We start from the raw sequence: 288,358 nt of genomic DNA, 5'->3' as shown, positions 1-288,358 counted from the left end.
TTTTTTTTTTTTTTTTTTTTTTTTTTAATTAACAAAATGCCATCCTGGAGCATTCCACTTACCTCTGTTTAGTGTGCCTGCTCCTGTCAGGATTTTGATGTTGCTTCAGATCTGCTGCTGATTTTGCTGAAAAGTCCTTTCCCATAGCCTCGCAAGCTGCTAGTTAATTTCCTAAAATCCCCTTGGGTTTAGTGTCTGTGCCAGGGTGCAGAGCTGCACTGGCTGAGCTTGGGGAGGATGAAAATAGAAGCACAATCACTTCTGCAGTGCAGGACTGACTTCTGGTCTGGTGAAAATGACTGAAGGAGTAGGAATAATTCTGGAAATCACTCTGAAATCAAGATGGGAAAAAACCAGCTGGGGCTGGGCAGCCTCTTGTGTGAAACCACTTCTGTGAACGTTGTTCAAGTGTGTGCACAGACACCTGGGAACGATTTATTCCTTGCCATGGGCCTGACCCTGTGGAGCTGTGAGTGTTGTCAGGAAAGGTGACCAGGTCAGCTGCTCCATGCACTAGGAGGACAGCTTGTGCCTTTAAAGAGAAATACAAGTTCAGGACACGGGAAGCGTGAGAATCTGAAGATTAATGATAGAAAGCCATCATGTGTCTGAGGAGAGGAAAGTAAGCAGGAAAAAGGAGCCTAAATTAGGCTGCACCTCCCAGGGCAGAACAGTCAGGTTATAAATATTCTGGCAGCATTTAGAGCAGGGCTGGCTGTGCTGGTTGCTCTTTGCTGTCTGTGTGTATTCACGCTGCTGCTGTGCTGTGCTGACAAAGCCACCCCAGTGTCTCTGAGGTGTGGCTGAGTGTGGGTTTGGCAGCAGGACTGACTCCTGGCTCTGCATTGTGAGCGTTTGTTTCATCGCACAGCTGCTGCCAGGGATGCTGGGTTTAAAGAGCATCCTCTCAGAGGAGCCAAATCTTTCCGCGCTGGCACTGAGTCACCCTGAACTTTGTCATCAAGCTGCCCCAAGGGCTTGAAAAGCGTCATCGCCCTCCTCTCCAGCCCCAAAGCTGGCAGGCAAGGGAAAGTGAGGCACGGAGAGGAAAATGTGGGATGCTGATGTCCCAGCTGGGTGGGAGAGCCGGGGGCCAAAGCAGCAAAATGCTTGTCATTGTCAGCAGATTTCAGCCTTCAAAACCCCCCCAGGGATTGCTTTAGAGGAGCAAAATAGTCATTGCTGCGAGGAGCCTGCAGTGAGCTGCACCTCTCCCTGCCCTTGTCCCGGCCCTTTCCTGGGGACACCGAGGTGTGAGAGGAGCCAGCAGCAGCTGCAGTGTGTGCTGAGGGACCAGGCACTGCTCAGTGTCCGCTGGGCAGCAGTGGATGGGATCACCGGGAATCGCTGCATTGCTGGGTGCAGTCAATCCACTTACCTGCACAGCGCTGCTCCTGAAGGATCCCAGCCTGCTGCTCCCGTCTGCCGTGGTGCATGGCAATGAAAAGTGCAACCCAGCCTCTGCTTGCTGTGAAAATTCTCTCCAATCTGGAATAGCTCTGCCCTGGAAGATGTCTTTAATATGATGGTAGGGTTGGTATGTCAGGATGAATGCTTTTTTTTTATTTGTAAAAAAATAACTTTATTCCTACCATAAAAAAAAAAAATTAGTGCAGTGCAGAGAGTCAACTGAGGTAATGTTTTTAGAGGCTGAAAATATCAGGAAATATCAGCGAATCAAATGCAACAGTGTGGTTTTTTTGGTGTTTGTCTTTTTTTTAAGATGTCTCTTTTTCTTCTTTTAAAGCTCCTGAGAGTTCATTAGTTCATTTCCTGATGCCATTGTCATAACTCCTTATCTGAGCAATTCATTTGTGTTTGTGTCAGTCCCACGTATGTTCCTGTAGGTATTGCGTGCAGTTCAGACTAAAAGAACAGCTGAACTAAAACTGGTTCTGTGCAAATCAAGCTGCAAACTGCGTGTATAGGCAGGAACAGAACCCTTTGCAAGAGCTCCACTGTGCCATCAGGTGTTCTCTGCTGGGTGCAGTGTTTTTTCTTGGATCATTTGGACAAAAAGGCCTCTTTGATTTTTGTTTCCACATCAGATGCATTATGAGACCAATCCTGATATCCCAACTGTGTCAGTTTCCAGGATTTTAAGGCAATTTTCTGAGCCCCTCTGTCTGCTCATTCCTGGTTGTGCTGATGTGAATAAAATCACTACTGAGCAGGTAGCCTTAATGTCATTCAGAACTCAGACTCTTCATGTTAACTCTAGCTTTTGGCTTAATAACTCAATAGCCTCTGAACTAACAGCACTGTTTAGCCAATCAGGACTTTAAAGCAGGCTGTTTCTGTTAAGGAGCCAGTGGTTTTTGGACATGCCTCTTTGCAAGATGATGCATGAGTTACTTTATGGTTATGGTTGAGTTATAGTTATTTTTAGGGTTAGGATTCATGCAAGGAGAACAAAGAAGGGGCTGAAGCATGGTGGAGTGGGGCTGTGAAGTGATTCCCAAGGGAGGTGTGGGCTGCCAAGGGTTGTCAGAAACATTGGGGTTCAGTGTGTTGTAGTTGGGGAAGAAAACCCCAAAGGATGCATTGCTTGGCTCTCACTCCTTCATAATCAGAGTTGCTTTTGGGGCCAGATGCATCCCTTTCTTGGAGCATAATTTCCAGCTCCAAGGAAACCATTAGCCATTTTCCTTAGAATATACTTTGAAATGTATCATCTATTCATTACTATCCTATTTTGAAGGAATTGGGCAATTCATTATTTTGAAATCACAAACTTTAGGGATTCCTCCCTCCATGAGAATTCATTAGGTTTTATTTCATCAGCTACCTGATGGACACGGTGGTCTTTGCAAACAGCAGCTGCAGTTGCATAACAGGGAAAACAGACTCCATGGACATGAGGAAAAAACCACCCTGCATAGCAGTCTGATCTGCAAAATCAAAACTCAGATACTCATAGTTTAGGTAAATTGAAGCTGAAAGAAAACCAAATCACTTTGCAGCCCCGGGATGAATGAAAAGCCAATCTGAATATCAAATTGACCTTGCTCCAGGGGAGAATAATTTGGCATGATGTATATGCTGTCTGTGAATGTGTTGCTTACAGACAAACTAAGTGGTTTTCCTGGAAAAAGAAGAAAAGGAGGTGAACATAAAGTCATGAGGAAACAAGGGTTTTGTTCCCAAGTCAACCCTGAGATCATTTTGGAACCAATACACTTCTAAGGGGAAGCAGCACAGCTTTAAGGGAATGATGCAAGATTTTTCTTGGTAGGAGTGTTCCTTTATGCATAAATTCCGCGGCTCTTGATACCAGTTTTAGCACAGCAGCTCAGGGACAGCATTAATGAACACAGGGCAAGTAGGAAGGAGTGCATGAGAAATGGAGAAAAAGCACTCTGTAGAGAGACTGAGGGAGTGGGTATTTAGAAGCATGTAATGTCCTCAGTGAAGGTACTGGAAACTTTATGTTATGTTATGAATGTCCAAAATATTAGTGATTTTTTTTTTTTTTAAATAGTGGTCCTGTTATAAAGCTCCTGTAGCCAAGCAGCCCTCCTGAAATGCTTGGGGTTGCTCGGTGTGTCACTAAACCCACCACCCAGAGAGCAAGAACAGGAGTGCTTTCATTCCTGATGCCTCGCTGTCAGGTCTCATTAGGGAGCTAAGTGTTCTTGTTTCTCCTAATTACCCTGCAGACATCCCTGATGCTGTTCAGCTTCACTTTATGGCCCCTTCAAGAATAAAGTGCAGCTCCATAAAATGCCAGCCCTAAGATGTGCAGGGTAAGAAGGCACAGACCTGCTGGGTGGGTGCAGAGCATAAATACCAGGGCTAAGCGGGAAGGTGAGTTGGCAGGAACAAGAGTGGGAAGGTTGTGCCTGTTAGTTACTGCTGGCTCTCAGGGGAGTTTTGCCACCAAATTCCATTAAAATGAGAGCTTCAGCCTTTAAAAGCATCATTCAGGAGCTTGTTTTGTTAAATAAGCTAGCAAAGATTGTATATTAGTCTCTGACAGGGCTACATTTGGGTGAAAACCACGCTGAATTATTTATTTTGTCATTAATGTCGCAGAAACCACAGTAAGGAGAATTATATAGGCTGCAAAAGCGAGCGGCTCTAAGTCAGGTTCAAACAAATGGAATTGTTATTCCTCAACACCAGTAGCAGGCTGCAGCTGCCTAATGCATCCAGGAGAGGATGAGAAGTGAATGGTAAATCAATGGAAAGGTTCACACCTGACTGACAGCCTTTAAATAATGTAAAGGGTCCCTGGGCACACGGCAGAGTTATACAATACATTTATATTTAAGACCAGTGGGAAGACACGCAAGAAAATGTTTGGCAAGTTTTGTTCTTGTAGCTGCAAAGTTTAAAGAGCTGGAGAGTACATGGAAAATGAGGTGGAAAGCTCCAAGTGTGCTTGGGCAATGAGAAAACAAAGCAATTTTAATTTGGCCACACTGAATTTGGTTGGTATTGGCCTTTGGTAAGGCCAGAAAGGGCTTTGTGGTGTGCAGGGCAGAGGACTCCAGGGAATGGTGCTCCCTGGAATAGTTGGGGCAAGGAGGTGAAGCCAAGGCCACTTTGGGGCTGCAGGCTCAGCCGCTTCTTGTGCCACATGAGAGACATCTCTAAGCCACATCATAAAAGTTGCCACAACTCTCTCTGATGGTCTCCCCGTGCCATTCTAGCTTCCACAACTCTGATGCTCTGCCCACCTCTTGCCAGCTTGTGGAAGGACCATTCAGGGCATCCTGGAGGTTTTCAGCTGTGTTCTGTGTTCCACAAAACAGCTTCTGTGTCCCTGAAATTAAGAGGAGCAGGATGAACAGAATTGGAAGTTGGAAGCAGCAGGATGAACACAACTGGAAGTTGTATCTAGCAGATACTGAGGTCACAGCCTGGAGTCTGTGCATTATTGCAAATCCTCTCTGGGCATGTGTACATGCCAGCTTATACACGTGTCCTCTCTCTCTCTGAATTATGAAAGGTCTGAACTTTGCATTTCTGACCCTAGAAATGGGTCATAAAAGGATGTTTGATTTGTGGCTGTTTGGTGTGCTCAGAAAAGGGAAAGAGGATAGATGTCTGTGATCAGACAGGTGGACACACCTCCATGTTACCATTAGTTTAATTTATGGCCATAACCTAAGCCACAGTAAGTTTCACTCAACACGAGGGAGAACAACTTTATCTTGAGGGTGGCAGAGCACTGAAACAGCTGCCCAGGATGGTCATGGAGTAGTGGTTGGACACATCCCAAACCCACCTGAATATGGTCTTGTCACCTGTTCCAGGTGGTACTGACTTGGCAGGAGATTGGGCTGGATGACCTCCAGAGGTCCCTCCCAAACCTGATGGTTCTGTGATTCCATGTTTTTCCAGTACACATTAGGATGGAAGAAAGTAAGGCTTTGATTTGTGATTCAGCAGCAGACCTTTGGTGGGACGTTAGGTGTACAGTGATTTACATGAGCTATGCAGCTTTCTGCCTTGTCATCTATGAAACTGGGAGAAGTAGCCTGAAAATTATGCAGTGATGAGAAATGCCTTAGCAGCTCTGTGGTGCTGAGGAACAACTGTAATGAGGTAACAAGACTGTGAAACTTTGGTTTATTAAATTCTTTCCAATGTTAATGGTCAAAGTTTATGGGAACAGTATCAGAAACACATCTGGGTTTTTAAGAAGCTGAGGCATCATTTATTCTGCAGTGAGAAATGACAGCCACTAGGAAGACAAATATTAACTTTTTGTGGAACTATAGTGAGGATGAGTTAATGAAGGCTGAGAGATTGTTTTAGCAAGCAGTGGTTTGATAGTCCAGAGCAGACTGAGAGGTTTATATGGAAGATTTCATGGAGTAAACTATGTATTGTAAGGGTTGAATGCAGCCTTTAAACAGGCACAGCCATCAGAAGGAACTTCTGACTGCCAGGAATGGGCTAAGGAAATTAATTGCAATTAATTGCATAAATTGCAATTAATTTTCTCAGCAATAGAAACATTTCAAATCAATCGTACTTTTCATTTAATGAAGGGGGAAAATCTGCTTTGTTTTGTTTATGAATAGTAATTTTTAAAAAAACCTTAATCTGGTAACACCATTTGCTTCAGTGTCCTCAGACACCCCTCTGACCTTCTGATGGAGCTATGAAAAGTCTCTTCTCTCTTCCTGGGGTTTCTCCTCTTTTATCTACCACCCACCAGTCTCCTCACTTGATGTCCTTTGCCTGGCTGGCTGCTCTGAAGTTCTCCCTTGGTTTTAGTGCCTCCAGGCTGTGGGGTAGGAGTTGAGCACAGCACAGCAGTGAACAGCTGAGCCCCTCTTTGACCAAGAAAAGCATCGGGATCTCTTCTCTGCCACCTGGCTGGAAATCCTCAGTAGCTGCCTTCAGCCATTAATTCAATAGAGCAACTTAAAAGGTGTCTCCACCAGCAGCAGCCTTTGTCTTTTCTTACTTGGCTGGGCATTGTTGTTCTTTATTTTCCTACTAATTCCTGTGTCACTGCATGTATGTGTGTCATCATCACTTGGATCTGCTCTTTTTGCTCCCTAAATCATGGGCAGAGATACTGGGCAGCACGGGCCCAACAGACAGCTCTCAGAAACAGTCTCTTAGATGAGGATTTCACCCATCACCATTTAGTTATTTTGGCTGTGAAATGTAGCACGCTGACTTTATTCTGCCCTGTGAACCCACAGGCAGAGCATTTGCATGATGTGTAGTTAGTTACTCAGGTGAGAAAAGGTGTGGTGAAGAAAAGCCTTCCTGGATAATGAGCAGAAAACTGGCTCTGCCCAATGTTCTCATACGTGTGTGTGCGTGTGATAAGTTCCAGTGAGGCTGTGAGAGACCCAGCTGTGGTGGTGTGAAGAGAAGAGAATGATTACAGCCCAGGTTAAGGCAGTCAGGATAATGTCACTGAAGTCACTCCAGAGAGTTTGTGTTTCATAGAATCATGGGATGGGACCTCAAAGATCATCCAGTTCCAATCCCCCAAAGGGGGACAGGGATGCCTTCCCCTATGCCACATTGCTCAGAGCCCCATGCAGCCTGGCCTTGAACACTTCCAGGGATCCAGGGACATCCACAGCTTCTCTGGGCAAACTGTGCCAGGGCCTCACCACTGTGACAGTGAAGAACTCATTCCTAATATCCAATATAAACCTACTTTTTGTCAGTTTGAAGCCATTCCCCCTTGTCCTGTCACTCCAGACCCTTGTAAAGAGTCCCTCTCCATCTTTCTTGTGGGCTCCCTTCAGGTACTGAAAGGTCACAATCAAGTCACTCCTGAGCCTTCCCCAGGCTGAATAACTCCAAATCTCTCAGCCTTTCCTCACGGAGAGCTGCTCCATCCCTCTGATCATCTTGGAGGCATCCTCTGGCCTCACTCCTACAGCTCCATGTGCTCCCTGTGCTGGGTCCCAGATGTGGACACAGCTCTGCAGGTGGGGTCACACCAGAGGGGCAGAATCCCCTCTTTTGACCTGTACTCCAGTGTAAGTAAAAGTACAATTTGCATTTTAACCTATAAGAGTAGCTCCTGGAAAAAGTAATAAATCTGAATGTGCTGCAGTCACAGATCTCCATTAACTATGGACAGGGGGGTTTGGCTGCATTCCACTTTGGGTTTTTCACCTTACTCTAGCACTGTTAATCCTCTGAGGAATTACTCAGTGTTTATACAGCTTTTTCCTCTCATGGCTGATAGAACAACTTGTTTACCACAGCAACCCCAGTGCTGCTGCTTGGGCACAGGAGATGTTCACCTGAATTTTGGAAATTATTGGCGTTTTAAAGCAAAAGGGATCTGATGTAGTGATGAGATGCTAAGCCAAGAAAGTAAGGTACAAGCTCATTAAGCAAGATTCCTGTGCAATCACCTTCAGTAATGCTCTTGTTTCATCTGTTGGTTTTGTTTTCCTATGTCTATGCATGCACTTATGGGGGAAAAAAAAAAAAAAACCAAAAAAAACAAAAAACCCACCTTGAGAAATAGAAGAATACAGTTGCAGGTGCTGAAAGATATTTTTAGCCTTTAGTGTTTGACAAAGACATTGCTAACACTGCCAAAAACAACCAAGGTGAGAGTGGATCCATTTTTCCTTTGAAGGAGGCTGCTCCAGACCTGAAGGCTCCTGGAGGTTTGTCTGGGCTCACACTGCTGTGCCACTTGTTTGCCTTATGGGAAAAGTAACATTTTGTGACTAAGGCAGAGCTCCATAAGAGCAGCAACAGCCAAATTACTCTCCTTTCTGCCTATTCCTTCAAAGGAAAATCTCTCAGATCTGACTCCCAGGGGGCTGAAATCAATGTGGGTGTTCAGCAGTGTGGCTTGGCTATTTGGGTAAAATGGCCTAGTTTTGATTAGGTAGGAAATCGGAGGATAAAGGGATTTATTTTTCTCAGAATTTGGCATAGAATAGCAACATAAAAACCTGGATCAAATAGCTGAAGCCAATATCTTCCCCTTGAGGCTTTCTTTTGGTTCCTTTGTAGCGCATCAACTTAAAAGAGACTTAAACTCCAGTTGCTGAAGGTTGTGGGAGGGCAAAAAATATAAAAGGTGTTTGGAGTTCAGGGATGCAGCCTCTTAGGAAATCGTGGTAACAACCTGTCACCCTTGGAGTCAGGGCTGATAACTCTTATGTGCCTCTTGGTCTTTATCAAAATTGTCTGCTGACTCATCTGCAGTTTAATGATGCCGTGTGGCACTTGGTACAGTACAGTCTCTTTAAGGTGTTCCCACTCTCCTGGTACTTAGGAAGGCAGCATGGACACAGGGAAATAACAAGCTTTTCTGGCTGCATTTTGCCCTGGCTGGATGTGTTAATCCTCCCCAGCCCGCTGAGCAGCTCAGGCTCTCAGCTGCCTTTGGGCATTGCTGACTGAGAAGCTGATGCAGAGACTTCCACCCACCTGCAGATCTCCTCTCCTCCCTGTGTATTCCCAAACTATATTTGGAGTCAAAAGGAGAGAACAAACACACAAGTGCGTAGTTTTAAGAACTCTCACTTTAAGGAGCTGCTCCTGCTGAGTGGGCTTAGGGGTATGTGCTGCTTCTTGCTCCAAACAGAGCCCTGGGTGGGTGACAGGGTGGGTGGGCAGAGCCCCTGGTGACACAGGGGGTGATGAACCTGCCCCCGGGTAAAGCAGGGGACCAGCAAAGGCCTGACCCTGCAGCCTCAGAGCTGCCCCCAAGCACCAGCTCTGACTCCAGCTTCTGTCCCAGATTTTACCAGATTTGCAGTAACTTGTTTTAGCCTCTCACGTTGCCTGCCTGGATCTTCATTCGCTTTGCAATACGTCTGCTGCCAGGTTGCCTGAAATATATTGAAGGAAACCACAGAAATGGCCTCCCAGATGTGACAACAAAAGAATAGAATATAAAACAATTCCCTTAAAGGAGAGAAAATAGGGTGGAGGAAGGGGAAGAAGCAAGGAAAGAAGAAAGACTTGGATATTTTGTCAGATGTATTTGGTTAGGATTTTTTTTCAAAGAGCTTTTTGTTTTAATAGTCTCTGGTTAAAAGGAAAATTTTGTAAAATTAATATTTGCACAAAAAAATACAGCTTCTACTTTGCATGCTAATTTTGACTGCTTATCTTTACTCTCTTTATTTATTTTTTTTTATTAAATTGTACCTGGATCCCTGTAATCCTAAATTCAACATGAAGAAGGAACCTGAATGCTTCTGTAGATCTGCCTGCTGCTTTCCAAAACATCTTATAATTTCCAAAATATATTATGCAATATATGATCTGGAGAGAAAGCACATTTCCTTCCACGAAAGAAAAAGGAAGAAAGAGACAAGTTTTCTCTGCCTTCCTGCTCCCGGAGAAAAGCTGGAACATTCAAAATCTAAAGGCATCAGTAAGAGAAGGTACATAATTAGCAAATTTTTTAAAACCTTATTGTACCTAAATAACATCCTGGGCTTTGGTGACTTGTTTCACAAGGTGTTGAGTTTTGTTGCTTTGGTACAGAATGGTTTCTGTTCTGGAATTGCACTTTGCTGTGGGGAATGCTGCTACAACAGGTATGGGATTTCAGCGTGATGTATGCCCTCTCCTCTGGGAAAATTTTCCCCCCAGCTCATGTGATTACTGTAGGGAATTGTTGGGGTGCCCACTCCAGGCACCATTCCAGAATATTCCCAGCACGGGTTGGACATGGCTCCCCGTTTGCCAAGGAGTTGGTTGTGATGTGTTTTTTTTCCAGTGAGGCACTGTGCAAGGAGCACCAGGCAATTCCTGCCCACCTCCCAGGGTGAGAATTCCCTCCCTGGGGACATAACAGCCCCAGCTGGGAGGAGCAGTTGGATGTAAATCAGTTGTGACACCGTGTTGGAATCAAAACCTCGAGTCCAGAAAAGCGAAGCAGTTCCTGTCCTTGCTTTCCTCAGGAGAGAATTTTTCTCTCCTTGAGCTGCCCCACACCTTTGCAGACCTGTTGTGGCCAGCAGGCTGCTGCTTGCTCATTAGCATGATGCATTTTTAATGAGCTGTGCTACAAGGAGCACACGGAAGCTCTGAAGCCTTAACCAGAGGCCATGAATTTTTCTGTTATATCTATTATTTTTTCAATTACTGCGTAGAGAGAAATGCATTAAAACTCTGAGCAACAGTGACAGAGTGATCCTGGGTGAACAGGCTGAATCAATAGGTAAGCAGTTCCTTTAAGATTAAAAAAGGTGTTAAAATAGTCAAGCTTTGTGCTGCTTTGAAGCTCACAGGCATGACATTTTTGGTGGTTTTATTACATTTTTTGTGTGTTCGAGTCAAGTAGATAGTGTCAAATTCTGATAAAACAAATTCCAACATCCTAAAGTCAAATGATGATATAATGCTACATGTACAAACTGTGAGCTGGGGTTTTTTTTCTTTTCATTCACTCAGGGTATTTTAATACAGCTGAGAATTTAACCATGTGTGTCACTGCAATTTAAAAACAAGCTGATGTAGGTAGGTAGGTATTACCTCAAAATTATTGGAAAAGGTGAAGACTACTTGTAATTTCCAAAGATCTGAAATATGCTGGACAGCCTGCATCTCCATCTGAAGGAATTTTGCCGTAGTGTTCTTCATCTTTTCTGCACTTTGATGAAAAAATCAAATCATTTTGATACTTCTGTTTCAGGTGAGGAATTGCCTTTTCAGGTAGTGCAATTTCAGCGTAACTGCAAAGTGTAATATTCTATCATTGTCTTGCTTAGGGAAATCTATTCTTGCCTAAATTAGTTCTGTGACACATCATCTGGAAGTATTTCAAAACAAAAAGCTCATCTTGAAGTGTTTGGCTTCTGCACTGTAGCTTTCTGAGCTCTCACCACAACAGGATCTGAACCCTTTCCAGCAGCACGTTAAACACCATGACAAACATCTGCCATGTTTTGTTTGCTTTTGCATCCTCCCCTCTGGGGAAAAGGCAAGTGCAGTGGTATGGCCAATTTTGGTCAGGTTTCTCTGTATGAGATTGGTTTGAGGTTTTTAAGCAAGATGCATTCTTCTGAAGTCCAATGAGAAAAGGCAAGGTGGAAGAAGTGTGAGGAGCTCTTGGAGTGGCAGGCAGAAATATTTGTGAGGTGTGGGTGGGTGGTGCTCACCTTCCTCAGACTAAGCTGGGGGAATTGCTGATCATACTGGGATTTTTTGGTGTGGGAGAGAAGCAGAGCTGCACTTTGCTGAGAGCAAAGGGCAGTGTACTCATTGATAATCACAGGAAGTGCAGTGGCAGCTGGCTGCATTCCAGCCTCGAGTCTGGGACTGTCCCTTGGGGCACAGGAGCACCTCTGGCCACTGCAGGGGATGAACAGAAGAGTCCCTCCTGGAAACTAAGGTGTCAGAGCTTTGGATTCACACTGATTCACAGGCTGTCCACAGTGAGATTTTTCTGGCTGAGAGGTGGCAAATGATGCTATTCTGGGACTGCTGTTCCTTGTGTGAGAAGGAAGTCAGCTTTAGAAGAGCCTGGAAATCCAACTCTGACATGCAACCCTTCTGCTGGTTCAGGAGCTGGACTCCATCTGCATTGCTAACTGTGGTGATCTCATTACAGGATCCGTGTACCTAGTACCAGTGCTGCTGTTCCAAAACAGACTCATTTTGAGCTGGGATTTAACAGCATCAAACAGACCAGATGGAGGCACAAATAGTTAAATTGTCCTGAAAATAAACTCAATTTGCCAGAGGACAGAGGAGTTTTAATAATTGATATTAAACCACTGTTGGGTATTTGCTTTTGCTCTCTGTGAGAGGTGGCCAGGCCTCTAATGACTAGGAATGTGAAGTCCTGGAAGGCTGGCTATTCTCACTTCCACCAGCATCACTGCTGCCTGGCACAGGAGTCAGTGCTCCAGCCCCCAGACGTGTCATCAGCCACTGGCTTTGCTGTCCTGTAAAATGGCACAGTGCACAAACTTATCTGGACTCATTCCTAAATCCGAAGCTGCTTTACAATTAAATTGGACAGAACTTACAAACATCCTTTGTCCTTTTCAAAACCTCATGCACAGCTGCCAGTACTCACTAGTCCTGGAATAAATACTCCAGACCAGGATTTTCTGATCAGTTCTACAAAAAGGGCAGTGTGCTGTGTAAAACAGCTCTTTAGTTCCTAAAACTGGGAGATCCCAGCTTCTTAAATTCTCTGTACGATATCCAAAGCAAATATTATCTCTGGATCGTAAGTTTTATTAACATCTTGAATTTGCTTTATTTTTATTTCTCAGAAAGCATGCAATGACTGGGAAGCTGTGGAGGATGGGATAGGAGACTGTATCAGCAACATTTTGAGGAAGAATGCAAATGTTTTGGATAGAGAAAGGAGGAAGAGACTCCCAAGGGCAGGCAACCTTCAAAGAGAGGGAGGAGAGAGAGAGAGAGGAGTAAATAAAAGGCTATGCAGGCAAAAGCAAAATTTGAAATCAAACTTAGCATAAGATTAGCAAAAATATCTGCATTTGCATCACCTGGAATGAGCATGTCATGGTTGGCAGCCCTCTCCATGGGGAGCAGGAAAGGTGCCCTCTTGTTTTCTGTCTTCCAGGGCTCAGCTACATGTTTCCAGGGATGCTTTATGATTTCCAGCTGAAGGGCACATGCTGAGCTTTAACTGGACTCCTGTAGAGTGATTCCTGCTGCTTCTCCTAAATGCTTTAGTGTCTCTTGCAGACCTTCCCAGGCTGCACCATAAACATTAAATGGTTAAAAGCCAGTGAGGAAGGAAATGGCTAGTTAACCAATCCTAGTGAAAATTGGCCCTTGATGAAGTGCAGACTTTGAGCTGCCTGCGATGAGCACCAAGTTTTCTTTCAAACCACGTGCTTTTTATTTCTGCTGGTGTTGGCTACTGCAGAGTCTGATTCTGCAGGTCAGGGGCTGTTTGTCACCAACTGCTGCACGGACAGACAGCCTTCAAAAGGTGGTGTTTATGTTGTTCCTTTCTTTCCTTTTTTTTTTTAATCCTTACTAGTGGAAAAAGAAGCTAAACTTGCAAAATGAAAGTGGTGAGAGGAGAATGACTCGTCTGTTGATCATGATTATGCTATGAGAAGCCCACTGGCATAATGAAGGGAGAATTGCTAACTATGCTGTGGTCTATTTTCACATGTTTATGACAATTAGGTATGGAAGTGGGCAGGTTGTGGCTGATTTTAGGCAAAGCCCCTGAGCAGGCACGAAGAGCTTAAATGCTGACAGGAAACAGTTCATCCTTTGCAGCCCACCTCTGCATTTCCAGCAGGATCAAATTCACCCATCAGCAGCAAGTGCACAGTGTGGAGCTGCACGAGCAGTGCCCAGTCATTGTAATTTTTCATGGAAGCAAAGGAGGGAAGGTACTAAAACTCCCAAGAGCTTCACACCCAGTAGGTATGATATCAGAAAGCTTTTGTATCAACTTATCAGCCCTTCTGCATGTGCACAGAGTGTGAAATCTTTCACCCAAATTTAGCTTGTCTTTGCTTTGGTTCAGCGGTCCCAGGCAGATCTGTAGTTCTTCATCACAAAACCTGCAGTCCATAGTCTGTTGGCAGGAGACAAGCACTTTGAGGGACAGCACTGGGCAGCCATTCTTCCATGGGACAAAAGAGTTCCAGCTCTTTGATGTGAGACTGAAAGGCAGATCCTTGTGCTGCCACTGAACCAACTTGAAGGCTGGGGAACCTCGAGCCTGCAGCTCCCTGCACAACCAGAGCCTGATTTTTCACACGTGTCAGTCCTGGACAGCCTCCCTGTACTCAACTTGAAATGCATGTTTTCTCCTTAAAAAAAAAAAAAAACCACATCAAGGCTGCCTGTTTTCAGTGATTCAAACATGTACAACCCATGATCAGTCTCATGGATTTGCTCCAGGTTTTGTTGTGCTAATTGCCATCCCAGGTGGCTAGGAGTTAATTAGTAAGCTGCATGTTTCAGGGTGTACCACAGCCTCGTATAAACAAATCATTACTGAATAAAGAATGCACAGATAGGATGTATTTGATGATGTGGCAAAAATACTTTGGTTTGACCAGGACAACTGAAATCCAAGTATTATTAGTGACCGTATGTGTTTCTTTATATTAGTTGCCTTCATCTGGATTTGGTTTTTGGAGATTTGGGAATGAGGAGTTCTCTAAGGATTAGGTATTAGGAAAAAATTCGGTGAGGGTGGTGAGGCACTGAAACAGGTTGCCCAGAGAAGTTGTGAATGCCTCATCTGTGGAAGTGTTCAAGGCCAGGCTGGGTGGAGCTCTGAGCAGCCTGGTTTAGTGGAAGGTGTCCTTGTCCATAGCAGAGGGCTGGGATGAGATAATCTTCAAGGTCCCTTCTAACCCAGGCCATTCTATGATTCAATGATTTTCATTTCCTTTGTTTTTAGATCAGCCTGTGCTTTGTGGATCTTGATGATCTTCCCTCACATGCTAAAGGGAACCTGTTTGTGTTTGTTCATCTGGGGAAGACGATACAAAGCCAAGAAGATCTCCTGTTGGTGAGGCATCACCGATACCTTCTTGTCTTGAGCAGCAGTCCAGTGTCTCAAGTGTTTTCTCTCTGTGTGTCGCCCTCAAAGTTTGCCTTAGCACACAGATGGCCCCAGCACAATGCAGGATGGAGGAAGGCAGCCAGAGCTATGGTGGCAGCCAGCCCTGGTGGTGGGAGACAGATTAAGGTGGAAGCCAAGCTCTTCTCTCCCACCACCAAACCTCCAAGTCCTTTCATTTCTGGGGCGCTGTCCCCTACATGGGTATGTCCAGGCCTGAATCCATTGGTTTCCATTCCTCTGCTCTTTCCCCAATAAGTCCCCTTGCAAGTTTGCATCCTTCCCTTGCAGGGCAGTGCTGGTACCAGGGAAAAAGAGTGGGATGAGGGAGGCAGAGGAGATCAGCAGGATGTTGCTCTTGGAGACATTTTGGCATCTCACCACCCATGGACACCCATCTCAGTGGGGTCAGGGGATCCCTGTGCATGAGCATTCCACAGCAATTGCATCCATCCCATCCCTGCAGCCAGGTACCTGTGACCATAACCTCACATTTCATTCCCAAAGAACTACTGAGGATTTTCTGGTGTTAAATTCTGTCTTGCTGACGTGTTTTTTGAGTCAGTGCCCCACTCAGCATCAACCCGAAACACAGTTTAGAACTATTACCACAGTTCCTAATTCCAGGTGTGCTTATGAGCCTTCAGCTCAAATTTGTTCTCTCACTGGAGTCATCATTTACTTTATCATAATTTTTTTAAAATTCATACCCCTCCTCTCAACACACACAGACCTCACAGAGATTTTCATGCATTTAAATGAAAAAGCCAAACAGTTCCCTCTCCTCCTTCACATTATGCAGCATTGCCCTTCTCTGTACTTTGTCCTATTTCAGAGCTGTCATGCAAATAAACCCAACTTTAAAAAAAAGAAAAGCCATCAAAAAGTGTGCATCCTATCAGCCTTTTTTCTCCTTCTCATGCTGTATCTGCAGGAAGAAATCACTTCCCCTTCTTGCCTTCCTATTTCAGGTGTTTCCCCTTCTTTCCTAACTGTGATCCAGTATTTTTATGGTTCCCCATTTGCCCGGGAAATAAACCCTGACTCCCTTTTCCCCAGTGTGCAGTATTCACTATTCCATGAAGCTACTGTTTCCTGAAGTGTTTTATTGTGTGTTTTTTCCCCTAAACCACTCCAGAAGTGGGAATTCTCCTTTTCTGTCCCTGTACTGGGGCACCCCCTTTCCTTTACTCACCCAAGTATATCTGGATGAAGCAGTCATTGCATTTTCTACCTCCATCACTGCAGTATCTGACTGAATTTAGCATTTTTTTCTTTTGATCATGTGAGTGTTCTGAACAGTCATCCTTCTGGCAATGGATTCTCATGGGATTGCCATGTTGGCCACAGAACAGAGATCCTCTGGCAGACATTGGAGATGGAAAAGGTGGATCCAGCTCTGGGGTTCACAGTGGGCAGTCACTGGAGGCAGGAAGGGTCAGCAGGAAGGATCATTTGTCCTTGCCCTTGGCACAAGTGCATGGCACTCCTTGGCAACAACCATAATCCCAACTCAGACACTCTCCCAGAATGAGAAAACCACCCGAAAATGAAAAGAATCCCAGAGCAACCAGCCCTAACAATTATCCCAGGACATATGATGGGTAGGGATTTAAAGAGGAGGATGCAGGTTGCTCCTGTGGAACGAGGATCTTGTTCTTGCTGCAGCTGGATCTCTTTGTGAGGGAATGTGGATGTCGGTGTGGCTGTGGTGGGGGGTTTGAACAAATCACAGGTGGAGTGAGTAAGAGACACTGGAGCAGGTATGGAAAAACATCTCAAGGCTTTTGCCTGTAATCCTTTCATCTCTGGTATTCCCTACAGAGACCCCTGATGGCCAAGAGACTGCCTTTTCCAAACTGGAATATGCCCTGGAGTAAACTCTCTAGTTTGTGGCAAAAAATAACTATTACTTACTTCAGAGGCCCATGGAAAAGCACCTGCCTGGGGAGCAGGAGACCAGCAAACCACAGATACAAAAATGGATGTGCCAACTTCTGTGCAGAACATCCATTGGTGTCCCATCTTCTCATTTCCCTTGTAAAACTTTGAATTATTTTGATTTTTAGTGACTTGTGGAAGGTGAAATGGTCTAAATCTAAATGTTTCATGGGATGGGGACTGTTTGTCAGCTTCAATAAATCCGTTAGCCTCTTTGTCAGTGAGGAGGGAAGAGCTGTTTAGAATTCATGGTATGTTTCTAAAGTTCCTTTCAAAGAGTACTTTTTTTTTCCCCTCTCCTCTCATGTTTCTCAGAAGAAACCAGCCTGCCAAACTGCTCCAGGAAGCTCTTCTGAGATAGAGACATCCATCTCTGTGTACGGTCTGTACTTGTGAAGCAGAGCACAAAGCCCTTTTTCCATTTAATCCATATTAATTATCTCTCTGCAGCTCCTCTCTAGTTTCCACTCATCCCGGACTCCAAAAACTTGTGTGGCTGCATCTTGAACAAACCAGAGCCTTTCACTCTCCACCTGGTAAGTCAACACTCCAAAAATAGAAATAAATAGAAAGGTTTTGCTGCTGAAGGATTGAAGCTTTCCACGCTTGAAAACTGAATGCCGTGGGACTGTGGACTAAGGCAGATATTTTTAGTGCCATCAATATCTCCTGGAGTTGATATCTCCCAAGACAGATGGTTGTTTCCCACAGAACGTTGTCAAATGTTTGCTCAGCCAAGATCAATTTTGTTCCAAGTCCTTTCCCACCTTCTGCTGAAATATATTTCACTTGCCAGACAAAAAATTAAAGAAACAGCATGAAACCTTGCCACCGCAGAGAGTTCTCATTCCTGTGGCTCTCCTGTGTCCTTTAGTGTGACTGACATCTCTCGTGGTGCAAAAGAATACAAGATGCCCTGGTGGTGTGAGCACAGCAGGGCTCAGGTCTCGTGTCAGATTTCCTGTGACACCTGCACTTCTCAGCCTGTCAAAGGGTCTTGCTGCCACACTTTGCTCCTGGGCTTCCTAAATCCAGAGCTCTTAACCTGCACACCCCAAAGTGATCTTGCAAGAAAATGAGGTGCAAAGGGGAAGGAGGAGCACAAGTGGCACTGAGAGAGGCTGAGTTGTGTCCATTGCTCAAAGCCTGCAGCATTTCTTCTAATCCCATGTGAGTCTGGAGACACGGAGGCCCTCTGTGGTGTCTGGCACAAATGCTCTTTGGGCATTTTCATCTGACTTTTCAAAGGGTGGCCTGGGATGTGTTAATTTTGTTCTCCTTGCTGGTTGCTATTTTTAGCTGAGCCTGACTTGTCACAGCGTTAGAGACAGAGCTGGTTCTTTCCAAAGCACAAGTTGCCTTATAATGCCTGATTGTTACAAGTGAGAAATTACAGCAGCCAGTGCCAGCAGCAGTTGCTGAAATGTTATGATGATTCCTTCCTGCTACACTTATCTTGTTGTGGCTCTGTATTTGAAAATTGTTAATACATGGTTGTTTTCTAGCGAGGACTTTGGCAATCCAGGCTTAGTGGGGTATCTCTCATTTTTATCGCTTCAAACACAGAAGTAATTCTCATTTAGTTTCGTAATTCTAAATCCTTTTGAAAATGCTACGAAATCAAATTCATTCTTCTGCCCACTGAAAGGTTCGTTGGATCATCCGGAATATTCTTTCCATGCTCATCCATAATCTTTACTGTTAGAGATTCAGAGGCAGGTGAGGCTCTCATTGGAAGGGAAATCAATCCTATGACGCCCAAAAGTATATTTCATCCTTAATTTAGTTGTCAGAGTGATCTATTCACACCCCCCTGACATCTTAAACAACCCCTATATCCTCAGACTGCTTTTGCAGAGCAGGATTATGGTTCAAAGAAATGTGTTTGCCTTGGTATTGTGCCGCTTGTTTGGGATTTTCCTGGGATTTATTAATATTTCACTCCTGCGTTTTTCTTAGGGTTGCAGATTCTTGATCCTTAACTCAGGTGAGAGGCATTTTCAACCTCCTTCTGCAAAATTACCATCTTCACTGTTATCAAAGTAGTATGGATGCATAACTATGTGCTATATATATGTATATAATGCCCAACTTATCACTAAATTGTTAACCTGCAGAAATCACTTTCTGTCACCTGGCAAAGTCAAGTGGAAGCCTCAGTATAAGGCCTTCTCTTATATGGACTCTAATTGCCTATATGGATTTTATTTTTTTAATGGTAACCTGTCAGTGGAAGCAAGGTTTGATGTGTCACAGAAGCTCCTGGGAGAGAGTAAATGTGAGGGTATTTGTCCTGCAAGTAAATGTGATGATTTGTCCTGCAAGTGAGTTTGGGACAGCCCAATCCCTACTCTCTTGTACAAAGCCTTCATGTGCAAAGAGAAATAAAGGGAATGCAACAATTCCATGTATAAAAATCTGAGAAAGGAAAACCCAAAATATACAAAAGCTCTGTCTGTGTGTAAGATGGTGGTTTTTCTCAAGTCTTATTTTATCTATGTCATAGAATCATAGAATGGTTTGGTTTGGAACGGACCTTAAGGAACATCCAGTTCCAACCCCCCTTACCATAAGCAGGGACACCTTTCACCATCCCAGATTGCTTCAAGCCCCATCCAGCCTGTCCATGAACACATCCAGGGATGGGGCAGCCACAGCTACTCTGGGCAATCTGTGCCAGGGCCTCAGCACCCTCACAATATTCCACCCAAATATTTAATCTGGCCCTGCCCTCTGGCAGCTGAAGCCATTCCCCCTTGTCCTGTCACTACATGTCCTACTTAGCAGTTGGCTTCCCTCCTGCTCTTTTGGGGATCTACTTTAAGATGCAAGGAGAAAAAAAAAAACCCTCTTCCTTTCTCCTCAACAATGTTCACGTGCAAAGGCCAAGCTCCTGCTCTCACACCTTTGCTCTGGAGTTTGTCTCCCAGACACATTAATTCCTGGAACGTTGTCATTGTTAAGATCCAAATTAAGCTGCCTGTCCTATGAAGGCTCCCCCCTGCCTGAAGCAAAACGGAACAGTTAATGCATATTTTATAAACAATGCCATTCAGGATGCATGAAAGACGTGTTGTAAATATTAAAGCAGGACTATCACTTTTTTTTCCCCTTACTCCATTAAGCATAGGAGAAAAAAATCTACAGGTCAGATTCCTTCTGATGCAAATTAAGCCAGATTCTTTGATTTCAAGTGTTTTTCCTGTTTATTTTACAATGGTATTAGAGTTCCTGCTTGAGCTCTGAAACAGCCCTCCTCGGATGTTTGAAAATGTGGCAAGTTCATTTATGGAACTGTGCAATAGTTCAGCTATAAAAACACTCGAAATGAACAGAGCGCTTACAGAGGACACGTGTGGATATTTCAGGACATGTTGTGGTCTCCTAAACCTGCTCCCTGGCCGAGGCAGGTTTCACACAGAGCACAGGGCTTCATCTGTGGGGCTCCTGTGAGCAGCGTTGGCCCAGGGCTTGGTGCAGGCATCTCCCAGGCACGTTGCCTGCTAGGCTGTTATCCCACCTAGTGGCTGCTCTCCCACCCCACAAGGTGATTTTTTTTCCCCAGGATATTGGTGAAGCAAGCCAAGACTTGATGTATTACTTCAGTTGGCAGTGAATGTGCTTCCACATTGCTTAGTCAGGTGGTCAAACTCGTGCCCTTGCCTTAACCGCGTTACACCAGGGACAGGTTTCATCTTCACATCCTCTGAATTTATGCATCAAGTACAGATGCCTGTCTAGTACAGGCAGCTTTCCAATGTGAGTGCTCTGCATCACTCTTCTTACTGACACAATCACTGAATCATTCGGGTTGGAAACCCGAGACCATCGAGTCCAACCCAGCACTGACAGTTAACCACTAACTCATGTCCTTAGAGCAGTTTTAAATACCTCCAGGGCTGGTGACTTCATCCCTTCCCTGGGCATCCTGTTCCAATGCTTAACAGCCACTTCAGTGATGAAATATTTCAATGTTTCCTCATATCCAATCTAAAGGCCTCCTGGTGCAACTTGAGGCCTTTTCCTCTTGTCCTGTTCCTTGGGAGAAGACACCAACAGCCTGTTAATTAGGGCACACGAGATAGTGTGAAGCAGGCTCTCCCTTTCCCTGCCTGTGGGACCATCTCAAGTTCCCCTCAGTCCCTAATGGCAGTCAGAGAAGTGACTTTTATCTTCTCTGCTGTCCATACACAGGTGTCCATCTACTTCCCTGTCAGCCCAAAACTGGCCTGACTGAAAGAAAAAAAATAATAATAAAAAAAAAAATGGATTGCCTTCCAAAGAAGCAAAGGGTTCAAGCCAAACTTTTGAGTTGGAATCACATGATAAAAAAAAAAAAAAAACAACTTTGAAACATATTTTGATGACAACAAGGAAAAAAAAAAAAAGATGATTTGCCAAAGCACTGCAAGAAACTTCCCCCGACTGGATAGGGATATTTACAGTGAGCCTTCAAGGAGTCCACTGTGAAATCCTCTGTTGCTTCCTTCCAACCCTGCTCTTTGGTCCTCTATTTCTATGCCACATTTCCCTCTTTACTTGCCAAATGTTGCTTTATTGTGAAAATAAGATGGATCTGTCCCTACTTAAAGAATTAAGTCACTGCAGTTGTTAAATGTGTGCCTTACACTGACTGAAGAGTCCAGTTTTTAAGGTGAGTTCTCTGCCCAGAACCTCTTCATTCCTTTCATGATCTTTTTTCCCTGGTTTTGATGTCAGTCTTGCTTTGTGGGAATGAAGCATTCAAGAGTAAAGGCAGCTGAAGTTGCCAACATGTGCCTTAAGAGTGTCTGCTGCTCTCTGCAGAGCAGAGATTTAATGATGAAGGTCACCCCAGAAATTTTATGGTTAATCTTTATCTTTTTCTACAGAATAAACAACTCTTTTTTAGAATATAGAACTATAACAGGTTTTTTTCCTGTGTATTGAAAAAAATCACATTGTTACAAAACAATTGTCCTGGCCATCATTTTTACTAAATAAGTCTCAGTATTTGATTTCTTTTTTATTGAAAGAAAAATATGAGAAAATTAATTGCTTTAGCCTACTGGCAATTATTTAGGTGAAAACATTCCCACCTGTGCTGTATCTGCCAATGTACTGGAAGAAAATTTTCCCTAGAAAACTGAAAAAAAGCCCAGAAACCTTGACACATTCCTTCTTTCTCTTTCTCTCTGTTGTACTTTTTTATAGCTATATAATTTGGTGATGAAATGCATTTACCATCAGTACTGCACTCAATTTAACAGTCAGCTTTTTCTTGCAGAAAACCTGTAGCTCCTTTCTCCCCGAGCTGCTGCTGCCTGCAGCTGGGAAAGCTTTTCCCATGGCTCCCAATTAGCTGCCTACCCAAAGCTGTGTTTTCCAACCGGATTAGCTATCCAAGATTCCCTTCATATGTCTCCCTGCTGCACTTTCATTTGCATTTCCAGCCATATCCTTCACGAGTGGTCTGCCACGTGGTTCTGCAGGAGATTTGCAGGACACATGAGCCCGGTGCAGGGCTGTGTTGGTTTTGCACAGCCTGGGTTTTGGTAGCAGGGAGGCCACAGAGGTGTGAGGAGCTGCTGGAAGCTTCCGCTGTGTCCAGCAGAGCCAATTCCTGGTGGCTCTGAGGATGGACGTGCTGCTGGCCAAGGCTGGGCCAATGAGAGATGATGATAGATCTAATTTGTGATAAGAGATTGAAGAAGAAACTCAAAACAAAGGGCACACAGTTTTTCTTCTAGCCAGAGAAGAGGAGGAGGTGGGAACGTGTGAGGGAAACAATGTGGAGACACCAGGGTGAATGCAGAAGGAGGGGGAGAAGGTGATCCAGGTGCTGGAGCTGAGATTCCTCTGCAGGCTGTGCTGAGACCATGGCGAAGCAGCTGTGCCCCCGCAGCCCCTGGGGATCCACAGGGATATAGAGATCCATCCACAGCCCCTGGGGATCCACAGGGATATAGAGATCCATCCACAGCCCCTGGGGATCCACAGGGATATAGAGATCCATCCACAGCCCCTGGGGATCCACAGGGATGCAGAGATCCCCCCACAGCCCCTGGGGATCCACAGGGATGCAGAGATCCCTCCACAGCCCCTGGGGATCCACAGGGATATAGAGATCCACCCACAGCCCCTGGGGATCCACAGGGATATAGAGATCCACCCACAGCCCCTGGGGATCCACAGGGATATAGAGATCCACCCACAGCCCCTGGGGATCCACAGGGATGCAGAGATCCACCCACAGCCCCTGGGGATCCACAGGGATATAGAGATCCACCCACAGCCCCTGGGGATCCACAGGGATATAGAGATCCACCCACAGCCCCTGGGGATCCACAGGGATATAGAGATCCATCCACAGCCCCTGGGGATCCACAGGGATGCAGAGATCCCCCCACAGCCCCTGGGGATCCACAGGGATATAGAGATCCATCCACAGCCCCTGGGGATCCACAGGGATATAGAGATCCATCCACAGGGATGCAGAGATCCCCCCACAGCCCCTGGGGATCCACAGGGATATAGAGATCCATCCACAGGGATGCAGAGATCCCCCCACAGCCCCTGGGGATCCACAGGGATGCAGAGATTCCCCCCCCCCCCAGCCCCTGGGGATCCACAGGGATGCAGAGATCCCCCCACAGCCCCTGGGGATCCACAGGGATGCAGAGATCCCCCCACAGCCCATAGGGGAGGTGCCCATGGTGGAGCAGGTGGTGCCTGGAGGAGGCTGTGATCCAGTGGGAGACCTGATGGAGAGAGAGGGCCTTTGCTCCCAGGCTGGAGCAGCCTGTCCTTGGAGGGCTGCACGCTTTGGGAGGGATCCCACAGGCTCACAGGGGAAGGACTCCTGTCCTGGAGCAGGGGAAGAAAACCTCAGTGATGAACTGACCAAAACCCCCACGCTCTGTCTCCCTGCACTGTCAGTGGGAAGGAGAGAAGAGCTGGGAGGAAAAAGGTGTTTTTAAGGCCTTATTTTACTTCTCATTATCCTTCTCTGATTCTGTTGGTAACAAATCCACTTTGCATCTTAGATCGGGCCTGTTTTGCCCTTGAAGTGTTTTCTCCTGGTCCTTATCTCAACTTGTGAACCCTTCTTTAATGTTCTTTTCCTCTCCACTGCCCAGCTGTGGCAGGGGAGGGCTTTTGTGGGTTCCTGGCATTGGGTCACTGTCAAACCATGACAAAGGGCCAAAGCTTCTGCAGCCTCTCACTGCTCCAGCTTCTTGTCTCCAATTTTCCCAGGGCAGAGGGATGCTGCTGTAGTCTGTGGATTTCCTGTGGCAGTGTGGGTTGCAGTGCTGGGGCCAGGGCAGAACTGTGTGTGGTGTTGTCTTCCCAACTGGGCTGCAGATCAGTGTGAGGACACACTGGGGAAAAAAATCAAAGGAAAAAATTCTCTAATTTCTACCACCACATTTCTTAGTGTTTTGTTATTTAAGTCTTGTGGGCAAGCACTCACTATTGAAAACTTATTTCTAGACGGAATCTGGTAATGAGCTCCCACTTAGCTGATGATCAGTTTCTAAAAATAATTGCTCTGAAATTAATGATGTGGGGTGGTTTTTTTTTTTTTTTGGTGGTTTTTTTGTTTTTTTTTTTTTTGGGTTTTTGTTGTTGTTGTTGTTTAATCATGCTATCTTTATACCAAGGTACACCAGAATTATCAGATCAGCTCTAACAGGATCATTTGCTGTAGTCTGAGATTGAAATTCTCAGGCTAAACTGAAAGCATTACCTTAAACCTGCAGCAAAGGGCAGCTTCATGCTTGTTGCACTTGATGCTCCCTGTGTAACAGCATTTTTGACCCTGTAGTTTGAAAGGTGTGAGCTTTTAAATGTAGCTGAAATGCAAAGAAAAAGACCTGAGGAGGAAAATGAGCTTTGCACTGGGTGATTCCGCTGCATGTTTTAAATATTTCCATGGAATTTGGATGGTAAATAAGACAAAGGGGTGGGAAACAACTATATGTCTCCAGCTCCTGCAGAACCAAGTCTGAGCTCTCAGTTGGTGAGCTGAGCACTGCTAAATTGAAGAAACCTCTTTGTCTAATGGGCTGATCACAGCAGAGAGAATTAGGAGCTTAAAAAATAGAATCCCCTTTGGTCCAGTTCCTCTGGATCTGGTGGCTGCCCCTTGGATCCCTCTGTGCCTGTGAGCTGTGGGAATGGCAGCAGTGGGAAGTGAGTGGCTGCTCTGGAAGGCTGAGGGGGATTTTTCATTGCACTCACGAGTGTCCCGTGCTGTGAGGTCTACTTTCTGTTTAATGTGACTGGTGTATAAAAAGGTTTTTTGGTGCTTTTAGTGTCTTTTCTTAAGGAAAAGAAATTTTCAGGCTCATCCACTTTCAAAGTTCAGGCCACTGCAGCGTCCAGATATCAACTTATCAGTGTTCATTAACAGCCAAGGAAAACCATTAGGTTCTGAGGCACTCTGCTTCTGCCTTTTGCAGAGATCACTTAGCTGCAGATAACTAGGGAGATGCCTGAGAAAAGGAGCAATTACAGGTAATCAATAATCCTCAAATGGCAGCAATTAAAATTATGAAAAAAAATTATTTAAAAGAAAGCAGGCAAGGTAATAGCAAATCATCCATCAGCCATTCGGAGAGGTTTTGCAGATCTCAACTTGAAGAAAGGAGTTTTTAATTAAATCATCATCTGAGAATGCCATTGATCCTTCATGTGCGACAATTTAGAGTGCAAGAAACAGCTTTGAATGGCCATAATCGTAAAAGATGGGTTTGTTTTCCCCAAAAATGAGCCCCTTGCCTGGCTATGTAAAAGAGATGACTCTGCTGCAACAATGTGGGAGAGCTCTCTGCTTTTAAATGATCTAATTTCCATCTCCTTTAGCTGAGACAATTTAGCTCAGTAACATATGCATTTGTTTCCAAACAGAGGTGTCTGTAGACAACGTTTTCTGTATAACTTTGTCTCTTGCCCCAAGAAGATAAAACCAGTGGATGATTCAGCAGGGCTTGTGTTTCCATGATATGATGAACTCGAGCAGCTTGACTTAGGAATTGCTTTTCCTCAGCTCTAACTAGGGCATAAAATTTCATTTTTAGTGATTCTTTTGGAAGCTCAGCCCTGGAGCCCCCTCTGTGTCTTGAAGGGGCAGCACAGGTGGGTGTCCTTGAAGAGGTCACCTGCTGTTTTCAGGAGCAATGGCTGGTTTGAGGCAGTACCTCTCAAGGCTGCACAAATGCTGCTCCCGCTCACTGAGGAGGAGGAGGAAGAAAAGGAGGGGTTCCTAAATCACTCAGTAGCTGGCCCAGGCTGGGAGGAACTGGAGGTGAGGATGGACTGAGCATTGCCCGATCTGAAGTGGTCTCAGGGGGGAATACCTGAGAGTTTTTCCCTGGATGGGAGACATGTGGCATCTCTGCAGGGCCTGGAAACTCACCCATGTTGCAGGGAGAAAGCCTGAAGGGGTAGGGGTTTTGGGGGATTATTTTTGCTTTTTATTGGGTGAGGTTGTTGGGGGGGGTGGGGGAGTTTGCATTTTTTTTTTTTTTCCCATAGAATTGATGTTTTGTTGAACGGAGAACATTAACTGCTGGGTCTGGGGCTTGGGAGAATAAGAGTGTTCTGCCAGGAAATGTGATTGCAACCTTCTGTGTGTGAAAAGCAGAAAAACTTTGGCTCTGCCAGGGCTTTGTGTGACTAAAACCATCGTGGTGGTGATGTTCAGGTTGGGGCTGGAGTTGTGCTGCAGGAAGGGAAGGCTCAGGTAGAGGACTGCACTCTCTGCCTCCCACCCCCAAGTCCCCTTGGAGACAGGCAGTGGATTAAAGATCTTTTCTCTTCTTGATTAAATATCTACAGCTGTATTGAAGCTGGTGAGACTGCTCACAGGAGAGAGATTAAGTATTCATGCAAGCATTTGCAAGGTGAGCTGTTCGACCTTGCTCTGCCTGATTTCCCTGCCCAGCTGTACAGCAGAGCACTGAACATGACCCACCTGTGTCAGAAAGGAAGGATGTTTGCAGTGTCTGTCTCTAGCCAACTCAGGGTATCAGATACGGGTGCCTTTTGGGACACAGAGGCTTCTTTTTCATGTAACCTGCACTTGAATTAGGTGCCTGAGGCAGGCTGAAGGAGATATTCTGAATTGCCATGTCTGTCCCCTTCTGCTGACCTAAACTCACAGCTCCTGGGCTTTGCCCAGGGAACAGGTCCTGCTGTCAAGGGACAGGAAGGGGTTACAAACCAAGTACCTGCTATTCCTTTCCTTGTCTAGCTGCTAAATAACTCCAGAAACCTTCCCTGCAGTACCCTTTGTGCTCGAGGCTTGACCTGTGGGGCTCAAGGTACAGCCTTCACACCAAAATCAGCACACCCAAAACACTGTTTGAACAGCCCAAAAGCTTTACATTCAATATGTGGGCTGGGTTGGATGCAAACACTACCTTGCTGTTTATCCTCTGCTCATTTAAACGTGTGGATAGTTTTTCTAAAAAAGCCAGATGTGTAAATTATCACCTGGGAGAGTCCAGATAGCTACTTAAGGGTAAGTTTAAAACACTCAAGTGTTTTTTATAACAATAGGGCAACAAATGAAACCTCATAGCCACCTGCAGTAGTGGCTATTTAATAAGAGTTGATAAGGAGGCATCATCTTGCCTCAGAATGCTTGCCCTGTAATGGGAACCACATCTGGGCCAGTGCTGGGTCTCTTGCAAGACATTTGGGCAAGGGAAAGCTCTGCAAAGCGACCAGGCTGGGAGATGCTGGAGAGGAGCATTCTCAAAGTACTGATCATTCACTTAAAAGAAAATCACCCTCATCCTCCCCGTAGTACCCAGCACTGCTCACATACAAATTGTGAAACATTTGTGCCTCTCTGCTTCCTGCTTTGTCACAGCACACAGCTCTTGCCTCTGTACAAACTCTAAATTTTAATTAGATGAGTTTTTCACTCCTTCGATTTGCACCTGCCTGAAGTACCATCAAATTGTGTTGTTGACTGCCTTTTCCAAGGCTGACAAGGGGTGAAGAGCAGGATCCAGCTGATGATGGGTCCCATATAATGCTTGGAGGCAAGAAAATGTCTTCTCTGCAGACCATGACCTGCACCTGTACCTAGGGAAAAAAACAGAAGGAAAACAAAAGATGCTCTCTTTTTTATTTTTCTTCTCTGTAAGGTTTCCATCAGAGCCTCTGCAGTTGCCAACCACTGAACATACCCATGTGCTCTCTAATTCCTGTGATCCCAATATATTTGTGAGCCACTTACAAACTGATAAAGAGAGGGGCCTCCCTGTTCAGCTGATGCCCTCATTTTCTAGGTCAGACTAGCATTCAGTGAACAACTGTCTTTGTCCTTCCTTTGACAAAAAAGGGGATGCCAGTGTCTACATCCTAAAGTAACAAGAGCAGCTGGTCCTGTTTTGCTCTGAGATTTCAAAACATGTAAATACATGTCTAGCCTTAAAGAAACATAAGGAAATCCCTGAGATTTGGGGGTTTAAATAAGCTGCTTGTGTGGTTATGAATCACGAACAACAGTGAAACAGGAAGGGTTTGTACAGCCTGGCTGTATCTCCTCCATGGAATTGGCCTTGTTGGAGAAGCCAAGTTTGGACTAGAAACTTGGAGACAGTGGTTGTATGCAAGGATGGATCCCAAAGAGAGGTAAACAAAGCTGAGGAAGCTCTGCTCTGATCCAGGAGATCTCTGGTTCTAATTCTTTTTTTTTGCCCTTTAAATGCCAATCCCTTGAGCCCTGCAGAGCATCTCTGCTCTCCTTTCCTTGCAGCAGGATGAAAGCCAGCTGCTGAGGAGCTGCTGCTTCAATTGGTCCTTCCCTCCCTTGGAGGGGAAAAAAGAGGATAATGGGCTTCATTATCATCCAGGGGCTGTCACTTGAATCTCCTGCAGCAACAGAGCAAGTCTGGGTGTATATAAATGCCTCCCCGCTTGCCCACATTGGCATTTGCTGCTCCAACATCCTGGCCCACCTGTCTTTTGGTTCCTCCAGAGAAGCTCAGAAAGACCCAAAAAGTATCAAAAGGATGATGATACTTTCCAGTAAGTGGGGTTTCTTTTTTATCATCTCTGGATGAAGCCCAAGAAACATCCTCAAATACACCATCAGCGATACTCTTGGGCTTCTCCTCTTTCTGCTTTGGTGCAAAGGTTAAAGCAAGGGTCAGTTTTGCTTGTGACAGGTTTAAAAAGGAGTGGAACTCAAAGGAAGCCTCACCAGCACGCCTTGCTTTCCCACCCAGCAGGCAGGAGCCGTGTGGCAAATTGTTTGTTAAATTGAATCTCGCGTTCCGTGCTCCAGCAGGAGCAAAACAAGAGGTGCCACAATTACAGCTTCATTCCCTGATTACCTGCCTCAGCATGGCAGCAATAAGCATTCACAATTTGTCGCTGCGTGGCCAATTCATCTTCAAACTGAAGAGGCATCTTAATTGTATCCACTAATAGTCAGCTTCAATCAAAAATCACCGTGAGTCGCTCCAGCTAGACTGGCTGGGGCTCCCAGCTCCTGCTTTTTGCTGGTTAAGGGACTCAAATGAGATCATTGTGGTTTTATTTATGTGTACAATCAACAAAGGGGGGAGGAGGGGGGCAGTAGCAGTCACATAAACTCTGGGGCATCTTTATCACTTGGCATTAAGCTGGGGAGACAGGACAGCTGGGATTTATGGGTTGGTGCGTGTGGCTCCTTTTTATGGCTTTTGCATGATTGAGGCAGAGCTGGGCTTGTGGATGGAAAAAACAAGGTGAGGGAGGGTCTTGGGTTTTAATTTTGCAGTTCCTGTTGATGACAATAGTCATAAATTTCAAGGTGTTTTGTGGTGAGGCTGCAGCTTTCAGTTATTGGTGCAGAGATGCAAATGTCAGCAAGCAGAGCGAGAGCAAATCCCTTTCCAAAGCCAATGTTTGGGTGTGAGAGTCTGCAAAAATTGCTTGATAAATTCTGAATCTCTTCCCATTTTGTGGCAGACTGAGATTAAACCTTCAGGCTCTTGGGTTCAGCAGCTGAGCACAGAGCTGAACAAGTCCTGAGGCCTTTCCTCTCTCGTGAGTAGTTGTATAGCCACCCTCTCAGGGCACCTGGAGGTGGAATGCATGTGCAGGGCTTGAGCTGGGGATGCACGAGGGTGGCATGGAAGCAGGATAGGGCCAGCAGAACCTATAAGGATGAGGTGAGATTTCCCTAACCTAGAGAAGGTCCTGTGCCAGCTTTTCCACCCCATTAAATCACCCTGTGGATCGATAGCAGGCAAATGATCCTGGTTGCCGGTGGCTAGTTTGTGTGATTTTTCTTCATTACTGCTTCAGCTGAAGTGCTGCTGTGGAGGGGGAAGGATATAACTAATTTAATTTCTCTCCTGGATGATGCTTACCCAGATATGTAAACCCTGCTTACCAGGGCTTTTTGGTTAAGCTCCTCCTATCAGAAGGCTTCAGCTCCCCTTGCAAACTCCCAAGTGCAGCTCAAAGGCTTCAGAATTACTGCAGCAGTGAAGAGCCTTAGACGGTAACTTGAAGAGAGGGTGTGCTGGAAGAGATGGGTCAGTGAGTTAGAGCTGCTGTGTGGCACTGGGAGGCACAGGAGGAAATGGGAAATGCTGGGGGACAAAGGAAGCCTCAGCAGGAGGTGGACAAGTCCTAAGTCGTGCAGAAACCTCCTGTCCTTTCATGTCACAAATAAGGCTTGAGCACAGAGCTCTGGAACCCTCTCCCTTGCTGCCCTGTTGACCTCCAGGATCAGGAAAGGAAAATGTTTCTGTAGCACCCTGAAGGCTCAGGAAAAGCTGCTTCACCCTACTGTGGATGTGCAAACACTGACGTGCACTGCCCAGCCTCTCCCCAGCTGGGGGTTCCTGCTGGTGCTCCTGCACGGCTGGGAATCAAAAGCACTTCCACCAAATAAATAAATCTGCTCTGAGATTTCCTTCTTCCTCTGCCTGCCAGCATCTCTGAGGACAGGTGATGTTTAATAGCTCTGTTCTCTGCTGTTAACTTCACTGCTGCTTTTGTGGGGTTTTTTTATGTGTGTGTGTGCGAGTTCCATTTTCATTGTAACAAACTCCTTTCCTTGCTCCTTGTTGCCCCTTGCATCTCCACTTCCTTAGAACTGAGCACCTGTGTCCTCCCTCCCCTGCTTTTTCTTCTTTTCCCTGTACTTCTCAATTACTTGACACAGCAGCCAGCTCCCTGCCCTGTGTGACCTGTCCTGGCCATGGACCTCAGCCTGTTTCTGTTCGATGCCCCATCCCTGGAAACACTCAAGGCCAGGCTGCACAATTCTCTGTCCAGCCTGGTCTGGTGAAAGTTGTTGGACGGGAGGGCCTTTAAAGGTCCTTTCCAATCCAAACCATGCCATGATTCCGTGGCTGCTGGGCCCCATACACTCTGCCCAGGGGGGTTTTACTTGCAGTACCCCCAGGTTTTCAGACTTGGGGCTAAGGTTCAGCCGCTGGTGCTTTTTCAAAGCCGGCTAGATGAAGGCGTGATGCTGCACAAAAGGGGAAAGGATTCCATCACCTTGCTGGTGTGTTTCTGATGCCAGACACACCAATAAACAGAAGGAATGCTGGATAAAGACCAGAGGAGTTTGCAATTAACACATTAAACAGATCTACTGACTGGAGGATCAAAGGCAGAGTAGGAAGCGCAAACCCCGTGCAATGTGACCGTGGCTTTGTGTCGGTGATTTGATTTATGCCAATGGTGAAAGGCCCATGGGAAGCTGATGCTGCCTTGTAAACTCCTTTTCTTTTCATGTAAACTACTTCCCACAGTCTGGCACCAAAAAGATAATTTCCCTCTCCTTCTTGTCTCTTTATAACAGCATAATCTTCATGATCTGATTCCTGCCTTTACTGTGTACTCGCTCAATGCTAAACAAACTTCTGTACGTGTGCCAGGCAGTATTTTGTTGACAAAAAAATCACTTTGTCACTAGAATTATGTGTATGTACCTGATGAAATGCCTTCAACTGACAGAATCCTTTTAGTCACATAAATTTACTCAACTAAATGATATTAGAAGGATTAAACCAAGAATTTCATCAAACTCCTTCCTCTAAGGAAAGAATTTCATTGATCCTCTCTGAAGCTGGAAAGACCTGTGCAGTCAAATGTATTTATTTGATGAGCAAGTCTGCCATGGCCTTAAAATAGCTGCAGCAGAACACAGAGATGCAGGGATGTATTAGATGAGCAAACTGACGCGGTGGGATCAGGACTGAAGTCTCTTTGTGAGATGTGGCACTATGGGGAACTTGGTTTTTGGATGTCAGGTCTCCGTGATCATCACCACAAGAAGTGAGGCTTTGGTCCTCATATGGCTCTCATAGTAGGAAACCTGAGATTGGCAAAAAGTTAATTTTTTCAGATGTGGGAAGGAGAGTGCCAACATGCAAAAACCAGAATAAGCAAATACTGCAAATGTATTGGTGTTTCCACCTTTTTTTTTTTTTTTTTTTTTTTTTTTGATTTTCTGCTTCATGATCAGCTCTTCTGAATGTTTTCCTGGGGCGGGCTTGGGTGCTGCTCTGTGAGTAGCAATGGAAGCTACTCCTAAAGCAGGGAAATGCCCTCCTGCAGCAACTTTAACTTTGTGTGCTCAGTGGTGGAAGGAATTGGGTATGTAGGAAGGAAAGAAAAAGCCCTGCCATTCCTTGTACCCAGGGAGGTCACAGAGACTGAAAACACTGCTTGCTTTCATGCATGGTGATGTCTAATGATATGCTGTCATCTCTTCTGCCGTAGAAAGCCTTGATTTCCCCTCTTGGGTCCTTCTACAGCTGGAAAGGGATCTCCAGGGGTTCATCTCTGCTGGGAGCCTGCATACAGCTAAAATAATTAATAATAATGACCCAAATTATCATTCCTGCCTGTGTTTTGATGAGGCTCTGAAAGCCTTGTGCACAGAGGGATAAGAACTGATCAGCCTGAATCTGTCTCATACCAGTGTAAGGCAGTTTATTTGGAGCATTACTTTGATTTTTTTTCCCAGAGTCCTGGGTTTGGGAAAATCGAGCCATAAGAGTTATTTATATGCCTTTTACTCCTTGTGTGGATGCAGAGCTGGGATAAAGCCACCTGCAAATTCATTTGGGCATTTACACCCCTGGTGGAAATTTCTGGCTTGTGGATCACTGCTGTTACTTCTAATGAATGTTCTTTATGTAACTGTTTTTTTTGTTTTGGAGTGGGATTCCACACAATTCTCAAGAACAAGATTCTCAGTGTCATTTTTCCCAGGGGCTCTGCTTCCATACATGTGTTCCCTCCATGTCCTTCTGTCTGGGAAACATGCAGGGACTTTGCCCCACCTCTGTTCTCCACGGTGACCAGGCAAGGGATGCACTCCCATGGCCAAGGGCTCACAAGAAATTAGCCTTGCATTAGTTATCTGCTCCTTCATTTTTATACTTAAACCTTAAAAATGCCACAAGGTATGTCTGTGAAGTCAAAAACCCACCTATTTTAAGTCTGCTACTGAATAAGCACAAGTGTGTATATGGTGTTGGAGCTGGTGCCGCTTTCTGTTCAGGCAGGGTTTCTTCACTTTGCCAACTGATTCATCTCTAAAATAAACAACCAGTGTTGAAATTAAAGCACATTAGTATAGCTGATTTGTAAATAAAAAGGAGAGTTAGCCAGACAGAGCAGAAACATAAATAGAGACCAAATGTTGTAATATAATGAGAGACGATGCTCCTGTTTAGAAAAAGACTTTCCTTCCCCTGCATGCTGGTGGTAATGGAGCAGGAGGCACATGGGCTGCTGGTATACCAGAAATGCCATTGCCTAGCGCTGCAAACATGGAGATAAATCTGTTATTTGAATGTTCATCAATTATAAAAAGCATTTTGAAGGTCTGCAGCAATTATCCACTCGAGGGATTTTCCTGGAAACTCTTCTCGGAAAAGTTTATTTTGGTGAATTGCATTGCAAATGTCCTGTCGCGCCTGGGGGAAGAGAGGGAGGAAGAAACCCAAACCTCCACTGCTTCCCCCTGCAAATTACCTGAGTGTGTGGAGGTGGTATGGGGGTTTAATAACTTGCAGTAAAGAGGCAGAGATGTTATGGTTACAGCCACATAATTTGGGGGACGTGGCTGAGCACTGCTGCTCCGAGGTAAGGCCAGCTCGTGGATGGCTGTTAAAATGGAGATTATTCCATGGGATGCACTCGAGCTGCACAGGGAAGAATTAATTGACACCTAGATGTATTGGGGGTAGGGACGGTGACAACATATGATAAATGGAGCACACAGCAGTGGGAGCAGACGCATGCTGGAAGGACAGCATGATAAATGTGCATCTTGATGCTTACAGCGCCTGAGAAAACGCTCCCGATCCGACACCGCTTCGGTAGCTGCAGTCGTGTTTGAGTACGGCGGGGACTTGATTGATTTAATTAGCTCTCATTAATGGCATTGAAGATAGTTCAACAACAAGCGACGGAGAGTCGTGCTGAAGTGTTGCGTGTTAATTGCTCGATGATTTGTGTTGTGGGACGGCTCTTTTGCATAAGTACAAATTAGACGGTGAGTTGTTTGGAAACACCGATGCCTCTCTTTGCTGGGAGCAGGGCCTGTGCTGCATTGAGGACCTTCCCCATCCCTCCCTGGGCTCTCTGTGTCCCAGGAAGGTTTATAGCCTCTGACCACAGCCTGCAGGGCTCCTTCCCCAGTCACCTTCCTCCCTGCTCACATGAATAGAATGAACCTTAAAAATCAATATTCTCATTAAAGCTTATAAATTATTCTTTTGATCTACATTGACTCTGAGGAGGGAGCAAGCTGGCCCAGAGAAAATTAAAATAGCCCCTAAGGCTATATCTACTCAAATTTATTTATTTTTTTTTAACCATTCTCATAATAGCATTTTCAAATTCAATTTGGTGCTCTTAAATCAACTGCGAAATGACAACATTTGGTCAAACAAGCACACTTCCTTCCAATATTTATTATTTCACGTAAGAAGTAGCTAAGCTTGATATTTCTTGACTTACATGGGAGTTACCTGTCTCTGCCCTGGACTTCACTGCTCTTTGTAGCTCTCCATGTCAGACCTGGCATTTTCCATACCCAAAATCCACCAGGGGCTGAGCTCTTTGGAGATGACTTTGCTTTTTGGAGACCTCTTTGGAGATGGCAGACAGATGCATCTCCAAAGAGCAAGATAAGGAGGAGAGAGTACCTTCTGTCTTCTTAGTAAACTGATTGTAAGAGTTACTTACTTGACTCCTGCATGGGTGAGGAAGGGAAGCAGGCTGAGAGTGAACACAGAAGATGAAAACATGGAATGGTACCAGAGTGGCTGGAAATGGGGAGAGCATGAGCTGTGTGGTGTTTCCTAATCCTACTGCACCTGGGGAGGTGAGGGGGGAAAGCTGGGGCAGAGCATGGAGGTGGTGGCACATCCTCACTGGAATGTGATAAAATTACAGACTATTGCTTTTGAGTAGGTTAAACCCATCTGGGCCAGTCATAATTCTGGTGTTGCATTTGTTTTGTAGACTTTGCTTTGGTAACCTTAGGACTGTTTAAAGGGCTATTTTTTTGTGGGTGGTGTTATTTGCTGATAAAAGAAACCACAATAGGACATCTACTCTGGCAGGGCAATTCCCAAACAAGATGTGCATCATCAGAAGGCTGCACCTTAGAGCAAGAATTCATGGAGGCTGTGTGTTTGTCCTTTAAAAGAGGAGTAGAGCTTCATTCTGGTCTTCAGAGTCGTTTAAAAGAATCGGAATTAAGAAATCTGTCTTGTCTTTGGCATTTCTATGTGAAAACCAATATAACAAGTCTGTGAATGTCACTACACCTCCATTCTTTCTTCAGGAGCCATAATGCTCGATAGCATCACAGGGAAATCTAATTTGACAAGTGAAAGCTTGCCTTTGACTCCAGTTCTGCCAGCCACCGACTACAAAACCTCTGTCTGAGGTTTTGAGTCCCTTGATCTGCCTTGCTGTGAGCCAGAAAAGAGCAGAAAGATGTGCCTGCCTCTGCAGCACTCCCTGAGTGCAGAGGCACTGTGAGCTGGTCTTTTCTTAAAGGGCCAGAAAGAACCCAAAAACGCTTTCCAGGGATAAGGATTCAATCCCAGCTGTGAGCACACAGCAGAAATACATATCCTGGCTGGACTCCTCTGGATGAAGCCCAGGGATGTTGTATGCTGGATTTCAGTGCTGAGAGGGGACATTCCTTTTGGAAGCAGTTTAAGATATCATCCTCCACGACTGTGGCTTCAAGCAGTCCAGCCTTGGGGTGTCTGGGAGCTGTTTGCAGGCGGAGTTCAGTGTTCCTTGCCCACACTGGATGTGCTGGGTGCTCTCTTTGCCTGCACTGGGTGTGCCCTGTGAGGGTCAGTAATAAATCACAGGCAGCTTCTCACCTCCAACCACGGGGCAGCATCATGTGCATGGACAAGGGAATGGTTTATGTGGGAGAATTAACTGTACAGCTGTCCTGGCTCATGAGGGCCACTTTAGAAATTAAAGGCAGTGTTCAGAAGCTGGCTCAGCTGTCTCCTGGCAAAGCTGCTCCCAGTGAACAGTGTGTGCTGCTGGATGACTGTAGGCAAAATGCGAGCTGTGCTTCCCAAAATAAATGCTTTTCCCCACATCTGTTCTTTTTTTACACTTTTCTTCCTGATGCTGTGCTCAGAAGTGGTGGGAGAAGCAAGGCATGTGTACTGATGTGTGCTCTCCATGTTCTTGGCCAGCAGGGGCTTTCTGGACCGGAGGCTGCATCGTGTTCAAGTCTCACCCATTTTGTGTTTTCACTTCCTACATTCATCATGGGAAGCTTTTTTTGCACTGTGAGAAAGTGGCTTGTGTGGTCACCTTGAATGAGTTACTAGGGCTAATCCAGGAATTTTGGGGTGCAGTGACACAGCTGATGCAGGCTGCTAAGAGGCATTTGGGGTTTTACCTCCCCAGACCCAAAAGGACAGTGGCTCCACCTTTGCACAGGGTTTGGGAGGAGCACTGGCTGCTGCCCCCTCGGGGCTCAGAGAATGTCGCAATTTCACGGGCAAGGAGAGACAAAAAACAGCATTTGTCTTGGTGGCAGAGAGGAATCAGGTTCTGCATTTATGGATGCAGTGTGGAGCAGTATCATCTCTAAGTTATACCTTGTGATTAGACAGGTCACAGAACTCATTTAACCTGTAGCTCTGGCAATGTGATTGCATTAAGAGAGGGCTGAGAAAAGAGTTTCTCTCCTTGAAGAAATTCATAGATGTTGACCTTCTCTTTTGCCCTGGAGGAAGGCAAAGAAAGATGAAGAGATTTTGCAAAGGCAAAACTCACAGTGTTTTCAATTTATTGTAGCTCTTTTACTCCATCAGGTTGTTTTGATGTTCAGATTAAAGTGACTCCAACAAAATACATTCCACAATTATTTCCCAGAGGTTATTTCTGTTGAGTGCAGTTTTCTAGGGGGGAAGCCCATGTGACTGGGAAAGTTCCCAGTAGATCCAGAGACCAGCAGGTTGTCTGTGCTGGCAAGGACAGCGCAGCCCCAGCATTGCCCTGCAGTTTGTCAGTGCCTGTGGCTGCCATTGCAGCCATGCTCTGCAGCATTCCTACACAGCCATGAGCTGGGATCAGCTGAGCTTGGGGACAGGGAAGACAACTGATCAGCAGGAACAAGAAATCTCTCCCCTTTGAAATAGTAAAAGACTAAATGCTTGGTATTGTTAGGAGATTTTTGTATGTTTTTCCTCAAGTGACCTTTTTTGTGCAAAACAGCAGGATTCCTGCACAAAATGAACACTGAAACACAGAACTTTCTGAGTAACACAGCTGAATTTCCTGAGGTGTAACCCTTGCTCAAACAATTATTTTCTAAAGTACAGCCCCTTGGTTTATAGATTTGATCAGTAGATAACATAGTGCAGAAGGCTGCCTTATAGCCTGTGCCCTTTCTATGAATGCTGTGCTTTTCCTGAAATTGTCTCCAGCCCTGAAGAAATTCTATGGAGAACTTGTTTTAATAATAACTACTCTAAAGAAACAAATTTCATTATCTAAGAACAAAAGAGACCCTGGCTTTTAAAATATACAACCTGCCCACGTGACACACAGACACCCTCTTTGAGCAGGAAGGGTTCAAATCCTGTCCCTCCTGACTTGAAGGTGTGTGAGAAAGGCCTTGGCCTTTAATCCTGGGCAAAACCCCCCCCTTTGAAGTCCCCAGCTCAGCAAAATTCTTTGTTGCTGTTGTGGAGGGAAGTGTTGCTCATCACTTTGTCAGCTGTATCTTGGGAGTTGCTGGCAATTTCCATCAAACCAGGATTTAGAATAAGCAAGTTGCAGTGGTCCAACCATCAATACCAAATAGAGCTTGTTTGAAAACTGACATTGTATTCTTGGGTGGGATAGCTGAAATAAATTTATTTCTGAAAGGAGCGTTTGTACTTTGATAGAAACTCAGTGTACAAACTAGCCTGAGTGAATGGTGCTTTTTAACTGAATAAGGAAAATCCTGTAGTAAAATGTAGAGGTGGAACCTTAAATCCTCTTTGAGTAAAAATCCTTTATTTCCATTATTATGCAGGAAAAGCTCAGAGGATCAAAGGTGTCTATGTCTGTCTTGGCCTGCTTTCTATTGTGAATAGGAAGGTTGTATCTGCAGCATGATCTGTCCTCCAAAAGATGTCAAACCTTTCCCTCCCCTCGGAGAAGAAGGCAACTGGCCTTGTGAATGAAGGTGACTTCTCCCAGGCTGTCACTTAGTGCTGAGGCTCCACAGTCTGCTTTTCTCCTCTTCTTTTATGGGGTGATGAAAATACAAAATCTAAATTTTCAGTAAAATAGCTCCTAATCTGATATGTGTGGATCTGGTTACAGTGAGAACTTTGCTCTGTAGGTTTGGCTGGATGGTTTTTTTTTCCCCTACCACTTTCATTTGGACTTGTGTATTTAGTCTTAGGTCTACCTCAAGTTTCTAAATTTAGGTGAGAATGCTGATGTGCTTTTACCATTTCCCATGTGAATGGATTCCTAACAGCTTTGCAGGGTTAATAATAGCCAAGCATGAAGGCATGTGCTCAGAGCAGCACAGAGGGAGGCCAATTGAAGTGGGGAGAAAAGCTAGGACCTGCAATTGTACAAAATAAGGGTCTCCCTTTACACTGGACCAAATCTTCTCCAGGCAAAGCTTTTCACTTGCTGTAGACACAAATCTCAGCTCATTCTCACTGCTGTGCTCCCAATTTTATTGCCGTGGCAGCACTGATGGAATTGCTCAGCAGTAGGGCATGTGGCTTCCCACCAGTCTCTCTGCTCCAGCCATCAAATATACTTTTCCCTTCCTCCTGCTGAGCCTTGAGTCACTCTCAAAGGGTCTAAAAGGCATCCATGTGGTGCTGAGCTTTAGCAGCACCAGGGCTGCTGTATTCACCCAGTCTTTCTCTTGAGCAAGTGAGAGCTGTTCATGATTGTGGAGCAAGGGCAATTAATTTTCATCAGTCGTTCCTAGTTTTAGCCTTTACCTCAGATTTTAGGAACAACCACAGGCTCCCAGCAAGCCTGCTGTCTGCAGCACATTGTGTGATGCCTTCATGTCCACACAGCTTCGAGCAACTGAACCTGCCTTGGTTCATCACTTTTGCTCCAAAGAATGTCCAGAGAAGCTTTAACTGTCGCTCATTAGTAGGTTCAGGGAATAAAATATTGCATCAAGCTTTTTTTAACATCGCCTCCTTTTTACTAAGATTTATTGCAGCGCCTGCTGTACACAGATCAGAGCTGCTTGCCCTGGTTCTGTCTGGCCAGAGAAGTGCTCCATCAATGAGAAAAGTGGTTGGTGTCAGGGATGTGGACAGGGAAAGGCATCACGCTGTCATCAGATTTTTGACTAAGGAAAGACTCTTGCTAGAAGAGCTCTCTGAGAGCACTTAGGTGCTTTCTCATTGCCCACCGTCAAGGAGCCAGGTTCTGGATTAAACAGGTGACAAAAAGCTGACTGAAAATCACCCCAGGGCTGGGCTGTGGTGGGGGTGCTGGTGTTGGGGGTTGTTCTCGATGCAGACATGTTTCAGCAATTGAAAAGGGAAATGCTGTCAGCTCTTGCCATCACAGTCACCTCTTCCCGAGCATGGCAAACCTCAGAGATTGTTGCAATTAATGTATTGTTAGCTTATTATTACTCTGGTTGTGTAAATGTCAGTGCATCTACCCTCTCTGGTCTTTTCAATTTAGACAAGAGATTATTTTCGGTAAAAAGCCTCATTAGGGAGGAAGTCTTTTATTTGGGTATTTGAGGTCCATGTAGAGGAGGGCTGGGGTTTCTCCCTAAGCAAATGTATGCTTAGATCTGTTTCAAAAGAGGCAAATGGGAATGTTTCACTTTGGTCAGCACTCAGAGGAATGTCTGGCCTTTCTAAAGGGGACATGGCTTTGTACAGCAGGTGACAGGTTCATGTTTACAGGTCACATGGCAAAATGAGTGGTGGAAAGGAGAGGATTTCATCCACTCTGGCAGAGAAAGGAAAGCAACTCAATGCCAGGGCATGCAGAGGGAGCCCGAATATTTTGCAGGCCCACAAAAGCTTGTTGGGATTGTTGGGATCATGGGAGCACACAGTTTTGGCTCTGCCCATTTGTGGAGGCAGCAGCAAGAAACATGTGAATCCTGCCTGTTTCAATGGCCAACATAACTGAAATCTCTCATAAAATAAAATGTAAATTAATTCCTTCCTGTGCCATCCTCAGGAAACTGTTTCATTGTGTTCAAGATGACTGTGAAGAGTGGGCCTGTCACAAGTTCAGGGTGAGACCCCTGTATCTTTGATCCTATAAATTGTAGCCTCTGATATTATGAGGCCAGAAAATTATTTCAGAAAACGGAATTTAGATTTTAATAATTGATGTGTGTGTGCATATATATATATGTGTGTGTGTGTGTATGAATACATTTTCAAGAGAATGTCAGTAACTGTTGTCACAGAACATACAAAATTTCTCCAACAAATGGCATAAAATATCTGCCTGGGTTTGCTTGTAATTAAGGAGCCCAATGCTGTTAATTGGCCAGAAAAGTGGAAGGCCCTGATTCAACATGCACTGGTAAATCCCAGTATCTGAGACATCCCAGGAAGCCACTAAGATATCCCCTTGGCTACAGAAGGATGTACAGAAATGCTTTTCTGGAGGGAGGCCATCTGGAGTCAGGTGTAGGGACTGGCAGAAGCAAAGCTCTAATCGAGTAGTAAAGTTGCTTTGGGTAATGTTCTCACTGAAAGGAATTCTAATTTCGTGAATAATGATAAGAATGGGGAACAGGATGCTTGCAGCTGAAGGAAAGAGGCTCTGCATGTTTCTCAACAGAGACAGAGGCCCAGGGTGATGGTGTGGATTTTCTGTAATTTTTTTTTTAACTCGCTAAATGTCTTAATCTTGTAGGATAAAACCATCTTGCTTAGCCAATTGCCAGTGGGGTCTGTGAGAAAGGTAAGAATTAAGCTTGTTTCAGGTTATTTACTTGAACAACAGAAATTTGTATTCTCTTATTTGATCAGTTGTCTTGTTATGAGGCTGAGAGAGGCTGTGAGCAGTGTTCAAGAAACAGGCTCTAAGGGGAGATGTCTCAGTTTATTGGTCCCATTTGAAAAATTACATCCCCTCATCTCATCCAAAAAAGAGCTGTGATCTCCTCCTCCTCCCACTCATCACTTGCAATATAGCAGCTTTGTGCAGCTTGTAATCACAGTGCCACAGCAATAATACTTCTTCCAGACCTGCAAGGGGCTTGCAGCTCCCCAGAAACACAAGGTAACTGCAGGCAGAGTTTTTCCACCCTCTAACCAACATGCAAAGGTACAGCTCTCTGGGGCCTGGGGGATCTCAGCCCATCTGCAGAAATAAAGGGACTTCTGAGGGTATTTTTTTAACCCTGCAGGCTGGAAGAAATGGCATCCACAGCTAATTTCTCTGTGGGGGCAGTGGAGAAAGCCAAGGAATAGAGACAGGAGTGTGTGTCACGAAATTAATGCACCTGCTCTGCTGTGGGACAGCCACATGAGCGTCACTGCTGTCACCTGGCACCACCACGGGCACTGAGTGAGAATCAGTCTGCCACACTTCATTCTCCAGGCTCTGATGATGGAGTTGGTGAAATCATTGTCTGGGATGATGGACTTCTCTCACGCAGAAATGTCCCGGGAGCACTTGATGGGTCTGATGCTATAATGTATGGGGGGAAGCAGAGCTGAGCAGGAATGCCAGCTGTGGAAAGTCTGCCAGCTGCTACAGCAGCGTGGCCCACTGGATGGGTGTTCCCTGTGGGAATAAACTCCAATTCCCAAAGGTCTGCTTCAGTATATGCACAGGGGAGCCCTGAGCCCTAGCAGTGCATCTTGTGGAGGCTTCATATCAAAGTCCTAACTCATGGATCGATCTCTCTGCTTCCAGGAAGGAAACATGGGCTTAAAAATAGATATATCCAGAGGAGATGTAAATAATGCGAGCTGTTGGTGTTCAGGAGAGAACCTGACAGATAGGTGTGTAAAGAGGGATGAAGAAGTTGTAGGCCATCTTTTTTATTCCTTCTGTGGAGATTTTCCATGGGTGGATTGTTGTGAGAAGTCCCATGCTTACTAAAATGATAGGGCTTCCTAATGTGAAGTCAAAATTGAGCTAGTCTGCAGCCCCTGGAAACAGAGTGATTCACTGGGGCTGGGCTGAATGACTGGATTTTGATGCATTTGGATTCCTGGCTTCCGTGGAAATCGATGTCAAATGTACCCTTTGGCATCTGAAATGCTTTTAAAATCTGGCCCTAAATGTATTTATGCTGCAGGAAGTGTCAGAGTAGCAATCAAAATGTGGAATTTATGATAAAATCTGACCTGTGGCAAAGCCTTAATGCTGCTCACCCAGAAATTAACAGTGGATGCAACACTGGTAATACAGCAGAGAGAACTGGGAAAAAAAAATACATATTAAGAGAATTTATTTTTTTCTTCCTGAATTAATTAGCAAAGTATCCCAATCTCCATAGAAAGTTTTTCTGGACCATGTTACCAGTAGAATTATCTGGGCTCAAAAAATCAGCCATCTGTGTTTGAAGAAGCAGCATTTGGTGGATGTCCCCTCGTGGTGGGGCGCAGTCACACCTGTCTGTGCACTCACCTCCCTGGTTTCTCACCATCTGACCATCACCCACAGCACCATGAGACCCAAGGCAAGCTTTGCATCGTGGCCATGCTGGCCCAGGCAGAGAGGGGCTGCCTCAGCAGTGCCCTGGGTTTTGCCCTGTTAAATCTTCCAGCAGCTCCCTGCTTTGGGTGTCCCCCTTCTCACCCTTCTTGCCCTCCCACTGGAGCCATGTGAGAAATGTTCATGTCTCCAGCCTCTCTCCATCAAGGATGCACTTTTCCACCTGGTTTTTGGAGCAGAGCCAGCTAAAGCAGGGCTATTATAACTAATTAGATAAATATATATGTATTTCGTAATCAGGCAGTTAATTATGGCTTAGGGAGCAGATGGCAGTCCCTGGCACTTACTCATCTATTCGTAGCTGGCTTAAAGTGAAGTGTATATATATTGCAGCTAATTATGACTCAATATAAAATATGTAAGTGGTTGTGAACTTAGCCCTTGTCTCACTGCATGTTGTTTGTCTGAAGAGCTCGAGTTGTTTCGGAAGGCCTTTAGGAAGGGCCCCTGTGGTAACATTTCCCCTCTCTCCATGGTTGGACAACTGTGCCTCTGACTTGTTACTAGAGCTCTTTCATAGAGTTCAGGCTCTCTTTTATTTTTTCAGCTCCTTTTTTTTTTTTTTTTTTCTTTTTTTTTTTGAAAGGTTATGAAATGTTTAACTCGGTGTTCTTAAAATCCAGATGGGTGATACTGAAATAATGAGAGTTCTACCTCTGCTGGAAAAATATGGGGATAGGGACTCATCAAAACATCAAAGAAACATTTGGTTTCATACCAGTGTCATCTGTAAAATTAGTTTGCTAACACCTGTGAAATGTTATATCATCTTTTCACACACACCCCCAAAGCTGGAATTTCTGTAGGAAAAAAAAAAATATTTGCAGAAATATAGATTAGGAAAAGCTTTGAAACAAATATGGAAAATGAGGAGGCTGAGTTTTGGCTTCCAACAAGAGTGCACCCTCCATATGCTTCTTTGGGTCTTTTCCTCAGCAGGAAAGGGACACCCTGAGCCTGGAGCATTTGTGCTCTCTTCACTCATCAGACTAGAAGACTTTCAGGTCTAATTTAATTTGAGAGTGTGCTGATTTCACAAAGGGAGACAGGAGTTAAATGTCAGAGGAATATCAGCCTATGTGCCTGATGAGCTATTGGTGTTTTTTTTTTCCTTAGCAATTCCAAGGCATTTCATTTCTGCATGAATTATGCTTTCAGAAGGGCAGAAGGAAACCCAGCATTGCATATTGAGGAATATTGTGGCTTCTAACTTAGGTCACAAAACTTGAAAAGACTAAATCCATAGGTGCTTACCAGACCAAAACTTTGTCCACAGCATTAAGGTGCTTTTAAAGGAAGCATCAGAATCACAGAATCAGCTAGGCTGGAAGAGACCTTGGAGGTCATAAAGTCCAACCTAAAGAGGCTAAATAGGAGGCCAGTGTTGTCTTCAGCTGGTGTGATATGACCTAAAATGAAGTGAGATGAAATTTTTGCGTTTTTTTGACTGAGATCAAGGTACATGAGAATAAGTCCACATATAAATGTTGCAGCTGATATTCCTTAAGCCTGTAGATCCTGGCACTGAAGGGTAAGAGGATCCATCACAGAAATGGTTCATGAAGTCCATCCTGTTGTTCTGCTGAAATTGTTCCATCTATATATTCCCAGTTCAATGTATTTCTGCCTCCTGTTGCTCACTGTAGTTATCAAATTCTTTATTTATCTGAAAAGCATCAGAACCTTCATGACAGCTTACATAAAATTCTGTGAAAGGCAGGCAATGGCTCTTTCTTTTCTATTTTTATGTTGTGACTGAATAAGCAGAATTTTTAGGAACATGCAGTCCTTGTACATACAGTCGATTAGGTCCATGTGGATGTATTCATGTTCTGATGACAGCCTGTCATGTAGATCAGAACAAAAATGGTGTTTTGTCCCATATGTGGTAAATGCTGAAATCTAAAGTGAAATGTGATTTTAGAGCAGCAAGTTGTGTTTGGTTTGGGGCTTTATTCCTCAAAGAGGAGTAATATTACATTTTAAATAAAGAACAAAACAAAGCATCTTCAAGTCCAGGCTTTGAAATGAAGCATTTCATTTGGGTGCTTTTGATAGAAAAATAAAAATAATCGAATATAATTAAAATAATCATGGTGTTTTCCCCATAGTTGGATATTTTCTGGTGAACCCATTAGATCTGATGGCAAAATTACAGAAAATGTTCTTTGTTTCCAGTAAGATGGTAAAAAATAGGAGGACCCTGGAAGACCCCTGCAAGACCTCCTTGTACTTTAGGAGCATCTCATGCTGAGCAGAATAAGAGAGTGACTCCTGAAGAAGTCCACTATGGGTTGTAAACCCATCAAATTATAAACTATCACATTATAAAAACATGTCAGTAAAGGAAGTCAGCATTGTCTTGACTGGGCAAAGGCTGCAAAACTAAAGGCATCTTCCTTTGGCCTTGAAGTTGCCAGAATTTTAGGAAGACAGATCTTTACAGCCCCATGCTCCAGACACCCTGTGTATGAGGTCTCCTCTGTTAACTCAAGCTTCTCCTCACTCCTGCTGCTTTTAGAGCTCTGCCAGGCGGGTGCTGCTGTCTCTCATTTTGCACGGCTTTGTCCTTTGTAACCTTCTCGGAAGCACAGAGAAAATCAATTGAATTATACTTGTTTTGGGGGGATTGGAGAATAATGGAAGCAGCTCTCCTGGATGTGGCACACAGGCTGCATCCATTCAATCCCCGAGGCACGATGAATGGAGGTGCGAATTGATTCTGACTGCGCTACTTCCAGAGCCAGGACTTCAGCAGGAACCTCGCAAAACAAGACAAATGGTTTTCTGCGTTCTATGGAATGATGTCCTTTGTTCTTTAAACAGCTCTTATGCTGAACAGCACCCAGGCAACTTACATGATTACAGAACTCCTTGGGAATCGTGGTAGTTTCTGATGCTCCTGGAGTGCTTCAGGGAAGCTGTAGTCTGGTGAACACAGCTAAATTTTCCTGCTGGGGAGGTTTAGCAGTGATTCCAACAAGGTCAAGCCTTCTAAATTTGTTAACTGTGTTGCATAATGTTTCTGTCTTTGTGAGTTACCTTTGTTTCTAATTGGTTTTCTTCTTATTAAATCACAATTTAATTTTCTTTTGACTGTACCAGAACACTTTTGCCATCACGTACCAAAACAAAACTGACATAAGCATCACTGTGTAACCACAGAATTGTGCTGAAGGCTAGGAGGGAATTCATCTGTACGATGATGCTCTGAATCTTCCTGCAGTGATCAGTTCCTTCCTAATTTTGTGATTGACTATTGTGTGTATATTGTAAATACTAGGCTAATTTGGCTGAAGTTGTTGGCTGCTTTCCATCAATCATTTTATAATCTATAACCTTTCTCTTTTTTATTGGAGTTTTATAAACATCCCATGGGAACATAAATATATATTGAATTGTCTTTTATATTGAGTGCACGCCCCATTTACAAGCATTCATTGTTCTCATTTTATTGAAGAGATTAAAAAACATCTGGGTTAAAATATCCAGGATTCCTCAAACTATATCATAGCAGAAAATGGGGAGAAAACCCATTGCAGAAAAGTGTTAATGACTCCTAGCATAGCACAGGGCTTATTGGGAAGTACGTGTCATTTTCTATTAAATTGTTTCATGAGAGAATGACAAACAAAAACTTATTTTAAAAGTAAAGTTTCATTCATCCATCAATTTATTCGTCCACAAATTGTTGAGGTGGAACTTTTAGGTCCTTGAAATGACATTTAGAACATACCAGTAAGTGCTGAAGTCTTTTATAACCACAGGTGATCAGAGCTTAATGAAAGAGTTCACCCACAATGGGTGTATTCTTTATATGTTAAAAAAATATTTTGAGGCAATGGGAAGAAAGAGGAGATAAGGCCCCAAAGTCCTGTGAGCACTTCCAGCTCCACATGCACATCTTAGAAAAACACAGCCTTTCCCCCTTCCAGCTAAAACTTAATCCTGCTAACCTAGCACTGGACCTCACCATTTGTTCATTCAGAACTGAAAGTTAATTGCTATCACAGTACAAATACTAATAACATTATTCTACGGCAATAATCATGTTATAAACTCCAGGAGAAGGAAGCACTTGGGAAGGAAGAGCAGTGCATGACCTCACGCTAATCAAAATTGCTGTTGAATTTGGTGTGTCTGTGGCATTGTTAATAATAAATGCAAGCGATGGATCCTGCTCTGGCAGGTAATTACACTTGACCACACTGAATTGATTTGCTTTGTGTTCACTTGAGCTGAACAGACACACAAGTAAGTTTATGGCACCTGTCACTCATCCTTGAATAAATGACCTTTTCAGAGATACAGAATTAATTTTCTGAAATGCTTCTGATATGGAAGGAAACTAGCCTATTCACATTAGCTTGGGAAATGCAGGATTTCTTCCCTCGACTGGAAGGCTCAAGGAATGCATAAATAATGTTTAATATATACTATATACTGAATCTTTGGGAATTTGAATGAATCTTGGAGAAAGCCTGTCCTCATAATTGTGATTTGTGAGATACTTTTATTTGTTCTTATCTTTGATATTGAATTGCTCAGTACTTGAACGCTTCCCTCAAGGCTCCTTGATTTGTATCAGCTCACAAAAATTTAAAAACGCAGACTTGTCGCTGTGATGTGTCTAAACATCCCTTTTATCACCCTCAGCCTCTGGCTGGGAAGGCAATGCTCCCTTTAGTGGCAATCTCCTCTGTTCATTTTCCGCCCAAGTGCAGGCAGAGTTTGCTCTTGGTTTAGAGATGGCCCTTGCCAGAGTCAATCATTTGCCAATCATTTCAGGTAGCTTAAATGTATTCAGCCAGGTAATTTCTATGCTCCTTGTTTAGTGAATGCTTTTAAAAGTTACCCTGTAAGGTTCCAGGGTGTTAGCTGCTCTAGAGGATGTCTGTCTATCCTCACTCTCCACGCGGTAGGTGCTTTGTGCCGTAACATTCCACTAATAACAGAATCAATATTTAAAGTGCCATCCTGTTACAGTCTTCAGATTCACTCTGTTTAGATCTAAGGTTTTTAATCTTCTCTGGAGCTAAGAAAGAAACCTTAGCAATTCTGTAAATGGATTTTATGTCTTGAAGGATGTGACTTACAGGACAACATATCTTGCCTCTTAGATTTAATGCTGAAGGAATGTATATACAGTCTTTGGGATTGAAGTGACAAAGGCAGCAAGGACAGACTGTCACGAAGCCTGGTCCTATCCTCTCAGTGTGTGAGCAGACAGTCCCTTTGGATTCTGCAACTGTAGGAGAAGGGAATGCAGGTGGCCTGGCCCCTGATAAGTCAGAGCTGTGTTAATTCCCAATCCAGCCTCACCCCTGAGGAGTCCCAGCTGTACCCAGTAAAGAGAAGTGTGATAAAGGGAGTGGCTGAGCTGGGGAGGGGAATCATGGAGCAGGAGGAACCTTGAGGAAGAGGGAAGGAGAGGCTCACAGAGAAGAAGGATCCTGAGGAGAGAGAAGCACTGCAGTGAGGTCAGTGTGGGTGTGCAGTCAGAGCCTGTTGTTGGAACCTGCAGTCACAGCCCAGCTGGGTAAAAGCTGCAGTCAGTCTGCACACCAATCCCTGCAGTCAGAGTTGAGCAGCAATAACCAGCAGTGAGAGGCTGCAAGGGAAAGCTCCAGCAGGAGCTGCTGCAGGCAGGGTCAGTGAATGGCTGGGGTCAGGATGGCTGAGCTGTGAAGGGGAATGAACCAGGACCCTTTTTGTGCTGTGATAAACAAGGAGTCTGTGTCTCAGCTCATTTCTACCCTCTAACAAGAGGGCCGCTGCAACATGTAGCAATGCAGCTTTCTGCTGCAGTCTGGTTTGCTTTCTGCACAGAAAACATCAGTAGACAGTGAGGAAGGAGAGTGGAAAATAGTTGGGTACCTTTAGTAGGCAACAGTTCATTCAGCTTGTTTCACCGTGGCAATCTAAAGAAAGAGTGTAAATGTTTCTAACTCTTTGTTTTTGGTGCTAGAGCTCTCTGGATAGGAGATCATAGTGTCCTTGCAAGGAGTATAGTATTGATTTATTGCCTTCTTGTTTTCTTTCTTCCTTCTCCTCTCACCACTGTTATGGTCCACGTGGAGTGAGGAAACTGTGGAAATTACTGATGCAGTAATTCCCTGGTGCAGCAAGGACTGCTGGGATATTTCCTCCATTACAAAAACTAATTGAGGGAAAGAATAGTTGATGCTGGAATGCATTTTGTTTCTCTGGGGCGAGGTAAACCAGGATATGGGACACAAAGCTTGGAAAACTGTGAGCAACATGCCCATCTTCTGCTTTGCAGCATAGCTGTTTTAGGAGAGTGTCGCTATTCTGTCAAAACCTGCCCTGTCCTGGCCTGGCTGTGTGAATTGAGCTGTGTGGTAAAGCTCCTCTCTAACTTCACAGAAGGTGTTAAAAGCTTTGCTAGCAAAGGGCAGTGCTGCCAGGTGCCCATCCATCACTTGCTCGTTCCTGTTCCCCAACCAGGACAGGTTTTTTTCCAGATGCTGGCAGAAGTGTCAGCAATTTAAATAGGTCTTGCTGGTGAACCGTGCTCCTGTCAAAGCCTTGCTGCTCAGATCCTCTCCCTTAGGCCACAGGTGTGTCCCTTGGGAAGCCTGGAGTGCACTTGGAGGTTACTGTGCTGTATCTCTCCTGACATGGAGTGGGCAGAGGGGTGTGACCCTACCCTGGAATGTGGTTTGAATTACGAGCTGGTTTCCTCCTCTGCCACTCCTTGTTCCCAATGGGAAGGTGGCAATTTCTTTCTCCTTTCTTCAGATGCTTTTGGAATTGTTGAGGGTGATTTTGAGAATCCTCATGGTGTAGTTCATGAAAATGTAACTTGTGTCTGTAGTTGCAAACACAATGCATTATTAAGAATAATAATTGTTTATTATTGATTATTCCATTTGTCTCCAAGCTTATGTCTTCCTCCAGTTAGTTCTTGATGCTCTAAGCTATATAATTAATAATCTATTGTCGTATATTGTAGCAACTCTCTATTTTAAGGTTATCTGATATTTTCTCAGGGAAGCAATTAAAAGAATGTTGCAGAGAAATCAACCCTCAGCCTCAAAATTTTTTTTAAATTTATGTTGAATTCAAAATAACCTTGGTTATATGATTTAACCCTTCAGTGGTGGGAGGCCTGAAAAATGTTTCAGACAAAAAACCTGAGTGAGGCCTGGATTGCCCCGAAGTGCTTCTGTGGCTGTTCACCCTCACAATCCAAACAGTGGAGAAAAGATGAGGCCCTGGGACAATTGTTTTTATCAGCATTAAGCTTCCAAATTGTGTGAACTAGATAATAATTGGCAGCAAAGTAATTCAGTAGCAATTTCTAGGAAGCCAGTAGTCCCTGCCTCAATGCCTACTTAACTTAGCTCACTAGGGAGCCTGAAAATATAGACAGCAAAATTTTCCTTTCATAATGGATGAATTCATTTAGCCAGCCTAGTTAATTCAAATGCAAATTATGTGTTGAAAGTGTCCATTATTTATTGCTTCATCTAAGACTGTTTCTCTGTTTCTCTCTTTAGTTTCTGAAGTGCAGCAGAGAAGTGCTGAGCCACTAAATGCTCTCTCAGACACCAGCCAATTTTAGTAGGCTTTCAAATGACGTTTGATTTTTATTCTCTGGTTTAAACCTAATTTTGGGATTGTTTATTTGCTTTGACTGGTTCGTGTTTTCCAGCTGTGGCGCATTTCTACTGCCAACCGTTTCATTTTCGGGCAAGTGGTTGGATACCAGCAGGAGAAATACTTCATCCCAGCTGGAGCACCACTGCCAATTGCATCCCCTGTTACCCTTCAGGTGATTTTGGGAACCCACGCATGGACCTGTTCTGAGCCCACGTACATGTGCCCACACATTGTACTGGTGAATTCAGGAGTCCTCCCGAATATTTTCCTCTGGAGACCAATATTTGGTGTTCTTCTCCCCCACTCCCCTCAGTTAATTGCACAACAAGGGAAGCTTTTGTGGCTGTGTTTTGAGGAAGGGCAACCATCTCTTGAGGTTTCTTAGCTTCACAGGAGGATGATATCCTTTCCTGGTGGTCCAGCAGTCCTGCAGTGCCAGTGCCACAGTGACCTCAGGCACTGTCCATCCCTGACCATCCAGAGTAATAAACATCTCATATGAGAAAAACTTAAGAAAATGAAGGGAGGGACAGAAGAAAAGAAGATAATGGGATATCTGGATGCTGTCTTATTGTGATATTTCCAGGACTTTGTTTATAAGCATTCAGTATCTCTCTTTGAGACTATTGCATCTTAATTACAGAATCATTTAGGTTGGAAAATACCTCTAAGATCATTATGTCCAGCAATAAACCAGCACTGCCAAACTTACCACAAAACCAACATGTCAGGGCCACATCTACATGTCCCTTAAATACCTCCAAGATGGTGACAGCCTTCTCTCTGGGTGACCTGTGCCAGTACTTGACAATCCTTCCAATGAAGAAGTCTTTCCTAAAAGCCAATCTAAACATCTTTTGGAACAACTTGAGGCCATTTCTTATTATTTGGGAGAAAATAATAACTAAGTGGAGGGCAATTCTTGTTTTGCAGGTGTCCTGCCGGAGCAGAGGTTCCCAATTTTGTCACAGGAAGGTGACATTGTTGGAACCATCAGTCAGTTGCTCAGGGGGAATCCATTGCAGACATCTAACAAAAAATGCTAAAATTGGTGGGGAGGACTCCCATCAAATATAGATGACACCAATTAGAAAACTGACTAAAATCTTGTAGAAAGTAGATGTTGATTAAAGGGTTTTGCATTTAAAAGCAGGGAAAGTCCCTTTCCTTTTCCTTCCTCGCAGAAGAGGGAAAATGATGTTATTTTCACTTGGTCAGACACCCTTGCAAGGACTACCAAATTGTTTCTTTTCAAATGACAAACACATTTTGCTGGACATAGCTGTCCATCTACCATTTACTTTCAACGTTCTCCAAAATCTCTGCTTAAAATAGGTGAAGGAAGCACCACGATCATTTCCCTCACAAAGGTGATGAATGAGTCCTCATTTAAGATCCTGAATAAAACTCCCAATTTGACTTGTTTTCCTGTCTGGATTTGCCAGATGCCTGAAGCCCAACCTGGAGCTACATTATACTCTGTGAGCTCTAGAAAGAGATCTGAAAAAGAGCACCTGAAACAGCATTTATTTTCCCCCACTTATGTTCCTCTGAGTGGAGACAGCCTTTCCTTTCAAACAGCATCGTTCTGCCCTCTGTACATCCTCCAGATTAGATGATGAAGGTCAAACTGTGGATGCTGAGTTGCTCCATGTCCTCTCTAGTCCTTGTCTTGGATCTATTCCACCAGCAAGCATTAGAAAAACTTTCAGTCTTCAACATGTATCTGAGAGAGCAGGATTTGAAAGGAAGGAGGACTAAGAACTTTGCTTTGTGCTCTTCAGGTGTTCTGAAATTTCCAAATGTCTTGGATATTGTCAGCTTTTGGAATTTAATTGGGAAAAGGTAACAGAATTCTTTTTATACTACCTAATGTTCATTTTCTATTAATTTCTTAAATTGGTTGGTTATTGTATTCATACAATGCACATGAAGAAAAGTGATCCCAAATGTTCACAGTATTTTTTCTCTATGCCAAACTTTCTTGTTTATAAGAATTCTAAGGAAAATATTTTTGCTTCTTTTAGAAAGGTTTTCGTCCAGGTTTAAGCTCTCTTATTTAGGCTTTGTGCTGTAATAGAAGCCTTCCATGAGCACTACATACAAATTTGATAACTATATCAACTTAGCACACTGTTTGCAGCCATGCATCATCTGTTGCTTGTAGCCTTACCTCAGCTGATGGGGCACAAGGCAAGGAGAATCATTCAGAAAATAAAGTGCTGTGGGTCAGCTGTCCTAAGTCTTGTCTGTGCGTGGGGATGCTTAGCAAGAGGTATCCCTGAATCCTTCCTTATACACAGATCTCTTGGTTCAGGATAAGGCCAAGAAGCAAATGCTCAGTTTCAATTTCAGCCAAGTTCAGAGAAACCCTGCCTACAAAATAGATATCCTAATTTAGGTAATATAGCTGCTGCAAATTAAATGTATACGCTACCTCAAACTGAATTAATTTTCAAGTGTAGACAAGCTTTAAGCACTTGGAGGCTGACTTTTAATTAGTGAAGCTCTGACAGCACCACCACAGAGCTGGTTTATCTTAATGACAGAAGATAAACTTCATTAAGTTTTCCAAGCAACATAAGAAAATGCAAATAAGACAGAACCCCTTAAAGGGCTTGTGACTCCTTCTGTCGGTTTTTATTACTGTTGTGATTTTCAGTCATAATCTCATCAGCTTCCCCTCGTTATTGTCTGTGTCAGCTGTGTTCCCAGCTTGGCACTGTACCCAGATATTTGCTGTGGCAGTGCCTCTCTGTGAGTGCCTGGTTTGGGGAGAGATGTACAGCCCTGAGCAGTGCTGTGTGGCTTTGCTCCATGTCCGTGTGAGATGGTGCAGGCAGAGTCTGCCTTTGCCTCTTCCCACAACACAGACCCCACTGTGCAACCATTCCCCAAGGAGCAGAGTAGCTGCAGCCGGCATGGCCCCATCCTTCAGAAAACATAGACTTCCCAAAAATATGTGTTACCTTGGAGGATTTGTGTTACATTAGCATACCACTCTCCCTCTTGTAGGAATATGAGCAAAATTAGCTTTTTTTTTTCTTGCAAATGGCAATAGGCTCTCAGAGGTCTCTGTTTTTTGTGTTTATCAGCAACCAGGAGCTGGTTTATTCCACAGCCCAAAAACTGGAGTAGCTGCAGTGACCCAGAGAAGGATGAGGTTGCAAAGCACTCACAGCTGCAGCAAAAGCAGGGCATCACCCCAGCCTGGAGATTAAATGCTGCAGGCAACTTTCTGCAGCTCAGAGACAGCTTTTCTTTTCAATTCCATATCTGAATCTGGGTGGTGACTTAATTTTCTTCTGCTCACAGAAAGCAGGGTTTGGGTTTAAAAAAAAAAAAAAAGGGGGGGGGGGGCCATCAAGAAATGCAGTGACAAATATATTTTGATTTAGTGGGAAGCAGCAGATTCTTACTGACATTTCCCCACCTTCCCTGTACTCTTAGGACTGCTGTAAAAGCTGACATCAAACTTCTAGACTTGGCCTAGGTCCAAGTAAAACTGGAGCCAAAAGAAAAATCTATTTTTGGGAGTGAGAAGGAAGGAGACGGAGAGAAAATAAAGTCAGTTTGTTATTAGAAAAAGAAAAGGGGGAGGAGAGTAGAAGGGAATAATGTGTTTGTTTAACAATGATTTTATTACAAATGTGATGTACAGCGACAGTATGTTAAATTTCCTAGTCAACAGGGATCTATACAAAACAATTTGTGGCAAAAGGAAACAGATGCAGTTCTGTCTGCAGCTTCACACATCTGCTCTGCAAGCCACTGCTCTGCCTATAATTCTCTAGGAGGGATGCAATAAAAATGATATAAAATTTTATTGTGTTAGTGGCACTAGTTATTACAGTGAGGAGCCAGAAAACTTACCCGGGGCTGAGCTTTTCCCATCTTTCAGTGCAGGGTAAATGATGAGGCTGTTGCTGGTACCAGCAATATTAGTGTGAGACAGGTAAAAATCCTTCTGGAGCATTGATCATGCTGCGCAGATGTGGGGACAAAACCAGAGTGGCAAAACTTATTAGTAGAATAATAGGGAAAGATGCATTGGGAAGCATGGAAATGAAATGTTGAACTGGTGTTAAAAATAAAATATTACAAGAGGAAAAAAAAAAACGAAAAAGGTAATCCCAAAATTTATTGAAGGAATCTGTGGAATGTATCTGCAACTGCTCTATTGTAAGATGCTATCAAATATAATTTGCCATATTTTTATTCTGCATTTCAATGGCTATAGCTTGGGAAATTAATCAGAGTGGAATGAAATAAATAATGGTAGCTTTCATTTTGGATCAGAACATATAGAAAAGAACTGAAATAAAACAGCTGACCCCTCCTTAAAATGAAAACTTTGTTTCTTTTGTATTAAATTCCAGAGATTTCCTTTTGTGGGCAGGCCCAGCACAGTGTTCAGTACTCTTGGGCTGGATAAGACATCCATGGAAATACGTTTTTCCTGGGCCTCAGCAGCTGTTTCTGTTCCAATTTTTCCTTGTGATGGCCTAAATTTCAAAGGTCCTGATCCAAGAGAGTGTTTATAAAGCCATTTCTTTAGGGCATGGCTGCGCTTTCAGGGCTGCATTTTCAGGGTGTCCCAGGTCAGACAACTAAATCTGCTCACCCTCTTTTGCAGCCCTGGCATTCCCACCTCAGCCTGAGGTGCTGGCAGCCAAGCCTCCATGGCCACCTCTTCTCAGCAGGGCTGCCCTAGCCCCAGCCTGAGACGAAGGTTTTTGCCAGTTGTCTGAGGTATTTTTCCTCCTGGCGCTGCCCCTGGGCTGAGGGAATGAAGAAGGGACAGCAGAAGGAGGCATGGGTGAGCCACCACGCCCAGCAAGGCCTCCAGAAATGGCCACCACCTCTCTTCATGGCTCCAAATGGCGCCTTGTCCTCTCCAGAGCCTTCACCACCCACTTGGGTCGTGTCATCACGTGCTGAAGCAGCAGCTTCCTCGACTTCTGCACACACTGTGGCTTCTTCTGGAGTTCAATAACTGAAATAAATGATTGGCTAATTTTATCAAGAAACATTTTTATTGAAAAATTGCCAAATAAAAGTCCGAGAAAGCCACAAGCAAAGGTTGGCACCAAGCCCAGGGTCGGTGCTGGATGAAACTCGGATCTGGCCTCTGTCCCACCGAATCTCCCCCATTCTCCAAGCCAGTCTTTGCAGGGTTGGTTTTTATACAGTTTTTTGACTGGATAGTGGGTTGTCTCATCCTTCTGTCCTTCTTGTCTTCCTTGCATATTCATATTTCTTTTCCTCCAAGCTGCCGGTCTGATGAATAGTTTTCTGGGCAGGGATGGACACTTGATTACATTGACAGGAACCAGGCATTGAGATGCACAGCCAGGCCGATGTAGATAAGATTTCCATCAGGTGTTGATCACTGGGTCGTTGGCAGTCCCATCTTCAGAGAGGATTCATCTTCTGGTGGAGACACTCTTCTTTCTATTGCAAATGGGTCACTTCCCCTGTTCCCAGCAGAGACACCTTTATTTCTTACACATGAATGATTTTATACCACATTTTACAATAAAACACGAATTAATTCCACAAAATATATCACAATAACTAAGAATGCCAGGTGCTGGCACCAGCTTTACTGAGGTGTTTGGTGTGGCAGTTTGGAGTTATTCCCTTTCCCTGGGCATTCCATACCACTGAGGTGCTCAATGAAAACTCACCCAGCCTAAGCACGGGCCTTCACCATGTCTTTGAACATGTTATTTTTATTTAGCAGGGTCTGTTATCTGCCAAAAAGGAAGTTTAAAGCACTGACCCAACAATCCCTCTCACCTCACTGAGGCCGCAGCAGGGAGAGCAACACGTTCATCCTTTTGGTTACGTATCTTTCAAGAGATGGAAGTAAATATTAGGCTATGAAGCTTTTGCAGAGCACAATGTTATTTAGAAACTGGAAGACCCTTGCCAGGTAAAACAATAGGCCGACATTTTTTTTTCTCCTCAAACAACTAAATGTTACCCTTCATCCCTTAAGTCTTGTTAAAGCCATGTAAATTTGTATTTGGGACAGACAAATTAGCTTACTCTATTTTTAAAGCAGTTTGGTTTATTGGATTATGACAAACATATTCAGATACCAGAAATCCTAAAAAATTAAAATTTGTTTTACTGTGGAAGATAATAAAATAAATATTGACAATAAGTTCACATGAAACAGAACAAAAGTTAAATCCAGAACCGAAGTTCAAAGGAGCTCTTCAAATGGGAGTGTCCAAATACAACCTTTCAGGATTTTGAGCTGAAGTGATTGAAACTCTTTCACATGAAAATTAATTTGTGTTTGCAGAGCCACACTTAAACACTTTATCCTGGCTTATGTTACTGAATCCTTGCAGTGACCTGTGAGAAATTCTCTGCAGGCTGAGGGGTTTTGTCAGAGAATTGCATGTTATCACTACAACGATGCTAATATTTTGACTCTGTCTCACAAACCAAATATTGCAATACCAGTTTACTTATCCCGAGGCAAAATATTTTGATCTCACTTCCTAAATGAAATCCAAACATTTTTGAAAGAGTAGAGCTTTTCATTCCAAGAATTTCTTTTCCAGCATAAGTGTATTTCAGTGGAACGGTCCTGAGCCATGACAGCTACAATTTCAAAAAGCACAATCTCTTAGAATCTCTCTTGGTAGATACAACCGTACTTTCTGTGTGTTTTTTCAGAATAAACAAACCATAATTTAGAGCTGTAATGAAGAAAACAAACTTTTCAACGCTGGTCTTACGCTGGCTGATTAGAAAATGTTTGAGCAAATGTTTTGCCAGGTAAATACATTATTGATTATTTTAGAATAAAATGAACCAAGCCTATGACTAGGCAAATAAAATGGGTCAATATTTAAGAACAGTTTTATGAGTTCTACACTACTGCATAGGAAAAGCAAATGGCAATGAGATTGTGGTGACAAATATGTTTAAATAAATGTGGTGTTTCTGATGATGTTTGTGACCCATTTCCTTATCTCCTCAGCATACTGAACAATAAAAATAACACAGACTTGGACCCTGGAAAGCAGCTGTCTTGACCTGAAGAAACTCAGAACTCACCTGAGAATGACAGAGTAAGTGGCCAAATTCCTTACTGCTTAAGGTATTGAGACATAAACAGAAAAGGGCCATTGGAATCTTGGCTTGAAACTTTGCACTTCAGCTCAGCATTTCAGATGTCTTGTGTATCAGAAATATGGTGACCTGAAACTGGGGCTTGGCCTATGCTGACAAACTTTGCTATTTGCTAATTGCTGAGGATGATCCAGCTGGAGCATTTGGATGCTCTCAGCACACCAAGGTGCAGAGTCTATCCAGAAATCTGGAACAGACTTCTGGAAGGTTACAGATTCAGAGAAATGAACTGGGATAAATTTCTGGGAGCATGAACTTCTGCAGTCCTACCTAAGTAAGAATAGCTGAGTCCACAGATTATTATGAGGAGATGATTGTATGCTTTTACTTTGTGCTAAAAATTACACTGGAAAATGGGGTTAATAATTCTGAATGTCTTTTTTTCCCCTTCAGCTCCCTTTCATTCATTTCTGGCTGTGCCAACTTCTTCTTTGATTAAAGGACTGCAGACAGCATCAGAACAAAATGCACTTTTTGCATATTTGCTTTATCTGTGATGCTTGAATCATTCTTGTGTCAGTTTTCTGGTATTTTTCATGGTTCAAAGACCTCCCCCGAAATACTAGGAAGGGGCATCTTGCAGAAATACAGTTAGCAGAAAGCAATGTAATGAACAAGCTTGTTTTGGGAACCATGAAGTGCTATCATCCGTAAGAATAATTCTGAATAAACTGTCTGATAGCCTCAAGCCCAGTCTGTTCTTTGTGGACTTGTGGGTAATTGCCACGGTGAAGAACATGCATATATTAAATTACAGGTATGATTTTAATTTATTTTTTTTTACTTAGCTAAATGCATTAAATGCCATGCTTGCTTCACTTAATGTCAGCATAAGGCTCCAGGCATCCTTGTAATGTAATAACCAATGGAGTCACAGACACAGCCACTGTTCTGTGGCAGGTGACAGCACAGCTTTGCATTAATGTGAGGCTATTATTAATAACACTAATATATTCTCTTGTAGAGATAACTCATATTGCAAAAAGGTTATTATATTGGAATGGTTTAGTCTGGCTGTTTTCTACACTTCACTGAATAATGCCACATTTGGAACCAGCCAGCCATGGGTGTGTCACCGGTAAAAACAAACACCTTGCATCACTGTGTTAAGTTCAAACCTTGCTTTTCTCTGCTTGGGTTCTGAGCCATGGCTGCTACCACAAGACTAATAACCATAGGATTAGCAGAAAATGCATCGTGTGTGTGCCGCAAAGGATATGGCTGATCTTTAGGAGATGACAAAATAAAATCATTTATGCCTCAAGAGAAGCAGAACAGCCTCACAGCCCAGCAAAAGTTTCCATCCTATTTCACAGGCCCATTCTGTAATTAGCATCTTAAATTGTATTATCTGTAACATAAGGTCATAATGCAGGAGCCTGGTGGCTTATGTGAACTGCAAATCACTGCCCTGGTAAAAGAGCTTTGCAAGGAGACACCATAAAAGTCACCCAAACTGCGACAAGCAAGGGAGAAAGTTATGCTTTAAAATACAGAGCAGCTCATCTCACAAGCCAGCTGGCTGAGAATAAATAGTTTACTATTGTAAATCAGTGGTAGTTTCTAGGTGTTATTTCTCTTTGTATTATGCAGTCACTAGGAGTCAAAAAGCATTAATTCTCGGAATATTTATACATTAATATTTGACACAAAATACGCTACAGATAAGAAAAGTTTTCAAAAGCAGCAGACTGACCTAAGCTACCTCCCAGTCACAAACCTCTTAAGGAGCTTTTGAAAACCTCAGCCAAAGGGTTTGGTTTTGTTTTGCTCCAAGTGCAGGCAGGAGCAGGGACCTGCTGGGGTGTGCAGAAGGTGTCTCCTGGAAAAGTCATTGGAGTGAATCTCAGAGGTGGCCATGCTGGCTGCCTGCTTTTGACAACAGGGTGTCCTGCCCTGCCAAGGGCTGCAGTTTCTGGTCACCTCGTGTGACCTGGAGGCAGCCCCAGGCCTTCCCTCCCTGTGGTTGTTCCATCTGTCCCTGGAATTGGTTCCCATTCAGTACAGTCACACACCTCTGTGGTTATCAGTGTCCCCCAGGATGGACATGTAAGAAAACAGAGAGCCTGGGGGGCATTTTATATAGCACACTGGAGAAGGAGACACAAGTAGTTGGTGTTTCTGGGGGCATATGGTTGAGACACAGGACATTTTGTTCCTCCAAACGATTTGCCAAATATTTCTTACAAATCCACTCTCAAAACTAGTAAGATCTATCGAAGTTCCCTGGGATTTATAACAGCCTAATAACCATAATAAATGACTGTATTAGCATGGGGTGGTCAATAGATTTTTCTTGAAGTCATAGATAAAAACGAACAGCAAAGGAGAGGAAACCCTTCATATTAACACGGTGGGAGTTCCTGTATTAATTGGTGCATAATCAGGTACAGCTGCTAATAATCAGGCAGCTCTTAAAACTGACACACAGAGTACTGCCAATGCAGCCTGAAGAGCTAGCAAATACCTAAATATTCTCTGAAATTCAGGTTGCTGGATGAAAGTCATGTTTTCTTCCCAGCTTACAGATCGCCAGTCCTGGGCTCTGCTTATGTCAAGAGGAGACACTGTGGGATTCCATAACCATTTCTTCCCCTTCTTGTAGGTCACTGAAAAGTATCTGTCAAAATATACTTTTTTTTTCCCCTGTGTCCTGTATGTTGATAACACCAGTCTTCAGAACACTCAGTTTTCTTGAGAAGACATCCTGCACGTTCTGTGTGGGATCTTCTTTTATTTCTTCTATTGTTGTCCTCTGGAGAAATTACGCACCTCATCTTGCCAGAGCTACCCCAGGGTCACACAACAGCGGGCAAGTTCAAATAAGGATGTAAACTCAAGAAACCAAATTGATTGTGTAGCAACAAAGGATTGAGCTGTTGATTACAACCTTGGAAGCACTTACAGGCACAGCAAAAAATCCCCAAACATTTAGGAAACCTACAGTGACTCTAACAACAGCTTCTTGTTCTAGCTGTCACTTAGGGTTTTTCCTCTGAGCTATCAAAGTCAAGGGGCCAATTGAGTCAAACTCACCCTCCATGGGGCTGGATTTCTGAGTAGGTTGATGATAGGTCATCCTGGTGTTTGCATTATCTTTAATATGCAAGGGATTTTTTTGTTGCTATTGAATGCGAACAAAGCTTGAAGGATCTGTCTCTGCTCACTCAGGGTCTCCTGCTCCCCTGCAGCCTTGGTGTGGGTGTTCCATGTTCACATAAGCTGGTGGGATATCTTTAACATGCAGCTTGACAGCTCTGCTTTGTGAAGAAGGTTCTGTGGGGCTGAGCTTTTCCTGTGCTCTTTAGAAGGTGAGCTGAACTGCATTTAGAAGCCCTTATGTGATGTTTTATTAATCCCATGGGTCTACTTGCACAACATTTATGTCCTTTGGCTTCATGACACTTTTACAGTGGCCACACAAGTGACCGGATTGCTACACACTAGTCATTTCAGGATTTGTTCTGCCAAACAGAGCTATCCCAAGGTTTGTATTACATTCCTTTAAGAATGGCTTTTGGGACACATGAAACACCTTTTCTTGCAGTCAGTCACAGCTGTGACAGATTTCATGTGTGACTTTACAAAGCTAATCAGCAGCTGCATTTGTTTCTTCTCTCCAAAACACCCTTCTCTAGCTTAGCCTAGGTGTTCCTTGCATGAATATTCATAAATCTGCTGTTAATTAAGTGTGAGAGATGTGCTCTCTCCTATTATCTGAGGTTCTTCTTTCTCTTCACCTCTGCAGCATGCTGACTTTATGATCTTCCCCCCCAAAGAAGTGAAAGGATAAACGAGTAAATACAGACACTTGTGTAAAAGCTGGTGCCACATGTTGCCTGGCTACTAATAGCTGTGAGAGCTAAATGAGCCAACCTGCTCTGGAGACAGGTGATGAACAAATAGGGACCTCAGGAACAGGAAAAAGCACAAAGGGGAGGAGATTAACTGAGTTCACATGAGGGAGCAAGGGTTAAACACTTCGAGAGGTGCAGGCTGATGTCCCTGCAGTAATCACTGTTTTTATTTATTGCTGCCTCTTTTTGCTGGTTATTGCTATGCCAATGAAAGAATTTCTTTTTTTTTTTTTTTTTTTTTTTTTTTTTTTTTGTCCATGCCCTTGTTTTCTTCCTGGCCTGACCCTATGGTTTAGTTTTTCTGACAGAGGTGCAAAGGGTTTGGATGGGGGTTCTGTAATTTTGTTCCAAATGTGTTATTTTCTTGAGTAGACCTTGCTCTGTTTCACGCACTTGAAAGGCACAAGCAAGATAGAGTGAAATCAAAAATGGTGCAAAGAAGGTCTTGCAGAACATCACTTGATGCTACTTATCAGTTATGGTGGTTGTTATTTTGTGGTTTGGGTTTTGTTGGGTAGGTGGGTTTTTTTGTTGGTTTTGTTTTGTTTTGTTTTGTTTTGTTTTGTTTTGTTTTACAGGCTCATCAGAGCAAATAGATACTGGACAAATCCCTACAGCTTGAAATATTTGCCTGAGAGCCTCTTCTGCTTTTTCCAGAAATGGTGTCTACATTTGATTCCATTTTTCAATATACTAAATGTGAAACTTTCTCTTTGAAATATGCAATAGTTTCTTATCTGTCCACATAGTGATTCTACAGAATTTATTTCGTTTTTCGGTTTTCAAATAAGAAGAGAGGAAAGAGGCTTTTGATTGGAAGGAAAAATAAATATGAGGAAAATAATAGAAAGCTGGAGAAAGTGGGAATAGAGTGTAAGAGATTTATTGAAAACTCTGAAGAGAGGAGCATGTGTGGGGAACTGTCCTAAACTGGTGATTGCACTTTAAATTCTGCCTCAACAGTTCCTTGTATTTTGTGAATTGGTTTTGCCTAGATTGTATTTTAGGCTTGTAGATTTTATGTTTATTTGTTGGTTTTGAGGAATGCTGTGCTGAAGAAACACGAAGTACCAAAAATAGGGCACAAATTCACTCTGGGGTACTGCTGGTGATCTCATTTACAGGAAAGCCTCATACTGGGTTATTTTGGATAACACAGGGTACTGTGTGTATCTCTCTCTTTATTTAGCGTGTAGTCAGCATTAAAAATAACATTTCACCATATGTGAAGAACAAGAAGTGATCAATACTAAGTCAGGCTACCTTCCAAGGAGGGTCTTATTTTTATTTTTTTTAATTTTTTTAAAATTTGGTTTTGTTTATTTGGGGTTTTTTTTTTCCAAATAGTAAAACCATAAAAACATGAAAGAATAATACTATAAAAACTTTATTCTGTGTTGTTCGAAAAAAAAATTAATCCTTAATTATTACTGTTGTGTTATTCTATAATTCACAAGGGTGTGAATCCTGACAGCTTTGGAGGTTTTGGATACTTCTGAAGATGTACATCAAGAGCTGTCATGCCTTTTCTGAAGGTAAGAACAGTTACCATGCTTTCTTTTGGGGTAGAAGGAGAACCAGTGAGCTTTGGTTTCCTTGGTTTGTGTGTATCCAAGTTTTCCTATACGAAAAAGTGTTGTAATCAATCAAAAGATAAGATTTGACATCCCCCTGAAGCCTTTTTTACCTCTTTGAACTGCAAGAGCAGTTTTGGAAGTATCTTAATATTGCTATGATGAAATATACTGCAATTGAAGTAGAACCATTCAGGCTAAAAATGAAAGAGCTTTTTTCCATTAACTTAATATATTTTTACTTGCTAAAAGTTTGTGCTGCACTTAAGATGTAGACAATGCTATGAAGGGATGAGGAGCCTGGTGCATTTTAAGATCTTCATGATTCATCTCTCTCAGGAGAGTGCTCAGCAATAGAAAGCTTACTGAAGACAGTTAATTCTAGTCCTACCAGAGGGACAGCAATATTGAATATTAAAGCAGCAGATATGAAATAAACCCGAAACGTCATTGGGAACAACTGAAATGGATGGGTTTGCTCATTGTGTTTGTATCTATCAGATACTAGAACAAGGCCCCTGTTGGATGGTGGGTATCTGTTTGTCAGCCCCCATACTCGCTGGTATTTCTGGTGTCCTCAGTTTCTGGAACCTCAGTAAGCTGTGCTTTATTGTTCTGGTGGAAAAAATGTGTAAATTATAATAATTTGCATAAATCGTACGTAATACTTCACTCTGGCTCTTTTGCAAATGTAAAAGCAAAGCTTTTCACGGACAGCTTGACTGTTTCACCCTGTCCCTTATGCCTGCAAGGGAAAATTTGAATTATAACACTAGAGATGTTCTCTGGCTGATACTGTGGGACAGCGACATTTTTCCTTTAATTTTAAGCCTCCTTGTCCTATTGTTGATATGGCTTTCCATATTTGAGTCTTGAAATGTACTTTTCTGTTAATCTTTCCATTTACTCTGTCCTCAACCTGCTACTCAAATGGTATTTCTGATCAAGTTTTGACTCATCAGAAGAGAGAGATAGAAATTGAATGTTTCTTATACCTGTCTATGAAAACCTCAGTGTAAATCTACCTGGGAGGTGAGGGGCAGGGGATAAGTTGTGTTTCTGTTGCTGCAAGTTCTGGCTGTGGTTGCAAGCACACAAGGTTAGTTGTTGCTTACCATCCTAGAGGTTGTCCTTGCACTTGGTGTCCTCTTCCTAAGCCAAGCCAGGCTCATGTGAGTGCATGAAGAGCTTGAGGAGGGCCTCAGGTGTCCCAGGAAAAGCTGAAGCTGGACTGTGGGCTGTGAGAAATAGAATGAGATGTCAAATGTTGGGTGACCTCGTTCTAGGAATGTGAGGAATAAGAGGTGAAGTGGGAAGAATGCTGCATGTCACATACTGAGGGGAAAACTCTTTGCATCTGCAGCTTCGGGCTGGGAATAATGAAAAGGTTATTAGAATGAAAAGATGGTGGTTAGGGTGCAGCTTGTGGGGAGGATCAAATATGAAGGAAGCTGAAATTAGACTGCTGGTCAGCTACCTATGCCATATGAAATACGTATAGATGGCTTTATAAGAGCTTCTGAAAGATGTGCTGAACAAAGAGACGTTCTCGATGGTATGAAAATGGCTATGCAATTTTCTTCCCTTCGCTTCTGCCTTACTCTTCTTCTTGTCTCAGTTCCACCTTATTGAACACTTCACTTTTGTTGATCACGTGGAAAACACCATTTCCCTTGCACCTACCAGCGTATAACCCTCTCTCGCTTTCCACCTGCTTCCTTAAAGATTAGTTTCATGTTATGATCCACCAAAGTAGCCCACCTAACACCTCGCTGCAGAGATTGCAGGAGCAGTTGCACATAGCCCACAAAATCCCATCAAAGCCGGAAATTGTTTTCTTTATGTGAGTGGCAAGGCAATTACTGAGCTGAGTGACATGAGTGGAGGAGTGCATTTACACCAGAAGCTATTGCTACAGCAGAAACTACTGGCAGGAATGCAGTGACTGACATCCCTTGGCTTATTATTATGGGCCTTGTGTAAATGGAGTGGAAGCAATGACTGCTGCTGCATTTCTAATCAACAAAGTGTTATGCCAGTAATTAAGTTTCGACTGACTCGCATCTCCGTTCTAGGCATTAATTGGAGGAAGATATGCAGATTGCTGGTTAATAATAGAACATTTATAGTTCTGTAATAATTTTCTTCATGTTTATCCGTTTGTTTGATTGCTTGTGTGGCAAATATTTGATCCTGTACGTGTCTATTTAGCCATCAGACTGTTTATAAACATCATTGTTTATTGTGTTAGTGACATCTTAAAGCTCTGCAACTTGCAGAGCCTAATAGCAGCCAATGTAGGACTTTATTTTGCAAAATAGAATGAGGTCTTTCAAGGAAAACTCCAGATTGTCCAAACCACACATGGATGTCAGAGATGGGAACAGTGTGAGCTGCATGCTGAACCTATTTTAAACTCCCACTCACAATTTCCAAATGCAGTACTCTGTCAGAGAGCAGGCACAGAGAATTTTGGGTGCTACAGAACTCATGTAAATAAAGGCTCCAGAAATCTGTTTTCTGGAAATCAGAAGCGTTCATAATTATATTACAGTTTGTGGTGGTTCAACTAAAGCTGGACCCTAATGTATAGGTGCAATTAGATTGTGACTAATTGTAAAACATGCTTATGACATTTACTGCCCAAAGAGGCCAAAAAATTGGCAAAAGCATTTTCGTTGTTTTGTGAAGGGTGACAAAGGGCTCTGTGGGGGCAGGAAATACCCATGTATGACATGGTGGGAGGTGCTTGCTTTATCCATTGACCCAAAAGCATGTTCCCATACCTTTCCATAGGTGTTGTTTACAGGAGAGCAGGTCTGCACTAGCCCAGGTTTCAATTGTTCTGCACCATTCTTTTGCAGCTGTCTGGAATCTGCCATCTCAGCATATGAACAAATTAACTGCACTATTGAATTGGGAACCAAAGATCCATCCCCTCTGCCTGGGCTTTGCCAGTATATCAGCTCTCCATAGATGCAGTCCTGTCCTCAAGAGTTCTCTCAAGTGTGCCCTATTCTCTCTGTTCCAGTAGAACCAAGGATAAAGTACTTGGCCAGAGAGACAGCCAGCCAGTCTTCTTACATGACAAGCAGTGTTGTTTGGCTTAGCTAAGCTATTTTCTTACACCTCCTGGGGAAAGAGAAAACTGCTCGGGAACAATCATAACACACGAGTGTGAACAAAGAATTCAAAAATCCAGATGTAGGTTTTATTTATACTGAAGGGAAATACTGTTTCTTGCAACAGCAGAGTTCAGGTTTATATATGAAACCTCTAGACAGTTCTTAATTCACGAGGTGACCATCATACACAGGAGTTAGCTGGTTTGAAGTTTTGTGCCTCTGGGACTGCACAGGATGCCCAAGTGCTGTCCTCCAGCCTCTTCATCCATCAGGAAAAAAATGAACTTGCTTAATTCTGATTTTCCCCTTGTTGCATCTTTATACAAATGACTCTCCATAAACTTGCAGCTTGTTTTTAATCAGTTTCTGGAAATACTGCTTTGCAAAAACCATCAAGGAGCTCTGGAGATCAAGTAAAAAGCCTTATAGGTGTCTGCTTTTTCCTACTCCCCATTCCTTTGACATTTTAGCTAACAGATTAATTTTATATTTGAATAGCTGCTGGAATTTGCAGCATTGGGCAAACTCTGAGTATACCACGTTAAGCAATGGCCTGGGACTGGTGTCAGAGAAGGGTCTCTTCCTTGAAGACCAGCTGCTTGCCTGTAGTTCACAGCTGAATTTACAACCAGTGTAAGTGTCTGTGATACCTCTTCTTCCTTTTGGAGGTACTCAGTGTGGATGGGAAAAGTCTCAGGCAGCTGCTTCTGCTCTCACATGCAGCTTTCAGTTCAGGATTGCATGTGATCACACAGACACTTGTGTTTTGTGCACTTGATGGGCATGGTAGAAGAAAGCAGATGGGAAAAAATCTGAACCACAAACAGTGGCTTAGGCTCCCACAGAGAAATGTCTAGGCAGGAAACACTGACAGTATCCTTCAAATACTTGAAAAAGACTTTAGAGATTATTTTACTTTTTCAGTCTTGTTTAATCTTTTCTGGAATTAAGAAAAATGATGACCTCCAAACTGCCTTTGTAAAGGCCTCCCATTACAGCTCACTCCTGTAAATTTGGTTTGAAATTGCTTCTTGCTCTCGAGGAAAATTTGATTTCTCAGTATTCTTACTGGACACGAAGGTTTGAGTTTGTAACTGTCTCTCTGAAACCACATCCATGCCACAATCAAAATAGTTTCAGTAAAATACAAAAGCTAAAATAATGAAAGATCTATGTACTTTTATAGTGGTTGAATAGTGGAGGAATGAGGAAGAAGAAGAATGTGTTTCTGAATGAACTGATAGGAGGATTGTGCTCTTGGACTTTGGACAGGAATCTTCCCTGCTACAATTCAAATCTCTCCCCTCTGTGATCCACCAGTCTGGACTCCTGTCCTATGAATACTTTGGAAGTACTGCCATTTTATTTTTTTCTTGAGGGTCATCAAGTCCAGTTCTGCAGCTTGTGTTTTCTAGGCCTCTGATTGTTTTCCTGACTCTCCTCTGCACTCTGTCCAGCTGAGCTATAGACATTACACCTAAACAAACACACAACTGGGATATTTGAAGTTGAAGCTGCTAAGACTCCTTAAGAGACTGGGTGCAAAGAGTCTTCACGTGAGAATTCTATCTCTGCAGAGGTTTAAATCACTGCAGGGGTAAAACTGATGTGTTTGTCTACCAGCCTTCAGTCAGAAGGAGCTACGTTTTTCCAGGGTGGTCCTTCCCAAAAAGATTTCCAAACTAGCATACCTGCAATTAAGCACAGACTTTCAATGAGACTCAATGGTCTTTACAAAGCTTGTTTCAAAATTATCAAGATTCCTGCAAGACCATGTGGTCTGGATCTGTTTTGGTCTCTAAAGTAATATTTTCAAGGGTAGCAAAGTACTATTACACCCTGGGAGCTGAAGCATCAGCTGCTCATTTAACTTTAAAGATACCAGTCAGTTTCCAGAATTGTCAGAGAAAGGGACCATCACCTTAAGACAGTTCAGCCTGTTCTCTATTGCATAGAAGGAGCCTTGAAGAATGACAGGCCGAGCTGAGGTATGCCTGTTGTTATCTTAAAGAAAAATCAAGGAAAATGAGGGCCTTAGACTCTAATTGCCTCAATCATACAGAAAATCCCTAGCCCGAGCCACTGGACTTTCTCTCTTCCACTTAATCAAAGTGAATTGTGATATAAGCACCACTACATGGTGGTGCTGCATTAGGAAACTATAGAAAATGAAAGGACCATCGACTGCTGAAAGAAAATGAGTGGGTTTTCTGCTGGGTATTGCAAGGCCTGTTAACCTCAGTGGAGACCAGTCTTTTAGGGGAGAAGAAACCGTTAGCATGCTCTCTGGCTAAAATCGGGAATTTTCTTTATCCTGGAAGGTGCTATACTGAAAGCACAGGGGCTATATAAGGCTTTCATTCTCTGGACACAGAATGGCAGCAAATTTCATGTCAAATAAATAAACTTGGGTAACAGCTGGCCGTAACTTTTTTGAGCTAACAGACCTGAGCATCTTCTCTGTCTCTTCTTCATCCTTGCCATTAGCAGATAACATACAATTTATCTGTCATGGAGCCAGCCCAGCTTACCATATGCTTTAAAAAGTCATTTCCCCCACTCATCTCCCTGGTGCAAGCACAAGCTGCTTGCGCCATGCTCTGGTAGAGGTAGGAAACACCCTCAGGAAATGTATGTGCAAAGACAGAACAGGCTGTTGATCAAAATGCCTGTGCTGACTTCAAAATGCTGGCCTGGATATTTCTAGTATCTCCAGAAATTGCCAAAACACCTGCACATCCCTCCAGATGCAACGTGCTCTGTAAATATTAACTGTGTGATCTTTAAAAATAACTAAAAAGACTTATCCTTCCCTTTCTCACATCTTCAAGCTTTCTACTTTCTTCCTGTTTATCTGGGCTGCTTTCTTCTGTCTCCTGCCACAGTTGTTTGGTATCATGTAACTTCCTTGCAGTTCAGAAGGAAAAATATGGATAATTCAAATATTAACACTTCTGCTGAGACCAGATAATATTTTCGCTGAAACAGCAGCGTGAAAAAAAAAATCATCTTTATGGTGCAAATCTATTTTAATACTAGTTTTTAAAGAAAATAAGCTTTCTTTTTCTTCTGTGAGGAAGACCTCAGAACAAGGAGAGGAAAAAAAAAATCCCAGACCTTTGTCCTACTTTGCCTTTTGGTGTGCTGAGCTACAAACACAAATAGATCCGTGAATATGTACCAGTCATTCTTTTTCCAAAAGAATATCTTGTTTCAGGAGATAATTGTGGTCTTCTGTTGTGTATCATTAGGCATGTACATATTTTCCTGTCACACTCCTTGGGTATTTCAGGTGTGGTTTTGATGGATGATGTGTTTTGGTCTAGACTTCCCCTTTGACTGAAATTGCAATTCTGGTTTATACCAGCTGCTAAGCATCACAGAAGTAAAATTTTCTGACTTTGAATCATCCAAGTAATTCGGAGGGTTTAGTGGTTTATAAGACTAATGCAGGGTCTCTGCACAGGCATGAATAGATTTACAGGAAGGGATTTTGTAGACAGGAGTGCATTAAAAAGGTACTACTCATAGACTGGATATAAGAGGTTTTTACACTTTGCTGTATCTGAATGTTTCATATGTATTTGATGTTTCATCTCTTCAGATCTCTGGACAAAAAGCTGAAATCTCTCACCATTTCCCTGGAGAGTAACTTGCTTTTCATGTACACTGAGGAGTTTCCTTAGGCTGTGGTTTGGCAGAAATCTGCTTTTCAACTTCAAGACAGCTATAAATGCCAGGGACTGGGGAGAAGCAAAATATTTCTGAAAAGCAAAAGAGAAAAATTGATTTACCCATTACACTTCTGTCCTCTGGTCATTGCCTGCATCTCTGACTGGAAACCACAAAACTGAATCATTTTCCTGATACAAAGGGAAAATGCAGTATCAAAGAGTGTTATTTTGTGTTTTGCTGTTGTTACTTCAGTCTAAATAGACAGGTTGGGATGGAAGGTGCTCAGAAGATTCCCTGCCCACAGCCAAGAGTGAAGAGTCTTAGTTAACTATTGGCAGACTGCATTTTGTTGATGCAGAACAGATCCATTTCTGTTGTTTCAAACAAGTTTAATTCCTTCTGCAAAGGCTCTTTCCCACCTCACTCAGTGTCTTCAAGACCTCTAAGGATAAGGCGTCCTCCTTTTTCAGGTCCCATTACTTAATCAAGGAAATTTGCTCTAACAACTTGTTTTTGTAAAGGTTTTCATTCCTGTTGTTGCAAAATGTACTGGAACAGTTTCCTCTTTTGTCTGTTTTTTCCCTTACACCCCTAAATAACTCTGTCATTTACACTGGAGTTTTGCAAACTTGGTAACTGTTAGAGTAATTACTGTTCTGCCTTGAGAGAGGACACGGATTTCACTCAGCAGAAGTAGAGTGATACCACCACAAAATGACACATCAACTTCTAGCTGGCAGTGAGTCTTTTTTTATAATACATATTTCCTTTCTCTTATATAAAAGATCTGTAAATGCTGACACAACTTTCAGGTTTTGGATTATTTGGGCGTGAGTTTTGGATAATTTTGGTGTGAGATGGTTTGGGTGAGGGTGTGAGGAGTAATGGGTAGTAAGTTGATAGGGAATGGTTTCCATTGCTGTCAGAAGGCATTGCTTTCATTGACTCTGCTCTCAGTTGAGGCTTTTGTCCCAGAGGGGTGTATTTTGTCCCCTCCTGTGTGCTGTTAGACAGCTGCACTGCAGTGCTGGATGCCAGCTCTGCCCTCTTTGGGACAGACTGGCTGTGCCCTCACTTTCAGTGGAGTGACTTGCCTCTCTTTGCTGGGGGTTCCATGACATTGTAATACAAAAATGCCCTCAAGGCATCCTAAACTTTGTCAACGCTAAGAGAAAAGAGGAAGGAGAAATTTGGCTCCTCTAAATAGAAGTGAGCAGTAAGAGATGTAGATGCCTTCACAGCGTTTCTGTGTTACTGTTGTCATTCTCTATGTCTAAAGTACCTTCCTGTGTTTTAAAGAATAAAGCAGCACCTGGAATATTTTTTCCAGGCAATAGACTTGTAAATCTCCTTACAATTACTTCACTGTCTTTTCTCTCCTATTTGATTTACCCATGCTTTCCTGACAATATTTTTAGCTTGTTCTCGAGCTCACATTTGTGTCTCTATGTGAATTATCTGATTAAAGTGTGTTATTCAGAATAAATATTTGGTTTAGGCTTACCTTTTCCCATCCTGCCAGTTTTTACAAACAAATACAGCTTGTGCTTTGTCAGCTAAAAAACATAACTCAAAAAGGAAAAAAAAAAAGGAAAAAAAAAAGGAAAAAAAAACCAACAACAAAACACCACTAAAATGGAAATGAGATTATACCTCCATTAAAAAAAAAAAAAAAAAAAAGGTTTTTTTAAAAAGTTCTAGTTATCCTTCTGTATGTGTCTTTGTAGTGTGGTTGAGCAGTAGGATGTGGGATGACAGGGCTGGTGCTGAAGGCAATCTTGGCCCTGATCGATTGCAGTTGTGTTAATTAATAAAGAGTGGGAACAGCCGTGCCCTCACAGCTGCGTGTGATAAAGAGTCAGTGAGCTGGGACAGGGGCACTTGGAGCCTGCTGGGAGGAGGAAGGGACACGAGGGGTGACAGTGACACATTGTCTGGGGGACAGGCAGGGTTGGGTGGCCGTGCTGGGGACAGCAAGGAGCTGCAACTGCAGAAGGAAGAGAGAAAGAGCCAGAGCTGTGTGGAGCTGCCCATGGGAGGCTACACAGAAGAGGTATGAGAGACATTTAGATAAGAGGGTGCTGGTGCTTGAAGCTTTCTCTGGTGTCAGTTGAACCTTCTCTGTCAGTAGGAAAACCCAGGATCTACAGATCAGCCAGCAACCACTGCTGACACCAGCAAGGCTGGTTTGTGGTCAGTGTGCTTGTCCTTGGTGAGAGATGGATCACCACAGAATGGTTTGGGTTAGAAAGGACTTTAAAGATCATCTAATTCCAACCCTTCTGGCTTGGGCAGTCATACTATCCACTAGACCAGGTTGCTCAGAGCTCCATCCAGCCTGGCCTGGAACACTTTGAGAGATGGGACAGCCACATCTCTGGGCACCCAGTGCCTCATCAGCCTCATAGGGAAGAATTTTTTCATAATATCCTACCTAAACCTACCCTCTGCCAGTTTAAAGTCATCACCCCTTGCCCTGTCACTGCAGGTCATTAAAATAGTCCCTCCCCATTGTCTCATAGGCCCCTCCTGGTACTGGAAGGCCACAACTGGGTCACCCCTCTGCCTTCTCTTCTCTAGGCTGAACAACCCCAATAGCAGAGGTGCTCCAGCCCTCTGATTAACTTGGTGGTCTCCTTTGGACTCACTAAAGCAGATCCATGTCATTTTTGTGCTGGAGCTTGCTGACAAGCTGACTTGTTTCCCTTTGGAGTGAATTCCATGCCTCTCACTATTTTTAAGTTCTCCTCATTCCCACCAGCCTTAGTGGTGTCCCCATGTTCAAGAAGAGATTCAGCTGGCTTTGTGGGGTGCACATCAACTCTAAATCCACTGCCTTCAAACAACTTCTGCAGAATGAGACATAAAGGAGGACAGATTTTGCCCTCTATGATTATGCTAGGCATTGTTTATAAACCAGCTTTTTCTGAGGTGTCAACTGTAAGTTACAAAAAACCACTGAATAGAGCTGAAACATATGAAAGACCTTATCTTATCACATTAAGTAAATGGTAGTGAAGTGCAAAAGTGTTATGTAGCGTGGTGTTTGTCACTAAAGGATATCCCAAGGACAAGCAAGCTCTCCTTTGTTTTTCATTCCTTCTCTGATCCTCCATTCCCACTAGGAGTTGAAGAGTCTGAATTAACTCTTCATAAACCTGTTTCTTTGCCTGGATAAAAGTGGCTAGGCAGTCAGCAGTCAGGTGGGGAAGGAATCACCTCTCTTCTCCTTTGGAGCAGAAATCTTTGATGATGTACCAGCAACTTCCAAGTCTCTTTGGGGTGTGTTTTGTTTCCCCTGCAGGTCTTAAAATATTTTCCTGTTGGTGGGAGTTTTTTTTCCTCTCAAATCCTTGAGCTTGTAACTCACCTATCTGAACAAACTTACCTTTGCCTACAATTTTACTTTTTCTTACCTTTGACAGATCTACTCGATTTGTTTTTCACAGCCCATTCTCACAGTTTAGCAATTTTCTCAGAAGTTGGAGTCAAGGTTACACAGCTGTGCTCTATCTGGTGGCCTTGGACACACAGATGAACCCTTGAGATTACTGCTAGAAGACAAGAAGTTAAGTCAGCTCGCTCCTAGTAAAAAAAAAACCCAAATAGTTTGGGATGAAGAATCAGAGTGATTGTTTCTTTCCTGGTCATGTAGCATCAAAATTCTAGTCTGAGTAAGTCTAGGTCATTTGAAGAAGCATCTTTTAATGAATTAGTCCTGAAAAGCAAAAATAGGTCTGAGGTAATTGCTGTCTGATCCTTGATCTAGTGCCTGTTGGTGATGCTTGAAAAGGGTTCTCACCTTGCTCAGAGCTGAGGGGGGTGCACAGAGTGGGACAGGATTGGTGATCACAGGGTCATGAGGATCCCAGTGTCGTGGCTGTTTTCTCTCAGAACAGTATCTTTAAAGAACTGAAATGGGATATGCTACTCTTTTTAACTCAAGCTGTTTGGTAAGTCCAGGCTAAGATACAGAGGGACCTGCAGCAATGGTTAGGCACAGACACATCCTCAGATTAATTTACAGAATGTAGCTAATTACAGTGACAGCTTTCTTGCTTGCTTTTTTTCCTGTAGCCTCTGTTTGCAGTAGTCTATGGCTAATAAAACTGTCAATTTTCTTTTACTTCAATAAAAGGTCACCCCCTGACAACAGCCCTGTGCCTCCTAACAGCTACTGCCTTTATTAATATTTAAAACGTACACAGTGATATTTCCAAAAGGTCAGACTTTTAAAAGACATAAAATGTCATCCCTAATTCTTCTCCCTCCCAGCCTATTTCTCTGCCTCCTCTTCCCCATCCACCATTTATATGTTCCATTTCAGGTGCAGTACTTAGCATGGCTTGTGTTAAATCAGATAAACATCAAGTGTTTTCCTCTTGCAGTACTCCAGTGAGGCAAAGGATAAATTTGTTACTGATTCACAGTCCAACAACTTGTGTACGTGGGTTCCAATTCTGGCTGTAGCACAGACTCCCTTGAGTTAAATGAGTCATTTGTTCTGTCAGATCCTGATTCAAGAATGCATTTAAGCCAGAACCTACCTTCAGGCAGGTAGGGTCAAGAGGGTATCAAGGCTTCAGCTGTGAGTAAGAGCTTAAACTTTTTCCTCCCTGAGGCTTCTCTTCTTCTCATCTAACAGGCAGTCTACAAAATGGAGAAAGTAATCCTTCCTAGCCTCAGCTCTCTCTAGATGGTAATCTCTCTATCCAGTTTTTCCAAGTGTATTTATCTAAACAGCAGCCTGCTCGACCTGAAAGAGAATTGAGGAGAGAAAGCATGAACTTTGTCCACTGGCCAGGTCAGAAAATGGTCGGGTTTTCCATTAGAAATACGATTATTAGGGCCTCAGAAGGTCATTTGTTGCATCCTCTAGAGGCCCAGAGCCAGGATTTAAAAAGTCTCTCATTCCTGGCAGAAGTTTGATCACGCTGTTAATTTTTAAGTTTCTCCAAAGGCAGAGTTTGCCTGTTTTGTGGTGAATCACGGATTCTTCAGTCCTACTGCCTGATAGATAAGCAATACCCAGGCTCTCAGGAGTCCTGGTAAATGAGTCACCAGATTCCTTCTGAAATCCGTTCACAGAAGTCTGAACTGCAAATGGATGATCCTAATAAGACAGTGATCCCTATTTTTTGGGAAAGGTTCTGCTGATACAACTTTTCATCTTCTAGACTGTGACTGGTTATAACATTCACCTGAAAGGACTCACCAAAATTCATCTTTGGAACAAGATGAAACCTTGAGGAGCAAGCTCTTGTTTAGTGTTAAGTTAGTTCCTCAGTTCTTTTCCACATGTTATGATTGCATATGGAGATGCTTCAAGAGCTGACCCCTGACCAGTTACACCATATTCATCTCATCTCTATTCCTCATTCCATCACATCCCCTTTTTTTGTAATGATGTCTTCTTGTACAGCTGATTATTTTGTCATAATTTACAGTGTCACACAATCCAAAAATAGAAGTGAAGGGCTGCTGATGCAGTTGTCAGTCTCTGATAATAAATTATCCAGTGCAGATCTGTCAGTGCAAGTATTGGGGAAAAATGTCCAATGAACAGAGTTCAAGCACAAGAAGTAGCTGCTGCTGTTCCTTAAATGCCCATGTCTGATTGACAGCAGATTGTTATTCAAGTCCTTCCTTCTTTCCAAGGATATGGTTAATTTTTCATGGCAGTAGAGAAAAGTACTTTCTGTGCTAAAAAGGACCAATGGCTAGTATCCATCAGCCTAATTTTCTACAAGATAATTTTGAGTCCAGCTGAGAGCCAGAAATAAGCTTTTGTAGGCCTGCAATTTGGTTTTGGTTTGTTTGTTTTGAAGGATTAAGGTGATAAAAATAAGTGTGCATTGGTTATGATAGTGTATGCTAGATAAAAATATTATTTCCTGCTGTGGTTTGTTCCTAACTTTGAAGCCTGTAAAAATGCACAGGCAGCATGGTTGGGTTAAACATATTGCATTCTAACTAGTTTGATAGCCTCAAGGTTAGATGTTCCTCTCCTCCAAATGGTGGAATACTGATTTCCACAAGGTGGGGAAAAGCTGTTGTGGTAAAGGACAGGCCACCCACCTTGTGTGTAACATCAGATCCGTGCACTTGGTGATCATGGATTAGGAGTCCTGGATCAATAACCCCTTCAGGTGAAGGAGACTCAAACCTACATGTCTTAGTTCCCAAGAGTATGTCCCACTCGAGGTCATAACCAGGTGGTCAGAGACAGATGCAGAGATGGGAGGGCTAGGAGTAAACACAGCATTGCTCTCCCAAAATCTGAGTGCAGTGCACTAAATGCCACTTAAAAGAGAGAAGGAGCTGGCAGGAGCCACCAAGTGCAAAAAGGATCTATGGGCCCTTGTCCAACCCATGTCTTCTTCAGGCTACCTCTGAGTATAGCAAGCCTAGGGTGTAGGGAGAAAAATGTCATTGAATTGTAAACACTTATTTTCCAGTTGATTAGATGGCTTAGGCAGCTACCAGCAAGCCCTTCCTCCTCCACTGTGCTGACTTATTAATCCACTTTTAGGTGTTAAAGTCTTACTGTGCTTTTTACAGGGTTATTATACACCTAGCTTGAATTGTGAGTTTTCCTGGGTGTCCGTCGTGAGCCCGAGCCAAAGAACTCATGCAGCAGTTCTGGCAGTGTGGGTGTGGTGTGGGTTTACTCTGGAAGAAATACAGAAAGCTATTGATCATGATCTAGGGTATTAGGAAGTGATTCTTAGTGATTGGAAGCTCTGGAGCTTTGAGAATTATTTCATGCCGTCTTCAATAGTGGATTAACAGCATAATGTGAGAGAAGAAATGCTTTGTCTGTGTGGGTTTGGGCCTAACAGTACTTGGGACCAAGTGTTAGGGAGCTGTTCTTGGTATTCCTTAGGGATGTTATAAATACCAGTGTGGGAATTTCAGGCCCTAAAATCTTCCAAAAAAAAAGGAAGTGATGAATAGTGAGTAATGAGCACAGCTGGAACAGGACTGTTTGAAATCAGGAGCACAGTGATGTTTGATTGTGATTTTGGGGAATTTAATCTACTATTGTGAGCTTAGCAATTTTAGCTCCCTTGGGTTTTATAGCTCTCCTGATTTATCTTTAACTACTTTGCTGGTAGTACGGTTGAAAATATATCTGTAGTGATGTGTTCCTAATGAAAGCATAAATAGCTGAGTGAATGTGGCTGGCATGTTTCAGGCAGCAGGAGTTTCTGAGCTCTGTAAAAGGTGGCAGTGACTAGAACAAAGCAAATTATTGGCTAGGGATGTTTTTGATCAGAACTTCTTAAAGGGCCTAATCTGGCGACAGCAGTGCTTTTGGCAAATGTAATTATTATTGAGCTGGTCTCTATTTTAGGGAAGGGAGCAAGGAAAGAAGAGTACATAAATAGTCTGAATAGCCTATGCTTTGTTTTTTGTTTTCAAAATAATGCTGGAGTTTATTCCAGCTGAACTAGCTTTTTCAAAGACTCTTTAACAAAGTAAGGAATTTAGAATTGTGATTAAGTGCTCCATTTAGAACTAATATTTATTTAAATCTAATTTTGCAAGTTTTACTTTTGCTTATCACTGGAACGGTTTTTGCTTTGTGTTAGGTAAATCGGATTTTGTCTGTCCTTCTGTGCTCAGTAAGCTGAAGTACTTTGTGACAAATCAATTAATTCCTCGTTACAAAACTCTACCCACCTGCTCATCAAAACCCAGACATCGTCAGGTAGGCTTATTGATCCCTACTGCAGAACTGTTCAGGATTAACAATTAACTGTGTTAATTCTGTAATCGCTGCACCATGGAGGTGACAAACATATCCATGACACTTCCAAGCCTCATCCAGTTACAACTCAGCTTTCCTTTGTCCCGGCTAAATGCCTTTTTTACTTATGTAGAAAGCCTTTGAGTTTAGCCTAATTGTCTTTCTATTTACACCATCAACTGCATTAAAGGCTGGCCAAGCCTCAGTCAGTGACAGCTGCAGGGTAAGTTATCTCTGAGCACATGCACAGACTCCATCTTCTGTCTCCCTTCTTAATCTTCAGGGGGTCTTTAATTCATAGTGTATGGGACAGTCGACTAATGGACGCTGTCAGAAAAACAGGCAACTGCTTCCTTTTCAATTCGTGAAAGAGTAATATCTGTGTAGGCATCATTTTCTTACTTGAGTGGTTTCCCCCCCCAATACTGCTGCTTCTTAACAAACACACAGCTCACAACAGAAATGCATCATCTTTAAATTAAATCTACCGAATAATGACCCGCCTTAAGCCGTGTGATTTTTATTTGCAGAAATGAAGTTAAGTGAAAGCTAAGGCCACCTGTCTGAATAGAATACCTGAGCCCATTTTACCTGTGGACAGATTTGGTCCTGCCTTTACTGTAGACCTCAATGCTGTATTTACTAGTTTGCCTGCAAAGCAAATTTATCTTGCAGCTACACTCATTGCTATATAATCAAAATTAATGAAAGCAAATACAATTACCTCAGGGCTCCAACAAAGGAAGGGCATACTCTTCGCCCTTTTCCACTTTTTAATTTTGCACCTACTAATATTTATGAAAGATAAACAGAACTCTTGTCAGCAGAAGCAGCTTTCTTATGTGATTAGGAAAAAAGAGGGATCTAAGATAAGCAGGCCTGAATCAATAGAACTGAAAGGTTACTGAAAGCATACGTGCTCCTGGTTCTGAAAGCTAAGTCAAAATTTATTTTAGCCAGTCCATCTCACTTGGTGTCTCCTTTCTTTGGAGATTATTACTAAAAGGAGTCACTTCACTGTCCTGTGTTCTTTTATTCTACTCAGCCATGTTCCTTCTAGGAAACTGTGAGCAGCTGAGGGCAGAATGTGGGGAGAATGATCAAACTGTGTGTGGTGATCAAGGGCTGAGGAAACAGTACTTTAGCAAGGAAAGAAGCAAAGCCAGAGAATGCTTTTGCAGGGCTCATCCCCTCCCTGGCTTACACAGAATTGGAACTCCAAAAGTCTGTATTATTATTGAGAAGTTGTAATAACCTGACTGAAGCCAATTTGAAGCTTTCTCTGGAGGAAAAATTCCCTCCCTGCTCTAGTGAAACCTTCCGTGCTGTAAAGGCTGTCAGAGGAAGGAGCTTGGCCCTGTTGGATAAGTGATGTATCACAAACTGCAGTAATACAGAAAAGTTTACAAAGGGAAAACCAGAGTGAGAGGACTTTGAGGACTGCTCCTCTGAACAGCAAATGCTTGTGCTTTGATTCCCTTTGCATCACTTGCCTGAAAACCAGTCTAACTGAAAAAATATCTAAAATAATGATCAGATGTATTTGGTTTTGGGTCTTTTTGTTTTGGTGGGGTTTTTTTAATTTTTTTGGCTTTTTACTTTTTCCTGTATTTCCAGATTTTCAAGGTGCTGCAAACTTGTGGATGATGATGAATTGTGGTTTTATTTATGCAGCTAAACTGGCAGCTCTCTAGGACTAATTCTCTTACTCTGAAATTGAGCTGGGTAGAGCTGCAGTGTGATCCTACAGAGCTCTTTGACCAAAGATATTTGACCAAATTGATGAGATATTACTGTAGCATTTCCCCCATTTATAATGCTTTTATTTGGTTATTAACTAATGTCTCATTTTCAGTCATTCAATCTAACTTTTATTGGCAGGTATAATAATGCAGTTGCTAGATTGGGAAGCACTTCACAATAAAGGTAATTGCATTGTTACAGTATAGTTCTGATTCTCTTATATATTTTGCATTTCTTAGTAGAGATATATTTTGACCTCTATCAGCATCTTCTGTTTTATTGCCATTCTGCCTTGCATTTTTTTATTCCATGTATTTATTCTGCTCAAAAATTTAGTTGTTTGTCTATAGTGTTGCCACTGGTTCCCAGATTTACTTTTTTATCCCTTGATATATCAGCATACTTACTTTCCTGGAAGGATTTCAGCTTCACTCCTTAGTGTATCATGGAAAATCACTGTGAAAGAATGACATTTTAGTGAAACTTATCCAGTCTATCCGTACCAAGTAGAATAACAAGAATTCACCAGCTACTCTGCTCCCTTTAGCTTCAAAACCAGTTCATTTTGTTTTTCTTAAATATGCTCAGCTTGCATACAAAAGCTGTTGAATGATGGAATCTAGAGCACAGATCAGTCTCCCACTGTCATTGATCACAGATTCCTGTTTCAGGTCAATTATTTCTTCTAATTTCAGGTCAAAAATTTCTTCTAATAGCCATTAGATAACCACAGAGCTAGAATGAGGACAATAAATGGGATCCCTAATTGCATCTGACACTGGTCATTGCAGTCCAGAGTCTGTAGAAGAGGGTTCTTGAGCAATTCTCTGTTTTGGTTCCATAACCAAGGAAGAAGCACAGAACCAAATGTAGCCTTGGAAAGAGATATAAATAATGAACAGCTACATTTTGGCTAAATAAGTATGGCTCTTTTTCCTTTTTAGGTTTGTGTTAATAATCTATGATGGCAGCAGAGCCCATATGAATAGATTATAAACTCCAGATGAAATATCATTTCTTTACATTAAGAATTATTATTTCTTTCTGAAAAGAGTAAGCTTCAAGATGCTTGATGGAATTCAGATAATATAAGTTTGGATTCTGTCACAGCCTTAAAGTGTTGCTACCGCTTTTCACATTCTTCCTTTCCTGCATTCCCCACCTGACTTTGATAAAAAAAAAAAGTTTTTATGGAAATACATGTAGGTTTAATTTAGTCACAGAGCTGAAAGCTGGAAAAAAAAAATTTGTTCTGTCTCAAAATTCACAGTGCTTTGTGTTTTTAAGAGAACTAGAAATTTAACAGGGGAGTTTCTGTCTATTTGAGCGTGACTAAGCTAGTTTATCTAAAAACAGCTACTGAAATTTTAAATTATAAGAATTTAAATTATATATTTCAAAATATTACAAGTCATAATACTGAAAAAAGGGTTTTTTACTTTTTTTAACTTTCCTACTCATGTCAAGTAGAAATAGCAAGGTGCTTTAGATTCCTCAGAACTTTCTCCCCCCATATTAAGAAATCCCAAACCATTATTCCCATAAAAAATAAATCACTTTTTTTCCCCCCACATTCTTACTGCTATCCAGTGCCACAACTGGTTCACTGTGCTACTTGTAGGTTACAAGTAACTGAGGTTTGTGTAGCTGGGAACTTTGCCAAGTGAGATTGAGCTTGTTGGGTGTTCTTTCTCCTTTTCTTGGTTTTCAGTAAAGCATTTTTAATGGTTTATCCAAACGTAGTGCTCAGAGAAGTAATGGATCATCAGTTTGTGCTGGAAAATTGAAATGAGTTGTGTCAGCATCTGTGTGTACCTCTGGTAGGGCACTCACAGACTGACCTGTGAAAACTTTTTCTTCTACCTTGACCTTTTCCAAACTGACGCTGTTGGCACACACATAAATAGCAAACTGTGCAGATGGGCTTGGTTTTTCTTGAATAAACTGAGAGCAACAAGTCTAGTGAGTGGCACCTTGAATTTTGATTTGAAACTGAATCCTCAGGAGTGGGAAGGTTATTTGACTGCTTCAAGCCTGCTGAAATGCCAGCCTCCTCAAGAAGACTAATTTGATGGAGGGAAAAAAAAAAAATCAAGAGTCTGCTATTATAGCTTGAAGATTGAACTGAGACAGGCCTTTTCATCTGTAGCTGGCTAGGTTTCTTTCACGTTTGAATTTCACTGCTGGAAAATGCTGGATTAGCCCATCTGTTCACATTTAATTTTCCCTTTCTGCTGGGACTTGAGTTGGTCTTCTTGTGTGTCACTCAGGCACGTTTCCAAAGTGCCTACGTGTGAAGTATTCATTGCTTTCTCCTGAAACAGTAAAAACCATGCCTGCTCTCCTTAGCTAACAACAGCCTCCTAGGATACTCTGTAGAGCAGGGAACATCTGTCCCTGGAATGTGTGCAGGCTTCATCTGTGCAATGCCTTTAGTGGTGTTAAGTGGTTTTTTTTCTTTCACAAATACTTTACTGTAAACTCTTTGCTGGGCAGTGTTGCTACCTACCCCAAATTTTTTTAGTTGTACCGAAAATATTCTCACTTTGTGTAGTATTTTCTTTAAACGAAGGGCAATAAGGATAATCAACTGGAGCTTGTGTGCACCTTAAATTAGGAGAAATTTTAAGCAGCTTACAGAGGATTGGATGAACCATAAAAATCCCCAAACCAACCAACCAGCAACAATAAAAAACCCAAACCAACCAAAACAAACCAACCAAAACCCCCCAAGCACTTTACAAGGATGATTTACATTATTTTAAATTTATACTTACAAGATTCAATATCTCACTGAGTGTTTATTTGAAATTCTCCTAATCTGTTCACCCATGAGATATTTCCCTTAACATTTATTTTAGGACTGAGATATTTAACAGTCCAATGATCTGAGGTTGTCTCACCACATCATGTGATTGTAGCTGTTCATTTTCCAGCAAAGTATGGTCGGTATGAGGAGTATGAAAACATAGTGTGAGAGTCATTTTACTTCATTTTTTCAACCCCAGAGGCAGGAGCTAGTTTAAACTGATTTACACAGAGAGGTAAACACTCCTAGAGAATTATGCCCTCCACCCTGCTATAGTATAAAATCCTTTCTGGAAGTGCTCACCTCTGTAAATGTAAGAAAAAGGGTCCTTGGAAGATGAGGTTGTGCTGGACCATGAGCACAATCAAACACAATAAAGCTGAATCTTTTTCTCCCCTAACACTCATAAAAAGCTTGAAGTCAAGACTTAAGACTGAGTTCCTTCATCTAGCTGCTGTCACAGTCATTATAGGAAACAGAGATTTTGGCCAGGATTTTTTTTTATTGTGGGTTAAATACACACTGATTCTCTGCACAGCAATTAGAGCAGGCAGCTGGAGCTTGGCTTCAGCCCCTTTCTCAAGTTAGTCAACTTCTACCTTCTTGGCAAGAAAAAAGTCAAGAGCTTGCCATGCATGTAAACAAAAATGAACATTTGAAATACCTGGAGTCTAAAAATCTTACTTATAAAGCACCCCTTATTTTTACAATGAGTAGTTCAATACTTCGCAAAGCAATACAAGAAATCAATAGAAACACTGAAAAAAATATTTCACCAAAAGGGGCTCTGTTAGCTTCAGCTGCATGAGTAGTAACAGAGTTTAAAATCAGCTTGTAAGAGCTAGCTCTGCTCCTGGAAGCTGTTTCAAACTGTGGGTTAAGAAGCCACTGCTGCTGGGACATAACACTGTCAGGCATTGAACTTTCCCAGCTGCCGCTTCCAAGTTTCTTCTGTGGTCATGGTACTCTCCCCGGTGATGGCTGAGACATTTCAGCAACAACCTGTTTTGCAGTACTTGGAAAGAGCACAGGTTTGGTGGCAAAAAGACACAGCACAGACAGGTTCTTTAAGGCCTAGGCTAACACTTTATAGCATTAAAAAGTAGAAGTCAAATTGCCAGAATAGCTCAATTACCCATGAAATTGCTGCTGACTAAATGTTGCTCTCTGCTGTTTTGATGTTTCTGCCTGACAAAAGCAGTAAGTCCCCAAAGTCACATGTGTCACAAGCAGGTGTTGTGCAGTAGATGACACGTACTCTGTATATCTTAGTGCTCTCAAAGAGGCACGAGAGCACATGGATGTGAGGAAGACCTGAGTGTTCAAATGTTATAGGTGTGCAGATTGGCTGATGAACCCCTTAGCTCATTGCTTCCAGGAGAGAGCAACCAGAATATGTGCACTTGTACATCCTGAAAACCAACAGGTAGAGTACATAATTTCTTTAGCCTCATACGCTGATAACTCCTAACTTTTTACAGATTTTATATTCCATCTTCCCTGTGTTCTGCACTCTCTACAAAATTCAGCCTAATTCTTGTTCTAGCCAGAAAATGAGGATTTGGCAGAGATTGCAGAAAAGCAGTCTGGCAGTTGCATAATTATTTAAATCATCGAATAGCTCCAATTCCTGTCATTATTATGGGCTCTTTCTTCCAATGGAGGGAAACATGAACCTATCCTTTCCTTGCAAATTCTGCCTCTCCTGGAGAGTAGCATTTATTCTACAAAGCTTATGTTTGGCTACAGAGCACAGTGGATATTCACATAAGCAGAAATAAGTTATCCTTTCTCTCTGTGCTGGTTAACTATGGTGCTGCTGGTTTTATGGAAGTGGAATTTAATGCCTGTGAAGACTTTTGCTGTGTAAGGTGCGACAACAGATCCTCAGGTCCTGTGCCTCTTTCCAACTAAATGCTGGGTGACCTGGGCTGCTCCTTAGAGTGACCCAGTCAGGTAACACCAGCAGCTGTCTGGGCTGTTTTTCCTCAAAGCTGGTTCTGGCTGAACCCCTCAACCTTTGAGAGCCTCAGCTGAATTCTCAGGTCCTAGCTTGGCTTCAGGGGATGCCTCAGTGGAATAAGAACTACTCATTTCCCTGTGTTTGCAGCCTATGGATTCCTCTCCTTCAGCAGGGTGTGTTTCTGGTCCTCCACCAGCTGCAGTGCATCCAGCACAGGCTACTACTTGCAGGCAAGGGCTCCTAACATTGTGCTTGGGGATTCTGCCAAGCTTTTGCCTTGCTGTCTGCCTTGCTGGATTGGCTCGGTGTCTTGTGTGGCAGCTGCTGAACTGCTTTGCATCGCCAGCTGGTTTAGGGAGAGACAGAAAAGGAGTGTCCATTGCCTTGGGAAGGGAGCTGTGAGCTGCAGCAGCTAAGCTCAGCAGTAGCAGGGAGCTTGGAGAAGGGAGGGGACAGGAATGAGAAAACCTCAGGCTTAAGATAAGGTGTCTCCACTTGGAAATGACACTGGTGAGGTGCCTAGGTCAGGTTTTGTCACAGTCCTGCCTTGTCTTCCTTGGCTGCTTCCAGCCTGCTTTCAGAACTTGCTTTGACCTGATCCCTTTGGCCTTAGAGCATTTAGCTACATGCTTCTCTAGAGATCCATAGGCTCTCTGTGGATAACTCTGTCCCCTCTGTCACCTGCCTGCCTCGTATCCAGTCTCCCCAGGAGCAGGCAGACAGCTTCAGTAAGCCAGAACTGACACACATTTGACCAGAAGCTCTTCCACACTTCAGGACAAGTGTGGATTGAGAACTGTGTGTATGTGTACTCTGGCACAGAGTTATTCTGCTATCAACTATGCTTCCATGACAGTGTGACAAGGCATGAACGTTGTTCTCTAGGTTAACAAAATAAGGCTGGGTACTCTGTTCACTTAAATAACTGTGCCTTTAACTGATCCATGAACATTTTCACCAGCTCATGTCTTACTGCATCCTGGATATCAATATAATACCAGCTCCTGTGACTGGGATTTATCTACCTCTACACCACTCTGATCCTGGTAATTAGAATGACCCCTTGTCAGAGCAAATGCTCTTTTTCTGCTGCTTTTTTTCTGTGCTCAGGCAGATCCTGGAGGCCTGGCGACTGTCATCCAGGTTTGCAGAGCTGTGCTGTCAGGAGGCTCTGTGGTGTGCAGCCTCCTGTACAGCCTGACTGCATCTTGGCACTGAACCAAGACCTTCCAGAACTGACAGCCATAGTAGAAGATGATGTATTATACCTACTAATTTCTGGATTACTGCACAGCAGTTTACCTATTTAAATTCTTCTATGGGATCGGGGGCTGCCGTGGATTTCAAACAGCTGTTCCCAACCATTGACACTTTCAGAAGATAATAAACCTAGCTGCAAATTGACCATTGAATAGCAGGAGGGGAAAAAAAAAAAAAGTAGAAAATCATCTGTCACTGTTGCACAGAAGGAAGGCCAACATCCTCTGCCTTTAATGTGAAGTAACAGAAGTTTGGTTTCCTCCCTTTTTCTAGTGATTTTGAATTTCTAAACTTCTCATGGGAGTCATAAATTCTAAATTGAATTTGAACTACTTAACTCCAGATCTCCAAAGTACGTGAAGCAGAGAAGAAATCTTTAGGCACAGACAATTTCTCTTTCTTAGACAAAGCACTATTGAAAAAGTTACAAACAGGAAGTAGAAAAATTTTGCTTTTAAAACCAGAGAAGTACTTAGTACCTGGGCTTTAGCTGCTTATTGCTTCCCAATTCCATTGCCATGGACAAAATGGGTCATTAGGTTTCTTTCTGCATTTTTTTTTAATCTTTCTCCTGAGAAATTTTTAATTTCTCATTCTGCCTTTTTACTCTTTTTACTTACTAAACAAAGATGTTTGTGCCTTTTCTCTGTATAGTACTGGGGAGTGATGGATTTTGTGTACCTTTTTATATATTTTGAATAGGCCCTATCCTGCTCATATAAATTGCAAAACTGTTTTGTTCTGGCTTCTGACAACCTCATTAGTTTGTTACCAGAGGCAATTCATTACAAACCTCACAAGAAAAACAGCCCAAATATCCCTGTGTTGGTGCACTACTGAGAGCCAAAGTAAATGGGAAGAAACTAATTTCCTTGAGTTTGGGGTTTGGTTGGTTTTTGTTTTGGGTTTTTTCTTTAGGAATTAATGAGATCATGCAAGAGGTTATATAAGAATTCAAAGAACATATGCGTTTTCTGTTCATCCTAGTTCTATATGTTAATTTTAGCTGAATTTTTACATCCAGCCCTTGAAGACTGCAAGATCTTGTGGCCTGTGAGAACAATATTTCACTACACTTGCAAGTTTTCTTTGTGAGTTCTTTCTGTGAGGAGAAAAAATGAAGCAAAGGCCTGAGCTCTGTCTTTTAACAGTGCTGCTGTTTTAAAAACCAGATCTTGAGGAGAAACCTTGTTGGCAGGATGAATGGGAGTTTAGAAAACAAGCATGTGCTAATCAAACAGGAGTGTGAGGTGAAAAACTGCTTGTTTTTACTAGAAACTGCAAGCAAAACATGGAGTTAGGATTTAGAATCTTTGCTGAGGGATAAAGTCCTTACTGCTGTGCTAACATGTTTGCATCCCAGTCCCTGGTCCGACACATTTTCTGACAGTCCAGCCTAATGCTGGCAGTGTGTTTGCAGGGACATGAGGGAGAAGGTTACAAAAGCAAATTTTATCCTTCTAAAGGTTACGTGCCCAAGGCAGTGTCTGCATCACTGCAGAAAGATGCTCCTAATTCCCTCAGTACAGGTTCTGTACAGAAAAATGCAGGACAAGCATCTCCTTCCCTCTCTTTTCTCTCCCTTCCACCTGCCCTGGGACAATCGATGAAGCTTAAAGAGATTAACCTTCTTAGTCTAAAGCAGAGCATGGCAAACTGTTCCCAGAACACTAAACTGACAGAATTTGGAAAAAAAAAACACCCCATGAAATCTTCATAAGTAATTATGAAAAAGGTGAACTGATAAGAAAGGCTTCATGCTTGTGACTCTGAAGTCTGCCTTCAGCCCTAATGGGAAAGATAATTTGCAGAAGCTAATTTTCTGGGTCTATTTCGAAAAAAAAAAAAAAAACCATAAGAGCACCGATTCATTTTGCTGGTGATCTGTCAAACCACCGAGTGGAGTGAAATCATTACTTTATTTCATGTAGGCCATCAAATAGTTTTCTCCACATTAATTCTCAGCCACCAGTGACGCTGGTTACATCTGAATCACTGACCTGGAAAAGCTCTGAAAGTTGCTGCCAATTCCCCAGAGCCATCCAGATTCCCAGTGAGAGACAATTGTATGAGAGACCAATTAAAATAGCATCTGTGAATTAAATAAATCTATAAAAAGCATCTATTTTTCTCTGCAATGTGCATGGAAATTAGCAGAGTATTTTTAAATAAGTGCCTGATGAACAAATAAGCCTCTCTGGGGAGGAGGGGGTAGATAAACTTCCTCCTGTAAAAGCTTGGAATAATGAAAGAGAAAATGATTAATTGTTGATGTTTCCACTTGGTATTATTTGAGATATTTGTGGTTAAGATTCATTTCAACTTATTTAACATGGTAAAAAATTAAATCAAAATAATCCAAATGTTTGAAGAACTGAACTGGCTTTTTTTTATGTCCCTGTTAAATACTTTTGATATAATTTTTTGCATTTTCCACTTCAGTTTGGAAATTCCAAATTCTGTATCTTTTGAGGAACAAATATTCCTGTTTCCCCACACAGCACTAGAGATCTTGTGATTACTTTCAGTTAAAAGAATGATGGATGATGTCATTACTGTTTGATAGTAGTTTAGGATGGATTAACCTGCAGCACTAAATCAAAATTGTGCAGACACCTTCGGATATATAGATTATTTCTTTCTTTTACTTGTGGTGATGCCTTATGATTGTTCCTTAGACTATGAGAACTTTCCTATTTTTCATGTAGACTCATAAATCCATGGGTTTGATAATTTAGTGTAATTTTACTGCTGCTGTATTCTATCATCACTCGCCTTGGGTTTTACAGATTTGATCAACAGCTATCCAGAGGTAGACTTTAAGTAGTTTCTGCCCAAAATTGATTGGCACAGGAGAAGAGGGAGCTTTGACAAGAAAACTAGGTCTGTTTGTACTCCAATTTGTTTTCAAACTAAGCATTTCAAACTATTTGTTATTAGATAATTAAGTTATGCGATTCTACTTTATATCTTGTAGCTCATATCAGTAATAACACAGTGTTGGGGAAGATGATTCAGGGAAACCTTATAAATATGATTAGTTAGCAAAAGATTCTGAAAATATGAAACCTGTAATCGAAATAGAAATGAAAGCTTACTTTGAGTTGTAGGATACTGAGTCTTAGTTACTATATAACCTGAAAACAATAGCCCAGCTAGGCTGAAGGAGAATCCCTTTTGATTGAACAATCCCTTTCTGCTGGCTCAGGGATCCAAAGGTCAATGTAGCCAAACAGAAGTCTAAAGAGTAGTTTTTAGAGTTTAAAATAGAACACAGTATGGTAATGTAGTAGTTCTTATAGGCTGTATGTAGATTCTATAGGATTTTGTGTCTTGTGTTGGTTGGTCACTGTAAATTAGAATATTCATCACAAAAGGAGATATAATGTATTGTAACAGGACCTCTCTCTCTTACCTCTCCTCTCAACTCTTAACTCCCTTCCTCTTCCCCCTACTCTCGCTCTCTCCTGCTCCCTTCCCCCTGCCCTTTGCTCTCTCTCTCCCTTCTCTCTCAGCTCTCACCCTGCTGTTCTTTCTCCCTCTCTCTTTGGGACTTCCCTCCAGCCCAGGCTGGTGGCTGAAGGCAAGGCCCTTTTACCCACGGCCCTTGCAATAAACCCACGTGTTCTGGAATATACAGGTCAGCAGAATTCCTTGTCCCAGCCATCTGCGGAGTCACCTACACACAGGAGCAACAAATGCTCAGAATATCAGAGAATAAGCTTTGAGTGTTCTGATGCAGAGCTGCAGGCATGGAAATGGGCAGTTTGTAGTGATTAGCAAGGCAGTTGGTGAACACAGGTGTTTCTAAAGCTCCTGTCTCTCTGTAGTTATTTGTCTTGCAACAGGCATTTGCCAATAAATCCATTTTGATGGTGATCCTCATGACCTCTAATTTTTTTTCTCCCTGCACTCTTGCCATTTGCCAAAGATGCTTGGCCACTGCTTGCCAAGAGAGAACAGCATCCTGCAATATGGTCATGTGTGTTGTTCACCTGGAGGTAAGGCCCAGGCAGGTCTGTAGCAGATTGTCCTGCTGCTTTTGGGGACCTCCAGAGCCTGCAGGTTTGCTAGAAGTTTGTCAGTGAACAGATTTGCCACCTACAAAAGTACAGGCTGCTCCATGCATGTCAGGTTACTTCATGTCAGATTTTTTGCGAGACAAGATGAAGGATAAATGAATAGGTTTAACCTGAAAACACAGCTTTGCAAACGTGGAGAACGTTATTTTTAAAACAACAGGCATGTTTGTTTGATGTCAGACTGCAGCTGCTCTAGACATTCTTGTGCTTTAAGCAGATAACTGCGCTCTACAAACTTGGAAAGTTCTAAGACATGGCATTGGCAACCTGTCCATTTTCAAGATATTACATAATTAACACTTCTTCCCTCTTATTAGATACTGGTTCTTGGAGTATTATTCACTAGAAAATATCTTTCAGTCTTATAGAAAAGAGCTGTACTTAGACCATCATGTGGCCATTAATCTGCTAATGATCATCCTTTTGGCAAAATGTAACTTTATCTCTGTTCTTTGCTGTCACATCCCAGCCCCTTTGCTTCCATCGAGCTCTTTATGACACTCTCTAACAAGCTCTTAACTTTAACAGACACTGGGTCTTTTTTCATGCATCAGAGCCCAAAAACTTGGCACCTGTTTGAGTACTGAACTGCACTCTTGGAAAGCTTTGCTCAAGTGGAGCACACTGAGCTGCTCGCAGCCTGGCACTGCCACAGTGCTCTCCAAAGGTGTGTGTGGCGCTCCAAAGGCTGGCAGTGTACACAGGGAAGTGCTCTGTTACTCTCATGGACCTGCACGTGCAGACTTGTCACTGATAAATTGCATCTCTCTCACTCCATCTACCTTGGATGGAATCATCCATTGAAAGGCACAAAAATTTTATGCCCTTCTGGCAGAAGATTATGGTACTCCTGGTGCAGTTGGGGTTAAACATAGAAGCAAAAATGTAATAGAAGCTCTTTGCTTTCTTGCCCTAAATCACTACAAGCCTGTGTCTGCAGTGAGTTCTGGATCAGGCTCTGTATTGTTGTCCTTGTATATTTGTACACAGAGAGTACTAGGATCAGCTTCTTGGTTATTCTTTATTTTTTTTTCCAAAAGTTGCAGAGAACTGGAAATGTTCAGTGCTTGCTACCAAACAGTGACATGTTTAACCAGTCTCTCTTTGAACAGATTGTATCTCTGGAGTTTATTTGCTTTTTGCAGACATATTCTCAGTACTTTCCAGATCTTAGCTACCATTTGAGAAGGAGGAAAAAAAAGAAACACATTTTGATTACAGCTATTGATCTTATACTTTAATCTTTGCTGCTCAGATACAGATACGCCTTGCATGCACCTTGACAGACACTCAAGATTTATGGAGCTTGAAAGAATTGACCCTAAATTCAAGCTCTTAGTATTTTTTTTTCCCTCCTCATTTAGCGTTTATTTTATTATTCAATGGATGGACTAAAACTAGCTCCCTCAAACTAGTTCTTAAGAGCAGATGTACAGGTATAGACCTATCATGCTATTTACTTGGGGTGAAACCATATTAACATTAATACTTCATAAGCAAAAACATATTCTGTGCATAGATGATGTGTTAGTGCCCTGAATGAAAGGTAATTTTTATTTTCTCAAGTCTCAGAGCAAATTAAATCTTGTCCATGCTGTCTGGTTTTTGACTGATAGGAAGCTTATGATGTGTGAGCCCCCCACCAATAAATAGATATTTTTACAGTATTTCTGAAAGAGTTTTTCATAAAGGATTATGTATTCTGCAGAGGTTTACAAATTATCCTGTAGCATTGCTTGTTATTCCTGACACTTGCTCCACCACACTGTCTGCTTCTGCAGAGGGAAGGAGAAAATGCCTTTTCTTGTGGAGAGCAGTGAGCAAGATATGGGTGACCAGGGAGAGGGGAAATTTCCTGAATAGACATTTTTTGTGAACAGTCATCTCTCCACCTATCCTTCTTGAATTCATCAACCTTCATTCCTTCTGCCAGTGGACCTGCTTCTGTCCCCAAGGATCCCTTTGTCTGGTTCTGACTGTTTGCAATAGACGTGATGTTTCACAGCTGGCCACAGAGAGCAGCGGGTTCCTGACTGGAATACTCTTTTGGCTGCTTCTTCATGATTGCTTGGACTTGGACAAAGCAGCCTTAAAGGACACCAGATTCCCAGCTGCTCCAAATCTTGACAATACTTGAACATTTCCTAGAGGCATCTGAAGTTCCCACGTTCAAGGGAAGTTGTCATACATGCTCATACCTGTGTCTGTATAGCAACATTGGAAATGTTTCTTGTTTTCCTCTGCCAGCATGGCCCTGCAACAGCCTTTGGATGACATGAATAAGGTGTAAATGGCAAGATAAACCCTTGGTTACCATGATAGCAAATACATTAGGAGAGCCTGAATAGAATCACCAGTTCTGTCACATCTTCCCCTTCTGGCTTCCCCTTTTGAGTGTGCTTTGCTCACCATCCATTGCTGTTCACTCACAGTATTATTTTCAGCTTACCCAGGCTAAGGTAAACTCTGTCCCCTCCATCCGCTCTGTGAGGCTGCAGTGACACTACTTTGCTTATGCTTTTGCACTAGAACAGTCTTGAGTGTTGTTTTTTTTACCGTGGGTACAGTGCTGTACAGATTTCATCTCTAAGAACCCCACTGAAACTCCTGTATTCTGCAAAGGAAGGGAACAATCTGAACTAACCTCTGCAAAAAAAAAAAAAAAAAAAAAAAACCAGCCCAAAATGAGTGGAGGCTACAGCTAATAAGTCTTTGCTGTTCCGGTCATCTGACCAACATTTCCAAATTTGCATTCCTAATCTGTGATCACTTTGGACATGGATTTGGAGTAGACACTAATCAAGCACAAAGCCATTGTATAAGACTTGCTGGGCTGGAGCTTTGTTGCTTTCCCTAAGAGTCAGCACTGTGCTTCCAGTAGGCAGCACCAATTATTGTCTGATAGACAGTATAATACACTTGGCTATTGATTTTCATAAGGCAGGAGGGATACCACTTGCATTTGGATGTATTAAGAGTGCACAGACTTACAGAAATTCAGTGCCAAGCCTGACGGAGCACAAAATGTGGCTTGGCCCCTTACTTTAAGGGACTGTTGTGAGGTGGTTTCATGGCAGCTGCTATTTATCAGTGTGTTGATCAGAATTAGACATCTTATACTGGAGCCATTTATTTGTAAAACCATCAGCAAGACTTCGAGACACTTCTTTATTTCTTTCCTTACTTGGACCATAAAATTTTCCCCTAGAAGGACTGCTGCATGGACCAGAGTCTTCAGATGCAGGTTGTGGAGTTTTAGTAAGTATTTATTTCTGTTGGTAGTTCTCTCAGGTAGGGGCTATTCTATGTAGAAGAGAAAAACAAGGGTGCTCCTGATAGGGATGAGAACTGTGCCTTTGAGAAAGGGGAACGACACTCCCTGGTGTGGAGGTTCCCAAAGAGGCATGAGAACTTTTGCACTGTGGTGTCACAGCAGGATTCAGGATTACTCCAATTCCCATCCAAGTGATGAGAAATGCATGGACACAGGTACTCCTGCTGGTACTATTAAAAAGGTCATTCTCCCAAATTATGCATTAGCATTCCAGCACAATGCTAACCTTGTGTTTGCTGCTTATTAGCTTTATCTACTCTTGCTTGAATAGTTCTCTTGGATATGCATTCACTCTTTTACAGCTTTCTTGGCGGAAGTGACATTATTACAGAACCTTTTGCTTGTTTCAGGAATTTAAATAAATGGCACTGTTATGAATGAACTCTGCAGTTTAGCAGAAGAGGTCTTAGTGTGGATTTTTCAGTTCTCCTTAGTTGATCTAGCAAGGGAGCTTGTTTCCACATCACCTCTGTTGGACACTGTAGCCCAGCCATAGGTGGGGAAGTCCTTTTTATGTAGAGAAGTATTTAAGATGTGCAAATGCTGTTAGACATCCATGGGGCTTGATTAATTAATTTCCATACTATCTGCCATCTTCCATTCCAGAAATAAATTTCACAATATCAGCTGAAGGATCCCAAAATAACTGAAGAAATGCTGGAAAATAGAGATAAGGAGAATCTTTCACTCACAAAACTTGTGCTGTGTCAAGTGGACTGTTGTGAGAAATGCGTGTGCCAATTAAGAATTGATAGAATGTTATACTGCCCAAAGAAAAATGGTTCTAATTAGCATTATTCTCCAGTATTTTTTGAAAAGGGCATATTTGAATATTCCAAAAGATCCATACAGTAAAGTGCCTAGAGCCCTGACATGTTTAGAACTGATACTACACTCACACACTATTTAATCTCTTTCATTTCAAGTTATCATTGAGGGATGTCATGCTTGTAAAGCCAGCAAAGTACATGTCTGCTGTGGCCTGCAGGGTGGAGAGAAAAAAATGTATTATTTGTATTTATATATATATGTGTATATCTATATATATACATGTCATATATAGATGTATGTGTTTATATTAAAAATATGTATATTTTTATTATATTATTATGCGGAATAAATGCGTAAAACATTTAGCAGGCACAAACAATAGGAAGCTGACAGCCACCCTCACAGATGTGGTGAGAATAAAAGGTTGCCAGAGGTTGGGGTTACAACAATGGGGGCAGATATCTTAGAACTTGGAAAATTCCTGATTTAATACTATTGTTTCTGTCTAAATTGTTGGAAGATATAGGTTTGTATGCTAATTACATTGTTATCTTTCATATTAATAGTCATTCTTTAATAGCTTGGAAAATTCTGATCAGTGATTGCTTTTCTCAGTTTTTCAGCATCTGTTTTTTTAATTAAATCCTTGCATGATTTATAGCTCATTCCTCGTCAGCTTGTCCTCCAAACTGTTGTCAAAACCACTTAATTTGTTGTTCTGTCTAAATAACTAAAAGGGAAGGCAAAAAGACGTAAAGCTTTCTTAATATTGTTTGATATGAACAGACTTTAAAACAAAACAATGCTACCAAATCTACAAACACTCTGTCTCTTTGCTTTTGATGGCTCTACATCTCAAACCCTGTAGTTATTCTTCGAAGCTCTGTACCATGTAGGCTTAATTTCCTTGTGCAACCCAAAACATCAACCTAAAAAACATTAAAATACTTCTTGCAAGATCGTGTTTGAGTGATCGTGTTGGTCAGCAGAAACCCCAAGAGCCAGTCTGGTTCATTCTATTTCTTCTTCTCCAAACCTTTGTGAAAGGTTTGAATAGCAAAGGTGACTTTTCCAGGACACAGCAGAGGTAGATGTCCATTCTCCAAAATCACAAAAGTTTTTGTAACAAAGGTGTGCAACTAGCTGGAGTTGAATACATATATATATATATGAGTATACAGGGAAATGTCTCGCTTTCAAACACAAAAGCATTTCATCTCTTTGCCTTCTTTAATAGAAATGCTGTGTCTCAGCAAGATAATTTTTGTGTTTGTTTGTTTAGCTTCTGCCTGTTGCCAGGGATTTTTTTCAATACCCATTATGTTTGTGTTCAGATTGGATAATATTTCTTTTTGCATTAGGCTGTTCAATTATGGCAGGCACACAACAGCAGTACAGGAAAACAATAAAGAGATTTTTACAATGTGGGTAAAATATATGAAAAGAAATACTATTTTTCTTTTTAGCAGCCTTTTATTAAGCCAGAAGTTTCCTCCAGGGGACAGACAAAAGAGATCCTCACAGTCTATTGCAATGTGTATTAGCTGGTTCGGTTCATCTTTCATTTTGAACTGGCTGTGGATACAAATTGAAACCTTTCCAAACAGCCTGGAATCTTTCAAGCCTCCCAAGACCTGAGCATCCATCTGCAGCTAATTTTGCAGATGATTCATCTCTTGTCTTCAAAGATGATATGGGTGCAAATTATAATCGCACTAAGCCATCTCAAACTTTTGAGATGTTCAGCTGAATGCAAATATGCATCTGTTTTCTTTACAGCACACTGAACCAAAACTTTAACACTCAATCCCCTGAGCTCTTAGAATACTGGTGCTCTGTAGTTGTGAAGAACAGGCCAGTCATTTCTGTGCTTTTCCATGACTCTTGGTGTCCTTGCTGAGTGCCAAGTTCATCACAATCACAAATTGTCCAAGGGTAGAGCATTTGAATTGCATGTTACAATGCAGAAAAGCATTTCAACAGATGCCCAAACTACAGCCAGAACTGCATCACAGTCTGACTGAATAATACTGAGCCTACTCTGTGTGCTAGATGGTAAATCTTTGTCTCACATCGGGGAACAGCTGGCTGTTCCACTGGACCCAGAGAAAGTTCCTTTCCTATGAGGAGGAAAAAGGTGTTTGCAGCTTGGTCTGCAGTACACTGTCATTCTGAGCCCTGCCTTTCTACCACCTTTCCAGTTTGCCTTTTGGTATTTAGTGTACCTGCTACCCCTGTCTCACCTGTGCTCTCAGACATTGGCTAGGCAGAAATATCAGAATGATGCTTATGCACTTTTAATGCCAACTTTAGGGTCCATGTCTGCACTTCTAAGCAGAGTGAATCTCCATGCTTTACTTTATTGTCAACAGTACCTCATCAGACCTTTTAAAATGTTACTTTGGTTTCCCTCTTTACTTGGGTCACCTTCCTGTGTCAACACACCACAGAAGGTCTAACTCTTACCTCTTCCTTTCATTGTCACTTCTTGCAGGTGCTTTTCTCTGCTTTAGAGCTGCTCTTTCCCACAAGCTCTGTGCCCTCCTCAAAGGTGTGTTGTGGACTGGCTCTCAGGGGATGGGGCTCCCATGGGTCACCACCCCAACCTTCACAGGGATGTGGCTGGTGCATCTGACATCTCCCTCTGGTTCTGGAGAAGAGCAGCTGATGGTAGGTCACTTTTCAAACAGCTCTGTTGAGAAACTCTAAGACGTGTTTAGTTTATGTTGTAGGGTAGCTTTGACTTTTTTTTTTTGTTGGCTTTCAGGAGCAGAAAGTTTTCAGCTTCTTCTTGATCCTATGTCATCTTAATTTTACACTGCTTTTTTTTCAAAGATGCTGTGGTTCTTTCTCTGTCCTAAATGTCACTTCTAGTTTAGGCAGCCCTGTCTAAACCACAGTAGATATTATCTGCTTCCTTGATGTTTGCTTTTGTGTTCTGTGTACTAAATTCACAAAAAGCAGTGAGGGATCCGAGCTGGGCTGGGATGTGCAGTGTGAAACAGCTGATGCTGAGGTTGCTCTCTCTCAAAGGATGTGTTGCACTAGAGTTAAATATTTTTATTTTCTGGTGGTAGCACAACTCTGAACTGTCCACTGCTGCTACCTGGAGCTTATTGGACATTTTCTCAGGCATCATCTTCCAGTCCTCTGCATCCCAAAGGGATGCAATTTGTGCACTTGGAGAAAATCCTCTGTTGGGGAGGTGAATTAAAAGATATAAGGACAATTGGGAGATTAGTTTCAAAACAGTACCCAGATCCCAGCTGACAGAGTTAGAGGAGGACTGAGTCTGAAATCCCCAGAAATGAGGGTGTGTGCAGACTGGCATGTATCTTTTAAAAACCCACAGAAATAACAAAGTGCATATCTGCTCTGTTAATTCCTGTCCTGTGATGAGCCACAGGGTCCATTGTATGGTCTGTGCAGGACACTTGGACCTTTTAAATACGACAGTCTCTTCCCCAAGGCCAGGAAGTACATGGATTTCTAGGTTGTTGGGGTGGGTTTTGTTCTGTTGGGGTTTTTTTCCCCGTCCTTCTGAGCTTTTCAGCTGCTGGAGATTTCCTTCCCTTCAGTGCTGCAGACAGCAAGATTCACTTTAGGGGTCATCAGAGTTTCTGGTGCCATTAATCAGGGCTAGAGGCTCCATATCAAACTGCCCTGCTGGTTTTGTTATATCAGTAGCAAGATCCCAGGCCATTTAAGGAGTCAGGTTGTTGCTTTGTCGTGTTTCAGCTGTTGAGCTGTTGCCTCTCATCTTGAATTTTTACACCAGGTTGTCCACTTACAGTAAATCATCAGAAAGTGGTTGTGACAAAACAGATCAGAATAGAAACTACAGGGTCTGCGTTTGAAATTAACCTTTTCTGCACAATCAGCCCCAAAACTGGCATGCTGGTAATACCTCAGCTTTAGCACCTCGTTGTCGGCTTCAAATGATCCGAAGATCTTTGAGTTTCAATTGCCTTTGTGTGTACTTTTGTTTTCATAGGTGCAGAAATATATGTGCTCTATATATTTAAGTTAGAGTGTGGCAAAATGATTGTTTCTTTTTTAAAAATATCATACAGAAAGTAAAGGAAGATACTGATTTCACACATCTTTGTAGTTCTTTATAGAGTTTACAGCCAGAAAGCACTAGCATGCAACAGCAAAATCAGAATGCAGAACAGACATTTTGTATTAACTTGTAGATTAAATTGGTTGCATAGCAAATGTATTGCTAAGCTCTACATCTATTTGTGTTTCTGCAGTACAATATAACTTCTTAATTCACTCTGCCTCTGAGGAATGCCTCGTTCTACAGGAAAAAATGGAGCACTGGCTAGTTAGTCTTGAATCTGCTGTTGAGATTATTGACTTAAGGGAGGAGACAAAGGAAAGGAGAAGGATCAAGGTGCTTTGGATAGGAACAGAAAGGACAAATAGAGGGCAAAAGTTACTGGTCCATTGATCACTGCGATTGGTCCTGTATTCTCAGTTTTCTCAGTTTCTGCAGGTCTGGCTGGGTGAGGGGTTCTGTTCTGAGTAAATGTGTGTGTGCCAGGAGGTCTCATAGCCAGGGAGTGGAGTTGGACCACAGAAAAGGGGCTCGTGTGCCTGCAATGCCAGCAAAAGGAGTAAACCTGTGTAGAATTGCTAGTGAGTGTAAAACTGGATTGCCAGTGAGTAGTATAGGAGGACTATGAGCTGGGTGTAAAGGCAACTGAGTGTGGAACAGATAGCAGTGAGACCAGGGAGTCTGCAGGTTGGCTCTGGTAGGGTCCCAGAAGCCCACGACTAGGGAAACCATAAGATCCATAAGCTGGGAGTGGGGGTCAGCTTAGAGGGGTCTATTTGCACCTGAGTGTCTCTTTGTGAAGCAAATGGGGGTGAAAGGATCCAGGGCAAGATACTGGAGAGGCTGAGGGCCAGAGGCCAGTCACTGCAGGAATATCTCATGTGCATGGAAGAACGTTTGTGAGGCTGCTGGGCCTGAGGTGCTGCAGCTGGGGAGAACAAGGATTGGGGGCAGGCTGGTGGATACACTGACTGAGGCCAGTCACTTAGGGTGTAGATAACACGTGTTAATGTGCGTGTGTGTTTTCCATCAACAGACTTTGGTCTTGTTCAGCCAGAGAGGAAAGCAAGAGGAAGCTGTTGCTGCTTGTGTGAGTGCTTGGTGTTTCTGTGAGCCATGTGTCTCCACATCTATTGGACATATACCTGTGTTTTGTGGGCAACTCTTAGGGATAGACACTCAGCCTCACTACTCATGGAACCTGGGAACAGGGAGTGCAGCAGCCTTGCCTCTGTCTGGATACTGCAGTTGACAACTCCTAACATGTTTCTCACAAACTCTATGAATGCTAAAAAGCAATAAGATATCCAATATATATCCTTCTATTGTGACTGCTGAGAAATAACAGTAGGTCTTCACAAAAAAAAAAAAAAAATCGCATAAATTGCTTCAGACCTCCTGCAGCAATAATTTGCTGAACTGTTTGGTGATCACTGAAAGGATAAGCCAGCGAACAATATTCTGTTTTTTACAGACAAAAACAGACTGGATTTTTTGTGTGTGTGTCATAACATCCATTCTGTAACAGGCTGGAAAAATCTGCTGGAAAAAAAAAAATTCTGATGAGGAAGAAAAGTTAGTTGGCTGAAAAAAAAAATGTTACTGAACAAACACACACTCCATTTCTAAGCAAGTTCTTGGGCAGATGATATACTGCCCTCAATTGGTACACTTAACTTCTGCTGACAGAAGTCCTGCTGCAGCTTGCTTATAAAACACAGTGACAGAAGGCTCAGAACAGTCTTCCATGTTAACCCTAGCGAGTATGTGATGAAACCCCACCAAATCAGCATGATGTCATTTGTTCTGCATTCTCTATTCATTTGTACCCTGGTTCACACAGAGCTTATTTGAGGGAAACGCTTCCAAACCTCTTACAAAAATCTAGGCAGCAGCTCTTGAAATATGGCTGTGAAAGTACTTCACAGGGCTCCAGTCCATTCACTGGCTTAGCTTGTGATCTTGTTGCTTGGTTCCCTTTTGAATAGAAAGAAAAAATAACAATGTTTCCAAACCACCACAAGGTTTAGTCGCTGAAAAAATACAGCACTGCTGTCAGGAGATAAACACCTCGCAGGGCTCACTTCAGGACTCATTACCTTGACATCTTCTAGACAAGCAGCTGAAACCTATGAGATGAGCTGCTGTTTATGCCAGATCTGAGGCTCCTCCTCCCTGCTGTCAGTCTGATCAAGCGTAAGTAATGTTGCATCATGTGTCTTCTGCAGGGGGTGAGGGGTCAGAAAATTGGCTCTTCTTGCACTGGAATACATTTGGTTGTGATCTGTTTCGAGCCTGACTCATTTTTGGGAATGGGCCAAGAGTAGCTGTAGGTTAGGCAATAATTTTCTGACAGACTGGCTGTCAGAATAATCCGTAATTATGTTTTTCTTGGCCTGGCTCTGGTGTCTCGGCGGCTACTGTCAAGACCAGCCTTAGGTAGACAAATCACTGCTGTTGTGCCATTGAAACCATTTCAAGTAACACCACTATTACACCCACAGCCTCCAAATGATGATACTGACTGTCAGCAGGGAGGAGGGTGGCTGAGGAGGCAATTTGCATTTAGGAGCATTTGGTTGCTGCTTTTCAGGAGAGTCCATTCATTCCTCTACAGACCTTCTACAGGCTCTTCTGAATTCTAAATTCAATATGTTCACATGGAAATGTTTGCTTGGGAAGATTTCAATGGTCAGATAGCAGCAGCTGGGTTTCTCTTCCATGTTTCCAGGGCATTCTCTCATTTGACATTTCTCATAAGAAATCTTTTTCACTCATTCAAATGAAATCTAAACTAAAGGCACTTGTCACAACCTCAAATCCCAGTGTAACCTCCTTACTCCCACTGTCTCAGTGTGAGAAAAGTTACTCTATGGATGTAGCAGACCATTACTCCAGATATCCCAATCATTCCCACCATGAGAGCTTATGGCAGATGAACCCAAGAGCTTGTTGTGTTGGAAACTAATAGGTTGCCTACAATCATGCAGGAAAGGGGGTTTCAGTGGGAAGAGATGATGATTTAGTTTGATGGGAACAACTGAACTTCCAGAGGGGCAGGAACTGAACTGCAGTTCCCCTGGCCCATCAGCCTTAGAGGGAGATAATGAGGTTCCTCTCTTGGTAGCTTCTTTAATGCGTAGAACAAGATGTACAGCAATGGAGAAAACAACTCTGAATGACTGCCTTAAGAAAGACAGATTATGTATCCACATTACACTATTAATAATTTTACATGGTATGAAATTGGCAGGTTTATACCACAACTGTGTTTTCTTCTCTTACTGAGAAAACACTGATGTTGTGATCAGCCAGTGGTGGTTAGTTCACTGTTGAAAACTGATTCTTATCATTTCAGCAAATTGTTGTAAAAGACGTTTACAACTTTTTACTTTTTTCTTTCTCTTGGCTTGTAGCCTTTCAGGTAAAATCTTATTCTGATCTGAGGACAGCAGTCAGTAATGATGTACAAGCTGCTGTGCACATAATCTTTCCATTTTGCAGCATAGGTCTGCTGTCTTTTCAGTTTATTTTCACATCTGACGTTTCTTAGAAATGTCTCTCTCATCTAAATCCAGTCTGGAGCTATTATATGATAGACAGATTACAGTGTTTGTGGGCTCCCATTCTGAACCAACTACAAATGAAAAATAGATCTTGCCTGATCTCGAGATTTGGTGGAAATGGAACTCTTTCCAACTGTCTTAAGCCACTACTTTTTCTCATTTCAAATGTCTTCTCTATCCAGTTTATACTTTCCCATGCTATTTGTCTCAAAAATACGAGGAAGAAAGGGACAATAACCATGAAAATTGTATGGCATTCAGGTGAGCTGGTGCAGGTATCTGCACTGCAGGGCTGCGGATGAGAACTCCCAGTTGGACCCCTCAGCAATTTCCTTCTGTGATGCTCTGCACCCGTGTCATGTCACATGCCCAAATCTCAAGTTGGACCTTGCAGTTTTCATTCTCTCCTTCTCTTGTCCAGAAGCACATGTTGTTTTTATTTTTGCCGTAGTAATATTTAATAATCCCCAGCGAGGATTAGAGCTGTGTTGTTTGGCACAGCACACAGAGACAATGCCTGCCCCTGAAACCCAACAGTCCAGGATAATGAACAGCATATAACTGAAAAGTAGTCAATGTGAATAAAACGTTATAAGTGTCTCTTCATTCATTATTACAGTAGAAATCAAAGGCCAATGTTTTACCTTATCACATGCCTTCTGCTGATCTCTGTTATCCAATAATAGTAGCAAAAATCAGGTTATGGAACCCAGGAACAGTTTCTTAATAGTGTGACAGTTACTCAAGACTTGCTGTAGGGTGACTGGATCAGTCTTGGCAGCTCTTGGATGCAGCTCTGTCCGCCAGGACCTGCCATGGGAAAACGTGTTGCTCCCATCTCCCATTCCTTGGCTGGGCTAGAACTGCATCAGATGCAGTAATTACCACAATTAATGATGCAAGAGGTGATTAAGACTCATTCTAAAGTTTCTTTGTGCCATTTCAGCATTAACACGTATTTAAACCCACTATCTGTGGGTAGAAATCTGTAAGTGGCTGAGAAGACTGCTGTTAAGAGAAAGTCATTATAAATATTATTCTTCTCAAATTGAAGAAAATGGACATGCTTGAATCTAGTACTTGCTAAATAATAGCTGGTCTAATAGGATAGTTTCAGCACAACAGTAGCACCCTGAGTAGTGTCAGCCCAGCAAAGCAGGGAAATGCATGAGCTGGGAGAAGTGCTGAGTTCCTCATTCCCAGCGTGGACCCTCCAAAAAGGCATTGGGGGTGTTCATGGTCAGTGCAGGATATCACTTGAGGTATCACTTGAGATCCAACTGCATTGTGCCAAAGAATATTTCCCTGGCATGAGGTGTCCCTTCAGACTGTGGTTTGTTATTATTACTGCAACATCTGCAGGTCTGGCTGTGCTGGGAATTGTAGTAACAAGAGTAGTGGCTCTTACCTTTCTAGTCTGCTGTCAGAGACAAGGGAGAGCACACAGCCAGGAAAAACAAAAGCCTGGGGTTGAGGTGGGATGAAGAAGTAAAAATTAGGTGTTTGACTATGTAGTACTTGGCTGTTTGTTTGCTAAGCTTTAATAGTTTTAATGCACATCAACATATATGTAATGTTTTGAAGGCATAGGAAAGAAAGGAAATTCACTCAACTGCTATATCTTTGAGCTTCTGGAAATGTTTCAGAACCGTAAGGATTTTGTAGTGATTGATCAGTTTTGCCTGAATTTTTCCCACCTGTGCTGTCTCTGATAGGCATTTGTTGAATGATTTTTATGATGAGGCTTGTATAATTCAGCTCAGCCATATTTGGAGGCTGCTGTTATTCTGATCTGTTAAAAAAAAAAAAAAAAAAAAAAAAAAAAAAAAAGAGCAGCATTGCTCACTTCCAAAATTAATTTAAAGCTTTCTGAATGCCCGGATCACAAATGTTCCATATCTAATTACCCAATTCCCTCTTTCAGCGCGTCATTGTATCACTTTTTTTCCCTCTTTTTAATATTATGGAAATGTAAAATAACTTGACCTTGAATAGATACCTTGTGGGGATTCCTTTAAAATATGCAGTGAATTAGATGAACGCCCGTTGATAGCTGAAAGAGTTTTAGCTCTTCTATTTCATAACAGAGCTTTGCATTTCAGTAGCAGCAAAGTTTCTGGGGCTCATTCATTGCATTTTTATTAATTTGTAATGTGTCAAATGAATAAGTGATCTCTCTTACTTCTGCTGATTAAAAAGTTCTATTAGGAGCATAGATGATAAATATATATGATATGAAATGAACTGGGTTATAAATCCAAAATGTAGACATAATGTAATAAACCCACCTTTTTCTTCAGCACTATACTCCATTTTTCTAATGTGTAGATGCCTATTGTCAGCTTAATTATTGTAAGGTAAGATCAACCTTAATTAATCAAAGGAGAGTGAGACTGTCTTTGTAATAGCTAATTTTTTAAAAGAGGGGGAATAGATGTATTGATAGTTAACACAGCACACATAAATTCAGATATAAGAACACAAGAAGAGATGCTAATAAAATATATTATTTATAAAGTATATTATACCGAGTCAGAGTAACCAAGTATGTAGTTGGGGTCCATGCTTCATTGACACAAAGAGGGGTAACTTGTTGTCTTCATCTCAGAAATAAATACCATTCTGTTGGCTGCCAGATGCACCAAGCAGAAAGCTGATTTAATGACTAGTGTGCTAGGGAGGAAGAGGAGAGGGATGCACCCTAAGATTTCAGAAAAATTGGCAGATGTGGAGCTTATTGCCAATTTTTTGAGTTGTCTAATTCCTCTGTAAAATAACTATAAAATGATAAGCCAAGCCCAGCCACCACGTTAATCAGTTCAAGGAGTCCAGCAGCATCAGGGCATTTGAAGAAATCCAAAGATGGCTTTGAAACAGCTCAAGTTTTGTTTGAAGTGTGGTGTTTGGGGTATGGTTTTTTTCTTTAATGGATTCAGACTACATTGATCCAGGGTCTGTTTCCTGTGAGTGAGCACGTTTAGGAAGTCATTAATTAAGCTACAAGCTGAGTTCCATTCCTCCCTATACAGGCACGTTGGCTGCTGCTTTGGCTTTTGTGAGGTCCAGTGGGATCTGAGGTCTTGAACCCCATGCATTTGAAGCTCCTGCTTATTCCCACATGAATTCTCCACTTGAGGAGAAGCAGGATCCAGAAACTATGACAAGCCTTGGCAGAGAAGAGCAGTGCTGAGTCCTTTACCTGCTTGATTTGACAGCCTGGGCAAGGGAAAAGCAAATTCTGCAAAGGGCCCCAGCACTGACTCTGCTCACACCTCGTTAGCTCCCGTGTCTGGGACATCAGGTAGGACTGGCAATGTCACCTTTGTGTGACACTCAAGTGTAGTGTGCCAAATAAAGACTTTGGAAATTACATTCCACACCTAGAAACAAATCACTTTAAAAACCCAGGACTGGTGAGAAAGGTCTAATTTTCCCTTTTTCAGAGTGTGTGTTTGTATATTTGGGGTGAAGGGATAGGGAGAAGAGGTGAGTAAATTTAGACCTGAATGTGGTGGGGATTTTTGGATGGCAGGTATTCATATGTTGGTGGTGCAGCCCCCATTTACTCTTACCACAAGTCTGGCTGATTCTCTTTTCCTCAGTGTGGAGCTTGATTTATTTTATTTATTATTTTCTCACACAGCTTTAGTGCAGTGTTTTTATGGCAATTATGCAAATTATATGTCACACCACCACATATTTTCCACATCATTTGATTTGACCTTTAAAACTAATAAGAGAATTATCATTTTTATGGGTAATTTGTGTTTCATGGTACGAGACAGCAGGACAGGGACTGATGGGAAGAACATCAGAACGTAGGAGTCGTGTTTCAGGGTAGTACTGGAGAGCCATAAGTAGGTACCCAGTATACAACCGTGGCTGCTGTGAGCTGCTAAAGAGTAGATTAGAAGATATATTGTGGAATAAACTTCCCAGAGGGGAATCTTCTTTCCAATAACCTTCAGTGACCTCTGGGCTAGCCATTGTTCTTTTGGCTCGTAATTGTTTCTAATACAGGCATTGATATCTTGTATAATCTACATGTGGATGTGAATATGTATTTCAGGTAATGTAATACAGGATATTATTCTTTCCATGCAAACGTTGAAAGGTTGTATCTCATGATACATGTGCATGTCTAATTCCACTTAATTATACCAAACCTCTTGCTTTATTTTTCCTTAGTTAATCAATTCTTCTGGTTAAACATGCAATGTATAATTTTTCAGTTATTTTTGATGCTGCTATAGTCAACTTTTCTATGCATCCACCTGCTAAACTACTTTGAAAGGCAAAATGCTAAAAGCAAACAGAATTATCTATGTATTGTCTTCCCCAAGACATACAGAACAAGCCTGGTTGCTAATAGGTTCATTAACAGCACTGTAATACTCTTCTTTCATCCTCCTTCTCCCTCAGAAAGACCTCTGGAAAGTTCAAAGTGTCAAGAAAATTGTTGCAGAACTGTGATAAGACATGACGTTCAAGCAGTGAAGCCTTCCATAACACTGGCTAAATGTCTTATTAGTCCAACGTGTCAGGTAACATTTTCTGTGTGTTTAGGATGATGCCTGGCAGGAGCATAGGATCTTCTATGGGGGCTGTGGTTTGGGGAGAGGGAGGCAAAATATTCATCTTCTGGCAGAAAAATCAGTATTTGATCTGCACCCAGCTGTAATGGGAAGTACATGCATACAGAGCTTAGGGGTGTGATGGCAGGGTTCCCAAATGGAATAATCTACACCAGCATTTTGACCTCACTTAACACTTCCCAGCTTCCCTCATGACTAGCTTTTATATGATATTTTCTCCTCCTGTTGTTGGGTTAATCATCAACAATTTTGTTGTGTTTTGTTCCCTTTTTGCTCTTTCCCTGTTCTTCAGTTTCTCCCTAGACTTCTTTCTAACAGATGTTTGCTTGCACTGCCACATTTTGGGTGGGTGGTTCTGTGTCCCACCACAGCAGAGCCATGTGGAACTTCAAGTCCTTCAGCATGAGGTTCTGCTCTAAGCTTATCATGAAATCAGTAAAAACCCAACCTTACAGTGTTAGCGTCAGATCAGAAATCAAAAGAAAGTTAAAAAAAATCACAAGGCTTTTTTTGGCATAACCTGATTAATTTTGCAGTTACATAAGACCTGTGAGTATCCTGTAAATACTCTTCTCACCTTGAAAAGAAGATTGCACCTGTTCCTCCTCATCTTGCGATGCATTTGGTTCTTTTCCCACCTTCTGCTTCTTTCCTCATCTGAGCATGCTTCTTCCCGTTCCTTGACACAGCACATCTTCAGGCTTTTCTTCACATAAGAAATGTAACAAAAAAATATGAAAACCATCTGACTTGAGCACGGAGGTACCCGAAAACTTCATGCCAAATTCCAGTTTTTTCAAGACAAATTACAAAAATGCTAAAATCTTAGTAACTATAGCAGCACAAACACCACCACTACAATATGCCGCAACAGATTGTTCATATGTCACTATTTTTCTAAAGTTCCTTGGCAAACGTTTCCATCAGTAAACAAGTCAAGGGAAAGAATTGTAAAATGGCCAGCAAAACCCCTCAGATCCTCTCTAGGTAGTGGAATAAAATTCTGCTACTTATCACTATTATTCTGTTCCTCAGTCCCTCTTCTTTCACCTGTGCTGACAGACTACAGTTGTCTTTGTTTCTGCCTTCCCAATGAGGCTTTTGCCTGTCATGCCACCATCCTCTTTACACTGCAAGTTTATCTAGGCAATGTCATGTCTAAAATGTTGGGTCACATTCTCACCTGGGGAAAAAATGTACACAGATCCATTAACTTTGTCAGAAAAAATGACAAATTACATGAGCTGCTGAGCTGGCACTGCATGTTGTGTGCAGCATGGCAAGCATCAATGAAACTGGAAAAAACCATTAATAGTGCCAGTTCACTAACAGTTAGAATAATGATTCATATTTTTCCTATTATCTATTTTTCTTTGCTGCTTAATTTTCCGGTATCATCAAAATTTATTGTGGAATGACATGCCTGGGGAATAGGCCAATTTATGCTGCACCTTAATGATGGGCAAATACTAAAGGTTTGGGAGTTCTTAATTGATTATTACTGGAATAATCTCTCGAGGCTGAAAAATATGTATTTCTACTCTTCTAGTACATATGGCATCTGTAAAACTGGAATTGGAATACTGGTGAGTTTATGGAAGAAGTAATCTGATTTACCAACATTTGAAAATGTCCTCCTGGGTTAGAAATGGAGGGAGTTTTGCCTGACTTTTATATCTACCTGTAATTTGAATGTTCCTTAAAGTTATATAAAATCACAGTAAATTGCACTGTAACACTGTCTCTTCCTGTGTTGAAATACCCTGGGAAACTTATATTCACTGAAGCCAGTAGAAGCTTTGTCATGAGCTTTGAAAAGAATGAATTTAACTTCCAACTCTTAATGGTTTCACTTTGCACATGAAAAGATGTTCTGGCTGTGCTTTGACTTTGGCATTGGCTGGAGTTCCAAGTGGCAGGGATGGGTAAAAAAAGCAGTATAAGAAAAAGAAATATTTCATCAGACACCCAATCTGATTTAAAAAACCCCAAAGATAAATGTCTGAATCTATCTTTCACTAATGAAGAGAAAAGGAGATATAACAGGCCAAAGATGTAAAATATTGTGAATATATCAATATCATGTATCTTTAATAATGGAAGAAATATAATTTTTTAAAAGATCAAGAATAAGAGGGTCATACAGAAGAAAGGAAGTAGGAATACTTTTTTCTGGGCATTTGAGAAAATGAGAAACGTCCAGGATACTTAGCTATGTTTAATCAAAATGTATAAGCAAGACTTAGGACAGGGACTGGAGCCCAACAGTCCTTGTCTCTCTTTAAGGCCTCCTCATTCCTGAATTCTCCTTTCATGCACCTTCTTGGCATGGGGCAGTGAGTGCCTGTGGAGCTGACTGCCAGGTTCCCTCCCCATCCCAAAGTGGGAATGATTTAGTGTTCCATTGCTCAGGAGGATGACATTGCGGATACACTGCAGGGTTAAAGAAATGGGCAGTGTTGTTAAGAAACAGATCTTCTTGTAAAGCCCAGCTCTAGTTTGTAAAGGGTGTGGGGAACTGGACATTCTCATAAGCCATGATGTATATCAAGTCGTGTGCTAAAATCAAATGTATTTATTTCCCTTCTCTGAAGGAGATGCTCTTTACCCCAGAGTTCTCTTCAGCTCTGTCCCCTGGATTGAAAGAATGAGGGGTTCTGTTGTTCCCACTTGGCTGGCCACAGTGTTTCATCATAGCAGTAGCATAAGCAAAAGAAATCATTAAGTCCAAGTCCTCCAATCCATTTTTGGCAATTTAACACATTCATCACTTGCTTTTATGCCACCCATCCTTGACTTAGCAAGCATGATGGACTGCACAGCCAGGCCTTTTCATCAGAGCCTTTGGAAAGCTGCATCCATACATCACCCTCCGTGTTTATTTCTCCCAGTGCCCTTTCCCAATGCTCGTTCCTCTCCATGCAGCATCTCAAAAGCTGTGGTGGGTGAGCTGAACTGTGGGTTGTTTAACTGCTCTCATGACCTGAGACTCCTGCCCTCACTACCCTGAGTTAATTATGACAACATGAGCAACAGCACTTTAATCCTGACTTTTCTTCAAGGAGCCTACACACTCACACATAATTCACATAAGGAAATAGTGTTGAAGAGCCTGGATTACCTCCTTTCCAGCATTTATTCCTGTACATCAAAGCAGTGAGTTCCCAACAGGCTTGAAAAGGCAAGAGTACAATACCAACCCATGTGTGACCTTCCTGTTGATTTATTCTTATCAGCCAACAGGTGCCTCATGCAGAGTTCAAACTTATAAATGCTGAAAGACAAAACTAACAATCTTACTGTCAAATGTTGTCAGGGACACTTCTAATCCTCTCTGTTTTTATAGCAGTGAAAAGATGAGAGGGGAAAAGAAGAATAGAAAAAAGGGGGGGACAGGAGACAAAGGAGAAAATCCTGAAAGAGTTAGTGCCCCAGAGAGCTGCATAATGATTAACAATTCGTTTTTCAAATGGTAAGTGATTCCCTCTCAGTCCTGGATGACAATAGAATCATAACTTCATCAAAATTACTTTGAATAGCCTCATTAATGGCACGCAGTCTTGGTTTGTGCCCGCCTCAATGTCTGATAATATTTTCATACCTGCTGTTGAACGTGTGTTTAGCTTTGTCCTCCTCATTTGTACAATGCATTCATACACATCAGATCATCTTCTTTTGTTCTTGGATGTTCAACAATTCAATAAGAGGTTAGCAATGAAAAGGGGGTAAAAATGGAGGAGGATAAGACAGATGAAAGTTTCTTTTCAGTTCAAGCTAACTAAATAATGGAAAGGAAAGTGCATTAAATCATCTGTAGAAAGCAGCCTAGTTGGTCCAGCTCTAGCTGCAGAGAATATTTAGAAAGCATAGACCTTAAATATGATTTACTGGAGTACAGTACTGCTTTCATTGCATAGACTAGAGGCATTTTCTTCTAAAATAGCTGATTAACAGAAGAAGCTCCCTTAAGAACAGCTGCACAGAGTATTCCTGTCAAGCCTCTACCTTGTATAAATATTTTTAATTAATAGATGCCTTCATCAAATACAAGGAAAAAATTAAGCACTAATGCTCACCAGAGACCCTGCTATTAGAGTGATTATTTTAGATTTAGTTTCATTTGCAGATGTCATTAATTTATTTTTAATAGATTGCTAATTTAGTTTTATCTATTTCTTGTTCAGTTTTTGTAGATATTAGCAGGCTGTGCTTCCTTCAAAGCACACCAGCTTTCCCCTCCCTCTTCCTCCAGGCTCTGTGCTCTCCGCAGTGCATCTGTGTTTAAATTAGCTGGACCACTGCAGGCTGAGATAGCGATTAATCTGCACATCTGCCACAAGAGAGAAGTTAACAGCCTAGCTGAGGGACTCAAAGCAAAGACCAGCATTACCACTGCAAGTCATCTGTTCTGTTTGGCGAGGCAGTAGCCGTGTCACACAGGAGCAGGCTGCCCTTGAAGTATCTTGTGTTCGAGTGAGTGGCAGTGGTATTGTTGTGCAGTACATAAACCTCCTTTTGTCAGCTCGCAGGAACCACAGAATTGACTTGTAAGACATTTGTGCTCGGGGAGAGGGAGAGATGAGCAATGTCCTGCCTGTAACAAAGGAAACATCAGTGCCACAGCAGAGACACCAGAGCTGGTCTCTTGGAAAACTACAGCAGCCTGTTCAAAGTTCTCTGCTGTCACAGCTCAGCTGCTTCTGCTGTTTAAACTGGGGGTGTCTGTGCAAAGGACAGGATGAGGTGGCTCCCAGAGCAATGTGTCCAGCAGCTGCCCTGTTCCCAGGAGCTCAAACAAACCTTTTGCTTGGCGTGAGTCTCAGCAGTTTTAGGCTTGCGTGCTCTTGCACACGAGAGCACTTCATTGCTATGAACAGGCTAAGAAAGTTGTGTGGAGACCTCAGAGCAGCCTCTGAGTATCTGAAGGGGATCTCCAAATAACCCAGAGAGGGAGTCCACAGGAGCTGTAGTGATGGGACAAGGAGAAATGGGTTCTGACTGCAAGGGGTTATATAGGCTTAGCTATACAGAAGAAATTTTTACTGTAAGAGTGTTGAGGCACTGGGACAGTTTTTCAGTCTCAAAGGCTAGGTTGGATGGAGAGCTCTGAGCCAGCTGGTCTAGTGGAAAGTGTCCCTGCTCTTGGCAAGGGGTTGGAACTGGATGACCTTTAAGGTCCTTTCAAACCTAAACCATTCTATGATTCTATGTTTCTACAAATATGGTGTTCAGGATAGTAAGAGATGGAGAGAAATCTTCTTTGCCCCTTTTAGACTAAGACAAGAAGTGAAGGAATAGGAAGTTTCTTTGTCCTGGTTTTGATCCAACAACTCTGATACAGAGGGATGCCATGCCTTTTGGGCTTTTTTCCTTCACAGAGGAACTTCAAGAAAGTGCTATGAGATGAGTCTAGACCATCTTTGTCCTAATTCTTTGTTGCTTTATTACATATGGATGGTATTTCCTAAAGGGCAGTGCCAATGTCTGGTCAGCTGTGCTCCATGGTAGTCAATATGTACTTTGTCACTGACTTTAGAACCAGCAGAGTACACAGTCAACTATAACCAGACAAGAAGCTGCTGATTTTATATTGATTGAGTGAATAAACTTCTCCAGCAGTGTGTCTCAGTTTCTAGCTCTGGATATCTCTGGATTTAATTTTAATCAGGTCTCTTCTACAAGGGATTAAAGAGTGCTGGTTGTGGTGGGGACTATGGAGCTTCTTTCATCTGGAAACATTTCTGTTTTACTTCTGTGGGGATAATTTTGAGTCCTAACACTCTTAGACTGAATATACACCAGCACCTGTTAGATTTAAGTGTTTTTCCTTGTCAGTTTGCTGTCTCAGGAAACTGAGAATGTTCATTCATAAACTTTTCCATTAAGTGGCCAGATGGAGGCAGGTGTTTATAATTATTTTGAAAGACATGCCATTAGTAAGCACATTATATTAAAAAAATAAAAATATTAATGAAAAAGAAGGAGGAAACTATGATTATTGTCTCCAACCTCAAGATAATACTAGAATTTTTTCTGTCATGTGTGTGATTTTTTTTCCCTCCATACATTTTTCTCACTTTTTTTTTTGTAAGTGTATGAAAGGTTTGGGTTTTTTTTTTAATATCAGTATCATCTCATGAAGTCTGACTTGCTTAAGGATCTTTTTATGGACATGCTCTTTTTAGAAAAACAAGATGTTTTCTCCAGCTGTTGTTACTTCTCCAAGTGGTTCCTCCAGAATAAGTATTTTCCTCTCCTGAAGAGTAGGAAAGCAGAGATCCAAAATGGTTCCCCTGTTTCAAGCAGGGTCAGTGTTTTATGAGATTAGTCTAACTGAATGTAGATCTGTGTGGTCTTCCTGCACCTCTAAATTACCTCTTTCCTATGACAACTGTTATTATCTCTTTCACACCCCTCCCTGCTACACATACCCTATGCAGTCTTCATCCATTTAGGTGTTGCCAAAGATTGTGGGCACCATAAGAATCTTCCAAGACCATTTTTTTTATCTAGGAGTGAGATTCCTGGGGTTTGTCAGTTAATCTCAAATAGCCAAGCATAAGTACATGTAGAGAAAAATCTATTCATAGCCATCTAATCTTACCAACACTCCTGAAATGAGCATAGGGATAAGTGTGCAGACACAAAGTCAAAGCAGAGTGTCCCCTTTTGTGTCTTTTAAGTCAGCTCTAGTGACATTGGGATGTCCCTGCGGTCAAATCATGCGGAGGAGGTCAAGGAATGCAATCTGTGCATCCCCTACATCAGAAACTGTGAAAAATTTCCTAATAGGAAACGTTATTCCTGGGCAGGGCTGTGAGTGACTGCAGAAACTCCAGAGTTCTGGGTGTGAGGAGCACTGTCCTAAAGACCCTGCCATAGGATGAGATGTTCAGTCCATATCTAGAAATGCAGTGCTAGTCTGCTCACTTGCAGGCCAGCAGGGCTCACTAGCTTCAACTCAGAATCATCAAAGTTAGAATATTTGGAAGCAGTAGGGAATTTGGTAAAAGGGATGGAGGGAAAATGGAGTTTTTCCAGGGAAAATGGAGTTTTTCCAGGGAAAAACTCAAGTTCTAGTTAAAGTGGTGTGAAGGCAAACTGAAGTAACAAGAAAAGGTTTGACAGCTCCACTATGAATGCATTGGCTGCAAAGATGAAATGTAGCCTGCGTAGGAGAAGCTGTGGATAATGTCCATCAAGACTGGTATGAAAAAGTATTAATATTGATGGGGTCTTGGTAATATTCCATAGTATTTCTTTCCAATACACATACAGAGGAGACTTGCACGATGTTCCTTTTCTCTACTGCCCAGGCCACAGGCTGGTTTTGGCTGCTAAGGATTTGAAGTTTCATCTAGATGCCAAGGCAACCTTGGAATATGTTAAGGAGACCTGGCTGTGGTTGTTCCTCTGTGGGTGACAACTCAGCTGCTGAGGAGACACTATCAGTCTCTCCATCAGCCACACACAGAGATGAGTGTTTGTGGAGAAGTTGTACAGCTTCAGCAGAACTCAGCAATCTGGACAGTTCCCAGACATATCCTGGCTATAGAAAACTCTTCTGTTTAAATAAATAACGTCCTACCAGAAAGAGCACGTTGTATGCAAGATAATGAGACCATGGACTTTAAGGGTTGCTGAGAGTCTGAGAAGAACTCTGTTCTCTGCAGAGATGGTGTTTGGTGAGTCCCCACTGTGTAAACCATTAAATTTGCCTTAGACTGTGAGCTGTGTCAAGTACTAGGCCAGGAACAATTCACCTGTGGTTGTTCACTTCACAGATATGCTGCTTTCTAATACATTCTGCTGTCATATAAACGTGGGCTACGTATTTTTCCACAAAAAAAAAAAAAAAAAAAAAAAAAAAGATGTGGTCATTGTTTTCCTTTTAATGAAACACAAAAATACTTGCCCTTTGCTTACTGCAGTTTGCAACCTGCTGTGCAGTATATGCTTTCAAAAAATACACCACAGTAAAGGCAAGAGTGTGCTCATTTGCAGATGAAATGTCAGCTTCTTATTCATTCTCCTGTGTCCAGGCGTTGTTGTGGGATGGAGAGTCAAGGTGGATGGAACCAAAAAGACCTCAGGAGGATGGTGACTGTAATCAGTGTCACATCCCTGGTGTTCTATCTGTTCTTGTTCACCACCATGTGTTTGTCCTCATCATCATCATCCTCACCGTTTTTGGCAACTTTGGGAAGATGGATTCTGGTGAGACTCCACACAAAGTCATTCTACAAAGTCATCATCTGTCTCTTCGTCTGATTCTGAACTCGTGCACATCTTTGACCACTGCCTCCCCAAGACTGAGGGAAAAGGAGGATGAGGATTTGATACCCTGTGAGCTCTCCCCAGAGTAAGTAACTGTAGATCTTTTATTTTCTTTCTTCTGTTGAGACAGAAAATAAACCTTTTTTGCTTAACCATCATTGCTCTCTGTCCTCTGGAAGCCCAGTTTAGTAAGTCTAGTAACTGCATACTGAGAAATGGTGTCTTAAGGGAAGTAAGGAACAGCAGAAAATGTATTTGATAAGATTAACTTTTCCTTTCTCTTTTGATATTAGCAGTGGTGTTTTTCCAAGGATATCTGTTTAGAATGATTACCTGGGCAACTTTGAGCTATAAATTCCTTTCAACACCTGTTCAGAGTAGTTAATAATTTATTTGATGTGTTAGTCATATGACAGCATTTCTGTTCTCTTAATGGCTGAGCCATAAACATTTCTATCAGGGTTCTAGATTTTATCCTAGAATGGTGAATTTGAAACTATTTTTTCTATGTGAACTGGGAATTTCATTCTGAAAATAGTGATTTTTTTGTAAATTTTTAAGTCCATTATACACCAAAAGTATTCAAACTTATTACCAATGAACGACAGAATTAATTTTTTTTTTATTTTCTTCTGTTCTTGAACTGGTAAGGTTTTCTATGAATGTGTTAATTGCTCAAAAATTCTCATTTTTTTTCACTTAAGAAAAAAAGGAATTGTTACAAAGGTTTTTATGAATGCCCTGCTACTAGGTCTTTAAGAATCTGGTGACTTTTTTCAGGCATTTGATTTGTCTGCTCACTCAAGTCTTCTGCTCCTACACTATGATTAAATAATTTACTCTTAATATGAGAAAATCACCAAAAAGATCTAACCCATAATGACTTGCAATATTACTTTTCAACATGAATAATTATTCACTGACTATTGGCAAAGTATTTAGGATTCATAAACATCCTCAGGCCAAAAAAAGTGTCATGCAGAAACGCATATGCAATTGTTAATAAGAAGTCACAAATAAAACTGAAAGAGCTGACAGTGCTTATGACAAAATTATTCACTATTTTCTGTGGTATTCAGCCAAGTCTGCCTAGGCTTTATAAATAACTGCTGAATTAGGGATTCTGAAGGCCAGGCAGAACTGCTGGGTCATTTTTCTGATTTCCTGGATACTATTGATCAGGGATTCTTCCCTGGATGTGCTGGATGATGATTCTATATATCCATGTGCATTTACTGCTTTAATTCTGCTGAATGCAGATGGAGTGAAAAGGTTCAAATAAAATTTTAACAAAGTAACCTGGCATAGTAATTGATGGGGCCTGAATACAGACAAACTGAAAAGGTTCAAATAAAATTTAAAAAAGTAACCTGGCACAGTAACTGATGAGGCCTAATAAGAAAAAGGGAAGGTTTAGTCCAGCAGTCACACATTCAAACAGCACAGCACTGCAGTCACAGTTAACATTTTCTCCATACACAAGGCAGAAGGGTTTAGAGACTTTCTTCTTCCTCCTATGTGCAAGACGCTGTAGAATCCTGTTGGGAATCGATGGCAGGGAGCAGTGGCAGCTGTTTCTCTGCACAGAAGTGGCTGCAGATGGAAAGAAAGACAAGACAGCCCTCTGTTGGCTGCGCAGGAGGCAGCGGGGTTGGCAGCCCCAGGGCAGGGGCTGTGCTCCTTTAAACTGGGGCTGAGCACCAGCCCTCTGAGAGGGACACGGGTGCCTGTGACAAGGCTCCTGGCGGTGCTGCAGAGCCCCGGGACACTCTGCCATCGGCACCTTCCTGCTGGGACACGCCATCGCTGCATCTTTTCCCCGGGAGCGGCTCTGTGCTGCGGGGCTGCGGAGCTGCCACAGGGGATGGACTCAGCCCGGCCAGGGCAAAGGCACGGCTGATCCATGGCTCCCTGTGTGCCAGGGCAGGACAGGAGACTGCCTGCTCCCTGGCCTTGTGAGACAGCCTCGGGGCTGCCCGGTAAGAACATCCCAGTGAGATAATCATTTCTCTTTCAGCTCTTGGGGTTAGGGTAAACTTGGAATCGGGTATCTGGGGTCTGTATGTTTGGTAGGCTACAGGCTTTCATTAAAACCCTTTTCCATCAGACAGATCGTGAAATGAAACAGTCGATAACTGGGTCTTTGACTGTCCCAGATCTCCTGACAGGGATTGACAGGTTGATGAACAAGACTAACCATGTATCATTGCCATTTGTGCTGAGGGAATGACCAGCACATCTTCTTTCCCCTCTGAGACACTCTCCCACGCTTCTGCTTTGAGCAGAAGCTATTTGGGGGCTATTTTGAACTATTCCAGGACCTGGGACCATTTAGGTTCAATCCCCAGTCAAAAAGAGGTAACTGCACTCTGCTGTCTGTCTCCAGATTTATCATTGGATAAAGACAAAACAGGGGATGCAGTGGCTCTCCCTCTTAGCACAGTGTAATGATGGAGTAGCTTCTCTCTCAGGGGACAATAACAAGCTCTTGATCTGGTGCTGTGTGTTGGGCAGGGATTTTGTGAGCCTCTCACCTATTGCTGCTGTCACTGGCCAATACAGCTGCGTGCTGGTACTCAGGGTTGAGGTTTAAAATACAGGAATCTCAATGGAAATGTTATCAATGTTCTTACCAGGTACAAACTGAAATTTCCTAGAGGTCCCTGGCTTGCTCTTCTGCTTCTTTTTGATTTCTTTCTTTTTCATTGTCATGTTGTTGTTATTCTGTTGTCTCTGCTGAGGTCAGTTCCGGTTAAAGCTAGTAAAAAAATCGAGCCATTGAGGAAAATCACACCCTCTACATTTCTGAGCATAGATAGATTGAATTTCAATAAAAATTAGTGTGAAATAAATGGCCATTTCCTCATCCCAGCGTAATTTTAAATGGGTGTAAATTAAATTTGGGGTTTTTTTTCTCTAAGTTCTTCCCATATCCTTTGTAGACCAGTGAAATCAAGGAAGACAATACAGCCACTGCTTCTAAAAGATGAAGAGCCAAGAGCAAGGGGAGTCTGAACCATAAGGAAGGAGCCCAAATAACTGAAGATGCCAAATGATGGAGCAGAAGGCTTCATCTGATGATGTGATTGCTGCCTTTTGTGGCACACATCCCTTGTGAACATCGGAGCCCCGAGATTGTTTTGGTGCAGAGGCACAATCGGAATGGTTGCCTAGGTATTCCCCAGGCTTTGCCTGTGACCCCAAAAGCAAGATAAGAAGAAGGTTTTACCTTTGTTGCCCAAGACAGATGACCTTGTTAGAGCAAGCTAACAAGTGGGGATGATGTCACCACAGGGACAGAAGGGGAAGGTGACACTTCAGGTGCTTGCCTCTGGCCAGGGATGTGAGGCCAGTGCTGTATTCCTACCCAGGCACAGCTTTCTGCTCCTCTTACAATAAATGAAACTGACTATGAGTCACCAGGGCTGAGGCAGCTTTTTCCCCCTTTCTTTTGCCTCAGGGTGACTAATACACCTTTGTTTCCCTGTGGTAAAGCAGAGTGAAAGCAAGACACTTCAGTTTGTAAGATCAGTGCAATGCATCTGCCTAAAGCTGACATGTCTCACAGCGAACCTGAACTCTTCTGACATTGCTGTGTTTTGTTTTGTTTTGTTTTTTTAAAAGAAACAAACACAAACCCCCTACAACCTTGTGTGTGCTGATTACCGCAGCTAAACACAGCAACCCCAGCAATGAATGCATTGTTTTAGCTGCAGAATTCCTAATTGATGCTGGTGTGGAGGTCCCAATGCTAACAGCAGAATTTCTCTCTTGGCAGGAATCAATCTCCTCCCACAGGCAAGCCGTATTCCTTCATTTCCTGGTTCTTACTCACTTGCACATTTCAATTGGATTCACTCCTCTGGCATTCTGCTCTTCTCCTGCCCAGATGGACCTGCTCACATTTAGTCACTTTTAAAGTGCCTTGTCCAGCTGTCAGCTCCCTGTGTCACTGTCCCCTGCTCTGCTCTGAGGCAGATGGCATTAACTTGGGACCAGCATTTGGTGGCTCTGCACAATTCATCCTTCCACCTCAGAGTGGCAGCCCGAGATCTGCTGGTTTCTTGCACTTAAACAAACTCCATTTCCCATGAGTCTTGTGTGTTTCTCTTCTCTAAATTAACAGGGGAGGATTTTAATCCTGTTCTTGTGACACTCAGCTTCTTCATTTCGCTGTACAAAGGAATTAAAGTCTGTAGATCAATGTACAAAAAAATTGTTAAAAATTGTTAGCATTGGGACCTCCACACCAGCATCAATTAGGAATTCTGCAGCTAAAGCAATGCATTCATTGCTGGGGATGCTGTGTTTAGCTGCGGTAATCAGCACACACAAGGTTGTAGGGGGTTTGTGTTTGTTTCTTTTAAAAAACAAAACACAGCAATGTCAGAAGAGTTCAGGTTCACTGTGAGACATGTCAGCTTTAGGCAGATGCATTGCACTGATCTTACAAACTGAAGTGTCTTGCTTTCACTCTGCTTTACCACAGGGAAACAAAGGTGTATTAGTCACCCTGAGGCAAAAGAAAGGGGGAAAAAGCTGCCTCAGCCCTGGTGACTCGTAGTCAGTTTAATTTATTGTAAGAGGAGCAGAAAGCTGTGCCTGGGTAGGAATACAGCACTGGCCTCACATCCCTGGCCAGAGGCAACACCTGAAGTGTCACCTTTCCCTTCTGTCCCTGTGGTGACATCATCCCCACTTGTTAGCTTGCTCTAACAAGCTCATCTGTCTTGGGCAACAAAGGTAAAACCTTCTTCTTATCTTGCTTTTGGGGTCAAAGGCAAAGCCTGGGGAATACCTAGGCAAGCATTCCGTTCAAGAAATTGGTTTGGTTTTGTTCCACAATTTCTCAGAGTTTTTCTTTAGCTGTCAGTAAACATGCAGCCCTCATCACCATGTGTGTCACAGCTGTCTCACCTTTCCCCTGCCATCAACACCAACCAATGCATCAACTCCCACATCCCAGTGCACACTGCTCTGAGAATGGAGTGATTTATGCAGGACAAAAGCTGCACCTGCCTCTGCATTCAGGATCAGTCCTTCCCCAGAGGCTTCTGGAAGTGAATACCCCCAGAGGGCTGCAGTCAGCCATTTCAAAAGTAGGTCCTTTGCACTGGAGGGAAAAATCCAGACTTTATAGATGAAAATGGAGGCAAAGCCATGACATTCAGATCAAATATAACCAAATCAGGAGCAGTCTAGACCTTTTTGGTCACGATTTGCTGATGAAACAAGAGTAAAGCCTTGCCTAGCAGAAAGGCCAGCTTCTCAAATCCAGCACACAATCTGTCAGGCATCTCCCCTGAAAGTGTCTGAGCTTTTTCTTCCATTCTTTCAGGGGCCCTGTGCTCAGGTCAGAGGACTCAATTAGCAAGTGGGATGTGAGGAATATTCCTATTCCAGTAGGTGCACACACAGAGAATGCAATGCCTTTCCAACAGAATTGTCCAGTGGGCTTGGACTCAGACCACAAGATTTACCTCCTGTACATATTGAGAACATTTCTGTGCATTAAGGGTCTATTGTCACATCGAAGAATAGTTTTAAACCTCTGCTAGGGACTGGAGAATTCACAATGAACCAGTTTTCTTGGTTCACCTCAGCTGCACCTCAATGAAGCCAGAACACTGATCTCCTGTGGAAAACGTGGGATAAGTGCATCCCAACCAGGAGCTGTCACAGTCTGAAGCCAAATTATTGAGGTGTGGAGTGAGGGGTGGGGAGGAGCCCAGGGATGCACAATCCCAGACAGGATCAGCACAGGGAGGGCCCAGGTCAAACCCTCGGCGTTTGCAAACAGTTTGTGCCTCTGCACCAAAACAATCCCTGGGGCCAATGTTCACAAGGGATGTGTGCCACAAAAGGAGCAATCACATCATCAGATGAAGCCTTCTGCTCCATCATTTGGCATCTTCAGTTATTTGGGCTCCTTCCTTATGGTTCAGACCCCCCTTGCTCTTGGCTCTTCATCTTTTACAAGCAGTGGTTGTATTCCCTTCCTGTGATTTCACTGGTCTACAAAGGATATGGGAAGAACTTAGAGAAAAAAAACCCCAAATAATTTACACCCATTTAAAATTGCACTGGGATGACCAATTGGCCATTTATTTCACACTAATTTTTATTGAAATTCAATCTATCTATGCTCAGAAATGTAAAGGGTATGATTTTCCCCAATGGCTCGATTTTTTTACTAGCTTTAACTGGAACTGACCTCAGCAGAGACAACAAAATAACAACAACATGACAATGAAAAAGAAAGAAATCAAAAAGAAGCAGAAGAGCAAGCCAGGGACCTCTAGGAAATTTCAGTTTGTGCCAGATAAGAACACTGATAACATTTCCATTCAGATTCCTGTGTTTTGAAGCTCAACCCTGAGTACCAGCATGCCGCTGTATTGGCCAGTGACAGCAGCAATAGGTGAGAGGCTCACAAAATCCCTGCCCAACACACAGCACCAGATCAAGAGCTTGTTATTGTCCCCTGAGAGAGAAGCTACTCCATCATTACACTGTGCTAAGAGGGAGAGCCACTGCATCCCCTGTTTTGTCTTTATCCAATGATAAATCTGGAGACAGACAGCAGAGTGCAGTTACCTCTTTTTGACTGGGGATTGAACCTAAATGGTCCCAGGTCCTGGAATAGTTCAAACTTGCCCCAGTTCAAAAGAGAAGCCTGGGAGAGTGTCTCAGAAGGGAGAGAAGATGTGCTGGTCATTCCCTCAGCACAAATGGCAATGATACATGGTTAGTCTTGTTCATCAACCTGTCAATACCTGTCAGGAGATCTGGGACAGTCAAAGACCCAGTTATTGACTGTTTCATTTCACGATCTGTCTGATGGAAAAGGGTTTTAATGAAAGCCTGTAGCCTACCAAACATACAGACCCCAGATACCCGATTCCAAGTTTACCCTAACCCCAAGAGCTGAAAGAGAAATGATTATCTCACTGGGATGTTCTTACCGGGCAGCCCCGAGGCTGTCTCACAAGGCCAGGGAGCAGGCAGTCTCCTGTCCTGCCCTGGCACACAGGGAGCCATGGATCAGCCGTGCCTTTGCCCTGGCCGGGCTGAGTCCATCCCCTGTGGCAGCTCCGCAGCCCCGCAGCACAGAGCCGCTCCCGGGGAAAAGATGCAGCGATGGCGTGTCCCAGCAGGAAGGTGCCGATGGCAGAGTGTCCCGGGGCTCTGCAGCACCGCCAGGAGCCTTGTCACAGGCACCCGTGTCCCTCTCAGAGGGCTGGTGCTCAGCCCCAGTTTAAAGGAGCACAGCCCCTGCCCTGGGGCTGCCAACCCCGCTGCCTCCTGCGCAGCCAACAGAGGGCTGTCTTGTCTTTCTTTCCATCTGCAGCCACTTTGTGCAGAGAAACAGCTGCCACTGCTCCCTGCCATCGATTCCCCGACAGGATTCTACAGCCTCTTGCAAATAGGAGGAAGAAGAAAGTCTCTAAACCCTTCTGCCTTGTGTATGGAGAAAATGTTAACTGTGACTGCAGTGCTGTGCTGTTTGAATGTGTGACTGCTGGACTAAACCTTCCCTTTTTCTTATTAGGCCTCATCAGTTACTGTGCCAGGTTACTTTTTAAAATTTTATTTGAACCTTTTCAGTTTGTCTGTATTCAGGCCCCATCAATTACTTACCCAGGTTACTTTCTTAAATTTTTTTTAAACCTTTTCAATCCATCTGCATTCAGCAGAATTAAAGCAGTAAATGCACATGGATATATAGAATCATCATCCAGCACATCCAGGGAAGAATCCCTGATCAATAGTATCCAGGAAATCAGAAAAATGACCCAGCAGTTCTGCCTGGCCTTCAGAATCCCTAAGTCAGCAGTTATTTATAAAGCCTAGGCAGACTTGGCTGAATACCACACAAAATAGTGAATAATTTTGTCATAAGCACTGTCAGCTCTTTCAGTTTTATTTGTGGCTTCTTATTAACAATTGCATATGCGTATCTGCATGACACTTTTTTTGCCCTGAAGATGTTTATGAATCCTAAATACTTTGCCAATAGTCAGTGAATAATTATTCATGTTGAAAAGTAATATTGCAAGTCATTATGGGTTAGATCTTTTTGGTGATTTTCTCGTTTTTAGACTAAATCATCTAATCATAGTGTAGAAACAGAGGACTTGAGTGAGCAGACAAATAAAATGCCTGAAAAAAGTCACAGGAGTCTTAAAGACCTAGTAGCAGGAGATTACTTTAAAGCAGTTTCTTAAAGCTTTCCGCACCCTGCTGGGGGTGATGCTCACTGTCCTGCACAGAGTGGCAGCAGCACCACAGCCAGGCCCCAGGGGAATGGGGATGAGCTGCAGCTCTGCCCCAGCACCCAGGTGCAGCCCTGGCAGCAGCCCTGCTTTGGCCACGGTGAATGCAGCGCCCTGTGCTGAGGCTGGGGGATCCAGCCAGACCCCCCCTGCTCCCAGGGGCTGAGGTTGGTACCAGGAATACTACATGGGTGAGTAGAAAGCCCAGCAGAGCCTTTGCTGCTGAGGATTTCAGTTTTGCCTCTCTCAGTCATGACTCATGAGTCACCCCTGTTCCATTTTTAGCAGATCAAAAGAAGGAAACTTTATGCAAAGGAACTGTAATGATGCAGTAACTCTATGACATCAGCTGCTGTTTGCCAGCACAGTGCACAGTAGGTGAGGACAGGAGCTGCTCCAGGTAAGAGACTGTCTCCCATCTCTGTCAGCTGCACTGAGAGTGCTGGAGCTGAAGGACATGCTCTGCTCTCAGAGCAAGTTGTAGCTGATCACTTGATGGCTTGAAGCCCTAGCAGCATTGAAAAGGCAGCACAGGAGCTCTGTCCTGGGTAGAAAAGGTTGCTTTGAAGTCCACTGCAAGCAATAGGCTGCTCCATGGAGCTGAAAAGCTGCAAAAGTTGTCCCCCCCAGCTGAGGGATGAAGGGCTGGATACTGGAATGACTCCTACCTAAAAGTACTCTAAGGCTCAACTTGCCCAACTCTTCTCCAATGATATTAAATATGCTTTGTTTGAATAGGGATTTGTTTCAAAAGAGAGCTGCAGAGACTGGGAAATAGTAACATTTGATTCCAATTCTTTACTGAGGTCTGACAGGCTTACCGTGCATAATATTAGAGATTACATGGAATAGAGAAACAAACAAATATCACAGGAAAAGAACTTCAGTTTTCTGGTATCTTGGCAGGAGAGTTAAAAGACTCCAATCCTAAACTTGAGGTGGTTTAATAAAAATCTTTTGTGACCAAAACTGTTGAATAGGACCTGCTGCTCTGGGAAACCTTCAATTGATTTTATTTTCTGCTGTATATACCAGCTTTGAACTGAACTCTTGGAGCTGTAGCTCCTGACACATGGCAGTGTTTCTGGAACACCAGGCTGTGTTACTAAAGCTTCTGTAACAAATGCAGGGTGTTTCAGATTTATGCACTGAACCTTTAATACAAGTAACTTCAAGTAAGAAATAACATTTTATCTTGTTCTCAAAATTGTAAATATAAATATAAGCTTCAAAAAAAAAGAAAAAACTGTCTCAGAACTCATGGATTTCAAAAATATTCTCAAGATAATTTTGTAAAGTTACCCTACCTGCATTTGGCAACAATTTCCAGAATGAATTTCTCAATTCTCATTCTCCTTTCCAGTCTCCCATCTGACACTTGGTGCCTCTTCAGAGCTCCTCTGACTTCAGTAAGGGATGAAATTGAGAAAGAATTGAAGTTCAGTCTGCTTAAAACAGAATTGCAATGATTTGTGCCAAGCCATGCTGAGAGCAAAACTCTCAGTAGTCAAAAAAAACTCTCCACAAGTGAAAAAATAAAAAAACCCCTTGATCTGACAAAGCTTTTGAAAGTTTCAATGTTTACACTTAAGTAGGTAAAATGAACAATATTTTAGTTTCTTCCATCTGTTTGACAGCGTAGGGTAAAAATAACCAATGTCAACCATAGTAAAGTATCATGAGGCAACTGAATGAAAAATATGAAGTTTTCATAAGGCAACCCAGCTACCACGTCTTTACCATAACTGGTTTTGAAGTTTTGTTTGGGATTTTTCTCTCTCAACCTGTACTTCCTTAAGAGGTAGGATGAATAAAACTGAAATGGTGAAGAACAAAACTGAAATGGTGAAGAACAAAACTGTAGGAAGTGACAAAAGAAGTCTCCAGAGTGCCCATGTATGGAGTCACGTGTAACACAAAAATCTAATTCTGTGGCATGTCTTGAAATGGTTTGTTCGCTGGCAGTGGGGAAGGCAAATAATCTACTGTATCATGTCACTAAGTTTAGTAATGCTAATAAAAAGGGTTTGAAGCATAACTACTACTTGCATGAGCAAGGCTATTGACCTCACCGGGTCTAATTCAATGAAGTGCTTCATTGAATGAGTAAGAATTGCAAAACAGAGCCACTTGTTAGATTAAAAAATGGGGTATTTTGCAACACTACTATTTTTTATTTCCCAACTGAGTACCATTACAAGTTCTCATCTGGGCCTACATAAAGCTCATGCTTCTGGAAGCACTGAAAAATTACATTAAAGGAATAATAAGCAATAATTTTTAACGTTTGTGTGAAATCACTTCCTGATTTCCTGTTCAGAGACTGACATTTACATCATCATTAAACATAGGTTAAAACTGTTTTGTTCAGTTTTATTAGTAATAATAATAATGAGATTTGGCTACCTGGTTAAGTATCAATTGTCTTAATGTTCCAGATGTTTGCAGTGGAGAATGACTGGTCCGAATCGATGTGGTGATGACACAGGGGAGGAACAGATGGCACAGAGCTGCCCCTGCTCCATTCACCACGACCAGTGGAAACAGGGACAACACCACACTGGTTCTCAGTGAATCACAGAGCTCAGCAAACAAATCAGCCTGACTGGCAGTGGTCTTGGAGAAGTAAACTGAGATCTGCCTTGCACGGCTCTGGGGGTTACACGGCTGTGGATCACATCACTGCTGAAAGAGGTCAGTAGAGAAATGTCCCAGGAAAGAGATCTTGCCTCTGCCTACTGCTTGTAAAGTGGTTTTTGTAAGCCTTTGGCTTGGCTGAGTAGTCTTGTTGGCATAACTGGGTGTAGCTAAGTTTTTTATTTAAGGAGTAAGAATTGCATATTCAACTTCATGAGAAATTTTCAGGTAAGAGTGCAGTAATGGCATCAGCCTTGGAATTGCAAGAAGAGAGAGGAGAAGGCAGGCTGTGTTCTCTCATGCTTGCTGCTGGACTTCTGCAGCAGCCTCTTAGTTGCTATATGGTTATTCTTTTTGTCTCGGTGGGTTTTTTTGAATTAAAGTTGTTTTTGTGACATTCTAGTTTTGATTGTGACATTCTAGTCCGACTTATTTGATTTTTGTATGAGAAGATAAGGACAGAGCTATATCAATTGTGCAATTTATGAAGCCTTCATCCTTGCAAGGAGAAAAGTTGCAGGTGCTACAAATGTCCCCAGGTTAGGTACAGATTCCTAACTGGATTGGGGTATTATATGTCAATCAGATATTTGTATCAGACCTAAAACCCCAGCAATTTCTTGCTGCTATGAGTACTCAAAGCTTATTGACATCCAGATGCAGTCAGAAAACTGGTTCTGGCAATATTGCCTAAGAAACCAGGCTGACAGCACCTTTAAAATGCTTAAGGCTTTCAAGCATTGTCTTGTCATCTCACTGTGCCCCGTGAAGAACAAGGAGGTGCAGAGGTGTCAAGAGGCAGCTGTGCCAGCCCCAGGGCTCTGCAGGGGCTGTGTGGACCTGCCAGACACAGAGCAGCCCTGCCTGTTGTACCGTGCCCTGCCCTGTTGCAACACTGGTTGCATGTGTCCACCTGTGCCACGGCTCTGAGTTGCTCCAGATTATTCCCTGATCAATATCAAACCCTTCTGTGCACCCTTCAAATTGTGCAAGGGCAGTTGAGGGGTTCTTTCAGTGTTGGTGTGCAGTTTTACTCCCAGGTGCAGTGGCATATCAACCCCACGAATGTGTTGCTGGGTGGGGTGTAAAGAAGCAAACACAGGCATGGGGTTCTTCCATGTAAGGATTTAGGAAATTTAGTCTACAGCTGCTGCTGGTGAAATGTGGATGACTCAAAAGACACCCTGGGGGTGACTGACCAGCTGATGGCTCTTGCTTTGTTGTTTTGGTGTCTCCCTATCTGTCCTTGAAGTCACCTCCATATCCAAGGCAGGAATTGCCTCCAACATCCATGTGTCCACACACATCCAATATAAATATAAGTCATCAATGTTGCACAGAATTTATGTAATGGATTTCGGTTGTAAGGGAAGTTATTGTGAGAACAAAAAGGGTTTCTTTTTTTACTGTGTATTCCATCACCAGCATGCTCTGCTGCCAGTTTAAACACTATTAGAATCTTGGATTTTAACAGAAGAATAGAATTGGGTTCCCAATTTTTTTCAGCTTTTATTTGACATCAGTGTTTGTCCACTCAAAACAAGCATAAAGCTACCTGGTGTCTTTGTTTAGACCCTTATTGTTTCATGTAGTATATAAATACAAATCTGTCATGAACTGAAATTGTCAAGGACTTGCAATTAGATTGCAAGACCATTTCACAACTCTGCTGTAAGTAACTGTACCCTGGGATGAGCAGGAATCCTACGAAATCCTTCTGGCTTAGGACATGACAGTTTTCTGGGATGAGCTCTCATGCTTTCTTGCAACACTTTTTTGTTTTGTTTTATTGGTTGGTAATCCAGTACTGCTATCATAAATGAGGACACTGTGAGTCCAGTGTTGTTATTTTAAATAGGGACACTGGAACACTACAAGGACACTACACATCTGACTGGGCCAAAGGTCTAATGGAAGTTTAGAATGTTTTGTCCCCATTTCTTGAGTGCATCAGCAGAGTTCAGCCTTTTAACCTGTCCTGTGTAACAATGGGATTTTTACCAGAAAAGGGATTTCTTGAAACACAGATTACTTAGATAGAGCCCTACCCCACTCTGTTCTCTCTACTCTGTCGTTAAACCTTGGCTAATTAACTGTGTGCATTTTACTTCACTTTTGCACCATACTCCTCAGCAATTTGTCTCAGAGCACTTACAAAGCGCTTAAAACAAGGCTGATTTCGATGTGAGTTAGCAAAGATCCAAGGGTGTTAACAGGATGATGACAAAGCAAGGAATAAAACCTAGAACCTGGGGATTTATAACCTAGAACACGGGAACTCATTGATGGTTTTCCTACAGATTTATAGTAATTGTAGTCATGCCTTGCAAACTTTACTAGCATTTTTGTAGAACGTGGTGTGTGGTCTGCTGGTAATCTTAGAAATTCACCACTTCATGCCAAAGTATGAAGAGTGACAGTACTCACTAAAGAGAAGTGCACCTACAGTCTTAGTAGGATTGCAGTTAAATGCACACAGTTCTTGTGCAGTCACCACAGCAAATGTTTTCCTCCCAGAATGATAAAAATAGGGTATTGCTAGTGGTGGGTTTGGTGTTGCAAAGCAGACAATTCCTCCAGTCCTTCCTCCAGTGTCCAGGCAGCACAGATCCTCGTACCTTTGAGTAATAGATTTAGATACAGGTAATAGGTAACATGATTGATATGTATATAGAAGCCTGAGTAATAGATGAGACAGCTTTGAGTAAGATAGAGTTCTGAAGGGCACAAATTTTGGGGGTTTGGTTTTTTTCTGGTTTGTTTTGGGTTTTTTTTGTTGTGGGTTTTTTTTCTGGTTTGTTTTGGTGGGTTTTTTTTTTGTGGGGTTTTTGTTTGTTTAGGTTTTGGGGGTCTTTGGGGGGTTTCTTGGAGGAGTTGTTGGGGGGTTTTTTGTTGTTTTTGGGGGGTTTTTTGCTGCAGGAAAAATACCACATTCTGTTTACAGATAATTTTTGTGTATTTGGCTAGACTCATCCCTTCTATAAATCTTTTGCTCTGAACAGGATCAAGGCAGGAACTTTAGTCAGCTTCTAGTGGAATTTGTTTTGTGAGCACTGGCTTTTAGGTCACAGCTAACAGATATCTGAATGGGCAGCTCTTCGCTTGAGTTCTTTAATTGCTCATTTAAACTCATATTTAAATGTGGTATTTTTAAAAATTCTATTTGCTTGTTATCTTAAATATTATAGACATTGGAAATTAAAATTACCATGACACATTTGCTATTTTATTCATGTAAGGGCACTGGTATTTCACGGGTCTTGAAACAGATAAATATAGACCTAGAGCCTGGAACCAGCAACAGAATTTGCCTTATCTGAACTTGTCTTAGCTGGAGATTCCACTTCCCTAGTGAACTTAATTGGTGGGGGGAAAGAAAAAGACACCTATGATATGTTAATTTTATTGCTTTATGCCTTGAAAGGTGCTGAGCCTGTTGGGAAGAGCACCTGGCAGAGGCGCTGGCTGGGACACGTGGCTGCTGAGGGGAACAGCTCTGCTCTGGTGAGTGCCCTTGTCCTGATCACACCAGGGGGAAGATGCTCAGTGACTGAGGGAGCAGGTGGCACGTTTTGCAGCTGTTTGATTTGCCGGGACAATCCAGGACACAATTCCCAGACGAAGAAAGCTCCTGGATGAGAGGGGGGTGCCAGGTGAGGAGAGAACGCCTTGCATCACCTTGTTCCATTTATCAGCAGCCCATAGGGGAGAGGTGGGCAGGGGATATTATCAACCATTCTTCCTGCAGGCTTATCTTCATCTCAATCTCCTTTTTTTCTTTGCAAATATGCACTCTTAACCGCTTAAGACCAACAGTTTATTTTGCCACTATAACTGACAGTATTATATTCACAGTTCATTTGTTATTGAGCTATCCTTAGAGATGCCTTAATGAAACCTAAATACAGACATGAGGTATTCTTGCCCAGGAAAAGCATCAAAAAAAAACCCCAACAACTTTAAAATTCTGATTTCTGATGGTGAATCTTGTGAAACTGTGAAGAAAAACATTTGGGTCCTTTACTGCTTCTGTGTCATTTTAGTCAGTTAAGGGGTTATTTTCTTCACCCAAAGTACTACAGTCTTATTAATTTAATTTTAGATCACTCTTAAGCAGGACTCAAATGTTTTCTACTACACTGAAGATATCTCACTTTGCAAATAACGTCAAAGAAGAAAATGTATTTTAGCAATTTAATATGTGTCTAAGATAAGTTCTCAAAACAAATACAGTGTGCCCCCCTGTGTATTTTCACAGTGATTTATTTAACATTTCATCTCCTGCATTCCACACACTCAAGTTCTAGGCTGCTCTTTCTGTATATAACTTACATTTGATTGCCAGGATGGCATAGCAATTTTTTCTAATTAAAGAACTTCAAGTATTTTTATTCTCCCAGCCTTTCATCCTAACTGTTTTTCAAAACTGATATTATAATACAGCTTTCCTTTAATCTGTCTCCACACTAATTTGAATTATTTTTGGAGAAGGGATTCTATTAAATGCTACCAGAGATGCTTCTACTTTTATTTTTAGTCATTAAAATCTGAAGCACGAGAATTTGATTCAGCAATGACCATATATGCATTTTCACAATGAAAAACATTTTTTCTTAAAAGAAAGGGTGTATGTTTGCTGTCCCTGGTAGTTTCACATGTGATTAAAGCCCAGCTTGTTTTAAAGCTAAATTAATCAGCTTTATAAAACTCCATTTCCCATTCATTGTAGCAGCATGCCATTTATCCTGCTACTGGCCGAGCAGAGTTTAAAGGGACAGCTCACCCTAGTGAATATTTGTGCGTGTTTGTAGGACCTAGCTCTAGATGGTTTTTTTCATTTTATTAAATACTAAAATGCTTTCCATTGCTTTGCAGGTATAATGTTGTGTCTGTCATGCTACTCGCATAAGAAGAAACTAAAATAAATTTTTAAAGGTGTTTCTGCTTTACTCAGGGCAATACTACTTTTTCAGTTCATATACTCTTAGCAAGATGAGCCACGTAATTTCAGATTACTCTGTTAAAGTTTACAGAACGTTTTGGCAGTTTATACGGAGTGACATCACTCCACACTGAGCGTAATTCGGAGAAAAGAGGCAAGGTTTCTCCCTGGGAGGTATTTAAGAGGTAATATATCTTTAAGTGTCTCCGCCCCTGAATCCACCCACTTCTTGATAGCTGCTGCAGTCTTGTTGACTCAGAGAAGCCGTGTTCATGCAAGAGCCAGCAATGAGCAGTATTTTCCAGAGATTTTAAGAGCGCACCTCCTGCTATGTATTTCGCATTCTAGCTTGCTGGGGCTGAAGCTGTATGAAAGAAAGTTTTACGTTTTGAAGATATTGCAAAAGATAGTTCCTCCTCTCATCCTGGAAAATCCTGACAGACCAGTTGGATACCTTTCAGGCCTTAACCAAGAACTTTATCTTCTCATCCCACTGTCTTTTTTACAGTAGAAAGACCTGAGACACCCTTAAGAACTGAGAATCTGACTAATTTAAACAGATGGCTAATCCCAGTGCTGTCTGCAATGGACATCTACATCACCATCATCATCATCAGAAACAGAATAACCTCTTAAAAAGTGGACTATCTAAGAAAAATGGAATCATTAAAGGAATGAAGGTAAGGTTTAATGGTTTGCTCTAATTGCCTCAATATTGAAAACAAATAGGTAGTTGCAACATTACTTATTAAGCTGGTTTTTTTACGGCTATCTTAGTGTCCATTGAACAGCTTGTATGGATTAGGCTTGTGTGTTAAGTTTTGTAATGGTGGGACCTAACGCTGCTTTTGTCTCTCCTGAGCTCAGAGAGGGTTGGGAACGCTCATGCAAATGCTGTTGATCCCATGGGCTGCCTTTGCCTCTAGTTCATCTCAAACACAACAAACACATGTAGTAACTTCCTTCTGGAGCTTAGCTGGTGGTGGAGTTGACTTTGCAATGTATTAATCACTTGTGGAAAGCTCTTTTGTCAGCTTCAAGTGTGTCTGGAGTAATTTTTAAAGTGTGCTTTGATGCCGTACAAGTGTAACAACAAAAACACGTAGGCAGGGGAAGCTGCCTTACGTTTCCATTTCTGCGGGGTTGGCTTAGCTGATGGCCACACTTTACTGATGCCTGCTCTCCCGCCTTGTACTGCTTGAAACCCGAGTCAGTTTGCTTTCTGTTTTCTCAGGCTTGTTCTCTTTGAAGCAGAGCTTCTGACGCACGTGAATGTTCCGTAGAACTGTTGGCATGTAACTGCCTGAGGAATGAAGGATGCTTTTACCAAAAGAGCCCAAACCTTACAGCTGGTCTCTCCGTGATACCTGGGAGCTTTGCTGTCTGTCGAAGTGTCCTGGCTCTGGGTGTGGTCATGAGGAGAAAGTCTTGCAGTGACTAGAGAAGGGTGGCTCTACAGGACGGGTGGTGGCGGCGGCAGGGCGATGGAGAAGGTTTTCCTGGAGCCTGTGCGCTCACCTGGCCGCCCCTGTTGGAGGCTGTACACTAGGGCTGATGTGAGGGCCCTGCTGTTGTTTTACAGATAAACTGCTATCTTTTATCTCTCTCTAAATGGGGCGCTCACACGCCTCAGCGCCCTAATGAGAGCACGCCCAGTGTCATGCTTCATGGTTGTCTGGCTTTAGGTGTCTCCCCTGGGAGGAGTGTTTCCCAATCACTGGCTTGCGTTGGGTGAGGAAAGCAAAAAACCTTGTGCAATCACTGAAAAAGGCCTTCCTTGGATTCGCTTCCAGAAACCTAATTCAGTATCCTGTTGTGTATCACGTACACCTCCTCGGCGTTTTGTACATTAGCCCTAAATACTTGCTTTCCACTTGTGGCAGATTTCAAGGGCTAAGCTTTTTCAGTTACTGTTAACCTGCTGCAAAGGAGTGATTTTGAAATCCCAGGATGGCATTAATTAGGTTTTCCTCCTTAATAAAGAAAGAGAAGTAAAGTAAACAGCTAGAGAAGTGTATGAATAATATTACTGAGGATGCAGGGGAAAAAAAAATTGGCCTGAAAGGGGGTGGCAAAGAAATGAAGGAAATTGTAGTGGATGCACCTTGAAGTCTTACAAGCACCGCGTGGTTGGAGGAGAAGGTGTTTTACCCTGCTGTACAGTAGCACTGAGCCGCTTGTAAATACCATCCCTGGCTGGGGGAAGTGGTGAGGAAGAGAAGACTTAGAAAGTTCAGGAGGTTTATCAAAGGCAGATTTGGTAAGTCCGGGTCGAGCACCGTGCTCCGAGTTACATTCCATTTCCCCTTTCTTCCTGCTCCGGACACAGATTGGGAAAGAAGGAAACAATAACAGACAGGAGTCCTGAATGAACCAGGAATCTCATTCCTGGTAGGAATCTCCCCATTCCTGTCTGGTCTGTTTCCCCGCCCCAGCTGCCTCACCCTGTTCAGTGCTTATGCTGGATGCTGTTTTACAGCAGCAGATCCTGTGCCTTCCTCCCCGTGCTGTTTACCTGACTCTCTGCTGAAGCTGCGCGGCTCCGCACCGTCCTGCGGGCTCCTGTGCCGCTCCTCGCCGGACTGTGCTTCCCACTTCCCAGGCTGGGGGCTGAGAAGAGGGAATATGGCAGCTTGGGGCACAAGGAAGCCTGTACAAGGCTCCCAGGTTTCTCTTAATTCCAGTAATTCTTCCTTCTTCCTTTTTTGCCCCTCTTTCCCGTAACACTCTGACACACACATTTACATACTTTGCTGCCCATGCAGTAAATTAATTGACCATTAAACACCTTATGTAGCAGAAATACAGCGCTGGTATCTTCAGGCGATGTGGCTGGTGATCTGGTTCTAGAGTTGTCATAGTTCCAAAACTTTGGGCTTAGTTACAGCAGTGCTGCTTTGCAGGGAGGGGAGCAGGGAGAGATGCTGTGGTTTGAGAGAGGCAGCTAGGGCAGGGACTGCAGCAGGAGAATGGCACGGTGAAGGCTTCTAAGCCTGTAGCAATAGTTTGGCACAATCGATTGACTGGAACATCAGGCTCTGCAGAAATCAGCTCTATAAACCCTTTTTTTTTCTAAGGGAGCCCCCAGGAAGCACTGACTTCAGGAAGTGATGGCTTTAGAAGCATTGCTTTTGTAAACACTTGCTCAAGAACAATGTGCTTTGCATCTTAATGATGTAAGAACATTTTGTGTGTCTGTGCGTGCTTGACAGAACTAGAGAAGCAATTCTGGTACCACAAAACCCCCCGGGTTTCTAAAGAAAGGATTTTGTTTAATGGGTTGGGAAAGGTAATTAGGGATGATCAAATGTGGGGGAGCAAGGAGGCTCTCTTTGCTTCTAGCAATCTGTGGCATACCAAGGACAGAAAGGACGTAGCTGAGTGATAAAGAAGTAATGAAGCATCCTACCAGAAGAGAACTTGTTGATTTTGGGGTGGAACTGTTTGTTCTGATAGCTTCTGTGATTATTTTAAGTCTGATTCGCTCAGTTCTAGCTGATAGCACAGACTCTCCATGTACTAATGGACATCAGGCTTAACCATGTCCCCACAGCCATGCTGCATCCTGGATTCTTTGGAAGCTGGGCCATAGTGAGACCTAAACTTTGGAAGGTGGGTTGTAGACCATGTATTCTACTTTGTTAGTGCTTTTAACAGAGGCAGATGCTTCTTGTTCTTCCAGGGTCCATAGTCTGGACTTGCCTTTACTCAAAGCACAATTCAGTAGCTAACCTATTTATTTAGGTAACTGTATTGGCCAGGAGAAGGTATTTCCTAGTGAAGATTTTCTTGCTGTTATATTGCTCTTGACTTGGTATCAAAATCAATAATTGGGGGCGCTGGATTTTTAAAACAAATTGTGTTTGTCTAGTGGAAACATTTTTCCCTATGAAACACATGCCACGGTTCCATTTCTTCAATAGATTCTTTCCTTGGGTGCCTTAGCGCCCAAGACATTATAAAGCTATTTGCAAACTCATTATTTTTATGTTCTGCACTAAGAATGGCAGGGCTTGGAAGAAACGTGTAGTCAGCAAGGCTATAGGCTTTTCCAGGGATTTCAGACTCCTGTGTGAAAGCAAAAAAGAGTCTGGGATGAGATCCAACCCATGTGTCCCACTTACCTGATGGCTCAAAAGTGTGATAGTCTCCAACATTTGGGGGCTCTAAAATTCAGAAGCTGTTTATGTTTAAGCTCTGTCCTGTGACATCTCAACCTCCTCCTAGCTGTTCTACTTAGCTATTTAGTTCAATATTCCAGCATCCAGTCTCAGTCCCTTCCATGCTCTTGGCACCCTAGGTTTTTTTTTCCTCTCTTTTCTGGATTACAATTTCATTTATTGCCTAATGAGTGCCTTAAAGAAAACATGGATTGTTTAGAAAGAGAGACATGAAAAGAATATGCCATGCAACTGTTCTCATGGCAGTATCTTTCTTGTGTGTTTTAAAGGCCTCCTGTAATTCTTTTGCTCTCTCTTCACAAATACTGACAGCACTTAAAGTGTTTTTGCAGGCCTGGTGTAAGTGGAGCATTTTAGATGCATACCCAATATAAATGTTAAAGAGTCTGGTAGGGAAAAAAATAAGTTAATTCCCACAATCAGAGTCAAGCAATAAGGGTTGTTACTAATAAGGGAAGAGCAAGGAGAGAGGGTTAAGGCTGATCAGGCCTTTCCAGTTGTTTGCAGCATCAGTTGTGCAGCTGTAAGGATCTACCAGCAAAATAGGGTTGTTGTTTTGGTTTTTTTTCTGAAATATCTTCATATTTTGATATTGGTTTGGGTAAAAGCAAATTGAGAGGGAACTTCATTGAGTCCAGTCTGTTTCACTTGCTGCAGGATTTTGGACATTTTCCGTTGTCCATGTGTTCATGGAAAGTGCAATTCAGTTTGCCTTCTGGATTTTGTAGCTGTAGTGAAAACAGGAAAAATTTGAGATTTGGGTTGCAGTCAGCTTCTCTGCCAGTTAGTGTACCTGTTGCTTCAGCTGCACCACAGATACGACCTCCTCATCCTCAGCTCCTGGCTTCTTTTCTCCTTGGTGTCAAGCCTGAGAAATGTGTTGCTTTGCACCTGCCCTCTCAGATAATAATCACAGGTCTCGGATCCACGCCCTTGTTTCTGTCATCTGCCCTGCTATGTGATGAGCTCAATGCATTGGAAGCAGGAAACACTGGGGACATCTTTCTGCAGCCGAGGTGTCACCACTGTGTGGGCACATGTAACAGTCTCTGACTCCTGTAGCAATGCTTTGAGCATGTTGCATGAGGCTTTAAATGCCAGGCTGAGATTTTTCACATAGCTCAATATATAAGGTTGGTCTAAAGTCATTACCCTCTTAACACCTGGAAATCTCTAAATTCAGGTAATTAGATTTTGGAAGGTGAAGCCCTGACAGAAGTAGCAGGTGGTAATTTCCTTTGGCTTGAAAGATTCAGCATGTCAGGTCTTTAAGGTCTGCCTCCTCTTAGCACAGTTACAGCTTATCCTTCTACTCATGAAACAAGTAAATGTATGGGGAGACTGGCTTAGCAACACACACGTAACCCATGGCTGAGCTCCAGAGCAAAAACAAGTAGTATACAAGAGAGAGAAACAGGAATGGCCTTTGAAAGAGCAATTTTGAAACATTCTGGTGGCATTAGAAAAGCCAAAGATCTCCTGGAGGGAGCATTTATTAGAAATATCAAGGGAAGCAAGAACAGCTTTTACTGTTACATTAGCAGTAGATGAATAAACAAGGAACATGTGCCCCATCAACAAATGGATGACTTAGTGACCACAGATGCAGGTGGGGTGTACTGTGTGCTTTCTTTGCCTCGATTTTCACCATCGTAGTCATCCAAGCCTCTGTGTTGTCTAACTACCAGCAGTGAAAGAAGGTTGAGTCACAGATCTCTTGAGAAATGGCAACCCATCCAAGGGCATGGGATCAGGAGGGAAGCACTCGAGTGTGGTAGATGGTATCACAGTGGTGTCACACACCATCAGCTTTGGAAGCTCAGAGGTGTCAAAGATCCTTGGTCACTTCAGGCAAATGTCCCACCTGTCTTCAAAAGGCAGATCATTTCTAGCAGAGGTTGCTTCTGGGAGCATAGAGAGGAAAGTGATTTGGGACAGCAAACATTGATGTAACAGAGATAAAAAAATGTTTCACTGACTGTCTTCTATGCTGAGGTGACTAGATGTGTGTATGAGAGGTAAATGATAGATGTCACCTACTTTGACATTGGCCACACCACCCTCATGTGCTACTGGGGACATTATGGTCACAATGGGCAGACTACTACATGGGTAATAACTGGCTGGACCATCAGGCTCAAGGGCTGGTGGTTAATGCCACCCTTTGCCTGCAGCTGGAGGGGTTTCAGGTGTGTGGAGGAGGAGTGGGAGTCAAGATATGGGTAGCAGCAGCGGGACAAATGGAGCCTTTCAGGGCTCAGCTGGGCAAAACCCTGCTGGGAATTTGGTGTTGACCTGCCTTTAAATATGAAGATCAAACAGAGACCATCCACTTGAAGCGAGCCTGTGACCTTTCAGGGCAAGGAGGCAGCATTTCTGTGGTGAGTCAGCAGCGGGGATCCAAAAATGGATGGAATTGATGCGGAACCTCAGTCGGGCTTCTATGAATATTTGTCTGGCAAGCAGCTTATTCGTGCTCAATAGAGGTAATTAGTAATAGAAAGCCATGACGTGGCCAGGGCCATTGCCTGCCTATTTACATCCCTTCAGCGTGAGAATTAATTACCTTTGCAAGCTTTAAGTGATGGGCTGGCTTTCAGAACCGAGAAAGCTGAAGTGAGTCTTCTACCTGCGATGTCTGCGAGGGATGTGGCTGGATGTGTTCCACTGCAGAAGCAAGTTCATGAATAATAATGAGCAGAATGATAAGATAATGGCTCCTTAGGGCCTGTTTGGTGTGAAATGCCACAGACAGGACCCAGGGATGGCCACAGAACACGCTGAATGAATTTAAAAGAGGAATTTATTTCCATTACCTTGTCAAACTAGGAATCCCCAAAGCAGACACCTGGGACACCAGAGAACTCAGTTCTTGCTTGGTCCATGCTAGAGGATCTCTGAACCTGCTGTTTTCACCTGTATTTCGGGGGCTGTCACAGGTGTGGATTACCTCCCTGGTGGGGAGGAATCTGAAGCATGTTCGATTGAGTGCCTGTAAGTCTATCACAGGTCTGTGTTACTCAAACATGGGCATTGAGCTGACCCAACACACAAAGCCAAGCAACAATTGGTGTGTGTGTTTTTCTACACCTCAGCTGCAGATCACTTCTGCATGTTTATACTTCTCCTCAACAATCTTCTGTTATGTTCCCACAGTTTCTATAAAATCTGACTTTTTTTCGCCAGAAAACTGTTCAGCATCATGCTGCCTCTCACAGCTTGCTCTTTGCATGTGTGCAGTGGTGTTTCAAATCCTGGTTTATAGGGTACAAGGCAACCATGAAGTTCCTAATTCATCATGATATGCAGGTCTGTTTCTTCTGCCAGTAGACATATGAACTCTCTGCTGGATTTTTGGTTTTTTACTTTCTTTTTTAAGAAAGGTAACTTTTGTTGGTGCTAGGACTGTGGCATTAACCATCAAATCAGGAAATTAAATTTCCCCACATGACCAGTGGCTCGGCCAGACAATTCCTGGCAGCTAATTTTTCCACAGAAAATACTTTGAGAAAGCAACCCATCCAGGAATTTTGTGAGGCTGTTGTCTGACAGTTGTCATTGTGGGACGGATATGGAATTGGGAAGGAAAATGCCACTGAAGGAGAAGAGCAGGCAGCTGGACCAGCAGTGTCTTGTGCCAAACTGAAGAGGAACTGTGTTTTGCACTTAAAGATACATGAATTCAGGCAGATGACCAGAACATTCTGTGAAATACCTTTAATATAAAACTATGAGGTGAAGAGCTGAATTTCCAGGGTAGATGCCATCTGTGGACACCCATGTCTTCAGAACAAAGTAACATTTAACCTGTTCTGGCCAGGTGTCTTTCTCTCACCTGAAGTATTTTGAATTTCTAAAACATCCAGTGTAGATGTAACACAGCAATGCCTTATCTGTTCTACTGATCATCTCAGGGTTTATTTAGAAGTTATTCAGCTATATCCTTGCCTTCATTCATTTGATCAAGCACAGACATGTGCTCTGTCATTTCTCCCTCTTCCAAAAACTTTGGTCTTCTCCATCAGCCTACTGAGACATGAGGATTTAGTCACCTAAAAAAGAAATATGAAAAGACAAATTTGAGATGCAGAGCTGAGACTTGTAGCCATTTCAGCTGACATAATGCTGCACTCTGCTTCCTCCAGGAATTTCCATTTGAGTTTCTGCTTCCCTGTCGCTGCTGCTGATTCATACAGCCTGAAGAGCTGCTGTGCCTCTCTCCCTGTGACTCACATGTAGCTATCTGAGACTTCAGCCTGGCTAATCTCACAGCCCAAAGCTGCCAGCCTACACCTGGAATCACAGCAGCCAGTTTGTATGTTCTTGAGCTTCCCAGGGCTGTTCTGCAGGAGAATGCCTCAATCTAGCTTGGAATTTCCATTTCCTGCCCATTTCTTGTGCTTCCACAAAACTTTTAATTGTCTTGTGAAAGGAACATTCCCCTGTTGTCACCAGGTTGCACTTTCTGCAGGTAAAGGTGAGCTGCAGTCAGGTTCTTACGAGCACATTGTTGTGGGGGAGATCTGTAAATATCAGCCAGATATTTACTGCTGCCTGGAGAGGACAGGACACAGATGTTTCCACCCAGTCGTGGCAGCCGTGTGTTTCCAGTGATTTACAGGAAACCTTGGAGGTCAGGAAATGTCACCTGAGGAATAAATGTGAGACCACTCCTGGCTGTCACATTGTACCTTGTCAGCCGTTCCCTGAAAGAATCCCAGCCCCGTGATCCCATCGAAGGCATTTCCTGCTGACCAACCTCAAAACTTCAGGTGCTACACTGACCCCAGCACCCAGCTACAAAACAATTCAAAGTGAACAAGATCTTTTGAAGACATTTCATGGTCCAAGAAGGCATTTAAACAATCATGTTTTCTCTGCTTTTTGAGATCGTATTCATGCAAGTTTCTGAGTTTGAGCTTTTGAACTTCTAACAATCTCTTGACATCAGTCATGCTCAGAGGAGATGTTTTACTTTGTCTCTGGCACAAAATGTGTGTCTGCAAGTCTCTTGAAGCCATCTCTTTTTCATAAAAGGGTCTTTATGAATTGCTCCCCTGTGCAATATTTTCCTTGCATCACTGTTATATAAACGGCCTGTTGGTTTGCATCTGTGGGTGGTGAAAGTGTCTGGGAGGTTCTAGCAGATATGAGGGTGTGTTAATCTTGAAGGGGGGAAATCTTCCTGATTGTTGTAATTGTTGTATTTTGATCAGAAATGAAACAAAACTCTGTTCAGGCTGTTTTGATGCAATCTCCACCCCTTTTCCTCTGTTCTAATCACAATCACCTTCCCCTGCGGGCTTTGTCCTTGGTTTCTTTCCACTTGCTTTAGGTTACAAAAAACCTGTTGCGGAAAATAAGCCTTTAAGTATTGGATTGGTGCATCTGTGGGTAAATAAGTAGTAAGGAGTGTTACAAAGCAGGTTCTCATTTCTCTCCCTGTACAGCCCTGTTTTACCCCAAATAAGAAATTTATCAAATGATCTGGGAAGCATCCCAAGTGGGCAAAACTTGTCTATTGTTACTTTTTGGCTCTCAGTACATATTTTAACAGTGTCTTTTTAGGTTGAACTCTGAGTTGAACCTTTAGTTAGGTTGAACCTTTGCTTCTTAAATCTATTTCTTACCCATAACCAAGCAGGAAGTCCAGATTCCAAAACAAAAATGTTGGCCAAAATCTACAACTTTTAAAGAAAAAAGTTAGTATTCTTGGTTTTCATTCTGAAATAAGTATGCTGTTGATATATGCCAAGTCTAGTTGCTTTTTTCTTAAAATCTGTTTTCAAGGGTTAGAAAAATGTATCAATTCCGTAATTTGTGTCAATTTTCAGGTGTGTAATAATGGAACTGATATGTTGATGTGCATAGTGTGAAATGTTGGATATGCCATGAGCACTAGCAAGTTAACAAAGTAATTGAGGTTGTGTCCTGAGACAAGGGACTTGTGCTTTGGGAGTGGAGGAGCAGCTTTAATAAAATCTGCTTTCACCTTGGGTTGAACCTTTTGTCCAAGAAGAGGTGTAATTTATTACCTTCCTGACGAGGAATTAATTGACCTCCTTGCATCTCTTACTCACCAGTGGAAGGTAAAGAAATAAAATTGTGCACACAATAAGTGTCTTGAGCCAGATATTCAGGATCAAGAAGGGCTTGAGGGAGGCTGGGTTTTGTCCATATGTCTTTTGTAAGGATGGGGAGCTGAGCAGACTGGCCCCTTGGTCCTCTAGCAGAGGATTTGTTGTTTTCATTTGTTTCAGCGAGCAGTTTTCAGCATGAAGTGATGTCTTCAAGATCATTCCCCCACCCTGCATGTGCAGTGTCTTCCAAAGCACACAAGGTCACCTGTCCCTTTCCAACAAGGACATTTCATTAATATCCTGCCTTTTACTAAATTTCTGTTGAATTGAGAGAAATCTCTGCCTTTTTCTGTCTTCCTCCACAAATGCAGCCCTGTCATCACCTCTGATTTGGTAAAGAAATACAGGGGGCTCTGCACCAGAGATACATCTCTGGGGGTTGTGCAAGAATGAAAGTCAACAGACTTTCATAATAGATAAACAAGACAGCATTACCAAGCATGACAGATCAAAAATTGAACTCTTTTAGCTTCCATCTCATCCCCAACCCAAAGGATCCATTCATTTACACTTTTAAAAATCTTACATCAACTTCTTTATGCTTCCACCACAGCATAATTAAAATCAAGCAAGTCAGAAGGGAAAAATTAGCTTTACCTATCGATAGGTAGAAAACATTTTAAAATTTGCAGAGATAAGGTAACATTGGCAGGTTTTTATTTCTGTGATTCAGTATAACCAAAGACCTTTAGAATTCTTGCAGATGGGCTGAGAATCACATGGGTTTATTTAAGTAAATTGAAGCATGATTTCAATCTGTTTTTTTGGGATCATTATCAGAGACTTGGGTTTTTTTGACTATTTCACTGCTGTGAAACAGTGTTGTCAGCTTGTGATTTTGTTATAAAGATGTTAACATCTGCAGGGAACAAAATTTCAATCAATGGCCAGTTATGCAGATTCTTAAAACCTCAGGTAGGCATGTTTGTTTTTATCCCCCACTGAACATTTTATAGATGTCCAAAATATGTGTGATTGGGGAGACAGGAGTGTTATATGAGGGCGAAAACCCCACCTACATAGTTTGAGTTTTCAGCATGGTAGCATTATAAAACCTTGGCTGGTTTCCTAAACAGACTAAACTTATTTAATGATGCTATCTGTCTGTCAACTTAACAGCTTGTGAACTCATGAGCTGTTTTTGTATCATCCACTCTTTGCTTTAAGTAGGCTTTTGGACATGAAATAATAGAAGCTGCAGTGTGAACTCATTCCTCCAGTGACCTGGGCAGTCTGCAGCAGGAAGGAGATTTGACCTATGTTCCAAATAAGAAAGAAGCTTCTGTCGGAGTGTTCCTTTATTTTTCACGAAAGCCAACATGAGACACACATTTTAAAAACCCAGAATTTATTGTTCCCAGGGCTCACGCTGCTCTGTTTACTTCTGCTCCAGCTCATTTCTGCATGGTGTGTGTCTTACCTTTGCATTTCTCCGGAATTTGTTTAGTCCATAAACTTTCTGAGATAAAGACATTTTATTTTGCTCTCTGCTTGTAAAATACTTGGTACACATGGGATCAGTGTCTGTTAAGGGTACCTTTATTCACAGGGATTTTTATCCAAACCTGCCACTTCTTCAAATATCAATGATTTCTCATCAGTATTGTGTAAAGCAGTTGCTCTGTCTCATGTTCTAGTAGGTGCTACTAAGTCAGAATGAAGTGTGTTTTGGTGTCATTTCTCATGGGACATTCCTGTTCTACCAGTCTACCTACAGATGAAACTTGAGTTCGTGTTAAATGTTCTTGGTTTTTCCACAACTCACTTCTAACCCAGTCAGGCATCAGTTCTTTGTCTTTAGAGCAGTCTGATCCAAAGGGGAGCAGTTCCAAACTCATTGTTGTGGTCTGGCTGGTGTTCCTCCTGTTCACAAGGACTCCGTGATTTCAGTTCACCTCCTGTTGATCAAGTATCTCACCTGCTCAGCAGCAGCGTTCTCGTTGGAGCTGTATTTCAGGACATCAGCTTAAAGACAGAAATGCAAACCTCTCACTCTGTGGCAGGTAATTTGTGTAAGCTCAGGCTGGAGGTTGATGGACAGACATTTTAGAGGGCTTTGAATACTTCTGCCTTGAAATTAACGTGAGCATGATAAGAATATTTTATTTTTCAGGGCTACACACAACAATTACTTGAATAGTGTGGAAAGACTTTAAACAGTTTTTAACCAGATATCCAAGAAGGACTGTACCTTTAAAATGCAGCCTAAAAAGACTGACAGAGGTTTTGAGGGTTCTTTAGTTTTCTTTTTTTATTGAGTGATTTTTTGCTGGAGAAGCTCATCAAAACATCTCTGCACTCCAACACTTCTCAGTAAGTAACCACCATGGTTGACTGACAGTAATTTGTTTGCTGCTTATTCCTACGTATTCCTGGTTTATGGCTCCATTTCAGGGCTACATTTAATCACTACTGCACAGTGTATGTGGCATTCTTGGCTGTGCTACATCCCCACTTATTTGTGTGGCAAAAAAAGATACTTTTTCCATGGGATTCATGCAGGGTTTGCAATGCAGTATTTCAGCAGAGGTAACAGAGATGGGCATCAATGATCTGTAACAAATTATATTTGCCAACTGCACCTTCTTGGAATAGGAAACAGCTTTATCTATGAGATTATGGTGATAAAAATATTTACCGAGTCTGATGATAAATCTTCTCACATAATTTCTTGAAACTTGTGGTAGAGGCAAATGAACCAGTGTTACCTTCTGTGCTATTGGACAAAGGAGTATTTTTTGTAACTTGAAGCAGATGCTGGAGTCTTATTTCTTTATTAGCCTCATTTAGCCATGGTCAAAACAAGCTGACACACCTGTGCTTTGTCTGTTCACATTTTCTGACAGATCATTTCAAAACTGAGTCGGAGTTTGTGATTTTGGAGGGTTTTTCAGTCCATATTGGTCAACATGTAAGGTTTAGCAGAACTCCTAAACAACAGTGTTTTGACAGTTGAATTGGTGAGAACATTAGCAGTGCATTGAAACACTCTTGAGTTTTGAAAATAATTCAATCCAGTGAGGGAGATGGGAGGAATAAAAAAGTGCATGCACATGCAAGGCTTTGAAAGGGAAGGATGTCTCAAAAGCTGCCAGACAGAAGTCTTTATATATGGATATTGGTCACTTTTGCATTAGGAAAATTAATTCTCGAGCTACCTGATATGTGATTTACCTGATACTGGTTGGTTGCATATTACGAGGGTCTTTATATATGGATACTGGTCACTTTTGCATTAGGAGAATTATTTCTCAAGCTACTTGATATGTGATTCACCTAATACTGGTTGGTTGTATATTAAGGGTGATGATCATCAGCTGGACACAAACCTGCTTATGTCCCAAGCAGGCAGCGACTATAAACATTTTGGTTTAGGTCCCGCTTTCACACCCAAGAAAGACATAGCTGGGAACGAGACGCTCATGTCCTCAGCAATTTGTCGGTATTCAGGTGTCAATATTTGCCATGTCTGCGGCAATTTGTAGTTATTCAGGGGTCAGTGTCGGGGACAAGGAATCACAGCGGAGCTGCCGTAAGCCCTCCCGGTTTCCCAGCGCAGTGCGGCGAGGGGACCAGGAGCTGTCTCCCGAGGCCAGTGGGGCCAGGCCGGCTGGAAACGAGGCCGGCAGATAAAGCAGCGGTCGGACCGGAGAGTCCGGCTGGCTTATCCCGAGCTGCTGTCAGCAGCGCTGGGCTGGAGGGAGGTGGAGCCGCCGCAGGGAGCAGTTCCCCGTGCGCTGTGAGAACTGGGTCAGGGCGGGCCGGCTGCGCTCCCGGGGCCGGCATAGCCCCGGGCGGGCAAGCGGGGAAAGCCGGGAGCAGGTGAAAGGTGGATGGGCTGAGTCTGCGGCAGGTGATCTCAGCCAGGAGGACAGGGAGGAATGCTTCCACGAGGGGAAGATGGAGATCTGTGTGCAGTCTTGAAGGGAGTTGAATTTATTTATTTTTCTTTTTTTCATAAGTGGCAAAGAAATAAGCCTGGAAAATGGGTAGCTGCACAATCGCAAATAATTTCACAGCTAGCACGTGTATTGACCAGCGTGTAGTACTCGAAATACTTTAGTGTTGACTGAACATTTAGTTAAAACAGAAGCAGCAGTGGCTGCTACTGCCAGCTCTGTACTCCCATTCTGTACTCCCATTCTGTACTCCCATTAGGAAAATTCTATCACAGCCTCTTCTGTAACTGCTTGCAGCACTTTACTTCAGTTTGTCTGAGTCCCTAAGAGTGCTTCAATCCATTTTGTCATACGTTCTTCAAAGGTGTATTTACCTCTCCTAAAGTTTTTCTTCCTGCTTCCAAAATTGTAGTGTTTCTGGGGAAATGTGATGTCCTCTGCAAGCACGTCTCTGGTACAGTACCAAAAGCAGATTTGAGGGCTGTGTGGGAGTGAGATGGATCTTAGAAATGAGGATAGAATTGTAGGGGTTTGTATAGGAATGCAAGACTTCCACGTTTTTCTACTGAGATGTGTTACATGGGAAAAAAGTTGTTAGCACTTAACTCAAGTTCACTGCAGAGACAAAGGGACATACATGGAATTTCAAAATAATTCCACTCGGCTTTGCAAACTAAGTGGTCAGGTTTTTGGAATGGCTCCCACAAAATATAAAAATATTTTGAAATTCTGTGGTCTGTGATCTTTTCTCCTGACGGTGCAGGAATGCCTGTGTCAAATATTTTCCATTCTTGGCAGGGATTTATTCCCCCAGAGGTTATGTTCTGTTTTAATGTAAATAATCTATACGGTGTGATGCACCTCAGTGAAGATACTTGAAAGATTTTACATTCCATTCCATTCAAGACTATGAGATAATCTGAACCTCAAGCATAATTATCTTTCCTTCCTGTGTATCTTCACTGCACTCTCTGTTGCATTTGCAGTTTTCTTGATGTAGGAGCCAACCTTACTCCTTGGCCGATAGAATCCCAGTTTGGATATACCCCTCCATTGGTCAGGGCTTTTTTAAATGAAATTCTGACCTGTTTTGTTCATTAACAAATAACAGAGGATACTGGGTTTTACCCCGTGCTTTGACTTTTAGTGATTCTGTGAAATAAAGCAGAAATGCACTGGTCAAGGCAGGCCTCATACAGAATCGGTGTTTTTAGGATATTTGGTATGAAGTGAAATCATCTCCCTGCATGCTTTTCTCTTCCAAAGACTTTGGGCTGGCTTTTCTCTTCCAAAGACTTTGGACTGGCTCTTCCAAATTTAGCATGACTTTTTGCTGGTGCCTTTCAAGGTCTCTCGGGGAAGCCATTGCCTTTGAGTGGACATTTCTGTCTCATTTTCACAGCACAGCTCCAGTGGACATGGCTGTACTGAGCACTGCCTTCATCCAAAAGGGGAAGCCTTTCATTTCCTTAGCTCTTGACTTAAAGCTCCAGCTCATGGAGCACTTCAGGGATTAGGCTCTGGAACTGTTTTTCGGGAAGCAGGATTTGTCATTTTTCAGAGTTTCCCTTGGGCCTTGTGCTGGTGCCCCCAGCTGTGCTTCCCAAGCACTGAGTCCTGCTTTCTTTGGAGCTCACAGTGGGGTAAAAAATCCTTACTGCATTCCCCACTGAGACACCCTGGATTTGCCTCATCAGCCCCTTCTGGGGGGCAGCTCTACCTGAGTTTTGTTCAAGGGCTCCCACTGTCTTCCTCCTGAGCAGAATGCAGTCAAAAAAATTATGGCATAGGAAGTGTAAATAGTATTTTACTATGCTTACTATCTTCCAGCAGCTTTTAGAGATGAGTTTTGATCCATGAAATTAAAGAAAAAAGAGACAACAATACTATCTAGTATGAATTTAGTCCTCAGAGGGGGATATTCTTGAATTATGGTGGTTGTTCTACATGTCCTGCTTGCCATTTTTGATTTTGTATCAGCTGATTTTTTTTTTTCTTCCCCCCCCCCTCCCCCCAGCAGATGTTATTTAATTAGTCCATAAAGGGAGCTGTCAGGATGGGCACATAATATTTCTTAATTATGATTAATTTAATACTGAATATGAGGGGAATGTCCAGCTTTCCCTGTGGACCGGGAAAGAACATAAAATCAGGAGTTATCAGAGTATACTAATGTAGTTTCAGAATTCACTGCAAAGCATTATGTCTGAAATCTCTCTTGCCTACAAGAAGTGTCTCCTTGGACAGATTTTGCTAGGAGTTTCTGTCATGGGACCTCAGGTAGTTTGTTGGGCTTTTTTTCCCCTTTTGTAGCCGAACTTTATTCATTCTTTATTAGCTGATTTCTTCCATGGAACACGCTACTGGGATCATTTTGCATACGTGGGCATTTTTCACAAGTAAATTGGGATTTTCTCTGCTGGATGGTAGGCTGTAAGTATGTAGCTCATTGTCTCAGGGGAGTTCCTGGACAAACTAAATTTGCCAGAACAAATTTGTGACCTCTCTCCGCTGTAGTTGAGAGAAAACTGGGACATTTTGTCATTGCTCTTTATTTGCCTCTTTGCAGAAGTACATTTGTAGCAGTCACTATAGAAGCCATTATAGAGAAGTCACTCTATCTTGTCATGTAGAAGAGGTGAAACATGAGGTCTTCTGAAAAAGGTTTCTTTTTCTTCTGTGTGAAGTTTTGCTGTTATTTGTTGATCCTACCTAAGTTTAATCAGTAACTTCTTTCTTTCAGAAGTAGGAGACTGCTTTACTAGTATTTTAAAATCTTTTCATTTTAATGGGCTTTAAAACTAGGTTCTTTTCACTTGAGACTTCCTTTTGGATTGTGTTGACAAGAAATCAGATTGGTGTCTAGGCATCTTCTGTTGCTCTTGAAACATATCAGGCAGCTCAGGAGAGTGTGTTCTTGATCAGAGCTTCTAGATCCTTCTAGATGACCCCGCCAGTCTTTGCTCTGCCAGCTATTGCTGCTCTGCCTCTGTACTTGTCAAATCTAGGAGCACATCCACAGATGTGTGTACCTGAAGTGTTATCCTAAGGAAAAGCCATTAAACATTAAAAGAAACATCATCGTGTCTTTCGGAGGATTGATCTGGTAGAATGGTGATAAATAAAGATGTTAATGAGGCGAAGATAAAAGGGGGGTTTGTTTGCCCATGAAAGAAGGGAAGATGTCTGTGGGGACTTTTTATTGCACAGGTTTGTGAAGTGTGCTGAGCAGATTTAAGTTCCCCAAAGGTCAGCAGTTGCCTAGAGCCGGAGTAATATTAATTTTATTTTAATTTTAAGCAGAAAGTCTGTATACCTGTTTCCTTCTTCCATCATCTGTGATTCAGAGGTTCTTTCTGTGTGCTTACATTTCACCCTCTGAAAATATGTCCCAGCTGTTTTTGCAGTTCTCAGTTGTTTCTGTTCCACAGTTCATGTCATAGTGAGCTTTATGAATGTCAGGTAAGTAGGAGAATAGGACATGAGCCTTAGAAGTAGTTTAAGGTGTTTCCATTTCTGCAAATCAGTTTTATCCAGGGCTGGTTTTCTGCTGCAATATCTTGAAGGCTGCTCTGGAGCCTCTTAGCTCATAAGATGTGCCTCTGTGTTTTGGGGTTTTGTTAATACTGACAGCACTGCTTCCTGCTGTCTTCTGCTAGACAATATTAGCTTTGACTTGACATAAAATATATAATGTCCCTACCAGATGTTTATGTCCATCTTAAACACCTCCATTGCTCTAGATCCACGTTTAACTGCTTTTATCAGTACAAAGGTATTTCTAATATCTGATTTAGCTCACTTTAGCTGTAATTTAAACCTATTGATGCTCAGCAGAGCACAGGTTGCTGTTTTTGTGGGGTTTTTTGGGGGGGGCTTGTTTGTTTGTTTGTTTGTGTTGTTTTGGTGGGGTTTTTGGGGTGGTTTGGTTTTTTGTGGGGTTTTTTGTGGGTTTGTTTTTTTTTTGTTGGTTTTTGGTGGTTTTTTTTTTGTTTGTTTTGTTTTTTTGGTTTTTGTTTTTTGGTTTTTTTTTTGGTTGGGTTTTTTCAGTTATGTTTTACATGTTTGAAGACTCTTGGGCTGCCAGTCATTAGGGTTTTCTCTTCTCTCTAAACTGGACAATTCAAATTTGTTCATTTTTTCCTCATGACTTACTTGACCAGACTTTATGCTTCTTTTCCCAATTTTCTCCTTCTGGTTCATCTCTTCTTTCTCAAAAACAATGCTTGAAGCTGGATGGACACTTCGGCTGAGACCTGCATTAGTCCTGCTTAGTAGCTCTAGAATGGTTGGTCCTTTTGCCCTTAACATTATTTTTTTTAAGAGATGGCTGCTTTTTCTCTAACTCCTTTTACTTTTAATATTGCTTCCTACAGCAATACTCGCTGCTTCTGGGTACAGTCATGCCGTCCCGAAATCGGGGATTCTGCTGTTCAATTTCCTGCTTTTCCCAAGTCCCTTAATTTCTATCATTTTATAATCAGTATAAATGAAAACATTGAGTTAATACACCATAATGTCTCCTGAAGTTACTTCCAAAGTGCAGCAATGTTTTGAGTATTGCCTTCCAATTTGCCCCTTGGCAGTATGGGAAGAAATAATAATGGGGGTAAGAGAAAAACCTGTGAAATGCCTGTAAGCATATTTTTTTCCACAAGCAGTGATTTCATGTTGTTACATACCCAGCATCTTCCACCACCCTGGTACATCCCGGCTTGCCTACCACATCCTTTCTTTCCAGAAGGGTGAGAGGCAGAATGGGCTCAACCTTGTTCAGACCTAAGCAGGTGCTGGGTTATTGTACTTGTGTAATTCACTCCTGGCTAAATGAATCGCTAAAGAGCCAATTTATTGCTGTCTGTCCTTCAGTTCAGGGACTTGGATCCCTTGGAGACCTTTCAAGGCCACATTTTCCTGAAGCTTTTAGAAGAGTTGTATCGTGGAGGCCTCGTCAGATTTGGGTGAAATTGCTCTGTGAGCTCAAAAGCTTTAATAGAGAGGTCCTCGCTGACAGAGGGGTGACATGAGGGACTAGGCCATTGCTTTTTAATGAAGAAAAAAGGTTAAGATTGTTCAAATGTAAAGGCTAACTCAACTCGCTTTTTGCTATGCATTTGAAAATGTATGTTGCTGAAACAACAAAACACTTCAGTCTCCCCTTTACCTCAGTATTCCTGGACCTGATTTTTGTCTCTGGAATTTCTCATGTGCTTCTTTTTCCTAACCCTTGTCTTTCCAGCCAAGAGCCACAGGGTCCACATGTTTACTGCTAGGTAGACATTGATCCACTGATGAAAATCAGTACCTGGTGGGGTGAGGACTTCCTTTTTTGTCTGTAAAATCTGAGGAGAACATTTATTTAAGGGTGTTTCTGCAAACCTGGATACTTACAGAAGGTTCAGATAAGAGAAAGCCATCAGTTGTCGTGTTCTTTATTATGACTTTGACAATTTCTGGAACAACTTATAAAGAGCATTTAAATGCGTAATGCACTTTTTAAAAAAGCATCAATTTACTTCTAGATTATTTTTTAATGATCTTCAAGCAATTGATACAAAATTAATTTTTTGAGCTCTGATTGAATTAGTCAATTTAATAATAATATCGTAACAGTTAAATAGCCATTAAAAAGTCATATAGATCATCTTTTTCAGTAGTACAAGGGAGAAATTGAAATTGGTGAGAAGAGAGCCTCTTGAAGAACTGTTGTATCTGGAAGGATCCAGTTGTGAGCTTCTCATAGGTGTAGCTGTGGGCACTACTTAACCCTAACAGATTGAAACTGCCTTTTCCTGATAGTTTTCAGATGAAAAAGTAGCTAGAGCAGGATGTTACTGCTTCTGTAGATTTTTAGGTGAAAAAGAAAAAACTAATAGGTTTGTCACTGGTTAAACCATGTGGCTTTTCTGCATTAGGGCACAAGTTGGTGAAGCTGGGTTGCTCTGGACTGGGGTTCTCTGAGGACACTGATGACAGGTGGGTTGGCAGCCCTCATCATGTTGTTAAATTAAATGGTGCAGTGATTTGATCACATGGCCAGTTGTGGTGCTGGCTTTGGTGTAGGACAACTGACTTTAATTAGCCATGGTCACTGCTACCAAGATGCCTAACAATTGGCTAAGTGAGTTTTTGTCTTCTTGCTTAAAACATCTTCTGTTGTGTTTGAAGGTGTTGAGCTGTTCATTTTCTTGACGTGGTCACAGGACGGGTGTTGTCTTCACCTTCCTCAAAATCTTCTGTCCTGCAAACCTATATGCTTAACTGAATTTATTCTGATTCTTTATTCACCCTAGGGCTGTGTTTTGATGCTGAATTCCTATCCTAACTCTAAGGTGGTCTTTGTCTACCTAGATGGTCATCTTCATACTGAGTTTTTAATCCCACTATCTGTCAAGCTGGCAGCATAAATTTGATTGCCTCTTTCTCAGCTGTTCTGAGAAATGAGAAATTCTGTTCTCCCATTGGGGTTTTTTGTTACGAAATTTCTTCTCTCTCCATCTGTGGTATGTCAAGATATTTGTATTTAAATATCATTTTAAAGTAGTTAGCTACCTTGGAGGAGGTAGCATAAATCCCGCAAAAGTAATTGCATTAACAAAATTGGCAATGACTTTCTCTTTCATCACGTTTTTGAAATATGATAAGTTACTCCTTGCAATCATAGGAATGTCTTGGAAGGCACACAGTGTCAGCTTAACATGTGCTTTACTCTCAGAATCAGTAAAATAATGTGAAAATCATCCTAATGATGTGCAGCTTTCAGGTAGGAAGTGTGAGCACATTTGTCCTCCTTTAACAAGGGATGTTTTGTGACTTCCAGAAGTCTTTATCCAAACTGCTGCTGTAATCTTGGGCATGAAGAGTGGCCTGAGACTGCCTCTGAATGTTTGACATCTTAAGATTTAAGCTTGCAATGTATTTGGCATGATCCAGCATCCATGGCCACGTCCATTTTGACAGGGAACGTGTGTCTCATTATTAAAGTCATTATCAAATCTGCAAAATCCTGGCCCTGTTTGAAGCTGTTCTGTGATATAATGGGGAAAGGTCTGGCATCCAGTGAGGATTCATTGTGCAGGTTAGTGCAGAAGATGGACCATTTTCTTGACAAGGGAATTTTGCATGAAGAGGAATATGATAGCTAATTAGAACATTTTCTGGTGCAATGTCACTGTGTAGGAAATGTGTAGGAGTTGGTGGATTGCATCATGTGGATATTAACTCAGAATCCACACTGGGCAAAATCAGTAGCGATCTAGTTAGCACATCTTGAGAATCTTTACACTGTTACAGTCTTCATCCCAATAAAAATATGTGTGATAGCCATAGGATTATTTTCTAAATGCTAGATCAGTTCTGGAAGTAGCTTCCCATGTTAGCAGATCACCACCAGTGATGTGCAGGAACTGGCAGCCTTTGAAGTGATACCGCTTCATGGTCATCCTGTTTGTTTGTTTTTAAAGCCAAAGCCATAGGATTTGGATGATCAGGAGATATTCTGATGTGGCCAAGCATTATGAGTCCTGCAACTTACCCTGAGCTTTGGAAATCGTAGTGAACACTTGCTGCAACTTGACACCACCAGATAAGTGTGTGGAGATTGCTGTAACCCAGGTGTTTCATCCACCTCTCTCTGATCCCACATGGCTGGCTTTCTGCTCTGTAATTGCTGTACGGTTAGGAAATACCTTTTAGCGTTTGTAAGTATCTCTCTGGGTGGTGAACTTCATTGTTTTGTCTTTAAGAGTTTCAAATTATTAAGCTCCATCTTCGCCCTCATTCCTTCCTAAATATGTTGAGTCACTTTGAAGTTTTTGAGATAATAGCAGAATAACAGTTGTATAAGCCAATCATACTACTTTTTCTTTCTAGTGTTTCTTACTATTGCTTGAAATGTACAATTGTAAAGCTGTTGGGAGAAGAGTTTGCTATGCTTTTTTTTTTTTTTTTTTTTTTTTTTTTTTTTTTTTTTTTAATTCTCCATGTACTGTTTGATGTGCCTTGGTTCTTTGGTTTGGGGTAGTAGCTGTTATTGTTCACATTGCAATTTATGAACCTTGATGTTCAGAATAGTGTTTTCTATGATTTTTCTCCGCTTCATCAGATTGCATTTTCCTGGCTTGCTTCTGGGTTTTGTCCTGATGCTATGTGCATGAGTCTAAGCTTCTGTGCTATAAAAAGTTACATGTGGCTTTTATTTTGACAATCACAGTGATGTGACCATTCTGCAGTGGGCAGTTCTGCCTGCTGGACTAAATTCATGCAAGATGAAAACATGTGCAGATGTTTTCTGTAGGTTTTGCAGAAGTTGACTGCAGTAGGCAGTTTCTTAATAGTTGAAATTAAGCACTCATTAATGCTGGAGTGCATGTTGGTTGTAGCGTGTGCAGGGCTAGAATTTCTGATATATCAGATAAGGCACTAACTAAATTAATATAAATATCTTAATAAAGACTTGCAAAACTAAGATAAAATGTGTTCTTTCTGAGTTCATATTTCTTCTTGTGTGGAACCCTTGCCACTGTTGGACATTCTTCCTGAATGTCATTTATGTGTGTGTCTTCTGTATCCTCCCAACCTCCTATATTGCAATCAAAAGTACTATTTTACCATCAGAGTAAAGTGTTAGTCTGAAAATTATACAGTGTGGCTATTGTTTTCCTCATTACATAACAGCATTTCGCAGTATATTTCTAATGTGCCTGTCATTCACATCTGTATTTTCATAGTATTAATATCATAGTCGGCATTGCAGGACTTATTTATTTGATGCTGAAAGGATTGCTGCAAGATGAATATGTTGGAGTTTAAGTTGTGTTCAACTGAAAAGATTATGCAAGTCAGGAAGGTGAGGATCCTGTCTTCATACCTTTGTGGTGGTTGCCTGTAGAGTGCTTGTCTTGAAGAGAAGGCTGCAAGTTTTTAGTCAGCAGTTAGATGACAGTTCATTAACAAATGAAAAGCCATTTCCTGGTGCTTGTGAAAAGTGTGGTGAAGACCCAGCCTTCAAACAAATCTCAAGCAGGAGAACAAGCAGCATTTAATACTGTTTGCAGAGAGTGAACTTTTTTTAGGAGTTTCTGAATTGTTAAATCCTAAATCTCTGCAAGTTCAAGAGTCAGTGGTTTCTTAAGTTATTTTAAGGGTGTCCTATATTTCCTAAAGTTTCTGGACTATCTCGGAGATTTTTCTCAGCCCTTATTGATTGTTTTGCTGCCAGGTGTATATTTTTTCCTGAAACTTCAGTAGAAATCAATAATCAGTCTAAACAAGGATTCTGGAGGCACACTAATAAGAACCAAATCTTTTTTGGCTTAGTTGCTACTTGCAGCTTGTGTTGTAGGCACTTGCTTGTGGCTTTGTCACATTGCAAGAGGCAGTGACCTTCATTTTAGCACCTTCTAGACTTACAAGTTTCACAACTAGTTTTAATGTAAGTCTTGTGTTTACTCTGTCACAGTAACCTATGAATTCCCTGTGTAGCCTTTTTTGGCTTATGGTTTAGAAACTTGAGCCTGTAAGATCTGAAATGCGTTGTTACAAAAAAGAAATGGCTTATTTAAAGTGAGGGATTTCATTGCCAGTGAGTGGGCAGATGTATGAAGTAATCTAAATTCATGTCAATAGTGTATTCATTCCAGGGAACTTCTGCTTTCATAATTTCAATTTCCTTTTCTTTCTCCTGGGAATTGCATACAATCCCCCAGATTCCTCCAGTGTCTCATGGGTTCCTAGGTGATTTTGGGAAAACATAGTAGTTGTGACAGTAGCCTGGTGGGTTTGCACAGAACCTGACAGTTTCATTCTGTGGGACTCAGCCCTCTGGTGACAATGATCTGTAGGAGACAGAACTGCACTCTAGGCACTTCAAGTTGTGGCTATCCAGTGGCAAGTGCTGAGTGGGATTCAGGGACCATACCCTTCTTTTGGCTGAAATGGAATCCTGTAGGACCCCATCTTCAGCTCCTGCTCCACAAGATCACAGGCCTCTGTAGATCCTGTCACTCATTTATGTCATTATTCATATAGATATTTATATGTGGCTGTCTCACACATCCTAGGACATCTAAAATCATCTACATTTAGGGTCCTGTACCAGATGCTCTTCAAATGCTGGGGACAGAACACCTATTTAGAACCAAACTGTCTGCATACAATCAGATGTTGCATTAGCAATTATGTCTGTTCTCCTGTCAGTTTTTTTGCTGTTAGGAGCACACTGTCGTAATTTGCTTAAGATTTCACTGTCATCTTGTAGGTCTGTCAGATATTGAGCAAACATGGCTGTCACTTGGTTCACAGTTTTCGACACCTCTCTCTTCATATACATATCTGTATGGGAAACATTGTGGAGATCAGGCAGCTTGCATTGTTTTTTTAATAGGTTATACACAACAACTTGATAAAATCTGATCCAGAAACATACATAAAGTTTCGTTCACCTCTGGATCAGATTTTATTCCTGACAGGGAACTTATATTTAAGGATTTTATTGTTCTTCCAGTAGTTTTTCCTCAAGGACAGACCTGTCTGCGCCTACTGCTGCTGTATTGGAAGTGGCCACAATAACAGGAGAATATTTAATTAGAGTTTGTTGTCTCTGTAGAACAGACTTGCATGAAGATATAGGTTCTTGGGGCTCAGTTTCCTTAATACAGCTCCACTCATCCAGTGGTTTGTCTCCTTGCTGGGGAGTTACTCAGGGCCAGCACACAGATTTGGTGGTCTGGCACTCTGTGCTGTTTAATTACTCACTCTCCCCTTGATGCTAAGCTGGCTCATGCCAGTTAGCACAGTTCCAAGGGCTGCAGGACCTAAATGCAATGGAAAATTATCTCTTAATTTTAAAGATAGTGTGAAAAAATATTTAAGTATTACTCAAGCTATAGCATGGCTATCAGTCGTTTTTCCTTTGCTAATGCAAATATATTTTGTAACTATTGCTTGTAAAGGTGTTGCCAGAAGTGTGTTTAAAAGACCTCAAGATGAGTTTACACTATTATTAGAGCAAGCTATTTCAGTTAAAATCGTGTGTCCCATATATTGAGTATTTTATACTGATGTCCATTCTAATAGCATTCTGAGATTTGTTGTCAGAGATTATTTCTCCATTTAAAAAACCGAAGGTGTTTTGGAAGGGGCTCTTCATTAGAGGAGAGTTTTGAAATACTGTGGTTAGTTATAGAAAATGGGAATATAAGAGGTATTGAATCTAAGAGGTATTGTACTTAAAGCTGACTTTGCTTCATTGCCATTGCTCCTTTTGACTTCCTTGGCATCAAAATCCTGCTGCAAGGAATTCTCTTGCTGCAGTATCTTTACTGGAAACCAGCTAAGCAGAGGATCAACGCACAAAAGTTGCATCCCCTGATTGTGGCTTTTGGTTTCGAAGAACATGATGAAATCCTAGAGTTGTAAAAGTGCTTGGTAAAACATCCATTCTCTTTGAATTTCCCCTGTAGCCTTTCTGTGTTGCATCTCTTTATGGTGCACCAGTAGATTCCCTGCCTGGATTTGTGCCTGGAAGGTAAACTTACTGTGTGGCAGGCCACTGAGAAACGATTTTGATTTAAGATGCCAGCAGGATTTTTAAAACAAGCCAGTAAATTGTGGATTAACATATCACAAGGGGTATTTACTCAAGATTTTTAAAGGAAGCCAAGGATAAAGTTGCTGAGTAACTCTGGGCAGCTGCTTAACTTGCCCCTTTTTGCCAGAGAAATTAGGGGTTATGAATAAATAATTTTTGGAAAGATAACAAGTAAATGCAGGGAATGGAGTCCTCCAGGGATCACTCTTTGGATGTGTGCTCTCACGTTTTCATCAGTGATGTGGAAATAGGGGTGAGGACAAATAGGTCACAGTATGTGGTGACAATACAGAATTCTTCAGGTTGCTGAAAAATTGGGTCTGAACAGGACACGCTGCAGAAGTTTCTTGTTGGTAACGTGTGTAACGTTGACAAAAGATCAGCGAAAAAAAAATGCCATTTGCAAAGTAAAAACCAAAGAATTAGTTGGAAGGGAAAATGGTCCCAAGAATGCACAAACAGCAATATGCTCTAAATTCGATATTTTTGCAACTGAGGGAGGATATATGTAATCATAAGAGAGAAAACTGTGAACTGTGGAAAGAAGGCAAATAGAATGTTAACAGTCTTTTAAAAGCAACAAAAAAGACAACAAAGCGTCATTTGCAGATGTATAAATCCCTACTGTGCCCTCAGGAGGGGTATGCAATTTTAATTTGCATCTTCTGCATCTCAAAAAGGTTTTATTGATCTTTGCAGAGTGAAGAGAAAGTTGAGCAACAAAATATAGAATTTTTAAATTTAAGTTTTGAGGTTTAAATCCATGTAAGGACAAGGAGACTGGACTAGAATGACATAGACTAAGATTCTTCTAGGTTGGGAAGAGACAAATGGGGAGGCAGAATTTATTTAAGTATAGAAAATTATGAGTTGCATAACTGGCTGAATAGGAAAGCACAGCAGACAAGAACAGTCAAAGTAAACTGTCATGACACTGTCAGGTAATTTCATTATAAAAAAGGAAACACATTTTTACAGATTAAATCAATTATCAAAAGTCACAATTTATTTCCCCAACATTTCATTTTTAGGTTCAGAAATGATGAATACATTCATAGTTATGCCCTGATGACTGTTAAAGGTGATAAGACAACCTTAGAGTCATAAAATCTCAAAGCTACCAATTGCTAAAGTTGGAAGAATATATATATATATTTTAGAATCTTTTCCCAACCAATTGCTGCAGTTGAAGGTATAGAGTAGAAAATGTACTGTCTACTGCAGGTGTTATTACAGGTAATAAGACACAATTCAGCAGAGAACCTGCTGTGTAATGGTGTAACAAATGATCTCTGAATCACTTCAGGCATTTGTAGGAAATCTGCTGTATTTGATTTCAGTGCCAGCAGCAGTTGAATTACATCTCCCTTCGCTGTCTAGCTGCTGTTCTAAGTGCACAGTCTCCAAATCCACCTCCTCCTTCTGAGATTAAACTTTGTGATAGAAAAAGTCAACAGTAATGTAGTGCTGAATGACAACCATTGCTTCACTGATCAATTCAGCCAATTTAGACTGGCTGAAATTGAACGTCCTCGTGATGTCCAGTCAATCACTCATATACCCCAGGTTTGGATCAGAAGTGCTGCACAAAAACATCCCTGCTATGACTCTCCCACTCTCCAGAAGCAGCAAATCCACTTGTTTTGGTTATTCTTTCTTGAGGCTCTCTCTTTACTTTTTCATGGGACTCTAGGGATAGATAAAAGCTCTTTGTTTTCCTCACTTGATTTTTTAGACAAGGTGTCACTGTGTTTTTTGAATTTGTTCTCCCAGCCTTGTGCCAACTGTTGGAAGGCTCTTGGGTTTTTCCTTCACAGCCTGGACAATGTGGATCACGTCCAGCTCCATGTTTTTCATACTTCACCACCATCTGTGCTCACTCAAGGACAGTGACAGTGGTTACCCTGTTAAATACACGTGCCATCCTGGCTGCATCAAATGGCACCTGCTGAAGTGAGAGCTCCACAACAGCAGAGATTTATTGTGGAAGAAGGATGTTACAATGCAGAAGTCTGATAGGAGCTTTCCTGTTCCTTCACCAATAAGGTTTACAGCAATAAAGTGTTTCTTAATAAAATCCATGAACAGAAACATCATAACTCTCTCCTCTGGGCTCAGGTGCATTGTCACATCATCACAGCTTGATGCCAGTTGATTCCAGAGAATCAAGCTAAATGCCACTTGAATTTCCATAGATGACCATAAATATGCTCTTAGCCCATGGCAAATGTAAGGTAATAGGACTGAGCATAATCCTTTCTAAAATATTTGCTTTATCTCATCACTGTGCGTGCACAGCTGTTGTGACTCGTGCGAAATTTGACTCGACGATGTATTTAACTCATGCTCATAAAATGGTGAATAGGCTGCCCTAAAAGAGCAACTAGCTCGAGGTAGGAGCACATGTGTAGCATTTCTTCAAGGGTGTCCCCTCACATGGTGAGAGCCAGCCCTGCATTCCTTCTCCTTTGCAGGGCACTAAGTGTTTCCAAAGTCTAAGTGTGTTTCTGTTCACCCTAACCAGCACTTTTTTCTTTTTTGGGTTTCCTTAACAGCCTTTCTATTTTCTCTTGTGCCAAACAATGCAGGGTTTTTTGGGGTTTTTGTTTTTTGTCCCAAAATACTATTGGGGAATCCAGGATTGGACCAGCAAGTTACAACAAAAATCTAAATCCTTTGAGGATAAAGACATTTTAATGCAATATGAAGATCAATAATACTCTGTCATTACAAGTATAGAGAATTGGCAATTGTTCTTAATATGAATATTCTATTTCAGCTTGCTACATTACATAACTAGGTTATCTGCATTTTTAGTTCATCCTTCCCACAGGTAGAAGTGTATTAATGGTATTTCTTCATACGCTGGCAGCTTTGCTTTATATGTCAAAATATGTGTCTTGAGTATTTGTTTGGTTGGTTTTTGTTTTCTTTAGCAGGGTGCTATTTTTTTCTGGATTGCAGTTTGTTGATTTTGAATTAGCAGGTTGGCTGTTACTAGACAGTAACTGTAAAGACATTATGTTTTGCAGAAATAAGGGAGTTACCACTCTTCCAAAGAATAATCTGATGAGCCTATTGAATATGGCAGCTGGAAAACTTCACGTCTTTAATTTGAAAACAAAAATATTAATATATTTTCATGACAAAATATTTTCTCCACACGCTGTTATAAATTTCTAGAATTTGCTCACAATGGGATCACTAATTCCAAAAGCAAAGCTGTCTGTGTGTGTTCTTCCTTTTTCTTTCTTTACTTTTCCTCTCCTCTACTTCGTTTTTAAGTACCTTTAGAATTAGGGGAGACATCACTGAAAATAGGATTCAAAGCATTTGTGAAATCAGAACAGAAGTAGAGAGCTGGGATCATAACTGTTTTGGATAATTCCTCAGGTCTGGAGAACATCACAGTCAAGCTGCCCTGTTTTAGGCAGGATTTGTTTTATATAGGTTAGTTGCTGCAATGGGTTACACAAGACTTCCAGAAGCAGTCAGGCACAGTGTAGGTGAGCTTTTAATGCTGCCCTTCCCTTTTTATAGCTCTGTCTTGCGAGACAGAGTATTGTGGTTTCCATTTAATCACCTTTGAAATAATTGTCCAATTGCACAATAATACATTGCCAATCTTTCATGAGTTTCACATGTTTCAAAATAGACAAAGGGAGTGGTGTTGAAGTGGCACAGCTGCAACTTGAGGACAGGAGAGGAGAGGAGATGGAAGATATTTGTAGTGGTCAGTAGCAACTGCAGTGTTAAAGGTCCTCTTCTTCAGCTGATACAGTGTGAAGTCTAAATATATCCTAATTAGAGAAAAAGATTTTCCCCAAGGTCAAGGGGCCTAAGCTTTGATGAGATTAAATGCATTAATGACGAGTTTCTGTTCTGGTTTTTTTTTTCAGAAGAATGGAATATCAAACGGAACTCTCTACAAAAAAACATTTATTGAGCACTTTGAGCAGGCACCAATGTATGTTGCAGTTTTTACTTTCGTGGGGTTTGCAGTGGGAACAATATTTGGCTACCTGCGAGATTTCATGAGAGCCTGGGGACTAGAAAAACGTAACATTGCTGCGGAGAGAGAGCAACAAAAAGTATGTATGAAAAAGTCATTGTGTATCCACAGCCGAGTTTTCCCCTGCTTGCAAGTGATTTACAGCAACTTGTGGAAGTAACGAGGCAGACAACTTTCCTTTTACAGAGCATTGCACAGGGGTAAGAGGAGGGACACACCCTGCAGTGGAGTTGTATGCACGTGTCTGATTATATACCTACATTTATGTAAAATCATCATTTTTACCCAGGGACATGTTCACCTCGTTTAAAGAGTACTGTAATACTCTCAGCAAAACAGAGTCTCTGTATATTAGGTGAATTCACAGAAAAAAACAAACAAAAAAAAAGTCATAAATGCCTTCTTGTTAAATACATCCTCTTTCTAAATCTCCTCAACCCCGATTTTCCTTTGTCCCATTTGGCTGTCTTATGCTGTCAATCACAGTGAGGCAGTTCTAATTTTGTTATAATTCAATTCTTGTAACTCCCAAATTTTTTTCATCCCACATAGTTCCTAGTGAAACTTGCACCTTACAGGATCAACTGCCTTCCAACTTGGTTTAAAAATTTTTGGTTGCTCCTCCTTCTCTGTGCAGTTTGAGTCATCATTTATGGTAACACCTGGCATGGTGAAGGAAAAACATGAGCAGTTTTACCGTTTCTCTTGCAAATAAAATTCCTGAAATTGTTGCCTGGTTTAGATTTTCAAAGATGCATGGATAATTTAATGAATATCACTTTCAATTCACTTCATGATTTGGCCAGTTGTTGATTCTGCTTGTGCCAGTTAAATTTTTTGTCTTTCACTATGGATTTCTTGTTTATTTAATCCTCCTACCTATGTTAACTGCACACCGTGTTATTTTATCAGTTTATCATATGCAATGCCCAACATGGATATATTGCTGTTCCATATAAACCTTTGTTTAAATTTAATTTCCAAGTAAAATCCATTGATAGATACTAATTCTCAACCAAAAAAATTGTGTTGACTGAATGCTGGCATCTCCATGTTAGGCCAGTAATGCCTAAATCACGTGTGTTGGACCAGCTTTTGTCTAACGAATCCAGCATTTCATGAAATGTAGTGAGTTGTTTAGCCTCCTTTTCTGCAATCTGCTCGATTGAAATAGAAATAGAAAAATGCTCAATTTGAAGCAACTGGTTTCTTCAAGTGAAAGAATCTTGGTTTTTTGGGTTTTTTTCCCATTTCCAACTTTCAGAATATATGGGGAGAGTTAGACCAACTTGTTGACCATTTAAAGAAAACAATCAAACAAACAAAAAAAACCCACCAACAAACCCTGACCAACCAAAAAAGAAACCCAATCTTAAAAAACACCCAATCTTAAAACAGAAACAAAATACTCTACCCTCTAAGTTTTAAAAGAATTCTAGTAAGAGATTTGCTGTTTGGAGTTGTGAGTGACATAGGAACAGGTCACTCACTCATTTCTGTTTACTGATAAATTAGTTTTCCCTGTTGATAGGAATGACTTGGGTACAGAAGCAGATATTTTCCCAGCAACATAACCCTGTGCATGTTTTCAAACCAGGATTTTGTGCCACTTTATCAAGATTTTGAGAACTTTTACACCAGAAACCTCTATTTGAGAATACGGGATAACTGGAATCGTCCAATTTGCAGTGTCCCTGGGCCACAGTTTGACCTCATGGAACGTGTCACAGATGATTACAACTGGACATTTAGGTGAGTCACCTTCCACTCTGCTGCTCTCAGCTTCATAAGCACAGCCCTGACACCTCTGCAAGGCACAGAAAGTTGTGTCGAGATCCTTGTCTAATATCCATCAGCACGTTTCTTTTTTGCAATCAGTACCATAGTGACAATCTGACCCTTTTCTTTGGAGTGTTTGTTTGGAAATGCAGAATGGATTTCCAGCCCAATTGCAGATGGGTTTGGCTGTTTTAGCACAAGACTGCTCACACAGCGTTTATAACAACAGACCTTGACTCAGAATATTACAACAAAATTTGGTTTATCCCTTGGTTAGGTTTTAAATCATAATTTCCTGCATTGCACGAACGTGGCCTTCATAGTGAGTCTTTGGCAGGGGGTTTTAAGCAGATTACATCTTGAAGGTTTTGGTATTTTTCAGCTGAATTATGCAGCTGTGGGAATTTGCAGCATAGACAAGGTGTAGTTTGGCTATATTTGAGCTTATTGAGAATGTATCATAGTGTTTCCCATATTCTCATCAAGTTTAAGTTGTGTGTGTGTGTGAGAGCACTGCTGACGTAGTGGAAGCAGTTGATAATTTGCTTGAAAAAATAATGTCTGTACATTGTTCCTTAAATAAAGTGGTAGGTTTGTTAGTTTATTTAAATCCATAAAAGCAGCCATTCACCCCATACCAGTGTATTGCCATCTACAACATGTCTTCTAGAAAGCACTCTGACCATGAAGGAGTACTCAGTTAGGAAAAGAGAAAAGCTAGAAAAGCTTCTGGGCTGTTGGAGTACAAGGATTGTAAATTCCCAAGTAGGAATTTGACACTGGGACAAAATTTGGTGGGAAAATTTTGCGATTTTTTTTTTTTGCTTTTCATTTGGGGTTGGAGGGAAAATTGCACTGCAGTTCAAAATGTGCTTTAATTGTAGGTTTACAGGAAGGACTATCAAGAATGTAATCAATATGGGTTCTTATAACTACCTCGGCTTTGCAGAAACAGATGTTAATGCCTTGAAAACTGTGACCATAGAGTTAGAAAAATACGGGACAGGAATCTGCAGTACCAGGCAAGAAATGGGTGAGTAAACAGCGAGATGGCCACCAAAGGGTCTGTAACTGTGCTCTTTCTCTCACAGATATCTTGAAAGGATTGGAAACTTATAGAACTTTAATCACATCAGCAATTGCTTGTTTGACAATTAAATGGAACACAGTGTTTTATTTGTTCTCACATGAGGGGTTTTTTCAAAAGGAAAACTAATAGTGATTTTTGGAAAAACAGGACCAAATGTGTTGTATTCTGGCCTGGGATTTTTAATGATGGAAGTAATAGGCTTATTCTTAAAGAGAATTTAAAAACACATTGAGATTTCAACAATTGTTCTGGGGCAATTTCAACTGCATCACAGATTTATATCAGTTGCCATATACAGAGGTTTCAGATTAGTAAAATGATCTTTTACATAATGTTTTTAATCCTGTGTTCTAAGAATGTATTGGAAGGTATTATGAGATACTACTGGCACAAAACAGAAATTTCTAGTTTGCCTTTAGCAAATAAATTCAGGAAGGCTCCATCTGACATTTTTGGTTTATATGTCTTTTGTGCTTTGTCTGCTTTGTTAGTTTGTAGGCTGCATGCAGTGTTACCTTCAACTTTCTGTTTTTTACACAAAGCCTTGTATTCCCTATGGTACAATCATCTTACATTTCAGAAATAAAGAGTTTCAAGCCATAGAAATGCAAGGGGAGGTTTCTCTTCAGGCTTTATCTTTCTTGGAAATTATTAAAAAAAAAAAAAAAAAAAAAAAAGAAAAAAGAAAGAGGCAGGCTTCTTTTTTCTAATCCAGCAACCTAAAAAATTACATTTTTTATCTTCATTGTAAACTCTGTTCTTCCATAAATCTTGCAGAAAAAAAAAAATCCCACTGTATTTAATTTAGTTTTTTTTTTATTTGAAGTCTCCATTTCAGACGTAAAAAGTAACGCAGACTTTGTCAGCTGCTTCTTATCTCGTCATTGTGGTTTGATTTGTCAATAATAATGTCAGTGACACCACTCAGAGAGGCTTTACAGATTGACCCTACTTTCCTTTTGTAGATGACCCAGCTGGTGTCTGCAATATATTATTTAACCTGAATTGCATGCTTGAAAGTGGTCACCATTGCTAGTCCTTTAAGGTATTGAAGGAAGCTTTCTCTCTTCTTCTTCTGGATTCTATTTTGTCTTAAGAACATTTCACATTGTTTTCAGGACATCTAAGATTATGGATGGTGTTTCTTATTCTGTAGCTTTTGCTACAGAATTTTTTTAAGGGAAGATTTATTAAAAAAAAAAAAACAACCCACTATCCACCAACCCAACTTATTAAAAGATTGCTTCTGTGTTCAAATATTAAAAATCTTACTAGGTGACTTCATCTAGTCTATTTGAGAGCCAATGTGGAGAGATTTCTAGGATTTTCTCTTCACCTGAACTCCTGTGCTGTACTCAAAGTTTTCTTGACTGATTGAGCAAGGTTTTAGAGTCATTCTAAATGCCTTCACCACAAACAGTCCCATGAAGTGCACCAAGACTATTCATGATGCAAGAATGGGCTACGGATAAACATCCTAGAAGCCTTGTGAAGTGGATTTTGGAAGTGGGTTTTGAAGAGCAGCTTGGACACCAGCCTATTAAGAAAGGAAGGCAGGGTGTTTAGGCCTGAATTAACTGGCGTCAATGAGCAGTCACAGCAGCTTGTCCTGGGCAGGTGACAGAGGGCCTGTGTTTGTGTGCTCCATGGAGAGAGGTGGCTCCTTCCTTGGTGCTGGCTCTTTGGGGCCTGTCTGTCACCAAGATCTGTATGAGCAACCTAAGCAAAACAGTCTCCTACTTCATATTCGCCCCCCTCTTTCCTTCTTCTTTATGTTCTTGTGCTCCATTCTCGTCACAGTCCAACAGAAAAGTTCTGAGTTAAATAAATCAAAAAGAGAGACAGGGAAGGGTCTGAATGAAAAACCTCCTAAGTTTTTTAATTATCATTTCTCATCTTCATCTTAGATAAAAAGAACAGGATGAGTTTGTTTCTGGGCAGATCACATTTCAGAACTTCTGTTGTTATTGTGTGTGGAGCTGAAGTGTTTTGAAGTGAAGTGCAATGAGCTGCAAGAGCCAAGGCTGTAAATTCCCTGTAGGGTTCTAGTCCAAGAGAGCACTTGAAAGTATTTATGTTTTCAAGCTAATGGGCTTTGAAAGTACAGCTCTGTTTGTGTGCATTTCAGTGTCTGGCATGTTCGAGTTTCACCAAGATCTCTCTCTAAGCAGTGGTAGCTCTCTTTTTGAGGAGGATCATGCCACTGCTTTCAGAGGATTTCAGAGAGAGGGTAAAACAAAGAAGACACAAGTAAAAGTAATGTGAGTGATGTTTGAAAGAATGCATGGTGGTAAAACTGTCCTTGATGGTCTTCTGCCTACACTCCTCCTCTTACAGCTGTGGAGAGGGTATACAATACTGTCCTATCAGAATGCAGGTAGTTTCCTCTTAGAAAAGGGTTAAAACCGATGAAAATAGTGGCTGACCTTCCTAGACTTATTCCCCATAAAAAGATTTAAGGCTTTTCCCTCCATTTTTAATTCCGTGCTCTTTTTAATTATAATAATAAAGAATTACTTTCTTACTACAACAGTGTCGTTTAAGACACGTTTTGTGGGGTTTTGTGGGGCTTTCAATGTGAAATAAAAATATTTTCTTTTTTAAGACCAAGCTAGTTATTATCCCTTAGGAGGAAGATCTTGAAACCTGTAAGTGGTACATCCATGGAAGAGTTAACTTGCTGTTCCATGATCAGAGAGCAAACCAAACACTAGAAATTACTGGAAAGTAGACAGAAAGCCAGCCATGGAGCCTCAGTATGCTATTGCATAAAGCTGCTGTTTGTTGTTCTCTTGAGTACTCTGTGCAGGTCTGATCAAAAATGTTTAGCAGAACTGGAGAGTGTTAGAGAAGGGCCACAGGGATCATCAAAGGTCTCAGACAGCTTCTGGGTGAAGAGCTACTGAGCTTGCTGTCCCGAGTGCCTGTCATCTGTCTGAAAAAGGAGCCTGAGGGGAGAAATTATAGGAACTGTCAACATAATGTGTGTGTGGAAGAGTGGTCAGGGTTCACTGTCCATTGCTTTTCCCACTACCAGATGTTCAGGGCATTGTATGAAGCTGGTGGAAGGTTTTCACCTAAATGCTGGAGGCTGCCAGACCCGAGGAGCTCACTGCTGCAGGTGCCAGAACTTCACAGTCCCTTGTGCTCTAAGGGACACTGGCCATGTGAGCAGAGCAGAGCTCACTGATGGTTACTAGAAACACCAAACTGTTCCTGATTCGGGGCGTTCTTATTGACTCTGAGAGATGCCAAGAGAAGACACAGGGAGATCTGCACCTGCCATGTCTGATAATATTGACCATGGGTGTTATTTAAATTAAAACAGCTTTTGTCAGCAGCAGTCTCTCCTGAAGGTGCTGGAAAAGGTTATTTTTTCTTTATTTCTTTGCCTTATGCATTATACATCAAAAAATCAACGGGGGCATAAAAAGAAGTGAGAAGTTTTGGGTTTTAGGAATAAATATTGGGTCTGAGAAAATAATTCTCAGAATGTTGAAGGATTTAAGTAGCCATCCAGTACCTCAAGACGTGGCTACAAGAGGGCTTGAGAGGGATTTTTTACAAGGGTGTGGAGTGACAGGATAAGAGGGAATGGCTTCAAACTGACAAAGAGGGCAGGGTCAGAACACATTTCAGGAAGAAATTCTTCCCTGTGACAGTGGTGAGGCCCTGGAACAGGTTGTCCAGAGAAGCAGTGGATGCCCATTACTGGAAGTGTTCAAGGAGAGGCTGGGTGGGGCTTGGAGCAACCTGTCCAGTGAGAGGTGGGGGCGTTAGAATGAGATGATCTTTAAGGTTCCTTCCAGCACAAACTACTCTGTGATTCGTTCTGCGATTCCATGAGTAACTGGACACCAGCTGTTCAGCTAACTGGACTGTTGGGAATGTTAGGGCACTCCATGTAAACTGCCCCCCAAAAATGTCTCTACTGTTTTTTTTAATGTATTTTAATTTTTCTCTCAAAATTGTTGTTTTTTAGCTTAGTAAAACTGCCAGCAAATAGGAACCTCAATAAATATGAAATAGCAAGTGTTCCCTCCATACAATGAAAGAATGACAACTTGGACGTAAAGTCCTTTTTCCCTTGCAAATCAATGTATTTTAATGGCTGGAGTGGGAGTTGGCTACTGTGAAAGGCAGGTTCTTTTGTCTGAGCCCATCCTGCTATTCAGTATTTATAGTCAGCCTTTTCTAAGCAATGTGACTGAGAATTACTGAGAAACATGCAAATTAGTCTCCTAATTTGCTGCTTGCAGGTGATAACAAAATCAGCAAAGATACACCTTTTTTTTTTTTTTTTTTTTTTTTTTTTTTAATTATTCTGAGGCAGATGATGGTGCTCTGAGTGCTCCCAGGGCCAGGCTGGTGACAGGACTGTCACAGGGACAGCCAGCACTTCCAATGCTCTGTTTATCTAACTCCTCAGTATTCCTCACGGAGATGACATGCGTGAGTAACCCGAGCAAACGTGTCATTAGTGCTGGTTAAGCAGCCGGGCAGGATTCCTGCCTTTTGAAATCCTTCTCCTGTGATTATGCCTTGGACCGAAAGACAAGATGGAGCCTGCACAGAGCACTTGCAGGGTGATTCACTCTGGAGGGCATGTTAGGAGATTACCCTTGAACACCTAACTTGCACTCAGTTTTAGGGATTTTTCTTTGAGGGATTTTTTACACTTGGCTGTGATCTCACTTTTAAAAAGCAGATCTGAAAATCTATGCCAACATTTAATATACAAAAGTAGCTCAATCCCATTCACCTCCTTCCACGGGTGAATTTCTAGCAGCATTTCAAGAAGATAAAACAGGTATTTGGCCATTCTTTCTTTTATACTACTTCAAAGCTTTAATTAGGGCCAGGGCTCATTTTAAACATAATACTGTACAAACATGAGTAAATGTTTCAATTTTCAGTTTGGAGAAAGAGATAAAGAACTGAATTTCCCATAATTTACAGTTCCCAAGTGAGATCTTAAAGGAGAAATAAAGACACAAAAAGGAGAATTTGTGTGCATGTGTTTATATATATATATGTATATATATGTATATATATATGTATATATACATGTATTTCATAATCTTATCTATTTTCTGACAGGATATGGTATAAATTAGGAAACAGTGCCTACCCTCTCATAAGTAACTAATCCAGCTTATGATCTATTTCATATAGTCATTGGGTCAGGTTTGTTCTTTGTATTTCACCATTGTAAAAGTATGCTTTGCAATTCAAGATCATTAGTCTGGATAGTCCAACTTCTAGCAGGTGGAATTGAAGGCATCTGTAGGAATTAAGGGTTATGTGAGTTGTTTAATACCTAAAATATCTCTGATATATGATGTTATCTGCATGCAGATACTTAGATACTTAATATGCTGCCATACAGGCTTTGGGATCAAGAGACTGGATTTCAACTGGAAATTTTAATCTTGTGTTTTTCTCAAGGCAAAAACAAAGGAAACAAAACCAGAAGATCTAAAATTTAACTGGAAGTCTTGTTAAAACTAATCTGCTTTTTTCCTGAGAATCACTAAATTACACAGGCACATTTTTAGATCTGTGACACCCACAGCGTCTTTGTGGTATGAAAGCCCTGTCAGTTGGTGGCAATGTTGAGAAAACTTGAGCATTTCCTTTCTATCAAGTGATTCCTCACAACCCACTTATTTTGGGACTCTTTTCTTACACACACAGTGTTAGATGAGGCAACTACATGACATTACTGTGTGCTTCTCTCCCTCTCTCTTTCCAACGTGTCTCATTCTCCAAGCTGAGGCTTTCCTCTGCTAGTGGCTCTGTGGGACAGTGACACCATCTTCATCATCTGCTCTGGTAACACGGTGTAAAGAAAAAAATATAATTCCCACAGCTTCTGTTTCTTCATCTTGCTATTAATAACTCATCCCATCTTGCTTTTGTAAAAGTGTGTATGTCTTTCAATAATACAGATGTCTTTCATCTCTGACAAGCGCCTTTCCAGAGTGAGTTTGTGACCTTAAGTTTCAAATGTGACAAGGAAGTTCAGGTGTTTTGTTCTGCTCCCCACCCTCGCAGGGATGCTGCTGACAAAGCCTCATTTTCATACTGTAATGGTTCTCAGTCACCTTGGTGAGTCACGTCAGGGATGCACAGGGTTCCCAGCTGCTCTTTTTTCTTTCAGGGCCTTGTTGCTCATATCAGTTTACTCTTCCAGCTTTTAACTTGTGTCGAGCAGGTATTTCCCTGTCTTCTTTAGGCCTTGGAATTCCAAATAAAAAATTCTATGACAGGATACTGTTGCCAGTGTTGGCAGTTCAACCAGTCTGTCATCAGTGTATGAGAACCTGAAGGACTGTCACCAAGAACCTATTGGGCAGACTAACCAGTGGCATAAACCACCTTGTCCAAGCTGAAAGTGTCAAACTAAATAATGACCCTATGGATCATGGGAAGCCCATTTTTTCCAGCTTTATCTGTCCAGTAGTCTGGCAGTGACTTTCAGCCCAACAGCATGGGTAAGTCTACAAAAAAGCTTGTCAAAGCACCTTTCATGTTTCCTGTCACCAGAGTGCAGTTAATGGAAGGAACTGGGTCATCAGATTTTGAAAAGGAGGGGATTTGCTTTGAGAAGTGTGGGAATCTGTGGAGGTGGTACCCGTTGTGAAAGTCCACTTTTGATATGATCTTTTATCTTAATACCTGCATAGTCTTGGACCACAGTGGCTCCTGCTGTATTGTTGAACGTTGCATTGCATGAACAATTGCATGAACAACATGCAGCTGTTCAGCAGGGAAGAATAAGGATTTCAAAAGGATCAAATTTTGTGTCTTAAAGATGCAGGTACCTTTTGGTTTTGTGTGTTAAATCTACTAGTGATTTGATGTAGATTGTTCAGTTGTATCCTCATTTGCTGGGTCAAGCCAAGCTGTAGTCAGTCAGTGAGGAAAGTCTAATGTCTGTTTATAGGGCAAGTGTAGAAAGTATCTGTGTATACAGTGTATTAAAAAGATATATCTGGTCTATCACTTTTCATTCATCAGATCGTGATACTGGTCTTGAATCTAGCACAATACAAAACATTTTAAGGGCCAGGATAACCTCACTTGACAGCTCTAAGGTTGTATTTAATGAAGAGCTGTGTAATTACTGCCTTCGTTACGTAGCTTGGGATGCTGAGATGTTTCAGCTTGTGCCAGTTCCTTTGGATCAAATTTGCATCTGTCTGGCAGTGCTGTTTATGCTCGTCGTGGTGGTGGCTGTGACCAGCAGGGAATGCTAGTGGACAAGCCTCATCCCGTGTCTGACCCCTTGTTTCTTCCAGTGGAGAGAGGTGATAGAATTGATGCCATTTAGACAATGTCCAAGGACAGACTGTGTAGAGGTATCTCCTGATATGATCAAATAATTGCATAATTACATGCTTTTTTAACTCTGTTCAATGCATGCAGCTGTCAGGAACCTCCCACTGACGGTACTGGCATGTGTTGTATTGCTTCTGCAACACCTTACCTATCATCAGCAGTATTGCCACAATAATTAGCATGATTCAAAACCAGGCCTCATTTTGCAAATCCTTGTCATTCATGATTTTCTTCTGCTAACCAATTTCAGTTTGTATTCCATGGTTTGTAGGCAGTAATGATGTACAATATCATCTGCATTCGCTCTTAGGATTAGTAAATAATAAGTAGGAATCAGTCACTTTCAGAATGAGTCGCTCTTCTCCGTGACAAAATCAATAAAAAATAGGTGCAAAATGGGCTGTTCCTTTGTGGATCATCTAATAGGAGCTTTAACAGAACAGCCTGTATTGAGTCAGGCTTTTCCTGTTTGTAAAAACAGAAAACATGTGATGCAACCCCAAAAAGCAATTTAACTCCACCCCAGCAGTGTCAGACTTACCCCTGGAAGAGTCAGGGACAATTGTGTCATGTCTTAAAATGCCTGCCTTGCAAAGCACACACTGCTTGTGTTCTCATGCTTTCACAAACATCCAGATTCAAGCTGTGACCGTAGTGTGCTTGGCTTCGAGCTTCCATTTCAGACTTCATCTTCTTTTTGTGTGCTGATAGCCCTCGAGTGACAAAACAACATCTGCAGGGAGCACTAAGGCAGCTGATCCTGCTGGAACTTAGTTGTCCATGAGTGCTGTAACCAGGTTGAAGGCTAGCTGGGCCCAACTTGCAAAAAATACAGAACTAACCACAGAAGTACGTGCTGAGTCCTGCTGGGCTTACACCTTAGGACAGATTCTCACCTACATTTCCAGTGAGCAGCTCAGCTCTGAAGCACTGTTTTGTGTTTCATGGAACCTGGGTACTAAACAGTGGCTGTGTGCAGAGCCAGTCACACCCTCGTGTGTCTTGGGATGTGCAAATTCAAAAAATAGCCATCCTCAAAGAGCTTCACACAGACTCAGCTCACACACAGTGGAGTTTCTGCAGAGCCACATTTTCTGTGTCACGTTACCTAATTCTGAGAGCACAGAGACAACCCAGCTCCAGGTACAGGCAGTGTGATACAAGGAGTGCAGAGACACTCTGGAAGCTCTGCTGGGGTAGGCTCAGGTCTAGCACAGCACAGGAAAGCTCTGGCCAAATCTCAGCAATACTGCTGTTCTTTACTGTCCTTGTAATCCAGGTTTTTCAAGGAGCCACATGATCCTTGCTCCTTATCTCCATGACTGTTGGAGGGTTACCTGTCTGTGTGATAGATACTTGTCACATTGTATTTCCAAATGGATGTCATTCTTACTTCAGACATTTAATAAGAAAAAATAGCAAAAGCACTACTTCAGTGTAACCAGCTGACTTACTGCTGTTGCTGAAACTGTTCTCCTGACATTTATAGTTGATTTTTTTTAATGAGCTCTGCTCTGTGATGAAGGTAAGATCATCTTCCTGACTCATCATTCTTGTTGAGATACTCTAGCCAAGTTTCTGTGTTCCTCCATTCATCTGCCCTTTGTCCATCACAGTGAACACAGCTTTCTTGTTCCATCCATTGTAATTCACTTTGTATTATTGTGCCATCAGCTTGTGCAGTGCAAGTGAGGCAACACATTCACTTGCCTAATTTTTTTCTTCTATCCTCTGATTACAGCCTCATTCATAGGCGAAATGCTCTGTCAGAATCCACAGGCCACTCTCTTTTCTTCCCCACAGATCATCCTGTAAGAGTTCCTTCTGCCTTGGTCCCTGCAATGCACAGCCAGGCAACCAAAGACTAGAGAGCTGGCAAGTTGAGATGATTCCTTTCTGTTCAAAGCTATCTGTTATCTCAGTCTCTTAACACCACTCTTTTGCTTGTTTGCCTTTTGTATTTTGTCATCCTCCACTGTGAGTTGGGCAGGCAGGACACTGCTTTTGTTGGATAGTTGGAGCACCTTACTTGTTTGGAGACTTCAAGCTCTAATATTAGATAATTAACATGCAATAAAGAAGGGTCTCTAGTGTTGTGTTATCATTTATGTTTGCTGTTGAGAGGAAAGAAAGAGCAGAGTTATCATCAGTTATGGGGAGTGGAATAGCTTTTAACTTTCCAAAGCAGAAAAATACGGAGAATGCTTTTGGTTGTCTATCCATATAAAATCCTAATTAAGACTTTTGTAAAAATATAGGCAGGCAACAAAAAAAGAAAAATATTGTTGTCACCCATTTTTGTTTTCACATCTGCAGAACGCTCAAGAATGCCTAAAATGTTTGCCCCACATTTCCTGCAAAAAGGAGGTATTTTTGTCCTCATTACAGGGAGAGAAAAAGACAAAAATCTAGTCTTCAGAATAAACTATGTCCAAAGTTATTGTGGGAAAAGGGAGCTTTTTCCCATAGCAACTGCTTTGCTGCCCTAACAGCAGCAGTATTTGTTAGCATCAGTCACAGCTGGTTTGCACCTCTTTGCATTAGCCCACATGCACAGGGTACCGATGGAAAACCCTCACTAGAACTCACTGTCACACAGCTTAATGACACACTTCTGGCCTCTTCTTTTGTGTGTTTTGTGTCATCCTAACTTTGACAGTTTAATGAGATTTAGTATTCCTTGTGCTCATTTTTGCAGGCACCCTAGACAAGCATGTAGAGCTAGAGAAACTCGTGGCCACGTTCCTTGGTGTGGAAGATGCTATGGTGTTTGGCATGGGCTTTGCAACTAACTCCATGAATATTCCAGCCCTTGTTGGAAAGGTGAGTACTTCCTTTCCTTCAGGAGCATGCAGAACAATCTTTTATTAATTGTTTTGACTACTGCTGCAGTATTCTGGGCCTTTCAGTGAGTGGAAAGGCTTGATCGAGGAATCAGGAATGTGTGAGTCATGAATCTGGTGACCTTGTGACTTCAAATATGCTCCTTTATCATCTGAGTGTTGTATCACACATGCCTAACATCTGCCTAAGGATCAGTGATGCAGCTCTCTAGCTCCTCTTCATGAAGAAGTTTCTCCCTAAAAAGTAACCAAGTGTTGAATCCCATATCCAGGTGTTGTGGGATGAAGTATTTAGGCTACTTGCTGAGATTTTGCCCAGATGATGATTAGGATAGTTTTTACAACACTTTGAGAAAAGGAAAAGCACAGTGCCTAACGTTCCTGGTGAACAGGGCTCCAGCCAGCCCTGTGAAGAAAGCTGGCAGCAAATGCAAGTCTAAAGCTGTGAGCATGCTACAAAAGTTGGATTCTTACTTGGTGCTGAAGGGACCTTCTCCTGCTCTCCAGAGGTGGGATATTTGGATAGAAGTGGCAGAAATAAAGACATTACTGTGTGTATTTTAAATTTATGTGTGTGTGTGTGTATACATATATATATTTGAAATTTTGGTATATATTATTATACAGTATTATTATATTATATATACTACAAATATTATTCAACTACCCTATGTTTGAGAGATTTAATCCTATGTTATCCTCTATAATTAAGCCTAGCAGCTACATTTTTTTGTCAAGCTGCATCTGCACTTACTGTTGGTTCTGCAAACCAGTCTCTAAAGAGATTGTGTGGGTATCTCTCAACCTAGGCCTGATCTATGATTCCAGAATATTTTTTTACTTAGTTATATGTTGCTCTTTGGATGATTAAAGACAACAAACATGTTTAATAGAAAGCAGAGCTAAACAAGGGTTCAAGCTTGAATTTCAACTGTGAATCCTGCCCCTTGTTAATACAACAGATAAATTTACTTTTCCCGCATTTCTATTTTTTCAAAGCAAAATTAATTTTCAACTGAGTTAATTAATAAAAAGTATACTGCAGGTAAACTCTATATGCGTTTACCAGGGAAAGACTCTGGTTGCTAACCTTGACTCACATCTTAATGGAGGTGGGACTTTGAAGGCATCAGTGTCTCCTGATCTCATTTCTGCAGTCCCAAGTGCTGCTGTCCGTCCAGCCCCAGGATTACTCCTCCTTACACTATTGTCATACATCTGTGGGGTGGCGGCTGCATTTTCCTTACAACTCAAAATAGACTGTAACTTCCAGTCACAGGAAATACTGGACCCCCCCATGCACCACCTGGGAATGCCTGAGAATCTAATCTCAGTATTTCAGCCTGCCTTTGCAGTGCACCTTCAGGAAAGCGGCAGAAAAAATCATTTAATGTTTGATCCTTACAGCTCAATTAGTGCAATGCTCTGTTGTAGACAAGTGTGTATGCTGGCACACACAGGCACATGAGTCAGCAGCCTCCCAGCTCATGCAGGTGCTCACTGTACTCCTTCTCCACAGGGCTGCCTCATCTTAAGTGATGAATTGAACCACACTTCTCTCGTTCTTGGTGCGAGGCTTTCAGGTGCCACTATTAGAATCTTCAAGCACAATAGTGAGTATTGAAGCTGGAAAAATTTAGAGACAGGGTTATTTGCACCTCAAAGGCAAGAATGATTTCTTTCAGTGCTTACTTTGCTGTCACTTCTCAGGTGATGCTTTTGTCCAGGCAGGAGGATCAACTGTTTATTATTATGAGTGATTTCTGATGGGAAAAATTAATAATGGTTTCTGATGGGAAAATTAATAATGCAATACTATAATTGCCATGGTGTCTTTTTGACTTGCTGAATGACTGTGTGCTGCCACAAAAGTTTTGTTGTTATTGTCATTGTAGCCCAAACAGTAGCAACACACTTAAAAAACATGCCTCTGTTTCCAGCAGGTTCAGTGAAACCAGAATTACTTTGGCATATGGCATTCCTTTGAAGTGGTTACTCTGGATTCCCAGGGATCCAATAGCAAGGATGCAGATGGTTATATCAACAGCATCATCCCAAATATGACTTGAAATAGAGTTTTAGTGTAGAAGTCACACATAAACTTTGCAATTGTACAGTTATCTTCTAAAATGCTTTCTAACTTTTACTTAGTTAACGCTGCTGTGGTTACTGTCAGAGATATTGGGACTGCCTTTGATGACAGGAGCTTGTTTTTTTCCCTTGTACCCCATTGCAATTCCCTTTTCCATCCTCACTGCTGCCTCCAGGCAGTGATTGCAAGAAAGGTTTAGAAGCTAGTGAAGTGGTGAGAAATCAGAAGAGTGGTCTGATTACATTTCTTAATGGCTAATACAATCCCTTCTCTTTATTAAGTGTTGCGTTCGGCCCCAAGGGGTGCAAAAATGAATTATGCATATGCTGTAAAAGGCCTAAGGATGAGTTGGAATGAAAAGCACGCTATAGTTATAATATAAGATGTTGTTATAATTAATATCAATTCATAATTTGGGCCAGAAGCAATTTCTAAAGATCATTCAAGGATTAAAGACCATCTGCACACAAATATTTTTGCAGAATTAATTATTCATAGGTTAACCTGTAGCATACCCCAGCTTGGTCCACTTCCACTAATCTGGATATGCTAAGCATGGTTGCCACACCAGTCTTTTCTCAGCTCTTCCTTGGTTGTTCAAAGCCTTATCTCATTCAGTCAGGTTACATCACATCTTGCAGGACCTCTTACTACCCAAATCCAGACATTCTCAGCCTCTCCACCCACCTGTGCTGGTTTGTGTCACTTGCCACATCATTTCAGAAAGCATTCCAGTCTGAGAAGTGTGTTCAGCTCTGAAGTTACGACTGGAGCTGTCATGCTGGCTTTAGGGAATTCAGTCCCTACCCATCTCTCAGTGTCTCATTCCCCTCCCCAGAACCTGATACCTAACCAGCTTCTGTTGGCACTGACAGTAAATTGAAGCTGATGCTCTTCTGAATGCTGGGTGAACCTAAAAATAGTAGTGAGCTACCCAAACAGCACTGATCTAGCCCTGGAAAATGGTGACACTTCCTTTAAGGATCTTGGCAAACCTCTGTGGACACCCATATAACTTGCTTTGGAAAAACTCATTGGTTTTTACATTAGAGATCTTATTGGTCAAAGACAGTCCTGTATGCCATTGCTGAGACATCCCCTTAACTTATTTCCAGAATGAAGCTGTGGAAACTTCTGCAAATACTGTTTGGAACTGAGTGACAGCTTTTGTTGTCACAATTTCATAGTCTTGAGCCTAAGCTGTGTTTAGAGAGCACTTCATGTGAAGAAAACTCATGCTTTCTTTCAGCCCACACTGAGTCTCTCAGCTTGTTAGTTCTATGGTTAGAAAATGAAAAGCACACTATATGTGTCTTTTAATATTTCCTTAATCATACCCATGAGTGACACATCACTAACAACTAAAATCACATGTGTGGAGATGTATGTATGTGCCTTTTGCTTTGGGGGAAATAGGATGTGTTTTGGGGGAGGTAGCAGTGGAAAGCAGAACCCAGCAGGACTAGGTTTTGTAGCCCTTTCACCCAAAATGGAGCAGACAGCCTTGTGCCCTCTGAGTCTGTCAGGGAGTAGTGACAGTACACAAGTCAGTACAGCAAAAAAAAAATTAAGGACCAAAACTATTAATTCAGTAACCAAAAATTCCAGCTTGGGTGAGGAGGCTTCTTTTCAGTTAGATGTTTGTTTTGTTAGACAAGAGCTGTGCTGCTTATGCTCCCAGATCCATTCTTGCTAAGGTGTGGGTATGTGACATACACAGGCATGCCCAAATTGTCACTGTGCTCCTACTGTCAGGCTCAGGAATAGGGGAAGAGAGATGTGCTCTGTGTCACACCGCCTGGTGTGAGTGCAAGGTTCCTTCTGCTGTGTTGGCCCTGTGCAGGAATAGAAAACTTTGCACTTTAAGCTACTGCTTTAAGATCTTTAACAAGCGTTGATTTCACCATCAGGTTCTAACAAGCACATAAATCTCCTCTTTCCTTTCCCTGCTCTGTCATGGAAAAACATTTTGTCAAAAGAAAAATGATACAAAACTTTGTTCTATGATACAAATATTTCACTGAGAAGAGAGTAAAATCTACCATTTTAAACTTGTCATGAACTACCTTCATCTTTCAAAGGCTGTACTGTAGCTCATTCTGTAAAACTGTTCCTTTATTTAAAAGCATTAAGTCAGTAACAGAGGATTGATTTGTCACCTTTCGAAAGTAAATATTACTTTATTATTAATAGAGAATTATTTCATTTGTAAGGAAAGAAAGAATCTTTATGTATTACCTTAATTTGTATAATGTAGTTTTTATTCTTACAAAGGGTAATGAAGTTCTATTTCAATAAGTGGGTAGCTCTCTTAGACCTTACACTTTCCATAAAATATCTGAATAGTTTTTCTAGAGCAGACAAAATCCTTAGACCTCTGTGCTTTTCCTAGGTGAAATAAAAGGCATCAGGATGTCTTTCCTTTTTGACAACAAATTCAAATTCATGGGTGTATAAGAAGGTTTTCAAGCCTTAAAGTAAATAATAGAACAAAAATGTGCTGTGGACCTGTAAGTCTTCTTTTATTTGAACATAGGAATGTGCCCTGCATCCTGCCTGCCAGTGAACAATCCCTTCCTTGTAAACAGACAGGAATTTACACACCTGGGCTGAGAGAAATGCACAGGCACACACACACCTAGAGATCATCTGTGTGAGGGAAATGTAAGAGAATATTCCATCCTAGACCAATAACTTAAAAACTACTGAACAGGGCCTTCCCTTCATGTGGGCTCTCATTAGCACTGTCTCTGGCCTTCACCCTCCTAAGGGCATAGCAGTATTGGCATATGGGTTTTGGCTTTGAAGGGTTTTTCTGTGTTTTTTAGGCATTTGTGGGGTTTTGTGGGCACAAGCAGCAAAGTTCAGCTCCCTGGAGCCCCTGCTCTGAATCACAGGTCTAGAGGATTTAATTTTTTTTCCATTTTATTTTAGGTTCTAAGCAGCCCTAAATGTATGCAGTAGTGTTTTTAGCAGACTAAAATCATTCTGACCTGCCCATAAAGCACCTGCCTTTTGTCTCCCCTGCTGTGGTGTGGACACCACTCAGGTTCCATTTCCCAGGCAGTGATTTGTTTGGGAAGATAGGAAAGAACTGCATTGCTGCACTGGAATGCAGCCAACAGCCAGTGTGCAGTGGGAGAAGGTGGGAGGCTAAAACATCTCCCCACCACTGGGGCACTAGTGGCCTGGCCTTGGTTAGGGTTTTTTTGCCAGAAAGTGTCTCATGTCACCCTCACCAGCCTTGGGCTCCAGGGTGTCTCTCCCACCTTCCGCAAGTGACAGTCTTGGGAGTCCTTCATCTAAATGGGGGCTAAACTCAGATGTTTTTACTTCCTGGCTCAGGGAGAGATTGGCTTATCACCTGTAAGTTTTTTGGGATTTTTGTTGGGTTTTTTTAATTTCTAATACAATTTTTTAAGAAAACCATACATTTAAAAGCCCTTTTTCGGGACCTCTGACCTTTACCTGGTTAAGTATTAGCTGAAATCCTTGACCCTTCCCAATAAAACCTGAAAAGCAAAACCCAATATTTAACCATTAAGGAGCCTGTGATTTTATCAAGGGGTTTCTCTCACGGCACCCTTTCTCTCACCCCTTTTATAAGGTGTCTTACACTGGTATCAGGTGTTCCTTCAGTGAACAGATGAGGGTGTTATGGACTAACTGCATCCTAGTGAGTTCTGTTCTTAGCAGCCTGTAAAAGAAGGCACCATACAAGGCTTAGGATTTGTTTATTCTTTCTAATTCTACTACATTTTTTTCCATGTAGCATCAAGCAACTCAATTGCAGTCCCATTTTCGGGTTTAGATTTGCAATTGCATGAACATTCTGTTGGAATGTTGTGACAAGGTACAGAACTTGAGCCATGGGGGAGAAAATATTTCCAGTTCTCTTCATCGTGAGGGAATTTCACCAAGCAGGCAGAGCAAGTGATCCCATAGGGAAGGCAGGGAATTGCATAGCATAACCAAGCATATTGGTTAGGTGAAAATCCAACCTGTAAACTGGTGCTCAAATCCACATCTAATCAAGGCAATACATCCCTAGTTCCTCCTTGTGCACCTTTTCAATGCTGTGAAAGCAGTAAGAGATTGTTGAGTTTATCACAGATCAAGTGATTCATAACAAGTGTGTGATGCAGGTTAGAGCTGTCCTGGTGTCCATACAAAATACAGTTCCCAGCTTGCACAACAACTGTGAATTTATGTTAATCCAACTCCAGAGTTTCTCAGTCTACTCAGTCAAGTTACTGCAGTGGATTTCAGATGCAAGTGCCATGAGAATGCACAGCTCCCTGGAGGAATTGTAGTTAATACTGAAGGAACTTCTAGATGACAGAAGGCCTTCACCTTTCAGTGCAGATCTATTCTCTAGCTAAAGGGAAGGGAAGGGAAGGGAAGGGAAGGGAAGGGAAGGGAAGGGAAGGGAAGGGAAGGGAAGGGAAGGGAAGGGAAGGGAAGGGAAGGGAAGGGAAGGGAAGGGAAGGGAAGGGAAGGGAAGGGAAGGGAAGGGAAGGGAAGGGAAGGGAAGGGAAGGAAGGGAAGGGAAGGGAAGGGAAGGGAAGGGAACTAAGTGCAACTAATTAAGCAAGCAAATAAAATGGGGAAATGAAAGAGATGAATTAATAGGTAAAAATTAGAAAGAGATCTCTTTGGTTGCAAAACCCAAAGAGCTTGTGGTGGTTTAGTACAGGATGGTTCCTTCATTTTTAAATTTTTTTCCAAGTGTGTAGGTACCCTTGAATTTCATTAGGGAGGGCAGCATTGTAGCTATTACAGAGTAGCATGAAAGACACACTACCCACGGAGGTTTTGTGCTCCTTGAAGCTTCTGGCCACTATCAGGGCCAAGATTGTTGCCCAGATAGGTGGACTGCAGCCTAATCCAGCTGGATGTAATTCTCTGTGACACATGCAGACGCCACCAGGGCAAGGAGACTGGTCTGTCCTGCTCCCTGCACGCTGTGTCCGTGCCTGCCCTCTCTGCTTTGAGAAAGCCACGTCTCACTTCCCAAGTGTGCACAGGGAGCTTTCGTGAGCCAGGGCCCTTTACTTTCAGAGAGATTGGTATTTATGGAGGGGCAGGGAGGGGAGTCTCATCACTGTGGCTGCAGTGATCGCCAACAAAGATGTTGGTGTGTAGCCACAGGGTCCGTGCCAGCAGGAGAGTGCGAAAGGGGAGAGAGAACCTGAAAATCAGAGTTAGGAGCACAAAGCAAAAGGAAGAACGTGACGAGAGTAGCAGCAGCCTGTTTATTTTAATTAAACAGGATTCAGCTGACACACAGGAGGTTTCCAGCCCACGCAGAGGAATGGTGATGACATCCCCAGCATTACAGTGGAAGGAAGAGGGGTGGAGACGCCGTGTCTGTGCTCCCTCCAGGAGCCTGCTGTCCCACCTGCACTGGAGGCAGCATGACACGCTGCCCAGGTCCAGACTCGCTCCAGCCCACTGGCAGTTTGTGTTCTCGCTATTATTCTTGAAGGAGCTATGAGAGATCCCAAACAAGGATTATGCAAGTCCACCAACCCACTGATAGATCCACTGTCCCCTCTTAGGACACTTTTTCCTCCATATCTGGGCAATACACTAAAAGGACGAGACGGAAAGTGAAACATGGCTAGATCTGGGTGTGCTTTGACTGATGAATCAAGTCAAAGTCTTAACACCACCCCCTGGGCTGGTGAGTGGTTGTTGGCCACTGCTGCTGAAAACCCTGGGCTGGTGATGGTCAAACAAGGAAGGACTGTTATTTTCTCTGTAACTGGTTGTTCAAGATGGACTCGTGCAGCTCATCATCTTAATATCCTAATGTTTCTCAGTTTAACTATATTTAATGGGTAAATAATTTGATATCTGAAAGTCACCTGGGGTTGCACTGTTGTTTTTCCTGCCATTCCGTATATCCCACTTCCTGAAAAGCTTAAGCACAAGCACATGGAGCACTTTGTTTTCACCTTGAAGAACAGAAGCAGCCTTTTGTGGGGAATACTAAAAGTTACAGATTTTTCCTTTCTTTCTGCCTATTTCCCCTTTCCAAATGAGGCACAGAGTTAATAGGTCAGTAAAATCTGTTTGCACCTGAACAAATTATGCGTTGACTTTTACAGGCTTCAGAAAGGGCCACACATACATATTTTTCAGAATGAGACATCAAAAAGAATGCGAGATAGCCCTGATCCTGCAAACAGACGTGTTCTTAGCCTGTACTCCAGCAGGACTGTATTATGTGTAAACAGGGAAAAAAAAGAGAAACTCATCCCTTGGAGAGGTTCTTCTCCCCACTCTGTGGTCTCACGTTCCACAGCAGTTTGGACAGAGGACCTATTCACAGACATGTGTTTTTTAAACTATATAATTTATTATATATATTACATAAATTTCATATATATATATATAATTATATATATTATATATAAATATATATTTGTAATATATAATAGAATTATATGCATTTCATTTCATCTCCTCTTTTCTTTTTTTTTTCTTTTCATGTGAATGTGCTAAAACAAGTGCATCTTCAAGCCATGCTTCTAGCTCAGAGGCAGAGTGACTTTTCTGAAGTCAAGAACCAATCTGGACTGACACATAGAACGCTGAATTGAAAAACCCTGTGTGATTCAAAAGAGGGTTTCAAAGGTCCCAGGAGGGTTTAGATGACAGTGATGTCAGTAGAGAATAATTTGGTGGAGAAAAGGGAGTGTCCAAATTTCACTGTGAGCTCTCTGTCATCCTAAGGGGAGCCCTTTAAGAGGAGTTCTAAATATTATCTACTCCAAACAAAAGAGAACTGAGCACCTGCAAGTGTTCAGCTTGGTTATAACTTTCCCTTATGAAGCACCAAAGAACTTCTATTTCCTCGATTGCCATCTAGTGGAAAGTGTGCTGTCTGCATTGCATCATTCCCAGCAGCATTTCCGTCTCGGAGCTCACTGAGCTGCGCAGGCCATTGCAGCACTGGAACAGGGGGCAGCTGGTACTGTCCACGCCTGTTTTGTGCTTTGTAGAGTACAGCAGGGACTTGCTTGGTCAGGTGCAGAGTGGCAGTTTCTTTGCTGACACCTTTACCTTCCACCAGCATCACTGAATGTTGCTAGGAAGAGGTGAGGCATCAGGATGTGGAAGGGTTCAGGTCATAACCTGGACATCTCTCAGGTTACTCACAGTGGGCAATTAATGTGCAAATGGCCCCTTTCCCCTCAGGCAGAAACCAAACTAAGGGTCAAAATTAATATTTCTAAGGCGTATTTTTTTTTCCTCGGGACAATTAATTTTATACATTCACTTTGTGCTATTGTAGAAAGTTGTATCAACTGTGTTAAGATGTGTGTTGCTGAAGCAAATGAGGTTATATTGTGAAAAAATGCCATTGGTTTTCTCAGCCCACAGTTTGAGCTGATATTTAGTGTTTCTTGGGTATTATGAGACTCTGTAGGATGTTCTTGGAAAACGTTTTGAAATGCCAATCTGAGTTCCTGAAAAGTACTGGAATAATTCATTTGGAAGAGTGTCCATTCAATGGAGACACCATAATGCTGATGCATTGAGAGTCACACTTGGCCTGACCCTGATTTCTGTGGTATTTTTTCTTGCTGCTTCCATCTTTTTCAAAATTTCAGTGGCTTTCCTTGAAGAATTTATTTAGATGACCCACACTCAGCCGTTAAGGAAGCAGCTCAAGATCATAACCTTGTTCCAAGCCTCCTTATATTGAAGTCCCACCAGTGCCAAGCATTTAGGCACCAAATCAGTGTATCCATGCCATGTGCTTGTATCCAGCTGTCTCTTCCTCTCTCCTCAGCAACCTTCCACTTGCTTTCCTTCTTGAGGAGGACAAGAATTCTCTTGCTGCCATCCTGATGTGCTTCATGCAGCCTTGTCAAAGTCTTTGCTGAAGAAATGCTTGTTGTTCGTGAGCTTCTGATTGGAAAGGAACCAAAACTCACTATTGAAGCCCTGATAAATTATGAGTATCAGCAGCCCCTACCCAGAACTGCTCTCAGTTAGCCTCAGTACTGAAGCAAAGTGATTCCCTTTTGCCTTTGAATATAAATGTATGCCAGCATTTATAGAAGTCTTTCTAGAAGTTTCCCAAATCAGGTGCATAACTGGAAGCTTTTTGTAATTCTTCTTGTCACTAAATTCACACCACTGAAAGGAATTGTTTGGTCTTGCCTGCTTAATAAAGGAAGTTTATCTTTAGGACAATTTTTTTTCACGTTGTCTTTTTCTGTATAGGAAAAATAGCACCCAAGAGAAAATTGAAAGTTCTCTTTCTGTATAGGAAAAATAGCACCCAAGAGAAAATTGAAAGTTCTTGAGGAAAGTCTTTGTTAATGTTTTTCCTTCCTCCTTTTTCTTGTTTTTTAAATAAAGATATGCAGAGCCTCGAGAAGTTGCTGAGAGATGCAATAATATATGGACAGCCTCGCACCCACAGAGCATGGAGAAAAATTATCATCCTTGTGGAGGGCATTTACAGGTATGTTTGTGTTGAAGAAAGATGAGTATTCTATCGTTTCTGAGGACAGAATGATGAATTGAGTGGGGCAAACTCTGACTCTGGGTATCTGAGGGAAATCTTAATGAGAGTGGAAGTTCCAGTAACATTCTGTGATCTCATAAATAGGCTGGTTTTCATTATGACAGCCTGAACCTTGTATCCTGTGGCTCCAGTTAGATCCTGTACATTGTTCTGAATGTTGATTTTAGCAAATCACAGTTGAGTAGGAGATGTTCTGAGAGCAGGATGGGACTACCAGCCCTAGTCCCTGGAGGAATTCAAACGAGAGAAGTGCCTTTGATAATCCATCTCATAATAGCAGCACCAATAACACAATGTAATTGTAGAGCTCCTCAGTCAGACAACTGCGGTTCACTCGTGTGGTGCAGCTTGCACCCACCCAGAAAGGCAAACAGTCACTGGAGCAGCAAAGCAGTGGCTGCAGCCACGCTCACCATCCTGGGCTTCATCCTGAAAACTGCTCCAGTCTGGAGAAGGTCACTGGGGAGGCAGCCAGGGAGCTCATGGAGAAGAGAAAGGAGGAAGGGCTGAAGAAGCAGAGGTTTGGACAGTAAGAGGGTTTGCAAGGCTACTGTGGCGGTGAAAGGAGATGGGGGAGCAGGACAAGGGTGGTTTGGGGAGTAGCAACACCTGTCCCAGAGAGGAGGAAATCAGAACCACTCATTCACAGGACATGACAGGGTTTATAAAAGTGGCATTAGAACTTTATACATAGGGATTGTGTCATGTGTTGCTGAAATGCAGCCAGTCTGGATGGACAGTCTCTTACTCCATGTTACTGTGAAATGCTGGCACAGCTTAGCCAATTAGCTTTTTTTTTTTTTTTTTTTTTTTTTTTTTTGGAAGAAATCTTTTATGATCTTATGTCATCACAACTTCGTAGTTGTCAGTGCTTTCTTTTTGCCTAACATTTTCCATCTGCAAAGGGACCAAATCAGTCCTTACCTAAACACCTGTCACTCAGAGGTGAAACAGGTCAGCAGCAGATCAGCTGATCCAAAGCAGGCTGAACACGTCCTTTCAACCAGAATAAACAGAGCAAAACTACAAATAAACATTGCTTGGTGCTACTAAAAGAAAGCTCGGATTTAAGGACTTTGATCATGCAGAAATTAAGTGGACCACCAACATTTTATTGACAAATGTTCCCATTGGTCACATGGCTGGCAGAAAAGGTTCCAGCTGCTGAGCTTTGTTCACTTTTAAATCCTTTACTCTGAATATTGACCACTAGGGTACAAGAAGGTAGACTGGTAACACAGGGCCATGGATCAGTCCAAGCAGTGGGACAAACCCACTGACAGCTATTTAAATATACAAACTTAAAACTGTATTTCCAGATTTATGTTTGCTGTAGAGTTTTCTTTTCCTGTAGTTTTGCAGTTCATTCTCAAACCAAATTTAATTTTCCAAAGTTCAAAGAACCTTCTGTTGGAATACAAAATAAAATAAAAGCATGTTAAACCTCAGAGTACCTACTAAAAGGAACCATAAAGTTCCTTCAGCTCCATAAAGGCTAAATAATAGTAAGACCACTCATGCCCTGAGTGTCTATGCATCTGAAAGGCATAAAGGAAAAGAAAAACAAAGCTCAGCTCTCTAATGATCTCTTGTTGGAAACCATCCCTAGCAGTAGCTAGGTTGGTTGGTTAGCTAGTTGTTTCCACAGTCTAAGCAGATCAGAAACTGTAGAGCCAGTTGGTAGCTTAAGAATATTTCATATGCAAAAAAAGAAAGAAAAAAAATAAAAAAAGCTGGATAAGGACAGAGTAGAAATACTCTTACTCTTTTTCTTGTGTGTGTTCTTTCCTTTCTTGGCCCAGGGTTTTTAAAAGACTAAAATTTTCCAGCCCCGTATTGGCTAATGATCGTTTTCTTGAAGGTTTGCCAAATGCCAAATTAACATTCATCAAGAGGGTTTAAGAGGAGTTAGAGTGGAGTTAATGTATTCTTCTTGGAATAGTTAATACCGTGTTGTTGTTGTGTTTGGTTTTTTTTTTCCTTAAGTTATGCTTCAGGGACAGCAAATACAGAATTTAAATAACTTGGTCAGAGCCATTCTCCAAGTTATAATATCTTGATTTGCAAGTTTGGCTTGGCAAATTTTTACAGAAATGCTTTTTCCAGAGATCTAAAAGAAAACACTGAGCTTTCTTTCTTTAAAAAAATATTGTTATATGGGACACCATAGTTTTAGTATGGTGAAGTTTATGGTATGGAAAGAAATTTGCCTTCTGTTTCCATTTGGAGCATCTTAAAGTGTTTACACTGTGCATAAGCCTAGACTTAGCAACTGGCAAAATTTGAAAAGGGTCATTGTTAGCCAACATGAGCATTTCTGGAAATCAGACTTGTGTTTGAAACCATAAACCACAGATTTTGCTTGGTTACAACTGAAGGCATAAATGGCCCCTCGACTTGGGAAGCACTCAAGCTACATGTCAAATAAATAGCATTAAGTATATGTTTGTTTGCTTTTTAATGTCTCTATTATCTTCAAAAGGAAAAAAAAAAAAAAGGTCATCAAAAGTAAATGTAACTCCTAGTGAAAGCTGGTTCTTAACTTGGACCAGCCTCGGAGCAAATGTATTCCATTTGTGTTCCAAACTGAGGGAGACCATCTAGCCATCAATCTTGACTCCAAAAAGCATGAACAAGTTTTGGCAATGACCAGGGCACAAGTTAAACAGACTTGCTAAATCATATTTTTATTATTTGAACTCCAGCTAATGTTTTCCTTGGCTTCTACCATTTCCAGTTCAGGATTAATCAGTTACTGTGTTCTTACATGGTTTGTGGTGGGCTTCTGCTCTCTTCCATGCATATTTACTTAGGAGTCAGGTAGGCCAAGGCCCAGGGCAGAAGTTATGGGGAGTTATCAGAAATTGATCGAAACAGATTGGTTTTCATTTGTTTTTTCCTTACTTTTAATTTAATTTGTGTATTTTCCCTTCCAGCTAAGAAAATAGCTCTGATCAGTTAGATATTGTCCAATGCCTTTTCATGTGCATTGGAAGTTCCTTGGGATTCAGTGCCAATCGTGTAGGAAATTTAGTGGGGTTTTTTTTTTATTTCCTAGGATTAAGTGACTGGGCTTCCAGAAGGGAATGAGGTAACATTTAATGTCTTTGGCCAAGGACCAGCATTAGAGGTTAACATTTCTATCATTTTAGTGTTGAAGTGGAGTTGTAGTTGAGGGCAGAGTTGAAAGATTACCTTGAAATTATTGCTGTAAACTGCAAAACAGAGATCGTTGTATGAATGTACAAGGTTTATGTAAGAAAACAGTACGTAAAGTAACTGTTAAAGGGGAATGCGTATGTCTTGTGAGTAGCAGACTAGGAAAAGAGGGATTTTTCCCAATTACAAACTAGCTTGAAAGTGGAACAGATAAACTTTGAGTGTTGAAAAGATAGTGGTACTTTAGGGCATGTTTAGAGATAAAGTAGACAAGAAGTGGAATACTTGTAAATTAGTTTTCCTGAGAGAAAAATATAAAAGGAAACTGTGCTACCGTAGTAGAATGTAGAAACCTCTTTTCCCAAGAAGTTTCAAGATAAACTGGGCAAAAAACCGTCAGTATTGTTTCAAGGGTGAGCCTGTGTTCCAAGTGAAGTGACCATCACAAGCACACACCTCCCATCTCTCAAAGCACCTGGGTCCACAATTCATCATCTGCATCAGGAAGAACATCAGTGGTTTGACCCATCTAACTTGATTGAAGCAAGTTTCAAACTGAAATGTTCTAAAAATTTGGGATTATCTCCTCACATCTGGAAGTACATTCAAACTGAGCATGTACAAACCCAAGTTTTTGTGGCTGTCCACCACACAAGGGATGATGAAGATCAGCTGCAGTCTGGAAGCTCTCCATCCCTGCCACCAAGCTAGGAATTGGTGCTGCAGGACAGGATGTCATACCACGTGATGAGAACACCTGGCCTGGGCAGAGCTAGCCTTAGCTCATCTGCATCTGGGGTTTTTTTATATGCCCTGTGTGCTTGAGCAGATCTGGAAACAGATCAATACATTTGTTCACAAAGCTAAGTGGCCCAGCCAGAGTGAGACAGAACCAGTACAGTTCACTTCAGGCTCTTTGGTCTGAGCTCACTTGACATCAGCATTTACTGAAGGATTCAGTAAACTTTCCATTTGGACTACCTGAGGGGTTGTGTGAAGTGATCATCTTGAAGCAATTCTAGACAGAGTGGTGTACATATCACTAACCATCTCCCATGGTCCAAAGAGAGACCAAGACCAGAGTAAGCAGCAAAACAGTCCTCATCTCTGCCATCAGGAGGGCTGAGCCCTGTTGCAGTGGCAGTACAGAACATGTACACGACTCCAGCAGCACTTTATCTGTTCCATGGGTGCTTCAAGGCCACATTAGGAACTCTTTGAACTATTGCATTTATGTCAGCCAGCATCTTTCAAGAGCAGTCGATCAAAACTGAATATAAATGCCTTGTTTTGCTAAGCAGCTTAGAGTTCCAAGAGATATCTCCTACTAATATGGGTTTTCGTTCAATCTTCTAAAGCGTTAAATCTTGCATCAGCCATGTACCAGCTCCATGTACTTGGGATTCAGCACAACTTTCCTTCCATTACACAAATACACAGCATTTTTAATTTGCCATCTTTTTGCTCTTTTTGAAGTTCAGTGCTGTCTCTCCTGCCTGAATCTCCATGAGCCACTGAGCCTAACGATGACCATATAAATGTGGAAAAACTATAGCTGGCCTTCTCTGCCTGGCTGGTGTGCCCAAGCGTTGCTGGAAGGTGGGATTGCAGTTTGCAGAGGTGCTCCTTGGCTCTCCCTGCAGACCAGCCAAACTCAGCTGAAGGCTGCCAGGCCCAGCACGTAGGGTGGTGCACGTCCAAGCAGACCCAGTGGCTCAGTGTCATTTTAGCTGACTAATGCTTTGACTCGGGGCTGTGTGAGGACTGTGGGCTCTGCCCTTGTATTCACTAGGAAAATAGCTGTGGTGGTTTAAGTTGCTTCTCCTCCAGATGCCAAGTGCTGTTTGGGAAAAGTGAGAAAGCCCAGTCCCTGGTGCAGTACAAGCCCACCCTTCTTTGCTGCAAGGGACCATGGTGCCAACACGCAGTCCCACAGCTGCCTCTTTTATGGCTGGCAAGACAGAAGGACAAGATTTGCCAGCAGTCACCAACAGCCAAAAATTATGCCTCCAGGCACACACAGCCAGGCTCTCTGAACCTCCCAGTGTGAACAGCACAGGCAACCCTTGTCCATGGCTACTCCCCCATGCTGTTACACTAATGGAGACTTGCCTTTGGGCAAGTCTCCTTCAAGACTGGAGACCAGTTTCCAAGCTTACTCAGGAGACCAAAGGATGAACAAGGACTGAAATTGTCAGAAATTTCCCAAGTGCTAAAAGCACATGGTGCTCCATTTGTGGTGCCAAATTTCCAGCTGCACAGTACAAGTGGCAATAAAGCAGCCTGTGGAAGCCATTGGTCCAGTATCCACAAACTTCCAAGATGCTATTGATTTCACTTCTCTTTTGTACTTGCTATTTGGGACCAAAGTCAATGTTTCTGGTCATCTGAAACTTGTTGCATTTGCAAGTGGATTCACCTTAGCCTTAGCCACAGAGCCCTGGTTTTTCTGGCACATGGCACACTCACTTTGTGTTTGATAGGAAGTTTTGAGCTTTTAAAGACCTGCTTACTAGAGCCGGTGGAAGAGAACACGATTAACTCATTATGAAATTAATACTGAGTGCATCTGAGCACATCCAAGCATAGCTGTAGTCATCTCACAAAGGTTTTCAAGACACATCTTCACAGCAGTATTCTGCATGTGTCATCTTTATGGGATCAGAGAGCATTTCTTATTTCTCTCCCTGTGCTTGCATTTTGCTGGACACCCCCTCTGTGTCTTCTCATTTACTCACATGACTGCCAGATCATGCAGATCTGTGCAAAAGATCTATCATCTCTTCTCATTTCTACAAATCTCAGTACACCATTAATCACAGAATCATGGAATTGTTTGGGCTGGAACAGACCTGAAAGCTCATCTTGTTCCAGCCCCCCCTGCCATGGACAGGGACATCTTCCACTAGACCAGGTTTAGTGCACCTGGTTCAGAGCACCATCCAGCCTGGCTTGGAACATTACCAGGTGTGGGGCATCCACAACTTCTCTGGGCAACCTGTGCCAGTTCCAGATACTTCATTTTTCAGCATGGCTGTAAGAAAGAAAAAAGAAAAGGAATGGAATTTTTTTTCCCTTTTGATTACTAGGTAGCAGGCTACATTTCCTAAAAAGTACATATCGAAGCAAAAATTGGCAAGACTGGATTTCAGCTGCCTGTTTTAATCCCTGGTTCTGTGAAGACTGGGAATGCTTAGAGTTTATGGCACCAGCTGTGGGTTTCACATGGCCCATCTCCAGTGTATGTTGGACCCAACTCCTCTGCACCAGATGAATTTGCTCTAGAGCTGTTATGCCCAAATATTGCCACAGTAGCTGACGATGAAGTAAGCAAGGACCAGACTGAATTATAGAAGTTCTTTATGATATTTGTTTTGTAGAGATAAACTGTAATGTGCTGCTTAGGGTAAGTATCTCCACTTTGCTTTACACCTTTCCTTTTCTCCTCTGACATGCTGACAATTTACAAACATTCAGAGACTTTTTGGCTGGTTTTGAACATTTTAAATCTAAAACTGTTTAACTGTTTTGTACTCATCTGCAAGCGGGAACGGGTTGCAAGTTTTCTTTGGCTCATAAGTAAAAAAATTGAGATTCCAGAAGAACTTTGGTGGAATAAGGCAATTATTGACTACATTTTCTGCCAGTATGGGAAGGAGCCCAGGGTTTGTTGTTGACCCCTGATTCTCTCCACGAGCAGCATGGAAGGGTCCATCGTGCGCCTGCCAGAGATAGTCTCCTTGAAGAACAAATACAAAGCCTACCTCTACTTGGACGAAGCTCACAGCATTGGAGCAGTGGGAGCAACGGGCCGAGGAGTCGTGGAATACTTTGGGATGAGTCCCGATGACGTTGACGTGCTAATGGGAACGTTCACAAAGAGCTTCGGCGCGGCTGGAGGATATATAGCTGGCAAAAAGGTAAAAGGAAATCATGAACAATTTCACATCAAGGGTGTGGGGACTGGTGTGTGATATATTTTGGTATCTTTTTGAACAGACTGCTTAACATGAGCACAGTTCTAAAGTTAGCATCATTTTTGCCCGGATCCCAAATGCACATCAAACAGTCAGACTTTCTTATTTTTGTCTCATGTTCATATTATGTAATTTGCTTGAGTTGGGTTATTCTGTGCCACCCTGATGATTGTTGTTTGTCTTGGAAATGTTTGGACATGTTGTGGTTGGCTAATATACTTCCCTACATTAATTTGCATGTGGATTGCTCATTACTTTGTTTCACATTTGTAAACAGTGTGTGGAGCAATATTGAGAGATTAAAACCACAGTTTCATCCACTGATAATACAATTCCTAGAGTTGTGGATTGACATAGCTGCATTTTTTAGGAGAATAGAGAAAGAGGTTACTGAGGGCCTTTTGCAATAGTAAACTCTGTGTCCTCAGTTGCTCCATGTACATTAACAAAACAATCTCTTGCCAACAACAGATGTCAACGAAAAGTAGAGCTGAGCTTGTTTTAACTGGGGGTGTAGAAGAGAAAGCATAATCAGCACCATTGTGAAATGTCATTGGTTTTGTTGCTTGACAAGGAGATCAAATGGTTGCTGATTATTTTCTCTTTTCATACCCAGCTGAATGTACTTTTTAAGCAGTCTGCTGAATGAGTGGGAAGCCTGTTTAGACAGCCCATATGGTTGTTGTCAGGATAACATTAATAAGGGCAGCCCTACAGTAGAATAAAAGGGCTATAAGAAAGTATAAACTGCTTATTTCTTACTGTCTTTTTTGGGGTTGTCCCTGGAGATCTTAAAACCAAGTGTCATAATATATCAAGAATCAATTTTCTTTGTTTCCTTGGCTTCCTGAATTTGTGTCTGTACGTTTGTTTCTTACCAAAGACAATGTGGGTAATGTAGCTAGAAAGTATGGAAAGGTTAGACCTGTGAAAAGTAGTCCTGTGTAATTTATCCTCTAATCCTTGGAAGCCTTTTTTAAGTGAAAACAGGTCACTCTTTTCATGCCTGTGTGTATCACTAAGCTTAGCCTCAGGCTCCTCAGCCTTGGAAGGCTGCTCACCCATTCACCCACTTACTCCTTTCTGTAGCCAAAAACTCACAGTGGCGCTGTTTATTCTGCATCAGCTGGAGCCCAGAAGCCTTCTTAGCTTTTAACCAAACCCTCAGGAATACAATTGCAAAGTCTCCATGCACACAACCTCTGTAAGGTCAGGTAAATCTTTATCCTCAGCACTGGGGTTACTGTGTAGACTCATACAGTGTTTTGGTAGTGATTTGTGTTACTCTCACTGGATTTTTTTTTCTGATGGTATTTTTTTTATCAGAGTCAATCTTTAAACCTTTCTCACTAACATGCACTCAACTTTTAGTGTGGTAGTTTACTCTGATATTTTGCACTAGGACATATTAGTTGTTATAATGATGATCTTGGTAAGATTTGAATTTCTACTGCGTGCCTGGGTTCAGGAGACTTACTGGTGTTTTAGACATGCATACAGTATATCAATGGTTTTTTAAGAGGGCAGATTGTGTTCTTAGTTAATGTTAAAGCAATTATACCAACTCTGACATGACTGTCCCTCCACACTGATTGAAAGTTTTGTTTGGAAATTTATGTGCTTATGGACAAAGATCCCAGTAAGGTTGCTTTTCCTGGGCTAACTCATGTGGCAGAGGCCCTTTACTGATGTCATATAGCCTTTGCTTCATTACCAGAGGGGAACTCAGCAGCACTGTGTTTAAGTGCAGCTGTTCATTGGTCTTGAAATTATTTTGGCTCCTTTATAATAAGTCTTAGCACAGAAGTAAACATTATTCTATTCCAGACTTTTGTTTCAGCTGTAATTGCCACACTTAAATGGTAAAGCATTTGCACCTGCCTGATGTTTCTTCAGGCCATGTATTAACAGTGGCAGCCAAGAATGCAATCCAGTAGCTGGTGAAACGTCCTCTTCCTTTTGCACGTTCCCACTCCTGCAGTAGTTAAGAGGGAGGTCTGCTCTTTGGCCAGCTCAAGGCTCATTCATGCTTTGTTTTGCTTGTGTAAGGGCCTTGTGGACTTTTTACGAACTCATTCTCACAGTGCTGTGTACGCCACATCCATGTGTCCCCCCGTAGCAGAGCAAATCATCAGGGCAATGAAATGTCTCATGGGACTGGATGGGACAACACAAGGTAAGCCTTCTTTCCTTCCTTTCCTTCTTTCCTTCCTTCTTTCCTTTCCTTCTTTCCTTCCTTCTTTCCTTTCCTTCTTTCCTTCCTTCTTTCCTTCCTTCTTTCCTTCCTTCCTTTCCTTCCTTCCTTCCTTCCTTCCTTCCTTCCTTTCCTTCCTTTCCTTCCTTTCTTCCTTTCCTTCCTTTCCTTCCTTTCCTTCCTTTCCTTCCTTCCCTCCTTCCTCCCTCCCTCCCTTCCTTCCCTCCCTCCCTCATTTCAGCTGCTACCAGAGCATCTCTCTGGGTACAGGAACAAGCAAAACATCACGCAGCAGCAAAGAAGCATTGCAATGACAGTGCAAAATAAAGCCTCCTTATTGTAAAATTGATACCCAAACCATCATACTTCTAAGTGCTGTCGACCCTGGTTTGTTTTTTTTTTCCATGCTCATCCACATGCAGCAGGGATGGAAAGATTTTGGGGTTCTGCCTGTTTAGTTGCCAGCACATCCTGCTTTGCAGCAACTAATAGAAATGCATGGATTTCCCTTGGAGTATATTGTCTGACTTTGTAGTAGGGTTTGGGAGGACATGCCTTCATTTGTGGGCTAGGCTCTGTCAGTTTAGCTTCTTTGTAAGTGGGGACCTTCAAAATGGCAAGCAACTCAAGCATGGTGCAGCATTTCAGAACAGGTATTGTATGTTAAATAATAGTATTAAAAAATTATTATAATAATTCCTACCTTGCTCAGACATGAATTATGGCATCCTGAGCCTAGTTTTGTGCTACATTTTTTCCTGAAAGAATTAAGTACTTGATGTCCTTGTGAAAAATTACGTGTATTTCTGTTCATCTCCTGAAGTTGCAAATGCAGCTGCTGTCCAATCTTCTGTGTGACATGCTTTACCCTCTGTGTGATGTTTTATCCTCTGTGTAATACGGTTTTCTATAAAACAAGCCACAAAACAACTGTGACATACCTACCTGTTACTGTTTCAAAGCAATGCTGATACGTGTTCCGTGTTCTAGGACTTAAATCTCAGTATGGAGAAAAAGTGATTGAATTTGTGTAGTTTTTTTCAGGAGTGCCTGAGAGTCATTGTATTCTTTAATGTGCAGCTGAAGATACAGATTCTGCTCTGAATTGCAGTTTCTTTTATACTGTTCCAGAAGTGCAATTTTCTCTTATTTTGTCTGAGACTAACAGAATTAATTCTGTATTAGTCCTCCCTGATAGATATGACTGGGATAAGGTGGGAATGGAGGAGATGAAGGGTAGGTGAGAGCAGGTAAGATTCTGCCCTGTTGCATTGCCCTAGAGGGCTGTTTCAAACCATGATACGAGGCTATTTAAGACATCCATTGCAGTGCTTCAATGAAGCCAGAATTTACAGACCCAGAGTGCAGAGGGAGGGATAGATACTCCAGTCTCAGTGCCAAATCCTGCTGAGCGCAAAGACCAAAAGGCAGCAAAGCTCTGGTGCGATGCGCGGACGGCGAGGAACCTTTTGTCGTTTTGGCGGAGAAGCCGGAGCATAAAAACTTGCATCCAGCTTGAAGTTCGGAAGGTCCCGGTGGCATGTGCTGATGCCTACATGTGCTCGGTGTAAGGGAGCATCCCTGACATCCTTGTGGCAGCCCGGGGCTGGTGCTTGCCGTGAGAGGGCGGTCTGACACCGAGCCTGCCCGCGGCTCGCTGGCTCCGGCGCAGAGATGCCGCGTGTGAAACGCGAAACATGCACAGAGCATTTTTCCAGCCCCTTCAAAGCCTGTTAAAAAATGCTCTTCAGCTAGCGTGATCCTGCGTACAGTTCAGCTGCAGGATAAGAGGAGAACTGGGTTCAAGATGGAGTCTTTTAAGATGTGCGTGTCTGTCTTAGGGCTGAGAGTTTGAAGCGTTTTCTCTTCGACAGGCAGAGTTGTTTAATGACACGATGTTTGGATTTCTGCAAAAAATAAGAGCTTATTAAGTCTTCTGCAAATCTGTTATGAAATAAATTAGTGCTCTTGACAGTTTTTTAAAAAATTGTCTTGTCATATGAAATTCAAATGAGTAGGAAAACAAATGAATAAATCATATATCACAACTTAGACCATTGCACAAAGGCTAGCAAGCTGGCTGTGATGTGTAAAAATGTTTCTTGTCCTTCTGAGCCAGACTCATTATTTTAGTCTTTTGGGTTTTCTTTCATGTGGGCCTCTCTTCATTAGGCTGTCTTGTGGACTACAAAAAAACCCCACAACCCAAAATACAGGAAAAAAATGCTGTGCTGGACCACACTACAATGTGTTGCTTTGGCATCGGAGAGAGGAAGGTGGTGGCTTAGAAAGGAGCAAGGAACACAAGGGAGAAAGCACCATCTCTCCTTAGGTATTTTTGATTCCAAGGACAGTGACTTCGGCAGAGTTATTTAGGTCCACCATCACAGAAGGTGGTGAATCCTGCACGTGAGTGAATTGTTGTGAGAGTGTGAGCTGTGGAGCAGAGAAGTTTCAATTAAACCAAAGTTGCTGCAGGGTGGTATTGACCATGTGTTCTCTGCAGGCCTCTCAGATCCATAGGAGTTTATTTTGCCATTAATTTCAAATGGCATTCCCTTCCCTCTTATAAAGGATTTGGGGAATCCTGTATAAGGAGATGTCCCCCAATGGCTTTTCCTCAAGAGGTCAGTTCTCTGGGAGAGTGAGCCTTGCAAAAATCACCGGGAATGTTTTAGGCAATAATGGAATTAGTGTTTGCTAAAAGGTTCCATGTGAATTGGAGGGTGCTTGTTGGAAACAGGATGAAATAAGGGGATAAGAAATGTGTTAACCCAGCATGTTCTTATATTTGAACTTTGTGACTCGTTGGCAGATTAAAAGACAACTAAGGGAGGGAAGACTAATTCCGTCATTTAAGTTGCCACTGAGAAAAATCCATACTTTTTAGTCTTCTTTATTTTCCCAGATATAAGACTATTACAGTCCCTTAAATTTCTTGCTAGTTATTCTCCACTAATTTGTTAAGCAGGTGATTTAGGAAAGACTAGCACAGATGCAATTATACAGTAGGTATTGCCAGAGCCCAGAAGTGCAGATACTGCTTGTGTATCCTGATGTGTGTCCAGTTGATTGATCTTCCATATTTTCTTCCTTTATTTTCAATTAGTAAGGATGCGGTTGTTTGGCAAAGGAATCAGGACATAGACAGGATCAGCACAGGGGATGCATGGCTGCAGGATATGAACAGATGTTTATGGGCCCAGGGGGTACTGCTTCATCGTGAGGAATGAACAGGTTAGCACCTTCACAGTAATCCTGTGAAACCTAAACTGCTCAGCTGGAAATTACCCACAGCCAGTGTCTATTCCACGCTGAAAATCTTGAACATGTGGGTATGTTCCACATCAATATTTGTGATAGTTGTGAGACATTAATGTCACGATAATGTGACTGGGAGGATACTGCAGAGCCCACAGCCAGCTATTACAGTTTCATTTATTTTGCCATGTCTTCTGTGGTGACTCGAGAAAATGAAGGGCAAGAAATGCTAAATTAGAAGAAGGTAGTAGCTCCCTCAAAATTTATATACAGCATTGTTCCTGCCCAGGAAAGAGGAACAGGTTGAGGTCAATATTACCAGTATTTCTTGAGCAACTGTATGCAAAGAATCAGAAACCGACTACAAAAGATGCAAATGTAAAATCAAATTTTTAGTGGAGTAAAAGTCCTGTTTTTCTCAGTGCCATGTTTTACAAAACTCTGAAAATTGACGTCTTGTAGAACAAAAGACATTTGTTCTTAGTACCATAACATCATAGGTACTTTCATAGTTCCTATAATAGAGTTGTTCAAAAGTGTATGAACTTCCGGCAGCTGTATTTCCTCTAGTAATGTCATAAGGCTGCAAGTTCCACAGTTCAGCTCATGTAGTCTATTAAAAAGAAAAAAAAATCATTTTATCCCTCTTAAGCCTTTGTGGCCTTTTAATCTCAAATGTGTCTCTACTCGTTTATTAGGAAATATGGGAAGCAGAAGTTCCCATGGCATTTATTCTTTATAATTCATAATATAGATATTCTTTATGTGTTTTCCTCGTGGCTTTCTCATTACACCACTGGAGATACCTCAGGAAACTCAGCAGCTGCTTTAGTGGTTTTATCCCATGATGATACTGGAGTTGACTCAGAGTGTGTGGACCCCGCACAAATTAACAAGTACACTTACTTGCATGCAACACAACCCCTCCAGCTGTGACCTCAGACCTCTTCTTCCTCCCCCCTTTCTGCATGAGGATACCAAAAGCATATTTTTACACTTAAATTTGATAGGTATAAAATAGAACCACTAGGCGGACGGAGTTAAGACTGCTGGGAAGTCCAAAGCAATTTTTTTGATGACTAATAATAGATTATACTGGTGCAAAAAGCAAATTGCAGCATTTGTAAAGGAAGCATTTTTTCTCTTTAATGCATGGCAAACAATAATTCACCAACAGCAGTGGGCATTTTTCATGTTTTTATGGGATGCTGAAACATTTAAAAGCTTGTCCTCTGGAATCTACTAGTAAAAGTACTAGTATTTTGTTAAAAGATAGTTCCTGAAGTTGTTGGGATTGTGTTTCTTTAAAATGTTCATTTACTTTGCCATTTGTGCAGATTGGTTTATCTTTTTGCAACTACTAGTTTTCATTTGTGTTTTTGGCAAACTCGTGAGTTCTTGCATTTGAGGCTCATTCAGATTGTGAGAAATGGCAGAACGCTGCTTTCTATTTTGGTTGGGTATTAAAGAAATTGTTTTTAAAAGGTTCCCTTTTAAGATATTTCCATCAGCCTCAGATGTTTTTTGTATAATTGGAGCTCCTTAAAATAAGTTTCCATCATTTTCCTCTGCTCTCTTCAGCAGTCTTTTGAAAACATTAGCTTTGGTTTGTCAGGATCCTCCGTAAATTCAGCAACCTTAGTTCCACATCACCATGACCTGACGTAAACCAACACTGGTGCAAGGAAGTGCAGTCTTGCCCTCAGTTTCTCCTCCCCCTGCCTATTCCCTTTCTTGTGCCCCTTCTCCCTACACCAGTGTGTGTGTAGCCCTGCAATGAACTGAATCAGAGCACTGATGGAGCTGAAAAATAACCAACCCTCCCACAAATGGGTATCCTGCACCCAAACTGGTTCCCAGAGCCAATCTGCCATATGGCTCCATGAGCCCCACTGTCAGGACTTGAGCAGCTGGAGCCGAGAGGAACAATCCTTTTTGCAACAAAATAAATCTGTGCCAGACTAGGCTGATCATGAAACTATCACTGCAAGCTTTAAATCTGCAAGTGACTTAGCAATGGACCCCTTGGTCCTGCTCAAAACAGCTTGCAGAATCAGTCGTGCTAAAGCCTATATTTTTCAAATGCTCATTTTGCCTAGTGATTCAGAGGGGATTGCTTCTCTTAGGTCCTTAGCAAGCAGAATGCTTGATCCCTGGCTTAATTTTAAGTTAATATTCCCAGTAAGTATGTGGTTACATTTCAAGCCCTTAAGCACATTTATTCCCTGTTTGCACAGCACTGGCTCCATGGCTAGGGCTCCCAGTCATGACAACAGTAAAGATATTAGTGATGATAACATACTGCCACAATTACTGTTTGTCTAAGCTGAGCATCACAGATGTTCTCCCAGCAGTGGATGATGAAACTGAGCTAAACTCTGACGTCTTTTCTCAAAATGAGTGTGACATGCTGTTCTAGTGGAGACACCTGCCATGTGATCCACCTGCCACAGGACATCAGATGGGTCCGTGGAGGGTCAGCTGATCTGAGCAAGCAGGGGCTTTGGACTGATGGTGTTTGCTGTGATTTGCAAGATCTCTGAGGATTAATCGAATTCTACTTCATTTGCAGTCACTTTTTTCATATTCAAAGTTCAACCAGTGCTGTAGTCCTCTAGCAGACCCTGCCCATGGGATAGATGTTCCCTGTATCCTGCCATAAGCATCAGCTGCAGGCAGAGGAGAGATGTCAGACTCGGCTGTGACCTGTAGCCTGTCCCCCAGCGGTGAAATGCTTTCCTCAGGGACAGCAGCAGGCAGCTCTGTGCCACATCCCCCTTTCCAGGGGGTTTTTCCTGCCGGGAGGGAGCGAGGATCCCTCCTCTGCTGCAGATGAGGCGCCCGAGGAATTCAGCGCGCGGTTCTCATCCCACCGAGCACAAAGCAGGGAAAGCGCCGTTCCAGCGGCGTTGGGATCCCTGGCACCTCAGGAACACCTAATGGGATGCAGATGGAGCGTGCTGTGCTCTGGCTGGGTTCCAGCGGCGGGATGGACCCGCTCTGTGATAAATCACCTGTGCCGGGACTGAACAGGGCTCAGCCAAGGCTGGCTGCTCTGTCCCTGCCTTGTGTGTCTGAATATAGATAAGGGGCTGGGCAGGCACATCTGGCTCACTGGAGAAATAAAGTCAAAATGACCGAATCTTTGCTGGTTTACTCCTTTCCTGCTTCAACTGAAGTTGCCATTTTTCTTCCCTTAATCTTGTCTGAAAAGTGTTTCGCAGCAGTTCACAGTTAAAAGAAGTCCTCAAGGGATTTTGTTTAGCAGCTGAATTAAGTTGAAATTGCTAGATTTCTAGTTAACTTTAGATTGTAGAAGTAAATGTCTTCACTTCTCCCCAGTTCATAGCGAAGTTACTTTTTATAAAGATTGTTTTATCTGAGAACGTATTTCCTTTAGGCACCCCGGTTTTATAACATTCTATTTGAGATTTAATGCACGTGGAGGTACATGTGTGTCGCTCTTATAATGGAACCAGAGGAAAAAAAATTTGAAATCTGTCCATCTGCAGTAGTTTAGTGGGAAAGAGCTATTGTTTTCCAGGGTTTTTTCAGCCTATGGAAGATTGCTTTTTCCTATCTAGTTGTTAGTAGAGGAAGGCAGGGAGTTGAATGCTCCATCCAAGGAGCACTGACACTGGTATGTAAAAGCTCAATTGTGTAACTAATTATCTAGAAAGACCCTATGAAACAACAGCTGGAGAGGATTAAAGCAGGTGGATTTGTGTCTTGAAGACTCCACCACATGCCAAAAACCAGTACGGTGTGGGGTTGTCTTTCCTGGCATGGGCTCAGGAAAAAGAGCTCTCCTTCACCTCCTACACCTGAGATCTTGATATGAAAGGCTACAGGTTGCTTATTCCTCTTTCCAATAGGCTGAGTCACAACTTCCAAGGGCAGGACCCTGCAGGAAGAGTTCAGAGGTGGAATGTGTGTGCAGGAATTGAACGCAGGCAGTTTGTCTGCTTTATGAGCATTTTGCAGGAGGCGAAGGCAGACGTCTCTGGAAGAGGAGAGCAAAGAGAGCTGATAGTTTTGTCACCTCTTTTGCTGCCAGGATAAGATCCTCAGCTCATGAACAGCTAAGTCCTAGTGAAGTGCACAGAGCTGTGCCAAGTAAAGCCAGCCTAAGATGAGGCCCGTGGACATGTAGTCAGGATGTCTTCCTGATGTCAGATGCCCAGAAAGTGTGTGACAAAGCCTCTGCCAAGTCTGCTACTCCAACTGGCTCTCTTAAAAAGCTTGTTGCTTCAAAGAAATTATGAGCAGGCTACTACATTTTATTATTTTTGTCTCTCTCTCTCGCCTTCTTTTTGTGTTTCTCTTTCAACTAAACCATCATAATTTTGAGCTATAAAGCTTTCTAAAAGCTTGCATAAATTAATGTGCTAAAGGCAGCAGTATGCAATGATGCGTGTCCCATAAAAAAATAATCAGCATTTTTCCCGGAATTGCCAACACCTTAGAGCTTTGCAGTAAACCAAATATTTTTAAAGTGGTGAAACCAAATGAAAACTCTAAATTTGCCAGCAGAAGGTACATTGCTGATGCAGTAAATCTGCTTTTCTTGCACCATCCAGGCAATTAATCCTTTATTTCAGAAAAATCCCCATAAACCCGCTGTGTGTGTTCCCAGCAACATGAAGGTAACTTGTGAAATTTGGAAATTGTTTATCATTCACTTTTCTCTCTTTCTTTCCCTTCTTAATTCAGTCAATAAGAAGATATAGAGCACTTAATAAAGTTGTTCTCAGCCTTAGCTGAATACACTGGAGCATTTAATGTGCTTAGTTTTAAATAGAGGAGGGTTGGTTTTCCCTGTCCAGGCTGTTTTTTCCAAACATGTGCTGTGTTGTGGTTCACATATTTCATGGAATATAACTCTCTGAATATGCTGCATGCTGTGCTATAAGCTCTTTGCATAGACTGTAAATCCTCAAGGATTCTGCAGAGTAAGAATTTTGTAACACACATATATTTAGTGTCAAGGGACCTGATCCTCTAATTAGTCCCATACAGGTAAATTCTTACACTTACATAGATGCAGCAATATTCTTTTAGCTCGAGGGTCTGCTCAGCAGATTTTCACTCAATAAATACTAAAGGATGCAAGATCCCAGTCTCAAGAATCAAAGAAAATGCTTTCTAAATGTGGTGCTTTTAATTAAACATCCCACAGTGAATCTGGACTAGGACCTGATTCTAAACTGAATTCATCACCTTCACTCTGCAGTGTGGAGGGAAAATCAGGCCAATGAGACAAAAATAAACATTTTGCTCAGATCTGTCTCCTTATCTGACACTGGAAGGTCCCATAAAAGAATGAAAAGAGTGTTGAAATACAGCTACAGATTTTAATGGTTTTATTGCTCCTATAGGGACAGCATATAAGAAGCCTACATATATGATGTGTGTCTGTGGTCTTTGACCACAAAACTTAACATGAGAAAGGAAAGTGTTGACATTTGGTAAAGAAATAGGTTCCTCCCAGCCACCCACCCACAAATGCAGTGTGTGTAGCAATCGTCTCCTAATGTGCTTCTTTTCCCTCCAGATATATGTGAGTGCTCTGATCTTTTATTTGGCTCTTTAAATGCATCTCTGCAAATGAAATTAGTATTCTGGGACGTCGCTGAAACATTCAAGTGGCTCTTTTGCATCAGCACTGGCTGGCTTGAAATGAGCTCCATAGGGAGTGTCTTGAAAGGGGGGATCTCACACCGCAAACTGGTTGAAGATGTAGAATCAGGAAAGGAAGATTAGAAAAGGAAGAGGTGTTTGACTTTTGAGGGGGGGGGTTGCCTGAACCTCCTGGTTCAGCTCTGAAGTCTCCTTAGCTGGAGTCTACGTTTCCAGCACCAAAAATAAGTAGAGACAAAACTGTTCGACTCCGGGCCCTGCGCATATGGTTTGATAAATAGTGAACAGCACAGCCTGGAATCCTGCGTGGCTCACACTGTGTTTCCAGCTCTGTGGTAAACACATGAATAGAAAGGAGAAGGCAGCAAGTCTTAAACTGCACTCGCCAAGAACATCTGCATTTATGAAAAACTTTCCCTAATTGAAAATCTAGTAGTTTCAAATGCTTTCCAACTGAGAGTTTGGAAACTAGCTCAGGGGCTGCTAAGATAGCAAGAAACAGCAGTGGCTTGGAGCCCCCAGTTCAGGTTACTCTCCTGCCCTTCTCCTCCTAACTTGGACATTGAGGAGGTGCTAATAACATCTTTACATTTTGTAACAAGGGAAAACGTCTCTCTTTAGACTTTAACCACATTATTCTGTAGTTCTCTAACTCCCTGTCCTTACCATCATCTCCCCTCCCTCCTCCTCCTCAATACTTCCTCCCGTTTCTTTGAGATCTACTACACCAAAAATATTTTTGGAAATACCACAGACTATTGTTTTTATTAGTGACTGGAAAGCTTTGTAGTAGGATGCTTTTGTGTTTCATTTGTTTTCCTTGCTTTGGCACAGCTGTTTTTGCTTTAGCAGCATTAGAGAGATGGTTAAACTATTTGTGGCCTTTTCTAACCCAGCAGATCTCTTCCACTGAGTGCTTTAAACTGAATGACTGAGACTGTAAGTAACAGGTTGTCTGAGTGGGCACTTCTGTGCATAAAGTTACAAATGCACTGGTTTTATGAGATCTTTTAATTTGTTCAAGCAAAACGCCGATGACTGTGAAGCAAGTCCCAGTTTCCCTATAAATTTCCCAGCCAGAACACTGACAGAACCTTGACTCAGGAGGACACAGAACAAATGAAGCAGTAGATTTTGTTCAAACCTACACATGTTCAGAAATATTAGTGGAAAAGAGGTTCACGTAGGTGTGGTGAGCCAACTTGGGCCAAGAGGGAAAAGGAAGAAAAGCCAGAGCAGATGGTGGGGGCAGAATGTGGTCTGAGGACAAATCTGCCAAAGGTGGCATGGAGCTGCTACAAATGCCTTACTGGGCCACTGTGGTTACACAGAGCAAGGTGGGGAATTAGGAAACAGATATCTAGAGAATGGTGACAGCACAAAGTGGTAAATGAAGAATGGGGCGAATGAAACATAAAATAAAATTAAAACGCAAATGGAGAGTGAAAACTTATCACATCTGTGCAAAGGCAAAGGGAAAAGCAAAGAGAAAAGAGGAAATTAGTTGCACGGGAGGTCTCAGTGTTCATGTCTGGTGACATAATGTAAGTGATATTGAAAGTATGGGCAGATGAACAGCAGGAAAATGAAAGTTAAGAGTGTAACTATGTCCTGCTGAATCCCCAGCCTTACCACACATTCTCATCACCTCTGCTGGGCAGACACAAGCTGCTGCACAGCAGTCAGGTTCAGAGACTCGATCTGCTTAACAGTGGTTTGGCAGTTTTGTTTCTGGTGGGGTCAGGCCCATGACAGACCTGGCTGGATTTGGCTGTGTGCACTTGGGCTGGTGTGTGGGTGTGGAGGAGGTGGCACCATCTCTGTCAGCACCTCACAGCGGTGTAAAAGCAGCACATAGGTCAGCTCACTGATCTGATATAATGCAGGTGGAGTGGCAAAAGGATGTGTTATATCTCCTGCTGCAGTAATGCAGAGTGTGTTTCTGGCCTCTTTATGCAATGGGTTGGGAAGCAATTGCACTTGCCAGAAGCCACCTCCTTTGTGGCACTGCAGAAGGAATGGCTGAAATGTCTTTTCAAGCACATTTTTCTCTGCCGTTTTTTGTCTTTTTCCTTCATTAAAAAATAATTGTTTTCAACTCTCCTGTCAGTTTTGCTGGGGGTCCCATCTATGGATCCATGACTAAATGAGGCCAGGGACAATGCAGAGGTAATAGTTACACTGAGAAAGAGCATTCTTGATTTACATGTCCTGTCTGCACTACTCCTCTGTAGGTGTGTGTCATCTGGGAGGTTTTATTGAGCACAGCAAAGTCCAGGGAATTGTCCACATGTCTGTCCACACACAGGGACTGTTTCTGCACATGGGAAGGCACCTCACAAATACAGGAGTATCAGCCATCCATCCTACAATGCCGTAGTAATCAGTGTAGTTGCATTCAGCTCATTCCAAGTTTTTCTTCTCAATTAAATGGCAACATTTATGTTCCAGCCAAACTGTCTCCCCCAGCCCTGATTCTTGCCTGTGAGTCTTTGCACTGACTCTTGTCCTGACTGGCTCATTTCAGGGCTCCAAAGAGTGCATCAGCTGGAGAAAAACACAAGGTACTTCAGACGAAAACTGCATGAAATGGGCTTCATCATTTATGGCAACGATGATTCTCCTGTTGTTCCCTTGCTCCTTTATATGCCTGGTAAGATAGGGTAAGTACTGAAAAAACCTTGCTGCCAAAACAAGCGCTATTCAAGTTTGTGGGTTATTTGGTACACACTACAGAAGATGATGTTCTCTGTGGTAGGTGCTTCTCAGGAGAAACATACATTGTTATTTAAATTCTTTTTTTTTTTTTTTTTTTTTTTTTTTTAATTTGCCCCTAGGTTTAATATGGAGTTGTTCCAGATGTCAGCATTTTGAAATTTTTCTCTTTTCCTTTTTTAACACAGTCAGGATTAACACTTTTGATGACATTTTGAATTTGAATGTTGTGGTTTTGAATTTGTAATCATTAAAGGAGACACATTGCCTCTGATGTATGAACTGGTTTACATAGATGATTTTTTTTCCCCTATCTGATATTTGAATGGTCTTTGCTTGTTTTACCATTCAGTTCCTCTCAAGTAGAACTTTTGCACTAACTGGGACTCACAGACCAGGAGTCACTGGTAGCATAATGTAAGTGTTGAGCTGTAGGGAGTATTTGTAGGTAGCTTGGGGTGGCTGTGGGCTCTAGGTCTTGTACATGCCACACAAGCCTTCCTAAGTGACAGAGAAATTGTGAGAGCAAATAAACCATCACACAGATTGGTTTATTCTTATTGATGTTCAGGAACCAAGCACTCTTACCTTCCATGAGACCAACCTCTTCCATCCTTGGGGGCTGTGAATGCCCACATGGTTTGATTTGTACTCAGAGACTTTCACTGACATAAATGAACTGTGTCTACCCTGCAGAGCCCTCTCTGCCATCACATTTCTAGTAGTTGACACCCACTTGGTTTCATGAGCTGCTAAGCAGCTAAGAATCTCAGTTCTGCTGGTAAAGTTCTGGCTTTTATGGAAATCAGTGGGAATATTCAATCAATTAAAAACAGGATTTTACCTGTTGTTGCATTATATGTGAGTGGTTTCTGTCTGTGTTCAGTTTATTGGGGATAATGTATTTCTGCTTTTTCTCTCCTTAGGGCTTTTGCAAGACGCATGTTAGAAAAAAACATCGGGGTGGTCGTGGTTGGGTTTCCAGCTACTCCTATCACAGAATCCAGGGCTCGGTTTTGTGTGTCAGCTGCACATACACGGGAGATGTTAGACACGGTAAGCACAGCAGATGTCCTGCCCAAATTAACTTCAGGTGCCAAGGGGGAGGCCGGGAGAAGCTGTGCCTCTGTTACTTTGAATCTCAATAATTCATTTTTACATTTGTTTTTCTGGCCTTGTCACTTGATCTTAAAAGGCATTTGAGCATTATACGTTTTATTTTCTAAAATAAATTATGGGACATTTAACTTCTTATGTTCTTCTATTTCTAATAGTGACCAAATCTGTCATCACTAATAAAAACCTACATGAAGAGCACAGCAAGACAAAAGTTAAATGCTACGTTGAAACTATCAGAGTAGGAAACCTGAAACTATATGGAAATAACTGAAAATCAAGTTTTCCATACCCGTATTTCCATTCCGTATTTCCATGTGTTTCTTGAATTGCAGAAGTATATCGGACAGCCTTGGGGGTACAGGTGGAAATTGCAAACAGTATTTGGAACTGTTTGAACCTAATCAAGTTTAATTGGTGCTGTCTGGCCAGTCTCAATTCTGTATCTTTCTCTGATATCAGAAATACCATTAAGAGTATGTTGAGACTTCCATCATAAACCTCCATTCCAACACAGAAATGTGTTTAAAATAAACTCTGAAATTTTCCATTTCCTTTTCTTGCCGAAGGTGTTTTTGGCCTGGCTCGAGATACGTTCTTTCATTCTCAGACTAAGCCAACTTAGAGGCATGAAACAAAGAGGCTTAACAATAAATTTCAGGCTTTGCTTTTCCTCTCTTTGCATGAGTGTTGATGGTCAAAACAAGAAATCCTTGAACACGGAAAGGCATTTGAGTTAAACGTGCTGCTGGTTCATGCAGACAACCACTTGGGCCTGCAGAGAGCTCTTGACTCTCCTTTTGCACCCTGAGATGTACATGGATGTGGAGGCTGGAGCCCTGCCCTGCTGACCAGCTCCCATACCAGTGTAGATAGCTTTAAAACAACATGGAAAACCCGCCTTGCATGTGTGCAGTGCAAAATTCCTGCTGCTTTTGAAGGTGCAGTATTTAGTAACAACGTACAGTACCATAAAGGTGGTATTTCATAGACACAGGTACATCCTTGTGTTGGTCCTTACCAGCTTTTGCTGTTGAACTGTGAGGATTTTGGCTGATGTAGCTGGTAACAGGCAGCAAGGTTGATCATCTCTTGATGTTGCTGCTTTGATTTTCTTCCTTTCCCCCTTGCCCCCAAATGTCAAGCCCACTTGACATTTTTGGGCCATCACTGTGCATTCACTTCCTGCTGCCTGCACCTTGCTGCTTCCAGGGAAGGTCAGACACTCCCCAGTCATCACTGAAGGGGCTTTTGCCACAGTGGCACTCACAGAGTATGGGGGAATGGGAAATGCCCTAAGTTTACTTGCAGGAAGAAAGATTTTAGGAGAAAACACTTTGTGACTGTGCCTAAACCCAGGGGTAACAACAGGTAATGAAAATGTTTCCCTTTGGCAAAATTTGTTTGCATCTCAGGCTGGATCTAAAGAGGAAAGATCCATGAAAGGGCAAGCTCCCAAGAATAACTTCCTTAATGACCTGGAAGCTAGCTTTCTGCATACACCATTACTAAATTACTTCTTTTTGTTCTAAATTACTTCTTTTTGTTCATGAGCTTGTTCTAGTGGCTTTATAGAAACAGCCTCAAAATCAAAATTGCCGTTTCCTCCTTTCATGCCAAAAAGTTGGCTGCTCTTGAATTGGGATCTGATGCTGCCAAACACTGAGCTGCTCCCCTATGGTACAGAGATCCTTGGCTACTTTTTGAATCCACTGACAGCTGGGGAAACAGCTCAGCAGATTGCATTACAGTACTAATGAAAAAAAATTATTTGTTCCTGTGATATATAAAATAATGGCATTCACTAAAATTATCTTAAACTCTTCAGACTATTTATGCTGACTCTGCTCAGCACTGTGAGCTGAGTACTACTTAAGAAAATGCATTAGCAGCTCCAGTCTTTGGGGAACTGTGGAGGAATACTGAAGTATGGCCTCACACGTTTCTTTTACAGGGGCAAAGCTAACTTTTTATCTTAGTTGTTGCCTCTCTGTGCTTTTGGAAAAAGTAATTTTTTTCATCTGTGCTCAATTAATGTACTTACTAATAAACTATAACCTTCTGAAGGAGTAAATTCCTTTCTCATAGATGCTGTTGTACATCTACAACTGCACTGATGTTCATGGTTGTAGAATGAATGCAAAATTTTCCCATTTGTCCTTTGAACTTCCTTTAATTGATTTTTTAAAAGTAATCTTCTTGTTCTACAGCAAAGTAGAAGTTACTAGAATTAATTTCTTTTCCAAAAGAATTGACCAAATTATCATGGTAACGATATGTTAACCAATATCATGTGGTCTTACAGGTTTTGAATGCTCTGGATGAATTGGGTGATTTTCTACATCTGAAATATTCCCGGTATTCCAAGTCAGCTCATCCTGAACTGTATGAAGAATCTAGGCTTGAACTTGAAGATTAAGTTTTCCACCCATGAAGAGAACACTATGATGCTATGAAAGGGCGGAAAACCTGAAAACTAAACAATACAAATGCATTTCTTCCCTTCTAAGGACAATTTTTATTTCTCAGTTAATTGAAAGGAGGGGAAGCTCGGGTGTTGCATCATGTTGTATCAAATTTCTGTGTTCAAGAGACTGAAATATTGATACAGATTTGCCTCCCCAGGAGATCTGTCCTTCTTAAGGTATTTTTGATGCAGAACGAATGCATCCATTGATCCAGTTGCTAACGTCCAGCTTTTGATATGGCCCTTTTTTATGAAGAGGCTTCAGATAGTCTTAATTGTGACTGAAATAATAAAGTTTAAAAAAAGTTAATAGATTCCAGTGTAATATAGCTGAGCTCCATCAGTGAGACTGACTTTGATCTGTTAAAGAGCATAAATCGAGACACCGGTGTGGACTGCTCCAAAGGAATGATCAGAAAGTGACCTCTTTAACTAAGTTGCACTACCATGCATTTCTCCAAGGACAGAAGGTGTTAGAAAAAGGCTGATGCTGAGAACAAGAAAAGTAGCCCGATGAGATCATGTGTTTCTGACAGCAGGTTATAGGAAAGGGAAAATTCCTCCTCTCCACAGACCTTTTATCGGTCACCTAAATGCACTCTAAACCTTGAATTGTACAAAAATTTTGGGCTTAGACATAAACAGAAATGCTTTTCTGCCAACTCATTTGACCTACAACCTATCATATCTTATCACTAAGTTCTTCAGCAGGCTTGCTCCCTTTTAGTGGAGCAGTAGTAAATAATTTTAATAAACCTTTAACTTTCCCATAAAAAGCTTGATCAAAACAGTCAGGTACTTGCAGTTCACAAACTGCAGATGACATTTATGGGCCCGTTCCTAAGTTTCTTGAACTACTTATGGGCCTCATAAATTCACTAACAAGTACATAATGCTGAAGCTGTTACTTATGCAGAAGGTGAAGTTCAAGATACGATAAGTAGGTTTGCCACCTGTTAAATAGAAAATGCCACCATTTCTATAAATGCTACAGTCATCCATGAAATAACATTTCTCGAAATGTTCTTGTCTGTTTTGTGCATGTCAGGTGTTGTTCTGTCCAGGGGGTTTTTTGAGTTGTTTGTTTTTCAAATAATTCTTATATCTCCTGAAGAGGAAGATGCCCTTGTCTCCTTGTCCACTGCCTGAGTGACAAATGCTCAGAGCTACCTGAAGGAATTGTTCCAGCCAGCAGTTTCCCTGCAATGCCAGCAGCCACAAGCATCAGGGTTGTGTGGGCTGAGTTGCTGGAAGGAGATTGGAGCCTTTTTTCCTTTTTATTTTTTCCAGTGTTGAAAAGCAGTTCTGCAGCTTTAAGAATGAACTCCAAACAATTCCACGCTATCAAATGTCATTGTAAACACATCAGAGGAGAGATGTTTAGCTTTCTGTTGCACAGATGTACCACACTTTCATGTTCTCTTGAAAGCTGTGGTGTAAACTTAACCCACAGCTGCAATATTAGATTTAAGAACAGAACAATTAAATTGCGGAGTACCAATTACACTATATTACTCCCTGCTTGTTAAAGCAGCTTTCAGGATATAACAAGGCTGACTGATTATGAGGGCCCATTTTTTGTTGGATTTTTGTTGTTGTTGTTGTTGTTGTTGTGCAAGTTAATAAAAAATCCAGTGGTGCTATAACTTTAAGAATTGATTACAACACATTCCGTAATATCAAATGTCTGCTTTAGGAAATGTTTATCAGGGGCTGGGGGAGGACTGAGTGGTGTGTCATGTGATTCCTCACTGTGGTAGAAGGACTTGAAAAGCACTGCAGAGGTTCAGGGGAGCTGTGTTTGTGGATAAGAGCAAACTCACTGTATAAATATTTAAATACTCGAGCACAGGGCGAGGAGAAGTTAGGAAACATGAACTTCATCTTGGAGTAACCTGGCAGCTTGTGGTGCACAGCTTTGTGTTACGTGCAGGGTGAGTGCACTCACTGTGAAAGGAGATGGGTTGAGAAAATTCTGCAACCTGTTCCTCGAGGAAAAGTACTGGATTTGATATATTGCTTTTTGATCTCTATTGCTGAACATCTGCGGCCAGATCCTCAGTTGACTTCTGACCTCCCATCTTGGGGTATACAGCCATAGTTTATATTTCAGCAAACATTACTACACGTGCTGTTGCAGGCAACACGCTATTTCTCTCAAAGAGAGGCCTGAGATTGATTAAACTACAGAGTGAACACTTTCTGTACCCCAATAGGGGAATGTTTTCAGTCTAAAGCTGAATTCTTCCTGCCCTCAGAACATTACTCTCACTCATATTAAGGAGACAGGACAGCTATTTTTTAGAGACTGTCAGTTGATTTATTATGTGCTCTCTTCTGATTTCTTCCATCCCTTAGACACTAGAGAAAGTACAGACTGACTGCCCCCGGGCTTGGGGAACAGTTAGGGAGAAATCTCTGCTCCACTCGAGCAATAATAAAATTCCCAGGAAACTTCAGTCTTTTAGATTTTCCCTAGGAGGTTTATTATACTCTGGCACTTGCTTTTCTAACAGTGTGGAGGTTTTCCTGGTTTACTTCAATTTTGATAGATTTAGAGTTGATCAGCATTTGAAGATTCTGTTTTAACTCATGTCTGAAAAAATCTGATGGAGTACCCATTAGGGAATTTGCACCTCTAGCACAGGATCACATATTCCCTACAATGTGCTGCCTCTTCAGGCACCCATGTTCTTGGAAAACACAGTTCTCTGTAGTTGCTTTAGAAGGTATTGAAGAGCTGCCTTCCATAAATTAAAAAAATGCTCAAGTTGTCGTATTTTAATCCAGTGGAAACGTAAGTAGAGCTACTCTAACTTTTTGTGGGCAAGCTGCATCCTGTTCTATGTAAAATCTTGATTGGCCTTTATGATATGGGAAAACTCTTGAGTTTCTGCTTGACAGAGAAACTAAATTGTTTGCCCTTTCCTGCATCTTTATCCATCCTCATCTCTTAGAAAGTCTTTTCTCCTGAGTTTACCAAACTTGTCAAGGTGGGTCCCCTCTCCACTTCTGTCTTTTTCTGTTGTTCTCTCTCTTCTGCTGTTTTCTGTTTGGGGAAAGCACACAGGCAGCTGCAGGGGACCTGAGTGCAACAGTTGGGTTTCTGGGCACTGCCTCACTGCCTGCTTTTCCTGGTGTTCTCATCAGCTCTTACAGACTTTAATCTTTGCTTTTAAAGTAAAAAGTTTTCTGCAAATGGTGCTAAATTTCTATGCTGAACCGAATCTGAACTGCCCAAGCTGTGGAACCAAGAACGGGCTTGTTCTGTCATTTATGCAAGTGTAGATCAGGTCAACTCTTGCTTGCAAGTCCATGCTGTTGGTTAACAACTAGTACAATTTTGAGAGGAACCTGTCAGTGTGAGGTGAGCTGCCTGCAATTGTTTCAGAGGGGTTTGAACACTGGTGTCTCTGGACTGTTTCACAGCTGCTGCTCTTCACAGGGGACCAAGATATGGAGTGCATCTCATTAAGGTAGGATTTCAGCTGGGTTTATTTTCTGTCTTTTTTAACAAAATGTGTTTGGTTGAAGGTGTGTTGCATATTCCCCTGTCCTGCTGAGACAGGGAATAAAGCAGTGTTGTAAGAAAAGCAGTCTCTACTAAAGGTGTTTATGTACTTTCTAGCCTGCTTCAAAATCCAATAGAGATTCCCTAATGTATGATCTGCTTTTTATTTGTGCATGAAGTTTAATTGTTCTTCAATTTAAAACACAGATCAGGAACAAATTTAAAAGAAAACCACACCACCAGCTGAGAAATGGCAGATGTCATGCCATTATTGGCAGCTGAACATTGGAGCCTCCAGATGCCTTCACCAACAGCATCTAGGTGTTTCCCTCGTTCACTCACACATCCAGGGTGGTTTGTGCTCCCTGCACATCAGTCACAAGGTAATGAGAACTCACATTATCACGTTATCCATCTGGGAGGCAGAGCTTCAGGCTTGCCAAGATGGTCCCAAACCCACCATCCACCTGATGACACAAAACAACAGTTCAGCACCATCAGAGCAGGAGTCCAGGCTCTGAGTCAGGCTGGTTGCTCAGCACTTACTGAAGAGAGGAGTGTTTTTCCACATATGCAGCATGTCACTGACAAGTGGCATAAGGAAGCAAAGATAAATCTATTTCTGTCACATGCTAACCAAATGAAAAGCCTAAGTGTAGTGGCACAGGGTCTGGAGAGATGTGGTGGACCTGGAGACTTGGACTAGATCCAGTTGTGTACAGAGACCTTTTGTGCAAGCATTACAGGAGCTGTTAAATCTTTTTGACCAGCTAGGTGGAAGAGTGGAAAACATGCTCTTTTAGTATCAAAATAGTGACTTTGAAGGAAGCAAACAGAGACGTCCCACCACCTGCATTGCTCCAGTTTGTTTATGAAAAGAAGGAAGGGTGGATAGGGGTGCCATAGCAGGTGACCCTGATACTTGGTACTCTATTCACAGAACCTTTTTGGAGAGTCACTTCTGCCAGATGCTGTGCTAAGGCCCCAAACTGTTCATTGTTATCAATATACCCGAATTCCACAGCTTGTGCTGCAGAGCTGGCCAGGGTTGCTTGAGCCACCAGCTGTAGCAAACTGTGCTGATGCCAGAAATTACTTGGAGATTTTTTTAGTGGCAAGAAGGAATCACTGATGGTTGGGATGTCCCTTATTGTCCTGCTGGGACTGCCTGTGCTGAGGTGACAGCTGCCCGTGCTACTCTGCCAGGCATATCTGATGTGGCTCCAGGACGGGCATGACAGTCTGTCCTCATCTTTGCAGATGTGGGACTTGGGCTGTAGGTCACTCCAGTAGATGAGCTTCTGAACCAGAAGATTTAGCCAGGAAGCAGGACTCTGTAGGAAGTCTAGAAGATCAGTTGTCACAAGTCAAGTACTCGTGTAACAGGGAAATGCTGATGTGTGGGATGGAGCAATGGAGCTTTGCTGTTACTTCCACTGAAACAGTCTGACAGAGTGCATTTGCTGTGGACGTGACCTGACTCTGCTGTCCTGTGGACCAGAAGCACAGAACTGCTCTCTCCTGCCATGATGTGCCCTCAAGCTTGTTGCCCTGATCTTTGGTGTATCTGTCTCCCCAGTTCAGAGCACAGCCTGCTGAGCCTGTGGGGTTGTGACACGACCCCTCATGGTCTGTGACACAGCAGTGAGGGAATGTCCCTTGGCACAGGCTGGCTTTGGTGTGCCGAGATAGCCTCGTCTGAAGTGGGTTCCTTGTCTGTTCACCTCTCAAGCAGCCGTTCCGGAATTCATGGAAGTGATGAAATCAGTGGGGACATTTCAAAAGCACAGCTTCTCCTGAGTGTTTCCTGGAGCCTGCTCTGACACAAGGATTGTGTCCCCTTGTGTCCTGCTCTCGCCTTGTTGTTACCACACAAACCTCGTGATGTCTTGGCTCCCTGCTCTGTGCAGAAACTGTTCCATGCATTGCTGGGGTTCCTACTTTCATGTGGGAGCTGCTTTTCCAGCAACCCTCACACCAAGGACATAGCTACTCTCAGACAGAGTGGCCAGAAGAGGCATGATATTTTTTATAGTTCCAGGACCATCTATTTACACTTTTGGCATTTCCTGATGTGCTGGACATCCTGATATGAACTCTCTGACTCCCACTGCACACTCCAGTATTTTTAAAACTGCTCAGTGAACCACTGTAACCTAGGCATTAGAGCTCTGAAGTGGATACAGCAGATCCAGTTCTGATCTGCCTCTGTTCTGCTAAGCAATTGCAGATGAGACACATTAATGTTCCTTGCCTCATTTCTATTCTTCTGTAGAATTCTGATAGCAATCCTAATTAGTTTGTAAAACAATAAGTTGAATTGATGAGAAGAGCTACAAGAGTGAAGTGTTGCTATTATCTGAGTGATCTTTTAATTTCCACGTTTTAATTTCCACGTCTCCATTAATCCTGCAAAAGTCACGAGTACTCTGTTTACCAGATCTAGTGTATGAAACAGTACAATGATGAAGACTAATTATAAATCATAGAAAAAAAGTTCTGGTAAACAGATTCCTTTAACATTTCCATTCTGTGCAGGCTTTGTCAGTGTCATACGACAATGATGCCAGTTGGATTCGAAGGCTTTTTAAATGTGAATCTATCTTTTAGAAGATTTGTAGCCAAGCTTCTCTAGTTTGTTAAAATGTAATTAATGTCTGGTTGTTAATATAATGTTCATTGATTTTTAAAGTACACACACTTTAAAGCTAGAAATAAATAAATAAAAAGGCAGATAATTCAAACCAGAGTGGAACAGCTCGGACAGTTTTACTCTTTTGCCAGGATCCCAAAGCTGTTGTGTTCAAACAATGCCACAGTTTGAGTGGAAATGTGAAGATTAAATCCAAACCCTGCATGTCAGCTTTTTTTTTTTTTTTTTTTTTTTTTTTTTTTTTTGCAAATGACTATCCAGGATTTCAATAAAATGTCCAACCACAACAAGATTATGTTGCAGGGATTTTTATTGCCTAACAGCTTGTGATAGTCTCCTGTCTCTCTAACATGAATTATAAACCTCTACACCTAGCAAGGATCCACGTAGTGTTGATACCTAATTCAGTTAGGCTCTTCTGAAGAATAATTCGAAAGGAACAAAAAAGGGAAAGGTTCACAGGATGATGGATGGCTGCAGAATCTCCCAGTTTTACATCAGGCACAAGATGGAAGGTACATAAATATGGAACATAATTTGGCCACACTCACGGACAAAATTATGCCAGTGCTAAGAGGACAAGTGGATGTAACTTGAAATTCATGCAGGAATTCAAAGATGTGACTGAGGAATACCCTGAGGAGAAAGCAGAAGCAACACTAGCACACAACTCCTCAATAAGAAGGTGGCCTTGAGAACAAAAACATGGAAAGGGATGTCCATGGGACAACTCTAGCCATGGGCAGGAGAGAGGGTGAAATTAGCTAGTGTGGGAGAGATGAAGCTGAGCAACAAATTCATTTAACTGGAGAAGGAAGACAATTCAGAGGCAAAGAAGAAAGAAAGGGAAACTACCCCCCAAAGACCAACTGACAAGACAGTGGAGACAGCCAGGATTGAGACTCCACAAGAGAGAACGAAGGGGGAAATAAAAGACAGACTGATTTTCCCGAAGAGGGAGAGGAGGTTCCACCACACCAGCGGTTCCATGGACACGAGTGTCCATGGCAGCAGACAGGTTCCTTGGTGGTTTGGAACATGGGAGGAACAATGTGGAGCCAAAAAAGCAGAGAGATGCCTTGTTTTTCCATGAATGTGTGGCAAAGAAAGTAAGATAAACTGGTGGAATTAAGGATTGTCTTCTATTCAGGACAAGTGATACTGTGGAAACAGGTGAAGAACAACCCCAACAGAGAGAGGACAGTGCTTTAAGTTAAAGATGCTCTGAATTTGTTTGGTTTTTTTCCACGCAACTCTTCCAGTCCCAATGGAAAATGATAAGCTAATAAAAAAATTTATATTTCCTCAGAACTAGCCCTGTGAAGGAAGCTGCTGAGAGGCAAGCAGCTAAAGGAGATTCCTCTAAAGGAGGGCAGGCTCCATTTGGCTACTTGTGATACTTGCCTTCCCAGGGCTGAAAATTGCAGTGAGTAAAGCCAGCTGTCAAGTGTGAAATAGTGAGGGAAGGGCACAAGAGCCCTGTCTGATTTTCATGCTTGGTTTTAGTAGATGGGTAAAGGAATATTTTGGTGGTGAACATAGGGACAATGGACCACAAAAGAAGAAAGGAATACTGCCAACAAAGTATTCATTCTGTGCTGGTCCCAATACATGAAGATGAGATTTTTTTTTCTAAAGGTTTTGGAATTGCCATTCACTTTATAATTGCAGTTTTGCTGTGTGATGCCATGGATGGTGAGCACAGAAGGAGTTCAGCTGTGTGATAACATCTAAGCTTTGTATACAATATAAGTGTTCTGGCCTCTATCTGTTCCTTAAAAATTAAGAGACCACCTAAGTTTTGAAACCGTCATGCCAGACAGTACTGACAGGAGATGTAGTCTGTGAAAACACTTTACCAAGTGGTAAAAAAGAAAGTACAGAAGGGCAAAGGGGAATCATTGAGTTTGAGATTGCCCAGTTGCTTTAGAAACTGCTGTTTGTAACAATCTCCTGGTCTGAGTCTTGTCGAGTCATCCCCACGAGGCTGCAGACATGCCTTGGCTTAAGCCATTTCAGTAATCAAATCTCCATTACCTTGGCTTGCTTTGACTTAACCAAGTTGTAGATAAAAACACCTCAGTAGGCAGACAGGAGGTAGAAGATCGTAAATTGCTGCAAAGTTTGGGTGATGGTAACTTCCAAAACAGGGATGGTGCTGATGACCACGAGGGAGCAGCAACTGCTTTCTTTGATACTTCTGAAGCCAGCAGGAATATTTGTCCGTGGAATTGGCCATGGATGCAGCATGCTGAGGATGTTTCTCATCTACGCAAGATTAAATCATCAGCAGCCAAAACAACAGGCACTGAAGAGTGGAGAGAGCAGAATTTTGCATGTGGAGTCAGGGTCTTCTGTAAGTCAAGTTTTATCTTCATGATCATCTTAAGGATTTGCATCTCAGTGATGTCGCTGGGGGGAGTCCTGGGGAAGAAGAGTGGGCAGGGAGAATCTTCTTGACCTCACAACTTACATAGTCCTTTCAGTCTGCCATAAGAAGTGAGCTCAGATCCTGTAGGCACAGGGCAATGGCAAGGAAAAGCAATGCTGGGGTAAGAAAGCACAAAGTAGAGCTCTGAAAAATCAACCTGAGAAAAATGGTGCAAATGGAATGAAAGCAAATTATAATGGGTCTGTTAGCCATAAAAAGAGAAGCAAAAAACCGAGTCATGATTAATTAAGTTTACTGCCTATTGCAGCAACAAAATAGAGTCAAAGATTTGACTGTGAGCGTACCCTGAGGAGCCCAGCACGGTGGCAGAGGTGTGATGAAACAGAACCTGCAGCGCTGAGATGTACACAGAAAAGGGATGAGAAACCAGGAAAAATAAAAGGCAATTTTGGAAAGAGTTAAAATAATTGAGGGGAGGAGTGATAGCCTAGCTCCAAACACCCTAAAGCTCACTGACACAGGGGAACTGAAGGCCTAGAGGAGCAATCAGGAGCTTGCTTAGGCAACACACAATGGAAATTTGCCCATGGAAGAGAAGTTGTAGGGTGGGTCACAATCAGTCAGCAAAGGATTAGATAACACACTGAGGGGAACAAGGCAGGGATAAAGTGATGCTAGGTGTACAAGGCTGGATTTGGGGTCCCACAAGGCCCTGTCCAGCTTAATCATCTACGATTCCATGGAGACAGCAATGAAAGACCTGCATTGTCTCCCTGAGAGCTAATTTCGCTAGGTATGGGCTTAGGTCACGAATTACAAATAAGTCTCTTTTATGTAGGATTCTAGTTTGGAGTTTGCAGTGATTGATGGGTTCATTAAAACGTCATCACTGCAAGGGACAAGAATTTTCTGTTTAAAAATAAATAAATGACGACAGAAACAGCAAAAGAGCCTTCTGCTTTTTTTTCTGATCCTCCCTGCAGCTTAACATGCTTCAGGAGACCACTTGGTGGGAGAGAGAGGAGACGGGATAAGAAAGGATTAGCAAGGGATATCAGCATTTCACTTGGATCTTTGGCTACCTGGTCATTCCTGAATTCTACCTCCCAGCATCTTTCTCTTTGTTTCTTTGAATGTCACACAAGTATCATTTTGGTGCCTCGTAATACTTACACTCTGATCTCCCATTTGGTCTGGAAAAGGCACTTGGCCAAATTCTCACGTGGTTATAACTGAACTTTATTGTACAGATGTGAGCAGAGTTGCACTTGAAGATCCAGCCCTGGATTACTGCTTGTACAGCTGTGCTGTCTTTTTAAAGCCAAATTATTCTGTACAGAAAGATTTTCTCCACAGAATCTGGCTGTCATCCTTGCGAAAGTATGTTATATTTTCAAGTAGATCCCATGGGCCAAATGAATTGTACTGCTCTACTGATGTCAGTCATGTTACCCTAAGTGTGAAATTGGCCCCATTGTTCTAAGGCTAATAGAGATTTTTATTTTGGGTTTTTTGTTGTTTGTTTTTTTTTTTTTTTTTAATGAAAGTGGATCATAAAATATTCTCAGATTTTCATCTGGTTTTGCTTATAATAATTATCCTTTCCCGGAGCTGAGTAGTAAAGAAAATATTCATATTCTCCAATGTCTGGTATAAATTGCAGAGCTTGTTTGCTGCAGCCCAAGACATGGGCTAAGGACAAAAATTGATGCATTTGCCCATGTCACTGTGGACATGGCAAAGCCTCCTAAAGTTCTCTGGCCTATGTCAATGAAACACATTGATTTTCAGTGGCTTTTTGTACTTCAGAAGGAACTCTTCTAGCAGCAAATGCATCAAGATAACATTAAATTCCACCCCTTGTTATTAATGGAGACAAAAGACACGTTCTTTTTAACCGGTTTCCATCTTTTTGAAATAATATCTGTATGGCTGACAAAATTAATGCTGAGGGAGAGAGCCAGCATATTTTTGCTGACAGCTTGCACCCAATTAGGCCGGAGAAGATGTGGGGTGTGATTAGAGTAAAATTAGCTGAGCCAGGCAGTTGTTACAGGTGATTCCTACTCCTGATCCAATAACAAACCTGAGGGAAGGAGCAGTTGGGACACCACTGCTGTCATTTTGGAGGAGAGGCTGGCTCTCTCTGCTATCCCTGCCTGGCCACTGCTGGATTGCACTTGCTGTGTGTCACACCTGGTGCTCCCAAATCTCTCTTGTGTGAAATGCCAAGAATCAAAGTTGGTCTGGTTGAATTATTTCATCACTGCTCAGTCCAGTTCTGAGGAACGTCAATGACAAAGTTTAAGCCGATATGGGATATGTCCTGAAATGCCATATAAGGATTAGAATGAACTTTTAGAGGGAGCTTTTAAAAGTATAAATTTATTTATAGCAAACCTTTAACAGCTGGAGCTCTCCATCCCTCTCTAAAGCACTGGGATGCCTCACAAGCTCTTGTTCACCAAACCTTCTGGTCAATTTGATGTTGCCATGGAAAATCACTGAACAGGAGCGCCCCTGATTTACAGAAAGGCATCAGTCAAAGACCTCCTGAATAAATCTTAAAAGAAATGGGTGTGAAAATGAAGCACATGGAGCTGGTACTGCCTCTCCAGTTTAGGAATCTGTCTCTTGTAGGTGCATTTGAGGCTTCGTCTGGGGCAACCAACCTTCAGAGTCTACAGGAACTGCAAGAAACTTTTGACCCATCAAAAGGAGCTCTTTCTCTCTGAGCTCAGCTTCCTTCTGCCCTAGCACAGTCCTGCAGGGTATCTGGCCCTCTGGATGTTTAATGAACAGTCAAGGCCAGTTCTACATCAGTGGTGTTGAGAGTGGGAGTTATTCTTGAAAGAGGATTGCTGATATTGGATCAGCCCTAAAAGCAGCGGTGAAAGCTCTTCTGTGATTGTGCAACTTTCTTTTCTTTCTCTAGTGAGCAGTGGTGGAAGAAAATGCACAGAGATTGACCCTGTGCCCATGTAAACAGTGTATCTGTGAAAACCATACTTCTTGATGAAAGGAAAATAACATCCTGAGCAAACAGATAGGAGGTACCCTGACAAAGAGAAAACAAAAAAAAAGGCAAGAGGAATCTCTAACTCCTAGCAAAGTATTTTTTCTTTTCTTCCCCCCACCACCACAAGAATGAGCTAAAGCAGCTGAGTCTATGTGTTTTCTGAAAGTCTATGGGGAGTCTCTTAAAGACAGATCATTAGCCAAAATGCTTTCTCTAGCTGGATTTGTCCTAATTTGATATAAATGTTTAATACCCTTTTGCCTTCACAATTTAGGATTTTATTTCAGATGATTTTAATGTCAAAGACAGGCTCAATTTTCAGTAGCATAAATTTCTCTCTGGTGTTTATGGGAGAAATGTCAACTGGACATAGCTGCATGTACTGCAAGGCATGCTTCATGCCATTCTTCAGAGCTCTATCTACTGACTGCTGCTCCTCACTGCCTACAAACTCACTTTTTTGCCCTCTGTTTATCTGTCAGGCCTTCAGAGGCACTCTGTCACTTCAGTGCCACTCTACTGTCCCATATAAATGGTTCCATGTGTGCACAGCCTAAAATACACAGGTGCAAAAGAAGAGACAATTTTATTTTTTTTTTTTCCTGTGGTAAAATAATTTTAAAGGTTAGCCTTTAAAATTAGGTTGACAGAAATTTAGAAAAACAGGTCTGCTGTCACTTTCTCCTAGTCATGTCTCCGTGCAGTGGTGCTCTCCTAAAGGATGGATTATTGTCTCCAGTTTTAACAGGCTGGTACCCTTAAAAATGGTTGAAGCTGGTAATGAAACTCAAAACCAGGTAAAAATTGCCTGCTTTAGGAGCTCTCATAAAATCCTGCAATGCTGGTCAGTTGTGCTGCTGTTCAGAATCTGGGGCACAGTTCAGTGGCAATGCAGGAAATGTGCTGTAACAGGTGGAAACCAGGCAGGGCTTGGCAATCCAGCCACATCACACTGCTGCTGAGGCCAGCACCACTCAGCAATCTGCCCCTGGAGATTTCACATGGACTCGACTTGCAGAAATCCAGTGTACCTCCGAGGAAGCTGAGCACATCAGAGTCAAAACCAGGACAGATTGCTAATCCACAGAAACAAATATTATCCATCTCCATCCTGATCTGGCTGAAGCCAAGTGTTAGGACATTTGTGTCTGAGCCTCAAGGGTGAGATTTTTGTCTTGTTTATAGCACACTCTACTCTATATCAACATCTCTTGGGAACCCTCTTACCTCATAAGGTACTAGGGAAATTCCAGAGAACTGGAACTGAGCAAATGCTTCACTATTTCAGAAGAATGAAGAGGGTGACCCCTTTCTCCCAGGACCCCCAAGGAAATACAAGCCAATGTGAACCTGATGTCACTTCTGACAACTGCAAGAAAATCAGGTGCACAAAGGAGCCAACATTATCACTAAGAGCTGAAAAAAATGACACCAGTCAGTGTAGTTTTGATCATAAAAGTGGTGGTACAAAATAATTTTTACATGCCACCACCCAAGAGGCAGCACATGTTGAGTAAATGGTTATAACAGAAGGGTCCTGCAATGATTTGTTCTTGCCCCCAGGCCATGCCTTATTGTTATCAAGGATTTGGAAGAAAATAAATAAGCAAATAAATCAGCTGCTGGAAAAGTTGCAGTTATGCCACAGTGGTAAATAAACAAGAGGGGTCAAGTCTGCGAGGCAAACTGCAACACTTGGCAAAGTGGACTCCTCTGAACATGTGTTTTAAACCAGCAAAGTGCAAGGTCATCCATCCGAGAACAAAGGGTGCAGATGACAGTTTACATCCTGGAAGCAGTGACTGTGACAGCCTTGGCCCAGACACAGGCTGTGGGTTTTGTCAGTGCAGGCACAAGGACAGATTAAATCCAATCTCAGACCTCCTAAAATCTGTTTGTGTTAAATCTCTATAATCAGTTGTTCTCATTAGCCAGACCACTCTGTTCTCAGCCACTGTGTAAACTCCAGTGAAAATGTGCCTGCTCAGGACAATTTTTCCCCATTTTCCCACAAGTTGGAAAAAGGCAGAAGTGTCTCATTTTGAACTTGTTTCTTCTCCTTCTGAAATGCCTTATCATCTGTAATGAATATCCTGAAGGTCGCCAGTTATCACACCAATTACCTGACAAGAGGCCAGGTTTTTAGGGCAGTTCTGCCAATTTTAAGGGAAGAAAATTGGAAATCAGAGTCAAAACATCATTAAAGATCTGATGGATAAATGGTGATGTTTGATTGGAAAGAGTCACTCTTGAATTCTTGAAGCTCATAAACCCTTCAAGACTAAGCAGTTCATATTGTTCTTTCTTTGAGGTAAGAAAGTATTTGTCAAGTATTCAAATGGTAAGAATTGCCAGGATTAAGTTATCTGTGCAAACTAAAGTAATTTTCCTTGTGAAAGGGGATTAGGATAGCTTCTCATCACAGGACTGCTCTTGATTTTTCCGCAGGTCCCCTACCTTAATGATTTTCCATTTGCATTACTAATTAATACAGGCTCCCAAGTTCTCTGTGATGTCTGAAAATGCAACACAATCTGTAAATCACTGGGGTGCTCTTGGAAAACATCCCACCGAGTCATCACTGAGCAGGTAAACTGCCAAAAATGAACATCAGCCAGCCCCACAGATGGGGATGGGTGACAGAGGGATTTCCTTGCTGTCTTGGACTTCTCCAGAAGCACATTAACCACAGGAGAAGCTGCCACACTGCACTGGTGACAATCCAGCCATTCCTCTGGAGGTTCTAGCTTGTTGGTACAAGTACTTTTAAAATGTATTGTTAAGCTCTAGAAAGAGGTAGAGCACACTTACACACTTGCCAGTATTCCTCTCCCTAGGAACATTCCAAGATTGTTTTTATCTGAATGTTTGTGTGATTGACGGTAAAGCAGACACCCACCCAGAGCGGGGCAGCAGTCTTTGCATTAATCACTGGAAGTGATTTCCTCTCTGGAAAAGGCTTGTGGCTGGTAATTTAGAGCCCTTGCAAGCCCATCCATGTCAAAAGATTCGTGTCTTTCCAGCACTGATGAATAACATTCCTTTTCGGAGCTTTCTGGTGAAGCTGGGTTCCCTCTGTAGTCCTAACACTGCACATCCCTGCTGTACCTTTCCTTGCCTTCTGTGAACTACAGCCTGTCCTTCCTTCTGGCCCCATCAGCACAAGTGGCTCAGACTTGAATAAAAGGACAGCATTTTTACTGAAGGAACTCCCAAGTTCAGTCAAACCTCTCACAGCTCCTGTGTGTGGCAGCAAAAGCAAGGACAGAGGCACAAGCTGGCAGAGCTGGACTGGCTCAAGCTGCTCCAAGGGAAATATGGGCTGGATTTCAGGAAAAAGTTTTTTACAGAAAGGGTAATAAAGTACTGGAATGGTCTACCTGGGGAGGTGGTGGATTCACCATCTCTGGGTGTGTTTTAAAAAACCAGACTGGATGTGGCCCTTGGTGCCATGGTTTAGTTGAGGTTAGGGTTGAGTTGGGCTTGATGATCTTGGAGGTCTCTTCCAACCTAATGATTCTGATTCTGATTCTGATTCTGGTTCTGATTCTGATTCTGATTCTGATTCTGATTTTGATTCTGGTTAGATAGCTCAGCACCAGAGCACAGTGCTTATCCTGTGTGATGGTGACACATCCCTTTTTGCCTGGTTGGTCGTTTTTCTTCCTGTTTCGGTGTGTTTGGATTGATGTTAGGGGCTCGGCCAGGAGGGGGAATGTCACAGAGCCTGTTCCTTGTCCTTCCAGTTGCAACCTTCTGGGAGAGGCAAGCTACCCTCTGCTAAGCAGTGTCCAAGAATCGGAAGTGAATGGGGATTTTAATCAAAATGCCTCAATGTGTTCATTTCTCAAGCAAGTGGATTTGGCTTCCTGAAGAAAGATGGTGATTGTGAGAGCTCTCCCTTATTTCACGGACTTTTTTCTTTTGCCGCCTTCCAAGCAGATTTGCCCTGCTATGACTCTTGTCTTGCAAAGGCAGGAAGGCTCCTGGATTTCCTGTCTTTACCCAATGAACATCACTTAGCATCCAGCCAGAAGGCTTGGTCAGGATGAAAACAATACTGAATTTTTCAGGTCTCATTTATTTAAGAGAGTGAAACGTCTTTTCTTCTCAAAGTGCTTCTCTTTAGCTTTCATTTCCTGTGCACAGAGTAGCTTTGTCTCGAGTACAATAATTAAGTTGTTGACCTTCCTTAGAGGTCAAACATAGCTTCCCTTTAGAGAAAGATAAAAACAAGCAATAATAGATACTTTGACTGGTTTAAGATACTTGGTTGGCGTATCCCTGATGTTGCTGTAATTTCTGCTGGATATTTTTCTCAAGGTAATTCAGGGTGACATGCTGTTGGTCCGTTTATTTTGGTAGGAGCATAGTATTTACTGGAATTGCATTTTCCCCATTCTTTAGGAGAAAAAAAATATTCTATTGTTACTTCATCAAAGAGCACGAGGTAGCATGCATATGGTCTAATGAGACTGTTTCATGGCATTTTAAAATGGCATTTTTATTCTATATTAATGATTTTATTTTTCTCTAATCATCTGAGAACATTTTTTCAAGGTCAAAAATCAGAATGGAGAAGCCTAGACATTTGTATGCATTATACAGGGCAAATTGCCATTCTTTTCATACTGCTTTTTTCTTTGCATGTCAACATTCACATTCTCCTCCTTTTAAAATTGCACATTTCTAATTTTTATGGTTTTCTTTGATTCTTGTTTACTTGTTTTTAAATATAACTGCCAGTTTATATTAATGCTCCTAATAGCCTGATGTTACATTCCATATGGGATATGAGGTGATTCCAGCAGTTCAGTTCCCAGGATTTGTGCCTAAGTGAGGCACTGGGATCACCTGATCAGTCTGAATAAGTATTAGCAGCAAGTTTGACTTCTTTTTTATGGAAATGGGAGATCTTGTCTGTGGCATGGAAACTGGGAGGTTGGATTATGCCTTACAAACTGGGCAAGAAATAGAAATGACAGCAGGTGGAAAGGTGAACTGCAGTGACTGGAGGCCCTGCTGTCCATTTGTGCAAATGGCAATAGATGCTGGAATTGTACAGCATGTGGGAGGAAGGAAAAGCAAACAGGCATCTCCCCCAGCTACTGCAATAGGATGGGGCAGCCTTCACACTTTTGAATTATGAAACCTTCTATTCTAAACCCTCATACTCGCTGTACCTTTCTTGTTCCTTCCAGAAGCTTTTTTCAGACTTTCAGATTTCCTTTTCTGGTGCAGGCAGTGGAATGAAGTCTGAAGGGGCAAGGTGTAGAGCCATAAAGAAGCCCAAATGTGCATGTGCTCTTGGAAGAAAGAGAACCAACTCCCATCACAGCTGAGACCAAAGCTCACTCCATTTCTTGCTGTTGTTTCACTTCATAGCTATTAATACATGAGCCATCCCCTCTTCATTCACCAAAACCCTTAAATTCATCACGCTGTCCCATCATGGTAAATTAAAGTCAAATATGCCTTAATGACAGGGGGTTAAGTGGAAAACGTAAGCAAAGTATCTTTTTTTTTCTTTTTTTTTTTTTTTTCCCCAAAGCAAAAGAGCAAGGCTGGTATCTAATTTTGGACCCCGGGGAAATGCCTCGATACTGAAGTGGTCAGCACCACGTACAAACTCAGTGAGGGTCTGGTATTCGCCGCTGCCAGCAGTCATTCAGACTTGTGTGGGCACCCCTCAAAACCCCTAAGTAGAAGCTATGGTTGCAGCTCCTTCAGCCATTTTAGGGCTTTGTAGGTAAATGTGGTCCAGCAGCATCAAAAGGCAGTTCTGTTTCTAATAAAGATTAAAAAATATTTTTGAATGACCCTCCTTGTTCCTTACTATTATACGGTATTAAAATATAAGAGCGCAGCCAAGGAGAATAGAAAACAAAGAGAAAAGCCTTTAAAAAAAATTCCACATTTTTATATCCTTTCCCTACTAACCCACCACAGAATTCAAGGGTGGGGGATTCGAGGGCTGAAAGAATCTTCATATGGTGCCAAAAATTCCCCACAGATCTCTCTGGTCCCTCAGCATTTGGCTATTTAAAGCAAACACATTGTGTTTTAGATGCTAGTTTAGATCCATTTTCCATATGAGGAGGTGGGATGTAATTAATTAGCTGTTCTTTTGATTTCTAAGTATCACATGTACATTTCATAAGGGCATGTACTTTTGACAGAGGCTGGAAAAAGGAAATAAAATACAAGTTGCACCAGTTAAGTCTTCTGGGTACAAATGATGGATCAGCAGGGGATTATCATGTGTATTTTATTGCTACCAATGCTGATTGAGTCACATGAGTGTTAATACAAACCTAGGGGGGAAAAAAAATCTGGATGAAATCACAGTAACAGAGTTTAAAGTGTTTATTTTAGTCATAATTGCGCTGTTTTTACATAATGTCTTTGATCTGTAGGTTGAAAAGAGGCAAAGCCAGTAGTCCACAGTAGAAGTAACCAAAGATAAACTTCTCTGTACAGTTTAAAAAAATGAAGTCCACAGTCAGAGATATACACATGAACATATAGAGCAGGGAGAAGAAACCCAGACTTCAGCGTGCCAAAACCTACAATTCATTGCCATCTCAGCTAATGGAGTCTCTTTTCTGGATTTCGGCATTTATTTTCACCTTTATGTGGATCATATATTAGAGAGAATCCCACATAACAAAGCAGTCGTGAAAAAGGAGGGAGAAACCTTAACATCTCCAATCCAACATGACAAATAATAACTCTGCAAAACTGGAACAGCCAGCCAGCTCCTCCAGACCCTTCGTCAGCACAGAGGTCCAGCTCCTCTTGCTCCGTGACCCTGTTGGCCACAGATGGTCTTGGAGACCCCTCAGAGGGTCACCTCCAGACTGGGAGCCAAACTCACCATGACAATGTGATGTCTGTGGTGACTTAACCAAAACGCCTCTTTCTTGAAGAAGCAGCCAAGTTCTCTGTGTCTGCTCTCGTACCAGGACTGGATTTGCTCATCAGCCTTCAGACACGGGGAGCTGCAGCACCAAAGCGAGTGGCCTGTGACCTCTTGGGTCAGGGGATGAACCAGAATAAACAAGCCCCATAGACCCATTTATCTCTCCCTATTTTTTCGCCTCTCTATTTTGTTTTCTAAAGCAAAGGAGCATCCCCTGACTGAAATGCTTGAAGACTGAGGACATAATGATACTCTTTAATTGCACAAGTCCTTTGTCATCTTTATTTCTACCCAGAGGAGAAGAGGTTTGTAGAGGAGCCATTGGCCTTTATGTGAGGTCGGCTGATGTAGCTGGGAAAACAGACTCTGTAGCACAGATCCTTTCTCTTGGAGGTGCTCTCTTCTGCTTTGGAAGACCAAACGTCTTTAGGGCATTCAGTGGGTCCCTCCCTGTATATTTGGTGACAATGCCTGGGCATTATTTTGTGACTGCTCTTTTCCTCACTCTTCTCCTTGCGTGCAGTTTTCCAAAACTGGTGCCTGGAGGGTTTCACACAAGCAAGCTGGTTCTGCCAAAGCCCTCTCTGTAAAGCAGAGGAAAAGGCAGGTTCCTTCGTGGGGCGTTTCAGAGCCAAAGCCCACCACAGCTGCACCAAAATGCTGAGCAATTCCCCTCTTGCTGAGCTCCAGGGGGCCCACTCCAAGCCCCCATCAGCCCACTGTCCCATGCACTGCTGCTCTGTGAAGGGGTGTAATTGCAAAAGTGAATCACGCTTTAATGACAAATGCTTCAAAAACAAAGCTATAAAGTTCTTGACTCAGTTATTAACTTTAAATGAATTGTTTAGGTTGTTTCCTTCCACACCCCCCCCCTTTAACTTATTCTTGAGGGGAATGTATTTATGGAGCCATGTGCTTCTCACATGGTTGAGGCTAAATATAGCTTTAGAAACTCATTCCAGCGAAAACTTAATTTAAAATCCAGTTTGTCAGCCTAGCACATTGCTCTTTTAGCCTGGTTTCTTTATTTGTAATGGTAGCCTTGACCAGTCTTTCAAGGCCTGATTATTTCCGGATTTCCTATACTGTTCCTCTGTTTAGTAATATATAAATAAACACATTCCTGAGCTGAAGGAAACCCCCGAATTACATACAAAATTTATTTTCTCTATATGGCCTGGACTTCCACTTGGCCAACAAGCAAACTTACTCTCATAAATACACACGAGCACTGTGGAGGCAGGCAGCACCAGCCCAGGTTTCTGGCTTGGTTTGGGGTTTTTTTGGGGAGGAAGAGAGAGGCTTATCAATTATTGCAAGTATATTATTGCCTAAGTACTGAATTGTTTTTCCTTTTTTTTTTTTTTTTTTTGGTCAGCGATCAGCAAATCACATGCTTCAAAATGTCTGAACCCTCGTGGGTCAAATCCTCCTCCTGTTTATTTCAGTATGAGTTTTGTCACTCATTTTAAAGCAGAGACTGCAGCCCATAATAGACAATTACGCAACTCCTGGATGAAAGGGATGTTTTCTCCTTGCCCTAGATAATTAAGCCCAATGCAGAATCTTTCCATTCCCATCACTAGTTGTTTTTTTTTAATTGGTCTTGAGATGACCGTGTCCTGAGCTCCAAGGGTTGAAATCCTTTAGAAAGGAGATTTTCAGCCCGCAGTTTATGAATCTTTGGGGCAGCAACAGGCAGCTGAAGGAAGCAGAAGTAATGTCAGTAGGCTCAGGAACTGCACAGGGATCCATGTGAAACAAATGCAACATTCCACATTAAAAACCAGATGGAATGCCACTGATTTTGCTAATTTTATCTATACAGAGAAGTGATTTTGGTCACATAAGAACGCTTAGATTTGCAGAGAAATTTTTTGTTCTTCTGGTTTCAACACATTTCTGTCTGAATTCCACTACTCGTGTCTACAGTGTGAGGCATTATTTATTTAAAAGCACGGTCCTTTTTGATTGCAGAATTCATGTCAATTAATGATGCTGCATACTCTCTATCCAATAGGATGGAAGAGGTAATTTCCCTTTGTGAAAACCCGTTGCTGTTTTACTAGACCTTTTCCAATCCACTTGTAAATCTGTTCCTTTCCTTCCTTTTTGTTACAGCTTTGTTTAGCTTTATCAGTTTTGGGTTGCCTGCTAAATTTAGCAATCACTTCTTAGGTTTATATGTACATATATGTGTGTGTGTGTGAATTTTTCCTGATCAGTCTACTTTTTTTTAAAAGTTTACTGTTTAAATCATTTTCACTCAGTGGCAGAATTTTGCCTTTTCAGCCCTGATTGTTTGGTTCATGTCATCAGCTCTAGCAGGAATCTCTCTGCAAGGCCAGGAAAGCGTTGTCTGGTATTTTGCTGAAACAATCGAAGAACATCCGTGAACTGGAGAGGTATCAAATCTTTTTTCATGTTATTCTTGCAAGTCCTTTATTTCTTTAAGGATTGTATCAACTATTTGACTTGATACTGGTTTCCACAATAAGTAGATGTCATTACAGACAGAGCCACTGCTCTGCTCAAACCAGAACTGTTTGTAGCCCCACTGCTTCCCAGAGGATTGCCATGTGTTGCCTAGGGACAGAATTAAAGCTGCCACACTTAACTCATTTGTAAAGATACTGTAGGTTTGATAACCACAAGAAGGAGACAAACCAGAGCAATTTAAACATTTACAGATTGATTTTTCCTCCCTCAACATGGTGTCCAGTTATAATCAGTTTTTCAGGCAGTCAGATAACATAGGTGAGTTTGCTTGGGATTCTTGGGGCAAGCTGCAGGCTCAGCACCTTCAACCATTGCTATTTTTGTTTATGAACCTGCAATCAGCAGCTTGAATTTCACACGCACCCAACTGATCTCTTCACATCTAATGTCTCTAATTGCATTATTGGGCAGGAATGACCATGCCTTCCAGTCTTTTTATATCCTGTATTTGGTTTACACATCCATTCTCTGACCATTTCAGTTGGGGGCTATGGGGTTTTTTTGGTTGAAACTGTTCAATTAGTGAAAACTCTAACAAAAGTGAGGCTAACAGCAAAAGGTGCTTCATCCTGGTATTGATTATTCCTGCAGATTGGAAAACACTTTGTTTGCATCATCCCTACCCCAGTCATGCCAGTTTCAAACTAGAAGAATTAAACTGAGCTAAAACCCCCGTGTTCTTCAGCCTCGAGGAGCAATAGGGAGTTAAAAAGGCAGAAATCAGATTTGAAGCATGCGAGTAAATGCATGCTAAACCCTAGCATTTAACATGAAACTATTTCTTAAAGGCATTTTAACGTGGTTGGAAGGGGCTACACAACACTCGCTACAAAAGGCAGGAAATTCAGAGTTAGCACCTGTGCACCATCAGCTCCTGTGTGCTGAACTACCGCTCTGGGACACATTTGGGGTTTCCTGCTTCTCTCTTGCCCAGTTTCTGCAGTCACCTCTGTCAGGGGTGGCCTCCAGACCCTGGATGCCCTGCAGCAGCAAATGCCACCAAGGGTGACACTCCCAAATGCAGCTTTCTGGCCTTTTGGTTGAAGCTGGAGTGCTCAGAGCTGAGGAGCTGGGAGTTAAAATCTGCAGCTTGCCTTCTGCTTTGGAGCCCCTTTGCCTTCTTTATTTCCTCTGCCCGTGCCATCATTGGCAATGCCAGCTTCAAAAACATCCTGCAAACTCAGCGCACTTCAGTAGCTGGAAGTTTGAAGGCTTTTAAGGGGAGGAGAAAAAAGTGATTGTGAGGTTCAGGGTGAGAGCAGAGCAGCAGGTAACAGCACAGGCTCTAACCACCACAGCCTCCCCAGGGATTAAATACACGACCAAAAGCTGAAGCGTGGCCCAAACTCGGAGCAGCTCCAGGGGATTAGAGCAGGTAGAAATGTGGGGACAAACTCTGCTTGGCAAGGGACAGGGATTTGGATACCCAGGCCACCGCCACATGCACGGAAATCAAAGGACAGCAAGCAGGAGACAAAGCTCTGTTCTCTTTGAAACAAAATGTTCATGGCAGGGATTTTATTTTTTTTTTTTTTCTCTTGCTCCGGACAGGCTTGGTCCCCAATCCCAGAACAGAAAGTGCAACAATGGGCACGTGTTTAGGGGAGCTCTGTAAACACAGCCCCTGCACACAAATTGTTCAACACAATCAGGATTTGGAGCTTTGGCATCTCGTTATGCCCTTTAACGAAACTACTGGCAATGAGGTAGTCATTTTTTTTTCCCCTTTGGTTTGAATTTCTAAAAAGCATAATTTCAGCAATTTTTCTCTGTTCTTACACACACACACAAATTGCTTTAGACAGGAAGAAATTGCTTTAGACAGGAAGAATTTTCTAAATTGAGTTAGACTCGAATCAAATAATTGAAAACCTATTTTTAAAAAGCACTGTGGTACTTTGCATTCTTGAAAAAAAATTCTTGTATTCCCAATTGTTTTTCAGTAAACTTTCATCGGTCTGTTTAAAGTCCTGCAAGTGTGAATATTCAAATTTCAAACATCTGGCTTCAAAATCGAGCATGTCAGAAGTACCATATCCCCCCCCTTACTGCAAAATTATCAGTAAAACTTCAGCAAAGACCAACTCAATTTTTTTGCAAAGGGGCTAGTTCTGCATTATTCACTCAAATAGGTGGGGTTTTTTTTCCCCATTGACTGGAATGGGAGCAGAATCCCTCCTGCAATAGTAGCCCCCCCTGGTTTAATCCATGACAAGAGACAAACAAATAGACCCTTTGAAATGAGTTTCATCTTTTGTGTCCCATTTGTTCTCTGAAGCAGGTGTCAATTGGATCTTTTCCTGTCTGTCTATGGTTGAAAAGCAACATGTTGTAGTTAAACCCACTTGTAAATTGTAGTATTTTCCAGAAGAACTCCCCCGGGGATCTTCTAAAAAGCTACTTGACTTTAAGAACCAGAAGTCAAAAAAGGGTTAATTTGCTTTCCCGGCCTCCTTCTCTCCCTTTCTCATTCTGTTTCAAGTGGTTTCTTGTTTAAAAAAGATCTCTCTACTTATATGTCCCATACTGTATATGTCTCCATATACAGTAAAAAGATTCTTCACACACGGGGTCTGATCCTGCCTGCACCGAAGTTCATTTATTTGTAAATCACAGAAAAGAATTTCCTTTCATAGTGGGCCCAGGCACAAATTTCCTATTTTCTCGAGCCAACAATCTTATCAAGAACCTGCTTTGTGGATCTAGGGCTAGAAACTGCCTGGGAGTTTTTAATCTTGCAAAAAAGGTGACTCTGGAACTAAAACTGCAAGAAGCTGGCCCAGCTGCCCTGCCAGCTGGACAGACTGGTTGGCTATCCAGAAAACAAACCACCAGCAGCTTCAACGGCAACAATAAACCCACACATGTCACATTCTGAAAATAAATGACATTGTGTGTAAGAAAACGCAGTGGAAATGTATAAACTGTTACGTGATCCAACTGCACAAAGTGAACGACTTTATAAAAGCTTGATCAGAGAGCGCCGTGCTGTTTGCAGCATCGTGTGCCTCTTTTTTGTACCAGTCTTTCTAAACCCTTCCACGAGGATTTGTGTAGCATTGCACCGCCTCCTGAAGCCAATTCCAGCTGCACAAGGATGTTATGAGTAGAGAAGGAAAATTTTAGTTGCTCGCTAGCAGCGAGTAACCCTCTCGGTCAGCAAGGTGGAGCTCCAGCTATTGCTTTTTCCACACCGTTGTGTTTCACACTTGCTGTTGTCTTCAGGGTACTGGAGGAGTGAAAATCTTCTACAGACAGGCCAGCTGCCTTGAATAAACACCTACTTTGATCTGCAGTGGTTTGCTCCCTTGCAGGTATCAGAGGGCTGCACATTCAAACCATTCTCCTGCTCTCTCTCCCAGTGCTGGGCACGGCTGTAAAGCCACCACAGCCATGAACAGAGGAGCCCCCAAAACTTTTCCCAAAACTTCTGCTTCTGGCAGGACCAGGGGAGATATTTGTGTGATTTCCCCAGCGCCTGGTGAGTGTCTGTGCTCCCTGCCTGCACCAGTCAGGTTTTTGCAAAGGCTGTCTGGGCACCTTCCTGCAGCTTCTCTCTGTGCTCTGACCATCTCCTTCAGGCTCACTCGGACTGCCACCACCTCACTGTGGACAGCAGGTGAAGCTGTTGCTGTCCAAACTGCCCCTGAGAGCACCAGCAATGTGCACATTTGTTTGCCAGACAGCACACTGGAAGTCAGATAGCAGAGAATGCTAAATACTTCACGAGAGGTCCTGGATTCTGTTTTCTTTCTCTGCTGCCTGATTTGATAAAGTCATAAAGTCATCCTCCTTTAAAGGCACATTCCCCAGTTATTGGTGCCCTCTCCAAGCTGGGATGTTCCCCAGGGAGTCCCTCACTATTTGGTGTTGAGATTATTATTATTGCAGGTACTGAGGTGTCGCAGACATGGGCACTGCTATGAGAAATACTGCTCTAAGGGAGGACACAAAAACACCCTGCTGGAAGGAGCATCTAATCCAACTGCCCATCCGTACCCCAGGAGACATCAATGTGACACCCCAGCAACTTAATAAAAAGCATTAAACACATTTGCTAGTTGAAATGATTTCTTCACCTGCTGTAGTAACTCTGAGTCTATCCTTGCTGTTTTCTTACAGCCAAATGCCTTGGCTGAGCACATCGTCACAATCCCTACAGAACAAAGATTTCCTTCCCATAAGAGCTTTTCCCCTGCATTTCAGAAAATGTTAGTTTTAAAAGACTGGTCACAGATCATTCAGATGTCTCTGCAGAGAATACAGCATTTGTCATCAGGCTCAGATCTGGGGTACCAACAGCTCTCAGAGAAAGGCAAATTTCAGGTAAAGAACCTTTCCTCACTCTCTATGTTTCTGCCATCTTTATTGAACAAACTCCTTTTCTAGTGACAGGATTGTGGCATTTTTCCTCCTATGTCAGCTTGTGCTGTGCAGTGCTTACCTGGAAACTTTTGCTTTCTAGAAGAGAATATTTACCATCAGCACTATTTGGTTTCTAAAGGACTGGCTCAAAATGGGGCTGAGAAACTTTGGTGTAAATTCAGCACTTCAGTATTTAATTACTGGAGTATTAGAATATGGAGGTTTCAAAACCGAATGTTTCACTGACGTGGCATAATTTTGACTTGACAAAGCACTGCACAAAGATCTTAGGAAATACCAAGTGTTGGCAACTAAGCAGAGGAACTGCCTGAGCAACACCAATAAAATAAAGCCCCTTGATCCCCTTTCCAGGAGGTATAACTAGACTAGGCAAATCCTTACCTGTGCCAGTGCAGCAACTCACTAACAGGAGTTCCTTTGCACAGGCTGTGCTATAGGTGTGTTAAATCACCCAGGTGACACTTAAAACCTGAAGCCATCCAGAAATGAGCTCTATTTTCTTCACCTCTGGGAATGAATGCTTTCCTGCAATGGACACAGGTAAACTCTTCTTTTAGGAGAGAGGCCTTCATCTCACTCACCATCACAGGATTCACTGTGAAATCCTCCTTTCCCTTTCCTGCTGCAGAGCTGTCCTTCAGCCTGAACGGGCCTTCTGTTTCCATTACTATTATTATTATTATTATTATTATTATTATTATTATTATTATGTTTCTGATCTCCAGAGTCACATAAACAGTCTTGGGAAAAGCCAATTGCAAGTCATTAACATGATATTTTCCCGGCAGAAGTAAAGGGTCGAAAACCATAGGTGCAGAAGGTGTGATTTGCTCTGTTTATTCCTTTGTATATTTTTTTTTTTTTAACTCTCAAAAACGCTGGCTGCCAGGCTGCTGGACATAGGACAAGACCTGTCAGAAGGGATCAAGAAATTCAAGCCTCAGTCAACCAACACTTTAGGGCAATTTACAGCTTTTTCAGCCATCAGCTGTGCCAGGATCACCTCCTTCCTCTGTCCTCAGCTCCCACCAGACCTGTTTGGGTACTGCAGACAGCCTGGGTAAGCACAGGGTGAGCTGCAGCCTTATCTGTTATTTGATGTAATAATTTGTATTTAGTGATAAATTTGGCTGTCCTGGGCCACGGGGCCAGCTCTGCCACATGGCTGGCGCTGCTGCCAGAGAGCCACAGTAACCCAGAGTCAGAGCCTTTGCTCTGTTAGAAACACTCAGCTCCACTACACCAGCTCAGACACTTCTGCAGTGCTAAAACTCTTCAGAGGAAAGGCGTTTGCTGGTTTCACTGCATTTCTGCAAAGAGGCAAAAAATTGCCTTGTGGCAAGAAGCTCTTGTGAAAGTCAGCAGAATTTGGAGTCTTTGGGCACTCCTGGAAAGCCTTGCCTGGCATGCTGGTTCCCACAGTCCCACACTGCCACAGCTTGGCAAATGCTCCAGTGCAGTTGCACATCACTAGTACAAAACTGTGCAGCACAATGAAAAGTGAAAATGTGGCAGAGTGTGAAATAAAGAGAATTGGGTATGGCAGTTGGGGAACTGGGCTGGACTGTTCTGTCTGTTTTCTCCGTTTCCATATTCCATAATCCAGACTTGTTATATATTTCCGGTTTGGCTTCAAATTCTAATAAAGTGGCTGCTGAATTTCCAGCCTGTCACACAGGCACTGCAAAATTCAGCAATCTTGACCCCAGCCTGTGGCAAAAATATGTAGATGGGAAGAAAAGCACCAGTGTAGGAGAAGCAGGAAAATGGAGAACTCTAAGCTAATCAGTTCATTTAAAAAGAGGGTGGTGGTTACTATTCAAGTAGTAATTTATTGAGATAAAGGAACCATGAGTCACAGAAAGACTTAGGTTGCCTGCAGGGGAATGTTATTCTTTTTTCTTTCCCCCCCCCCCCCCTTTTTTTTTTTTTTTTTTAAGAGAAGACCCTTGTGTGTGCATGCAGCTTACAGCTAAGAGGTTGCAGCTAGAAGCTAATCAGCCATTCTGTCTCCTATCTGCTGATCTCCTGGCGTTGGGGGAAGGGGAATGTGGGCAAACAGGCATTAAATTCCACCGGCAGGCGACGGGAAGGTATTCCTTGATAAGCAGCATCCAAGATGATGAGCCGTAAAGCAAAGCCCCTGCGAGGAAGCAGGGGAAGAGGTAGGGAAAGCTTTAACCATCTGTCTCAACCCAGCCTTGCTCAATGCTTGCCAGAGCAGAGGTCACCACCAACAATAATAACCCTGGAGAAGCCAGACGTATGCTTTCCATTCACCAATAATCTACAAAGCATCTTAGGGTGAAATCCTGGCTCCTCTGAAGTCAATGGGAGCTTTGCCAACGACTTCAGTGGAGCCAGGTTTTCATCCCTGATAAATTTAAAGCAACCCCCAGGCTTAAAGATGAAACGGCGGCATCCTGGGAGTGGGTGCAGGCTGAGGACCAGCAATGCTTCTCTGAAAAGCTGTCAGACCTTACAGACAGGATGTTTTCACAGTCCTGGAGCAATACCAGGATGGACAGCAAAGGGGTAAAGTGGACAGACAGGTAAACAGCAATAATTTTTAACTGCTGGGACTGCTTCAGTATAGGACCCCAGTGAGTCTTGATCCTGTGACAGAAAAGCCAGTGGTCTTTCTCACTTCTTCAGATAAAGCATATAAAGTGAGTTATGTTGGTTTATATTGTATCATACTGATTTTTTTTTCTCTCCCCTTCTTATCCAGCCATTTTCATGTTGGCCTTGAAGGTTGTCACCTGGTGGCACTCATCCAAAGTGAGGATTCTTCACACTTGACCGGGTACAATCAACGAAATGAACTGAAATGTTCATTTCAGCCACCCAGCCTCTGCAATGTGCTGTGTCTCAGTTCAGCATTACTTTGGTTTTCAGGACTCAACACCAAGTGCAGATGCCTGCACAGTGATGAAGAGAGATTGGCCCGGGGCATTGTGGTGGACAGTATGTGGGGTGATAAGCTGTGACGGCCACAGCAGGAGACAGGAGCATCATCATCAGGACACATCAGCAAGGACATCACAAATTCAGCCCTGGGCAGTTTGGTGGCCTGGAGCACTGAAGGTGGTGCACTGGCATTTTTGTTGGCAGGCTGGTGTAAGGGAGACCCTGGGCCCTCCCTCTGGCAGTGTCACAGCTGTAGCCAACAGGCTCCTGAAACACCCCTCAGGAGAGAGTCCTCACCCCGTGGTGGAGGCTGCAGCATGGACAGCCACCACCTGCTCTTGGAGCTGTGCAGTGAGGAACATGGGATCTGTGAGGTGTGGGAGTATCCGTGAGCTGTGGGGTATCAGGGGAGCTCCCACAGCTTACTGAGTGACATCACATGAGCTGAGCCACACCACCTGACGAGGCACTACGGTGGTCATCAAAGAGCTTGGGCTCAGGGCATCCTCCCCGGCACTGGCGAGGAGCTGAGCGTGCACAGGAGCTGAGTCTGCCTTCATCACTGAACAGAAATGGAAGGTAAAAGCTGGAGGTGTGAGCTGTGAACCTCCACAGGGAAGGAGGTATCATGGGAACACACCTCTCTTACCCCAGCACCACTGTCAGTCCCACTTGCTGATCCACCTCCCTGTTGTGTCCATAACCATACCCCAGGAGCAGGATCCCCCTCAGGCTAACTATGCATCTCCTCTTCCTGGTGAACCTCAACTTCATTTTCCAGGGACTAAATGGCAGCTGTTCGAGCAAGTGTCCACCGAGCTGGGAAAAGAGAACTTTTCCCTTTGCTTTTAAATCCATCTCCCCTCCAGGTCTTGATCCAGCCGTCTGGATTCATCGATGAAGTCATCTGCTGGTTGAACAGCGTTTGTGAATTTAAACAGGCATCTCCAGAGCATGTGTGCGCACACCCCAGCCTGGCTGCCCCAGACAGCCACACAGGCAGCAGTGCCATTCCCAAGCGCCGCTTTTACACCAACTTTTTCCAGTGGGAAGAGGCTCTGGTTCCTCGCTGCCATCTGCTCGCAGCTGAGAGCAGCACTGCTCTGTCCCTCCCCGCCTTTGCACAACAGCTCAAGGCATTAATGTGCCACGAGGAGACGAGCACCAGTACGGGCCCATCTCATCTGGATTAAAGATGTCTTTTGGTTCCGTTTCATAAGGCAAGGGAGAACTTGCATTACCCAGAGCTCGGCGGCAGATCCATGTGTGTGTTTCAAACCAGACTGTCACTCAGACTGTTTCGCATTACGAGCCTTCAGCCTTGCTCTGGCTGTCAATTTGTACTATTACGCTCTGAAATACGGAACTCATGTGCCAAGTTTCCACTTTTCTTCAGCAACCGGGATCCACTGACAACCACTAGGTATGGTCAGCCTTTGGCAAACCAGGAGGACACTTGTGCCTCTTGGCTGCCAAGCCTGCCTCCTGTAGCTGCCCTGCTTCTGCTCGCTGCCACCAGGACCACAGCAACGGTGGCAGGAGGAGAGCCAGGGCCAAGCAATCACAGCTGAAGTACAATCAGTGGTTCTATCTTCTCAATATTTTGATTAGTCCAAGGAATGTTTGGGTTATTAAAAAAAAAAAAAAAAAGGCACCACATTTTTTAAAAGTCATGAGACAGGCTGTTATGGCTTTATGCAATATGGGATGGCTCTGTGTGATCCCAGAGCATCGGTGCCATAGAAGGTATCTTTTGACAAGTGATTTCAAGAGATGGGAGTCGTACCTCTGATGCACTCAGGGCAAACCCATGGGAGTCCCTACCCTGCACAATCATCTGTGCTGATCGTTCCTACTGCAGTGCTAACATGTTTGTGGATTTAAAAATCCTTAAATCTGAAGGGTTTGAGGCTTGTGGCTTTTGGTCACGTCTTTAATGATACCCCAGTGCAATTATTTTAACCATATTCTTGCCTGATTCCTGCGCAATCACCGACAGTGGTTATCACTGAAAGTGTACGAGACGTCATTCTGACTCGCTCACAACCACAGCCTTCAGATGCCCCAAGACCTGCAGAAACCTCCCATGAGCTCTGACTCTCCTCGTGCCCCAAAAGTGCCAGTTTTCTAGGAGTTTATTTTCAAGAGTTTTCCAGGTCGGGCACGGTGTGGGCTAAGGCTCCCGTGACATGCCTCAGTCCCAGCTGGCACTGCATGCTGGAAGAACATCTCTCCCTTACCTTGCAGGAAGTCCTGTGGAGGACACTGGTCTCCAGATGAAAATGTTTCAGGTTGGGGGATACTTTTTCCCCAGTTTAGACATTTTAGACCAATTCAGCCTCCCAGCTGTCACAGACTCTTTTACACATTCCCAGTCGTGCAAGAACGACAACAAAGATTCCAAAACTCCTCTTTTTTTCTTTTTTTTTTTTTTTTTTTTTTTGGTGGCTTTATTTATGCTTCAAGTTGATTTGAGCTGTGTTTATTCTTGTTACACTGAGCTGCACCTTGAGCACTCACAGGGCTCCAGCTCCCTCAGACCGGACACTGAGACACTATTGACTTATAGCAAGCGATAATCCAACCCTCATTTTCATATATTTTTAAGTCAACATTACTTTTAAATTTGAGGACCTTCCATCTGAGACAGAAAGCTTTTTCCACACTACTGACACAAGTCAGCAGAGGAAGAGTAAAGAGTGTCAGACGTCAGTGGAGTCCCACCAGGGACGCACAGACCAGCTGGAAGGGACCTGTCACCCCAGGGCAGATCCATCCCAGCCGAGCAGACGGCAGTCAGGACGCAAGGTGCAGCCGTGTGTGGGATGCGATGCGGGGGCACCAGCGGGGTGTCCTGGCAAAGCAGGGCACGGAAAGGAGCAGGTCGGGGAGGAGAGGAGAGGAGCAGGGCCGGGGGGACACACGAGGCTGGAGCAGGAGCTGCAGAGAGGGCGAAGGAGAAGGGGGGGAGCAGGGAGGGAGGACAGCAGGGGAAGGAGGCAGGGCAGTATAAAAGCATCCGACACGTACCTCTGCCGACACAGAGCGAGGGGGCGAGAAAGTGGGTCTGGAAGCAGCAGCAGCAGCAGCAGCAGCCAGGAGGAGCGGCAGCCGCTTGCAAACACGCACGCACGGTGGCAGGAGAGAGTGCGGCGCTGCCCCTGCCAGCCCTAGGGCACTGGAGGGAAGAGAGAGGAGAGATGCAGCCAGGTATCCAGCTCCCCGGGAGGGAAGCGGGCAGCTGAAGCTTTTTGCAGCCCCTCGTCCTCTACCCCCTATCCCATTTCCCACGGCTGCGCCAGGGGCTAGAGAGGAGGAGGAGGAGGAGGAGGAGGAAGGGGGTCGGGAGAGGGAAGCTGCCATCTGCCCCTCGTTTTCCCCGGGGAGCTGGCAGCCGGCCCGAGGAGGGCAGGGAGCGGGCGGGGGTCGCGGCGCGCCCCGCTCCGTGCCGCCCGGGGCCGGGCCAGCGCGGGCCCGGCGGGCAGGGCAGGGCAGGGCAGGGACGGGCGGCGGGAGGGGAGGGGGGAGCGGCGGGGCGGGCGAGGACACGGCGGCGGCGGCGGGGGAAGCTGGTCCAGGGGCCACCCCCATCCCCGCGCGCGGAGGGAGGCGATAGCCCCGAGCTCTCTCCTCCCCTCGGAGCGTCCCGGCTTCCCCGCCATGTGAGACTCGTCCCCGGCCCCCCCGCCTCGCTCTGCCTCCCTCCTCCCTCTCCCTCGCGCACACGCTCCCGGCTCCCCCCGTCCTCGCAGCGTCTCCCCGCCGGCCGCCGAGCCCGCTGCTCTCCGCCGGCCGCGGCCGCCCGGGCCGCCGGGGGTTCGGCCGCCCGCTCCCTCCTTCCGACGGCCCGCGGTGCCTCTGGCTTGCAGGGCTGCCCGCAGAGACGCCGCCGGCCGCGGGTACCTGCCGCCCGCCGCCGGGCAGCGCCGGGACTCTGGCCGCCGCCGCGGCATCCCGCCCCGACGTGGCTCCCCCGTGGTGTGGCGGCCCCCGCTGCTGCTGCTGCTGCTGCTGCTGCTGCCGCCGCTGCCCCGCGCCCGCCGCCCGCCCCGCCGACGCCGAGAGCGCCGCGCTCCCCGCCGCCCGTCCTGCGGCTCCCGGGGCCGGGGCCGGGGCCGCTCCGGCGGCGGTCCCGGCTGCGGCGGCGACGGCGGCGGCCGCCGCGGCTCCTCCTCCTCCTCCGCCTCCTCCGCGGCCGCCGCCGCGGGGCCCTAAAGCCGCCCGGCTCAAGAGGATGGTGCGGCTGGCGGCCGAGCTGCTGCTGCTGCTGGGGCTGCTGCTGCTCACCCTGCACATCACCGTGCTGCGCGGCGGCGGCGGAGAGCCCCACGCCCCCACGGGCGCCGGCAACCACAGCCAGCGGCAGGTGAGTGCCGCCCCGCCTCCCCCGGCGGCGTCCCGCGTCCCCCGGGGCCGGCCGGGCTGCCGGGAGCCGCCGCCGTGCACCTGCCCCGGCCGCCTCCTCCTCCTCCTCCTCCTCCTCCTCCTCCTCCTCCTCCTCCTCCTCCTGAGGCCGTCCCGACCCCCAGGGCTCCCCCGGCCGAGGGCTTTCCCCGGGCGCTTGCGGCGTGTCCCCGCTCCCCTTGGCTCTAGGCTGTCGGGGCAGCGGTGGCAAAGGCGGAGCAGCTCCGGCGGTGCGGTTCGGTGCCGTGCGGGAGGCGTCGGGGCCGCTCCCACGCGTGTTCCCGCGGCTCCCTGCCCGGGGAGCCTGTGGGGCAGGGAAGGGATGGAGGCAGCCGTGTCGGGGGCACCCCTTGCTGGGGGTCAGCATTCCCTGGAGTGAGAGGGGAGCAGATAGGTGTACGGGCTCGGGAAATACTGGAGCTAAGTGTGCAGCTTTTCTTGGAAAGCATCAAGAGACAGGCTGACGTTCAGTCCTGAAACAGGCACGAAACTGAGGGTGATAAGTGCTTATGATGTGAAGGACAGCGCTTGTGACCCAGCTAACCCATTCCAGTCCTTTGAAAGATTTCTCCCGTGAAATCAAACTGTGTGTTATATCTGACAGAGGTAAAGGACTTTTTTTGTTTTGTTTCGTTACAGTATTTTTGCAGGTCGTTCTTTTTATTCGGTAGCACATGTTGCCATTCATTTATAATGGCTGGAGACAGTGATCGAAGCTGCAGAATCCCCAACATCCGCAGACAAAGCTTGTAAATCTCTGGTCAGTTGCATGTGCCCTGGCCAACTCTCTTCCCCTCTATCCGAGTGGTAAAATAAAATCAATTACCAAGTCATGTGATGAACTGAGAGAAAAATGTCTAATCGTTATCACCATAAATTTATGTGAACTCTCCATCACCTGGGTAAGAATCACAGCACCAGCAGAGTATAAAAGCCAAGGAAAAACAAGGAGAGTGCAGGCTGTACTGGTCACTTTGTATGCATGGGATCCCCAGCTGGTGGCCCACAAAATGAACCCACTAGCCACAGGAGAGAACCCAGAGCTGGAGGCTCAACATCCCAGTCACAGCCTGGGGTCAGGTCCCCTAACTCAGACAAACCTCCTGCTGAACTTGGTGGGAGTCCTGCCTGGGAGTGCTGAGCCCTGCACTGCGGGTAAGGCCCCACCGTGCTGTCTCTGCAGTTTTATCACCGCCTTGACATTCCAGGATGTTTTTTTTTTTAATATCTGCAAGATTTCTGGTAATAATGTTTTATAAATGATGCTTTCTTTCCTCATGGGCACTGGGAATGCCTTTTAAAATGATGTTCCTTGGAAAAGTAAATTTGGAGAGGTTTTTTATGAGGTGTTTGCTATCATTAGAATAACCCTGAATTTGCCTTTTCTTGACAGGCTTGTAACATAATGAGAGAAACATCTGGGCAAGTGGGAACTCTGGGTGATGCCATTTCCCTGAGGAGCTCCTTTTAGAGCACTGTTGTGAGGTTAGGGTGAAACAAGAGAAAAATCATCTTCAGATAATTATCCTGGATTATTATCATTGTAGTTGGCTGTCTCATGAAGACCTGTAGATTGTTGAATTCAGGATTTTTTTTTTTTTTTTTCTGTCTAGTGATGTTTTACAGATTACCTTAATAAACTCTGTGCCTTTAAGCACCGTGATAGCTTTAGCAGTTCATATTTTCATAATGTTTTGCCATTTGTAGAATCGAAATTTTTATATACTTCCCGACTCAATTGATTCTGCAGTTACGTATTTGAGAGACTGTGTCTGTACAAAACATTATGGAGGGAAAGGATATTGATTAGAGCAATTGGTTAAACAGATGGAAGTCTATCAATTTTCTGGTTTTATAACTTCCAGGGATTCCATTGCTTAGCTGGATTCTGTTGCTTTAGAAAGTTGCACTTAAGCAGGCAGATGCTTCCAATTCAGAGCATCACAATATAGATCTCAGTGGGAAGTTTGCACTGGGATCTTCTGATTTTGGCAGGTTTTGGGCTGTATCATGGCACGTGCTGGAGTGAAATACAAAATCCTGGTGCACTGCACTCAGAGGGAGAGAATCAGTGTGGGAAACAGAACTGCACAAACTCAGACCTCTTGATGTGAGCACTTCGACATCTCTCAGGGTTTTTCTTGGTACGTCTGTGGAGAGGAGTGACTGTGAGAATGAGTGGATCAGAGTTGCATTTGATGAAATTTCACTGGAAGAAGTGTGGCAAATGCAGGAAAGAGTGATATTTGCAAGGACTGCTTATAGATGTCTTTCGACATGGCAAATTTGTATCACAAGTCCCTGGCAATTATCAAAGGGAGGATGTGGTGTGTGAGGACTTAGGTAGTGTGTTTGCACAAATGAGGTGGTCAGAATTGGGTCCTTTTTGCATAAAACGTATTCAGGAAGAATCCTTAGTAATCTTAAAATATTGTTGGAGATTTAAATAGTCTAAAACACTTGTAAGCGTTTGAAGTCTGATTCAGTAAGGAAGAGCTTCTCTTTGTCCCATCCCTTAGTCTTTCAAATGAAGGAAGGATTTTGTAGGATAGGTTTTGATTTCTTTTGGTCTTTCAATTGGGTTAACCCCATGCAATTAATTAGACTGAGAGATAAAAGAAATATAGAAATATCCTAAAATTAAACGAGCTATTTTTTTCCTCCGGTTTTTTTTTTTCCCCCTTTGGTGACGCTGTGTGCGTGTCTCCAGAGGTTCCAGCTGTCTGGGACTGTCCTGTGCCTCTGTGACAGGCTGTGAAGGAGCAGCAGTGAGGAGAAAATCCCAGTGTTCTCCTGTGGTCCTCTTTGGGATGGGTGAGGTACAAGCAGAGGCTCCCTGGGCTCACTCTGGTGGCTGGACCTCCGCATGGCTGCGGTCTCGTGCTGCTGTTACAACTGGGTTGTGGCAGGGCAGAGGAACACGAAATGGGAAATCCACACTGGAGCTGTAAAACAGCTCACAGTCTTGAGTTATGAGAGGGAATCAGCCTTGTGTTGCTCAATCAGGTTTTATTTCCCTCCTTCCATCTCTTCCAATGGGAAAAAAAAAAAAAAAAAAAAAAAAAAAAAATGAGAGAATTGGGGAGGGTGGAAGATTTTTTTTTTTCTGCTGAGAATTCTACTAGGTCTAATTTAATTATCATCCAGAAGCTGTTCTGGAGTATATTTATGAAATAAAGAAGTACAATCTTTCTTTTCTGAAGAAGAGCAAATGAAGCTATATTAAGAGATGGAAAAAAAGCAGCTTGGGTATGTTTTTATCTTTTTACCTAGATCTAAAACCAAGGGAAGGCTTGAACATAAATTTTGGAAGACATTCTTAATACTTTACGATGTTCTAAAATCTGTGCTTTCATTCTGAGAGAAAATATTTCACCATGAAGTTTATCCCCATCGCTTCTTATTTTTCCATAGCAGGCCTTGCACACCAAGAAAAACACTGTTCCCACACCAAGAAAAATGACCTTGTAAAATGCAGTAACAGAGCCACCAACAATATATGCCATAGCACATGAAGTCAGATTCTCCACTAAGACACTTGCAGCAGTATTACATTAGCCTGAAACTCTGTAGTTGTGCTTAAAACTGGGGCTGTGTAAGAAAACATAATTTGAAAAGCAGCACAATGCTGTAAACAGTTTTTTTTTTCTTTTAATCACTCTGCTCCTGCCCTTGCCCCCCTCTTCAATAAGCGTGCAAGCAATTACAGTGTGTCAGAAACGCTCTCTGAGCCCCACCAGGAAAAACACATTCTGCTGCTTGTAAATGTTTGCACAAGAGTCCCTCTCCAGGCTGCATGAGGAGCCCTGTAATTTTCTGCCAAGATCCCCAGTTCAAGGCCATGAGTAGTTTAGCAATGGTGTGCTGCTGTTCACTACCTTTGCTGAGGTGCATTTCAGTCTTTCCAGGGCTTCTGTGTTCTTGCTGACCCTTGTACTGTGTTCAGGCAATTTGCAAAACGATCTCCAGTCGGATACAGTGGCATATTTCAGCTTTCTGGCTCCCTCAGTTAAGTAGGTCTCAAGCTGTTTACTTTGGGAGACTTTTAGGCTCAGGTTTTTTGAAGCTAATTTGAGCTCTGGAGTTTTTACATTTGGTTTGCTCTAATAGGAACCGATCATCTAAGCCATCTTTGAAAACCTGTCAATTCCACGTTCTGCCTTCTTGTTTTCCAGACTGCCTTTGGCCTGTGTAAGGTGCCAGGAGGTGGATGTACATCATGTATTTACTATGAACACTAAATCCTTCTCTGCCTTAAGAGAAGGTGGCTTTTAGAGCAGGTGGCTTGTGAGTTGAGCAGGCTGATCCTCTGCAGCCCAAAGTCTCTTTTGGTGGGTGGGTTCCTGGTCCCAGGGGATGCTGTTCCGTGCTTTTTGGCAGTGACAGTGAAACCTGCCTGCTCTCAGCTTTTCTGTGTAGGTTCTTAGCTAAGGCTCACCCTTTGGCATATGTCCCCCCCAGTTATGCACTAAGATTTAGCAATGGCTCAGACCATGTGCAGTTCATTCTCTCATCTCCCATGGGAGGGAATTATGTGTGCTCTTTAGTGGCTTTGCTGATGGGCTGTGGCTTGTTCCAGGATCCAGGAGGAAGGAAGGGTGATTAGCTTTATGTGTGCTGCTGCTGCATGCATGGAAGCAAAGAATAAAATGAAAAACAAGGATGAAGGACTGAGACTGCTGCACTGAGCAGAGGACCATTTTCTGGCATCCGTTGCTCCCAGGAGAGATTCTTGGCTCCCAGAAACCTCCAGAAAGCATTAATTAAACTTCTCTCATAGCTATCACTTTCATTAATTTCCTAGCTAATTGAAGTATCCTTGGTGGAAAAGAGCCACTACACTTTCAGAGTAGGATGTGGCAAGTTTTTTAGTATCTTTTAGACTACTGCAATAATTCAGAACAGGTATCCAAGAATATTTTATTTAGTTATGGCTGCAAGGAGCAGTATTAGGCAGGTGTGAATGTCACTTCCTGAGTTAAAATTTTAGCAAGGTGTTTGGATGAGGCACATTTTGCTAAGCATCTCTTCAGCTCAACAGCTAGCAGTTACTGTACTGCTTGTCTTGGATCATCACTGATAAACACCTGGCATTAGATCACAAAGTGTCTCTCTATTTTGTCTCTGTAATTATAAGTCAGAACGATTTTTTCTTAGTGCTTCCTATGGAAGACTCTCTGAGTTATTAATTTCTGTTTCGAGCAAGATTTAGGGTTGTTTTCCAGCTCTTTACAGTATTGGGCTCTTTATAAGAAAAAAGCAGAGTGTGTGTTGTTCTGAATGCAGTTTGGGCCATCACAGTGTCTTCATGTCCATTCCCATGGTCCTGGAGCCAAGCACAAAACACAGTGGCTATTCCTTGTTTTGCCTTTCTCTTTTCTCAGTTGCTCCTTACCTGTGCTCTGGGGCTGTGTGTGAGGGCAGAGGGTTAAAAGGAGACCTGCTACCAGGGGCTTGAGCCCTACAGCTGAAGGATCACTCACGGCAGTGCAAGGAGTGGCAGGTGTGAAATTGGCTCCTGGGGCAGTCCAGAGCTGCAGAGATTGCCCTTGGTGAGAGCAGAGAGGCCAGGCATAGGTACAGAGATCCTGGGTGGAGCTGCACTGGCACTTCCCACTTTGGTTCATCTAACTGGGACAACCAGCACTAGTTCTGGAGTAGCTTTTATTTTTAACTCTTGTTGATTGTTTAGACAAGTTTGTTCTCCACAGGAAGACGGTTGGTCACAGCAGCTTGAACAGTGATACAGCACACTGCTGCTGACCCCTTGCTCTTACCTGACTGGCACAAAACTCTCTCCATTGCTTCTCCTGCTTTGGTTGCCAGCCCTAAGGTTCAGTCACATTTCCCTTTCCTAGTGCCAGGTGTCCACAAAAACAGGAGGCCTAGAGCTACAGCCCTGCTGGTGGCCTCAACAGTTCTGTCATCATTGTGCTGTGTGGTGCTGGGCAGTGGGTACTCCCCTGTGGTTTGTAACACTGCTGTTATGGCCTGCAGGTAAGTAACAAAAGCCCCAGCACTCAGAGGTTCAGCATCCTCAGCTGTTTGACACCTTGCTCTGCTGTGGAATTCCTTTGCTGAGGAGACATCTGTTTAACCCATACCGATTATGTTGGATGTAGATTGGGAGCTGCGCTTTGAATTCGGCGTTCTTCTTTTGTCTCTGCTGATATCTACAGCATCTTTATGTTGGCAATCAATGCTGAATTGTTTCAAAATGGTGGAGAACACAGAAAACAATGAAAAAATTGTCAAAAAGGTGGAAACTCCAGCTGTGTTATGTCACAGCATCTGAAAACATCGTAGAAAGTGAAGTGCAGGAGGCAGTAGTACTGCTAATGATGCAGACAATGCAGGCTTGGCCTGCCAACGTAATGTGTGTGTTTGAAAAGATTTCTGAAATCATATGTGATAGAGATGACGTCTGAAAACCCAGTCATTGGTATGTATTCCAGTGGGAAGGAAAAAAATCAGTTTGCAAATCTTACGTTTTCTAAGATGCACTGATTTGTGAATATTCATGCTTAAGAATTTCTCCTTTGTTTTCCTTTATTATGTAAAAGTGCACAGAGTGCAAGTAATGCTAGGAAATTCTTTTTCCCATCCTTCTCTTATGCTTAACTTTTATGTTATGCATTCTTCTGCATCACTTTTAAACCTTGAAATACAGTTGTATATCAAATATATAGACAGGCAATTGAGATGTTTCCTTACACAACCATGAACCTAAAAATTTGAAGCAATGTCGTTTTGCTTAGTGCTTACATCCTGATTTAGCAACTTTGGCAGGTTTAACTGTCTGAGGTGGTTGCTTTATGCTCTTCTGTGTGTTTTGCCAGTCTTCGTTGCAAACAGATGTGGTAGTACCCAGTTGTGCCTCATTTGTTCTCTTCACTCTGTTGGTTAGTGCTCATTTGGTCCTTTTGTTACAGCTCTTACCTTGCTGTCTGCTTTAAGACCACACTACATAAAAGCCCTTTAAATTGACTGAATAATGTTCAATTACCAGAAAGATGACGTTTTAAAAGTATTACTTTTCAATGGTGTCTTTATTTTTTTTTTTCTCCTTATTTTACTTTTCAAATCTCAACCCAAGCTTGTGGAGGCTGAGGTCCCAGTTTTTTGGTGTAGCTTGTGAGCGATGTGCAGTGCCATGGGTCTCCAGCCTGAATGGAGGCCCTGTCAGAAATGAATAATGAAGTGTAACTTTAAAGCAAAAAATACAAAGTGCTTCAGTAAAAGGCAGAAGGAAGCACTCAGTGATGCAGTGGTTACTGCTGCACTTTAAGACGATTGTGCCTATTTTACAAGTTTTAAAGACAGTAAATGCCAGGCTAAATTCATAGTACAAAGCACAGAGATGAAAAACATTTCCAAGAAACAGCGTAGTGAGCTCATTGGTACATCAGCAAGAGCAGAATGTTTCCAGTGTTGGTATTTCCATGTACTTTCGATTTGAAATACCAGAAAAAGAAAGAAAACAAAGTGAAATGTAACTTATTATTGTAATAAGGGATGGCTCACCACAGTGGTCACTTCTGTGGCACCAGAATGTTGGTTAGAGGAGCTGGTGTGGGCGGTACTGGTAAGCAGTTCCTTTATCCTTTTGTCCTTGTTTTTCGAGTGCTTGGAGAACTCACAGCCGTGGTCATGTCTTTCGTATTCCTCTCTTCTAGCAGTCTGGCCAGACAAAAGCAGGCCTGGAGTTGTCCATCCCTAAGCCTTTAATGTAGGGAGGTGCTCCTGAAGATGAGAGGGGAAAATCAGAGGTGAAATCTTCCTCTCACACTCTTGGTGCACATTGAAGGGCAGGAGGAGTTCAAACATCCCTTGGCTTTCGTGCTTCTGTGCTAGATCTGCGTTCTCAGTGTGTTTAAATTGACCTTGCTCTACTGACTTCCACAAAGCAAGGCAAGCCAGTGATTTGTGTCAGCTGCAGAGCCAAGATCCTCTTGAACATGAATCTTTCACAGCTCAGTTTTTCCACAGAACTGATAAGCACATAGCACGTGTCATCGAGACCTCCGTCCGTAGAGGCGAGCTGGGCCCCGGCGCGTGGCTTTCTTCATGTTGCATGAATTAATTTCCATCTGTTGTGTTTCATTGCACTGAATAATCCAGGACTGTTTGTTCCACAGTAGTTCCTCTTCCTTGGGGAGAGTAGCATTTCCTCTTTGCCAGCATGGCTGTTGAGATAGTTCTCGTGACAAAACCAGCGAGTTCTGTGTATCTATAAAGGCCAGATCGTGCCCCATCTGCTTCTGCCACTGGGGCCACTCTAAGAAAAGTGGATTTCTCCTCTTCTAAGGAGCAGTCACTGGGTCCATGTCATCCGTGAGACAGGTTAAAATTCCCAAATACTCCTTTCAGGCATCTTGCTTTTGCATTCCCATTGAGTCAGGCGCTCAGGTACCGAGGCTGGGCACTGAGTTGAAACACTTTCTCTAATAGAGGAATGCCCAAAAATGCTGAGCAGGAGGTGAAGTGCTTGCACTGTAAGAGCTGTGCTGCAGGCTGTGATGGAAGGAGGTGACTGACAGCAGAGAAATAACAGGGAAGAGGACCTAGTGATAAGACATAACCATTTTTTAAGCTAACGCTTCAAAAATTATTTACACAGCTTTGGTATCCTTTATTGCCTTAGATCTAGACCCACCATCAGCAGTTTTTTGCCTGAAGAAACCATGATTACTCTGCTGGAAGCAGCTTCCAAAGTTTATAAAGATAAAACATAAATTTGTTTGGTTTTACCTGCCGTATGCATCAGAGCAGGATTTTAAAATCAGCATGGCATTGGTCTCGATGTAACATTAGTAACCAGATATCTACCAATGTCTGTTTGCACAAGCTACCCAAAGACACAAAAAGGATTAATAGTTTAAAACAGAAGTAGTTTAAAATGAAAAAAACCCATAGCTGTCTAGCATAGGTTCTGTAACACCCCTCTACACTTGCCTCTTACATCATGTAAATTGTCTGTGCACTGTTTAATTCCATAGCCAGAAATTATTTATCTTCTATTTAGCAACATGAGAGCAATAAAACTGCCACTATCTTTAATGTCTGCTGATACAACTCTCATCTGAAAGTGCCTCTGGAAGTTACCTCAGTAATCAGGTTGGAGTTGTTTAAGATGCAGTCTGCAAATCAGCATTTTGTGCTCCTGATTTTAAGATTCTCTGGACTGAAGAAGTCTGTAAAGGCTCACTGCACAGAGCAGGCTGTAACAAAGCAGTTAATGATTCTTGTGAGGTGAGTGCTGCCATTTCAGTTTATTTGAATGATACTGATATTCTGTCTTATATATATATATCACTTTTTATAGTGATAAACTTGGTTGGTTGGGGTGTTTTTTGGAAACCAAGTCAATATTAGGCATGGGTATGCATCTTAGCTAAACTGTAACCTAGCCAGTCCATGCCTTTTGCCCTGTGGAGTGCCCGGAGTTTTTCAAAACATGTAACCACAGTGATATTTTTATAAAGGAATGTTCACCTCATGGGATTTTTTTAAGGTGTTCTATTTTTTTTCCAAGTTACAGCTTCACTTTATTGTACATGATGTCCAATAAAAAAGATATATGTCTGTGATTGGACTTTGAAAAAGGGCCATGGTGCCTATTCCATTTAAAGGGAATGAAGTCAAGCAGTAAATTTGCTGGTCGCCCTTTTCATATTGACTGTATCTTGGCCAGCAGTTGGTCTTTGATGTTGTAACAATAGAGCAAAGGCAGAGGAGGAGGAGGATTAGGACCTCCATAATATAAAAACAAGCCTGCATTCATCATGATTTTTATAGAGCACAGTCCCTGTCTATTGGAGGTTTGCAGTATAGGCTTAATGTTCTGCAGAAGGGTACAGCAACTTTAACTTTTGAAAGTGGCTTACAGTTCTTCTATCATTACTCCTACCATCTCTTCTTAATTCAGTTTGTTTAAGCATTCAGCATTCAACTTTTCCTATCTTGTTATTCCCTTCTACAATAGGAAAACAGATATTATCAGGACAGGACTTCTGGAGTTTTGTTTTCCATTATGACGGTTGATTGTTGTGTTATTTATGAAAGGCTCACTGCAGCTGGCCAATAGAGTATCTATTCCTCACCTTGTGCTTTAAAGTCCAGGCTTTTATTGGGAAAGGATAGTGGGGTTGATATGTGTGTGTTAAACATTTGTGAATATAGATCTCAAATGGGACCCAGGGCAGCCACACTGCCAGTGACATCAGGCATATCAAAAGAATAGTGGCAGAGGTTTCAAATGAGCTGTTCAGCCTGGTGGAGTCCTGGAGAATTTTGATGTGTGTTGGAATGGTAGCAGCACTAGCTCTCAATCCAAACGTGCTGGAGGAAAAGGGTCATCCATTTCCTGAAACTGTCCAAGGTACCAAGGTGTGCTGAGTGCTGGTGGGAAGCAGATAGGCTCCAAAATGTGAGCAGAGCTTGGAAAGAGACAAATAATCCATAGTGTGCTGTTGCAGCTGTGTGTGCAGCATGGCAAATGTGGAAGGCAGCATGAAGGGAGTGTTCCCAGGGATGCTGCAAGGGGATCCCCATCACAAGCCCAGAGGCAGCTCTTAGGAAACCATCTGGGGCTGCATCAGGTTAAATTGCTTTACTGCACCCAATTCCAGTGGCTCTTGCTTAAGGCATGATCCCGAAGCCCACTGACAAGGCAAAACACCTGGAAGCTTGTCTACCAGACTCCAAAGACACGTGTCCCAAGGAAGGGGAGGGGTGGGGGGAAGATGCCAATCTGTGGTGCATTTGCCAGTTCAGCACTTGATTTAGGGTAGGATCCTGTGCCTTCAAGGTGCTCAGATTACACCAGTGAGACCAAACTCATGAGCAAGTTGCTACTTGCCAGCTGAGCTGCAGTAGCTCCTTAGAGGTCTTATTCCACCTTCATCCCACACAAAATACAAGGTGGCTTTTTATTTTTAGTAAGTCAGCACTAAGCAAACAAGCCCTGCCCAGAGCTCTCATCAGGGTGACAGCACTCTGTCCTCAGACCAAGCACTCTCTGGTCACCAAACACATGGTTTGTCAGAGGGGAATCTGGTTTTAAGTTGAAGTCTTCCATGATGGCCATTAGAGAGGCAGCATCTGGTGCAGAAAATGCACACCTTCCGTTTCTGTGCTCAGCTCTTTGTGTCCTTCATCGAACCCAGACACAGCGTTGCCTTGGCTCTTTCTGCTTTCCTCAGCTGCTGAAAGCAAACTACATGAGGCTCAGGCAGTATAAGGTGGGAGTTCTGGCTAGTTTTAGAGGCATCACCCAGTGTTTTAAAGGGTTTGCCCTTGAGAGATCAATAGCTCTGAAAAAGCTGCTGAAATCCTTCAGTGGATGTGGACTTGATTCCTGCTCTTCTTTGATCTGGCATTCATGGCATTTTGAATAATGTAAATCAAAGCTGCCTTTCTCACCTACCCATCCCTCTTTCTTCTTCTGTCTCCTAAGAGGATCATTTTTTCATGTTCTTAGGAATACAGCTTTGGCTGTCTCAACATCAAGATAAAATGAGCTCATTATTTGCATAACATCAGAGTAAGGGCCAGATTAATACCACCTCTCTGGGTTTTTTTTTTTCTCCTTCCTTTATCCTATTCCTACAATAAAACACAAGGGGAATATGCAGCTGAAGTTGTGTTTGCACACATATGGCCTGAGTGGGGGGAAAGAGCTGCATATGCCAATTCCTTGAAATGCACTGCTGCCATCGATAAAAGGAGCCACAATTACATTGTTATATTGGGTTATAAACCCCACAATACTACCATACTACCATGACAATTATTGCAGTTTGCTTGTGAGAGCTGTGTGAGGAGGAAAAAAAATTTTTTATATATATATATATATATATATATATATATCTCTTTAGCAGAGTTAAGTAGCTGGAAGTGAGTTCTGAGCCACAACCTTCAGTGTTTCTGCTGCTTCTGCTTTGGGATCTCTCTTTGTATAGAGCTGTTCTCCCTCCCTGGATCTGGCTTATCCATGAGGGTCCCATCTCTGTTCCTCACCAGAGGGGGTGAGGATACAGAAAAATGGGCTTTTTATCTTTCCTCTCTTACCTTGCTGCTGTGTTGGGCTGCTGGGATTAATCTAAAGATGCTTTTTGCCTGCTCCCATACACTTTATTGTCAGTGGCGTCTGGGTGGCTTCAGGCACATGCTAAGACTATAACAAGCTTGAAAAATAAAACCATTTATCCTAAAAATAGCTCAGAACTAACTAGTGATCATGGGGTGGAAGGGAGACAGAAATGAAGATATTTTCATTTCACGTAAGTGTCAGATTCAAAAGCATCTGCCTTGTTCAGTGCATGTATGGTATTCATTTCCTGTCTGCAGTCGATTGGAATGCCCCCCGAGTCGTTTGAAATTGAAAATCGAGTCATGCTTCTTTAATCAGCTCTAGGAAATAGCCCCCTCCCTTACTGTTCTAGGAAAATTTATATATACACACATAGAATTCATAATACAAAAGTCCAGGGCAGAGCTTTTCTCCCCTTTTAGACAGAGAAGGGTCTTCACAGTGTCTTGCCATGGTGTTCTGCCTGTCTACTCACTTGCTCTTCTTCCCCATCATGTCACTGGAGGGAGGCCTTTCTCCTGTGAATCCACATCCTCTGGTTTCTTGATCTGTCACTCGGGCAGCTCAGGGAGGTGGAGAGCAGAGGGCATGATGTCCACTGCTGATGGCTTGATATGGAGCCACAGCGAGCATTGCCTCTGTGCGCAGATGCCATTTATGCTAATTACTTCCAGTTGCTCCTGTATCAGTCTCCAGAGTTTTCTACATGGAGAGGGTAAAACCGTGCGCTTGAAGGAGTATTTCCCTGCAGGAGCTGAGGTGCGTGGTGCTGAGGCAGCCGCTCGGATTTCTGCTGCTGTTTTGCTGTAAACTCCTGGGTGCAGTAACCCCTTCCCAGCCAGTGTTGTGAGGCACGTAGCTGGTGCACAGATATTGAAGGTAAACAAGCACTGCCTTTCCTCTGCCTTCACCCTCTCACTTCCATCCAAAGGAGAGTGGGTATTGGTGGGGAAGGCAGCTGAGGGAGAGGCACATAAATTATCTCGCAGCGATTCGATGGTTGTGTGTGTGTGTGTGTGTTTTGAGCACCAAGACTCAAGTGATTTGCCTTTTTTCAGGCACAGGAGTAGCTTTGCCAGAAGCACAGGAAACATCATGTTTTTGGAATATAACACTTGTCTGCTTTCTTGCTTTCCCGTTATTAGCTTTTGCTTATGTGATGAAGTCATCATGTAGCTTTTAGTCCACAGGGACTAAACACTTTCTAGTCTCTAAAAACATCTGCCAGTTAACACAGCCAGAGTCATAGACACTTTTGAAAGCATAGGGTGGATATTCAGTGGCATATGAGAGGGAGACACAGAGGCTGGGAGTAGCTGTTTCTTGGAAACTTAACAGCTGAAGGCAACTTTGGAAATTGAAAAGGCTTCCTCTTTTAGCTAGGGAGAGATGAAAACTTCGCTTATTAAAGCTGGTTCACCTAGTGAAATCCTAGCCATAGTGATTTAGTGGAATAAACTTGCAAAAGGACATAGTTTAAAACCCAGGAAAATAACTTGAGATGTATGTTTGTTCGCTTTCATTTACACTGACGTTGTGTGTGCTGACCTCCAAAGCCTGACCAAAGGGTTGTATACAAAAAGTATTAATATTCTGGATTTCCTTTGCAGTTTCGATTGCAGCTTAAGGCAGCTTTTCCCATTCTGTTGGAACCTAACGGGTAAATTATGATTTAGATTTGAGATGATGGATGAGATTAAACTAGTTCAAATCATTTTAGCAAGGGTATAAGTAAATTCTATTTAAAGCTTTATTTTACTACCAATTTTATGCAAGTCTTTAATAAGGCCTAAAAAGAATTAGAACATTCAAAGAATTTGCATTTTGGCACCACAGGTTACTGGCGTAGAACACTTGGGCTACTCTTCAGCTGTACCTTTGCCTGCTCAGCCACTAAATCACCATGTCCTGTGTGGAGAGCTCAGCCAGGCAGTGGTTGCAGGGAAGATCTTTAGAGTCATGAAGAATAACTAAATGTTTACCAGCAGCTTAGGCAACTGAAATTATCTGTTAACTACAAGCAAATCTTGGCACTGAGCGTCTGTTAAAGCCCTACACGATTTAATTCTGTGTGCTTGGCCTGAGTATCTGCTGAAGAACAAAGCACCAGTGTTGTACTACGTTAGAAAATTTGCTAAAGGGCCTCTGTTTTTTTCCAGCAGACATTGAGCTGTAATCACCACCAAGTTTCTATTATCAAAGTGTTTATACAAACTGGCAGTTCTTCACCTCCAAGCTGAGCCATACTGTTTGTATTTTCCAGCTGAATGAAAGCATGAAATACAAGCAAACAACAGAGCATAAAAAAAAAAATAGCTGTGATGTGAAATGTGTGTCCACAACATGTAGCAAAAGGTTGCCAGATCTGAGCATCATATGGTTGGTTTTCTCCTTAAACTCGGAGTTAAAAATATTGTCTGCCAGAGCCATTCAGATGTGGCCCCACTGTTTGCCAGTGGTATAGAGACCAGCAAGTCAGTGAGCAAAACCCCCCATCAGAATCTGAACCAAGGGGGGGACCAAAGCTTGACAGCTGCCAGTGAATAAACTGGCTCAGTGGGGGAATAATGGTTTTAGAGCTGGTTTGGCACTCAGGATGTATCAGCTCACAAGGTTCAACAAGGCCTTTTCCTCCACTGCGGAGGGTCCTGACGTAGTGTTGGCCACGTGCCTCCAAAGAGCTGTCTGGGACTTCCTAGATGTGAAGGGGCCCTCAACCCTACAGCCTGAGGATCTCTGCAGTCAGAACACATGTCCTGGCTGCACATTCGATCCTCAGGATTTTCTGTGTGGCCACGAGGACTGCGCAGAGAAGTTTTTAGTGTAGAAACCTTAAAATCCAAAAGCTGTGATAATTCTGTGATAAATGTGCCCAGATGCTTTGGGATCCTGGTTCTGCTGTACGTGCAGCTCCTGAGGGCTATTTCAGCATAAGGCACACAACCAGCTGTGGTGGGCTGGGTGTGTTCTGGGGCACCCCAAGCACCCTGCTGTACCACTGGCACCCAACATCCACAGAGACCACTCCTCCAGCAGCGACTGTGGATTCCTGTCTGCCGTGAGCTTCTTACCTGCTGCAGGATTTGTGACTCCATCATGTTCTCCACATGCTCTTCAAGAGCCATCTAGTGCCTGAAGCTCGTGTGTCCCAGAGCAGTAGGCTGTGGGGTGACTGGATTTGGTCTGTCCATGGCCACTTGGTCACACAGGCAGATGAACTGCAAGTTAGGACTGCAAACACTGTCATTTTATACCAGTTTTGCTGGAGAACTGGAGAATAATAGAGAACTATTAAAACATGGACCATGATTAACAGAAATTATTATTATTATTATTATTATTATTATTACCAACTGTTATCAGTGATTCATCTTTTACTTGCATGATGTTTAAAGCAGATGGTCTATTTTGGACCTGCTTAGTGGAAACAGTTGTGTACATACAAGCCAATGCCGTCTGTTTTAAATTATTTATTAGCAGTGATCATCTAAAGTGCACTCTTTATTATTGGAACAATTAGTTTGTGCAGTTTTCTAAAGATAAGTAGGGTTTTTCACTTCCCTGTTATATGTGAGTGAGGGGCGAGCTCATTTTAAGGAAAAATGAAAATATCTTAGTAGGGGAGTGGTTGATGTGACACCCCTCTGGTCTGTCTTTCTGCCTGGACTGTATGTGGCATTAATCATAGAAGAAATCTTTCTCTGTGTATCTCTGATAATGTTTCTCAGCTGTTACCCTCACTGCCTGCTTTCTTACACTGCCCTCATAACTCCTCCTGATAGGTCCTGTGCTGCTCATACTCACGATTGATGAAAAACATAAATAAACTCCAGGAATTAGATCACCCAAGTTCATTACACGTCTTGGATCTGTGGAGGTGAGAGTCTCATGTAGTATCCTGGTGTGTTACTCAGCCTCTCAAGACTGGTTAATTTTAAAGTGATCATTTAGCACTAACCTGAAAACCCACGACAGCCTTCAAAATGAAAACAATCTGTTTGGGCAGGTGGGAAATGAAACCAGTCCTAATGGCTGTAATGGTTTTCTGTGAAGGCCCCAGGCCTCATTTTGTCTCTGATAGCAATATAATCTTTTATAGCATCTGTGAAGTTTCCTCATAAATAAAAGTTCCTTGTTGCTGGTGGTTGAAGATGCTGTACAGGTGCATCATGAAAGTGCAGTGACAGACCCTCGGTTTTCGACTCAAGACCTCTTGTCAAGATCATTTTACAAGATATTTCAAAGGAGTATACAAGAAATAAGAAAGCAATGTAGCTGCAGCAGGGATTTAGTAATAGACTCCCTCGCTGCCTGAGAGCTATTAGAGCATAAGCTGTATCAGTTTTCCAAAGTCCTCTCTATTCCATAATTAGCAGTGCTTGCAAATGTGCCCTTGCTTGGCAAGTGGGAAGTGAATGAAGACAAGTAATAAATATGAAGGGCAGAAAAAGAGCAACTGCTTCAGAGTATTTTCTGTAGCTACAGTCATTCCTCCCTTATTCTCTGTCTTGTTTTGTTGTTTGTTTTTTTTTTTTTTTTTTTCCAGAACTGGAAATGGTATTAAAATAAGGAAGAGAGGAGGGAGATGGACTCCTTGCTTGCCAAAATTGCAGGAGAAATTCCCTTTTCCCCTAGTTTGGTATTTTTACAAGTTCCCATTTCTGTTTAGCTTCTCTGTGGGGAAGAGAAGCAGTACATTTCCCTGCAGCTCATGTCTATGGTGACAGAGGGAGAAACATCATGGGAAGGCCAAGGAGGGAGAATTTACCTCCAGTATCTCACAGAACATTTTTCCTGCATGCAGGATTGTCTCTTGGGGCCTTAAACCCTGCCATAGGGCAAGTCCCACCTGGATCGCCAGCGCTGAAAATTATCCTCACAAAATCCCTGTGAATTGCTCTTCTTTTTGTGGTTTATAGATGGGCACAAAGACATTGATATGTGCTGACCTATTGCCCTCCCTTTTTTCAGAGATGGGTGTTGCAAGGTGTTTTATTTTACAATGCAGACAATGTGTCAAATTCTCTCTCAAGGGTTTCATTCATTGCCTTGTCACAGAACTATGGATTATATGTTCCTACCCTTACATACTGTCCACACTTGGAACACTCAAAAATCCTAAGCTGTTTTTGTATTAGGAGCTTCTATAATTATCTGATCCCATGGGGCTTGCAGAACTGGAGCTTACAGCCAGTATGAGTAACCTCTTAAAATCATCTTAATGGAAAGTTTAAACATTGTGAATAATCCTTTTAAATGAAGGGGAAAAAAGTGTTTTATCTTAAAATATTTAGAGCAGATGCACTATTTGAGTAAGAAACCAGTGTGCCTGAATTAGAAATGTCATAACTTCAAAGAAACTGAGTCGGTAGTTCTGAATGAAGTGACATAGCTTTTAAAGGAAGGCAAGCATCACTGCTTTCCCAAAAGCATCAGGAATTAAATTGTGTACACTTAAAAATAAATAGTGTGAAATATAAACATGGGAAATAATGTAAAAATAAGAAGAGAAGAATATCACACACCCCTCTCACACAAAAATTAAATTTCATCTATTAGCTTTGGAACACAACCCCTATTTTCTTCAGAAAGGATGCTGGCATTGCAATAAGGACAAACTTTTTCCGGTTAGATGGTCTTGGAAGAGCCTTTGCAGAGCTAATGCAGTAGCACAGCGTGAGCACAGTCTTCCCTTCACATGCAGTTCAAGCTCACTTTTATTTGTGGCAGCCTCTTTAAATCTTTTTACCAGAAATACACATTTCTAGTAATACTGTGCGTCAGCTTAGACATGACACCAAGAAGTGTCTTCCTTAAAAAATGGACATTGTCTTCGTTTTATTAACTGGAAACAAATGTCATTTAACTGGAAAATGTCCTTTCACTCGTGGTACCATGTGCAGATAACTGGAATGATCATACATGCTGAGGGTTTCCACCTGATTGTGTTGCTGTTGGACACAGAGGGCCAAGGATTCCTGTCTTGGGCTTTCCTTGTGCAAAAAGGACTGTGAGAGTCCTTGGGAAGGCTGACCTGGAACAGAGACTGGACAGAGCTAGAGAATAAAGTAGGGATTTACTGAAAGGCCTTTAAGGTACACCTTGGGCAGTACAAGAGCCTGACCAGGGGCTACACCCAAAGTGGACCCAAAATGGTCACAAAATGGATGACTGGTCATGAGGTCTCACACTTTTGTAAGTTTTGGTCCATTTGCATATTGGGTTTAATTTTCCAGATTATCAAGTCCCATCCTTCTTGTTTTTTCTCTTCAGTCCACCGTTTATGTTTTTGGGCCTGAAAACTTGTAACCATTGTCCTTGGCTTCCAGCAGGAAAAGGATTTGTTTTGTCTTCCCACTCTGTGAAGAGAGCTGGCTGGCACCTAATACAAGGCTCAGCACTGCACTCCTAGGCAGCACAGAGTCTGAAAACATGAAAGCTAAAACTTAAGGCATCAAGAGACAGCACTGCCCCTAAGCAGAGCACAGGGCACAGTTTAACCTGCATCATTCCTGCCAGGCATTAGCCAGCTCTGCTCTCCAAGTCAAGCTCCATGTCCCACTCTGTGTCTGCTCTGATGCTCCTTGGCAGTGGCTGCCGTCAGAAACGTGTACCTGATGTGTCACTGGGGTCTCTGGGTCGTGGCCACCCTGGGGAGGCAGAGTGGTCCATCCTCCCTTGCCTGCAGCAGCCTGTGGGATGGAGCAGTTATCTTGTCCTCACTGCGTTTTCCTTCCTAACATCTCCATCCCAACAGAGCAGCCCCGGCTGTAATTAATGACAGCCCCTGCCCCAAGCAGCTTGGTAGTGGGCCCGATCAGCCTGATGTCATTGCCTCACCGTGACAATTTCCTAACTGACTCCATGTGATGTTCCATCTGGTTGACACTATTAAAAGCTTTTTATATGGCCCTTGTTATTGTAGTCGCTGAGCTCCCTGTGAACATCACCATGAGGAAGGGAAGGGCTGTTATCCCCACCGGGGCACCCGCAGGCTGTGACCTGTCAGGATTACACACACCAAATCCTGTCAGAGAATTAAGTGTGGGTCTCCAAAGGCCTTGGCCAGCTCTAGCTGCCTGGTGTGTTAATGTGGAGAATCAGGATGCTCCTGAAGGGGCAGACAGATAGGGAAAGTACGGGATTGTGTGTGAGAATTTTATTAGTTTTTAATAAGATCTTACTTTGTTTTTAATAAAGGTAAGATTATGGGCATGATCCCCCGGTAAAAATAGTTAAGTACCACTTTTATTTTTTGTTCCTAACTGAAGTCATTTAACCAGAGCACTGTTACACCCTGTAGTTAGTCAGACATAACTGAAAAGCCATTTAATCCTCAAGCACCAAGCCTATTAAATTCTGTCTGAAAAGTGTTAAGTTAAAGCATTAACATATGAGTAAGGAAACTAAAGTTAGCTAAGTGGCCCTCAGTTTCATTTCCTAGAGCTTGCTGCTGTGTCATCTGCTTTCCACTTTATAACGGGTGGGCCACCAAAGGCATCTGAAAGTCCTTCCTGGTCCCCAGCAAAGGGAAGAGCCTGTTTTAGCCTTCAAGCAAAGCAGACTGCCAGGAGCACACACATTTTTAGCACTGCACACATGCACTTATTCAGAATTTGTATCTGTGCTGTAGATAAATGTATAAAATCACCCTTTTTTTAGCACTTTCAGAGAGTAACCATTCTGGGCATGACAATACATTGACAATATTAATTCTGCTTAATTGATTTTGCTCTTTACAAATAGAGTGCAATGAGGAGGATAAAAGAGAACTACCTTCATTTTTACCCGAGACAATTTCACTTAGTCCGAGGTTAATTCTTCAAGTTTAGTTGATTTTAATTCAGTGAATATTTTTCTGTAATGTGCACGGGTTATATTGTAATATCTCTTTAAAGGTCAATTTAGAACTTCTAAGCAAATAAACACAAAATAAAAGAAAAGGCATTGGAGCTGTTATCTATCTGAGAGCTTAGCTAAAGGTATGCTGTGGCTTAATTTGAACCAGGGGAGCTGGATGGAGATTGCGTTTAACCAGAAATGCTGGCAAAAATATGCTTCAGTAGAGCCAGAACCACATGTGGCCATTCCACTTTAATTGTGCTTGTTTTAAAAGATAGGTCTTTAACATTTACCCTCTCCATGCTTGCTGTCTCTTTATGAACTGAAAATAAAAACTCCCCAGGCAGTCGTACTAAGACCTCAAGCTGAAATTTTTCAGCTGAGTCAAACCCAAAACCTGTGCTGAATCTGCCCCATGCTTTTTTCTTTCTTTTTTTTTTTTTTTTTCTTTTAAAGACATAAGAAGATTGGACTTCTCTGCTGTTTTTTCCCCAAGTCCCCAGGCCAGTCCTAACCCAGGGAGGCAGTGTTTTGATACTAAATGTGTCTCCTTGGTGAGGTCAAAGGCAGTGGCAGCAGTGCTACTGGTTCAGAGGCAGCCTGCTGTAATATACTACAAAACCCAAAAGTACGCTCAACAATAACAAAAGCATTAACCGCTGACCCACAGCTTGGTGAAATTCAATCCCACCATTAGGCAAACATGAAAATGAGATCCCCAGAGGAAGGAAGGTTCAGATGTTCAAGACCAGAGAAATTGGGTGAGGAACACAGAGACGAGATGGAAGTTGTTGCAGGCTGAGGGGAGAGAAGGGGAGGTTGCCAGCTCAGCGGTAGGATCTTTTAATACCATAAATTTCAACATGGCCTTAGCAGTCAGTGGTTTTGCTTCACTTTGGAACAAAGCAAACTGAAATGATTTACAAGATGGATGCCTTTCAGCATTTTTAGGGACACGTTTAATGTGGTACGATTTGATTTCCCAGGGATTGCTTCAAAGCCTCATGTTTCTAGGTTTGTTTAAAGTCTGATGCTTGTGTCCATGTGTAGGTGCTCACCACGGGGCTGGAATGGTTCAGGAGCATGGAAGAACTAATTCCCCAAGTCTGACTCAGTTTTATCTTGTGTCAGCTGGTTTCGGATCTGTGTTTCAGTAGTGAGGGTCTGGGTGCTGTGAGGCTGCAGCCATTGGAGGGACGGGGCCACTGGCAGGACTGCACACTCTCAGTTGTCATTATTGCCTTGCTTTTCTTCCCCAGAACACACTGACTGCAGAGGATCACTCTCCTGAAGACAGCTTCACCCTGAACCCTGAGGAGCCAGGAGAATACCCCGACCTCCAGGCTGCCCACCGACCATTTCCTAAGGAGCAATTCAGGCAGGAGAGTGGGCACACGTCCTTGCAAAGAGATGGCCCCAGGTCTTTCCTCCTGGACCTCCCAAACTTCCCTGACCTGTCAAAAGCAGATATCAATGGGCAGAATCCCAACATTCAGGTACAAATTTATGTTAATGTCTGACTTTTTTATAACTTACACAGAGTTGTTTTACTGAGCCAAGAGGACTTTCAGCCTGGCTTCCATGACGTGCAGCCAAAACAAGCCATCTCTAGCAACTGAGAATGTCTATAGTAGAATATAATGTAATATAGTAATATATATATAAAATATATATAATACATGCTTGTTCTCTGTAAGTCAATGCACATATTGCAAATTTATTCTGAATTTCTCCTTGGATTGTGTCAATTGCATAAGTGTGGACCTATTTGTGATATTAAACCCATCTTGGTCATACTAAACCCATCTTTGTGATTGCCATTTTAGAGCATATCGCCTTCACTGAAAATAGATTGGTATTTTAATTTCTGCCTTCAATTTACTGTTGTCAAATTTGTTTGTGAACAGGTTTGCTTTTTGTGTGCCATTTTAAAATGCAACTATCCCCAAAGGCTGACAGAGAACAAGTCTTTCAGTTTCAGCTCAAAATGTATTTAGTATGGAATGTATGGAAGTGAGACTTACATTTAATTTCTGCAGCAGCTGCTTGTAGTATAAAAAAAATTGTCTGCAAGAAACTTTGTTATATGTTATTCCTCAAACTGTTCTTGGGTTTGGAACAGCCTCTTACAAGCCACTTGCATCTTGAAACTTCAAGGATCGGAAAGAGGAAAAAATGAATGATTTGTTTTTAATTCAGAGCCTTAAAGCAAAATTGGCATTAATAAGCAGTCATTTTAACCAGAACAATAAATTCAAATGTTGTTCTGCCTAAGATGTGCTTATAAAAACAATGCACTAGTAGATCTGGTTTTCTGGTTAAATTAATTCCTGGCTTTTTATAGTCCCCCAGCCCACAAAATTACCATCCTTTTGATATGTCTAAGAAGTACGTATGTAAAGATGTAATAGATCTGCTGGGGAGAGGCCAACGTGCTTAAGAGGGCTGGAGCACCTCTGGAAACAGGCTGAAAGGGCTGGGGCTGTTCAGCCTAGAGGAAAGAAGGCTCAGGGAAGACCTTAGAGCACCTTCCAGTGCTGAAGGGGCTCCGAGAGATTTGGAGAAGGATTTTTTACAGGGGCATGGAGTGATAGGACAAGAGAGAATGGCTTTCAGCTAGCAGAGGATGAGTTTTAGGAAGCAGTTTTAGGAAGAAATTCTTTTCTCTCAGGGTGGTGAGGCCCTGGCACAGGGTGCCCAGAGAAGCTGTGGCTGCCCCATCTCTGGAAGTGTTCAAGGCCAGGCTGGACAGGGCTCTGAACAACCTGGGATAGGGGAAGGTGTCCCTGCCCAATGAGATGATCCTTAAGACCCCTTCCAACACAAACCAGTGCATGATTCCATGGCTGGGTGAGAAGGAGCTGCATCCATGTTCCCTGTAGATGAGTTGGAGCATTAAGAGATCTCACAGATTTGGGTCAAGGGCAGGTCTAACAGTTGATGGGCTGAAGGAGTAAACATGTCGAACCCGTGGTGATGGAACACATCTCTCATGCTAGGAGAACTATTCCAGAAAGCTTTAGGAAGGGAAGCTTGGAAGCTGTTGGGGTCCCAGATTGTGGCATGAGGCAAATCGTGCAGCACCACTGTTTGAACAGTATGTAAACTGCAGAGGAGGAAACAAAAACCTTCCCTGAGTGGTAACAGCATACAGTGTTTAGACACAGGGGTAAAAGAGATGCAAACAGTTCAATAGCTTGTCTTCATGGGAGCTGCTGCTGCTATGACATCTTTTTCTACCACCTGATCTTGGAAATGTGTCAGCAACTATGTCAGCAGTTTTACTGGACTCTGAGAGCTGGGAAGACTGGTCCTGTAAACTGGAAAGAGGCAACATTGATCCCAGAGCTCTTGTGCACAAGGATGAGCCCTTTCAGAAACAGGCTCCCTAAGTTCTGCATTTTATTTACTCTGAATTTACTCTGCTTACTTAGGTGTGTAAATAGTGATTATACAAAGCTTCTTTAAGTTCTTGGTTGACAGTCTTACAGCTGGTCAAGCCTCATGGAGATAAAACTCCCATTAATTCCTTACAGAGTCAGAGAAAGTTTATTTTTTTTGCCTAAAGGTTGTAAAAGTTGGCCTACTGTTTTACAAAAGACCAGGATTATAGTGAAGTGTTGCTTGTTAAACAGTACTGTACTGACCTGAACAGAAATAGTGACACTTGTTGACTTGCAAATTTCTCATCAGCTATTTGACAGGTGAAAACAGAATTAATGCTTATTTTTCTCTTTTGCACAGTGGCTCCCAGACCTGTAAGTTACAATCCTGGGAGTGTTGATTTAAAGAGCCCTCCTAGGACCAAGAGGTCGGATAGGAGAAAACAGCCACTGTTTTAAAATAGCACAGTGGCCACATTTTCTTCTCAAAGACTCAAAACCTCTTTTTCCTTCTACTGCATAGACTAAAAATAACATTTTTTAAAATGGAAATTATACCTGAGGAATTAAAAATCTAAGCGAGAGGCATAAAATCCTTCCAAAAAAGCAGGTGGAAAATATACTCCAGTGAGTTATCTTTAGGGCCATTCCTTCTCTGGTTCCTGTGAGATGGCACTGGCTGTATCATGCCCTGGTATATGCTCTTTTAGTGGTGAACTGGTGAATATCAAAAGAACATCGGAGGAATTCAGAGTAGCCCAGGTACCACCGTATTTATTAGATGATAATGTAAGTACAGCAGTCTGTCTCCAGAAAACCCTCAGAAGCAACAGTCAGGGCTGCAGTAATCCAAATGAATATGACTCTTTGCATTCAAGACCAGGACGAGCCTTATTGGCCTTCCTGTGCTATTCTAGCCTTGTAAAATATCCCATCATTTAAAGTGGCGTCTTATGCCTCAGCTGTGCTGCCACACTGGTTGTTGGGAGTAACCACAGTAGCTGCTGTTGAGCACAGACTATCTGCTTGGTTTGGGGTATTTCATCCTCTTTTTTGTCATTTCAGCAATTCTGTCAATGCCTGGAAGACTTGTAGGTGAGGTGATTACAAAAAATGATTACACTTTTTTTTTCTGGATTTCCTTCCACAAGCGGAAAATCCCTGCTGCCTACGTTTGCACTTGTTTGGCAGTCCAGCCAAGGGATGCCTAGGCAGACCCTGTAATTGGACAGGGTTGTTATTCAGAGTCAGAATTGTTCTTTCCCCTGGGTAGCAGAATGCAGTCATGTGGGAGGTGTGCAGGAACCTGCCTATTTTCCATTTCTGATGGGTTTTTCTTGTCTGTTCCAAACAGCCTTCTACAACCTCTCCACCCTTTTGCAGCCAACCTTCTGTTTGGAGCCAGATGTTTCAACCTGCAACTGAACTCTTGCTCTTGTCCCTTGCCTTTTCTTCTTACTACTGGTTTCCCAGGTTTGTCTGCTGCAGCAGGGACAGGGAGTGTGCTGCTCTCTTGCTGCACTGCTTTGCTGCTTCCCTGGCAGTGCTTGACACCATGACAAATGAGCACAAAAGGGAAAACTCAGAGAACCATAGGGTGGTTTGGGTTGGAGAAGACCTTCAAGACCATCTATTTCAAGTCCCCCTAACATGGGCAGGGACACCTTCCACTGGATCAGGTTGTTCAGAGCCCTGTCCGGCCTTGTCACACGTCCAGGGACAGGGAGTTCACAGCCTCTTTGGGCAGTAAGTGAATTTTGTTGATATTAATGCTCCTCACTGAACTTAGGTCTTGGTCAAGCTTCATGACCAATAGAGCTGAAACACAGCTGAGCAAGCTCCACTTGTAATGGATGCGTTAAACATTTTGATGAGGTGACGTGTTCTCAGTGAAAACTGCACAGAAACAGGTAGGATTCCTGTTTAAAACCATGTTGATAACCATGTTAAATGATAGGAGTGGTTTTAAACCAGAAGTTAATGCCTGCTTGCTCTTTGTAATTTGCCAGGAGGCCTGTGGCCATATATCCACCAGTCACACCACTCCAGTGCTGCTGTGTTAGCTTTGTTACCTACTTGTTACCTATCTTCTCTCTTTGATACCTGCTGGGTTACTGCCTTCTCTTAAAAACACGTCTACACAAACCCACCACTCTAGGAACATACACAACTGCAGAGAAACAAGGCTTTGAAAAAAGAACTGCAGACCTCAGCTCCATTTCCCTCACCTCCACCTGCATCGTAATGTCACTTTTCACACATTGTATTAGATGCGCTTTTCAGCTGTCATTTACATTTGCCATTTGGAGCTGCTGGTTTCGCTGCGTTGGAAAGCAGCACCCTCTTGGTATTGTCACAGAAGATTCAACAGGGTCTGACCAGTCCTGCCAGTCCCATCTCTAATGTAGCACAGGGAGAGCTGGAGGGCTCCAGAAGGGCTTGTTTCTTGTAAGGCCTGTAAGGTTTAATACCTTGTGGCAAAGCAGCTGCTGCCAGGTGCAGCACTGGAAGCACAGGGCAGCCTTGCAGGAGCTGGTTGTTCTCTGGCCAGATGCAGAGGCTTGTGTAGGCAGAGCTGAGGTCCAGGGGGCTGGGGTTCAGCCACTGTCAATGCCAGAGCTGTGCAGCTGTCTTTACATCATGCTGGAACAAGGGCTTGCTGCAGAGTGCAGAATTCAGAGCTGGAACCACAGTTTTGTTTCTGGGGTTCAGTTGGGCTCGTCAGAGATGGCAAATTGGATTGACAACATTAAACAGAAATTTCAGGTCTCAATTCACATCGTCTTCTTTGCTCCCAGCAAAGTTTGAGGGACCTTCACTTTTCAAGTCCAAAAAACTGTTCTAAGTGACCTGACACAACCAGCAGTAAATTAGTGTCACCGCTGATAGCATTTTAATTAAAATTATGTGATGTAAAGCCAGATTTACCATTTCAATCTCTTAGACTGCACTTCTTTCTGTTCTCCTGTTACACTTACTGCATTGCTGACTTGTACATGTCTATCTTATCAAACTGGCAAGTTCTGTATTGAAAAGTTGCTTTGATTGCATGAAAGAAACTGGATAGAAATGTTGTAGGATCCGCTGCTTGCACAATATCACAAACATAATCCTTCCTGAAACATAATCTTCCAGTCACTTAGGGCAATGTTTACATCAGTAAAGTGAATTCAGAAACATTGTCTCAGTAAACAGGACGGAGAACACAGAACTTTTTGTGCACTCCAGCAGGCTGGGATAATATTTATCTTCTGTATATTTTTGGCCAGGAGAAAATTGGATGTTGGTGTCTGGAGACATCTGTGCATGATACACTTGTTTCATTAGAAATTGACTGAGAATGTTGTTTTAACGTGCCCATGCCAATTGCTTTTAACAGTTTTCAGAGGAATGTCCTTGTTCCTAGCTCATACAACCATAAAAGAAGTGGCTTTATTTTAGGTTTGGATAATTCTGGGGATGACTGTGGATTTATACAAGAACTCTGTTACCACAGACATTTTGGGAAGCTTGAGAAAAAAAAGCATCTTTACAGTTTTGATAATCACTGGAAGAAGAAATCAGCCTCTAAAATGGTCTCCAAGATAGAACTGCTAAACCAGATCTATTTTTTAATTTTTAAGGGAACATGTTTTTGTTGGAATACTTATACAGACGAAAGCTTTTCCAGAGCTTCTCTAAATGCCTCATTTTTATTATTCTAGTTCTTGATCTTTATTCTCTAGTTCTAGATTTCTTTATTCCTTTTTATAAACAGCCCCCAATATAGAAACTGATCAAACAAATTGCATGTTTCAGTCTGTGTACAAGTGTGTGTGTAGGTGCAGTCACGGACAAACGCTGTAAGTCTGTCTCTAAGGACTGGGAAGAACTCAGTGAAAGAGCTCATTTTTCAAAATTGTAGACTGGGATAAGGGAGCAATTGCTCACCTGAAACAGCAGCCTCTTCCCACAATTCTGTCCTAAATTTTGGGTCATAGAGTGGAGGAGAGATTAGTAGGATTATGCCCTGATTTCCTCCCTGCCTCTGGAAGGTCCATGAAGCCAAGTCCCTGAAAACACCAGAGTTGATTGAAACTAGCTTCTAATTTCCAAGAGTGGCAGTTCAGACAATCCCAGGCTTCTTTACAGAATTTCTTCCACTGTATGATTTTTATGCCACAATAAACAACACCTTGGTAATGAAAGCTTAAAGCAGTGGAGAGGGGAACATCGATATGTATCAGACTACCACACTGGGTTTTGCTTCTGCTGCTTTTAAATGGGCTGTGTGCTGGAAAACTCATTTCAGAGGCCTTTCTAATAAGCTTCTTCAGAGGTAAAAGCAGACTGAAGTGGCTGACTGCACAGATGTGTCTTGGAAGTAAGTTAGTGGCAGTGCTGCTGGAGGTCTGGTGGGGTCTGAGGACACTGGAAGCGTTTGTTTTCCACCTGCCTTTCCTCGCCAGTGTGGCACCAAGCTCAGCAAACTCAGCAGCTCTGTCCCTGCAAACCATCTTTTTCTTAAGCTGACTTGGCATCATCAATCGTTATTTAAAATCAGGTTCCTGTTCTTCAAATTGTCCCTGGCTGAAATAATGCCAGTTCATGCTGATTGATTTTCACACAGCTACAGACTATCAAAGCAAATGAAGCTTTTTTTTTTTAATCAGAGGTGGTTTTTTACCACTTTGCTGAGTCATTGCTCGGAGAGTTAGTGTGGTCCTAAAAATACTTGCTGCTGAAGTACTAGAATTATACTGATTTCCAGGTGGGGCGTACTAAAGCCCCACCACTGGCACTGTTTGCTCCTCAGTAAGGGGATTTCCTTCCATTTATTGTGAAAACTCTGTTTTGCTTGGATAGAGGGAACAGTTTTAAATCCCTGAACTGACTCTGATGTTTTCAAGCTTATGAAATCCATTTTAAATCTTGGTCTGTAGAAACGGAGGTTTAATGAAGTAATCGTTCCAATTCCATGTTTAGGCTGGGAGTGAAATACCCCTTGTGTAAAGATGCTATTAGGCTGATAACTGCACTTTCCCTGGCTCTTGCTCTTTTTCCCAGTGGAGCTTCATAGTAGGCTGCAAGTTTTTTCATTTCAGTGGCCTGGTCTATGGTAAAATGCAAAGCATGAAATAAGTTCAAAATCTGTCTCCAAAGAAAGGATTGTTTGTGTTTGCAGCTCTGAAAATACCACAGTTCTGCTTTGCTTCCTATGTCACACTCTGTGGATCACAGGTAGCTGTGACCTTTTCTGTCTTTTTCTTGTGTGTGTCTCGTGATTTTGCTAATAACAATTGTATAAAAACTGATCTTTTTTGCACAATGCATGTCCACAGAGCTGTGTAAATGACTTTTAGCACAATAGTCCATTATTTCTGTTTTATGCAACCTGTTTTTTGTTGTGTACCATCTTGAAAAGCTGGGAATGCCTCTGTACCTGTTCAGCATTATAGATCAATCTGACAGTCACTTCTGGTTGTTTAGCCAGTCCACTGTAATCACTGAACCACATTAGCATGAAACATCAGTGCATTTTATGATGTGTCTGTGGCCAGGCAATGCCAGCATGACTCACAGAGCCAAGGTTTCTGGTGGCTAGTCTCTGCTTCTACCTAAATAGCCACCTATATGCACACACAGTATTTATGCAAGAGTTTTACAATTACACATCGTTCAGCACAGAAAGCAATAATCAAGGGTTGCTCCTATGCAGAATGATATTGACATTTGTGATGTCTGTGAGGGAATTGGGCAGCAAACTTTGAATTTTGGTTCTGGGCTTCTGTTAGAAACCATAAACAGGTTGACCATAACAGGTCATTATACTCTTCCAGCATGACAAAAGGACCTACTTTAGAGGGCTTTGCAGCAAGTGGCTTACTCAGCAATGGTCAGAGGAGCTGCTGGCTCCCATCACTGCCACAAAGTGTGGTTTCATGAAGCAGTAACAGCTGGGCTGCTGCCAGAGGGGCGAGACAGACGCAAACCCAGAGATACCTGGGCTCTGCATCTTGACCTTCACACACATGGCCTTGCTTAACTTGAGTCAGCCCAAGTCCTTAGAACAGGCTCTGCACACGGGTGTGCTTCATACTTGTCTCAAATTCAGCCTCAGTATGGAGTACAGGTTTGGTTGTCTTTTTCCTGGTCATTTACGTTGGGCTGCAAACACATTTTCCCGTAAGGCAGAAAATCCTGCTGCAAAAATTTTAGGCACAGCATGGGTTATTACTTTGTGCAGGATTTTTCCTAGCCTTGGTTCCAAAGTCTGATTCAGCAGAGGTAGCAGAGGGAATCACTCAGCCTCTGCATGTCTCTGGGCTCAGTAATTCACGTATGGTTTACGACAGGCAAACCCCGTGGCATCGCACAGCCCCTTTGCCAGGCAGCACCTTCTCTTTGCTGCATGGGAAGTTTCCCACCGACAAGGAGGAGGCACTGACGGTCAGGCTGCTCTGTTTTGAACCCCACAGGTTACCATTGAAGTGGTGGATGGCCCCGAGACAGAGACAGACAAGGACCTGCAGAAGGAGAGCAGCAAGCCCAGCTGGCCAGCCCCGTCACCCAGCTGGAGGAACTGGTGGCAGAGATCCTCCACCTTGACTCGCATGAGCAGCGGGGACCAGGACTACAAGTATGACAGCACCACTGAGGACAGCAACTTCCTAAACCCTCTGGGTGGGTGGGATGGCCATGCACCCAGTCACCGGACATTCGAGTCCAAGGAGCAGCCAGAGTATGGTAGGTTTGGGTTCCAGGCCTCGTGTGGGCACCTTGGGATTGTGAAAACAAGCCTGGGGGAAATGAGGATGGTGAGGCATCGCTGAGAGCAAGCCAAGCAAAATAGGGTTTTTATCAACATGTGGCTTCTGTTCATCAGCTTTCAAATACAAATCTGTGCAGATGCACAAGCTGTACTGTGGTAGCTGCATTCCACTAGTAAGTCTATAATCTTGAAAATCATACCAGTTATCCCAGAAGAGGGCCTTTTTTTAGCCCGACGTGTGCTTTTTTTGAAAGTAGAGGAAACAAGGTTTCATATTTATTTTTAGAGTAAGGGTAAGTACAAATTTAGAATCGTGCGGTGGTTTGGGAACCAGAATATAACTGTCGGATAAATAAGCGAGATCTGAAACGTGGTAGTATTTGGTGGATACACAAATAAGATGAGTTATGTTGGTGCATGTGTGGGGAGTGGCATGTGCAGCAGGAACATTGTGTATTTGCGTGTGTAATATTCTTCCAGATGTGTCACGGGGAAAACAATTGTTTTCAGCTTGTTGTATGAAACAGTTGCAGAAACGAGAAACAGAGAGGAGCTATAGCTAATTCCCTGCCCTGACAGGCTGTGACTATCCACATGGGAATGACCCAAGGGAGGTGAGCTAAACTGTGCTCACAGGAAGCTCAGAGCCCCTTGAATTTAAGTTGAATTTAGGTTAATTTAAATACAGACAACTTTTAGTCAAAACAAGGTGTCAAAGCCACGGTACTTTTACCCTGGTGTTTTCTGTTGTTATTTCCCAGATGCTGCAGAGTGCCTGGGTAAAACAAACTTATTTTTCCCATGATTTGGCTAACTTGAAGTGCTAGAATCTTAAAAATCAAGAGAGAGTTTTTATGGAATGGTGTGTTTAAACAAATACATATGTATTAAATTTTGTGGCCAGAGGATTAAAGTCTATCCCTTCTTTTTTGCACCTACATTTATTTGTGGGCAGGGTTTATTGCCAAGAATTCATATCTTAGGTAGTTGTTCATTTAAGTTAAATAAAATTGCTTTCACAAATAGTTTTGATAGTCAACCCAGTAAGAATTACAAGTATGAAAATAGGAAGAACAGGTTGAGCTGCAGCTGAAAATCTAACATGGTATATTCAGTAGTGTGCTTCATAGTGCAGTGTAAACACTAGGTAGGTATGTCTGAAAATTATCCTAGAGCTCTCTGCTTCACACCAGAGCATCCAACTAACTAGAAACAACTGGCCTTCTGTCTAACCTAAAATGCTGGCCTTGTCCAGGAGGATGTAGCAGCAGATCCTGCCCATGAGGGGTGTAGATGTTCCACCCACTGACATGTTCACACCTTTCCTGTGTGTGTTTCTCTCCTCCTGCCACTACCAAGGGCTCTCCCTGCCCTTCCTGGGCTGGGCTGTTTGACAGACATCACCTCTGCTCACCTACCCTGCTCCTCACCAACCACGGGGAGATAAAGGAGTTGGAAAAGGGCTGGGAAGAAGAGCAGGGCCAGGTGTATAGGGCATATCACATTTTCCTGAAACATCTGATGCCTTTTTGGACTGTCGTGGTGCCTGCCTGCTGGCAAATCCCAGAGCCACGGGTCTTGCACGCTGACATTAGCCATGTTCACACCCACATCCCACCACGGCCACCTGATGCCAGCATGGAGGCTTCCCCATCATCAGCCGTGTCAGAAGAGGAGGAGAAACACATAAGGTCCTTGCCTTCTGTGAGGAACTCACATCTAGGCAGCTTGCTCCCAGTGAGATATATAACCTTCCCATACTCCTGGCAGTAAATGTTTAATAGCACCCCGCAGAGTTGTCGTCAGTCATTACATATGGTACAAATCAAGTTACGTGTTCTACTAAGCAGCTCAGGAAGCCCACAGACAGCATGGCCCTGGGGGAGCAGGAGTTGTGTGTAGCACAGAGGCCAGGGAAGGCAGGGATCCTCCCTGGCTCCAGCTGTAGCTTAGGTACTCTCACCTAGAGCTATAGAGCAGGGCTGCCTCAGAGCCACTGAACCAAATTGTGCTTTGCTACCAGTGGTGGTGTAACCCAAAGGAGCTACAGCTGTGAGTTATCATCAGAGGGTCAGTAAAATATGTCCTGGAGGTTGCAGACAAAACCATCAAGCCAAATGTTCCCGCAGCTGAGGAGGGGCAGTGGGAAGGAGAGAAAGCTGGGAGGAGTTCATGGGCTTGGTTTGGTGGCCTTCACATGGTGGGGTGTGCAGCAGTTTCCACAGCACACAAAGGAGGCTGGCTCTGAAGAGTTTAGGTACTCACAGCAGCATCAGCCTCTGTGGTGCAGACCTGGTGTCCAGTGCCTTTGGCTGTCTACCAGAAGAGAATAAAATCATGCTTCTTTTTTAGAAGGTTCCTTCGAGCAAATAGCCAGACTTAATGTTATTGAATCGTTCATATGAAATACTAAAAATCCTGTGTTGTTCTTGGTGCAAGAGGAGCATGCAATTCCCTGTTCTCATAGCAGTATTCCTGAAAGATCTGTTCCCTGTTCAAGGGACTGAAAAACAAAATTTTGATTTTCACTCATGACCCTTTAGCTTCCCATAGCCCAACAACACTCATCTTGCCCAAAAATTGAGTCTTGTTCTGCTATTGTTGTTGTGTTTTGAAAAGATGAAAAAGAAAACTCAATTTATCCTTTGCCTGGTTAGTCTGTGGTCCACAAACACATTCCTATATGCAGGGAAATGACGTGAATAGATGTGTGCTGTTAGTTCATGACCCAGCTTTGCAGCTGAGGATCCTCAGCTGCCAAAAGGTCAAAAGAGAAAGGAAATATTTTTTCAAATAATGTTGCACGCATTTCCCTGAGGAGCATCAAGTGTGAAAACCATTTAAACAGCAGGCTTGCGCCTGGCACTCCGCCCAAGCTCCAGGTAGAGACATCTGGATCCCATTCTTGTTTTGCCTTCTTAATAAAAAACACCACATAGTAGGGTTTTTTTTTGGGGGGGGGGGTAGCGGGAGTTTTTCCTTTCCCCCTTCCCTTCCTCACAGATGTGTGTCCCCCGCACAGATTACATCGACGGCGAGGGCGACTGGAGCCCGTGGTCGCTGTGCAGCGTCACCTGCGGCGGCGGCAGCCAGAAGCGCACGCGGGCCTGCGGCTACGCCTGCACCGCCACCGAGTCCCGCACCTGCGACCGGCCCAGCTGCCCAGGTGGGAGCCCTGCCGCAGGGCAGATGCCGGGGGGAGACCTCCCGTGGGGTTCTGGTGGGAAAGCTGAGACAGGAAGAGCCTACAAATGCGATCGCCCGGCGAGAGATAGTAAAAATATCAAACCCGTGAGTGAAATGGAAATGAAAGCTGGCTTTGAGATGTAGGCACAGCAGGCAGGAGGACAGTGATGGGTTGGTGATGGGTTGGGTGGTAGTAGACAAAGGAGCTCGACGGAGTAGCCCCCCAAGGTATCCGGGAAAAGGTGGATAAGAAAAGTAGTCTTTGGGGTTTAGAATACAGAATGATACGGTAAAGTAGCAGTTCTCATGGGCTGTGTGCAAAGTCTGGAGGTTTTGTATCTCGCACGGGTTGGCCTATGTAAATCAGAATATTCAACACAAGAGGAGATATAATGTATTGTAACAAGGACCTCGGCCATTAGCTCTCTCTCTGACACCCCTTACCTTATGCTCTTACCCTGCTCTTACCTTACTCTCTTACCTCTCTTGTTCTTACCTTATTCTCTTAATCTGATCACATCTCAGCTCTTACTCCTTACCCCCCTCTCTCTCTCTTTGGGGCATCCCTTCAGCCCAGGCTGGTGGCTGTAGGCAGCCCTGTAACCCACGACCCTTGCAACAAACCCACATGTTTCTGTAAGTGTCTCAGGTTTGCAGAGTTCCCTCTCCCTGCCATCCATGGATGCTCCTACAGGGCTCCTCTGGAGAGCAAACCCAAACGGCTCCTCCCCACCAGCTGGTGCAGGAAAAGAACTTCCTCAGAGAAAAGTGGAAAAAACTGTTTATTTAAAGAAACAAAATGCCCACAGACATAAGGAATGGACAATGTGAAACAACAAACCCTCTCGCTGCTCCGAAGAGAGATGGCCAAACTGAGGAGGTCCTTGCTGTGGGTGTAGCTCAGCTCACTCAGTCTCACCCCAGTCCCAGTCCCTCTGGAAGTTGCAGGTGTGAGCCCTCAGTACTCCTCTGGGTTTTTCAGTCCAGAGCAGATTTAAACAGTCCTAAGAAAAAGAAAACAAACAAATAAATAAAAAACACAGTCCAGGAAGCTTCTTTGCCTCAGCTAGCTAAACTAACTAAAAGAGAAGAAAAAAAAAAAATCTGTCCAGCCTCCGATGAACAGCACTGTCCTGAGCAAAAACAACCCCAAAAAAATCCGGAGGAATGAAGGCTATTTTCTCAAACTCCACACTTCTTCTTTCCCTGCTTCGCTCTCAGAACCAGTCTTAGAGGCACAGAACTCAACATACAGCACACACAGAACAGAAACTGAGGATACAAGCACCATAAAGTCCTCCCAGGACAGAACCCTTGGTGGGAGCTGCTGCCAGGGGGAGCAGGGAGAGGTGGGCAGGGGCGGGGAGAGCCCTGCTCCTGCACACTGAGCCCGGGCCAAGGTGCTCCAAGGCAAGGTGAGGGCTCTGCAGGGAAAAGCTCCACTGAATTTCAATGCAGTTTATTCGTAGCACCATCCCCTGGGACTTCAGAGACAAGTACAGACCTTCTTTAGGTCATGGCAGTTGTTTTGTGTTCCAAAGGGTGTAATCTGCTCCCTTGAAACAAATTTGGAGCTGTTGGAGAATTTCGAACCAGCTATGCTGTTGCCTCAGTGATTTTCTGTTTTGCTGTGCAGTGAATGGCATTGCCTGCATGGTGAACAGGGATGAAGGAATGTACAGGTTTGGCTTGAATATATCCAGAAAATATGGCCAAGGAGCCTTGCCTTAGCTCCTATCCATTCACAGGATTTGACATTTGAATTGTCCTTACCATCACCCAGTCTTCACTTTGGCAAATTCAGGGCTGAGCACTCGAGCCTACATCATGAAAATTTGAAGCTGCTACAGAAAGCTGTTCTTTAAATGTTGCTATGTGTTTGAATTTAGAGCAATTTGTCATGCAGTAGCTGCCACAGTGCAGGGGATAGGTGCAAGTTCATTACTTCCCAAGATCAGAGAGAAGTAAAAACACGAATCTTGGTGGTATGCATTACTCTCAGTTTACTTAATGACTCAGAAAGGCAGGAATTCTTAAACTGGAGGTCAGGCTTTTTTTAATGGGAAGCGAAATGTCAGCAGTGCTGGAGAGGAGACTCAGAAGACTTGGTGAGAGAGTTGGAGAGAAGTTTCTCACTCGCAGATAGATTCATGTCCCCATTGCAAAGCAGCAACTGCGAGGCAGTTCAGGGCGAGAATGTTTCTGCATGCTCTCATGCATCCTAAAACCTCAATAATAAGGAGTTAATTCCAGAAGAAAGCAGCTAATCCCCAGTTATATTCTCGAGTATTTATTACCAGCTAGCACCAAAAAGTGGCAAACTTGAAAGACTATATTATGTCATACAACAGACCTCCAACGATCAGCAAGCAAAATATATTCACTCTTGGAGGCTGTGCTGACATTTTTGAAATTACAAGGTCAAAGCTCAGCTTCTGCTGTTTATAATTCCAGCAGTGAATTACTGCCTTGTAATGGGTTCTTGGGTATCTATTATTCTACATCTAGTGCTGGAGTTAAGGCAAGACACTATGATAATTTTATTGAAAACTGGCCTGAGGCTCTTTTGAAGCTTTGCAAGCCACTGTTATGCCCCAATTCAGGAGATCAGGAGAAAGTTCATTGGCAAGAAGATGGATGGTGAATAGACTTCATTATTAACCATGTAGTTATCGCATATTAAAGATCCTTCTGCCCTCTTTAGAGGTCCTTAATTCAATGGAGTGGAAAGGAAAAAAAACCCAAAAACCTATTTGTGTTAAGCCTACATAGCAGAGAAACATTAGGTGGGTCATTAGGCTGAACCAAAGCAGCAAAAAAAGGATATTTATTTCAGCAAGATCATTTTTCTGGCAATCTCTGTGTCTTTCTGCTGAGAGCAAACAATTAACTGGCAGCTGATGGTAAATCCTGACATGTTGAGATCCTGGTATTTTATTTGACAGCTACAAGTGGTGGGGATGGAATTTCCTGGAGGGGTTGGTTATCTCTTGCCTACTCACACCTTTTAACTCCCTGGCACTGGGAGAGACCAACAAGCACCAGTCTTCTTGTAACAGCATCATTCCTCCCTGAGAAAGGGCTACCTATGATCAGGGATGAACTTCCTCACCTGTCTTCAAACCTGTCACTCTGTCTTACCTTATTAACAGCACAGATTCCTTGGTCATTACAAATGACCATCAATCATTCCATTTTAAAGGAACAGTCCAGCAGCACGTTCAGAATGCTCCCCTGCCAAAACAAAGCCCCTTGCAGAGCCTGGGGAACGAGGGGTGGCCCCATTGTGTTTTAATGGGAAAACAGCAGCACCACTAACACGCGTTTGTCATAGGGATTGAAGATACCTTCCGGACAGCTGCCACAGAAGTGAGTTTACTCGCAGGGAGTGAAGACTTCAATGCAACCAAACTGTTTGAAGTTGGTAAGCAGCCTAGTCAATCCTTCAGTAACAGATAAGAGACTTCTGTAGGATTTTCTCTAGTCCTGTGGGATCAAGATACAGAGTTTAGCCTTAAAAATGCCAATGGCAACAGCCATTTATTATCTTGCTTATGTTTGTGAGCTGAAATTTTGCTTTGGTCATAATATCTTTCTCCCTTTAAGTCCTGCGCTTATTTCATCATAAAAGGGTTATTTGTTATCCTAATTTACAGGAAAGAGCTGTAAGACTCCACATTAATGGAGGGGGGGAAAATCAAACACTCTTTATTATTTTGCTGAAATAACCTCGAATGGAAGACCCTATAAAAGCATTTTAAATACAGCTGTCACATCAGGAAAGAAGAAAAAAAAAAAAAAAAAAAAAAAAAGGTAGTGACTTTTATGAGCGTGCATTGCTTTTATAGCTCTGTGTGCTGCGGGGGGGGGCAGCCAAAGCAATTTATGGTTTGATTCTGAACTTTCTAGAACTCAGTCCATCATCTGCAATGTTCTGATTTCATCCCTTCAGTGGCACCATAGTGTGGCCACTCTGAGACACTGGATGCTGGATTAATTGAATAAATAGTGCAACCCAGCACCTCCCTCCTATGGTGGCAGAGCACAGTAGGTAATGACAGCCAGGATGAGACTCTTTAAGAAGATAGAAAAACAGGACACCAACCACTAAGTAAATATTTTGCAAGAATGTGTGCTGTAAGAATTTTAGGTCCCAATTAGTTACTCTGCTGCAGAGTCCTCTTAACTAAGTGTGGAGCAAGGTATGCAGAGGGTTTTTGACAGTCCATAGGATGATACAGACATCTTAAATAATGTTTTAGGTAGGAGATGTTTACCTGGATTCTCCCAAGAGTCTTGTAAAATAATAAAGTGCTGGTATTAAATGTGCTACTGGTCTACAAATCTCTTTAATCTCACTATACATCATGGCTCTGGTGCCATAAATTCCTGCTGATGTACAGCCACTCTGATGTTATGTCACATAGGCCCTTTTAGAACCTGAATCACTTTTGGCTGTGTTTGCCAGCTCAGATGTCAGTCTCCATGTTTGAACTATGGATGCTTGAAATACCCCTTTGGAAAGTGGATATCAAATAGAAAAAAAGTATTTATTTTTTAAAAGAAAGACTGAATTGGGACCTTAAATGAACTTCAGAAAGAGTAATTTGGATTACTCTTGCAAGCCTTGCTTGCCATATTGGAATCTGTAGCATCATACGAAACTTAATCATATGAAACTAAAACTCTCATGAAACTTAATGGCATCTGACTGCCATTTTTCCTGTTGGGTGGGTTCTGACTGAGAGTTCCAGCTGGAGACTGGCACCAAATCACTGTGATTTCTCTTTCTCTGTTACTTGAGAAACTGCCCATGGTAGTGTCTCTCGTGCCACATGGGGGTATCAGTAGCCTAATTAGAATTTGCCAGGTAGAAGAAACATCACAGTATTTCCTACTGGCCTGGTTCTGCGCTGTAACTCAGACTAGCACTGCCAGAGGCACTGGAGTCAGTCACAGTGATTTCTTTATCTGACAAGACTGCACAGTGGGCAGGGCAGCAAGCTGTGACTGCCCTTTCTGTCTGCAGCAGAGCTCTGGTGCTGAACAGCTACACTTCCCTCATTTGTTAGCACTGATCACACCAACTGGGATGCTGCTTAATGTATCTTAAGTCTCCATTTCCTGCCCTGAAACAGATACCGACAGCTGTGAGAGATGGATGAGCTGCAAGAGCGAGTTCCTGAAGAAATACATGCACAAGGTGGTCAATGACCTTCCCAGCTGCCCGTGCTCCTACCCCAGAGAAGTTGCCTACAGCACTGCTGAAATCTACGACCGGCTTAAGAGGAAGAGCTTCCGCTGGAAGGACGCGAGCGGTCCCAAGGAAAAGCTGGAGATCTACAAGCCCACGGCACGGTACTGCATCCGCTCCATGCTGTCCTTGGAGAGCACCACGCTTGCAGCACAGCACTGCTGCTACGACGACAACATGCAGCTGATCACCAGGGGCAAAGGGGCCGGGACACCCAACCTGATCAGCATCGAGTTCTCAGCAGAGCTCCACTACAAAGTGGACATCCTGCCCTGGATCATATGCAAAGGTGACTGGAGCCGCTACAATGAGGCCCGGCCTCCCAACAACGGGCAGAAGTGCACGGAAAACCCGTCAGACGAAGACTACTACAAGCAGTTTCAAGAAGCAAGGGAATACTGAGAGGATTTTTCCTTTTCTTCAGATGCAAAATAGCATTCGTTTCCTGAATGCCAGAGAACTGGTGATGGCTGCTGCATCGGCTCCTCGGCAGGGGTTGATCAGTTCCTTTCTAATGAATGTATATAGTTGTAATATAATACATAAGTATTTTTCACAGTGTGTGTAATTTATAAACACGTATCTCTTTGTCTCACACACACCTATTTTTGCATACAGACGTACCTAAGCCTCGTCCTGATAGGATTTTATACTGCAATAACGTTCATGTAATAATGTGCATTTCATTTTATTTCCCATCTGTAACATAATGAAGGGGGTGGGGGTTAGCTGCCATCACCATCAGGCCCCAAGGCTCCAGCTGAGGAGGCACATATTTAAAAGTTGTTATAAACAATAGGATTGAAGAATGTACTCTTCCATATGGGAATGGTTTACAAGATTAATGCACCTACAGCATCAGTTTTCTCCATAATTGGTTTCATGACTAGTCATATCTAGGGAGGGAAGAATTTTTTTTTGGAAGGATAGTAGTCAAAAGTGAATATAGAAAATCCACAATTTCTCCTCTTGGAATTCTTCCTGTTACTTTCCAGCTCAGGTCTTTGCAGTCCACCTGGGGTAGGCTTGCAGGAAGATGTAGCTGTGGTTTTCCTATGGGCCAGAAAATGTCCTGGTGCAGTAGTTCTGCAAAAGTTACAAACGGCCCCCTCCTGGACACACCTCTGATACAAAGCTGGAGCTGTTGGGGCTTACCTCTCCAGAGCAGCTACCTGTGAACTGAGCATGCTGCAAGTCTTCGGAGGAGTGAGGGCAGAGAGGGAATCCATGTCAAAGGACCAAAAAGATCACAGTTCCTTCCCAGTTTTTAATATGAAGAATGTTTGGATCTGCTTGTTTCTTTCTTTTAAGAAAAGGCAGAAGTTTATTACAGTAAAAGTGGAATCCACAAGTTCCCTGGGATAAAAGATGCAACCAGCCCTTTTCCCCCCATTTTCCTCATGCTGAGTGCACAGTGTCCTACGGAAGTAGCTATTCTTTAAGGGAAGCTTTCTGGGAGGAACTACTGGGTGTCTTAAAATGTCTTAATTTTTTTAAAAAGCTAGCATTATTTTTGTAAAGTATTTATTGAATTGTAACAATGACTCACATGTGGGATATATCTCTAACGTGAAAGGCTTCTGTAGATGGAACTTGATTTCCAAGAACATGACTGTTGTTAGGCAAAAGGTTTTATTTCCAAATTTTTATAAAGTACAAGTTTACATACATAATCTTGTCATAAAGCAGCTCATATCTGCATTCTGATGAAAGATAATAGTTACACCCTGAGTAAATAAATACTTACAGTTCCATCCTGTGAAAGACTGCCGTGCTGCAAGTTCATTTGGAAAACTGAGGCTAAATGTCACTAGAGAAATGCCTATTTTGGGGTTATGTGGTCTGACACACACATGTGGAACCTCACACAGTGGTGAGGTCGACCGGCATCGCGCTCAGTCTGAGCTCAAATGTTCAAGATAGACACAAAAGGCAAATCCCTCTGCTATATACAGACACGCATAGATGATATTTAAGGTCCCTTCCAACAAACCCTTCTGTGGCATCCTGTAAATCCTTTCCATGTCTCTGTTGGCCTCTCGAGTGCGGTTGATTGCGAGCTCACGGGTGGATGTGCGTGGTGTCCCTGGCATTGGCAGGGGCACAACAACCCCTTCTTGGTCTTGTGTTCATCTGCCCAGGTGGTCCAAACCAGGGCTTCAAAGGCAGCCTGGGCCATGCACACCCATTCTGACCTGTGCTGCAGAGCCCCAGCACTGTGCTGGGTCTTCAAAAACATCCAGGTCTCCAAAAACAGCGGTCCGGGCAAAGCCACCCCACATCTGCACCAGCGACTGCTCCTCTGAGGTAACCTCAGCAGCTGGAAAACTTGGCCAAGTCATAGGAGCATCCCAGATCCAGACTTGAGTTGGTGGGGAGGACGTGGATGTGTTCTAGCACAAGCTGGTAGTAACAAAACATGGTTAGTTGAGCAAGAGGGTAAACATGGGGATCACCCCTTCTTTTTTTTTATAGAAACCAGATTTTGTAAATTCTTGTAAGGTCATACGAAGGCGCCACTAGCTCGTGGAGCCAGTTAAATTGACAGCAGATGGATGAAAGGCACAAGGAACTCCAGGATCACTTCACAGGGAAGACAGGTATTTTCAGGGAGAAAGCTCTGCTTCTTACTTGACAATATAGGGGGGAGAACAACATTCTCAGGTTTCTCTGGGAGAAAGATGAGAGGGCCGTTGGTCACAATTCTTGAAATATAAAACACATCCCTACCCTTTGTGGATTAGTAAATTATGGTGCTATTGAGAAATGCTACTACACTTTTAATACAGAACACAGCACATAAAGTGTCAGGGAAGAGGAAAAATTATTCTAATAAATGAAATGACGCACAAAGTTTCGAGTCTTACCACTCATAATCCACCAAGGCTGGAAACTCTGAGGGAGCCAAATAACTTCTGATAGGACCTACTAGGTGTTTCATAGGAGGAGTCCTGGACGGCAGATTGAGATAGTCTGTTCTTTTAAGTGACAGTCTTTATTAAAAACAAAGTCTGTCCTACTTCATAATAAATTATGATCCATTCAGAGCCCGGCTGCTTATTTTATTTCATTTTCTCTTTATCTCCTTTCCAATGACCAAAATTGTACATAAAAGGACTTGGTGTTGTAGGCTTTCAGCAAGGAGTTTACCATGGCCAAATTAGGCTCTGTCTTTTAAGTACAGAACTCCTCATATTAGAACAAGACCCAAGGAAGGGTTTGTGGCTCACATTCCCAGGCACAGGTCAGTGATTAGGAGAAGCTGTTGGTGTGTTTCTTACATTACCACAGAACAGTCATATTGGAATACTCAACCGAAGATATGGAGGGGTTGAAACAAGCATAACTGAACAGGGAAACTGAAACAGGGAACCAGTCAAGTCATCCAATTTATTTTTAACCCCCCCATCAATCAGCAGATACAAATTGCAGCGCGGCTTCTGAGTCAAGTTGGTGGGAATGCATTAAGCTGGCACAGCTGCTGTGAAAGATGTGTGGAGCAGTGCCCCGAGGCAGCCATAAATGGGTTGAATCATACCTTTGATGGTTAAAAGGATGAGTGGGCCTGGCTTCACATTGCCCGGACAGCTGCTGAGCAGCAAAATTCCACTAACATAACCCACAGTGATGCATATGGGTTATAGGACAATATAGGGAAAACCAGAACCATACACACATCCATGAATCCCCACAGCCCTGCATTAGTTACCAGCTGCTTTTCCCCCCTCCTGCTGTGCCGGCTGGTTAGCACTGTCAACACAAGGCATTCTTTGGAAAAATGCTGGTGAGCTCTCTGGGCTGTTCCAGATACAGCCATCACGGTGAGGTCCTAGGGCTGGCTGCAATGAGTTGGTGATGCACCTGACACATCTGAGTGGGGCCAGGCCAGATGAAGGCAGGAAAGGGGAAAATTTAGTTCTTCCTGTTGAAGAATCTGCCCTGCCTGAATGGTGGGGGCTTAATGCCATGGTGTCTTACTTGTGGTGTCTCCCTGGTTGGCGGTGGGAAGGCAGTGAGGGAGAGCTGAGCGATGGCCCAGGGAGCTGTGTCTTCTGAGGATGCTGCCCCAGGCCTTCCCTTTCTCCCCTTCCTTCTTTCTCCATAAGGACACCCCTGGAACAACCCAGCAGCCAACATGGCTCACAGCAGCTTGGCTTTGGCTTGTGCTCAGCATCAGAGTCACACACTCATCCATCCCTGAAGAAAGTGATGGATGGACAGACTGCACAGAAACTTGGCACATGTCATTCCTAGCGAGGGCAGGGAGCTGTCAGGGCAGGAAGCCTGTTCACCCCCGACCCAGGCACAGCTCCACTGCAGCTCCACTGTCACCCACAGGACCATGCAGCACCACACAAGGGGCAGTGGCATGGCCAGGCTCTTTCTCTACCCAGAGGAGGAAACCTGCAAAACAGATAAGGACAAACTCGGATTTCTTCACATTCACTGCATCCACCTGCACACAGAACCCAGCACGCTGAGGAGGGAGAGCACCAGCAGGAAGACCAGCAGAATAAAGATGACACTTTCCCCAGCAAACTGGAGTGAGTGTGTGTTGCCTCCTGGCTCCATGGCATTTCTGTGCCAGCTGAAGAGAGCATGTGTTTTTCTATCACCAATTCCCCGCTTCTTTCCCTTTGTAACTTTTCATGGAAAAATGTGTGGGCAGTTTCCATTATGCCTGTGCTGTTTCAGACAAATTAAGGGGTTGGCTAAGAAATGGCTGGTTTCGTATTTCATACAGAAAACACACACATGCATATATTTATATGTCTATGTAAATTAATTTAGGATATCCTCTAGTCATGTGCTGTACAGTGGTGCCTGCAGGAAGGGTCCCACAGCAGAGCACTTCCCTGCCTCCTGCACAGAGCATGAGGCTATTTTTGCACTTGCACAGGGGGGAGAAGGGCCAGGAGGCTAAAATGGCAGCAGTCATTCTTTAGCTCTGCCTCTTACTTTATGAGTGGCAGGTTTATTCATTTTTCCTTTTCAGCTGCACTGCTAAAGCCACAGACGCCTCTTATGACTGTGCTAATTTTCTATCAGTTCAGGGAGTTATAAAGTTTTTCCTTATTTATTCTCTATCACAAGAAGGATCTGGGAGTGGGGGGTGGATTTTTAAACATACAGAGAAGCTTTTCATTCATTGCACAATTTATAAGGGATTCAGAATGTTATATGCTGGAAGTGATAGCAATATTGCACAGGTCAAACTGGCCAAGCCTAACACAGCTAAGTGTGGGTGGCTCTAGCCTTCAGAGGAGTGCTTAGATAATATTTCCTTTTTAAAACTGGGCAAATAGTATTACATGTGTTAAATGTCAGAGCTTGCTGTTTATTATGGGTCTGACCAATGCTTTGCTTGAAGTGGAACAGTGCTTCACTTATGGATTTCAGGAGGACTCTGGTAAGACTCTGAAACATGCCTGAAGCAAGGGACAGCATGTGCACACCATGGTGGTGGATACAGGATGTGAGTCAGAAAATTTGGGGAGCAGAGAAGGCTTGGGAGCTAGTTTCCACTCCAGGCACCATATTCCAGGCTGGCTCCTGCCTCTGCACAGCTGTGCTTAACCCATTTGCTGTGCTTAGCCCATTCCTTTGTCCCCAAATCCAAGCTGCAGCCATTCTCCTTTCCACACTTCCCAGGGGCAGCTCTTGAGGGGTTGTTGCTCAGCCGTGAAACAAAGAACTAGGACACAGCTGGCGTTGGAAAAGTCCCATCTGCCTGAGTAGGGCTCCTTGAGCCGGGTAAGGAAACGGGAGAAGTGCAAATGAACTGGCGCATGCAGACACAGGGATTCTTGTGTCCCACTGCTCCTGGCAGTGTTTACCATCAACCAGTCCATGGGGAGCACCTTCTAACCACAGTGCAGCCCAGCTTCATACACCTCCTGCCTGCCAAAAATCATGATGGCAAATCTTAAGCAGCGTTCCAGCACTGCTGCAGTTCCTGTTACCCAAAAAGTACAGGGCATCCAGCCTGGCATGACATCTCCATCCAGGAGCCAGCTCCCACCAGGAGGCAGAAGCACAGCTCCATCCCATATGCAAATGTCCCAGCTATTCCAGTGCAACCGGCAAGTGACAACTTGGAGACACAGCAAGGTCTGCCACTACTGTCCTGCAGGAGTAACCACTTCTGGACACCCTGAAATCAGTGCATCAGTTCTCCTACACATCCCTCATCTTACAGCCTGCCTGGAAAACACCAAGAAAAGTGTGGAAACAGGAGGAGTCTCTTCGGGTTGAGAGGATGCAGTAACAGGAATGGAAAGAACCTCTGCCCAGTGGGGAGAAGAAAGAACAGTGCATTGAATTACAATGTGGGCTCATTAAGGGTCATCCCAATTTAAATCAGTGTGTGAATAATGATATCCTGAAGGAGGGTGGTCTCAGACAGGGGCAAGTCGGAAGGAACAAAGAAAATCTTGAAAAGGAGCTGAGCAAAGAAAACACAGTGTCCACGTCAAAGCAGGCTGGGGACTTCCCTTGCCTGGCCGTCCACTGACAGCCATTCCCCAAATATTCCACCACGCGTTACATCACCGCTAGGTACACAATCCCAGAGAAGCCAAATTAAAAGGCACAGAGCTGGCAGGTGCCAGGGGAGGAAACATTCCTGAGCCCTTCGTTCTCCCGGCTCACAGCGCCCATGGCCACGTGCTCGGGGAGGCCGCGGCCCACCACAGCTCCATGGCGGTGGTTAACCTTGACAAATAACTGCGTCCTGCCCTTGCCCATAGCGGCACAGCCCTCGGCACTCCTGTAATTTAGTGTGGCTTTCGCTCACAAGGTCATCCCCCTCCCTGTCAGCCCCGTATCAGCCGCCCAGGCTGGGGGTTTGGCCCTCCCGGCACCGCTGACAGCACCGGGGCCCTGCCCGGGCTCCCTGCTCCCGCAGGGAAAGGGCCACCTGGCCTGGTGTTCCCAGCGCACAGGCGGGAGGCACGGAGCCACCAGGGCAGAGGCTGGAGGTGGGGAGGAAGCTGACTCAGCCTCCAACACAACCGCATCCATCATTGCCAGGTTGGGTGGCCCGGGAAGGGTCGGGCTGTTTGTGCAGCCTGTGAGCCACAGGGAACGCTGGGCCCTGCTCCCTGTCTTGAAATGAATAAAGCTTAAAAGACTCCGAGTTATGCTCGGATAAACAATGTACGTTGTATTGTTTATCACTGTACGTTGTATGCGGTATTGTTTGCCATGTCGTTAAAAAGGTTATGCTGTTAGTTCAAACTGTTTGTACCCTCAAACCTTATTCTCCTGTATTCCGAGTTGTATATTCCCTTCTCCCCCAAATCCCGGGTTCCCCTTACCTCCGCTGCTCCCCGCCTGCTCATCAAACTGCTGACACCACCTAACAGGGAAATCAAGAGACTCCCATGTGCTCAGCTCTAAGTGGAAGTCCAATCAATGCCCAAAAATCCCTAAAACAACGAGCCAACACGGAATCTACACCTATGAAGGACACTGATGTGTGAAGGGGACATCCAGCTACCTGCAGATGGTTTCCACTTTCTCGCCATGACCTGGAGAGCACTGAGCTGGGCCGCAGGAGCCAAGTGAGCTCCTGGGAACCCCCTTGAGGCAGGAACCCCGACTTTGCAGACTCACCTTCCACCTTTTTCTCAGCGGTGACCTAAGGGAGCAGCGGCGGCGTGTGCGACTCGTCGAGTTCCCCATAAAGGAGCTGATTTCAATAAAGGCCTTTCAAAAGGAGCTGGTCTCCTGGCCCGTTTTTATCCTGTCTGAGTGCTCAGCACTGCTGGGGAGGAGGAAGGTGGGCAGCCCAGAGAGCTCTGTGCTCTTAGAGCGAGCGCTGCCAGTCTGAACCTCAGTCCTGGGGTGGAAGCAGCATCCTGGCAGCCGTACAGGGAGCTGGGGCAAAAGGAACATATGGAAGGATGTCTAAGTCACTGTCAGGGTGTGTTTGGTCTGCATTTGAAAGGAGGTGAGGCAGATAATTCCAGCTTTAGGAGAGGAGGTCTGCAATGCCAGAGTATCTGCTATCCAAGGACTAGCTGCTCCACCTGACACCTCCAGGCTGGCAATTCTACCATGTCTCTTTTGGACAGAGCTTGAATAGGGTAGAGCAAATTTAATAGAAACAGAGATTTTTTTTTTCTTCCCAAGAATATCCACCTATTTCTCCCAAAGATTGCCTTCTGCAAAACTTCAGAAATGCTTTCAGCAGATGATGCAGAGCTGCTCTCCAACATTTTTGAATCCAGAACCCTCTAGAGAGGATCATGGTTTGGGTCAGAAGGGAGCTCAAAGCTCATCTAGTTCCACCCACCTCACCATGGGCAGGGACAACTCTCACCAGGTTGCATCTCACCCAACCTTGAAAGGTTCATTGGCAGCAAAACTTAGAAGGGAAACAGCATAGCTCACCATATCTCAGTCACATCATTCCACCTCCAAAAATGCCAAGAGCTGCCAGGCCCCTTTTGAACTCCCAGCTTTCCTGCCCACTGGCTGAGTTTTTCAGGTCAAGCTAGGTGTGGGCTTCAGTGAAAAGGCTTAAAAGCCTTCTCTAGGAGACATTGATCCAGTATGTTTGCTGCTAACCCTGGGGCACGGCGGACAAGTGACACAAACTTGCCCTCTGTTGGCTTTGCAAAGGCCTCACTGCATCCCTGAGCACTCGGGTCTGGCAGCACAGCCCAGCACCACTGGCAATGGCCACTGCATTGCCCCTATCCCAAGACACTTCTCATGCCTGATTTTTCTTTTTTTTTAAATGGGAAGAGACACAAATTCAGACCTTCTGTATGAAGACAATTTGTCTCTTCTGGATAAGTTCCAGCATGAGGAGGGTGCTTTATACATATGGGCTCTCTTTCATGTCTGATTGCTGGACTAAGACCACATTGTTGTC

The 288,358-nt window shown here is 42.8% G+C and overlaps 2 protein-coding genes and 1 long non-coding RNA gene across 3 annotated transcripts; all 3 read left to right on the top strand.

Annotated features, from left to right (window-relative positions):
- Positions 1 to 62,327: 62,327 nt before the first annotated feature.
- LOC136358511 (uncharacterized) lies at positions 62,328 to 64,727 on the top strand. The gene is made up of 4 exons (XR_010743134.1): positions 62,328 to 62,438; positions 63,234 to 63,311; positions 63,852 to 63,945; positions 64,637 to 64,727. It is a non-coding gene; the product is annotated as an uncharacterized lncRNA (long non-coding RNA).
- Positions 64,728 to 130,727: 66,000 nt separating this feature from the next.
- Positions 130,728 to 208,888, top strand: SPTLC3 (serine palmitoyltransferase long chain base subunit 3). The gene is made up of 12 exons (XM_066314394.1): positions 130,728 to 130,901; positions 159,931 to 160,122; positions 161,641 to 161,795; positions 162,707 to 162,855; positions 172,955 to 173,079; positions 174,619 to 174,712; positions 183,571 to 183,676; positions 190,599 to 190,818; positions 192,925 to 193,051; positions 204,498 to 204,633; positions 205,612 to 205,741; positions 208,107 to 208,888. Exons 1-12 carry the CDS (start codon positions 130,782 to 130,784, stop codon positions 208,218 to 208,220), a joined length of 1,668 nt encoding a protein of 555 aa, XP_066170491.1. The 5' UTR covers positions 130,728 to 130,781; the 3' UTR covers positions 208,221 to 208,888.
- Positions 208,889 to 240,724: 31,836 nt separating this feature from the next.
- On the top strand, positions 240,725 to 281,457 carry ISM1 (isthmin 1). The gene is made up of 6 exons (XM_066316524.1): positions 240,725 to 240,926; positions 262,160 to 262,396; positions 270,742 to 271,009; positions 274,057 to 274,200; positions 277,555 to 277,644; positions 279,359 to 281,457. Exons 1-6 carry the CDS (start codon positions 240,795 to 240,797, stop codon positions 279,874 to 279,876), a joined length of 1,389 nt encoding a protein of 462 aa, XP_066172621.1. The 5' UTR covers positions 240,725 to 240,794; the 3' UTR covers positions 279,877 to 281,457.
- The last annotated feature ends 6,901 nt before the right edge of the window (positions 281,458 to 288,358 follow it).

This window comes from Sylvia atricapilla, chromosome 3, assembly GCF_009819655.1.
Source record: "Sylvia atricapilla isolate bSylAtr1 chromosome 3, bSylAtr1.pri, whole genome shotgun sequence".
NCBI lineage: Eukaryota > Metazoa > Chordata > Aves > Passeriformes > Sylviidae > Sylvia > Sylvia atricapilla.
This window is presented reverse-complemented; position numbering and strand designations above follow the sequence as displayed.

What these genes read in the sequence shown, in the direction of transcription:
- ISM1 (XM_066316524.1), top strand. Translation starts at nt 240,795, where the DNA reads ATGGTGCGGCTGGCGGCCGAGCTGCTGCTGCTGCTGGGGCTGCTGCTG. An exon ending in CGACCGGCCCAGCTGCCCAG is followed by an intron (nt 274,201 to 277,554) that starts GTGGGAGCCCTG and finishes CGTTTGTCATAG; the next exon opens with GGATTGAAGATACCTTCCGG. An exon ending in AACCAAACTGTTTGAAGTTG is followed by an intron (nt 277,645 to 279,358) that starts GTAAGCAGCCTA and finishes GCCCTGAAACAG; the next exon opens with ATACCGACAGCTGTGAGAGA.
- SPTLC3 (XM_066314394.1), top strand. Translation starts at nt 130,782, where the DNA reads ATGGCTAATCCCAGTGCTGTCTGCAATGGACATCTACATCACCATCAT. An exon ending in TAGAATCTTCAAGCACAATA is followed by an intron (nt 174,713 to 183,570) that starts GTGAGTATTGAA and finishes TTTTAAATAAAG; the next exon opens with ATATGCAGAGCCTCGAGAAG. An exon ending in TATATGCCTGGTAAGATAGG is followed by an intron (nt 204,634 to 205,611) that starts GTAAGTACTGAA and finishes TTCTCTCCTTAG; the next exon opens with GGCTTTTGCAAGACGCATGT.